General features: G+C 40.2%; 1 protein-coding gene across 5 annotated transcripts; it reads left to right on the top strand.

Annotated features, from left to right (window-relative positions):
• The first annotated feature begins 3,583 nt into the window (after positions 1–3,583).
• Positions 3,584–221,158, top strand: dmd (dystrophin). 5 transcript variants are annotated; one of them, XM_063010432.1, is made up of 79 exons: positions 3,584–3,723; positions 20,770–20,831; positions 24,316–24,408; positions 26,851–26,928; positions 27,130–27,222; positions 29,679–29,851; positions 30,735–30,853; positions 35,410–35,585; positions 41,153–41,287; positions 45,415–45,597; positions 49,856–50,037; positions 52,952–53,102; positions 53,268–53,387; positions 54,988–55,089; positions 55,219–55,326; positions 58,752–58,931; positions 61,880–62,049; positions 65,968–66,091; positions 66,193–66,280; positions 67,557–67,798; positions 71,794–71,974; positions 75,027–75,172; positions 78,383–78,595; positions 80,242–80,355; positions 80,573–80,728; positions 81,808–81,978; positions 83,026–83,208; positions 83,542–83,676; positions 84,912–85,064; positions 92,581–92,742; positions 92,883–92,993; positions 96,417–96,590; positions 98,896–99,051; positions 102,041–102,211; positions 104,866–105,045; positions 107,982–108,104; positions 110,259–110,429; positions 110,533–110,649; positions 111,588–111,719; positions 112,269–112,418; positions 114,778–114,948; positions 115,032–115,139; positions 115,579–115,724; positions 117,962–118,085; positions 119,915–120,090; positions 122,252–122,399; positions 122,495–122,626; positions 125,826–125,975; positions 128,031–128,108; positions 128,249–128,330; positions 128,417–128,586; positions 130,315–130,432; positions 131,255–131,457; positions 132,087–132,241; positions 133,378–133,567; positions 136,170–136,342; positions 137,642–137,798; positions 138,006–138,123; positions 139,711–139,979; positions 147,394–147,540; positions 148,854–148,932; positions 149,052–149,112; positions 173,086–173,147; positions 173,979–174,053; positions 176,113–176,314; positions 177,094–177,179; positions 178,635–178,792; positions 178,907–179,073; positions 180,039–180,150; positions 181,126–181,262; positions 182,201–182,239; positions 183,523–183,588; positions 184,765–184,830; positions 186,226–186,384; positions 186,464–186,704; positions 200,604–200,724; positions 218,932–219,024; positions 220,654–220,679; positions 220,767–221,158. In XM_063010432.1, exons 1-78 carry the CDS (start codon positions 3,639–3,641, stop codon positions 220,674–220,676), a joined length of 10,725 nt encoding a protein of 3,574 aa, XP_062866502.1. In that variant the 5' UTR covers positions 3,584–3,638; the 3' UTR covers positions 220,677–220,679; positions 220,767–221,158. The 5 variants fall into 5 exon arrangements, 4 of the variants coding, with proteins under 4 accessions (XP_062866502.1, XP_062866503.1, XP_062866504.1 ...); XR_010014843.1 differs by lacking the exon at positions 200,604–200,724; XM_063010433.1 differs by lacking the exons at positions 218,932–219,024; positions 220,654–220,679; positions 220,767–221,158 and adding an exon at positions 201,095–201,662.
• The last annotated feature ends 5,072 nt before the right edge of the window (positions 221,159–226,230 follow it).

Here is a 226,230-nt window from a genome sequence, read left to right as displayed (position 1 = left end):
TTAAAAACTCCAGCAGCGCTGCTGTGTCTGATCCACTCATACCAGCACCATGTTAGTGTCACTGCAGTGCTGAGAATGATCCACCACCTAAATAATACCTGCTCTGTAGTGGTACTGTGGGTGTCCTGATCATTGAAGAACAGGGTGAAAGCAGGCTAAAAAGGTATGTAGAGAAACAGATGGACTTCAGTCAGTAATTGTAGAACTACAGAGTGCTTCTATATGGTAAGTGGAGCTGATAAAATGGACGGTGAGTGTAATGTTATGGCTGATCAGTGAACGCATGTACATAAATGCTAGTACATAAACAGTGAGCATGTTTGTAATAAAGGATTTTTACAGTAGTGTTTCCTGTTTACCTGCTGGTAAGTCTGGCTGTATTTGTATAGTATTTTAGATGCCGATCACATCATGGATTGGATTTCCATGCTTAAACAAACAAAGATTAACAATTAAGGCTTTTTCTTCGGATGTCTATAAAATTCCTTACAGATTGAATTGTTTTCATTTTTATACATACACTCCTGTGTAAAAGAAATGGACCAAACCCCAAATTCCTAAGTAAAGAAGTGAGAAAGTGTATTTAATATACTTTTAAAACCTGAACTTCTGCTTGTTGTTGCGGTAAACTTTTTTGATTGGGGGTGGCTGAAAGAACACAGATACATTTATGACATGAAGTATTAATTAACGAATGGTAATAAAACTCAAAGTAACATGTCTGGGTGGTTTTTCTTTTAAGGATTAACGCAATTTTGGGTTTGGCCCATTTTCTTTTGCTCAGAAGTATATACACTCAAATGTTTGTTGTCTGTTCAGTTTTACATGTTGTACACATTTCTGTTGGTCTGTGTCAATCATAAATTCATGTATATAAACTGACTTGACAAGTATTTTTGTGCATAAATAAATAACTTTTTTTTTTATTACATACAGTAGTGTTAAAAAAAATAGCAGTCCAACACCATTAACTTGATAAATCACTGTTTTTAGTAGAAATGCTATTTCTACATAGCAAAAAATTCACTTGAAAGTGTAGTAGAGTAATGAAAACATAACAAACCCAACAATTAGGACATGCATGCCACTCATTCTGAGTAATCGAAGCATTGATTGAAAGGGGGTTGTTCAAAATAATAGCAGTGAGGAGTTCAATTGGTGAAGTCATTCATTCTGCAGAAGAACAGGTGTCAATTTTGGCCCTTATTTAATGTAGGAGGGTGGCAAATGTTGCACAGGTTGGTCATAGCACATTTCCTTTTGAAATATTGGGTAAAATGGGTTGTTCCAGACATTGTTGATGAACAGCGTACTTTGATTAAAAAGTTGATTGTAGAGGGAAAAAACATACAGAGAAGTGCAGCAAATTATAGGCTGCTCAGCTAAAATGCCTTAAAGTGACAACCAAAACCTGAAAGACGCAGAAGGAAGCGTGGAACTACTGTTCGAATGGAACAGAGAATAGCCAGAATGGCAAAGGTTCAGCCAGTGATCACCTCCAGAAAGATCAAGGAACATCTGAAGTTACCAGTGAGTACAGAAGATGATTAAGTGAAGCCAATTTACCAGCAAGAACTCCTGCAAAGTCCCATTGTTAAGATAAAGACGTGTCCTGAATGGGTTCAAATTTGCCAAGGAACACATTGACTGGTCCAAAGAGAAATGGCTCAACATTTGTGGACTGATGAAAGCAAAATTTTTCTTTTTGGGTCATGACAATGACCCAAAACATCTTGGTTACAGACAAACAAGATTGAGGTAATAGAGTGACCAGCCCAATCCCCTGACTTCAATCCCATAAAGAACTTGTGTTCTGATATCTGAAACACGTTTTTTTGAGGCAAAACCCAAAATTGCAGAAGAACTGTGGAATGTAGTGTAATCATCCTGGACTGGAATACCTGTTCAGAGGTGCCAGAAGTTGGTCGACTCCATGCAACACAGATCTCAGAAACAATTGTTCTGCCACTGAATATTAGTTCAGTAATTTAAAGTAAAGTGAAACCTCAAACATTTTTTCATGTTATAGATAATTTTTTGAGTTTTTAAAGAAAAATGCTGGCACTGCTATTATTTTGAACAGCCTAATATTCATTTTTCTTAACTTTCTGTAAAGGATGAACACAAACTGGCTACATTTAGTTAATGTTTTGATTTAGAATTGAAAGTGTAGTATTTTCAGTGCATTTGCATTTATGGAAATAAAAGTTATTAGAATGATTTTGTGCTTTATTCACTTTTTTAAAGTCACTGCTATTTTTTTGAACACTACTGTAACTGGTGAAGCTGTTTGTCATGAATGCCTTTTACTGAGAGACTTAAGTGTAATAGGGAGGTCCTATCTAAATATTACATACAACCCCAAATCAGAAAAAGTTGGGACAGCATGGAAAATGCAAATAATAATTTAAAAAAAATTATTAATAAAACATCCATTCCTGCATTTCAGGCCTGCAACACATTCTAAAAAAAAGTTGGGACAGTAAAGCATTTACCACTTTCCACATACTTAAAATACGTTTTGGCACCGAGGAGACCAAGTGATTTAGTGTTTCAGCTTTTATTTTGTCCCGTTCTTCCTGCAAACACGTCTTAAGCTGTGCAACAGTACGGGGTCGTCGTCGTCTCATTTTTTGTTTTAAAATTCTCCACACATTCTCTATTGGGGACAGGTCAGGACTGCAGGCAGGCCAGTCCAGTACCCGTACCCTCTTCTTCCGCAGCCATGCCTTTGTAATGTGTGCAGCATGTGGTTTTGCATTGTCTTGTTGAAAAATGCTGGACGTCCCTGGAAAAGATGACGTCTTGAAGGCAGCATATGTTGCTCTAAGATCTCAATGTACTTTTCTGCATTAATGCTGCCACCACAGAAGTATTAATTACCTACTTGTTGCTGATAACAGTCTGGATGGTCCTTTTCATCTTTGGTCTGGAGCACACGGCGTCCATTTTTTCCAAAAAATACTTGGAATGCTGATTCATCTGACCACAATACACGTTTCTACTGTGTGATGGTCCATCCTAGATGCCTCCGAGTCCAGAGAAGTTGACGCTGCTTCTGGAAATGAAGCTGAGGAGACAACAAGAAATATCTCAGGTTCATCCTGTCTGCAATCAAATAAAAGTCAAAGTAAATGTAAGGAACACTGCATTTTTATTTTATTTTCCATACTGTCTTAACTTTTTCTGATTTGGGGTTGTAAATTACATTACTGGTGAAGCTGTTTGTCATGAATGCCTTTCATTGAGAGGCTTAAGTGTAACAGAGCGGTCCAAAGTCTATTTGGAGGTCCTAAATCTAAATGTAACCATATTCAAATAAAGTGCCTAAAATGTGTAGAATACTTTTCTTATAATTATTTTAGTTACATGTAAGAAGAAATGTAAATAAATAGTAGACGAAAGTCTATGGTGTTTGTAGTGACCAGACTCTGCACTCTATTTTAAGATGCACCTGTTCCCCCTCTTCTAGACCTCATGACAGACTTTTTTACTGTCTGCTTCAACAGTTTGCAAGCTGTCCCGGGGTCGTCAATATCCACACTTTTCTGGGTACGAGTCTGTGTAGGAATATAACGTTTAAACATCTCTGGTAGTGCTGCTTTGACAAACGGTTTGGAAAGCTTTCTGGACTTGGCATGGCTGAAGCGTGGTGCAAAGAGGACCAGGGGGAAGTGGAAGCTCTAGAGGACGAATTTGGAGAAATCATTAAAACTAGATCAGGTAAAAAGAAAAACATCACTGGTGAGCTTTAATGATTGGAAATGGTGAACAAATAGATTTGTATGTGTATTGTTGGCTGTTGTGAAGATTCTGAACTATTTATTGGTTTTATGTTCTTATAACGTACATGGTTATATCTAGTGCTTTATATAGCATTTAGTTTTAGTGTGAGTCAAACAGTTCAACAAGTATAAAAGTATCTTAATTATAATTCAGTTAGTAGTATAATTAGTATAAAATAATTGATACTTTAGCCAAAAATGTACAAATGCTGGCAGTTGCTTCATATTTACTTTAACACTTTTTCTTCTTGTTCTTTGATTATGGTGATTTTTATTGTATTTAAATTAGCTTTAAAATCACATGAGGTGTTCAGATGAGCAAATGTTTCTAAAATCATTTCACTTGTCATTCTAAATCCAAAGAGGTTTCTGGGTTGTAGGTGGAGGAAAGTTATATTTATTCTGGTAAAATATGCACTTGGAGTCTTGTGGCACTCCAAATAGACAACAGTTGCTTGGTGTCAGATTTCAGAGGACCTTGTTTAGGGAAGTATCATTGTTGTCTAGCATTCTGAAATCATTTAAACTGTAAATCTGACCAAAATGTTTACTAAGTTTGCAATTAGATTTGAACAGTTTAATTTAAATGTCAATAGAGGTCATATTTGGTTGCACTATATACTAATATACCAATCAGCCATAACATTAAAACCACCTCCTTGTTTCTACACTCACTGTTCATTTTATCAGCTCCACTTACCATATAGAAGCACTTTGTAGTTCTACAATTCCTGATTGTAGTCCATTGGTTTCTCTGCATGCTTTGTTAGCCCCCTTTCATGCTGTTCTTCAATGGTCAGGACTCTCCCAGGACCACTACAGAGCAGGTATTATTTGGGTGGTGGATCATTCTCAGCACTGCAGTAACACTGACATGGTGGTGGTGTGTTAGAGTGTGTTTTGCTGGTATGAGTGGATTAGAGGCTGTTTGAGGTGGTCATCTTCTAGACCTTTATCAGTGGTCACAGGGCGCTACCTACAGGGCACTGTTGGCTGGATATTTTTGGTTGGTGGACTATTCTCAGTCCAGCAGTGACAGTGAGGTGTTTTAAAACTCATACCACTCATACCAGCGCAACACACACTAACACACCACCACCATGTCAGTGTCACTGCAGTGCTGAGAATGATCCACCACCCAAATAATACCTACTCTGTAGTGGTCCTGTGGGGTCCCGACCATTAAAGAACAGCATGAAAGGGGCTAACAAAGCATGCAGAGGAACAGATAGACTACAGTCAGTAATTGTAGAACTACAAAGTGCTTCTATATGGTAAGTGGAGCTGAAAAAATGGACAGTGCGTGTAGAAACAAGGAGGTGGTTTTAATGTTACAGCTGATCGGTGTATAATCACCTCTACTGTTCACACTGACAGAATTGTGTTGCGCTTAGGGGGGGCAGTGAGAAAATCTGGGGGGCAATGCCCGACCCAGCCCCTTCCGGCGCCGGCCCTAAGTCTAATGATAATTAAATAAAAAAGAGTTATAGGCTAGTTAAGAGCAGTATCCTTTAATGTATTTTGAGAATGTATTGACTCAGTGAGGCTCAGTGTCCTGTCATGAGCTCTGCTTTCACTGTGGTTAAAATCACTGCTGATTCTTTCATTATATACACAGGAAGGACAGAGCCACTTTAGGGAGTCCAAAGTCCCTAAACACAAAATTATGTGTAATTAGCTTCTGCAATGGGTGGAAACATTCTAATCTATTTTCAGACCGTGTCCGATGTGACTTTTCCCTTTGTAATTAATAGTGCTCTTCGTGTTTTGAAGAATAAAGGGCAGAAGTCTTCATGAGCCAGGACTGTTCAGAAAATCTCAGAAATTACATATAATAGGTCGTCAAATCATTTCAGACCTTAATTCAGACACTAAGCTTCGAACTAGGATTAGTAGAGGTCTCTGTTGTATATCTCTGGTCAATCTGTGATCGGTTTTTAAAACAAATTTAGGGTCATTGCTCAAGTTTTAGGATGCTGTGAAAAACCAGTTCATGCACACACACCCAAGGGCTGAGAATTGACTTTGAATTGTGGCCCCACCCAAAACACCCTGTTGTTATTATTAATTTTCTATAAACTTCCAAACTAGGATACAGTGTACAGCCTAAAACGAAGATCGTATTGCAAGTGGCGCCTCAGCTGGTGCCCTAGTGTCACGGTTACAGCTTCTGGTTAAAAATAAGCATTGTGGAGCGTAAAAGCTAAATCATGAACCCAAACAGTATTTTTCAGTGCTTGTCCTATGTCCTGTCCTCTGACTGGTGTAGTAGAGGGGGTTAAGACGCATATAACAAGTGTACAATCACAGGTGTACCTAATAAAATGCTAAATAAGTATAGGCATGGGCTTTAATGAGTAGCCTAAATGCCAAATGTAATTCCTTTGCATACACAGTCCAGTTTTTGTTGTTTTTGATATAAATAAATAATTAAATAAGGTTTAATTAATTCATGGTATATTTTTGCATAGTACTGTACATCAGAGCTACACACAGCTTCAAAACTGAAGAAACTTCCAGTTTCACTGGTGCATGAAATTAGTACCAGTTTCTTCAGTCATTCTACGTGGGAACAATTAAAAACAACACAAATAAAGAGAATAGATGGATCAAAATAAATAGCTACATGCTTCAAAATGTCTATATTTGTTGTTAGGCTAAAAGGTATGGACAGGAAGTTACACTGATCAGCCATAACATTAAAACCACCTCCTTGTTTCTACACTCACTGACCATTTTATCAGCTCCACTTACCATATAGAAGCACTTTGTAGTTCTAAAATTACTGACTGTAGTCCATCTGTTACTCTACATGCTTTGTTAGCCCCCTTTCATGCTGTTCTTCAATGGTCAGGACTCCCCAGGACCACCACAGAGCAGGTATTATTTAGGTGGTGGATCATTCTCAGCACTGCAGTAATAATGACATGGTGGTGTGTTATTGTTAGTGTGTGTTGTGCTGGTATGAGTGGATCAGACACAGCAGCGCTGCTGGAGTTTTAAAATATTGTGTCCACTCACTGTACACTCTATTAGACACTCCTACCTAGTTGTTCCACCTTGTAGATGTAAAGTCAGAGACGATCACTCATCTATTGCTGCTGTTTGAGTTGGTCATCTGCTAGACCATCATCAGTGGTCACAGGATGTTGTTGGCTGGATATTTTTGGTTGGTGGACTATTCTCAGTCCAGCAGTGACAGAGAGGTGTTTAAAAACTCCATCAGCGCTGCTTTGTCTTATCGACTCATACCAGCACAACACACACTAACACACCACCACCATGTCAGTGTCACTGCAGTGCTGAGAATGACCCACCACCTAAATAATACCTGCTCTGTAGTGGTTCTGGGAGAGTCCTGACCATTGAAGAACAGCATGAAAGGGGGTTAACAAAGCATGCAGAGAAACAAATGGACTACAGTCAGTAATTGTAGAGCTGATAAAATGGACAGTGTGTGTAGAAACAAGGAGGTGTTTTTTTGTTATACATCATGGACTCAACCAAGATTTGTGATTCAATGCTCCAACAGAACAGTGATGAAAACATGTGCCCACCTTCCACCCCACCAAAATATTTCAATAACCCCAAATCAAGTTTTTTTCTATGGGAATTGCAGTCCTCTGACCAAATCCCATGAATAAAACTGTAGGGAGTCCACAAGAGCAGATCTAAGAACCTGGAGGATCTAGACAGATTGTCTATTGCAGAGTGTTTTTAGATTCCCTGCTGAATATACACTCAGCAGTAGAGAGCTAGCCTATCACACTGCAGCACCACCCGAGCGCCTCTGTAACTCTACTGTACTCTACTTATATAGTAACTGGACACAGATTGTCATGGTGTCAAGAACATAAGCATAACACTGGAGCTAGCTCATTTGCTGCATTTAGCAGCTGAAACGGATGTCTGGAAATCAAAAGTTGATGTCATATGCTTAAAAGGGATGTATACACTGATCAGCCATAACATTAAAACCACCTCCTTGTTTCTACACTCACTGTCCATTTTATCAGCTCCATTTACCATATAGAAGCACTTTGTAGTTCTACAATTACTGACTGTAGTCCATCTATTTCTCTACATACTTTTTTAACCTGCTTTCACCGTGTTCTCCAATGGTCAGGACCCCCACAGGACCACTACAGAGCAGGTATTATTTGAGTGGTGGATAATTCTTAGCACTGCAGTGACACTAACATGGTGGTGGTGTGTTAGTGTGTGTTGTGCTGGTATGAGTGGATCAGACACAGCAGCACTGCTGGAGTTTTTAAACACCTCACTGTCACTGCTGGACTGAGAATAGTCCACCAACCAAAAATATCCAGCCAACAGTGCCCTGTGGGCAGCGTCCTGTGACCACCGATGAAGGTCTAGAAGATGACCAACTCAAACAGCAGCAATAGATGAGTGATCGTCTCTGACTTTACATCTACAAGGTGGACCAACTAGGTAGGAGTGTCTAATAGAGTGGACAGTAAGTTGACACAGTATTTAAAAACTCCAGCAGCGCTGCTGTGTCTGATCCACTCATACCAGCACAACACACACTAACACCCAACCACCATGTCAGTGTCACTGCAGCGCTGACAATGATCCATCACCTAATTAATACCTGCTCTGTGGTGGTCCTGATCATTGAAGAACAGCATGAAAAGGGGCTAACAAAGCATGCAAAGAAACAGATGGACTACAGTCAGTAATTGTAGAACTACAAAGTGCTTCTATATGGTAAGTGGAGCTGATAAAATGGACAGTGAGTGTAGAAACAGGGAGGTGGTTTTAATGTTATGGCTGATCAGTGTACGTTACAGCAGTCTTGGGATTTAAACTATCTGCTACTGGTTTTTTTTATTCTTGACTAAATTATCGGAACACAGATATTTACTATACCTGGTGACTTCTGTGCCCTTAAAAATAGGGCTTGTTTGACTGCACATTAAATATTTAATAAGCATTACTCGTCCACTAATATTGATTTGCATGTTGGCTGTGGAGGACACCGTGGCTCAGTGGGTAGCAAGAAAGTCCTGGCTTTGGTTCCCAGGTAGAGCGATCTGGGTCCTTTCTGTGTGTTGTTTTTCATGTGTCTGCATGTAAGTTGGGTGAATTGGAGATACTTAAATTACTGTGTGTGTGTGTGTGTGTGTGTGTGTGTGTGTATGCTCTGTGATGGACTGGTGGCCTGTCCAGGGTGTGTTCTGCCTTTTGTCTATTGAATTGTACCCACCTCAGCCCTAGATAGGATGAAGTGGTGGCAAAACAAACAATGAATAAAATGGATGTGATTATGATTAAATAGTAGCAGACATAAACACTATCAGATGATTGTGGGTTTAGATAGTGAAATTTAATTACATGCCCCCACTCCCTAAACTGTTTATTCAGTTCATTCTGGATAGGTTTTTTAATAATCCATTTTGTTCCCACCTCCCAAAACTGCTCTTATTTGGCATTACCTCTAGGTGTAAGATAATTAGTACATGTGTAAATGTGTAGCACCTTATGTTGGACTGGTGCCCTGTTCGGGGCGTATTCCTGCCTTGCGCCTAGTGTTTTCATGTAGCTTGGATCCACTGTGACCCTGATTGGGATAAAGTGGTTGGTGTAAATGAATAAATTGCTAAAAGCATCAGCACTAAGAGGTTGAAATTTTTGATAATCTGGTTTTCTCCTTGGCACGGTGGCTAAGTGGGTAGCACTGTTGCGTCACAGCTAGAAGGTGCTGGGTTCGATCCCCAGGTGGGGCGGTCCGGGTCCTTTCTGTGCGGAGTTTGCATGTTCTCCCCGTGTCTGTGTGGGTTTCCTCCCACAGTCCAAAGACATGCAGTCAGGTAAATTGGAGACACTGAATTGCCCTATAGGTGAATGGGTGTGTGTATTAGTGTGTGTGTGTGTGTGTGTGTGTGTATGTGTGTCTGCCCTGCGGTGGACTGGCTCCCTTTCCAGGGTGTTACTGTGTGCCTTGTGCCCATTGAAAAGCTGGGACAGCACTTGAATAAGGAACTGTGATGCAGCTGGTAGAGTGGGTGGTGCAGCAACATGGATCATTGTATGTACAGTGCCTTGCAAAAGTATTCAGCCCCCTTGAACTTTTCAACCTTTTGCCACATTTCAGGCTTCAAACATAACGATATGAAATTGTAATTTTTTGTGAAGAATCAACGACAAGTGGGACACAATCGTGAAGTGGAACGAAATTTATTGGATATTTTAAACTTTTTTTAGAAATAAAAAACTGAAAAGTGGGGCGTGCAATATTATTCAGCCCCCTTGCGTTAATACTTTGTAGCGCCAACTTTTGCTGCGATTACAGCTGCAAGTCACTTGGGGTATGTCTCTATCAGTTTTGCACATCGAGAGACAGAAATTTTTGCCCATTCTTCCTTGCAAAACAGTTCGAGCTCAGTGAGGTTGGATGGAGAGCGTTTGTGAACAGCAGTTTTCAGCTCTTTCCACAGATTCTCGATGGGATTCAGGTCTGGACTTTGACTTGGCCATTCTAACACCTGGATACGTTTATTTGTGAACCATTCCATTGTAGATTTTGCTTTATGTTTTGGATCATTGTCTTGTTGGAGGATAAATCTCCGTCCCAGTCTCAGGTCTTTTGCAGACTGCAACAGGTTTTCTTCCAGAATGGTCCTGTATTTGGCTCCATCCATCTTCCCATCAATTTTAACCATCTTCCCTGTCCCTGCTGAAGAAAAGCAGGCCCAAACCATGATGCTGCCACCACCATGTTTGACAGTGGGGATGGTGTGTTCAGGGTGATGAGCTGTGTTGCTTTTACGCCAAACATAACGTTTTGCATTGTGGCCAAAAAGTTCGATTTTGGTTTCATCTGACCAGAGCACCTTCTTCCACATGTTTGGTGTGTCTCCCAGGTGACTTTTTATAGATATCTTTGAGAAATGGCTTTCTTCTTGCCACTCTTCCATAAAGGCCAGATTTGTGCAGTGTACGACTGATTGTGTCCTATGGACAGATTCTCCCACCTCAGCTGTAGATCTCTGCAGTTCATTCAGAGTGATCATGGGCCTCTTGGCTGCATCTCTGATCAGTCTTCTCCTTGTTTGAGCTGAAAGTTTAGAGGGACGGCCGGGTCTTGGTAGATTTGCAGTGGTCTGATACTCCTTCCATTTCAATATGATCGCTTGCACAGTGCTCCTTGAGATGTTTAAAGCTTGGGAAATCTTTTGTATCCAAATCCGGCTTTAAACTTCTCCACAACAGTATCTCGGACCTGCCTGGTGTGTTCCTTGGTCTTCATGATGCTCTCTGCGCTTTAAACAGAACTCTGAGACTATCACAGAGCAGGTGCATTTATACGGAGACTTGATTACACACAGGTGGATTCTATTTATCACCATCAGTCATTTAGGTCAACATTGGATCATTCAGAGATTCTCGCTGAACTTCTGGAGTGAGTTTGCTGCACTGAAAGTAAAGGGGCTGAATAATATTGCACGCCCCACTTTTTAGTTTTTTATTTCTAAAAAAAGTTTAAAATATCCAATAAATTTCATTCCACTTCACGATTGTGTCCCACTTGTTGTTGATTCTTCACAAAAAATTACAATTTCATATCGTTATGTTTGAAGCCTGAAATGTGGCAAAAGGTTGAAAAGTTCAAGGGGGCTGAATACTTTTGCAAGGCACTGTATAAGCCATAGACAGGTTCTCTATTTGTCCATGTGGATTTCCATTTCAAAGTGTACTTCTACTTTGCTTCTAATGTTACTAAAATAAATAAATAAATTAATCGGCTTAGTGGGTAGTACTGTCAAGTCACAGCAAGAAGGTCCTGGGTTTGATTCCCAGGTGGAGAGGTCCGGGTCCTTTCTGTGTGGAGTTTGCATGTTCTCCCCATGTCTGTAGTCACAGTTTTGTCTGGGAGCTCTGGTTTCCTGCCCACAGGTGAACTGGAGATACAAAATGGTCCATGACTGTGTTCGATATAAACTTGTGAACTGATGAACCTTTCTGTCATGATTGTAACCAAAGTGTGTAAAACATGACGTTAAAATCCTAATAAATAAATTAATAAATGCATTTTTATAGTTTATACATTTAAAACTCAATGCATGCAGCACGGTGGCTTAGTGGGTAGCACTGTCGCCTCACAGCAAGAAGGTCCTGGGTTTGATTCCCAGCTGGAGAGGTCTGGGTCCTTTCTGTCTGGCGTCTGTGTGGGTTTACTCCGGGTGCTCCGGTTTCCTCCCACAGTCCAAAGACATGCGAGTGAGGTGAATTGGAGACACTAAATTGTCCATGACTGTGTTTGACATTAATCTTGTGAACTGATGAATCGAATAACTACCGTTCCTGTCATGAATGTAACCAAAGTGTAAAACATGACGTTAAAATCCTAGTAAGCTTTGCACTGGACTCTCCTAAGGTTGCTTTTTACTAGAACCTGTAGGTCATTTGTTTTGTTGGCTGTGGTCCACAATTGACCAACAGCTGGAGATATTCTGCGACCAGCGAGTGGGTGAAAATGCACCTCCAAGGTGTTCGACACTAACAGTCGCTGCGAGCACAACACGCAGCGTGGATTTAAGCTTGAATCATTACTACGCCGCTACGCTGGTGGAATAAACACTTGGAACCGCGACAAGGGCAACAATTACTAACTGGTCCACGCTGCTACAATACAGGTAACAAACGCGAGAAATGACGTTGTTTTCGTTACGGCTTACTGGCGCTAAAATACAGCTTCGACTGGGAATTCTTGCTAAGTCGTAAGCTACACGAGTCTGTCTGGAGGTCTGTATTTATAGAAGCACGAGGACTGATACAGTACGTAGCCTATTTAAATGCACTGCGTTTTGGAATTTTAGGACAAAAAAATAGGTCCCGTTTCGGATTTGACGGAATTTCACAGGTGGATTCGAGCACGCATTTGTGTCCTAAATGTAATTAAGGGAAACTAGACACAATCTGTTTTAATATTAGTCAGCTTTAAATGGTAAACACTGATTTATTTGAGACAAGTCATGCACGTGTTTGGATTGTTGTTTACGTTGATAATTCAAGTATACAAAGTTTGGTGACATATTTATGGCATGCAGCCCATATTTCTACAGTTCTACGAACTTGCATGCGATATTGTAAGATACCAGTAGACTGGAAATATGTTGGCTATTCCAGTATGGGGTATGCAGAAGGGATTATGGTACTTTAGGCTCAACCTAATCACCCTGTCACCCTGTTTGCCAATGGGCGGATTTAATCCAACAAGTAACACGTGGCGCATGCGCACTTTCATCTTGTGTCTGTCTTCATTAATTATATTGTCTGGAAGAGTCGTCGCGTCTGACAAAATCTTAACGGTTTAAAACTTGATGTAAAATACATTCGTGTTCGGTTATTCTTCCCATTTTGAGTCGTTTACTTGCTCCTAAACACATAATTTGATGACACACTAATATACAATCTTTTAAACCCAAAGAGTTGTCATCATTAATGTATGCTGGTCCAGTGGACCACCTCCTTGTTTCTACACTCACTGTCCATTTTATCAGCTCCACTTACCATATTGGAGCACTTTATACTTCTACAATTACTGACTGTTGTCCATCTGTTTCTCTGAATGCTTTGTTAGCCCCCTTTCATGCTGTTCTTCAATGGTCAGGACCCTCACAGGACCACCACAGAGTAGGTATTATATGGGTCATGCTCAGCACTGCAGTGAGACTGACATGGTGGTGGTGTGTTAGTGTGTGTTGTGCTGGTATGAATGCCGATGGAGTTTTTAAACACCTCACTGTCACTGCTGGACTGAGAATAGTCCACCAACCAAAAATATCCAGCCAACATGGGGGCGGTGGGTGGTGTCTTGTGACCACTGATGATGGTCTAGCAGATGACCATCTCAAACAGCAGCAATAGATGAGCGATCATCTACAAGGTGAACCAACTAGGTAGGAGTGTCTAATAGAGTGGACAGTGAGTGGACACGGTATTTAAAAACTCCAGGAGCGCTGCTGTGTCTCATCCACTCATACCAGCACAACACACACTAGCACACCACCACCATGTCATTGTCACTGCAGTGCTGAGAATGATCCACCACCCAAATAATACCTGCTCTGTGGTGGACCTGTGAAGGTCCTGACCATTGAAGAACAGCATGAAAGGGGGCTAACAAAGCATGCAGAGAAACAGAACTATAAAGTGCTTCTATTTGGTAAGTGGAGCTGATAAATTGGACAGTGAGTGTAGAAACAAGGAGGTGGTTTTAATGCTATGGCTGATCGGTGTACAGTGACAATTGGGTGGAGAGTGAAACTAATGACCCACCTGTTGTTTTTACCTCTTTTTGGGGAGTCCAAGAATTAATTTGGAGGGTCAGACCTCCCAATCCCAAACATAATTCAAACCATGAACTGGTGTTTTTTTCCATAAAATAAGGATTTGTTGAAAAAGATAACATGGCCTTTGAAGGTCACGTGGGCGTTTCAGCAGATGAGATCTTGTGATTGTGTAGGCAGAAAAATATAATTTTCTTCATTATCATGATCACCTAATCATTTGGTTACACCTTATTCTCCGTGGATTTCAGCAATGTCATCCTGGAAGAGACCACCCTCATCAGGATAGAAATGTTTTACCATTGATTAGTAATCAGTCAGAATAGCTTTGCAGGGAGCCTTGCAGACTCAAAGCATGTGGGCAAATACCTACCCACCAGCATCAATCAAACAGTCCCGTATCGTGCTCCTGGCGATGCCACAAATTGACTTGCCAATTTGTTGACAGTGATCATGATTTGTCTGACTGTCACTTTACTCCACATCTTCAGGTTTTAAACTCCACTTACCATTACTGACTGTAATCCATCTGTTTCTCTACGTGCTTTGTTAGTCCCCTTTCATGCTGTTCTTCAATGGTCAGGACTCTCCCAGGACCACTACAGAGAAGGTATTATTTTGGTGGTGGATCATTCTCAGCACTGCAGTGACACTGACACAGTGGTGGTGTGTTAGTGTGTGTTGTGCTGGTATGAGTGGATAAGACACAGCAATGCTGATGGAGGTGTTAAACACCTCACTGTCACTGCTGGACTGAGAATTGTCCACCAACCAAAAATATCCAGCCAACAGCGCCCCGTGGGCAGCGTCCTATGACCACTGATGAAGGTCTAGAAGATGACCAATAGATGAGCAATTGTCTCTGACTGACATCTACAAAGTGGACCAACTAGGTAGGAGTGTCTAATAGAGTGGACAGTGAGTGGACACTGTATTTAAAAACTCCAGCAGCACTGCTGTGTCTGATCCACTCATACCAGCACAACACACACTAACACACCACCACCATGTCAGTGTCACTGCAGTGCTGAGAATGAAATACCACCAAAATAATTCCTGCTCTGTGGGGGTCATGGAAGAGTCCTGACAACTACAAAGTGCTTCTATATTGTAAGTGGAGCTGATAAAATGGACAGTGAGTGTAGAAACAAGGCGGTGGTTTTAATGGTATGGCTGATCAGTGTATATCAATTTGAAAAGGGTTACAAAGCCACTTCTAAAACCAATCATCAAACCATGATAAGAGCCACAGTCTTCACAAATAGGAAACTTGAAACAGTGATAAATCATCCTGGAGATGGTGGAAAGCTTCTCCAAGAACGCACCAACAATTCATTCGAAAGGTCACAAAACAATGTGGCCAAACATCTAAGAAACTGTAGGCTTTGCTTTGGTTGGATAAGGTCAGCTTTCATAATCCAGCATCAGCAAGAGTCTGGGCAAATATGGTTTGTTGAAGACTTAACAAGATAAGGCTTTTAGAGTATCTAAACACAGGCTTGAACCCTATTGAGCTGTTGTGTAACACGACCTTTAAAGCCCTTCAATGTAAAGTATTTCTTCAAAAGCCCTCAAAGAAGTTATTAGAAGTTTCTGGTTGCAGTTGTTGCTTGTAAAGAAGTGCAGGCAGTTATAAAGTGTGTTCGTGTGGGCGTGTAGACAAATAATTATTTTATTTATTGAGGAAAAGGAATAGATTATGCAATAGTTATTTTAACCTTTTGTGTTTTGGATCTTCAACAAACTTCTGCTCTCTTGTATTTTGTGTATTTGTCATACTAAATTGTTTCAGATCCTCACAAAGAATGTCATTTAAGATACTGCATTAGGGGTCTGTCTGGGCCACTTGTTATAGGTCCTTCATACGAAACTCATCAAACCACATATTTATGGACCTCACCAAATTTGCGCAATACTGAACACTTATGAACGGTGTCAACAAGACGTATTGTATCATTGTATCATATCTGTATGACATTAGTTTCTCATCAGCTTTAGGAAGCTTGTTTAGTTTTGCTCTATGGTGTGTTCATACACTGATCAGCCATAACATTAAAACCACCTCCTTGTTTCTACACTTACTGTCCATACTGAAGCACTTTGAGGTTCTACAATTACTGACTGTAGTCCATCTAATTCTCTACATACATTTTTAGCCTGCTTTTACCCTGTTTTTCAATAGTCAGGACCCCCACAGAGCAGGTATCATTTAGGTGGTGGATCATTCTCAGCACTGCAGTGACACTGACATGGTGGTGGTGGTGGGTTAGTGTGTGTTGTGCTGGTATGAGTGGATCAGACACAGCAGTGCTGCTGGAGTTTTTAAATACCGTGTCCACTCACTGTCCACTCTATTAGACACTCCTACCTAGTTGGTCCACCCTGTAGATGTAAAGTCAGAGACGATCGCTCATCTATTGCTGCTGTTTGAGTTGGTCGTCTTCTAGATCTTCATCAGTGGTCACAGGACGCTGCCCACTGGGCGCTGTTGGCTAGATATTTTTGGTTGGTGGACAATTCTCAGTCCAGCAGTGACAGTGAGGTGTTTAAAAACTCACACACTAACACACCACCGCCATGTCAGTGTCACTGCAGTGCTGAGAATGATCCACCACCTAAATAATATCTGCTCTGTAGTGGTCCTGGGAGAGTCCTGACCATTGAAGAACAGCATGAAAGGGGGCTAATAAAGCATGCAGAGAAACAGATGGACTACAGTCAGTAATTGTAGAACTACAAAGGGCTTCTATATGGTAAGTGGAGCTGATAAAATGGACAGTGAGTGTAGAAACAAGGAGGTTTCCTTTAGCTTACCTGTACTCTACTGCACTTTTGCTTTTTATGGCTAAATACAAAAAGGTCTGTCTGTTAACAGAATAATCCAAATGTTTGAATAGTAAAAATGTGGTAAATGTTTCACTACATTTCAGAATATTTCAGTAGATAATATTTTTTAGGATATTCTGTAGTTTCATACTGCATATTTCTGTATCAGTGTTCTGTCCCCACCATATCCATAAATCATTTTGCAAATGCACAAATAAAAATGCATAAATAAATATATTGTTTATCTTGCAAAAACCATGTAGCTTTTTTTACTGGATGATAGATGGGAGAAAGAACACCATATTAGCAGCCTGATGAGACATGTCCACACTGGAATGATAAATATAAAGAATGACTGTCTGAGATGTTCTAGGCATTTAACTATTTCCTATTTTTATACAAGGGTCCTTATTGGTTTTTTAATAATAAGAGGCATGCCCAAACCCATCTCGGTGATGCACCAGAATTTTTCTGTCGTCTGCAAGTGTGTCTAGAATATCTTGACAAGTTTTACAGTTTTACATAATATAACAACTAATTCTAAGCCTATACTTACATATTTTTGAAGCAAATGTTTTTATATCAAGGCCCTCAGTTGCTTGCATTGTATACAGTCAACTCTGAATGACCGTATTACTTGCTAATGTAGGGGGCAAAGCAAAAAACATCTGCAATACTTACACAAAAGGCTTGCAATAAAAGAGCAGACTTGTTTTACAACCCCAAATCAGAAAAAGTTGGGACAGTATGGAAAATGCAAATAAAATAAAAACACAGTATTCCTTTCATTTACTTTGACTTTTATTTGATTGCAGACAGTTTGAACCCAAGATATTTCATGTTTTGTCTGCTCAACTTCATTTCATTTATTCCTATACTTCCATTACTGCATTTCAGGCCTGCAACACATTCCAAAAAAAAGTTGGGATGGTGGCAATTTAGGGCTAGTAATGAGGTGAAAAAACTAAATAATGATGTGATGTCAACAGGTGATTGTAATCATGGTTTGGTACAAAAGCAGCATCCAGGAAAGGCTGAGTCTCTGATAAGCAAAGATGATCAGAGGATCTCCAGTTTGTCAACAAATGTGTGAGAAAATTATTGAAATGATTAAAAACAATGAACCTCAAAGAAAGATTGGAAGGGATTTGCATATTTCTCCCTCTACAGTGCGTAATATCATTAAATGATTTAAGGAATCAGGACGAATTCAGTGCGTAAAGGCCAAGGGTGCAAGCTTAAGCTGAACGCCCGATCCCTCAGACGGCCCTGCATCAAGAACCACCACTCAACAATAGCTGATATAACCACATGGGTGAGGGATTACTCTGGCAAACCTTTGTCAAGCACTACAATACAGAGTTACATGCACAAATGCCACTTAAAACTTTACTGTGCAAAAAATAAGCCTCATGTTAACCATGTCCAAAAGCGGCGTCTACTTCTCTGGGCTCGGAGGCATCTACGTGTATTGTGGTCAGATGAATCAGCATTCCAGGTCTTATTTGGAAAAAATGGACGTCATGTGCTCCGGACCAAAGAAGAAAAGGACCATCCAGACTGTTATCAGCAACAAGTCCAAAAGCCAGGGTCTGTCATGGTATGGGGCTGTGTCAGTGCCCTTGGCAAAGGTCATTTACACTTCTGTGATGGCATCATTAATTCAGAAAGTACATTGAGATCTTAGAGCAAAATATGCTGCCTTCAAGACGTCATCTTTTCCGGGGACGTCCATGCATTTTTCAACAAGACAATGCAAAACCACATGCTGCACACATTACAAAGGCATGTCTGCAGAAGAAGAGGGCCTGCCTGCAGTCCTGACCTGTCCCCAATAGAGAATGTGTGGAGAATTTTGAAAAGGAAAATGCGACAACGACGACCCCGTACTGTTGCACAACTTAAGACGTGTTTGCAGGAAGAATGAGACAAAATAAAAGCTGAAACACTAAATCACTTGGTCTCCTCGGAGCCAAAACGTCTTTTAAGTGTGGTGAAAAGGAATGGCAACATAACAAAGTGGTAAATGAGTTACTGTCCCAACTTTTTTTGGAATGTGTTGCAGGCCTGAAATGCAGGAATGGATGTTTATTAATACATGAAATGAAGCTAAGCAGACAAAACATGAAATATTTCAGGTTCATCCTGTCTGCAATCAATGCAGTGTTCCTTACATTTACTTTGACTTTTATTTGATTGCAGACAGTTTGAACTTAAGATATTTTATGTTTTGTCTGCTCACCTTAATAAACAAACAGACAAACAAATGCTCATACACTTTAAATGCTCATAAACTTAAGCTTTATTGGTTTTGTTGCCACAGCAAATATAGACCTAGACAATGTACATGAAGTATATGCAGAGCATAGCAACTATTTACATTACAGCATTACAGCAGCTACTCTTGTCTAGTATGACATACTGTTGTGGCCAAACACAGTCCAAGCAGTTAAGCATTAAGGAACTGGCTTGTTGCCCAGCAGTTTGCAGATTGGCAGTGATAGGCCTTGAACCTGTGACCTTTCAGTTAATAGTTCAGTTGCTATTTAAAAAGCCACAATATTATCTGACACAGTGCTTCCAGTCCTGAAAGCCATTTCTACCACCAAGTGTTCCACAGAGAGACACTTGGGCGCAAAGCAGGAATACCCTGGACATGGCACCAATCCATCACAGGGTCTAATCATTTTTACAAACAATCAGTGGAATAGTAATAATAGGGATTTACCCTTACTGTCTCACTTCTGTGTTTGGACTGTAAAACAGCGATGGCGGTTGGCTGCCTGCATTTTTTTTACATGAACTATTGTAAAAATATTTACTGATTAGCCATAACATAAAAACCACCTCCTTGTTTCTAGACTCACTGTCCATTTTATCAGCTCCACTTACCATATAGAAGCACTTTGTAGCACCCTTTCATACTGTTCTTCAATGGTCAGGACTCTCCCAGGACCACCACAGAGCAGGTATTATTTGAGTGATGGATCATTCTCAGCACTGCATTGACACTGACATGGTGGTGGTGGGTTAGTGTGTGTTGTGCTGGTATGAGTGGATAAGAAACAGCAGTGCTGATGGACACCTCACTGTCACTGCTGGACTGAGAATAGTCCACCAACCAAAAATATCCAGCCAACAGCGCCCTGTGGGCAGCGTCCTGTGACCACTGATGAAGGTCTAGAAGATGACCAACTCAAACAGCAGCAATAGATGAGCGATCGTCTCTGACTTTACATCTACAAGGTGGACCAACTAGGTAGGAGTGTCTAATAGAGTGGACAGTGAGTGGACACGGTATTTAAAAACTCCAGCAGCGCTGCTGTGTCTTATCCACTCATACCAGCACAACACACCACCACCATGTCATTGTCCCTGCAGAATGAGAATGATCCACCAGGGTCCTGACCATTGACAAACAGGGTGAAAGCAGACTACTAAAAAGTATGTAGACTTCAGTCAGTAATTGTAGAACTTCAAAGTGCTTCTATATGGTAAGTGGAGCTGATACAATGGACAGTGAGTGTAGAAACAAGGTGGTGGTTTTAATGTACAGTATTGACTGAAATGGACAGCACCTAATGAAAGTTATCAGAAAGAAGCATATGCGACTCAATTCTCAGAGGTGCGGGCACGGGGGGAATGATTTTATAAGGGTGGCCGTGACCCCCCTGCCCACCCCTTGACAGCGCCGCTGATTGTATCACTCAACTGTAATGGTCCTTGCTTACCTCTTTCAGTAATAATTAACTTTTTAAGGTCATTTGTAAAATGCAGGAATGCATCATGCAGCATCTGTGAGACATTTAGAAGCATTTAATATTGTTCTGATTAAATTACAGATGAAAGAGAAGATGTACAAAAGAAAACATTCACAAAGTGGATAAACTCACAATTTGCTAAGGTAAGTTTGATGTGAGGCTAAAGTATTTTGATTTATTTTGCCCCTGAAACTTAAACAGTGAAATCCCTATGAATACAGCATAATGCATTTAATTTGAACAGATTTGTATTTAGTTAATAAATAGAAATAAATCATGCCTTCGTAAGGAATGCTATACAATTTAAGACAGCAACTCAGCTACGAAGTGGTAGGCCACGTAAAATGACAGAGCAGGGTCAGCGGATGCTGAGGCGCATAGTGCGCAGAAGTCGCAGAGTCAATCGCTACAGACCTCCAAACTTCAAGTGACCTTCAGATTAGCTCAAGAACAGTGTGTAGAGAGCTTCATGGAATGGGTTTCCATGGCCGAGCAGCTGCATCCAAGCCTTACATCACCAAGTGCAGTGGTGTAAAGCACGCCGCCACTGGACTCTAGAGCAGTAGAGACGTGTTCTCTGGAGTGACGAACCGCGCTTCTCCGTCTGGCAATCCGATGGACGAGTCTGGGTTTGCCGGTTGCCAGGAGACCGGTACTTGTCTGACTGCATTGTGCCAAGTGTAAAGTTTGGTGGAGGGGGGATTATGGTGTGGGGTTGTTTTTCAGGAGTTGGGCTCGGCCCCTTAGTTAGATTTTGGACAATTTCATGCTCCCAACTTTGTGGGAACAGTTTGGGGATGGCCATTTCCTGTTCCGACATGACTGCGCACCAGTGCACAAAGCAAGGTCCATAAGGACGTAGATGAGTGAGTTTGATGTGGAAGAACTTGATTGGCCTGCACAGAGTCCTGACCTCAACCCAATACAACACCTTTGGGATAAATTAGAGCAGAGACATCAGTGTCTGAGAGCAGAGACATCAGTGTCTCCTAAACCTTGTGGAAATCTGCAAAGGGTGGGCCAACATCATATTGAACACTACGGATTAAGAATGGGATGTCACTCAAGTTCATATGCGTTTGAAGACAGACGATCGAATACTTTTGGCAACATAAATAAATCTGCTTTATTAAGTACACCTGTAGATTTAAAAATACAGTGTATCACAAAAGTGAGTACACCCCTCACATTTCTGCAGATATTTAAGTATATCTTTTCATGGGACAACACTGACAAAATGACACTTTGACACAATGAAAAGTAGTCTGTGTGCAGCTTATATAACAGTGTAAATTTATTCTTCCCTCAAAATAACTCAATATACAGCCATTAATGTCTAAACCACCGGCAACAAAAGTGAGTACACCCCTTAGTGAAAGTTCCTGAAGTGTCAATATTTTGTGTGGCCACCATTATTTCCCAGAACTGCCTTAACTCTCCTGGGCATGGAGTTTACCAGAGCTTCACTGGAATGCTTTTCCACTCCTCCATGATGACATCACGGAGCTGGCGGATATTCGAGACTTTGCGCTCCTCCACCTTCCGCTTGAGGATGCCCCAAATATGTTCTATTGGGTTTAGGTCTGGAGACATGCTTGGCCAGTCCATCACCTTTACCCTCAGCCTCTTCAATAAAGCAGTGGTCGTCTTAGAGGTGTGTTTGGGGTCATTATCATGCTGGAACACTGCCCTGCGACCCAGTTTCCGGAGGGAGGGGATCATGCTCTGCTTCAGTATTTCACAGTACATATTGGAGTTCATGTGTCCCTCAATGAAATGTAACTCCCCAACACCTGCTGCACTCATGCAGCCCCAGACCATGGCATTCCCACCACTATGCTTGACTGTAGGCATGACACACTTATCTTTGTACTCCTCACCTGATTGCCGCCACACATGCTTGAGACCATCTGAACCAAACAAATTAATCTTGGTCTCATCAGACCATAGGACATGGTTCCAGTATTCCATGTCCTTTGTTGACATGTCTTCAGCAAACTGTTTGCGGGCTTTCTTGTGTAGAGACTTCAGAAGAGGCTTCCTTCTGGGGTGACAGCCATGCAGACCAATTTGATGTAGTGTGCGGCGTATGGTCTGAGCACTGCCAGGCTGACCCCCCACCTTTTCAATCTCTGCAGCAATGCTGACAGCACTCCTGCGCCTATCTTTCAAAGACAGCAGTTGGATGTGACACTGAGCACGTGCACTCAGCTTCTTTGGACGACCAACGCGAGGTCTGTTCTGAGTGGACCCTGCTCTTTTAAAACGCTGGATGATCTTGGCCACTGTGCTGCAGCTCAGTTTCAGGGTGTTGGCAATCTTCTTGTAGCCTTGGCCATCTTCATGTAGCGCAACAATTCGTCTTTTAAGATCCTCAGAGAGTTCTTTGCCATGAGGTGCCATGTTGGAACTTTCAGTGACCAGTATGAGAGAGTGTGAGAGCTGTACTACTAAATTGAACACACCTGCTCCCTATGCACACCTGAGACCTAGTAATACTTACGAGTCACATGACATTTTGGAGGGAAAATGACAAGCAGTGCTCAATTTGGACATTTAGGGGTGTAGTCTCTTAGGGGTGTACTCACTTTTGTTGCCGGTGGTTTAGACATTAATGGCTGTATATTGAGTTATTTTGAGGGAAGAATAAATTTACACTGTTATATAAGCTGCACACAGACTACTTTTCATTGTGTCAAAGTGTCATTTTGTCAGTGTTGTCCCATGAAAAGATATACTTAAATATCTGCAGAAATGTGAGGGGTGTACTCACTTTTGTGATACACTGTATATAATAATAAATACATTTATAGAGCTTTATTGGAAAATATTTGCATGATGTTTAAATGCTTTTCTTTTAAACTGACTAAAATGTTTATCTGTTTATTTGGCAGATTGGCACAAAATAACATTAAAATGCTCTTAATCTGGGCAGTTATAGCTCAGTGGTCAGTGCTCTGGGCTATCAGTTGGAAGGTTTGGGGTTCTGTCTGACTCTGTGATTGGACCTAAGCTTTAAAACAAAAAGAGAATTGTATTGTACTGTATACATGTATATTTATGAAAATAAAAGCATTTCTCCCAATCTGACTGTGCTGTTACAGAACTAATGCAGATCAGATGCTGTATTTAGAACCTATATTAATATTTTTATTAATAATCTGGTTTTGTTTGATGATGTCTGAATAACAGCATTATTAATATGACTTACCTGTTTATTTATCGAGAGAATAATATTAATCTACAGTGCCAAAGTGGGCGGCATGGTGGCCCAGTGGGTGGCACTGTCTGGGTTCGATCCCCAGGTGGGGCAGTCTGGGTCCTTTCTGTGTGAGGTTTGCATGTTCTCCCCGTGTCTGCATGGGTTTCCTCCGGGAGCTCCGGTTTCCTCCCACAGTCCAAAGACATGCAAGTGAGGTGAATTGGAGATATACAATTGTCCAAGACTATTTTTGACATTAAACTTGTGAATTGATGAATCTTGTGTAATGAGTCACTACCGTTTCTGTCACGTTACTATCCTAATAAATAAATAAATAGATAAATACATAAATAAATAACAATGCCAAAGTACATTGTACATCACATGATCAGTGGATTTACTTATTTGTTGTATGTATTCTTCAGGCTGGAAGACCTCCTATCAATGACCTCTTTACTGATCTGTGTGATGGTCGTCGTCTTTTGGAGCTTTTGGAGGGCCTGACCGGGCGGGAATTGGTAACTATTTGTAATGTTAAGCTAATGTGGGTGTTGGGCAGTATAATTAGGTGAATATTGTGAATATTTCCTTTGGGACCATATTATCACTACCATATATTCACTATTTAGCCTGAAACTTAATGACTTTCTGTGACGTCAATTATTAATCTAATTCTGACTTTAAATAGCATGCATTGACTTTATTACTCTATTACATATAGAATAAATAACAATAAATAAATAATGCAATAGCGAAAACCTTAAAAATAAAACTGAAGGTTACATAAATAACCGTGATTTTATGCAGATCTGTGTATCGGCTTTCCAGAATCAGATTCCATCAACATCGTAACAGAGTAAATGGAGCATACAGACTTAGGCTCAATGATCCCCATAAATAACCCACAATTTCCTCACATCACTACAAACATTTCTTTAGGTCTGAAACTCATTTCACCAGTTTGCCTTCAGCAACACAGCAGAAAATATACCGTATAAAAAAATAATAATTCCATTACTTTGTTATTTAATGTTCTTTCAGTATATACACAGATTACAATTTATAAAATGTATTTTATTGTTGTATTTATTCATAGAAACATACAAATTTAAATGCAAAAATATTTGAAAAAATTTGTTTGGTTACATTAAAACAAATACTGTCAAGATTTTTTGAGAAATAAATCAAGTTCTAGATTGTAATCTAGGTTGTAATCATTGCTTTTGGCTGGAAAGATTTAATGCAATTACCAGCAATCATGGTAAGGATAAATTAGCGTATCAATGTTCTAATGAAAAAAGAGAATCACTTTGATTAAAAAAGCTGCACAGCCAAAGCCAGATCATCTCTGTCAGTTCACTTGGTTTAGAACTTCATGACTTGCGTTTAGTCTGGTAATGGGAAAGGTAAGAGAAATGTCATACAATGGTCAAAGTAAACAAAAATGTGGCAAACAATTTGGCATTGATTTATCTCATTATGTTTGAAGACAGAAGAATTGTGTGTGTATTTCCAAGGGCACCACACCCGCATTAAAGTACGAAGATGTGAGCAGCATGAAATGAGGTTGCTTCTCTGCCAATGGTACTGAGGCATTACAAAAAATTATATGTACAATTGTACAGCCTATCTAATCTTTTGGCTTGTATCCTATAGAGAATTTTACAAGAATTCTAAAATTGAGAGTTCATCAAAGGGTCCATAGTAGTCTTGTTAAACTGAAGAAAATTTGCCAAGAGGAATGGAATGGAACCACAACAATGGAGCCACAATGCTGCAAAAAGCTTACAATCAAGCCGGAAAGTCTGCACACCCATTTTACCTTCTCCACGTTTTATTACGTTACAGACTCATTCTATAATAGATGGAGTTCTTGTTTTTTTGCCTCGAACATCTCCACACAATCACCAATAATTACGAAGTGAAAACAGGGTTTAGAAAATATGCAATTTTATTTTACTGACTAAAATGGTTTATTTAGGGGTTACATATCTGTACACACCCTACACAAGCCTAATACTTGGTTGATGCACCTTTGGCAGCAATTACAGCTTCAAGGCGTCTTGGGAAAGAAGCTACGAGCTTGGTACACATGTTTCTGGACATTTTTGCCCATTCCTCTTGGCATATCCTTGCAAGCTCCGTCAGGTTGGATGGGGAGCGTCGGTACACAGCCATTTTCAGCTCCTTCCACAGATGTTTGATTGGATTCAGGTCTGGGCTCTGGCTTGGCCACTCAAGGGCATTCACAGACTTTCTCCGAAAGTCTCCGAAGCCGCTCCTTTGTATTCTTGGCCGTGTGCTTTGGGTCGTTGTCATGTTGGAAGCACTCTGGAGCAGGTTTTCTTCAAGGATCTCGGTGTACTTAGCTGCATTCATCTTTCCCTCTATCAGGACTAGTCGTCCCGGTCCCGCTGCTGAAAAATCATCCCCACATCTTAACATGCTTCACTGGTTTCCTCCAGACGTGACGCTTGGTATTCAGGCCAGAAAGTTCAATTTTTGGTTTCATCAGACCAGAGAATCATGGTTTGAGAGTCCTCTAGGTGCCTTTGTCAAACTCCAAGCAGGCTGTCATGTTGTAGAAACATCTCAGCAATATCAGTGAAAACAAAATGTACCTCAGCTCACTTTTGGGTGTCATATCAAAGGGTGTGCACACTTGTGTACATATGATAATTTACATTTCAATTTTTAATAAATTAGCACAAATGTCTAAAAACCTGCTTTCACTTTGTCATTGTGGCCTAATTTGTGTTGAATTTTGTGACAAAAAATGAACTCAGTCTATTATAGAATGAGTCTGTAATGTAATAAAACGTGGAGAAGGTGAAAGGGGTGTGCAGACTTTACGGCTTGACTGTATTTCTTATTATAGATGTATAAAAGATGCAATTGCCCACAACATATAATGTTTATAAGGTATATACATAATGTGTATATGTTTTCTGTTCCTGCAGTTAAAAGAGCGTGGTTTCACCAGAGTGCACTCGCTCAATAATGTCAACAGAGTGCTCCAGATCCTTCAGAAAAACCATGTAAGTTATAGGTAACACTGTTGTATTTATATAGGGTATTCTAAACAGTGGTGTTAAGAGGGCACACACAATTTAATTATAATATTAACATTTTCAGAATAAAGCTTACTTTGTATTTTAACCTTGCAGAATTTTTAAAATGGCAAATTACTTAAAGTCTTTTTATGATGTCCTTATTTATGACTGTTATTCTACTTGTAGGTTGATTTGGTGAATATTGGTGGAGCTGACATTGTTGATGGCAATCATAAACTGACATTGGGACTCATCTGGAGCATAATTCTCCATTGGCAGGTAAACTGGCTGGAATTTATCTGTTTTGATTTGGCACTGAAAGTTTGAAACTTCCATACGACTCAGTGGTTCAAGGTTTTGGAAATCTACCCATTGTTTTTTTGATGCAATAATTTTTTTTCAGCTTTTGTGGCAGCTCCTTAGTTTTCACCATGGGCACAACACACCTTGGTGGTGCTTCTATAACAAATCACATCCCAAGCAAATGAAGGGTCATTAGTGAGTTCCAAATGGTTTAATCATGGTGTAACCCAACCCAACCCAACCCAATAGGTTTTATTATGTAGGGGTGTTCCAACTGATAAAGACTTAATATAAAGTAAACTCTAGCTCTGCCAAAAAGTTATGAGCTATAATCTTTATTTTCTTTAAGGGAGTAGTTTTTTCCACTTGCAGCTCTTTCTGTAATTCATATGCATGGATGCCATGCTTAAAGTAATGGTATATATAGATCTAGTAGATGTAAAAGTGGGTGGGTAGCACTGTCACCTTACAGCAAGAAGTGAAGTCGAGTCGAATTTATTTATATAGCGCTTTTTACAATAGACATTGTCTCAAAGCAACTTTACAAAATCCAGGACCAACAGATAAAAAAAACCCTGTTGAGCAGGCCGAGGGCGACAGTGGCAAGGAAAAACTCCCTTAAAATGACAGAAAGAAACCTTGAGAGGGACCAGACTCAGCAGGGCCCATCCTTCTTGGGTAGCCTGGAGGATACTTTAAATAAATAGGATTTACACAAATCATACAAACACAGAATTAAAATAAACTAAAAGTTATAACTAGCAAAAAAAAATAATAATAATAATAGAGTTATTATTCAGTCCAGTCTGCAGTCTGTAGTGAGTTCTTGACATTCTTGGTGCAAACACGCCAGGTCCCGTCACATCCGGCAGGAGCAGCATTATTGGCACGGCAGTCTCGACTTTATTCCTTAACCTCGGGCGGGTAAACAGGTTTCCATCAGAACACCCTCGGGGTAAAACAACAAAAAATGTAGTTAAAAAAGTACAATGCGAGTTGAGTAAAATATCAGTTTTACAGAGAGTAGCTTTAGACCCCGGCAACCCTAATTATTACAGCATAACTAAAAGGGAGAGTGAGCAGGTAAGAAGGTCGATAAGATCCTGGGTTCAATCCCCAGGCGGGGCGGTCCAGGTCCTTTCTGTGTGGAGTTCTCCTTGTTCTTGTGCATGTTCTCCTTAAGTCTGCGTAGGTTTCCTCCGGGAGCTCCGGTTTCCTCCCACAGTCCAACAACATGCAGTCAGGTTAATTGGAGACACTGAATTGCCCTTTAGGTGAATGAGTGTGTGTATGTGTGTCTGCCCTGCAAGGGACTGGTGTCCCGTCCAGGGTGTTACTATGTGCCTTGTGCCCATTGAAAAGCTGGGATAGGCTCCAGCACCCCGTGCGACTCTAATTGGATAAGCGGTTAAGAAAGTGAGTGAGTGAGATGTTAAAGTTGTTTAAATTTGAGAAAACATTTAGCATTGGCATCTTGCCAGTCTTTCCCATCTTGTGTGCAGTGTTTCTGGGTGAAGCTGTACACATGGTGGCCCACATGATCAAGATGAAGCAGTTAATAAAAGTGAATTAATTAACATTTTGTCCAAGATAAACAACATACTGGAACACTGATTTCACTACCATTAATTTCCCCTGCAAATAAGATGCAGTGCTGGGCGCTCTGGTGGTGCGGCGGTAGAACACACCAGAGCTGACTTTTTAAACTCATGAGTTTGAATCTCAGCTCTGCTATCGACAGGCTGGGCGCCTACACGAACAATGATTAGCTCATTGGTAGGTTGGATGCCAGAGGGATTTCTGGTACATTTACGACCTCTGTTGGCTGATTGATGCCGCCTGCACAGAGACGAGGGATAATGGAGATCAGTGCATGGCTCTTCATGCACAAAGCTGATCCACATATGAACTCACCTTGTGCTGGTGAAAAGATGCAGTCGGAGGAGGCGTGTTAGTCACGGCTCTCCTCGGTCAGGAGCAAAGGGACGCATCAGTAGAGAAGAAGCATAGTGCAATCGGCTGATTGGCTGCGACTACATTGGGAGGAAAATTGGGGGGGGGGGAAATGCAACAAAAGATGTAGTGCTTTGAAAAAGTATTGGAACCTCAGCAGAAGGGCTTCAGGATTTTCTGGTAGAGAGCAGAAATCATGGTTACATCAGTTATAGCAAGTCGTCCAGGTCCTACGGAGACAAAGCAGCCCCAGATCATCACACTGCTACCACCATGTATGACTGTTGGTATGATGTTCTTATAGTGGAATGTGGTGCTAGGGTTACGCTTGGCCTTAATCACTATACTGTAATATTTTAATCTGAAACATTAGATATGCTGTTCGAGCAGACCATAAACTTTACCAAGGACTAGATTTAAAAATTATTCCTAATGGTTTAGAACATAATGGCTTATGCATATTTTCCCCTTTATCACAGGTGAAGGATGTGATGAAAGATTTGATGGCGGACTTAAAGCAAACCAACAGTGAAAAGATTCTACTGAGCTGGGTTAGGCAGTCCAGTAAGGATTACCCACAGGTCAATGTTGTGAACTTCTCTAGCAGCTGGGAGGATGGTTTTGCCTTCAATGCGCTCATCCATAGCCACAGGTTAGTGAAACATGGGGTGTAGGGTGACTGAACTGTTACTGACTGTTAGTATATTTTTATTGCACATAAACATAGGTTTCCTTTAAGAGTTCAATTATAAACTGATTAGCCATAACATTAAAACCACCTCCTTGTTTCTACACACACTCTCCTTTTTATGTAAAAGCACTTTTAAGTTCTACAATTACTGACTGTAGTCCATCTGTTTCTGTACATACCACAGAGCAGGTATTATTTAGGTGGTGGATCATTCTCAGCACTGCAGTGACACTGACATGTTAATGTGTGTTGTGCTGGTATAACAAGACAGCAGTGCTGCTGGAGTTTTTAAATACCATGTCCACTTATTGTCCACTCTATTAGACACTCCTACCTAGTTGGTCCACCTTGTAGATGTAAACTCAGAGACGATCACTCATCTATTGCTGCTGTTTGAGTTGGTCATCTTCTAGACCTTCATCAATGGTCACAGGACACTGCCCATGGAGCGCTGTTGGCTGGATATTTTCGGTTAGTGGACTATTGTCAGTCTAGCAGTGACAGTGAGGTGTGTAAAAACTCCATCAGCATTGCTGTGTCTGATCCACTCATACCAGCTCAACACACACTAATACACCACCACCATGTCAGTGTCACTGCAGTGCTGAGAATGATCCACCACCCAAATTATACCTACTGTATAGTGGTCCTGGGAGAGTCCTGACCAGCAAGTACAGCATAAAAAAGGCTAACAAAGCATGCAGAGAAACAGACGGACTACAGTCAGTGACTCTAGAATTACAAAGTGCTTCTATATGTTAAGTGGAGCTGATAAAATGGACAGTGAGTGTTTAAATATTATGGCTGATCGGTGTATGTGATATGCGTATTTCTATTTTGCAAGGCCCGAGCTGTTCAACTGGGCTGTGGTGGAACAAATGGATAAAGCTATTGACCGGTTGGATCATGCTTTCACTGTTTCTGAGAAGCATTTGGGTATTGAACGACTGCTCGACCCTGAAGGTAACTTGTTATCGTATATTGACGTGTAGAATTATTGGTGTTCGGAGTTTCCTCTACAGCATTGTACTCAGTTAATGTGAGTCCTTATCTTTGCCTTTCAGGTAATTGAAGTGGCAAAATATAAAGCATTTATTAAGACCTTTAGAAAACTAAAAGTTACAATACATTTAGAATTCAGCAGCCAGGGTTCTCACACACACCAGATCCGTGAAGGATATCACCCCTACACTTAAACATCTGCACTGGCTTTTGGTTCATTTTCCCATCCAGTATAAAGCCTTTCTTCTGGTTTTCAAATTTCTCCCTCCCTGGATTATCTCACTAACTAGTAGGCCAAATAGTCTTCTTCATGCTGTCTCTGGTCTGGTCTATCATTCAGTGATAGAGCTTTTATTGTTGAAGGGCCTGAACTTAGGAACTCTATAACTGCACCTTCAAGCAAGCTGTAGCCTAGTGGTTAGGGTAATGGACTAGTAATCAGAAGCTGGTTCAAGCCCCACCACTGCCAGGTTGCTGTTGTTGGGCCCTTGAGCAAGGCCCTTAACCCTCAATTGCCCAGATTGTATACTGTAATAGCACTGTAAGTCGCTTTGGATAAAGGCGGGCTGCTAAATGCTGTAAATGTAAATGTCATTCTTGTTTTTCAAAAATCAGCTAAAGACTCACTTTTGCCAGTAATTTAAAATCGTTCACATGTTGTATTTTTAATTTTTTCCCCTTTATTTTAAAGTTGTTTATAGTTTTATAAAGGTAAAACACATCTTAATAAATAATTATTTTTTAATTATTTTAAATAAGGAGTCATGTTACCCACCCCTATATCAGCACTGTATAGTATTGTAGCACTAAATAACTTTTTAACTAAATAAATTAAAAATAAATTTTTACTTTTACTTCAATTTTAATAAAAAAAATATATTGGTCTGTGCCACGCCCCCCTCTCCATGAGCACATTCAGTCGACTGCCACGCCCCAGCTCATGATTGGTTTCCTGGACTAATTAGCTCCAGCTGCTCCTTATATAAGAGATGAGCTGTAGAGCAGTCTTTGGGAACTCTTTTGGCTTTGGCCTGGTTTCTTGTTGTTTCTAGCTCCATGTTTCTGGCTCCGGGTTTGTGGCTCCGGGTTTGTGGCTCCAGGTTTCTAGCTCCAGGTTTCTAGCTCCAGGTATCTAGCTCCGAGTTTCTAGCTCCGAGTTTCTGGCTCCGGGTTTCTGGCTCCAGGTTTCTAGCTCCAGGTATCTAGCTCCGAGTTTCTAGCTCCGGGTTTCTAGCTCCGGGTTTCTGGCTCCGGGTTTCTGGCTCCGGGTTTCTAGCTCCGGGTTTCTAGCTCCAGGTTTCTTGCTCCAGGTTTCTAGCTCCAGGTATCTAGCTCCAGGTTTCTAGCTGCAGGTATCTAGCTCCAGGTTTCTTGCTTCAGGTTTGTAGCTCCAGGTATCTTGCTCTAGGTTTCTTGCTTCAGGTTTCTAGCTCCAGGTTTCTAGCTCCAGGTTTCTGGCTCCAGGTTTCTGGCTCCAGGTTTCTGGCTCCAGGTATCTTGCTCCAGGTTTCTTGCTTCAGGTTTCTAGCTCCAGGTATCTAGCTGCAGGTTTCTAGCTCCAGGTTTCTTGCTCCAGGTTTCTAGCTCCAGGTTTCTTGCTCCAGGTTTCTAGCTCCAGGTTTCTAGCTCCAGGTTTCTAGCTCCAGGTTTCTTGCTTCAGGTTTCTAGCTCCAGGTTTCTGGCTCCAGGTATCTTGCTCCAGGTTTCTGGCTCCAGGTATCTAGCTCCAGGTATCTAGCTCCAGGTATCTAGCTCCAGGTATCTGGCTCCAGGTATCTGGCTCCAGGTTTCTAGCTCCAGGTTTCTAGCTTCAGGTTTCTAGCTCCAGGTTTCTAAGCTCTTCTGTGTTTATTGTCTTTTATTATTATTATTAATAAACTAAGTTTGTCCTCATCTCTGCGTGTGTGTCCGCCCCTCTTGCCCGTCATAGCCCGCGCGTGACAGTCTGTTATTTACTTACATTGATTATATACCATGCTGCCCTATGTCTGTGGTTGTGCACTGCCATTGAGTATCTTAAAAGGTCTTAAAATAAATCTTAAAATAAATGTATTATTATTATTAAGTTATAACACAGTCTATGATGCCATGAACTGCATGTCATGTGATGTTTCCAAAAGTTATAATAGCTTAAAAGCTAAAAGCTTCGCTTCCCACGTGCATCAGTGAGCCTTGTCTGCCCATGATCCTGTCGCCGCTTTACCACTGTTCCTTCCTTGGACCACTTTTGATAGATACTGACCACTGCAGACCAGGAACACCCCACAAGAGCTTCAGTTTTGGAGATGCTCTGACCCAGTCGTCTAGCCATAACAATTTGGCTCTTGTCAAACTCGCATCCTTACGCTTGCCTATTTTTCCTGCTTCTAACATATCAACTTTAAGGATAAAATGTTCACTTGCTGCCTAAAAGATCCCACCCACTAACATGTACGGTGGTTATGATGGTCATAATGTTATGCCTGGTCGGTGTGTGTGTGTATATATATATATACACACCTTCTCATTCCATGGTTTTTCTTGATTATTTTTATTTTCTACATTGTAGATTAATACTGAAGACATCCAGACTATGAAGGAACACATATGGAATTATTTAGTAAACAAAAAGTGTTAAACAAACCAGAATATATTTTATATTCTTCAAAGTAGCCACCTTTTGCTTTGATGACAGCTTTGCACACTCTTGGCATTCTCTCAATCAGCTTCATGAGGTATCCACCTGGAATGGTTTTCCAACAGTCTTGAAGGAGTTCCCAGAGGTGCTAAGCACTTGTTGGCTGCTTTGCCTTCACTCTGCAGTCCAACTCATCCCAAACCATCTCAGTTGGGTTCAGGTCAGGTGATTGTGGAGGCCAGGTAATCTGACGCAGCACTCAATCACTTTCTTTCTTGGTCAAACAGCCCTTACATAGCCTGAAGGTGTGTTTGGGGTCATTGTTCTGTTGAAAAACAAATGATGCTCCTACTAAGCGCAAACCAGATGGGATGGCATGTTGCTGCAGAATGCTGTGGTAGCCATGCTGGTTAAGTGTGCCTTGGTTTTTGAATAAATCACCAACAGTGTCGGCAGCAAAGCATCCCCATACCATCACACCTCCTCGTCCATGCTTCACGGTGGGAACCACACATGTACAAACCATCCGCTAACCTTTTCTGTGTCTTACATAGAGACGGCGGGTAGAACCAAAAATCTCAAATTTGGACTCATCAGACCAAAGGACAGATTTCCACTGGTCTAATGTCCATTCCTTGTGTTTCTTGACCCAAGTAATTCTCTTCTAATTGTTGTTCTTCCTCAGAAGTGGTTTTTTTACAGTAATTTGACCATGAAGGCCTGATTCACGCAGTCTCCTCTGAATAGTTGATGTTGAGATGTGTTTGCTACTTATACTCTGTGAAGCATTTTTGTGGGATCTAATCTGAGATGCTGTTAATTGGCGGTTTCTGAGGCTGGTAACTCTGATGAACTTATCCTCTGCAGCAGACGTAAATCTTGGTCTTCCATTCCTGGGGCGGCCCTCATGAGAGCCAGTTTCATCATAGCGTTTGATGGTCTTTGCGACTACACTTGAGGATACGTTCAAAGTTCTTGAAATTTTCCGGATTGACTGACCTTCATGTCTTAAAGTAATGATGGATTATCGTTTCTCTTTACTTGGTTGAGTGATTCTTGCCATAATATGGATTAGAACAATAGTCAAATAGGACTATTCACTGTATAGACCTTTGTACAACCCTACCTCTGCACAACACAACTGATGGTCTCAAACACATTAAGAAGGCAAGAAATTCCAGAAATTAACTCTTGACAAGGCACACCTATTAAATGAAAACCTTTCCAGGTGGATACCTCATGAAGCTGATTGAGAGAATGCCAAGAGTGTGAAAAGCTGTCATCAAAGCAAAAGGTGGCTACTTTGAAGAATATAAAATATAAAACATATTCTGGTTTATTTAACACTTTTTTGTTTACTAAATAATTCCATATGTGTTCCTTCATAGTCTGGATGTCTTCAGTATTAATCTACAATGTAGAAAATAAAAATAATCAAGAAAAACCATGGAATGAGAAGGTGTGTCCAAACTTTTGACTTTTGATATATATACAGTATATATAAATATATATATTTTTTTTTTTTAATATATATATATATATATATATAAATGAGAGAAAGAGAAAGAGAGATCTCGTTCCCACCCCCTCCTTCTAACACCACAGAATAGAAATAATCTCTCTCACTTGCTTTCTTTATATAAATGTATACATAGAGAGAGATTTTGACATTTCTATTCTCTGGTATTAAGAGGTGCGAATGGGAATGAGTGATCTGTGTTTTCAACTTCAATAACTTCTGGACATTATTTTCAATAGCTTTAAAAAGTTGGAATTGCAATTTAAGGAGCTTCTCTGCTGTACAGTTGCTTCTGTTGGGTTTCCTGTTTGTAAGGGTTGATTTGGTTTATGCAAACAGCGAAACCGTCAGGAGTTTAAAGAGTTCTTTTTCATCTTCTAGATGTGGCTACCACTTGTCCAGATAAGAAGTCTGTAATTATGTACGTCACCTCCCTGTTTAAAGTCCTGCCCCACCGTGTGAGTTTAGAGGCCCTTAAGGAGGTTGAGACTCTTCCCCACACTGTAATATCTAAGGAGAAACACTTTCTTCAAACACAGCAGCGCTATTCCCAACAGGTAAGTCTGCTTTCCAAGATTAATGTGGAGCGGAAGAGATATTGTACGCTTTTGTTTCTTTCACAAAATAATAGGAAATCTGATCTGTACGCCAATTTAACCTGGTTACGGGCTATATTTAACTAGAAACTACTTTATAGAGTATCTGTGATATTGCTTAAGTGTTGGCATTTAAATTCATAAGTTGGGTCGTGGCATATCAAGATTAGCATAACCAATTTGTACAATAGCAAAGACGCTTCGAGACATACTATGTCCTGCTAAGCCTAAACAAAGATCATAATTCACTAGGGATGTAACGATACACTCTACCCACGATGCAATGCAATGCGATTCACAATACTGGGTTCACGATATGATTTAACTGAAATTGAAGACAAATTATGACAAAGTTTCCTTTTATTATTTCTTTAAAAAAAAAAATAATAATAATACTGTATTTGTGATTATCGTTTATTTATCAAAATTATAAATGCCTGTTTATTTCTGAGGTAGGTACAAACTATGCAAAACTATTTTAAATTAAGCCCAATTTGGCTGAAAAACCCAGAATTTGGCAACCAGGCGTATAGCGCCAGTGACGTCAATCAGGCGAGGTGTATAGCGCCAGTGCCCTCTGCTGTTTGAAGTGAATATCAATTCATTTAAATCGATTTGATAAATCGATCGATTTTTGAATCGGTTATTACCTGTCTTGTGGTGAATCGTTACATCCCTATAATTCACTAGCTAAAGTGGTCAACAAAGGTAGTGACTCACAATTTTTCTCCCTTAACCTAGTCATGTCCAATTACCCTGATTGCGTCCTCTATACTGATTCGACCCTTCACCGCTGACTGAGGACGCCTCTCAACTGACATACCCCCCCCCTCCTTCACGTACATGCTGCCGCCCAGCCCAGTCGAAAAGGCAGAGCTGAGATTCGATACGATGTATTCGGAACCCCAACTCTGGTGCGCTAGCGTACTTTACTGCTGCGCCACCTGAGTGGCGTGACTCACTGTTGTTTTTGAACATGCCTGCCAATGTCATAAAAAAGATAGTTATCCTGTATCTGTTGGCACAAGTGGTATGTAAGGTGGCCAGGTTCATACATAAGAGGCTGTTAACTTTAGTCATTCTAATGGCAAAGGAAATTACATATGTCAGCAATTTATTTACAAATGAGCTGTGCTGGTTTCCTCCAAGTACACTGCTTTCCTTCTGTCTCAGAAAAACTAACCAGTAGGTTGATTGGCTACTTTAAATGGCAACTATGAGTCAGTGAGATACACTAATGCACTGGTGTCTCAGGGTATATTCTTGTGCTGTTGTATGTTGGTCGGTATACAATCATGATGAGACCTTGCCCAAAATGTTTAAGGGTTTTAAGATAAGGGCAACTCAAGGACGATCAGTTGCCTTAATTGAAAACCAGCCCACTGCTGCTTTGTCTGGGTGATTTGGGGTTTTGTCTTGCTAAAAGCGTGACTTTCAGGCTAAAGAGCTTTTAAGCAAGATCTTTCTATATTGTTCACCACCAGTCCTGACCAGAAAGCTACTTTTTGCTACTTACAATGAGTATAGTGTTACCAGGCTGAGGTGCCTTATAAGAGTTTATGCTACAAGTGTGCCCAGGTGGCGCAGCGGGATATTCCACTAGCACACCAGTGCTGGTATTCTGAACTCCTTCAGTTAGAATCTAGTCTGTACTACCAGTTGGCTGGGTGCCACCTAGCTGGCACAATTGGCAGTGCCTGCAGCAAACAAAATTGGCCACTAAAGTCTGCTTTAGGTGCCTTGTAAGAGTTTATGCTACAAGTGTGCCCAGGTGGCGCAGCAGGATATTCCACTAGCACACCAGTGCTGTGATTCTGAACTCCTTCAGTTAGAATCTAATCTGTACTACTAAATTGGCACAATTGGCAGTGCCTGCAGCAAACAAAATTGGCCAATAAAGTCTGCTGGGTGGAAAAAGTTTGGGTGCTGTATAAGGACCCTGGTTAGCAGCCCAAGGCGCCTGTACAGAAGTAAAGGAACGCGGAGATCAGCGCATGACTCTTTGTGTGAGAGACTGGCCTCAACCGTGAATCCACTGAAGAATGGGCAAGAATAAGGGTTTGGTGGACTGCACACGCATCGGTGGGAGCATGTACACCCTCCTCTGACACATTTGGGGTCTCCAGCAGTGGAAGACGAATTGGCTACACTAAATTGGAAAGAAAAGGGAAAAAAATGCACTAATAAAACAGCAAAAAAAGAGTTCTTTGAAAACAAGGATAATGCTTTCTGTGAATTACATACACCAATGAGGCATAACATTATGACCACCTTCCTAATATTGTATTGGTCCCCCTTTTGCTGCCAAAACAGCCCTGACTTGTCGAGGCATGGACTTTTCTATCAGAACCAGCATTAACTTCTTCAGCAGTTAGAGCTACAGTAGCTCGTCTGTTGGATCAGACCACAAGGGCCAGCCTTTGATCCCTATGTGCATCAATGAGCCTTGGCCGCCCATGACCCTGTCGCTGGTTTACCACTGTTCCTTCCTTGGACCACTTTTGATCGATACTGACCACTGCAGACCAGGAACACCCCACAAGAGCGGCAGTTTTGGAGATGCTCTGACCCAGTCGTCTAGCCATCACAATTTGGCCCTTGTCAAACTCAATTAAATCCTCACGCTTGCCCACTTCTAACACATCAACTTTGAGGATAAAATGTCCACAGATGCCGTAATAAAGTGTTATACAGTGTTATTCACTTCACCTGTCAGTGGTCATAATGTTATGCCTGGTCTGTGTATTTTCCTTGCAGTAATAAAAGCTCTTTTTAGTATAATATCTAACACCAGACTGATTTTGCTGTCACAGCGAAAACCGCTTATCGTAAAACATTTGAGCTCACTGGAGGCTGATTTAATACTGCTGTCACCAAAGACGGCTGACCAAATAGTTCTGGCATTGTCAGGTTTCTTAAAATTCAAATGTTATTTTGTAAGTGCTGCTACAAGGCTCGTCTAAAATCCACCAATAGGAGGAAGGCAGAGAACAGAAAACTCATGTATGGAACGTTGTGACTTAGTTATGTTGTTTGGACGGGTGATTCATCAATGATTGACTGATCATTTAAATATCAACTTAATTAATCACGTTAATTCGTTTTGATGTGCGGAGTTTGCATGTTCTCCCCGTGTCTGTGTGGGTTTCCTCCGGGTGCTCCGGTTTCCTCCCACAGTCCAAAGACATGCCGCTAGGCTAATTGGAGACACTGAATTGTCCCATAGTTACCTAGCCGCTGCGATGCACAGACCAGTGCATTGTAGTGCCGGTCCCAAGCCCGGATGAATAGGGAGGGTTGTGTCAGGAAGGGCATCCGGCGTAAAAACTGTGCCAAATCCCGCCGGCGACCCCTAACGGGAAGAAGCCGGAAATGCCGACCCCGTAACCGAGAAACGGGACAAAGGCTGAGGAACAAGAAGAAGAATTCGTTTTGATGTGCACTTCGTTTTGAGGTTAACTTGACCCTACGACAATGTCACAACATCTAATATACACTGATCAGCCATGACATTAAAACCACCTTATTGTTTCTACACTCACTGTCCATTTTATCAGCTCCACTTACCATATAGAAGCACTTTGTGGTTCTACAATTACTTACTGTAGTCCATCTATTTCTCTACATACTTTTTAGCCTGCTTTTACTCTGTTCTTCAATGGTCAGGACTACCACAGAGCAGGTATTATTTGAGTGGTGGATGATTCTCAGCTCTGCAGTGACACCGACATGGTGGTGGTGTGATAGAGTGTGTTGTGCTGGTATGAGTGGATCAGACACAGCAGCGCTGCTGGAGTTTTTAAATACCGTGTCCACTCACTGTCCACTCTATTAGACACTCCTACCTAGTTGGTCCACCTTGTAGATGTAAAGTCAGAGACGATCGCTCATCTATTGCTGCTGTTTGTGTTGGTCATCTTCTAGACCTTCATCAGTGGTCACAGGACGCTGCCCTGGGGCACTGTTGGCTGGATATATTTTTGGTTGGTGGACTATTCTCAATCCAGCAGTGACAGTGAGGTGTTTAAAAACTCCATCAGTGCTGCTGTGTCTGATCCACTCATACCAGCACAACACACTAACACACCACCACCATGTCATTGTCACTGCAGTGCTGAGAATGATCCACCACCTAAATAATACCTGCTCTGTAGTGGTCCTGTGGGGGTCCTGAAGTGAAAAGTATGTAGAGAAACAGATGGACTACAGTCAGTAATTGTAGAACTACAAAGTGCTTCTATACGGTAAGTGGAGCTGATAAAATGGACAGTGAGTGTAGAAACAAGGAGGTGGTTTTAATGTTATGGCTGATCGGTGTAGATGCTAATAGATAGTTCTTATTACCATGTTTAGTTTTTTTATGGACAAAAATATGTGGACATGTGGAAAGTATGTGGCCACTGATTACTAGCTTTAATATCTACTAAACGAGTAATCAGAAGGTTGCTGTTTTAAACCCTGTTTCAACACTTCTAAAAATGCTGCATTGGTATAAAACTAAAACTAAAGCCATTGTTGGGCCCCTGAGCAAGGCCCTTAATCCTCAGTTGCTCAAAGTATAATCAGCCATAATTGTAAGTTACTTTTGGATAAAAGCGTCCACTTAGGCACTCAGGTGGCACAGCTGTAAAACACGCTATAGCTGATTTCTCGAACTCGAATCTCAGTCGGCTCGAATCTAAGCTCTGCCACCCGGCAGGCTGGGCGCCTGCACGAACAACGATTGACGATTGAGGATTCCTCATAACTGATGCAATTACGACCTCTGCTGGCTGATTGATGGCATCTGCACAGAGTCGAGGGATAATTAGGATCAGGGTGTGTCTCTTCGTTTACAAAGCTGATCCACATATGAACTCGCCTCGTGCTACTGCACGCTTGTCGGAGGGGGTGTGTGTTAGTCACGGCTCTCCTCAATCAAAGAGGAGGTCAACATAAGTACAGAGGAAGCGTAATGCAATCGGATACTTGGATACGACTTGGAGGAAAATTGGGGGTGCATTTGTTCACTAAATGTCCACTAAATGCTGCAAATGTAAATTCTCCAGTTTGTTTTGAAGGGCCCAGTCAAGCTAGAACACAAATGGGCCTTTCACAAATTGTGGCCAGGTTAAAAGCATATGATTAAAATTAAAACATAAAATATAATTAATTTGTTAGACTGGATAGCATTGGATATGGCTGAAATGCAAAAACACAGTAATTAGAAGTATCCAATTAATTTTGCCATACCATGTACCCTTGACTGTAAATGTATTTGTTATCTAGTATTTCTTTCAGCAGCACAACACTCCCTTTGATATTTATTTTTCTATTAACTCAGCGATGTCTTATCTATGATTTTTAACAAACACTTGCACACGGAGACTTGGAAATATCTGCCTCACCCCTCCTTCTTGATTTTTAAAATCCACACGTTCTTTCATTCCTTTTGTGCAGCATGTTTACTTACGTCCTTCAGTTCTGTTCTCTTTATATTTCGCTTTGTCATACTTCAATTTTGCTTTGGTTTTCTTTTCCTCTCTCAGATCACCGTCAGCGTTGCTCATGGTCAAGTACGTAGCCCTTCTCCTTCGAATAAGCTACGCTACAAAAGCTATGCTTTCACTCAGGCTGCGTATGTTAGGTCACCTGAACAGACAAGAAAAAAGCCCACCACACTGGTTAGTCTTTGCAGAACGTTGTGTGTTGTGTGATGTGATTAAAATGTTGTGTATTCTATACAGGTACAGTGGTACCTTGAAACTCAAAGTCAATTGGTTCTGGGAGTGGCATCGAGTTTTAAAGGCGTTTCAAGGTATTTTTTCCCATAAGGATGTATGGGGAAACCTGTTAATGTGTTCCATGGTTTTGTGGAACTGCATATATTTTAGACTAATGTAAAATAATGGGGTTGTTTTTGACACTCAAACACTGAAAATAACACAAATATTTGCACTAAGCCTAACGTGACTTATTGTACTAAAACGAGCAAGGAATTTCATTAGTGGACAGAACTTAAGAGCAATAATAATTAAGAGAGGTTTAGTGTCTCTATGTCATAATTTTAATCCATTAAGTCACATTAGGCTGTTTTTAATGATAAGCGTTTTAGACTCTCTTTAAAAAAAGCTGATTTTTACAATTTCTTAGCACCCTGAGCTATAACACAAGTTTAAAAGTGAAACAGGAAAAAATCCAGCTAAACAATCCAGCCAAACACAGATACATGTGGAGCTTTCGGACTGGATTTGACACACAAATACAGATTTGTCTCATATGCGCACTTTGATGACGTTTTACTGCAATCAAGCCGAGCGCTGAACAAAGCGGCCGTTCACTGTTCATTTGAAATTAAGTAAATAAATTTTTTTTAAAAGGTAAACATGTTGAGGTTAAGGGTACACATTTGAATTTAGGGGACATTGAGTTACAAGGTACCACTGTATTTGGTTCCAACCTCACAGCAAGAAAGACCTGGGTTTGATTGCCCGGTCTGGCAACCAGTGCCCTTTCTGTGTGGAGTTTGCATGGGTTTCATCTGGATGCTCTGGTTTCCTCCCACAGTTCAAAGACATGCAGTCAGGCCAACTGGTGTGTGTGTGTGTGTTTGCCCTGTAAAGACTGCCAACCTGTACAGGGTGTTTCCTACTTTTCACCCAGTAAATCAGATCCACCATAACCCTGATTTTAACGTCATGTTTTACACACTTTGGTTACATTCATGACAGGACAGGTAGTTACTGGTTACACATAATTCATCAGTTCACAAGCTTAATGTCAAACACACTCATGGACAATTTAGTATCTCCAGTTCACCTTACTTACATGTCTTTGGACTGTGGGAGGAAACCGGAGCTCCCGAAGGAAACCCACGCAGACACAGGGAGAACATGCAAACTTCACACAGAAAGGACTCTCTTCTGATTTGGGGTTTTATCTTTCATCAGTGTAGATCATTTACATTTAGCTGACAGTGTTTAAAGTTTATCTGTAGTTTAGGGCACTACTTTAATCTGTTGTAACAGCAGCATGGTCACTGGGTGTTATCAGACGAGTAAAACCCCCTAAACATAAATACCTTTGATTAAAGTGGCCCAGAGGAAAAACCAAAAAAAATCTGACAATGCAACATAACAACATAAGCAACACATAATGTTTCTAAAAATGCTGCACTGGTATAAAATTAAAACTTAAAATACAGTATATTAAACTGAGGTTTAAGGTTGTGTGTCAAAATTGGTAGTCGTGCTATGTCGATGATTTCTGCAAATTTTTCCATGACGGAATGATTGCAACTTGAACTACTCAGTTTGTAGAGACTTAAAGTTGCTTAGATGTGGCTTAGAAAAATCTGTTATGCTTTCTGAGATCTGTACAGAATTTTCTTGACTTTCTTATTAATCTACGCTGATCAGCCATAACATTAAAACCACCTTCTTGTTTCTACACTCACTGTACATTTTATCAGCTCCACTTACCATATAGAAGCACTTTGTAGTTCTGCAATTACTGACTGTAGTCCATCTGTTTCTCTGCATGCTTTGTTAGCCTCCTTTCATGCTGTTCTTCAATGCTCAGGACTCTCCCAGGACCACTACAGAGTAGGTATTATTTGGGTGGATTATTCTCAGCACTGCAGTGACACTGACATGGTGGTGGTATGTTAGTGTGTGTTGTGCTGGTATGAGTGGATAAGACACAGCAGCGCTGCTGGAGTTGTTAAACACCTCACTGTCACTGCTGGACTAAGAATAGTCCACCAACCAAATATATCCAGCCAACAGCGCCCCGTAGGTAGTGTCCTGTGACCACTGATGAAGTTCTAGAAGATGATTGATCATCTCTGACTTTACATCTACAAGGTGGACCAACTAGGTAGGAGTGTCTAATAGAGTTGACAGTGACACAGTATTTAAAAACTCCAGCAGCGCTGCTGTGTATGATCCACTCATACCAGCACAACACACACTAACACACCACTACTATGTCAGTGTCACTGACATCCACTCCCTAAATAATACCTGCTCTGTAGTGGTCCTATGGGGGTCCTGACTATTGAAGAACAGGGTGAAAGCAGGCTACAAGTATGTAGAGAAATAGATGGACTACAGTCAGTAATTGCAGAACTACAAAGTGCTTCTATATGGTAAGTGGAGCTGATAAAATGTACAGTGAGTGTAGAAACAAGGAGGTGGTTTTAATCTTATGGCTGATCAGTGTATGTTGTATGCATAGGTGGCTCGGTGGGTAGCACTGGAGGGAACATGTGCCTCCTTGGATGAAATCTGGGTCAACATCAACAGAAGACTAATCGACTATGCTAAAAATTGGGAGAGAAAGGGAAAAAATCCATGAATAGTATAAAAGTTTTTGCAAAAACTAAAGGGAGGTAGGCAACAGCGAGGTGATTTTGCCATACATTAAAAAAGTTACGATCATTCCAAAAGCATGGACTTTTATATGACATCGCTCCCTGTTTGTGGATATAAAAATCTGATGCAACCTGAAGTAAGATGTAGAAATCCCCCACAGTCTTCCACTAATATAAAATACCACATTCATTCATCTTTATTCACCTCTATTTATCACCCACATATTGGTCTGATGGGAAAAGCAAACTCCTACATCAGCATTAATTCAGAGCATCATGGCAGTAATTGAACTGATGATGATAAATGTGTACGCTGAAATTAAAGTTCCTCTGGCCTTTAGAAACGATGCACCGTAGAATCTGAGTCTATGACACTGTGAACCAAAGAATACTTGAGTAGACTCAAGTACCGTTATTAGCCAACTTGCTGTTTCTAGACTCACTGTCCATTTTATCAGCTCCACTTACCATATAGGAGCACTTTGTAGTCCTACAATTACTGACTGTAGTCCATCTGTTTCTCTATATACTTTTAAAACTGTTTTCACCCTGTTCTTTAATGGTCAGGACCCCCACAGGACCACTACAGAGCAGGTATTATTTAGATGGTGGATCATTCTCAGCACTACAGTGACACTGACATGGTGGTGGTGTGTTAGTGTTAGTGTGTGTTGTGCTGGTATGAGTGGATCAGACACAGCAGCGCTGCTGGAGTTTTTAAATACACTCACTGTCCACTCTATTAGACACTCCTACCTAGTTGGTCCACCTTGTAGATGTAAAGTCAGAGATGATCGCTCATCTATTGCTGCTGTTTGAGTTGGTCATCTTTTAGACCTTCATCAGTGGTCACAGGACGCTGCCCACGGGGTGCTGTTGGCTGGATATTTTTGGTTGGTGGACAATTCTCAGTCCAGCAGTGACAGTGAGGTGTCTTATCCACTCATACCAGCACAACACACACTAACACACCACCACCATGTCAGTGTCACTGCAGTGCTGAGAATGATCCACCACCCAAATAATACCTGCTCTGTAGTGGTCCTGGGGGGTCCTGACCAACAGCTGAAGAACAGCATGAAAGGGGGCTAACAAAGTATGTAGAGAAACAGATGGACCACAGTCAGTAATTGTAGAACTACAAAGTGCTTCTATATAGTAAGTGGAGCTGATAAAATGGACAGTGAGTGTAGAAACAAGAAAGTGGTTTTAATGTTATAGCTTATCAGTGTAGTCTTAAACACACAATTTCCTCGTGTATAGCATTTTTGTAATGATTTATGTACAGATTCTGTTCTAATGGCGCCATGTGCATGCTGGATGATTTTAATTGCCAAAAAACATCCCTACCTACTCCACATAAAATAAAATAATTTGCCTTTATAATATTTAATGTCTTAACTTTTACTATAACACTTTTTTTTAAATCTTGTACAGTCAACAGAAAGCCTGGAAGATATGTGGCCATCGCTCGGTACAAACCCAAACCGACTGGAGAGTTATCAGAATTCCCTGGAAGAGGTGCTGACCTGGCTTTTGACTGCTGAGGACAGCCTACAAGCTCAGCCACCCATTTCTACTTTTGTGGAAGAAGTAAAGGAGCAGTTTCACACTCATGAGGTAAGGCTTTTGGACTAAGTGAAAACAAACCAAAACTTTATAGATTAATAGGAATCATAAAGAGCAGATATTTGGTAAGAGCTGAAATGTCCAGGCTTAACGAAGAGTAATGAGGAACATCCAGGTTCATAGGATAGATTAAAAAAAGTAACTTCAGGTCCAGGATTGTGTGCAGAGAGGCTACAGATAGATATGTGGAGATGTGGTAAAGCACTGGTTATCTAAATAATAATAATAGTAATAAGTCAGATAAAGTTTCATAAAAGCAAAAAATGTGCAAGCGTAAGGATTTGAGCGAGTTTGACAAGGGCCAAATTGTGATCCATCTCCAAAACTGCCGCTCTTGTGGGTTGTTCCCGGTCTGCAGACGTCAGTATCTATCAAAAGTGATCCAAGGGAGGAACAGTGGTAAACCGGCGACAGGGTCATGGGCGGCCAAGTCTCATTCATGCACATGGGGAGCGAAGGCTGGCCCGTGTGGTCCGATCCAACAGACGAGTTACTGTAGCTCAGATTGCTGAAGAAGTTAATGCTGGTTTTGATAGAAAAGTGTCAGAATACACAGCGCATTGCAGTTTGTTGCGTATGGGGCTGCATAGCCGCAGACCAGTCAGGGTGCCCATGCTGACCCCTGTGCACCACCGAAAGCGCCAACAATGGGCGTGAGGAACTGGACCACGGAGCAATAGAAGAAGGTGGCCTGGTCTGATGAATCACGTTTTCTTTTACATCATGTGGATGGCAGGGTGCATGTGTGTTGTTTACCTGGGGAATGCACTATGGGAAGAATGCAAGCTGCCTGAGGCAGTGTGATGCTTTAGGCAATGTTCTGCTGGGAAACCTTGGGTCCTGCCGTCCATGTGGATGTTACTTTGACACGTACCACCTAACTAAGCATTGTTGCAGACCATGTACACACTTTCATGGAAACAGTATTCCCTGATGGCTGTGACCTCTGTCAGCAGGATAACACTATATTTGGAAGGTGGTCATAATGTTGTGTATATATACTCAGTTGGATATTTACAGTGCCTTGCAAAAGTATTCAGCCCCCTTGAACTTTTCAACCTTTTGCCACATTTCAGGCTTCAAACATAACGATATGAAATTGTAATTTTTTGTGAAGAATCAACAACAAGTGGGACACAATCGTGAAGTAGAACGAAATTTATTGGATATTTTAAACTTTTTTTAGAAATAAAAAACTAAAAAGTGGGGCGTGCAATATTATTCAGCCCCTTTACTTTCAGTGCAGCAAACTCACTCCAGAAGTTCAGTGAGGATCTCTGAATGATCCAATGTTGACCTAAATGACTGATGGTGATAAATAGAATCCACCTGTGTGTAATCAAGTCTCCGTATAAATGCACCTGCTCTGTGATAGTCTCAGAGTTCTGTTTAAAGCGCAGAGAGCATCATGAAGACCAAGGAACACACCAGGCAGGTCCGAGATACTGTTGTGGAGAAGTTTAAAGCCGGATTTGGATACAAAAAGATTTCCCAAGCTTTAAACATCTCAAGGAGCACTGTGCAAGCGATCATATTGAAATGGAAGGAGTATCAGACCACTGCAAATCTACCAAGACCCGGCCGTCCCTCTAAACTTTCAGCTCAAACAAGGAGAAGACTGATCAGAGATGCAGCCAAGAGGCCCATGATCACTCTAAATGAACTGCAGAGATCTACAGCTGAGGTGGGAGACTCTGTCCATAGGACACAATCAGTCGTACACTGCACAAATCTGGCCTTTATGGAAGAGTGGCAAGAAGAAAGCCATTTCTCAAAGATATCTATAAAAAGTCACCTGGGAGACACACCAAACATGTGGAAGAAGGTGAAACATGTGAAACCAAAATCGAACTTTTTGGCCACAATGCAAAACGTTATGTTTGGCGTAAAAGCAACACAGCTCATCACCCTGAACACACCATCCCCACTGTCAAACATGGTGGTGGCAGCATCATGGTTTGGGCCTGCTTTTCTTCAGCAGGGACAGGGAAGATGGTTAAAATTGATGGGAAGATGGATGGAGCCAAATACAGGACCATTCTGGAAGAAAACCTGTTGCAGTCTGCAAAAGACCTGAGACTGGGACGGAGATTTATCTTCCAACGAGACAATGATCCAAAACATAAAGCAAAATCTACAATGGAATGGTTCACAAATAAACGTATCCAGGTGTTAGAATGGCCAAGTCAAAGTCCAGACCTGAATCCCATCGAGAATCTGTGGAAAGAGCTGAAAACTGCTGTTCACAAACGCTCTCCATCCAACCTCACTGAGCTCGAGCTGTTTTGCAAGGAAGAATGGGCAAAAATTTCTGTCTCTCGATGTGCAAAACTGATAGAGACATACCCCAAGCGACTTGCAGCTGTAATCGCAGCAAAAGGTGGCGCTACAAAGTATTAACGCAAGGGGGCTGAATAATATTGCACGCCCCACTTTTCAGTTTTTTATTTCTAAAAAAAGTTTAAAATATCCAATAAATTTCGTTCCACTTCACGATTGTGTCCCACTTGTCGTTGATTCTTCACAAAAAATTACAATTTCATATCGTTATGTTTGAAGCCTGAAATGTGGCAAAAGGTTGAAAAGTTCAAGGGGGCTGAATACTTTTGCAAGGCACTGTATTGTGGCATTTTTGATTACTACTGTAGATTCTCTGCCCGCTTTATTAGTACTTTATTAGTCTGTGGACGAGATATACGTTACAATTGTGAATAGTATTGCCTTATTAAAACTGTCCGGTGAAAGCAAGAGACATGTAACGGACAGTCTACAAATAGTTATTCCCTTCTTCATACACCAGGTCTCAGCTTGCATCTCAGCATGTCTGGCAGATATTTCCTTGTTAATGTCAGCTCATCACCTGAAACTGAATCCCAGCGAGACTTAGCTGGATATATATTCCGGAAGATCTGACTCCATGCCACGTGGTAGTCATTGCTCCAAGATTAAACCATTTGAAAGTACAAACCTCTGTGTTGTCCTGGATGGCCAGCTGTCCTTCAGTGCTGTTGCTAACATGACAAGATCATACCGGTTCCTCCTCAACACACATATTCTTGTCCAGTGTGCTGTCATGATGAGGCTGGATTAGTGCAACTTCCTCCTGGCAGGTGTTCCCCTGTCAACTTTCAGACATTTAAATGTCAAACGGATCAGTGATCCGACTCCTGTTAGTCGATTCATTAGTTAGAATAAGAGAGAGAACCATCGGTCTGCAGTTGACGGGCAATGACTGGTTTTAGCGGACCGAGTAACTAGTGTGTATTTAGCATGTTTGATTACATCACTGATGGTTACCAGGATATCTAACAATTCTCCAAGAAAGAATGGGCAAATGTGTGTGCAAAGCTGGAAGAGACATAACTAAATAGAATAATGGCTATAAGACAAATTCCTTATAACTTACACTGATCAGCCATAACATTCTACATTCTTGTTTCTACACTCACTGCCCATTTTACAAGCTCCACTTACCATATAGAAGCACTTTGTAGTTCTACAATTACTGACTGTAGTCCATCTGTTACTCTGCGTACTTTTTAACCTGCTTTTACTCTGTTCTTCAATGGTCAGGACCACCACAGAGCAGGTATTATTTAGGTGGTGGATCATTCTCAGCACTGCAGTGACACTGACATGGTGGTGGTGTGTTAGTGTGTGTTGTGCTGGTATTAGTGGATAAGACACAGCAGCGCTGCTGGAGTTTTTAAATACCATGTCCACTCACTGTACACTCTATTAGACACTCCTACCTAGTTGGTCCACCTTGTAGATGTAAAGTCAGAGACAATCGCTTATCTATTGCTGCTGTTTGAGTTGACCACCTTCATCAGTGGTCACAGGACGCTGCCCATGGGGCGCTGTTGGCTGGATATATTTTTGGTTGGTGGACTTTTCTCAGTCCAGCAGTGACAGTGAGCATTGATGTGTCTTATCCACTCATGCCAGCACAACACACACTAACACACCACCACCATGTCAGTGTCACTGCAGTGCTAAGAATGATCCACCACCCAAATAATACCTACTCCGTAGTGATCCTGGGAGAGTTCTGACCATTGAAGAACAGCATGAAAGGGGGCTAACAAAGCATGCAGAGAAACAGATGGACTATAGTCAGTAATTGTAGAACTTTAAAGGGCTTCTATGTGGTAAGTGGAGCTGATAAAATGGACAGTGAGTGTAGAAACAAGGAGGATGTTTTTTGTACAAGTGTGTTTCTAATATTTGTGTTTCTGTGTGTTTATAGGGCTACATGATTGATCTGACTGCCCATCAGGGCAGTATAGGTAGGGTGTTGAAAGCCGGGAGCATCCTGTTGGCTGAAGGGCAGCTGAGTGATGAGGAGGAGAATGAAATTCGCGAGCAGATGAATCTGCTAAACGCTCGCTGGGAACATTTACGAGTAGCCAGTATGGAACGACAAAGCAGGTACAGAACATCCATACGTGAATCCAAATGGTATTAGTTTTATCTTTATAGTGCTATTAATAAATTTATACATCTGTAGTCTGTAATACAGTGGACCCTTGACTTACGAATTTAATTGGTTCCAAAGGGCTGTTCTTAAGTCAAAATGTTCATTAGTTAAACCTATTTTTCCCATAAGAAATAATGTAAATCGAATTAATCCGTGCCAGACCTCTCAAACCTCCCCCTTATCTAACCTTTCTAATGTCTTAAAAGGTCTTTTTGTTATAAATACAACTATATTTTCCCTTAAATCTTAAATTATAGAATAGATAATACTGTAATAAATAATAATAAACAATACACAGTAGTACTGTACTGTACATAAAACACACATCACATTTCAGTACAGTACGTGTGCTGTTCCATACACCATAATACATTTCCTTCTTTTTTTATAAAATGTATCTACCAGAAACAACAATAACTCATATTTCTCTATTATTTCCTTTTTTATTTCAATAGTGTTGTATTTTGTGGGTGTAATTGCACGAAAGAAAGAATACTTTACTCAGCGACTTCCTTCTTCTCTCTCACTCACTGTCCCCTCTGTCTGATACACAGTGACAGCTACTGGCAGGAGTAATTATACAACAACAAATAGTAATAGATTTGTTCATTTTCTTACCACTACGCTTTCTTTGCACCTTATTTGGGGCCATTTTAATATAGAATTTTACAAAATATAATATATATACCATTGTTTACTGTTTATTATACGTTTAGATATAGTGTACCTTTTACTATTTAACTTGTATGTATGTTGACACCTGCACCAAAAGAAATTCCTTGTACATCTGCTACTTGGCGAATAAAAAGATTCTGATTCTGATAAAGAAAACATCGGAAAAACACCGTCCGCTGTTCGAATGTTCACTCACTGTATATACAGTGTATCACAAAAGTGAGTACACCCCTCACATTTCTGCAGATATTTAAGTATATCTTTTCATGGGACAACACTGACAAAATTACACTTTGACACAATGAAAAGTAGTCTGTGTGCAGCTTATATAACACTGTAAATTTATTCTTCCCTCAAAATAACTCAATATACAGCCATTAATGTCTAAACCACCGGCAACAAAAGTGAGTACACCCCTAAGAGACTACACCCCTAAATGTCCAAATTGAGCACTGCTTGTCATTTTCCCTCCAAAATGTCATGTGATTTGTTAGTGTTACTAGGTCTCAGGTGTGCATAGGGAGCAGGTGTGTTCAATTTAGTAGTACAGCTCTCACACTCTCTCATACTGGTCACTGAAAGTTCCAACATGGCACCTCATGGCAAATAACTCTCTGAGGATCTTAAAAGACGAATTGTTGTGCTACATGAAGATGGCCAAGGCTACAAGAAGATTGCCAACACCCTGAAACTGAGCTGCAGCACAGTGGCCAAGATCATCCAGCGTTTTAAAAGAGCAGGGTCCACTCAGAACAGACCTCGCGTTGGTCGTCCAAAGAAGCTGAGTGCACGTGCTCAGCGTCACATCCAACTGCTGTCTTTGAAAGATAGGCGCAGGAGTGCTGTCAGCATTGCTGCAGAGATTGAAAAGGTGGGGGGTCAGCCTGTCAGTGCTCAGACCATACGCCGCACACTACATCAAATTGGTCTGCATGGCTGTCACCCCAGAAGGAAGCCTCTTCTGAAGTCTCTACACAAGAAAGCCCGCAAACAGTTTGCTGAAGACATGTCAACAAAGGACATGGATTACTGGAACCATGTCCTATGGTCTGATGAGACCAAGATTAATTTGTTTGGTTCAGATGGTCTCAAGCATGTGTGGTGGCAATCAGGTGAGGAGTACAAGATAAGTGTGTCATGCCTACAGTCAAGCATGGTGGTGGGAATGCCATGGTCTGGGGCTGCATGAGTGCAGCAGGTGTTGCGGAGTTACATTTCATTGAGGGACACATGAACTCCAATATGTACTGTGAAATACTGAGCAGAGCATGATCCCCTCCCTCCGGAAACTGGGTCGCAGGGCAGTGTTCCAGCATGATAATGACCCCAAACACACCTCTAAGACGACCACTGCTTTATTGAAGAGGCTGAGGGTAAAGGTGATGGACTGGCCAAGCATGTCTCCAGACCTAAACCCAATAGAACATCTTTGGGGCATCCTCAAGCGGAAGGTGGAGGAGCGCAAAGTCTCGAATATCCGCCAGCTCCGTGATGTCGTCATGGAGGAGTGGAAAAGCATTCCAGTGGCAACCTGTGAAGTTCTGGTAAACTCCATGCCCAGGAGAGTTAAGGCAGTTCTGGGAAATAATGGTGGCCACACAAAATATTGACACTTCAGGAACTTTCACTAAGGGGTGTACTCACTTTTGTTGCCGGTGGTTTAGACATTAATGGCTGTATATTGAGTTATTTTGAGGGAAGAATAAATTTACAGTGTTATATAAGCTGCACACAGACTACTTTTCATTGTGTCAAAGTGTAATTTTGTCAGTGTTGTCCCATGAAAAGATGTACTTAAATATCTGCAGAAATGTGAGGGGTGTACTCACTTTTGTGATACACTGTATTTAGAGAGAGAGAGACGCTCGGAGTCAACTTGTTCGTGACGTCACATGTTTCGCGGATTTCGGTTTGTAATCCGAAATTTGTTCGTACGTTAAGTTGAAAAAGATCGTTCGTAACCCAAAATGTTCATATGGTAAACCGTTTGTAACTCAAGGGTCTGCTGTACTTTGAACATGTTTCATATTGCTTATGTTCAGGTGTCTGTACTGTTGGCCATATTTACATGTGTTCAAATTATACAACATTACAGCAATACCATGCTAAGTAAGATAACTACAGGCATTTAGACGGCATTAAACTGTATTAAAATGCTATGTATTTATTTTAATATGTAATAATTTGCAGGCTTCATGAAGTTTTAATGGATCTGCAGAATCAGCAGCTGAGACAGCTTTCCACTTGGTTAGATGTGACTGAAGCTCGAATTAAACAAATGGAGGCTAAACCTTTAGGTCCTGAAATTGAGGATGTAAAACACCAGATTGAAGAGCATAAGGTATAGTATGATAGTATTGTAAAATTTTCTGTGTAAATTGTCAATTAAAAGAAAGGCTCAGCAATAGTAATGGTTGTAATTGTGTATCTACGTACACTCTTCACCTATGTTTTAGTTAGCAGTTTTTATAAATGACATTATATAGTAAAAGATTTGTCTGTGTAGCTGTTGCAAGAGGATCTGGAGATGGAGCAGATACAGGTCAACTCTCTGACTCACATGGTTGTAGTAGTGGATGAGAACAATGGAGATAGCGCCACCGCAGCACTAGAGGAGAAACTACAGGTAAGTGTTAATATTTGGATCTTTTTAACAACCAGAAAAGTTTGGGACATCATGGAAAATGCTGACTTTTATTTCACTGCAGACGGTATGAACTCAGTAAAGCATTTACCACTTTGTAATGTTGCCATTCCTTCTCACGAACCTAAAAGACGTTTTGTTACCAAGGATACCAATCGATTTAGTGTTTCAGCTTTTATTTTGTCCTGTTCTTCCTGCAAACACGTCTTAATACGATGTGCAACAGTACGGGGTCGTCATTGTCACATTCTTCATTCAAAATTCTCCACACATTCTTTATTGGGGACAGGTCAGGGCTGCAGACAGATTAGTCCAGTACTCGTACCCTCTTCTTCCGCAGCCATGCCTTTGTAATGTGTGCAGCATGTGGTTTTGCATTGTCTTGTTGAAAAATGCATGAACGTTTCTGGAAAAGATGACGTCTTGAAGGCAGCTCTAAGATCTCAATGTTCTTTTCTGCATTAATGCTGCCATTACAGAAGTGTAAATGACCTTTGCCAAGGGCACTGACACAGCCCCATACCATGACAGACCCTGGCTTTTGGACTTGTTGCTGATAACAGTCTGGATGGTCCTTTTTGTCTTTGGTCCAGAGCACATGGTGTCCATTTCTTCAAAAAAATCTGAAATACTGATTCATCTGATCATAATACATGTTTCCACTGTGTGATGGTCCATCCTAGATGCCTCTAAGCCCAGAGAAATCGATGCCACTTCTGGACATGATTAACATAAAGCTTCTTTTTTTGCACAGTAAAGTTTTAAGTGGCATTTGTGCATGTAACTCTGTATTGTAGTGCTTGACAAAGCTTTGCCAGAGTAATCTCTTGCCCATGTGGTTATATCAGCTATTAATGAATGGCGGTTCTTGATGCAGTGCCATCTGATAGATCGTAGATCACAGGTGTTCAGCTTAAGCTTTTACCCTTGTGCTTCATACACTATAATTCCTCCAGATTTCTTGAATTGTTTAATGATATTACGCACTGTAGAGGGAGAAATATGCAAATCCCTTCCAATCTCTCATTGAGGTTCATTGTTTTTAAACATTTCAATCATTTTCTCACACATTTGTTGACAAACTGGAAATCCTCTGATCATCTTTGCTCATCAAAGACTCAGCCTTTCCTGGATGCTGCTTTTGTCACCTACTGATGACCTGTTTGATAGTACAACATTATTATTTTTTTTATCTTATTACTAGTCCTAAACTTTCCCTGTCCCAACATTTTTTGGAATGTGTTGCAAGCCTAAAGTTCAGGAGTGGATGTATATTAAAAATAAAATTAGGTTGACCAGACAAAACATGAAATATCTTGGGTTCATACTGCAATTAAATAAAAATCAATGTAAATGTAAGAAACACTGCATTTTTATTTGCATTTTACATACTGTCCCAACTTCTGATATTAACATTAGGCCCAATTAGACTAAATGAATAAATTAATATATTGACTGTACCATGTATAGTAGTTGACCGGAATATTAAGCCTGTGAAGTAAGGAGCACCTACCATTGATCTTATATTTTCTGGCATCCAGAGCAATCATAATTTTACTCCAATCTGTGCATTTTTACATAGACTTTTGGGGAGCGTTGGGCCACCATCTGTAAATGGACAGAGGACCGTTGGATCCTCCTTCAGAAGATCCTGACAAATTGGCACCTGTTCATTGAGGAACAGGTACGTGAGAGAGAAAAAGTCGTGAGAGAACATGCAAATTGCGTTTAGTCATGTTATTAATAACTCATGTGATACTGACTGCAAATATTTTTTCTTAGTGTGTCCATCTAATCAACTGTTATTTTTCAGACCATGTTTGAATCCTGGCTGACACAAAAGGAGCAGTTACTTCTTTCCATTCAGAGCAGTGGTAACACTGACCACAACGAAGTAGCCGCCAACCTCAGAAAGCTTGCAGTAAGTATAACGTGTGGAATCACAGAATGTCTGATAGTTTTTAAAAGGTTTAAAATGTTTGATAAATTCATTTGAGATGTTAATACAACGACCAGGCATAACATTATGACCACTGACAGGTGAAGTGAATAACACTGATTATCTCTTAATCACAGCACCTGTTAGTGGGTGGGATATATTAGGCAGCAAGTGAACATTTTATCCTCAAAGTTGATGTGTTAGACGCAGGACAAATGGGCGAGTGTAAGGATTTGAGTGAGTTTGACAAGGGCCAAATTGTGATGGCTGGACGACTGGGTCAGAGCATCTCCAAAACTCTTGTGGGGTGTTCCCGGTCTGCAGTGGTCACTATCTATCAAAACACAGTGGTAAACCAGCGACAGGGTCATGGGCGGCCAAGGCTCACTGATGTACATGGGGAGCGAAGGCTGGCCCGTGTGGTTTAATCCAACAGACGAGCTACTGTAGCTCAAATTGCTGAAGAAGTTAATGCTGGTTCTAATAGAAAGGTGTCAGAATACACAGTGCGTCACAGTTTGTTGCGTATGGGGCTGCACAGCCACAGACCAGTCAGGGTGCCCATGCTGACCCCTGTGCACCACCGAAAGCGCCAACAATGGGCGTGAGGAACTGGACCACGGAGCAATGGAAGAATGTGGCCTGGTCTGATGAATCATGTTTTCTTTTACATCATGTGGATGGCCGGGTGCGTGTGCGTCGCTTACCTGAGGAACACATGGCACCAGGATGCACTATGGGAGGAAGGCTAGGTGTGGCAGTGTGATGCTTTGGGCCATGTTCTGCTGGGAAACCTTGGGTCCTGCCATCCATGTGGATGTTACTTTGACACGTACCACCTACCTAAGCATTGTTGCAGACCATGTTCACCCTTTCATGGAAACAGTATTCCCTGATGACTGTGGCCTCTGTCAGCAGGATAATGCACCCTGCCACAAAGCAAAAATGCTTCAGGAATGGTTTGAGGAGCACAACAACCAGTTTGAGGTGTTGACTTGGCCTCCAAATTCCCCAGATCTCCATGCAATCAAGCATCTGTGGGATGTATTGGACAAACAAGTCCGATCTAGGGAGACCCCACCTCACAACTTTCAGGAGTTAAAGGATCTGCTGCTGACATCTCGGTGCCAGATAGCACAGCACACCTTCAGGGGTCTAGTGGAGTCCATGCCTCGATGAGTCAGGGCTGTTTTGGCAGCAAAAAGGGGACCAACACAATATTAGGAAGATGGTCATAATGTTATGTCTGATCGGTGTAAATACCCTGTTAATTTAGCATACATGCAGAAGTATAAAAGCTTTTTAGAAACAATACTGCTATGTGTATGTGTGTATATATACTGTATATATATATATATATATATATATATATATATATATATATATATATATATATACTATATATATATATATTAGTGGCGATTTCTCTAAGACTGCAAGGGAAGCTCAGCTTCCCCTAAAATGTCCAAAATTAAATGGTCAAATATGTACAGTTGTGTTAACATTTCATTGACTACAAATGCGTTAGAACACGTATATCTCGAAGACGAGTTCGTTCAGAATCAGCTAATTATCACAAATCGACTCGATTTTCTTAACTTAACTCATACATTCCCGTAGCGTCAATGCATTTGCCCGCAGAAGCTGAGCGTCTCTTCACTTCTATGGGACTGCGTTGAGGTTTTTTTTTTAATGCTCCGAAACTCGCCGGTCATTGGATAAATGCCTCGATTTTGTCCCGCCCCCGGACGCTGAGCGTCTCTGGGGGTGAATGGGGCTGTGGGCGGGTCTGGACGCTGAGCTTATGCAAAAGGATTGGAAGATCAGTGGAAAGGCTGAATCCCGTTTTGATTGACAGCTAGTTTGAGCGCTACACCGTCACTTCTCAAACTCAAACTCAAAAGAAGCTTTATTGGCATGACAAATAGGGACATTCGTATTGCCAAAGCAATACACTTCATTAGTCACTTAATCACTGGGAGCTTCAGTCCCATCGCGGATTTTGCGAGTAAAGTCGAAAGACAAACTGCAACCCATTTCAGGCCATTTTCTTGTAAAAGGAACGGAGGGCAGAATTTATGTATAAATAAATTGACAAATTTTATGATGTAAGCCGACAATGAGCTTCCCCTCTTTGAAAGACCAGCAGCCGCCACTGATATATATATATATACAGCACGGTTATAATGGGCGGCACGGTGGCTCGGTGGGTAGCACTGTTGCCTCACAGCAAGAAGGTCCTGGGTTCGATCGGCTGGAGCCTATCCCAGCTTTTTAATGGGCACAAGGCACACAGTAACACCCTGGACAGACACACACACACAACCCCATTCACCTATAGTATCTCCAGTTAACCTGGCTGCATGTTTTTGGACTGTGGGAGAAAACCGGAGCTCCCGGTGGAATCCCACACAGACACTGGGAGAACAACTCCACCCCACCTGGGGATTGAACCCAGGACCTTCTCGCTGTGAGGTGGCAGTGCTACCCACTTAGCCACCATGCCACCCTTAAGACATGGCAGTATTAACAAAATTTCCTGCTACTCTAGAATACATTATTCATTGTATTGTTTATTTTATGCATCATTCAACTGGTTTAATCTAGAGCAAGATCCTAATAAAATAATAATAAAAAGTTTCCTTTGGTGATTGAATATTCATGGTTGCAATTAAATGTCAAAACCAGGAAAATACGAGTTATGGCCTCTCTGCACTTGCAAGTAAATTAACCTGAAACTGTATAATGCAAAGATAAAGTCATCCATCTATTCTATGCAGAACTCCTGCGACCTTCTCTGGGTCCAAGCTCATCTTGGATGTAGTGAAAGAGAACCTATTTTTGCCTGCATGAGGCAGGTTCACTCAGGGATTAGTATCACGTAAAGAGAGCCACACACTTATCAACTGCAGCCGCAATGAGGAATCCGTTCAGCTCGCCATTTCTCAGAAAAAGCCAATCATGTACGTTTAGGCCCAGCCAGCCAATAACAGAGCTGCGATTTGAACTCAAGAGCTTGAGATCTCAGCAGTGGTGGGCTATCATGTTTTTTACCAATTCCTTTGGGGATTGAATGTCAAAAAAAGACCTAAAAATGAGCGCCTAGGTGGCGCTAGCACACCAGCGCTGAGATTCTGAACGCCTCGCTTCGACCTGAACTTGGTGTTGGCTGGGTGCCATCTAGCGGGCATAATTGGCAGTGCGTGCAACAGACATGATTCGGCTAGGGCGGGATGACCGGACTATGTGGGTGGGGTCTTTAAACACTGTGTAGGGACTCTTATTGGCGAATAAAGGTGCCTGTGCAGACTGCATACTGTAGGTTTTAATTTATCAATCTGCCAATATAACTGTTGCAGCTATAAACATCACTGATGTCTTTAATAATTTAATAATCTGTTTTACAGATTCTGAAGGCAGATCTTGAGCTGAAGAGGCCGACCATGGACAAACTTTGCTCCCTTGTTCAAGACTTGTTGTCCAACATTAAGAACAAACAGGCTTCAGAGAGACTTGAAGCGAGGTTGGAGAGAATTGCTCAACGCTGGGACAAACTGGTGCAGTCACTTCAGCTCACCAGTAACAAGGTGATACATTTTAAATGAAATAAATCCTTCTTAAATATATACGCTGATCAGTCATAACATACCATCAGTCAACACCTCCTTGTTTCTACACTCACTGTCCATTTTATTAGCTCCATTTACCATATAGGAGCACTTTGTAGTTCTACAATTACTGACTGACTGACTGACTGACTACTGTAGTCCATATGTTTCTCTGCATGCTTTGTTAGCCCCCTTTCATGCTGTTCTTCAATGGTCAGGACCCCCACAGGTCCACTACAGAGCAGGTATTATTTGGGTGGTGGGTCATTCTCAGCACTGCAGTGACACTGACATGGTGGTGGTGTGTTAGTGTGTGTTGTGCTGGTATGAGTGGATCAGACACAGCAGCGCTGATGGAGTTTTTAAACACCTCACTGTCACTGCTGGACTGAGAATAGTCAACCAAACAAAAATATCCAGCCAACGGCGCCCCGTGGGCAGCATCCTGTGACCACTGATGAAGGTCTAGAACAGGGGTGTCAAACTCATTTTCACCGAGGGCCACATCAGCATTATGGTGGCCCTCAAAGGGCCGATTGTAACGTATCCTGCTGTGATTGCAGTCACATTGTTGTTTTTCTTGGAGGCTGAATTCTGCATTTATATTGTTCTACTTTACCACAGACACGGCCTCATAACACAAGAGACGCGCCGGTTTCTCTTCCTGAAGCACAAACTTGTTTTCACTTTCATTAAATTTCCTCCTTATGCTTAATTTTCTTAATTATCTTTTTGTACATTTTAGGATCATGTGTAAATATGTGTAACATCATCTACTGGCACTTTGCAGGTCACAAAATCAGCATGCATTTTGAAAGATGCAGTTTATTTAGGATTTTACAGTGTATTTTTAAGACAATCATTCTGCCTCACTAATAGTTTATCCCTCTTTCTCAGCTAGACAGACAGACAGACAGACAGCTCTCTTCAGAATACAGTCGGTTTATTTGCTCCCCAGCTGTGTGCATCAAAATGAAGTAAAAATACAAACAATAAAAACAATAAAGAACCTAATACAGTAAAAGCACACAGCTGTAGTCAAGTGTTACATCTGGTACAATATGAGATTTAACCAAACGTAAAATAACGAGTTAAAATTGTGTGTAAAGATACTAATTGCTATAGTAACAGTAACAATTGTATTTAATTACGGTAAATTTGTAACTAAAACGCTGTGATATACTCACTAAACATTTACAAACAACTGAGAATATAAACGCCACTACTTACAGACAATGCTTCTGTATTATATTGCAATATAATTATTTGTATTTATTTATTATTGTTTACATTACTAACTACGCTACCCCGCGTTCTTTTGCCATAAAAGTCACATGGCTTCTTAGCGAAGGTTAAAGTTAGTTGCCATGACTACGATGTCACGTTGTCTCTTAAAGGCGCAGGAGCGCATTAAATTATAAGCGCGTCTCTGTAACGACTCGAACCAAAACAACAATCATACAGTCGTTTAAGCTCTCGCGGGCAGGATCAAATGACGCGGCGGGCCGTGAGTTTGACACCCCTGGTCTAGAAGATGACCAACACAAACAGCAGCAATAGATGTGCGATCGTCTCTGACTTTACATCTACAAGGTGGACCAACTAGGTAAGAGTGTCTAATAGAGTGGACAGTGAGTGGACACGGTATTTAAAAACTCCAGCAGCACTGCTGTGTCTGATCCACTCATACCAGCACAACACACACTAACCCACCACCACCATGTCAGTGTCACTGCAGTGCTAAGAATGATCCACCACCTAAATAATACCTGCTTTGTGGTGGTCCTGTGGGGGTCTTGACCATTAAAGAACAGGGTGAAAGCTAAAAAAAAAAGCATTCAGAGAAACAAGTGGACTACAGTCAGTAATTGTAGAGCTACAAAGTGCTTCTATATCGTAAGTGAAGCTGATAAAATGGACAGTGAGTGTAGAAACAAGGAGGTGGTTTTAATGTTATGTTAACATATAAAATATTCAGGTTACACTGTTTTGAGACTTTTAACAAGATGAATTGATAGCAGGTAAGGGAATTAGGATTGATTTGCCAAAAGCTGAGTCTTTGCTAGCAAGGATAGGTCATGGCTCACCACTTCACCACTCACCACTTCAGGTTCTTCACCATCTACCGTACATAATTTTATGTACACATTTAGGGAATGTAGAGATACCTCAGGCCATGTAAGGTCAAGGTTGGAAACCACTGTTAATTGTGCACCCTCAGATAGAGAAACCGTTATGCTTCTGTGATAAATAAAGCCACTTTGGCTCAGGGGTACTTGGAGAAAACCATTGCGGCTTAACACGGTCTACCGCTGCATTTTTTAACTGAAATTCTGGGCACCAAGCTCATCACCGATGTAGTAAGTAAGAATGAAAACTTGCTGTTTTCTGATGAGTCAACCACCCCAAATGTTATCGGTGAAAGGTACAAAGCCAACATCTGTCATAGTAAAAGGGTGCATCACTCCCCACAGCATTTGCGACTTGCATATGTGTGAAGGTACCATTAAGGAGGAGGTGTATACTGGAGTTTTAGAGAGACACATGCTGCCGTCAATGCAAACAACGACTGTCGAGCAGCTGAAGTCTCAAGTCAAGCAAGAATGGACAAAATTTTACCTTTTTTCCGTATGATTTCACACACAACACCAACAATTAATGTTAAACTATATTGCAAAGTGTCATTAATAGGAAAGGTAATGTAACACAGTGGTAAACATGTCTCTGTCCCAACCTTTTGAACATAAGACAGGCATTAAATTTTTAATTTGTTTGGAATTGAATGCCTCTTTGTACTGTTGTCAGTTAAATAAAGATTAAAGAAAATTAACAAACCACAGATTCTTATTTTTATTGCATTTGACGAAATGTCCTATTTTTTTTTTTTTTTTAAACAGATACATTTAATTTGCATTTCTTTCTTTTAGCTCTCAACTACTACTGTGACCACATCACAGTCTCAAATTACACACACCACCGTGGAAACCAAAGTCACCACGCATCAGAAAAAGACATTAAAGCAGTCTAAGGACGGCCTGGCTACCCCTCCTCCTCAGAAAAAGCGCCAGGTAGTTGTCGACTCAGAGCTTCGTAAAAGGCAAGTATCTATTTTTTTCCCAATTTTTCTCCAACTTTAGCGCATCCAGTTTCTGCCCGTCAATCATCCTCTCACTAATGCTGGTCCCTGCTCCTGATTGTGGAGGATGAGGCTGCTCCACGCCCCCTCCGACACGTGCACAGCAATCGAACATCTTATCACCTACACTTGACGAGTGCAGCGCAGTACAGTACAGCGCTGTGTAGGGAGAGCCACACCCTCTACCGCACTCCTTTCCCATCTCCGTGCAGGCGCCACCAACCAGCCAGCAGAGGTCGCACTAGTCTGAGAGAGAGTCCCCATCCGGCTTAATCCCGCCCCTATCTGAACAACAGGCCAATCGTTGTTCATGTGGCTGCTCAGCCTCAGCCAGCAGGCAGACCCGAGATTCGATACGATGTATTCGAGATCTCAGCTCTGGTGAACAGTGTGTGTTTTTACCGCTGCACCACCTGAGCGGCCCCGGTAAGTATCTATTTTAACTTTGCATTCCAGTCCCTGGTCCTGTTTTAACTTAACATTATCACCGGACCAGCATTTGAGTTTATTTTATTGTTATATTTATTTATTTTTTATATATATTTTATGCATTTTTTCCCATTTTTCTCCCAATTTAGCGTAGTCAATTTGTCTTCTGCTGCTGGGGATCCCCAATTTTTTGCAGTTGAGGATGGTATATTGCTGCTCACGCCTCCTCCTTCCCGCGTGCAGCCCTTAACGGAACGCTTTTCCACCCATGCACAGGCACAGGTTCCTCTATCCACCATTCGCCAATCAGGGTTCTTACACAGCGTTTGAAGACCCTGCCCACATATCTCCGGTCATCCCTCACTGCAGGCACTGCCAATTATGCCCGCTAGATGGCGCCCAGCTGACTGGTGACAACGCCGAGTTTCGAACCGAAGAGTTCAGAATCTCGGCACTGATGTGCTAGTGGAGTTTATTTTTAATAGTGTAAAATTTTATGTACAGCTTAGCACACATTATTAGCAAATAAAAGATTTTACAGTTGAAGAACATAACAGTATATGAAAACACACTACTAGACAGTATAAAAACACATTACTAGACAGAGAACTCACTGGTACCAAATACAATGTTTATATAATAAATATAATAAAATAATTCCACTTTTACAGAACATGTATGATGCTGCGTAAAAAGGGCCAGACAATATATACAGTGCCATCAGAAAATATTCACACCCCTTCACTTTTTCCACATTTTGTTACATTACAGACATATTTGAAAATCGATTTGAGTATAGTTTTCTTTTTTTTTAAATCTACATGAAATAGCCCATAATGACAAAGTGAAAACATGTTTTCAGACATTTTTGTAAATTTATTAAGAATGTAAACATTTAAACATAATAGGTACATAAGTATTCACACCCATGGCTTAATGTTTTGTTGAAGCACCTTTGGCAGCAATCACAGCCTCAAGTCTTCTTGGGTATGTCTGTACAAGCTTGGCATACCTGTTTTTGGGCATTTTCTCCCATTCTTCTCTGCAGATCCTCTCAAGCTCAGTCAGGTTGGATGGGCAGCGTCTGTAGACAGCCGTTTTTAGGTCTTTCCAGAGATGTTCAATTGGATTCAAGTCCGGGCTCTGGCTGGGCCACTCAAGGACATTCACAGACTGCTCCTGAAGCCACTCCTTTGTTATCTTGGCTGTGTGCTTTGGGTCATTGTCGTGTTGGAAGATGAATCGTCGCCCTAGTCTGAGTTCCAGAGCAGGTTTTCTTGAAGAATCTCTCTATATTTGGCTGCTGTCATTTTACCCTCTATGCGGACTAGTTGCCCAGTTCCTGCCGCAGAAATACATCCCCACAGCATGATGCTGCCACCACCATGCTTGACAGTAGGGATGGTGTTAGCCAGGCGATGAACAGTGCCTGTTTTTCTCCAGACATGACGCTTGTTGTTCAGGCCAGAAAGTTCTATTTTGGTTTCATCAGACCAGAGAATTTTGATTCCTCTTGTCTGAGAGTCTTTAAGCGGGCTGCCATGTGCCTTTTAGTGAGGAGTGGCTTCCATCTGGCCACTCTACCATAAAGGCCTGATTGGTGGAGTGTGTTAGCAATGGTTGACCTACTGGATGGTTGTCCTATCTCCACAAGGGAACACTGGAGCTCTGCCTTAGTGACCATTGGGTTCTTGGTCACCTCTCTGACCAAGGCCCTTCTTCCCCGATTACTTAGTTTGGTCGGGCGGCCAGATCTAGGGAGGGTTCTGGTGGTTCCAAACTTCTTCCATTTCCAAATAATGGAGACCACAGTGCTTTTCGGGACCTTCAATGCTGCCAAAATTGTATGTATCCTTCCCCAGATTTGTGCCTTGACACAATCCGGCCTTGGATGTCTAAAGACAATTCCTTTGACTTTATTGCTTGGTTTCTGCTTTGATATGCACTGTCAACTGTGAGACCTTTTATAGACAAGTGTGTGCCATTCCAAATTATGTTCAATCAACTGAATTTACCACAGGTGGTCTCCAATCAAGTTGTAGAAGCATCTCAAGGATGATCAGTGTAAACTGGATGCACCTGAGCAAAATTTTGAGCGTCATAGCAAAGGGTGTGAATACTTATGTACCTATTATGTTTAAATGTTTACATTTTTAAAAGATTTACAAAAATGTCTAAAAACATGTTTTCACTTTGTCATTATGGGCTATTTCGTGTAGATTTTTTAAAAGAAAACTATGCTCAAATCGGATTTCGAATATGTCTGTAACGTAACAAAATGTGGAAAAAGTGAAGGGGTGTGAATACTTTCTGATGGCACTGTATGTAATTCACATTACATGACAAGTGTTGTTTATTGCCACTCACGCTTGATGACATCATTAACATTCAGAAATTAAAACACAATGATCTACTTAAATTTTTAGCATTTTAAAAAACATTCAGAAATTAAAACACTGATCTACTTCAATTTTTAGCATTTTTAAAAATCATCTACTACTGCCAAATCTAAAATCACTGTTTAAACACAATAAAAATCATCTACTACTGCCACATCTAAAATCACTGTTTAAACACAATAAAAATCATCTACTACTGCCACATCTAAAATCACTGTTTAAACACAATAAAAATCATCTACTACTGCCACATCTAAAATCACTGTTTAAACACAATAAAAATCATCTACTACTGCCACATCTAAAATCACTGTTTAAACACAATAAAAATCATCTACTACTGCCACATCTAAAAACACTGTTTAAACACAATAAAAATTGTTTTACAAATGATAAATCGGACTTGGATAAATCGGTCTTGTCCTGGCTTGGAGATCTCTCACATCCTCAACGATTAATCCATTAGTGTTATGAAATAAAACAAACTACACCATTTCCCGTTTTCCTCTTCAAACTCCAGCAGGGTTTTTAATAAGCGCGCTTTGGTTTTTAATAATCTAAAAACGTGACAGAACTTAAAAAAACTAAACCCTGCATCAATTCTAATTGGTCCATCGTGTTTGATTGACATCCACATCTTCCAATTGTAGACACTTTTGTTAAACAAGCCAAAAATGCTGCTAAATGTTCTGTGTGTAAAAGTCAAAATAAAATCAGCAGTTTTGCATAAGTGTGATGTTGTAGGTTCTGTATTTATTCCTTTAGAATATTTGTTACACAGTCTGAGCATTGTTATTTAGATAGCTACTTTAAACATGGTGCATTGAGACATGTATTATTATGTATTATTGTTTAAGAGGAGAAATGACGGTATCGGATTAGTATAGGTATCGGCAGATACTCAATTTGCAGTATTGCAGACATAAAAAAGTGGTATCGAGCCAGCCCTAGTTATTCATTTCAAATAACCCCAAAACTACTTATTTATTATATACTGGCTAATTTTTACCACTGATATTTTAGCCATCTTAACAATGAATTGTCCTTTCAGGCTTGACGTGGACTTCACTGAGATTCACAGTTTCATGACCCGCTCAGAGGCTGTCCTGCAGAGTCCAGAGTTCTCAGTTTCACGCAAAGAGGGCAGTGTGGTAGACCTTTATGAGAAAGTTTTGGTAAGATCAAGTTGTTAATACAAGTGAATCTTTCTTCTTTTGATTTGGTTTTTATTTTAAAAAAGTCAATATCTAATTAAGATGATTTTCTCATCTTGTAGGCGATCGATAGAGAAAAACCAGAGAAGCTCAGGAAGCTTCAAGAAGCAACACGGTCAGCGCAGGCTCTAATAGACCAGCTTACAAGTGGTAAATATACTGTGAATACTTATAAATGTTTTAAAAAGTTATTACTAATGACTTGATGTTTTTTAGTGGAACTATTAAAGATAAAGAATCCTTTACTGCACAGGGTACAACGAAATGAGGTCACAATCCTGACAGCGCTTAAATATATAACACACAGCAATTAAAACAGAATAAACTAAATATAAAAAAGAAACAAACAGTTCACCAATGCATTACTTATTTACACTGCATGTTATATATACACCGATCAGCCATAACATTAAAACCACCTCCTTGTTTCTACACTTACTGTCCATTGTATTAACATATAGAAGCACTTTGTAGTTCTACAATTACTGACTGTAGTCCATCTGTTTCTCTGCATGCATTGTTAGCCCCCTTTCACCCTGTTCTTCAATGGTCAGAAGCCCCACAGGACCACCACAGAGCAGGTATTATTTAGGTGGTGGATCATTCTCAGCACTGCAGTGACACTGACATGGTGGTGGTGTGTTAGTGTGTGTTGTGCTGGTATGAGTGGATCAGGCAAATACCGTGTCCACTCAATGTCCACTCTATTAGACACTCCTACCTAGTTGGTCCACCTCCTAGATGTAAAGTCAGAGACGAGACAATCGCTCATCTATTGCTGCTGTTTGAGTTGGTCATCGTCTAGACCTTCATCAGTGGTCACAGGACGCTGCCCATGGGGCGCTGTTGGCTGGGTATTTTTGGTTGGTGGACTATTCTCAGTCCAGCAGTGACAGTGAGGTGTTTAAAAACTCCATCAGCATTGCTGTGTCTTATCCACTCATACCAGCACAACACACACTAACACACCACCACCATGTCAGTGTCACTACAGTGCTGAGAATGATCCACCACCCAAATAATACCTACTCTGTAGTGGTCCTGTGGGGGTCCTGACCATTGAAGAACAGGGTGAAAGCAGGCTAAAAAACTATGTAAAGAAACAGATGGACTACAGTCAGTAATTGTAGAACTACAAAGTGCTTCTGTATGGTAAGTGGAGCTGATAAAATGGACAGTGAGTGTAGAAACAATGTAGATTTATATATATATATATGTATATGCAGTAGTGTACATAAATACACACACACACACATGTAGTTCATATTGAAAATGTTCAAGTTTGGAAATGAGGAGCACATTTAGAATTTCTAACAAACAGACATCATGCATTATTCATTTATTTTGCAAAACTGAATGTCAACTGTATCAGCATCTGTGACTGCCACTAATGCCCAGTTTAATTATGGATCATTTAACTTTGTAGACAGGCAAAATTCCGATGACATTCAGCAGGCTTCTCAGCAGCTGCAGACTCGATGGGTCGAGTTCTGTGCTCTGCTGGCTGACAGGCTGACGTGGCTCGCCTACCAGACCAAAGTACTGGCTTTCTACAATCTCTTCCATGAGCTGGAACAAGCAGTAGCGAATTCGGAGAACTGGCTGAAAGTGCAGCAACCCCCGGCGTGCGAGCCACAACCACTGAGGATTCAAATCGAGCGCTGCAGGGTAAACCACCACTGTCTGTATGCATGTATGCATGTTCCTCATTAGATGTGTCTTTCAATGTCTGTTTGTTCTGTGTTCATGCAGGACTAAGTCTGTCTATCCCTGTGTCTTTCCAGGTAATGTCCTTTACCCAATGCATGTATTAAACTATAGTCAATCCTGAATAGATACCATATTCAAATTATCTTAATAGCAGATATTTAAATAATATATTTACATTTACATTTGCAGCATTTAGCAGATGCTTTTATCTAAAGCGACTTACAATTATGACTGAACATGATTTGAGCATTTGAGGTTTAAGGGCTTTGCCTAAGAGGGACAACTTGGCAGTGGTGGGGCTTGAACTGGCAACCTTCTGATTACTAGTTCAGATTTCTCTATTCTGAGTAAGAAAACGCTGATAGGAAAAATATTTTTAAAAAAAACATTGACTTTTTATTTGGAAATCAAACTAGTGCAAACAGGATAATGTCAAATGTAACCAACGATTAGCCGCTCAGGCGGTAAAACACGCTAGCACACCAGAGCTGAGATTTCGAACACATCGTTTCGAATCTCGGCTCTGCCATCCGCCTGGGCTGGCCGGCTACATGAACAACGATTGGCTGTTGTTCACAGGGTGGGATGAGCCGGACCAGGGTTCCTCATACGACCTCTGCTGGCTGATTGATGGCGCCTGCGCAGAGTCGAGGAATAATGTGGAGCAGGGTGTGGCTATCTGTACACAAAGCTGATCCACATTTGAACTCACCTTGTGCAGGTGAAAATATGCAGTCATTACTGCACACGTGTCATGTTTAATCAGAAACACAGTCTGAACTAAGAACTAAATACACTACACTGGTACCTTGGAACTCGACGTCAGTTGATTCTGAGAGTGGCGTCGAGTTTAAAAGGTGTTGAGTTTCAAGGCATAAATATAATATAAAAAAAACACTGAAGTACAATTTACCAAAAAATATAATAAAACCTGCACTTTACCTTTATTTCTTTATTGTTTCCTTATGCTTCCTAATCCTGGAGATGCTTGATCTTGGAATACCGTATTTCTTAGCGATTTCAGTAAAGGTGCATTCACATGAGAAGTGGCAAAATAGCTTTTGCACTGCTGTGCCGTTATTTCCTATGTGTAGCGGTGCACAAAGCTTAACGTGACTTACTGTACTAAAACAATGAGCGAGGAATTTCATTAGTGGAGAGAACTTATGAGCAGTAATAATTAAGAGCGGTTTAGTGTTTCTATGTCGTTCTTTTAATACATTAAGTCACATTAAGCGTTTTAGACTCTGGGAAGAACTGATTCTCACAATTTCTCAGCACCCCGAGCTATAACACAAGTTTAAAAGTTAAACAGTGAGGACAATCCAGCTAAACACAGATACATGTGGAGCTTTCAGAGTGATTTTGATGTTTATCCCACACAAATGCAGATTTGTCTTATATTCGCACTTTGCTGATGTTTTATTACACTGCTCAAGACAAGCGCTGAACAAATCGACAGTCGCACACACGCCGAGTTTAAGGGTAAATATTTCTCGCCGAAGGCCGTCGAGTTTCAAAGATTTCGAGTTTAGTGGACATCAAGTTACAAGGTACTACTGTATGTGATTAAACACAGATTAGGTACAGGTGTTAGCCCTGATTTGACAATGGACAGACACTGAACAGGGGTGGAGATCACGACCACACCAATCCCGAGCATGTGAGATATAAAAGTCTGTGGAAGCACAGTGCTATGGAAGGATTGCAAAGTGTTTTGTCAAAATTTGAGTTTAATGTTTGTAATAATTGTTTTTATTGTTTTTGGCATGTTAACAATTGCAAATTTTTAAGAATTTTACTGATCAGGTAGGTATGAATCATTATTAATCATGTTCTGGATAATTAAGGTGTGGAATGGGACAAGCTTTTTAGGAAGGAAGATAACATGACAAAAAATAATATAAAAATAATACACTGAGGCCACTCAGGTGGCGCAGCGGTAAAAACACACGCTGGAACCAGAGCTGGGATCTTGAATACATCGTATCGAATCTCAGCTCTGTCTGCCGGCTAAGGCTGAGTGGCCACATGAACAACGATTGGCCTGTTGTTCAGATATGGGTGGGATTAAGCCAGATAGGGTCTCTCTCTCATAACTAATGCAATTGATGGCACCTGCACAGAGATGAGAAAAGAGTGCTCTCAGGGTGTGTCTCTCCGCACACAGTGCTGAGCTGCACTGCACTCGTCAAAGTGTAGGTGACAAGATGCATACGGCTGCTGCCCATGTGGCGGAGGGGGCGTGGGTTAGCTTCAGGGATCGGCATTGGTGGAGAGGAAGCATGACGCAATCGGGCATTTTGACATGCTAAAAGGGAGAAAAAAGGGGAGAACATGCATAAATAAAATATTTTAAAAATATATATATTACACTGGCGTCCAGCCTCTCAGGTCTTCTGTCAGCGTAACCCTTTCAGATTCATCTCTTTATTTCCCCTTCATCATCAGTCCCTAAGCAACAATTGTCCTAACCCTGAAATCACTACTGACTTTTTTGTGTGAAAGCTACATTTACAAGCAAAATGTTCCTTGTCGCTCTATGGACATTGTGCGCAAATGGTCAGGGCCCTTCTTCAGTCTCTACACTTTTCAGGAACCAAATGTTTAGAAGGCGGGTAGCATTGGTGATTAAATGGGCTGGTACTGCACATGTACTACTTTATTGGAGCAGACAGGGTTAAGGGCTAACAGTGGCTGTATGGCAATGCTGAGATTCAAACTCTCAACGTTTTAATTGATAGCTCAAAGCTGTACCCACTAGTCTACCACTGTCCAAAAATGCTAATTCTTGCATATGGAGCCTATAAGCTATAGACACTAAAGTAGGCCCAAGTTTAAATACAACTACAAAATACGATTAGACACTCAGGTGGTGCAGCGGTAAAACACAACTGGTGAGTTTGAATCTCAGCTTTGCTACCGCCAGGCTGGGCACTTGCACGAACAATAATTGGCTTGTTTGTAGGATGGACACAGGAGTGGCGGCAGCACAGAGACGGGGGATGATGGGGATCAGTGCATGACTCTCCGTGTGCGAATCTGAGCCCCATTTGAACTCGTCTTGTGCAGGTGAAAAGATGCACACGTGTCGGGGGGGCGTGTTTTAATCACGGCTCTCTTCGGTCAAGAGTGGAGGTCAGCATCAGTAGAAAGGAAGCATAATGTGTTCGGTTAATTGGATACGACTAGATAGGGAGAAAAATTGGGGGGGAAATGCAAAAAAATAATTATTTAATGTTAATTTTTACAGTGCACTGTGACGAATGGTAAGGATTTTGACAGATTATGATTATTTTTTATATTCCTCTAGGCAAAGTACGCACTGGTTGGAGAAGTTAACAGGAATATACACACAGTGCTGATAAATCATTCCTCAGCATGTCGAATTGTATAAAACTGAATACTGTATAAAACACTGTGACCTTACAAATCAACTGGAATAAAATTGGAATGCATGGAAGTTATTTACCCACTCTGTCACACAAATAATTATTTATTTAAAATATTCTAATACTCCTATCTTTCAGATACCTTGAAGGTTTTTGGTTGAAACACATTCTGATGCAGTTTATTGGAGTGTAGCTGCAAGATTGAATTCTTGCTGCTTCATTTTAAGCCTTGCTGGTTATTACACAGACTGTCAGACAGTTTTGCCTCGTTTTAATTATATAGTTCAGTCTTTTGATACACATTTAAATAAATGTGGTTCTATTTGACAAGCAAGAAGCGTACACCATACAGCAGCATTTCCATATACTTTGCAGTATAGCTGTCTGACCTTCTAATTGTAAGATCTTGGAAAATATAAATGTAGTTATGTATGTTTTTATGCTAATCTAGTTTACAGTTGCACATTTAGACTTGGTCTTGGTCATTATAGCTGCTTTATGCAGATGTCACCTATATTCTGCTCTTAATTTTGACTACATTTTTCTTCTTCCTGTTCTTAGGATGAGATAGCTCGTCTGAGTGCACTTGAACCACAAATGGAGAAACTACACGAAAGACTTCAGGAACTAAAAGAGAAAGAGGAGACACAGGTTTTCATGGATGCTGATATATCTGCCCTGCAAGACCACTATCACCAGGTTCTGGAGGACCTAAAGGCCAGAGAGAAACAGCTTATATTAGGTGAGTTGTAAGAGGGGTAAGAAACTGGGTTGCAGATCAATATTCGGTTCAATCCCTGTGTATATATACACTGATCAGCATTGAAACCACCTCCTTGTCCATTTTATCAGCTCCACTTACCATACAGAAGCACTTTGTAGTTCTACAATTACTGACTGTAGTCCATCTGTTTCTCTACATACCACCAATTAGGTATTATTAAGGTGGTGGATGATTCTCAGCACTGCAGTGACACTGACATGGTGGTGGTGTGTTAGTGTGTGTTGTGCGGGTGGATCAGACACAGCAGTGCTGCTGGAGTTTTTAAATACCATGTCCACTCACTGTCCACTCTGTTAGACACTCCTACCTAGTTGGTCCACCTTGTAGATGTAAAGTCAGAGACGATCGCTCATATGTTGCTGCTGTTTGAGTTGGTCATCTTCTAGACCTTCATCAGTGGTCACAGGACGCTGCCCATAGGGCGCTGTTGGCTGGATATTTTTGGTTGGTGGACTACTTCCAGTCCAGCAGTGACAGTGAGGTGTTTAAAAACTCCATCAGCATTGCTGTGTCTGATCCACTCATACCAGCACAACACACATTAACACACCACCACCATGTCATTGTCACTGCAGTGCTGAGAATGATCCACCATCTAAATAATACCTGCTCTGTAGTGGTCCTGGGGGGGTCCTGACCATTGAAGAACAACATGAAAGGGGGCTAACAAAGCATGCAGAGAAACAGATGAGTTTCAGTCAGTAATTGTAGAACCACAAAGTGCTTCTCTCTCTCTCTCTCTCTCTCTCTCTCTCTCTCTCTCTCTCTCTCTCTCTCTCTATATATATATATATATATATATATATATATATATATATATATATATATATATATGTATATATATATATATATATATATATATAGTTTAGTTTTGGTTTCAGTTTGGTTCCTGCTCACCTTCTTGGCCAAAGCCCGCCTTCCCCAATCACTGAGTTTGGCTGGGCGGCCAGGTCTAGGAAGATTTCTGTTGGTTCTAAACTTCTTCCATTTATGAATGATGGTGGCCACTGTGCTCTTTAGGACCTGTAATGCTGCAGCAGTTTTTCTGTACCCTTCTCCAGATCTATGCCTCAAAACAATCCTGTTTCTGAGGTCTGCAGATAATTCTTTGACCTCATGGCATCCAGCAAATATTTACTTAGTACTCTAAAGGCCAAACCTGGCTCCCTCATTTCCAAACCATGGCAATTATGAGAACCATGAAATAACCTTTTTACATAATAAAATAATCACAATATACAGTGGGGCCAAAAAGTATTTAGTCAGCCACTGATTGTGCAAGTTCTCCTACTTAGAAAGATGAGAGAGGTCTGTAATTTTCATCATAGGTACACTTCAACTATGAGAGACAAAATGAGAAAAAAAGATCCAGGAAATCACATTGTAGGATTTTTATAGAATTTATTTGTAAATTATGGTGGAAAATAAGTATTTGGTCACCCACAAACAAGCAAGATTTCTGGCTCTCACAGACCTGTAACTTCTTATTTAAGAAGCTCTTCTGTCCTCCACTCATTACCTGTATTAATGGCACCTGTTTGACCTCATTATCTGTATAAAAGACACCTGTCCACAGCCTCAAACAGTCAGACTCCAAACTCAACCATGGCCAAGACCAAAGAGCTGTCGAAGGACACCAGGAAGAAAATTGTAGACCTGCACCAGGCTGGGAAGAGTGAATCTACAATAGGCAAGCAGGTTGGTGTGAATAAATCAACTGTGGGAGCAATTGTAAGAAAATGGAAGACATACAAGACCATTGATAATCTCCCTCGATCTGGGGCCCCACGCAAGATCTCATCCCGTGGGGTCAAAATGATCATGAGAACGGTGAGCAAAAATCCCAGAACTACACGGAGGGACCTGATGAATGACCTGCAGAGAGCTGGGACCAAAGTAACAAAGGTTACCATCAGTAACACACTACGCCGAGAGGGACTCAAATCCTGCAGTGCCAGGCGTGTCCCCCTGCTTAAGCCAGTACATGTCCAGGCCCATCTGAAGTTTGCCAGAGAGCATATGGATGATCCAGAAGAGGATTGGGAGAATATCATGTGGTCAGATGAAACCAAAATGGAACTTTTTGGTAAAAACTCAACTCGTCGTGTTTGGAGGAAGAAGAATGCTGAGTTGCATCCCAAGAACACCATACCTACTGTGAAGCATGGGGGTGGAAACATCATGCTTTGGGGCTGTTTTTCTGCAAAGGGGACAGGACGACTGATCCGTGTTAAGGGAAGAATGAACGGGGCCATGTATCGTGAGATTTTAAGCCAAAACCTCCTTCCATCAGTGAGAGCATTGAAGATGGAACGTGGCTGGGTCTTCCAGCATGACAATGATCCCAAACACACCGCTCGGGCAACGAAGGAGTGGCTCCGTAAAAAGCATTTCAAGGTCCTGGAGTGGCCTAGCCAGTCTCCAGACCTCAACCCCATAGAAAATTTGTGGAGGGAGTTGAAAGTCCATGTTGCCCAGCGACAGCCCCAAAACATCACTGGTCTAGAGGAGATCTGCATGGAGGAATGGGCCAAAATACCAGCTACAGTGTGTGCAAACCTGGTGAAGACTTACAGGAAACGTTTGACCTCTGTCATTGCCAACAAAGGTTATGTTACAAAGTATTGAGTTGAACTTTTGTTATTGACCAAATACTTATTTTCCACCATAATTTACAAATAAATTCTTTAAAAATCCTACAATGTTATTTCCTGTATTTTTTTCCCTCATTTTGTCTCTCATAGTTGAAGTGTACCTATGATGAAAATTACAGACCTCTCTCATCTTTCTAAGTAAGAGAACTTGCACAATCAGTGGCTGACTAAATACTTTTTGGCCCCACTGTAGGCATTAGTTCTTACAAAAATACATGGGTTGCCTGGTCTTTCACTTTTAAAGTTCTCTCATCGAAACTTTGATTTGCCTGATTTGCCATCCTGTGAAGCTGCATGTTGTTTAAAATTTAAAAGCTATCAGTGAACGTGATTTAATTTCCATTTTCTTTCCTCAGTCCAGACTAGTCTTCCACCAGCACGCTACAAGGATCTTATGAGGAACCTTTTAGCTTGGCTTAAACAATGTGAAGACAAATTAGCCATTCCTTCTACAGCAGTCACTGAGTACCCCGTCATGGAGCAAAGGATGAAAGACACCATGGTATGTTTAAGAGTCTGTTGATAATTTTTTATTGTTCTTTTTCAAGAACTCTGTATTGTACAAGCAAATTTTGAGCATTAAATTAATGCTTAAATATTTATTTCTTTTTTTTTTTAAACAGTCTGTAAATGTACATATTAAGTGTTGCTTTACACTGAAGTTTCATTTTGTTAGGATTGTGTTGTATAGTAGCCCATGTCAAATGATATACTGTATATTTGGGCGGCACGGTGGCTAAGTGGGTAGCACTGTCGCCTCACAGCAAGAAGGTCCTGGGTTCGACCCCCAGGTGGAGCAGTCTGGGTACTTTCTGTGTGGAGTTTGCATGTTCTCCCCGTGTCCGCGTGGGTTTCCTCCGGGTGCTCCGGTTTCCTCCCACAGTCCAAAAACATGTATCCAGGCTAATCGGAGACACTGAATTGTGCTATAGGTACCTAGCCACTAGAATGCATAAACCAGTGCATTGAAGTGCTGGTCCCAAGCCTGGATAAATAGGGAGGGTTGTGTCAGGAAGCGCATCCGGCGTAAAAACTGTGCCAAATCAATAATGCGGATCACGATCCCTAACGGGAGCAGCCAAGGAAATAGCTAGATAGAGATATATTGTATATTTCTATAACATACTACATTTAGTAGTAATAATAAGTATGTATTTATATAAATACTTGATAATGTTATGTTATATAGTGGACTTAAAAACCAAATTGTATGACACTATAATTTAATATAATCCTAATTTGCGTCTAAATTTAAGCAAAAGCCCTTTATTTCTTTTTTTAATTGTTTGACATTACCAGACTCCTAAATTATTTCTTAATAAAGAATCCTCTAAAATTTTTTAATGAATAATTATTTTAATATTATGTTAGTGGTTTTATAAATAATTACACAGTTTTTATGTACAATAATTTAATATACTGTATTTACATAACATATTGTAAGGTGAACCATAAAACGTAGTAGAATATTAAGCAATCAAATAGCTTTAAAATGCCAGAAAAATTCTGGAGTGTGTTAATACAGTGTCCAAAGACATCTATATCTTCAATGTCCTCACAATTACTAACTAGGGATGTCCCGAATCGGGCCAGATCAAGGCATTTTTTAACTGATCGGTATCGGCTTTACTAAGCCCGATTTTTCGTTTTACGTCAGCGGTCAAGCAGGTGTCGTAAACGGAGAGTCCAACAGCGAAGTGTAATGTCTGCAATGTGAGCGTTTCACGAGGCGGTAGTAGCAGAGCTGCGTTCATTACTGTAGAATTTTACTATTTATATGGTGTGTGAGTCAAGGATCACACCGATTTACAAAACAATAACTTTTAATTCGAGTATGAAAGGAGCATAACATACAGCACGAGTTACAAGACTGAACGACATCTCAGTATCAAGCACTCTGATTGGCTTAGTTACAACACGCCTACAAACTCATAAATGGCTCATAAACAAACCAGATATCATTTAACCAAACGATCTACCAATTTGATACGGCATCTGAAAAATAAACACTCAGCCGAATACAGCGAGTTTATTATTATATGATGAGAAGAGGAACCAGCTGTCCGCTAACACGGCAGAGATGCTGATTTTCCTCAAAAAGAACCTTCACTTCATTTTGAGTGTTCTAGTTTTACTACTACAATGCTGCACTAAGTTTGTTTAGTGTAATTTTGGAAAAATAAAAGAACATTAAGCAATAGCTTGGATGCAGGCATTTTTTTTCCTACAGCACTGCAGAGCTATTCAGTTGTTAAACATATACATTGGATTAATTTGAATAACTGTAATGTACTTGAAGTGTGCACTGTGTGAACAGTATTATCTAGTTCTTATCTAGACAATATCTAGAAAATACAAGTGTCGGTTTGAGACTCGGTATCGGATCAGGATCAAAATTGATGATCGGGATCGGGATCAGGAACAAAAAAATGTGATCGGGACATCCCTATTACTAACTGTATTTGGTCCTCCTACCATGTAGTGTCCACCTACCCAAAAACTCTTGGTGTCGATTCTTTGAATCAACTGCTTCATAAAGCATTGATGTACTACTTTATTATTAACAGCCTAAATCACCATTGGTGGTGGACTAAGCAACTGGCATTGGTCACAACTCGACAAGCTAACCCATGCCCCTTCTGACACGTGGGCAGCAGCCATATGCATTTTGTCACCTACACTTTGACGAGTGCAATGCGGATCAGCACTGTGTACGGAGAGACACACCCTGATTGAGGCGCCATCAATTAGCCAGCAGAGGTCGTAATTGCATTAGTTATGAGAGAGTTCCTATCCGGCTTAATATCCCACCCCTATCTGAACAAAAGGCCAATCGTTGTTCATGTGGCTGCTCAGCCCAGCCAGCAGGCAGAGCTGAGACTCGATACGATGTATTTGAGATCCCAGCTCTGGTGTTCTAGCGAGTCTTTTACCGCTGCGCTACCTGAGCGGCTAGGCTGATTTTTATTTGCTTATTATGTGGTATATGTGTACTAAAATTATTTTTTCCATTTCATTAATAATAATAAAAAAACAAAAAACAAAACAAAAAAAAAACACTTTGGTTCTAACAGGTTTCAGCAGATTCGTGTTCTTTGACTGTTGTTTACTAAAACTTGAGAAATGAAATGTTTACTATGGAAGCACTTCTGTAAGTCGCTCTGGATAAGAGCGTCTGCTAAATGCAGAAAATGTAAATTATGTTTCCCTTTTTTGTTATTTTGGCCACTTTCTTTCCCCTTTTGTTTTTATTATGCTACATTGGTTATACTACCTTATTCTGCAGTGGGATTTATCTCTTTCATCCTTCAGGGTTTCACCTGACATTTCTGTGGGGTGACCTGACCAACTCTTTTAGATTAACATATTGTTTGAACTATTTAGTTTGATTATGTTGAAAAATTGGCACTTTAAAGGGTCTTGGTCTTGTTTAGGTTTCTTTCTTACATTATGTAGAAACTTTTAACTTGCTCATCACAGGGTTTGACCTGCATCGTTGTAAACACTGTTCAATATGGTTTAAATGGTTTATTATATTTAACAATGGTCCAGTGATTTTAATCTGGTGACATTAAAGTCTCAACATTGTCATTTGGTGAGTCCAACAATATATAATAAACATGTTTATTTGTATAACAATCCCATGGCTCAGTAATTTTTTGGCACTGTTAGAAGTGAATTGGTGGTTTATGTAGCTGTGGCTTTTTTGCAGGCAATTCAATCAGCACAGCAGGAGCACCAGAAAGAAATTGATGCTCTTAATACCATGGCTGAGGAAGTGTGTCAGAAAGCTCCCCCTGAGATAGCTCAGAAGTATCGTATTGAGGTGGACGGTGTGATAGCACGCTGGAAACATATAAAGGATCAACTACGAGGAAACATACAGAAATTACAGGAGCACTTGAACAAGCTGCAACAGTTTCAGGTAAATGGTGAAATAATTGTTTTTTAAATCACGTTAACTATTAAATAGCACTGAATTAAAAACTTTAATGCTTCTGTAATTAATATAACCACATGGGCTTGTGAATACTTTCGAACTGGTACATCTACAATGCTAAATGTTTAGGATTGGTTTTCTCCATGCAATTCTCTCTTGAATACCATTTTACCCAGTCACTTCATAAGTTGAAGGGTGAAGGGTAAGTTATTGTTTTACACAGGGCTAGTTAGTGTTCAAAAATCTTTTACTTTGATTAATCATAGGGCAGTTGTAGCCTAGTGGTTAAGGTACACGTGTTAATCTCAAGGCCCGAGGGCCAAATCTGGCCCGCTACGTCATTTTATGTGGCTCGTGAGAGCTTAAAAGATGTAAAATCGTACATAAACTTCATCTCCCACAATGCATGCCGATTATTTGAGCCACAAAGTGACCACATCCCGCCACTAGATGGCAGTGTTTCCACATCAGCGTTTAACTGATGTAATAAACCCAAAATGTACAAGAAGAAAAAATCAGAAGGAAGGTAATTTAATGAAAGATGGGACAATGAATACAAGTTTGTCCTTTAAGAAGAAAAACTGGTACGTCTCTTGTGTTATGAGGCCGTGTCTGTGGTAAAGGAGTACAATATAATACATTATAAATATACAGTATAAATTTGGCATTTTGACACCAAACACAGAATTTAGCCTCCAAGAAAAACAACAAATTGTCCAAGACTTAAAAGGCAGACTGCAATCACAGCATGATGCATTACAATAGGGCCACTATAATGCAGATGAAAATGAGTTTGATACCCCTGGGTTAAGGTACTTAGTAATCGAAAGGTCGCTGGTTCAAGCCCCACCATTGCCAGGTTGCCACCGTTGGGTCCTTGAGCAAGGCCCTTAACCCTCAATTGTTTAGACAATATAATGTCACAGTACTGTAAGTCACTTTGGATAAAGGCGTCTGCTCAATGCCCAAAATGTAAATGTAATAAAATTATCATTAAAAGACACTTGCACACATGCTTATTCATGTGTTCATCTAATCAGCCAGTCATGAACAATTTTAAACTGACTGAGCATAGCATAGTTTTTGATGGGTTGGTTTGAGTATGCCAGAAACTGTTGGTCTGTCTGGCTAGTACATATAAACCTTTGTAAATTTAGCTCATGGTAGGCACAGTGGCTCGGTTGGTTGCACTGTCACCTCACAGCAAGAAGGTCCTGGGTTTGATTCCCAGGTGGAACGGTCAGAGTCCTTTCTGTGTGGAGTTTGCATGTTCTCCCCGTGTCCGTGTGAGTTTCCTCCAGGGGCTCTGGTTTGCTCCCACAGTCCAAAGACATGCAGTCAGGTATATTGGAGATACTAAAAGTCCTCCCTAGGTATTAGTGTGTGTGTGTGTATCTGTGGGAGAGAGAGTGTTTGCCCTGTGATGGACTGGCGACCTGTCCAGGGTGTTTCCTACCTTTCACCCAATGAATCGGACCCACCGCGACCTTAAATAGAATAAAGCAGTGGGAAAACCAACAATGAATAAATAAATAACATTTAATTTGTCACTACTCTTTGCCATATTGATCCTGGAAGTGTTACTGTAGGTGTTAAATAATCAGAATAATGAAAAATATCTTCTTTTCTAGAATGACACAAAAACCCTGCAAAAGTGGATGGCTGAGGTTGATATTTTTTTAAACGAGGAGTGGCCGGCCTTAGGAGACTCAGAGGCTCTTGAGAAGCAACTGGAACAGTGCACGGTAAGAGCAGTCTTTGTTTTAGAGAGCAATTCATTTTAAAATGAAGCAACATTATTAAATCCACAGAAGTACTATTCAGGAATGTATTACTTTTTGAAAACTATATTTGTTTAGATTGATTTGATTGGTTAATATATTGTATTGTTATTTACACATTTGTGCAGTGATGGGTAACCTGTCTTTTGAAATCTAAGACCATATTTATTTTTTTTACCAGGCATTAGTTAATGACATTCACACTGTCCAACCAAGTCTTGATGGTATCAATGAAGTGGGACATGCCTTGATAAGGGAAGCAGAGCCACAGTTTGCTATCAAGATCCAGAAGATGCTTGATGAGCTGAATGCTCAGTGGGAACTCATTTGTAAACAGGTAATAAGTAGCAAATAACCGGTCCTAAAATGTGTATTAGACAATAAAACCATACAAAGCTACAACCCCAAATCAGAAAAAGTTGGGACAGTATGGAAAATGCAAATAATAAAAAACACAGTTTTTTACATTTACTTTGACTTTTATTTAATTACAGACAGGATGAACCTGAGATATTTCATGTTTTGTCTGATCAACTTCATTTCATTTATTAATAAACATCCATTCCTGCATTTCAGGCCTGCAACACATTCCAAAACAAGTTGGGACAGTAAAGCATTTACCACTGTGTAATGTTGCTATTCCTTTTCACCACACTTAAAAGACGTTTTGGCACCGAGGAGACCAAGTGATTTAGTGTTTCAGCTTTTATTTTGTCTCATTCTTCCTGCAAACACGTCTTAAGATGTGCAACAGTACGGGGTCGTCGTTGTCGCATTTTTTGTTTCAAAATTCTCCCCCCATACCATGACAGACCCTGGCTTTTGGACTTTTTTAAAAAATTTTTAGATCTAGCATATTCTCTTGGAAAACCTGCAAAAACAGTTACTGAATTACTGAGTTTTAACTACCAAAAAAAATGCTTTTGGGGGTATTCAGTATCAGACTAAAGCTTATATGTTACTCTGCACTCTTTTCTCTCCCATACATTATATGAAGGAGGCCCCCTATAGGACCCCCAATGAACAGATATTTTTTAGTTTGGTGGACCATTCTCAGCACTGCCATGACATCAAACTGTGTGGTAATGACGTAGTGTGTATTTTTATAGTGTGAGTGTATCAGGTGCAGCTTTATTTAGATTTTTAACACCTCAATATCACAACTAAAAGGAGCTAAAAAGCTAAAAAGAGTCCCTGTTTACCTGCAAAGTGCATCTGTATGGTACTGTATACACAGCTCTGAACATGATAGCCAATGAATGTGCATACATAGTACTTAAATCTAATATACAGTACTGGCTGATTGTGTATATGTCATTTATTAGTGTATTTAACATTTTGACTTTACTGTACATAATTTTAATATTCTATTACATATACTGAATAACTGTACCATGTGTTTATGGTTTTCCTTAGGCATATGCTAAAAAATCAGCCCTGAAAGGTGGACTGGACATGACAGTGTGTCTGAAGAAGGAGCTGCAGGAGATGCAGGAGTGGATCATACAAGCAGAAGAGGAGTATCTGGAGAGTGACTTTCAGTATAAAACACCTGAAGAACTCCATAAAGCAGTGGAAGAACTGAAGGTTTGTGCATCACATATGACTAGATGTACTATACGTACTATATGATCAGCCATAACATTAAAACCACCTCCTTGTTTCTACACTCACTGTCCATTTTATCAGCTCCACTTACTGTGTAGAAGCACTTTGTACTTCTGCAATTACTTACTGTAGTCTGTCTATTTCTCTACATACTGTTTTTAGCCTGCTTTTACTCTTTTATTCAATGGCCAGGACCCCCACAGGACCACAGAGCAGGTATTATTATTATTATAGGTGGTGGATCATTCTCAGCACTGCAGTGACACTGACATGGTGGTGGTGTGTTAGTGTGTGTTGTGCTGGTATGAGTGGATCAGACACAGCAGCGCTGCTGGAGTTTTTATGTACCGTATCCACTCACTGTCCACCATATTAGACACTCCTACCTAGTTGGTCCATCTTGTAGATGTAAAGTCAGAGACGATCGCTCATCTATTGCTGCTGTTTGAGTTGGTCAACTTCTAGACCTTCATCAGTGGTCACAGGACGCTGCCCACGGGGCGCTGTTGGCTGGATATTTTAGGTTGGTGGACTATTCTCAGTCCAGGAGTGACAGTGAGGTGTTTAAAAACTTCATCAGCATTGCTGTGTCTTATCCACTCATACCAGCACAACACACACTAACACACCACCACCATGTCATTGTCACTGCAGCGCTGAGAATGATCCACCACCTAAATAATACCTGCTCTGTAGTGGTCCTGGGAGAGCCCTGACCATTGAAGAACAGCATGAAAGGGGGCTCACAAAGCATGCAGAGAAACAGAAACTACAGTCAGTAATTGTAGAACCACAAAGTGCTTCTATATGGTAAGTGGAGCTGATAAAATGAACAGTGAGCATAGAAATAAGGAGGTGGTTTTGATGTTATGGCTGATCAGTGTTAAAAAGCCTAGCCCTGATGCTACTATGACTAATAGTTATCGACTAACATGAGTGTTCTTTTGTTGGCACCAAATAATGAGAAAACCTACCTGAATGCTTTCTAATGTGCCTTTTTTATTTCTCATTGCCACACATTTTCAGAGAGCTCAAGAAGAAGTCCATCACAAAGAAATAAAAGTAAACCTCCTGACAGAAAAAGTAACCAGTTTCATCTCCAAGGCTCCACCAACAGCTCACGATGCTTTGAAGACGGAACTAGATGTTTTGATTTCCAACTACCAGCGTCTGTGTAGTCGGCTTGATGGAAAGTACAAGACATTAGAGGTAAGCTATTACGATATACTATATTTATAAATTTATAAAGTTTTACTTGATGATTCACAGTTTTGCGAGATGCTCCATAAATACAAGGTCAAAAGTGTAAACATCATATTGCTATGATAAATAACCCAATGTAAAGGCAGCATCCCATGATGGTCCTTTATGAAAAGTTATTAAACTCTTTAATATCACCTGTCATCACTGCTATTATTATATGCCAGACACCTTTTATTAATATTTGTGGAAAAATAACCAATCCGACTGATAAGGTGTATACACAATATGATATTTGTGTTTTATCTTTACATTTCATGTTTATATGATTGGCTGTTGCAGGAGGTGTGGGCTTGCTGGTGTGAATTGCTGTCCTATTTGGAACAAGAACATTTCTGGATGGATCTTCTAGAAATAAAGCTTAATGAGACGGACAATCTCCCAGGAGACACAGAAACAATAGCGGAGGCTGTGGCTGTATGTACATGCAACCTTAGACCTATACAATTTGGGGGGAAGCGGGGGGAGGTTGCCGTTCGCCTTAACAGATAAATTCAGGCAATAGATTATATTTATTTAGTACTGACTATTGTACTATACATTAAAGTATTATAAGTAAATACAATACTATATAGTGCTGAGTTATGTAACTTTACCGAACTTCAATGTTGCCTGTTTGACCTAATAATCAGTTGCGTTCCAGTTTAGTTTCTTTAGTTTTGATTGAACAGAACACTTTCAGAGCAATTAAGGAATGTCTGTGCAGTGTGTGCATTTTTTTTTTCGAATTGCATTTGTAGGTTCAACAAAATTCAACTCAGAGTAAAAATGTAATAAATACATTTAATATTAATAAGAGGATTTCCGTCGCTCAGGTGGCGCAGCGGTAAAACACACTAGCACACCAGAGCTGGGTTTTCGAGTACATTGTATCGAATCTCTGCTCTGCCATTCAGCTGGGCTGGGCGGCTGCATGATCAACGATTGGCTGTTGTTCATAGGGTAGGATAAAGCCTGATAGGGACGCAAATTATGACCTCTTCTGGCTGATTGATAGTGTCTGCACAGGGCAGTTGTAGCCTAGTGGTTAAGGTACTGGACTAGTAATCAGAAGGTTGCCGGTTCAAGCCTCACCTCTACCAGGTTGCAGCTGTTGGACCCTTGAGCAAGGCCCTTAACCCTTAGTTGCTTAGGTTGTATACTGTCACAACTGTAAGTCGCTTTGGATAAAAGTGTCTGCTAAATGCCGAAAATGTAAATGTAAATGCACAGAGTCAAGGAATAATGCTGATCAGGGTGTGGCTCTCTGTGCAAAAAGCTGATCTACATATAAACTCGCCTCATGCAGGTGAAAAGATGCAGTCGGCTACTGCACACGTGTCGGAGGGGCAGTGTGGCAGTCTCGCTCTCCTCAATTGGGGCGGGGGTCAGCACCAGTAGAGAGGAAGCATAAAGCACAAAATGCAAAAAAATATATATATATAAAAGGATTTCCAATAACACTGCTAAAAGCCAAAAGTAAAACTGGTGGTATTAGTCTTGTCAAGAAAAATAGATCTGGTGGTGAACTTATAATTTGTTGAGACTCTTGTCAAGTACCACATATACACAAGTGCTAAATTAAATTGCAATTAAATTGCTTTGTTGATTTGATTAAGATCTTTGTTTTATTATGTTTTCCTGAATGTTTTTTCATGTCTTTTTTCCTCCAGTCCTTAAACACAATGATAAAGGAACATCCTGAATATAACCGTCAACAAATACATGAGTTAGCTCAGACTCTTATGGATGGTAGAGTTCTTGATGAGCTCATTAAAAAGAAGGTGGAAGATTACAACATTCGCTGGGATGAACTCATGCGGATGGTACGATTGAATCATTACTGCTTATTTCAAATTGAAATGCTACACTATATCTTGTTTAGTCTGTTTATACCAGCCTTTCTCAACCGGGGTGCCGCGGCACCCTGGGGTGCCGTCTGGCTTCGTCAGGGGTGCCGTCAAAACTATTCTGACGTTACTGATATTATGAAATAAATTTAAAATACAAAAAAGTCAACTTATCATGAAAATGTAGACCATTAGCCGCCTCAAACATCAAAATTTGTCTCACACGCCCCTTTCCCTATGATACAACGTCAACGCGGGTTGCGTGCGTTGCCTATAGTGATGGCTCGTTCGCGAACGATCCGATTCTATTGAACGGCTCTTTAAAATGAACAAAAGGAACCGAGTCGCGCCTCTGGGAGCTGCTATATATACAGTGTATCACAAAAGTGAGTACACCCCTCACATTTCTGCAGATATTTAAGTATATCTTTTCATGCGACAACACTGACAAAATGACACTTTGACACAATGAAAAGTAGTCTGTGTGCAGCTTATATAACAGTGTAAATTTATTCTTCCCTCAAAATAACTCAATATACAGCCATTAATGTCTAAACCACCGGCAACAAAAGTGAGTACACCCCTAAGAGACTACACCCCTAAATGTCCAAATTGAGCACTGCTTGTCATTTTCCCTCCAAAATGTCATGTGATTTGTTAGTGTTACTAGGTCTCAGGTGTGCATAGGGAGCAGGTGTGTTCAATTTAGTAGTACAGCTCTCACACTCTCTCATACTGGTCACTGAAAGTTCCAACATGGCACCTCATGGCAAAGAACTCTCTGTGGATCTTAAAAGACGAATTGTTGCGCTACATGAAGATGGCCAAGGCTACAAGAAGATTGCCAACACCCTGAAACTGAGCTGCAGCACAGTGGCCAAGATCATCCAGCGTTTTAAAAGAGCAGGGTCCACTCAGAACAGACCTCGCGTTGGTCGTCCAAAGAAGCTGAGTGCACGTGCTCAGCGTCACATCCAACTGCTGTCTTTGAAAGATAGGCGCAGGAGTGCTGTCAGCATTGCTGCAGAGATTGAAAAGGTGGGGGGTCAGCCTGTCAGTGCTCAGACCATACGCCGCACACTACATCAAATTGGTCTGCATGGCTGTCACCCCAGAAGGAAGCCTCTTCTGAAGTCTCTACACAAGAAAGCCCGCAAACAGTTTGCTGAAGACATGTCAACAAAGGACATGGATTACTGGAACCATGTCCTATGGTCTGATGAGACCAAGAATAATTTGTTTGGTTCAGATGGTCTCAAGCATGTCTGGCGGCAATCAGGTGAAGAGTACAAAGATAAGTGTGTCATGCCTACAGTCAAGCATGGTGGTGGGAATGCCATGGTCTGGGGCTGCATGAGTGCAGCAGGTGTTGGGGAGTTACATTTCATTGAGGGACACATGAACTCCAATATGTACTGTGAAATACTGAAGCAGAGCATGATCCCCTCCCTCCGGAAACTGGGTCGCAGGGCAGTGTTCCAGCATGATAATGACCACAAACACACCTCTAAGACGACCACTGCTTTATTGAAGAGGCTGAGGGTAAAGGTGATGGACTGGCCAAGCATGTCTCCAGACCTAAACCCAATAGAACATCTTTGGGGCATCCTCAAGCGGAAGGTGGAGGAGCGCAAAGTCTCGAATATCCGCCAGCTCCGTGATGTCGTCATGGAGGAGTGGAAAAGCATTCCAGTGGCAACCTGTGAAGCTCTGGTAAACTCCATGCCCAGGAGAGTTAAGGCAGTTCTGGGAAATAATGGTGGCCACACAAAATATTGACACTTCAGGAACTTTCACTAAGGGGTGTACTCACTTTTGTTGCCGGTGGTTTAGACATTAATGGCTGTATATTAAGTTATTTTGAGGGAAGAATAAATTTACACTGTTATATAAGCTGCACACAGACTACTTTTCATTGTGTCAAAGTGTCATTTTGTCAGTGTTGTCGCATGAAAAGATATACTTAAATATCTGCAGAAATGTGAGGGGTGTACTCACTTTTGTGATACACTGTATATATAATTTAGGGCTGTCGAAGTTAACGCGATAATAACGCATTAACGGGATCTCAATTTAACGCGATTAAAAAAAATAGTGCCATTAACGCAATTTCTAGTTCATGTTGAGACTTGACTGGTAGAACAAACGTTTTAATGTCGGACTTGCCACCGTTTTTCATTTGCGGTTTGTTAACATAATGTAAAAGAGCGTCGTAGCATCTGCACTTGCATAATAAAGAAATAAATACACGCTATATTCACAAGTTGTCGGGAGCAGAACACTTTATTAACTTATTCTGTTACGGTAAAGAATACCGGACAGCTGAGTCAAGCACGTTAGTCCATGAGCTATGGAAGCCCCAAAGGGTCAAAACACACTCACTTCGTGTAGAAACGTCCATTAAACCACTGGATAGAATTACTGCCTAGTATGTGAGTGAATAAAACTCCCTTACAGTTTTCTCTTGTCCCAGCAGTTTTTAACATAAGTACATTTAGCATAAAATGTGTTCACCATTTTAATTGTAACATTTCACTTAAAAATCCTTGTTTTCTATAACATTTACACAGATTTTTTTTAATGCGATTAATCGCGATTAACTATATGAAATTCTGAGATTAATCGCGATTAAAAATTTTAATCGTTTGACAGCCCTAATATATTTATATTTCTTATTGGCTGTAATTCAACCATTCTGCTTCCATCAGTAGAGGGAATTAATCAGTCATAATAAGAGCTGTTAATTGTCGAAATTCAAATCACTTTCAGTATCGCGGAGAGAGCAAGCGACACACACCGACACACTCAAACTCTCAAACTCAAAAGAAGCTTTATTGGCATGACAAATAAGGACATTCGTATTGCCAAAGCTAGTTACAGAGAAATATTACAAATAACAATAAGAAAGAACAAAAATATACAGAACAGTTACATGTGCAAAAAATATAAAATAGAATAAAATATTAATAGAAACAGTGCAAAATAATAACAATAAAAATTATAATATTTACATTGAGGTAGTAATAACAATCAGTTTGTGTGTGTGTGTGAGAGAGAGAGAGCTTATTACCTCATTAATGTAAATATTATAATTTTAATTGTTATTATTTTGCACTGTTTTTATTAATATTTTATTCTATTTTATATTTTTGCACAAGTAACTGTTTTGTATATATTTGTTCTTTTTTATTGTTATTTTCATTATTTCTCTGTAACTGAGCTTTGGCAATACGAATGTCATGCCAATAAAGCTACTTTTGAGTTTGAGTATGAGAGCCATAACTGAGCTACAGAGAAACCATGCAGACAATGAGCAGTGCTAGTGGTATAATGACAAATAATTGAGAAATAAACTATAAACTTGTTTAATGATGTTAAATCTGATTGGTTCATGGTGCGTATGTTTTAAAGCAGAAACAAACACAGGCTCATCTCTTCACAAGAGAGGATTTTTCTGAAGCTTAATGCAATGCAACCACAGTACATCTCTTCCCTGTAGTGTTTTTGTGTGTTAGCAGTCTGAGGGATGCAGAGTGTAAGTTTTTTAATACATTTTAGACTGGGGTGACTCGAGATTTTGAATACTTTAAAAGGGTGCCGTGACTGAAAAAAGGTTGAGAAACACTGGTTTATACCATGCCATAAAAAGTATTTATTGTTTAACTCTTTTTACATTTCAATGAATTCATAAGGTATGTTCACTGGCTTTAAGATGGTCTTACATTTTTATCCAGACCTGTACCTATGAATAAATAAATCCCAGACATGTTTTCCAGACAAGGCATAACATTATGACCACTGACAGGTGAAGTGAATAACACTGATCTCTTCATCACGGCACCTGTTAGTGGGTGGGATATATTACGCAGCAAGTGAACATTTTATTCTCAAAATTGATGTGTTAGAAGCATGAAAAATGGACAAGCGTAAGGATTTGAGTGAGTTTGACAATAATAATAATAATAATAAGTTCAACTTATATAGCGCCTTTCACCAAGCTCAAGGTCGCTGTACAGTATAAAAAGTGAAAACAAACGACAACACGCAAAACAAGACAAAACAAAAACAAAACAAAAACAATTCAACAGTGTGTAAGGATAGGTTAGAGATATAAGTTCAAGAAGTAGAATGAAAATGTTGTGAGAAGAGATGAGTTTTTAGAGACACCTTGAAAGCAGAAAGAGAAGAAATAGAGCGAAGAGTCGAGGGCAGAGAGTTCCAGAGTGTTGGGGCGGCAACGCTGAAGGACCTGCCACCCATAGTGGACATCCTAAATCTAGGAACAGAGAGCTGATTTTTGTCTGATGACCTTAGTCTGCGTGATGGTGTGTGGCGTGTGAGGAGTTTAGTAAGATAGGCGGGAGCGAGACCATGAAGTGCTTTAAAAGTCATGACCAGAATTTTATATTTAATGCGCATGGAAATTGGCAGCCAATGTAGTTCTTCCAAAACAGGGGTGATGTGGTCAAACTTTCGGGTAAATGTCAGGACCCGAGCAGCTGTATTTTGTATGGTTTGCAGGGGACGGAGGGTTTTGGCGGGAAGTCCGTGCAATAAAGAATTGCAGTAGTCCAAACGGCTGGTGACAAAAGCGTGTATCAGTGTTTCCGCCACCTCAAATGAAAGATATGGACGGAGACGAGTAATATTGCGAAGCTGAAGGAAGGCTGATTTGGATAGTGATTTCACATGAGGACCGAATGAAAGCAGAGGGTCAAACAGAACACCAAGATTGCGTACACAGCTGGAAGGTGTGATGGAAACATTCCCAATGAGGAGGGGAGAGTTTGTGAAAGAGGAAAGTGAAGTTTTAGTGCCCACGTAAAGAAGCTCAGTCTTAAGGGGATTAAGCAGCAAGAAATTTGAATGCAGCCAGGATTGAAGTTCCTGGATACACAAGGTGAGCGAGGCGGGAGGAAAAGAGATGGATGGTTTGAAGGCAAGGTAGAGTTGGGTATCGTCTGCGTAGCAGTGAAAGTTAAGACCATGTCTGCGTATGATGGAACCAAGTGGAATGATATAAATAATGAAAAGAAGAGGCCCCAGTACAGAGCCTTGCGGTACCCCTTGTTTCACCAAAGCAGTGTCGGAAACATGATTACCCAAGCGAATGAAAAAATGCCTGTCAGATAGATAGGATTTGAACCAGGAGAGTACAATGCCAGAAATCCCAATATCAGACAGACGAGACAGAAGGATGTTGTGGTTAACCGTATCGAAGGCAGCAGAAAGATCTAGAAGAAGAAGAGACGAGACAAAACCAGAGTCCGAGGAACGTATTAGATCGTTCAGCACATAGAGTAGAGCAGTCTCAGAACTGTGTTGGGAACGAAAACCTGACTGGAAAGTTTCAAACAGATTATTTGTGCTCATAAAGTCAAGAAGCTGAGAAGCTACGACTTTTTCGAGAACCTTAGAAAGGAATGGAGGATTCGAGATTGGTCTGAAGTTGTTTAACACAGATCTGTCCAGACCCGGTTTCTTTAGGATGGGAGTGACAGCGGCAGTTTTAAGATCAGAAGGGACAGAACCAGAAGAGAGTGAGAGATTGACAAGATGACAGATAGGAGCAGCTAAGAGCGAGTCACAGGATTTCAGAAGATAAGTAGGAGCGGGGTCAAGAAATGAGGTAGTGGGCTTTGAAGCGGCCAAGATCTTTAAAATAGCAGAAGAATCGACAGCAGTGAAAGATGACAGAGAACTAGGAGAAGAGAGTGAAGGAACAGTAAACGGAGTTTGATTTGTAGAATTTGATAAAGTCTTATAAATAGTAGAGACCTTATCCTCAAAAAATGTCAAAAAAGAATTACAAAGCTCCCGTGAAGCGGGAGAAGAGTCAGATGGGGGATGCAGTAGCCTCTTGACAGTAGAAAATAAGTGAGAGGGGTCTTGTCCTGCTATCTTAAATTTATCAGTAAGATAAGTAGTTCGAGCAGCATTAAGTGCCGCTTTATATTTGTCTAGGTGAGCAGAAAAAGCAATGGAATGCACGGATGACCTGGTTTTCCTGTATAGACGCTCTAACCGTCTACCAGTAGTTTTTAATACACGTAGTTCCGGGGAGAACCAGGGAGAGGAGTGGGACCGTGGAACATACCTGGTTTTCACCGGAGCTAGGACCTCAATGGCAGATGCGATCGATTGATGGTAAAGTGAGACAGCCTCCACCAGTAAGCATACAGAAGTAATACTGGTAAAGTTTGAGTGTTCCAGAGTAGCCATGAGGGATTGAGGACTGATAGCAGAATAATTTCGATAGGAAATTAATGTCTTCGGAGAGGATTTGGTAATAGGAAGAGAGAGACAGAAAGTAATGAAGAGATGGTCAGAAACACCAGTAATATGTCCAGACACATTACTGACAACATTGCCAGTTGCACATATGAGATCTAAAATGTGGCCTTGTTTATGTGTTGGAAAAGTTACATACTGCTGGAGATCAAAACAATTCAACAGTGACAAAAAGTCTGCAGCGGGGGAAGAGTTAACGTCGAGATGTATGTTAAAGTCACCCAACAGGACTATGGAAGTAGAGGTTGCACTGATGAAATTTAGAACTTCAGCCAGCTCAGACATAAATACAGAGATAGAGTTCTTGGGAGGACGGTATACCAATACTATATATGTTGTGATACGACCGAGGATCTTAACGATCATGTACTCGAAAGACGAGACCAACTGGGACTCGCATAGCCTTACATTGACACTGTTAGGAAAAAACACAGCTAGACCTCCCCCCCTACCAGTTAATCTTGGTGACGAGAAATGTCTAAAACCAGATGGTGTAGCAATGTTCAGATGAAAGTATTCGTCTGGCAATTGCCAAGTCTCGGTGAGGAACAGGAGATCAACATGGTAATGAGCAATGCGATCACAGATTAAGGCAGCTTTGTCCGAAAGTGATCGACAGTTGAAAAGTGCGAGGGTAAACAGTCTATTGACAAGGGCCAAATTGTGATGGCTAGACGACTGGGACACAGCATCTCCAAAACTGCAGCTCTTGTGGGGTGTTCCTGGTCTGCAGTGGTCAGTATCTATCAAAAGTGGTCCAAGAAAGGAACAGTGGTAAACCGGCGACAGGGTCATGGGCGGCCAAGGCTCAGTGATGCATGTGGGGAGCGAAGGCTGGCCCGTGTGGTCCGATCCAACAGACGAGCTACTGTAGCTCAAACTGCTGAAGAAGTTAATGCTGGTTCTGATAGAAAGGTGTCAGAATACACAGTGTATCACAGTTTGTTGCGTGTGGGGCAGCAAAAGGGGGACCAACACAATATTAGTAAGGTGGTCATAATGTTATGCCTGATCGGTGTATTATTTCAATAGTTTTTATTTAATGTAAAATTGTTACATTTAACACAGATCACCTGGAAAAAGATTTACTACCTTGGACAATCGGAAACAAATAAAAAGATATTAATATAAAAAGGACTTATTAAAAAAATATTTTTTCCAGGCACGTTATGTCACTTTTTTTAATTTTTTTTATTGAAAGGCATTGCAAAGGCAACAACAGCTAGAGAAGCGATTGCATTGGACACAAGAAAATGACAAAACACTCCGTCTTATCCAAGATTCTTTAAAGACTACTGACCGCCATCTGACCGCATATCTTGCGGATGGTATAGATGCTGTTCAGATACCACAGGAAGCTCAGGTACGTTCCACTGGTGTAATTTAATTCAGAGTTGCTGCATTTATAATTTTAAAAATCATGTATATGAAACCTTCCTAGTTAAAAATGTATTTTGTATTTTGGTGAAAAGGTTGAATGACTTTGTTTTGCTTTATTTATAGAAAATTCAGACTGAACTGAGTGGTCATGAGGTGACTCTGGATAGTATGAAGAAGAAGAGTAATGAAGCAGACGCATCAGAAAACTGGGTGACAGAGATAGAGGGCACATATGTAAGCATAATATTTATAATATTTCATCATATGATAGTGTATTGTAGTGTATTTAAAACATGAAGGTTTATTTTGTATATCAAAATATGGATTAAAGATGAATTATTTTATATTATCTACTTTAGATACCACTCCAGGTCTAAAAAAACTTTGACAGTGGGAAAATGTAAATAGAAATAGACATAAATTATTTGCAAATGTTTTTTTAAACAGTATTCAGTTAAACACAATATATTTCATGTTTTAATCAACATTATAGTTTTTTTTTTTTTAGATATTATTTAAATATTTTTTTCTTAACAATGTTCTGTTATTGTTTGGGAATGATAAGAACACCAATTACTGACAGACTGATTCAACTTGGTCATTGCTTAATATGAATACAAGGCAAAAAAATGCAGTTATCATCTCCCGGAAGTGCAAATAGTAAAATAAATAAATAAAAATAAATAAGCGAATAAAACAAGAAATATCAGTACATTTACAGTATCTCACAAAAGTGAGTACACCCCTCACATTTCTGCAAATATTTTATTTACAACACTATAGAAATGAAACTTGGATATAACTTAGAGTAGTCAGTGTACAGCTTGTATAGCAGTGTAGATTTACTGTCTTCTGAAAATAACTCAACACACAGCCATTAATGTCTAAATGGCTGGCAACATAAGTGAGTACACCCCACAGTGAACATGTCCAAATTGTGCCCGAAGTGTCAATATTTTGTGTGACCACCATTATTATCTAGCACTGCCTTAACCCTCCTGGGCATGGAATTCACCAGAGCTGCACAGGTTGCTACTGGAATCCTCTTCCACTCCTCCATGATGACATCACGGAGCTGGTGGATGTTAGACACCTTGAACTCCTCCACCTTCCACTTGAGGATGCGCCACAGGTGCTCAATTGGGTTTAGTCCATCACCTTTACCTTCAGCTTCCTCAGCAATGCAGTTGTCATCTTGGAGATGTGTTTGGGGTCGTTATCGTGTTGGAAAACTGCCATGCGGCTCAGTTTTCGAAGGGAGGGGATCATGCTCTGTTTCAGAATGTCACAGTACATGTTGGAATTCATGTTTCCCTCAATGAACTGCAGCTCCCCAGTGCCAGCAACACTCATGCAGCCCAAGACCATGATGCTACCACCACCATGCTTGACTGTAGGCAAGAGACAGTTGTCTTGGTACTTCTCACCAGGGCGCCGCCACACATGCTGGACACCATCTGAGCCAAACTAGTTTATCTTGGTCTCGTCAGACCACAGGGCATACCAGTAATCCATGTTCTTGGACTGCTTGTCTTCAGCACACTGTTTGCTGGCTTTCTTGTGCGTCAGCTTCCTTCTGGGATGACGGCCATGCAGTCCGAGTTGATGCAGTGTGCGGCATATGGTCTGAGCACTGACAGGCTGACCTCCCACGTCTTCAACCTCTGCAGCAATGCTGGCAGCACCATGTGTCTATTTTTTAAAGCCAACCTCTGGATATGACGCTGAACACGTGGACTCACTTTGGTCGACCCTGGCGAAGCCTGTTCCGAGTGGAACCTGTCCTGGAAAACCGCTGTATGACCTTGGCCACCGTGCTGTAGCTCAGTTTTAGGGTTCTAGCAATCTTCTTATAGCCCAGACCATCTTTGTGGAGAGCAACAATTCTATTTCTCACATCCTCAGAGAGTTCTTTGCCATGAGGTGCCATGTTGAATATCTAGTGGCCAGTATGAGAGAATTGTACCTAAAACACCAAATTTAACAGCCCTGCTCCCCATTTACACCTGGGACCTTGACACATGACACCAGGGAGGGACAACGACACATTTGGGCACAATTTGGACATGTTCACTGTGGGGTGTACTCACTTATGTTGCCAGCTATTTAGACATTAATGGCTGTGTGTTGAGTTATTTTCAGAAGACAGTAAATCTACACTGCTATACAAGCTGTACACTGACTACTCTAAGTTATATCCAAGTTTCATTTCTATAGTGTTGTCCCATGAAAAGATATAATAAAATATTTGCAGAAATGTGAGGGGTGTACTGTGATTATTATGGTAATTATATCTACACCGACTAGGCATAACATTATGACCACTGACAGGTGAAGCAGCTCTTGTGAGGTGTTCTCGATCTGCAGTGGTCAGTATCTATCAAAAGTGGTCCAAGGAAGGAGCAGTGGTAAACCGGCGACAGGGTCATGGGCGACCAAGGTTCATTGATGCCGTGGGGAGCGAAGGCTGGCTCGTGCGGTCCGATCCAACTGACGAGCTACTGTAGCTCAAATTGCTGAAAAAGTTAATGCTGGTTCTGATTGGTTTTGAGGAGCACAACAAGAAGTTTGAGGTGTTGACTTGGCCTCCAAATTCCCCAGATCTCAATCCACTCGAGTATCTGGGGGAAGTCTGATCCATGGAGGCTCCACCTCACAACTTACAGGAGTTAAAGGATCTGTTAAAGTTAAAGGATGCAAAAGGGGGACCAACATAAAATTAAGAAGGTGGTCATAATGTTATGCCTGATCGGTGAATATACATATGGTGTTATGTCTATATACATTTAAGCAAATGTAAATAAGAAAAACTAGGTGTGTAATAATAATAATAATTAGGGATGTAACAATACACTCTACCCACAATGTGATGCGATTCACGATACTGGGTTTACAATATGATTTTTTGAAATGATTTTTTGAAATGAAATTGAAGACAAATTATGACAAAGTTTCCTTTTATAATTTCTCTTTAAAAATTAAATAAAATACTGTATTTGTTCTTATCATTTATTTATCTAAATAATGAATGTACTTTTATTTCTGAGGTAGGTACAAACTATGAAAAACAATGCTGCACATTTCCCTGTTTTGTGTAAAAAAAACTAAAACTTAAATAACATTTTAAAACAAACCCCACGTTAAACAAATAAATGAATAATACAAATAAAGAAAGTAAATAAAGAAAATAAATGAATTTGGCTGGAAAATTCCGAACCTGCAACCCTGTAGTGACGTCAACCAGGTGAGTAGAATAGCGCCAGTGCCCTCTGCTGTTTAAAGTGAATATTGATTCATTATACATGTAAACCGATTTGAATCGCTACACATGTGAATCGATTTTCAACTGTCTTGTGGTGCATCGTTACATTCCTAATAAAAATAATAATTTAATAATAATAATAACAATAAATATAGATATATAAAATATGTGAGTATATGTTGAATGTGAGTGTTTATATGCAGTTGTAAAAGGAAAGTTTATTTACCATGGTTGCTAACATTAATATTACATATTGAAGTATATTTAATAAAAAATAATAATGGCAGAACACTGGTTTCACTTCACTATAAATAAATGCTGTATGCGACCTCTTAACTGTTTGAAGCGCTCTTGCTTTTTTGTCATTGATGACATCGGTTCTGTTTGTTGTTAAGGCAAAATTAATGGAGGTAAAAGCAAAGTTTCGACTTTTCCAAAAACCAGCCAACTTTGATCAGCGGTTAAAAGAATGTGAGCAGGTGTTGGAAGAGGTGAAGGGTCAGTTGGGGATGCTGAACAGCCACAGTGTGGAGCAAGATGTGGTGCAATCTCAACTGGAGCATTGTATGGTGAGTATTTTATGTTTAGAAGGTAGTTAATATGGGGGGGTGGGGTTGATGGGCGTTCTGCAGTCAGAAACACCCTGGACAGGCGCCAGTCCAACACAGGGCAGACACACACACACACACACACACACACACACACACAAAGAGCAATATTAGTATCTCCAACCTGACTGCTTGTCTTTGGACTGTGGGGGGAAACCCACGCAGACAACGGGAGAACATGCAAACTTCACATAGAAAGAGCCCACACCCACAGTGCTACCTACCGAGCCACCGTGCCACCCTGTGAAGTATCCAGCAGGATGTTATATAGCTAGATATAGTTTATCTTAAAAAGACAAATATATACATACACCGAGCTTAAGCATGTCTTTCACAATTCTAGTGTACTTGACCTTTCTCACAGCAGTCATTTTAACATCGAATAGCAGGACTAATACAGGCTTTAGCAATGACATTAATTTGGGTTCCATTCTATATAGGTTTAAGAGTGTTGGGGGGGGCATTGTAAATTCTTGCCACTTTAGCCAATAAAAGCTGTTTTTTTTTTTAAATAGTCACCTTCCGATGCATTTTTCCAGCGTGGTCCCAACTTTTTATGCCATCAGCAAAAATGTTTTTGGTTGAGCGTGTAGCCACTGATGCATCGCTGCTTTCACATCATCATCACATGAAAATCTTCTTCCCCTTAAAGCTTTTTTGAGTGTCCAAAAAGGCGGAAATGAGATGTTGCTAAATCCGCACTATAAGCTCTCTCAGTCTCTCAGACACGACTAATTACTCCTCCTCCCACCCTCACCGCTTCTAACCAAAATATAAAAGTGCAGAAACTTTTTGATGATCCTTCATACACTGCCTGGCCAAAAAAAAGGTCACACAATCTAATATTTGGTTAGACCGCCTTTAGCTTTGATTACGGCACGCATTCACTGTGGTATCGTTTCCACAAGCTTCTGCAATGTCACAACATTTATTTCTGTCCAGAGTTGCATTAATTTCTCCCCAAGATCTTGTATTGATGATGGGAGATTTGGACCACTGCACAAAGTCTTCTCCAGCACATCCCAAAGATTCTCAATGGGGTTCAGGTCTGGACTCTGTGGTGGCCAATCCATGTGTGAAAATGACGTCTCATGCTCCCTGAACCACTCTTTCACAATTTGAGCTTGATGAATCCTGGCATTGTCATCTTGGAATATGCCCGGCACGGGCACATCAGGGCACATCAGGGCACATCAGGGAAGAAAAAAATCCATTGATGGAATAACCTGGTCATTCAGTATATTCAGGTAGTCAGCTGACCTCATTCTTTGTGCACATAACGTTGCTGAACCTAGACCTGACCAACTGCAGCAACCCCAGATCATAGCACTGCCCCCACAGACACAGACTTGTACGGTAGGCACTAGGCATGATGGGTGCATCACTTCAGCCGCCTCTCTTCTTACCCTGATGCGCCCATCACTCTGGAACAGGGTAAATCTGGACTCATCAGACCACATGACCTTCTTCCATTGCTCCAGAATCCAATCTTTATGCTCCCTAGCAAATTGAAGCCGTTTTTGCCGGTTAGCCTCACTGACAAGTGGTTTTCTTAAGGCTACACAGCTGTTTAGTCCCAATCCCTTGAGTTCCCTTCGCATTGTGCGTGTGGAAATGCTCTTACTTTCACTATTAAACATCTCCCTGAGTTCTACTGTAGTTTTTCTAACATTTGATTTCACCAAACGTTTAAGTGATCGCCGATCACGATCATTCAAGAGTTTTTTCCGACCACATTCCTTCCTCGAAGATGATGTTTCCCCACTGTCCTTCAACTTTTTAATAATGCGTTGGACAGTTCTTAACCCGATTTTAGTAGTTTCAGCAATCTCCTTAGATGTTTTCTCTGCTTGATGCATGCCAATAATTTGACCCTTCTGAAACAGATGAACATCTTTTCCACGACCACAGGATGTGTCTTTCCACATGGTTGTTTAACAAATGAGAAGCTACTCACTGCATCAGTTAGGGTTAAATAACTTGTTCCAGCTGAAACATAATCACCCATGCAAAAATTATCCAATGGGAGGCTCTTACCTATTTGCTTAGTTAAATCCAGGTGGTGACCTTTTTTTTTGGCCAGGCAGTGTATATTAGCATTGCTTTTATTTTGTTGTGACAGTGATTAAAAACAGAGAAATCAAGTTTTCAAATGCTGTTTTAGGATTATTACAATTACGCATTTTGTATTTTCCTCAAATTAGTATATTTAGAAAGCTAAATCTGCATTACTAAAACTCAATCTGTATTATTCTTTTTTCCGCAGAGGTTATATAAAACTCTAAGTGAAGTGAAATCGGAAGTGGAGATGGTCATAAAGACAGGAAGGCAGATTGTGCAGAGACAGCAGACAGAGAAACCCAAAGAGCTGGACGACCGTTTGACGAGTCTTAAATTCTTATATAATGACTTGGGTGGACAGGTAGGATAAAACACAAGAAATGAACACATAGTATGGTAATTAAACTCCATTAAAGTTTGAAACCTTGGTGCAGCGGTAAAACACGCTAGTACACCAGGGCTGATATCTTAAACCTCTCTGTTTGGATCTCAGCTCTGCTACCAGCAGGCTGAGCACCTACACGAACAATGACTGGCTTGTTGTTCAACGGGAGAGAGCCGGAAGGAATTCTTCATAACTGGTGCAATTATGACCTCTGCTGGCTGATTGATGGCGCCTGCAGAGAGACAGGGGATAATTTGATCAGGGTGCGGCTCTCCGTACACAAAGCACATATGAACTCTCCTCGAGCAGGTGAAAATATGCAGTCAGCTATTTAGAGGGGGCGTGTGTTAGTCATGGCTCTCCTCGGTCAGGAGTGGAGGTCAACATCAGTAGAGAGAAAGCGTAATGCAATCAGGTAATTGGATATGACTAAATTGGGAGGAAAATTGGGGAAAAAATGCAAAAATAAAATTGAATTGTATACATAGTGTGTTGATACTGTAAATATAACCAGATGTGCTTGATGATTGCTTTTATTTTTAGTATTTATTAGCTCACTGTAGTATCACATTGACTCTTGATAAAGCATTTTCATTTGTCAGTGCGTTATAAATTGATTGGTAATGCTGTAGTTGTGTCTCCTGACTTGTTATAATGTTGAAGTGGATTTTGTGTGCGGATTGAGACACAGGTTCACAGCTGATCAGTTCTTTTTATATATATACAGTGTATCACAAAAGTGAGTACACCCCTCACATTTCTGCAAATATTTCATTATATCTTTTCATGGGACAACACTATAGACATGAAACTTGGATATAACTTAGAGTAGTCAGTGTACAACTTGTATAGCAGTGTAGATTTACTGTCTTCTGAAAATAACTCAACACACAGCCATTAATGTCTAAATGGCTGGCAACATAAGTGAGTACACCCCACAGTGAACATGTCCAAATTGTGCCCAAAGTGTCAATATTTTGTGTTACCACCATTATTATCCAGCACTGCCTTAACCCTCCTGGGCATGGAATTCACCAGAGCTGCACAGGTTGCTACTGGAATCCTCTTCCACTCCTCCATGATGACATCACGGAGCTGGTGGATGTTAGACACCTTGAACTCCTCCACCTTTCACTTGAGGATGCGCCACAGGTGCTCAATTGGGTTTAGTCCATCACCTTTACCTTCAGCTTCCTCAGCAAGGCAGTTGTCATCTTAGAGGTTGTGTTTGGGGTCGTTATCCTGTTGGAAAACTGCCATGAGGCCCAGTTTTCGAAGGGAGGGGATCATGCTCTGTTTCAGAATGTCACAGTACATGTTGGAATTCATGTTTCCCTCAATGAACTGCAGCTCCCCAGTGCCAGCAACACTCATGCAGCCCAAGACCATGATGCTACCACCACCATGTTTGACTGTAGGCAAGATACAGTTGTCTTGGTACTTCTCACCAGGGCACCGCCACACATGCTGGACACCATCTGAGCCAAACGAGTTTATCTTGGTCTCGTCAGACCACAGGGCATTCCAGTAATCCATGTTCTTGGACTGCTTGTCTTCAGCAAACTGTTTGCTGGCTTTCTTGTGCGTCAGCTTCCTTCTGGGATGACGACCATGCAGACCGAGTTGATGCAGTGTGCGGCGTATGGTCTGAGCACTGACAGGCTGACCTCCCACGTCTTCAACCTCTGCAGCAATGCTGGCAGCACTCATGTGTCTATTTTTTAAAGCCAACCTCTGGATATGACGCCGAACACGTGGACTTAACTTCTTTGGTCGACCCTGGCGAAGCCTGTTCCGAGTGGAACCTGTCCTGGAAAACCACTGTATGACCTTGGCCACCATGCTAAAGCTCAGTTTCAGGGTGTTAGCAATCTTCTTATAGCCCAGGCCATCTTTGTGGAGAGCAACAATTCTATTTCTCACATCCTCAGAGAGTTCTTTGCCATGAGGTGCCATGTTGAATATCCAGTGGCCAGTATGAGAGAATTGTACCCAAAACACCAAATTTAAAAGCCCTGCTCCCCATTTACACCTGGGACCTTGACACATGACACCAGGGAGGGACAACGACACATTTGGGCACAATTTGGACATGTTCACTGTGGGGTGTACTCACTTATGTTGCAGCTATTTAGACATTAATGGCTGTGTGTTGAGTTATTTTCAGAAGACAGTAAATCTACACTGCTATACAAGTTGTACACTGACTACTCTAAGTTATATCCAAGTTTCATGTTTATAGTGTTGTCCCATGAAAAGATATAATGAAATATTTGCAGAAATGTGAGGGGTGTACTCACTTTTGTGATACACTGTATATATATTTTTTTGTTTATGCATTTTCTCCTCTTTTTTCTCCCCTTTAGCGCATCTAATTGCCCGATTGCGTCATGCTTCCTCTCCACCGATGCCGATCCCTGCTCTGATTGAGAAGAACAAAGCTAACCCACGCCCCCTCCGACACGTGGGCAGCATGCCGTATGCATCTTGTCCCCTACACTTTGACGAGTGCAGTGCAGCTCAGCACTGTGAACGGATAGACACGCTGAGAGCACTCTTTTCCCATCTCTGTGCAGGCGCCATCAATCAGCCAGCAGAGGTCGTAATTACATTAGTTATGAGAGAGACCCTATCCGGCTTAATCCCACCCCTATCTGAACAACAGGCCAATCGGCAGGCAGAGCTGAGATTCGATACGATGTATTCGAGATCCCAGCTCTGGTTCCAGCATGTGTTTTTACCACTGAGCCACCTTTTTTGCATTCTTCTTCCATGTACAGCGGTGGTTTGTATATTATGTGCAACTGTCCTCCTTATTTAATTATTTGATTTGATTAAAACAGTGACCTGTATCTGATCATTTTTAGATTCATTTGGCAGCCCCCCATCCTTTCATGTGCCTCCCACCTATATATGTGTTTTATATGACGTTTTTCACTTAACCTTTTGTTTTGCTTTTGTCCAGGTAACAGAGAGAAAGCAAGCAATAGAAAAAAGTTTGAAGTTGTTGAGAAAATTTAAGAAGGACCTGAAAAGTCTGACAGAATGGTTAGCGGCAATTGATAGTGAACTAACATGTCGGTCATCAGTGGAAGGGATGCCTAGCAACCTAGAAGCAGAGTTGGCATGGGCTAAGGTACATAACTTCCTCACATAAATACACTGCTATATGTAATATGTACAGTGCTTGCCAAAAGTATTGGCACCCCTGCAATTCTGTCAGATAATACTCAATTTCTTCCAGAAAATGATTGCAATTACAAATGCTTTGATATTAAAATGTTCATTTAATTTGTCTTCAATGGAAAACCACAAAAAGAATTGTCAAAAAGCCAAATTGGATATAATTCCACACCAAACATAAAAAAGGGGGTGGACAAAAGTATTGGCACCCTTTGAAAAATCATGTGATGCTTCTCTAATTTGTGTAATTAACAGCACCTGTTACTTACCTGTGGCACATAACAGGTGGTGGCAATAACTAAATCACACTTGCAGCCAGTTAAAATGGATTAAAGTTGACTCAACCTCTGTCCTGTGTCCTTGTGTGTACCACATTGAGCATGGAGAAAAGAAAGAAGACCAAAGAACTGTCTGAGGACTTGAGAAGCAAAATTGTGAGGAAGCATGGGCAATCTCAAGGCTACAAGTCCATCTCCAAAGACCTGAATGTTCCTGTGTCTACCGTGCGCAGTGTCATCAAGAAGTTTAAAGCCCATGGCACTGTGGCTAACCTCCCTAGATGTGGACGGAAAAGAAAAATTGACGAGAGATTTCAACGAAAGATTGTGCGGATGGTGGATAAAGAACCTCGACTAACATCCAAACAAGTTCAAGCTGCCCTGCAGTCCGAGGGTACAACAGTGTCAACCCGTACTATCCATCGGCGTCTGAATGAAAAGGGACTCTATGGTAGGATACCCAGGAAGACCCCACTTCTGACCCAGAGACATAAAAAAGCCAGGCTGGAGTTTGCCAAAACTTACCTGAGAAAGCCAAAAACGTTTTGGAAGAATGTTCTCTGGTCAGATGAGACAAAAGTAGAGCTTTTTGGGAAAAGGCATCAACATAGAGTTTACAGGAAAAAAAACGAGGCCTTCAAAGAAAAGAACACGGTCCCTACAGTCAAACATGGCGGAGGTTCCCTGATGTTTTGGGGTTGCTTTGCTGCCTCTGGCACTGGACTGCTTGACCGTGTGCATGGCATTATGAAGTCTGAAGACTACCAACAAATTTTGCAGCATAATGTAGGGCCCAGTGTGAGAAAGCTGGGTCTCCCTCAGAAGTCATGGGTCTTCCAGCAGGACAATGACCCAAAACACACTTCAAAAAGCACTAGAAAATGGTTTGAGAGAAAGCACTGGAGACTTCTAAAGTGGCCAGCAATGAGTCCAGACCTGAATCCCATAGAACACCTGTGGAGAGATCTCAAAATGGCAGTTTGGAGAAGGCACCCTTCAAATCTCAGGGACCTGGAGCAGTTTGCCAAAGAAGAATGGTCTAAAATTCCAGCAGGGCATTGTAAGACACTCATTGATGGTTACCGGAAGCGGTTGTTCGCAGTTATTTTGTCTAAAGGTTGTGCTACCAAGTATTAGGCTGAGGGTGCCAATACTTTTGTCCGGCCCATTTTTGGAGTTTTGTGTAAAATGATAATTGATTTGACTTTTTTTTCATTCTCTTTTGTGTTTTTTCATTGCAAGCAAAATAAATGAAGATATTAATACCAAAGCATTTGTGATTGCAATCATTTTCTGGAAGAAATTGAGTATTATCTGACAGAATTGCAGGGGTGCCAATACTTTTGGCCAGCACTGTATATATACGGCACACAGGGCAAACACACACACCTGAGGGAAATTTTCAATTTCAAAATCTCCAATTAACCTAACTGCATGTCTTTGGACTGTGGGAGGAAACCAGAGCTACCAGGGAAACCCATGCATTCATGGGGAGAACATGCAAACTCCACACAGAAAGAACCCGGACCGCTCCACCTGGGAATCGAACCCTGGAAATCTTGCCACCTTGCAGACCACACACACTTACAGTATACATACACCGATCAGACATAACATTATGACCACCTTCCTAATATTGTGTTGGTACCCCTTTTGCTGCCAAAACAGCCCTGACCCGTCGAGGCAAGGACTCTACTAGACCCCTGAAGGTGTGCTGTGATATCTGGCACTAAGATGTAAGCAGCAGATCCTTTAACTCCTGTAAGTTGTGAGGTGGAGCCTCCATGGATCGGACTTGTTTGTCCAGCGCATCCCACAGATGCTCGATTGGATTGAAATCTGGGGAATTTGGAGGCCAAGTCAACACCTCAAACTCATTGTTGTGCTCCTCAAACCGTTCCTGAAGCATTTTTGCTTTGTGGCATGGTCCACTATCAGAACCAGCATTAACTTCTTCAGCAATTTGAGCTACAGTAGCTTGTCTGTTGGATCGGACCACACAGGCCAGCCTTCGCTCCCGACGTGCATCAGTGAGCCTTGGCCGCCCATGACCCTGTCGCCGGTTTACCACTGTTCCTTCTTTGGACCAGTTTTGATAGATACTGACCACTGCAGACCGGGAACACCCCACAAGAGCTGCAGTTTTGGAGATGCTCTGACCCAGTCGTCTAGCCATCACAATTTGGCCCTTGTCAAACTCGCTCAAGTCCTCACGCTTGATAATTTTTCCTGCTTCTAACACATCAACTTTGAGGATAAAATGTTCAATATATCAATATATTTATTACTGTTTTAATTCATATATATTTACTTTTTACTTTTACTGTAGGCTACACAGGAGGCTACAGATCAACATACCCCTCAGCTCAGTTCAGTAAAAGATTTAGCAGAGACCCTGAAAGATCTGTTCAGTGACCAGAAAAACCTTATTGATGACAAAGTCAGTCTGTTAAACTGCAACTGGATTGCTGTGACATCACGCAGTGAACAATGGCTCAATCTGCTACTGGTGAGAAAATTCAGAGACCTTTTTCTGTAACTGAATGATACATGCAATGACACATACTAGTTTGTCCTAAGAACGTTTACATTAAAATTTTTTTTTTTTTTTAAGTTTTTTATGATTTTTAGAAGTGTGAGTAATGACTTTGTAAGGAATTGGCATGTGACACCCTTCTTCACCAGCAGTAGGGTGTGCAGGACAGCAAGCAGTTGTTCCAGATGAATTACATACAGCAAAAGTGCCACACTAGTGTTGAACTCAACACTATATAAACTGGCTCTAAGTTCTGCTCAGTGCTGAGTCTTTGCATTGTTCTTTAATTAAACAATCAATAGGGTTGACGGCCACTAAATTCTAAAACTAAAAAGTAAATATTGAATGCATTGAAACTTTAAAAGTTTCTATATAATTATTTCTATATAATTAGGGCTTGAGCAAAAAGCATTTGTCTGTAATCAGCTCAGGACACATTGTTGGATTGAGTAGCTGGCGTGTCATGCTCAGTCGCTGTTCCACTTGTGCTCTCGCTTCCATTAGCTCCTAGTTAATTTAGTTGTTTGTTTCTTTCCCTTGTGAACCTTATGCCAAGTTCCACTACACGACTTTCCAAGTCATCAGGTTGCTGTACAGTTCACACTACACAACTGGATCTCTTGCAATCGGGAGTCTTTTAAGTCGTCGTGTGTTTCACACTACACGACTGATCGGTCATAGGGGCTCACACACTACACGATCTATCACCAACTGGAATCGCAGGCGAGTCTGTCTGGTCTCCCAAACTATGTTTTGTCACGAAAACACGCGAGAAGTGTCGAGGGGTTTAATGATACTGTGTCCGAAGATGCACATCAACAATAAGCGATCAGAGTTGTTTGTGTGTGATATGCGGCGTAAAAGGAAGTAGGAAAAATAAATGAATCAGAGTGTATTAGGCTACACGACCAGCAGGATTGTCTGTTCTGTAGTGAGTTGGATGTAAATAAATTAGGGCTGTCGAAGTTAACGCGATAATAACGCATTAACGCAATCTCAATTTAACGTGATTAAGATAAATAGTGCCATTAACGCAAATTCTAGTTCATGTTGAGACTTGACTGGTAGAACAAACGTTTTAATGTCGGACATGTCACCGTTTTTCATTTGCGGTTTGTTAACAAAATGTAAAAGAGCGTCGTAGCATCTGCACTTGCATAATAAAGAAATAAATACACGCTATATTCACAAGTTGTCGGGAGCAGAACACTTTATTAACTTATTCTGTTACGGTAAAGAATACCGGACAGCTGAGTCAAGCACGTTAGTCCATGAACTATGGAAGCCCCAAAGGGTCAAAACACACTCACTTCGTGTAGAAACGTCCATCAAACCATTGGATAGTATTACTGCCTAGTATGTGAGTGAATAAAACTCCCTTACAGTTTTCTCTTGTCCCAGCAGTTTTTAACATAAGTACATTTAGCATAAAATGTGTTCACCATTTTAATTGTAACATTTCACTTAAAAATCCTTGTTTTCTATAACATTTACACAGATTTTTTTTTATGCGATTAATCGCGATTAACTATATGAAATTCTGAGATTAATCGCGATTAACTATATGAAATTCTGAGATTAATCGCGATTAAAAATTTTAATCGTTTGACAGCCCTAAAATAAATATTTATATTATGGTTTGGCGTGGATGATAAGATCATAAAATACTGTAAAGCTTGTGTGTGTGCTGATAGAAATCATATTATGTCTTTGTCCTACGTTTTTACACTCATCCTCTGGGTTTCCCCTTACCCCATATCCTGAGTTCTCATTGGCTGTAGTTCGACACCGCACTCGCAGCAACTCGCAACACCTTTTACACTACAAGATTGAGTCGGCGACAGGTCCAGATATTTAATATGCTAGTTATTTTTCTCAAGTCGCTCGGATAGAGTTGTTGAACACTTTACACATAGCGATCAAGAGCCGAGTTTTGATCCCCGGGCGAACGCCGAGTTGCTCCCGAGCTGCCACATCTATCGGCGACCAGTCGGCGAGCGAAAATCATGGCAAAAAAACGTGTAGTGTGAACTAGGCATAATCTGTCTTTTACATGAAATGAATGGTTTGTTGAGATTTGTTTGCCAGATAACTCAGGCTGTAGAGTGCATTTTTACAGTGCAGCAGGTTTTTTAGTGTAAATGATATTTGTTCCTTTGGCTATTCTTTTCCTCCATGTCACCAAGGAGGAGTCCCTGCTAGTCTGGTTCCTCTCAAGATTTCTTACTGTAATTTTAAGGGAGTTATTTTTTGCCAATATCACCCTTGATTTGCTCAACAGTGGTTTTAGTTTATAGGTCCTGGATTGAGTAAAGTTGCTTTGAGACAATGTCTGTTAAAAAGTGCTATTCAAATTAATTTGACTTGACTTTGATTCTATTCAGCCACTGCACTGTGGTCCAAAATGTAGGTTGTGAGTCTGCTGTGGTAGCCTAACTTCACCACCCAGTTACATAACTTCATGACATCCAGCATTCATAACGTCCAGCATTGTGGAAAATGTGGCTGCACAAATATTAGAGGTGGGGGTGTAAATAAATATAAGAAATTCTATGAAGAATTAATAAACTCTGTGTTATTTGATTTAGTAAAATTAGAGAAAATGTCACAGTTTAATCATTCCAAATCAGTCACTGTAGTCTGAAAAAAAGTGGACATCTCACAGCACAACTGTACCTGATCTTTGAATTTCTGACTGACATGCTTGAATTAGGGTTGAATTAGGTTGTAGAAATGCTGTGTTTGATGTTGTAATACTTTATAGCTCCTTTACATTAATATTCAAGCATGGTCTTTCTTAAAACTTACTAAATAATTCATTGTATTGGACTCTGAAATACATGATGTCTTTAATAAATCCAAGTTAGCCTGGGCGTTTTACACTATGTTCTCATACTTTTTTGTTTTAGGATTACCAAAATCAGTTAAATAACCTGGATAAAAATGTTGCTGAGATACACACCTGGTTAGATGGAGCGGAGGCTCAGATGAACAAGATGAAAAATACAGGCTTTGTTGATCATGTTATCAAGGTTGGTACTTTTACTTTTTACCACAAAATATTATTTGTAAATTATTCTGGACAAATATAAATTACATTTCAAGGTTTTTGGTCTTTGATGGATAGTCAAAAGACAGACCAGTAAGTAAAATTTATAGTATACAGTATGATTTGGAATGTTATGTAAGAATATGGGGTGGCACGGTGGCTCGGTGGGTAGCACGGTCACCTTACAGCAAGAAGGTCCTGGGTTTGATTTCTAGGTTGAGTTGTCTGGGTCTGTTGTCTGTGGAGCTCCGGTTTCCTCCCACACTCCAAAGTCATGCAGTCAGGTTAATTGGAGATGTTAAAATTGCCCTAGATGTGCGTTCATGTCTGCCCTGTGATGGAGTGGCACACTGTCCAGAGTCTTTCTGTACGCCCATTTAGAGCTGGGATAGGCTGTGATGGACAGGCCACCCCTCCCCAAACACACACACACACACACACACACACTTTAAAAAAAAAAGCAGATAAGGAAGGAGTAGAGCACCCACTTTTACTTTGCATCAGTATGTCAATATGAGCTCAGAGAAGTTGCAGTTTAAACTGTTGGTTAGGTGGCGCAGCGGTAACACAGTAGCACACCAGAGCTGACATTTTGAACTCATCGGTTCGAAACTCAACTCTGCCATCCAGCTAGGCGCCAACACAAACAACGATTGGCTGTTTTTCAAGGGTGCTGGAGGGTTCCTCATAACTGCTTGCTGATTGATGGCGCCTGCACAGAGTCCAGGGATAATGTGTGATCAGGGTGTGTCTCTCCGTACACAAAGCTGATACACATATGAACTCTCCTTGTGCAGGTGAAAAGATGCAGTCGGAGGGGGCGTGTGTTAGTTACGGCTCATGCAATTGGGTAATTGGATACGACTAGATTGGGAAGAACATTGGGGGGGAAATGCAAGGAAAAAAAAATTTGGGTCAGGTGCTCAGGTGGCGCAGCGGTAAAACACACTAGCACACCAGAGCTGACATTTTAAACTCATCGATTTGAAACTCAGCTCAGCCATCCAACAGCCTGGGCGCCAACACGAACAACGATTGGCTGTTTTCCAAGGGTGCTGGAGGGTTCCTCATAACTGTTGCACTTACGACCTCTGCTGGCTGATTGATGGCGCCTGCACAGAGTCCTGGGATAATGTGTGATCAGGGTGTGTCTCTCCGTACACAAAGCTGATACACATATGAACTCCCCTCGTGCAGGTGAAAAGATGCACTCGAAGGGCCGCTAAGGTGGCACAGCAGTAAAACACATGCTGAACACCAGAGCTGGAATCTCAAATACATTGTATTGAGTCTCAGCTCTGCCTGCCGTCTGGGCTGAGCAGCCACATGAACAACGATTGGCCTGTTGTTCATATAGGGGCGGGATTAAGCCAGATATGGTCTCTCATAACTAATGCAATTACGCCCTCTGCTGGCTGATTGATGGCACCTGCACAGAGATGGGAAAAGAGTGCATAATCTGGCTGTGACACAAGACTGAGTTGCACTGCACTCGTCAAAGTGTAGGTAATAAGATGCATACGGCATGCGGCCCACGTGTCGGAGGGGGCGTGGGTTAGCTTCGTTCTCCTCAATCATAGCGGAGATCGGCATTGGTGGAGAGGAAACATGATGCAATTGGGCAATTGGACGTGCTTAAAAGGGAGAAAAGGGGAGAAAATGCATTAAAAAAAAGATGCAGTCGGAGAATGGTGTGTTAGTTACGACTCTCCTCAGTCAGAGTGGAGGTCAACATCAGTAGAGAGGAAGCGTAATGCAATCGGATAATTTGATATGATTAAATTGGGAGGAACATTGGGGATAAAGATGAAAAAAAAAAAAACCTTTGGGTTAATTTATACACACAGAAACTCTATTAACAAGATAGATGTAATGGATGTAGCAAAACACAGATTGCTCACAAATCTCTCTGCGACAATCACTAAACAATTAAAACTAATTGGGCTTTAAAATGATCATTATCACAATGCATAACATACCCATCAATTAAGAGGCGTTGGAATAAATGACATTTAAAACAGACAATTTGAAACAGAATTTGATGTAACATAAAACAATACTTAACAGATTTATGTTAATTTCATGTAAACCATTATAAGAAAAAGATACTAATTGTAATGTACTGTTAACTGATCAGGGTCTGCAAGCTGAGCTGGAGCCGATGCGTGGAAAGTTAAAGGACGTGCAGAATCTTGGTGATGAACTCGTTAAAAACACTGGGGAACACTGTAAAGCTAAAGTAAAGCCCAAGTTGGATCATCTCACTCAACGCTTCGACAGTGTAGCGCAAGACATTTTACATGGACAGGTATTGTTCCTTTTTTTTTTGGCTTTTTCTGTCATACATGGAGGTTTATTATTTTTTTAAATTGCAAAAATGTATTATTTATTTATATGTATTGATTATATAGGTTTCCTCTCAAGAGTTAGAGGAATACTACAATCAAGCAAATATGTGGCTACAGAAGTTGGATGAAGAAATAAAAATGGGTGAAAACGTCAAGGAAGAGGATTTTACTGAAGTTCCAGTAAGTCTTTTGTCATTATTATACTTAAACAGCTCATTAAATCATTACTGATGCAAAGTACAAACTCAGTTTTCAGAAAAGTTGGGACATTTTGTGAAATCCAATAAGAAGTATTTAACCGCTTATGCAATCAGGGTCGCTTGGGGGGTGCTGGAGCCTATCCCAACTTTTCAATGGGCGCAAGGCACACAGTAACACCCTGAACGGGGCGCCAGTCCATCGCAGGGCAGACACACATACACAGACACACACTCATACACGCACATCCATTCACCTACAGGGCAATTCAGTGTTTCCAATTAACCTGACTGCATGTTTCTGGACTGTGAGAGGAAACCGGAGCTCCCGGAGGAAACCCACGCAGACACGGGGAGAACATGCTAACTTTACACAGAAAGGACCCGGACCGCCCCGCCTGGGGATCGAACCCAGGACCTTCTTGCTGTGAGGCGACAGTGCTACTCACTGAGCCACCATGCCGCCCTGTTTAAAACACTGCAAAGAAAATAATTCCAGCTTAATTTTGTTTTGTTAATATGAACAGATTCATATTAGTAGAAACTGATGCCTGCAAAACACTCGGAAAAAGTTGAATTGAAAAAAAAGTTAAAAAAACAAATTGTTGCCCATTGTTTTTGCCCATTCCTGTTTAATATGAGACTTCAGCTGCTCATTAGTCCATGGTAACATTTCTGTAACAGGCCAACCTGCTGTGTAGATCAGCAGGGGTTATGGGTTATAGTATCATGCCCACATGCCATGCTATAATGCACCAGCAGGGGGCATAGAGGTGCATTTTAATCATTTTCACTTCATGTAGGTGCAGGAATACACCGAGTGCCAGTTACAATTTGCTTGTCATTGCTGTCTGTCCCAACTTTTTGGTATTAGGTATTTTATTCCAAGCCTAATACGTATCTATACATGTGCTTTTTCAGGTTGTCGATGATGAGGAATTAAAATACCTGCTGCTGAAAGGAGAGAATCTTCTGAAAAGAACCACAGATCCAGAAAAAGCAATTGTTTATCAAAAGCATCATTCACTCCTTGATAAGTACAACACTTTGAAGGTAAATGGTTATGATCACAATGATCACAACTAAAACAAAGACATAAAATAAAAAAAATCAGACCTTTTTCTGCCTTTAATGTGATCTATAATCTCACTTACTCACTGTCTAAGCCGCTTATCATAATCAGGGTTGCGGGGGGTGCTGGAGCCTATCCCAGCTCTTAATGAGAGCAATGAGACCAGTGTCACAAACACATTTAATTTAAATGTGTGTCCAGGGACAGCGGTAGCCTAATGGGTAGAGCTTTGGTCTATCAATCGAAAGGTTGAGGGTTTGTATCTTAGCTCTGCCATGCAACCACTGTTGGGTCCTTGAGCAAGACCTTTAACCCTCTCAGCTCCAGGGGCGCTGTACAATGGCTGACCCTGCGCTCTGACCCCAGCTTCCAAACAAGCTGTGATATGCGGAAAAAGAATTTCATTGTACTGTACATCTGTATATGTATATATGACAAATAAAGGCATTCTATTCTGTTTTATTTTTAGATTAAATCTGTTCAGTATAAGTTAAACACTGTGTGTTTATTTTGTGGCTGTCTTCTCTCAGAATCTAAGAGCACTTAGGAAGAAAAGGGCACTTGCTTTAGCCCCACAGTGGTACCAGTTCTGTAAGAGGTCAGACGATATGAAGCAATGGCTTGACAAAATGTCAAAGACGATGGCGGAACTACCCGAACCTGCAGAACCAAAACTAAAGGTAATAGCCTGGACCAGATACTGTAAGAACTGAATATGTGAGAAGCATGTGATTGTCAAAGTTGACACAAATCCCTCCTAAAGAGTGACTCGATATAAGTTTGCAATACAGTAAACCAGTGTAATATGTTTTATTTGTTTTTTAATTGTACATGGCAAACCAGTTTAGGCCCTGACGTTGCAGTGTTTCTGTAATTCTGCTGCAGTCTTTAAGGGATTTGCAACTTGTGTGTATTAGTTGGCTGATTTTGTTGTTGTACAGTGAAAATTATGTCTTAAATGCAATACTGGGCACACCAGTGCTGAGGATTCTAAAGTCTTAGTGTTTGAATCTCAGCTCTGCTACTGGTTGGCCGGGAGTCCCCTCGCAGGTACAATTGGCCACTAGTCTGCTGGGTGTGAAAAGACAGGACTAAAAAAGGAAGTGGGGTCTTTGACGCTGTGTAAGGACCCTGGTTAGTAACCTCAGGTGCCTGAACAGAAGTAATGGAACGAGGAGATCAGTAAATGACTCACGCATTAATCCACCCAACTAAGAAGGGTTGGGTAACTAAAGGCCTTAGCATACTTCATGCAAGGTGCACATACAATGTGATGTAATTGCGGAGAAAGTGAACAACCACGGACGTCGCGCAGAGGCTTCGCTCGCCTTGTCGCTCACATGGAAGCTGGCCGAACTCGCCTGTGATTGGTCGGTAAAAAAGAGGAGTGCCATGAAAACAAACATGGACAATTTTGAGGAGCGTCTCTCAGAGCAAGTACGGCGGTATCGTCACCTTTATGATTCTTCGCTGAGAGATTATAAAGACACTCAGATTGTTCTAACTCTGCTTCTTCTTGTAGCATTTTTATACGCTTTCAAGACCTCGCACATCGCCATAACTGTAATAATCGTTTTTGGTAGTCATGGAACTTAACATCATAAATGTCACAGTGTCACCTGCAGCTGCGGACAGGCAAAACAAAACTGCTGAAGGTATGCCAGCTTGCAAGCTCATGCAACGCTCGCGGACTTAGTTTCGCAGGACGTATGCGGCGGCCTTAAGAAGCCGTGGATAACTAATTGGCTATGCTAAATTGTGAGAAATGGTGAGAAAATGCATAAATAAAATAGCAAAAAATTTAATACAATCCTCCAATATGACAAAACCAAGCATAGTGTGTTTTCTGTAAATGTTAAATGTAGGAATCCACTGCTGCCTGGAGAAAAAAACAGCCACACATAACTTCACATGGTGGAAAAGAGGTGTGCTAGACCAGGGGTTTTCAACCTTTTTGTACATACGCCCCCTCGTGTGCCGTGTTGAACTTGCACCCCCAACCCAAACCCCCGCACCAAAATGTTCTGTAGTAGCTGGTGTTCATTTAAAACCGCAGCATTCATTAATAACAGTAAAAACGGACAGCTGACTGAGGAGAGAAACTTACGCTTCGCTTCATATGAATCGACTCCTGACTCACTTATAGCGATATAATGAACAGAGCATCTCACGCTATACACCTCTCTTAATGAAAGACACACACCCATGTCCTATATCAGCAGTACTTGTTTTTGTCATCGATTTATCTTCACTGTTAGCCATATTTTTACATTATTTTCCCCCCAATTTTCTCCCCTAATCTAGTCGTGTCCAATTACCCTGCGTGCGTCCTCTATACTGATTCGACCCTTCACTGCTGACTGAGAACGCCTCTCAACTGAAGAACGCCCCCCTCCGGCACGTACAGTCAGTACAGACTGCATTTTTCACCTGCACGAGTCGAGTTCAAACACAAACGGGCACTGTGTATGGAGGGCCACACCCCCATCAGCATTATTCCTCAGCCCTGTGCAGGTGCCATCAGTCAGCCAACAGGGGCCGCATTTGCACCGTTTATGAGGACCTATGATCCGACTTTTTACCCCTAACCCTGAACAACAGCCAATCGCTGTTCATGCAGCTGCCCAGCCCAGTCAGAAGGCAGAGCTGAGATTTGATACGATGTATTCGAAACCCCAACTCTGGTGCGCTAGCCTATTATTAAGTTTTGCTATCCAACGGTCCTTTTTTCAGACCGAGCTGGATAACATTAAACGTGCATGTGCGTGGTCAGTGAGACTAATCAAATATGCCTACTGTGGGTGAAAAATTGCTCGTAATCTCGTAGTGTCACAGGTTGAAAACCCCTGTGCTAGACTACAGCCCTCCTAGTCCAGTATGGGTACTGTGCATGCAGCAATAGTCACAAATGCTTTGGGGAATTGGATATGAATAATTAGGAGGAAAAACATACTACTCGAACACATTGTTTATCTTGTATCAAAGTATTAGAGAAACCACATGGTGCATACTTATCAGGACATGGTTTTCTTCTTATAGGAAATTAGCACTAAGTTTGAACAGCAACGTCCAGTGCTTGAAGAATGTCGAGGACTCGGTCACATGCTTTCAGGAGGTGGATTGACTAAGCTTGTGGAACCACGCCTCATCCCCATTAATAACCGCTGGAAACAGCTAGAAACGAAATTTGCTCAATTGCATCACATGAGTGTAAGTTAATGAGAAAAATACATGGTTTTAATAATAATTATAAAATTATCATTATGGGCTGTAACTGAATTCTCTTTAAACAGGAACTGCAAGCTTTACTAGATACGATTGATGAGAATAAGGCACTGCTAAACTCGGTGAGCTGGTCTGCCGTAACTGATAATACAGCCAAACAGGAGAAGTGTCTACAGGTAAGATTTAATTACATAACAAATCTGTTTATAAACTGTAATAATAATGAGCAGTACTGTACTGTTATAATACGAGGGTTCTTCAAAAAGTTTCCTCACTTTTTAAAACTATTTATTAAGAATTCTAAAAGCAAATTACATTGACGCATCATCACATGAAAATCTTCTTCCCCTTAAAGCTTCTTTGAGCGTCCAAAAAGGTAAAAATCAGATGGTGCTAAATCAGAAAAAAGCTCTCTCTCAGTCTCTCGGACACGATCAATTACTACTCCTCCCACCCTCATCGCTTCCAACCAAAATATAAAAGTGCGGAAATTTTTTGAAGATCCCTCGTACCTTCCCTCGACATTAACTGTTACACTCCTTAGGGTTTAAAACATTATGGTGTGTCATGACAGTGAGTTTGTTACACTAATTTGCTTCTTGTGTTATAATTTAGAAAGTAAAAAACAGTTTGGAGACTCTTCAGACTTCAGTGCCAGAAGCTTTAGAGAAGAACAAAGCTTTTCCTCATGAAGGTCTGCTTCTTCAGCTCCTCACTACCAGCTGGGACAACCTGAAGGATCTCTATCAGAAGAAGCTAGTGTAAGTGTTAATGCTACTGATTGTATACTCTCACTTACTTACTCACTCACTCACTTTCTAAGTTGTTGCGGACACACACACTAAGACTAACTTTGTAGCTTCAATGCATATCTTTGGACTGTGGGAGGAAACCGGCGCACCTGGAGAAAACCCACACAGACACAGTGGAGAACATGCAAACAGAAAGAACCCAGAATGCTCCAACTGGGAATCGAACCCAGGGAATCAAACCCAGGATACTGTGAGGCAACAGTGCAACCCACTTATCTAATAGTTCCATTTTATTTTGGTTTTGATATTTGAATATTTATTTAGTTAAAGAAAAGTAAGAGTGTTATATCAAACTAAAGAATAATTAAATATGTTATAATTTAATTACTTATAATTATTATTAACTTATTACCTATTATTCAAACATTTGTATTTACTAAATTTATTTTTTTATAAGCTCTATTTCCTAAAAAGTTGGAACATTTTGCAAAATGCAATAAAAAGTAACCAGTTTATTTTTATTTAACTCACAAAGTACAAAGAACGATTTACAATGTTTTTACTAACCAATTTAATTGTTACAATTTGGGACACAGGTATGTTTACTATTAAATTACACTTTTTTACAATGATTTGGGAACTGAGGACACAAACTGTTGCAGTTTTGTAAATTTTAATACCTTCTTGCTTGATATTAGATATGTTGTCTGTTTTTTTCATGAGTCATTCATTTTCAACTGAACAAATCTGGACAGCAGGCAGGCCAGTCAAGCGCACACACTCTACAAAGTGCATAAAGCAACATCACCTTCTATGCTTTGGTTGAGGTGCCAAAAAGAGCAGCAGAGAAATACTTTAGCAGATGACTCTGACTCTACTCATGACTCGCAAAAAAAATGACTCGTAAACAACAAGAGTGTCTAGCGTCAGCATGTGTTAACATTAGTTACGTGTGACAATTATACTTGCAACGCACGCAATGGGTAAATGTTACAGCCAGCTTCCGGCGTAGTGATGAAGTGTCGCTCCCTTCTCCCTACACAGTTTGAAGTTCACTTCATTTGAACATTTTCGTTACCTGTGGATTGCAATCTCACTTAAAATGGTGGAATACCCTATGTAGTGCACTTCACAGGAACAACTGGGGTGAATGGAACGCTCCTACAGAATTGGCGATAAGGGCTGAAAGACCGCTTTATGAACCAATCTGACCTTCTGATTTTAATGTTTAGCAAGAAATGCTGTTATTTGCATTTATTCAGTTTGCGTCACACAGATGATTGTCAATGAAACACTTGATTGGCTTTCTAACGAGTTAGTGTTGTACTTCACAACCGGGAAAAGTTTGGAGGTTTTTAATTATAAGCACATTTACAAAATAACGGATTATATTCCTAATGGGACACACGGTTATAAATTTAATAGCATCTGGAAGAACATAAGCAAAGGTAAGCAGTGGTTATTATTTTTTTGCTGTGTTTTGGATTTTGGCAGTGAAAAGAAAACGTATCAGTTTAAGCTTTTAACTGGAACCTTCTTGTTGCAGAAATTACATTCATTTGCACAATGACTAGGAAAGTGAAGGCACTAATTAAAACGGCAAAATACAGTTGCTAATCTGTTGTTGTTTTTTATCTGAACTTACATATTATTTGTTTATTTCTACACTACTTTTCCAATATATGTTTTGTGTATATTATTTTGACTCGTGACTTGACTCGGACTTGTATTTTGTGACTTGTGAACATCTCTGGCTTTAAACCACAAAGTCTACCAATGAAAAAGCCCAGTATGTATAGAAATACTTTTATTACTAGAAAATGTATAATTAGCCTTAAGGTGCAGCCAAAACTTGATTACCAAAATGGTATCTATAAAACATAATTACAATATAGCAGCCTATAGTTATAAATTTGCTCCTTAGTATATCTCCTTTACTTAGTGTATGTCTTTTAAATCTGATCCACCCTAAAAAAATGTATATATGGCATTTGGCAGTCCAACATCCTGCAAAGTATTAAACCCAAGTAGATACCCACATTGGGCGTATTAGCCCTAAGAATTACATGAACTTTACACAATATTAATTCTGTTGGGTTCTGACAGCCTAAATATTGTGGTTGCCGCATTAAACCATATTTGCCGTGACTGCTGTCTTATTTTTTTCATTTCTCATTAGTGGTTTTACTTACACTGTATAACACTGTTTTGTTCTTGGCTTGTTTTCTTAATGTTTACATTTTTAGATACTTTGACAAATACAAGAAATACAACATGATAGTCAAATCCCTCCAGGATTGGTTAACTGGTGCTGAAAAATCATTAGTGCTGTATGAGGAAGACCCAAACCAAAATACAAGCCACCTCAAGGTAAGAATTTTTAAAATAAACTGAAAACCACTCCTTTATTTATGGTTTAAGCCAGTGGTCCCCAACCACAGGGCTGCGGACCAGTACCGGTCAGTGGGTCATTTATTACCGGGCTGCACAGAAACAATGAATAATTAGAGGTGGCTAGAAAAGCAGTTTTCTCTGCTTCTATTTCAGGTGTTATTGGGTGTGTTTGAAAAGCTAGTGTGCTCTCTACATAGACAGTATTTTACGTCATCCTACACACGCTCCCGAGAATGAAGCTGTTCGAAATCATAGATGCCTTAATATGCTGTCTAGTTAGGCATCTTAAAATTTCAACGTTATTTTGACTCAAGAACGAGTGAGCATCGGAAGCGTCCTTAGTGATCAAGGCAATCCCAGCATTCAATACAGCAGCTCTTTTCTCACAGAAAAAAAATAAAAAATGGCGGATGGTGTGGTGAAACGTTATTTTTGAACGTAAGTAAATTATTATAGATTTTTAACTTGTATAAACCTGCACAAGTGTCATTTATTTGCAAATTCAGGCTTGTCAGCGAATTTAACCGTTTTCGGTACATAAAGGGAGATGTTAGTTGACATGCTAGCGCGCTGTGCCACCTCATCCCATTGGTTTGAATGGCAAGATGCTAACTGTTAGCTTAGTAAGCGAAACACGATTTTATCGCTGTCTAAGTAACACGTTCGAATAACCTGCCTTATAAGTTGATGACTTATTAGAATCTTCTTTACTGAGGCAGCTGTCTATGTAGGCAGTAGAACAGCAAGGCAGCTCACTAGGTTTTCGAACACACCCATTGTCTTGTTGTCACCCCTAGGTGGAAGCAGCGTCTTGTTCCAGCAAAAAAGCTCATTTTACACTGTTTGTGAGCAATATTAATAAATCCTTAATAAATTCCTTCCCCGCCGGTCCGTGAAATTATATCTTATATGAAACTGGTCCGTGGTGCAAAAAAGGTTGAGAAACGCTGGTTTAAGCAGTAAGAGTATATGGCTGTAAATGGCTACATAATGCACCCAGTTACTTTCCAGCCTTTATATTTGCGTACTTCAACAAAGAAAGCAAAATACTCAAACCTTCTCTAGTTCAGCTTTGGGGTCTCACTTCTTTCAAGTTCTTACATGCGGTTTTGTTAATATTATACTTTTTTTTAATGTATTTTTTATTTTCTACTTTGTACTTATTTAGTAGTTAACTAAGCAGATTTAGGATAATGTGGTTGATGAAAAGGTATGGGACATTTTGGCTCTTTTTTGCAAAATTGTTTTATTCAGCTACATTACAGAGTTTTTAACACAAACTGCATCTTAATCTTGGCCGCTCAGGTGGCACAGCAGTAAAAACACAAGCTGGAACCAGAGCTGGGATCTCGAATACATCGTATCGAATCTCAGCTCTGCCTGCCGGCTAAGGCTGAGCGGCCACATGAACAACGATTGGCCTGTTGTTCAGATATGGGCGGGACTATGCCAGATGGGGTCTCTCTCCCATGACTGGTGCAATTACGACCTCTGCTGGCTGATCGATGGCGCCTGCACAGAGATTAGAAAAGAGTGCTCTCAGGGTGTGTCTCTCCATACACAACGCTGAGCTGCACTGAACTCGTCAAAGTGCAGGTGATAAGATGCATATGGCATGCTGCCCACGTGTCGGAGGGGGCGTGGGTTAGCTTCGTTCTCCTCAATCAGAGCAGGGATCGGCGTTGGTGGAGAGGAAGCGTGACGCAATCGGACAATTGGACGCGATAAAAGACAAGACACTGCATCTTAATCTTAAGTGAAAACTTTGACTCCAAAACCCACTGTGTCATTTATTTTGCTCATAGCATCTGCAGGAAGATTTGGAAAAACAAGAGACAGCAGTGAAAGAACTTAACATTCTGGGTAAAGATCTGATCTTGGAGAGTAGCAGAGAAGATGGAGATCAAATCAAACAGCAGCTTGCTTCCATCAATGCCCGCTGGGCCAAAGTTTTCAACAAAATGTCTGAGGTTAGAAGAAGGTAAGTGTTAGAGGGTGACAGTTCATATGTAGGATATTGTTAAAATATTTTAGTATGTTATAACCTGTTAGTTAAAACTCTCTTTATAATTTATTATTATGTTGTCAAATAATACAGTGGTAGCTGACTGAGCGTCTCTCTCTCTCTCTCTCTCTCTCTCTGTGTATACAGTATATACATACAGGGGTTGGACAAAATAACTGAAACACCTGTCATTTTAGTGTGGGAGGTTTCATGGCTAAATTGGACCAGTCTGGTGGCCAATCTTCATTAATTGCACATTGCACCAGTAAGAGCAGAGTGTGAAGGTTCAATTAGCAGGGTAAGAGCACAGTTTTGCTCAAAATATTGCAATGCACACAACATTATGGGTGACATACCAGAGTTCAAAAGAGGACAAATTGTTGGTGCACGTCTTGCTGGCGCATCTGTGACCAAGACAGCAAGTCTTTGTGATGTATCAAGAGCCACGGTATCCAGGGTAATGTCAGCATACCACCAAGAAGGACAAACCACATCCAACAGGATTAACTGTGGACGCAAGAGGAAGCTGTCTGAAAGGGATGTTCGGGTGCTAACCCGGATTGTATCCAAAAAACATAAAACCACGGCTGCCCAAATCACGGCAGAATTAAATGTGCACCTCAACTCTCCTGTTTCCACCAGAACTGTCCGTCGGGAGCTCCACAGGGTCGATATACACGGCCGGGCTGCTATAGCCAAACCTTTGATCACTCGTGCCAATGCCAAACGTCGGTTTCAATGGTGCAAGGAGCGCAAATCTTGGGCTGTGGACAATGTGAAACATGTATTGTTCTCTGATGAGTCCACCTTTACTGTTTTCCCCACATCCGGGAGAGTTACGGTGTGGAGAAGCCCCAAAGAAGCGTACCACCCAGACTGTTGCATGCCCAGAGTGAAGCATGGGGGTGGATCAGTGATGGTTTGGGCTGCCATATCATGGCATTCCCTTGGCCCAATACTTGTGCTAGATGGGCGCGTCACTGCCAAGGACTACCGAACCATTCTGGAGGACCATGTGCATCCAATGGCGGTGCCGTGTATCAGGATGACAATGCACCAATACACACAGCAAGACTGGTGATTGGTTTGATGAACATGAAAGTGAAGTTGAACATCTCCCATGGCCTGCACAGTCACCAGATCTAAATATTATTGAGCCACTTTGGGGTGTTTTGGAGAAGCGAGTCAGGAAACGTTTTCCTCCACCAGCATCACGTAGTGACCTGGCCACTATCCTGCAAGAACAATGGCTTAAAATCCCTCTGACCACTGTGCAGGACTTGTATATGTTATTTCCAAGACGAATTGACGCTGTATTGGCCGCAAAAGGAGGCCCTACACCATACTAATAAATTATTGTGGTCTAAAACCAGGTGTTTCAGTTATTTTGTCCAACCCCTGTATATATATACATATACAGTGAGCGAACATTCGGACAGCGAATGGTGTTTTTCCGGTGTTTTCTTTATATTTTGTAAAATTTTATATTAAAATGTCCCCAGAATAGTGCAGAGAAAGCATTTTTTATTGTTGTATAATTACTCCTGCCAATAGCTGTCACTGTGTATCAGACAGAGGGGACAGTGAATAATAGAGAAGAAGGAAGTTATTCTTTCGTGAAATTACACCTACAAAATACAGCGCTATTGAAATAAAGAAGGAAATTATAATAATAACTTAAGATTTAAGGAAAAATATACTTGTATTCATAACAAAAAAGACCATTTAAGACATTAGAAAGGTTTGGTAAGGGGGTGGTTTGGGAGGTCTGGCACGGATTAATTCTATTTACATGATTTCTTATGGGAAAAATAGGTTTAACTAACGAACATTTTGACTTAAGCCCTTCAGAACCAATTCAATTCGTAAGTCAAGGGTCTACTGTACTGTACACCTGTATATGTATATATGACAAATAAAGTATATCTTCTAATAATAAAATAAAATTATTGGAAATTATTAGAAATAAATTTTAATTAAATAATGAATTTGTTATAATTTATAAAATTATTTTTTTAATTAAATTAAAAAAATTTTAAAATAACACTACTTTTGTTAATGACTGTACCCAAATGTCACACTTACAATTTTAAGATACACGTTTCTCTCCTTGCACAATTTCTCTACAATGTAATAGATCTACAGGAGAAAAGATTTTACTCACTGAACTTCATGACAATATGGATGAGTTTTCATCTTGGTTGAATAAAGCAGAGAGTATTGCTGCCGCTCCACTACAACCAGGCAACAAGGAGCAGTTAAAGACAGAATTGGAAAGAGTGAAGGTAAAAAGACGTCTTTTCTAATAACTATTAACATTTCTATCAGTAACACAAATACTAATTTTTTAATAATTTATTTATGTTTTTGACATTTCTAGCCTCAAGTAGCAGAATTACCAAACAGAAATCAAATCTTACAAAATCTTAGGACTAAAGCTTCATTTCTGCCTGCTGATAAAAACAAATCTTTGGAAAGCAAATTTAAAGTTATCAACATGAGATGGGCCCAGGTAAGCTTATCTATGTTTGTATTTTTTACCATATTTTATGTAAAGGATTTGGGTGTAAGTCTACTATAATGAAGGAAATGATAAAAGGACACAGGCACCCAGGTGAAGCAGTGGGAATTCAGAGTTAGAATCTCAGTCCTAACACCGCTCGGGTGGTGCAGTGGTAAAAACACACGCTGTTCACCAGAGCTGGGATCTCGAATACATTGTATCGAATCTCGGCTCTACCTGCCGGCTCAGGCTGAGCGGCCACATGAACAGCGATTGGCCTGTTGTTCAGATAGGGGCAGGATTAAGCCGGATGGGGACTCTCTCTCAGACTAGTGCGATTACGACCTCTGCTGGCTGATTGGTGGCACCTGCACGGAGATGGGAAAGGAGTGCGGTAGAGGGTGTGGCTTTCCGTACACAGCGCTGTACATTCAAGCATAATTGACAGTGCCTGCAGCAGACAAAATTGGCCTAGTCTGCTGGTTGGAAACAGACCAGACTAAAAATAAGTCTCGATGCTGTGTAAGGACCCTTGTTAGTAGTCCGAGGTGTGCGCCCAGGTGGCGCAGCGGGATATTCTGCTAGCACACCAGCACCGAGTTTCTGAACTCCTCGGTTCGAAACTCGGTGTTGCCACCGGTCGGCTGGGCACCATCTGGCAGGCATAATTTGGCAGTGCCTGCAGCAGATACTAATTGGCCACCGTATCTGCAGGGTGGGGGCCGGACTATGTGTGGGTGGGTGGGTCCTCATACGGATGGGCGAATAAGAAGGGGTTGTGGACTGTGCATGTGTGGAGGGAGCAATTGGAGTCCCCAGTAGCAGAATACTTTATTGACTGGGAGAAAAAGGGAGAAAATGCATAAATAAAATTTAAAAAAATCGACACTGTGTTTGGTTAAAAGCTGTTGATTCAGGTGATAACAGCTTATTGTTTTGTTACTCTTGTATGTTTATAATATAGAATTATTTAATATACACAGTTGAGTTACATTATTATGACCACTTCCTACTTTCAATGGCTGCAGCACGTAGCTCACGAAGGTAGTCACCTTTCTGAGCTGGCTTGGTGGCTATATAACCAGTTTGGGTATGAATCCATCCTTGCAGATCATGTACACCCACACATGCTGATGGGATCTTCCACACATCTAGAAATGTCTGACATTGGTTGAAAGAGCATGACCAAGATTTCCAGATACTACCCTGGCCCCCTAATTCCCCACACTTGAACCCAGTTGACCATCTGTGGGACCACCTCGATGGTCGTGTTTGCTCTATGGATCCTCCCTCATGCACCCTCCAGCAGCTGTAGGATGCACTGCAGTCAGCATGGCTCCAGATACCTGTGACAACCTTCTGGATATTAGCAGGTGGTCATAATAATGTGACTCGACAGTGTATAATAAACCAGCAAACGGTTCTGCTGCTAATATTTATATTTATCATTTATCATTTGAACTGTTAATACCATCAACACCCCGGATTACACACTGGACTGTTATTATTATTATTTATCAACGAATCTTTTATTATTATTACTGTTATTATTATAACTTATACCTAACTAATCTTTTATTATTATTACTGTTATTGTTATAATTTATAACTAACTAATCTTTTATTATTACTACTGTTATTATTATAATTTATACCTAACTAATCTTTTATTATTATTACTGTTATTATTATAACTTATACCTAACTAATCTTTTATTATTATTACTGTTATTATTATAATTTATACCTAACTAATCTTTTATTATTATTACTGTTATTATTATAACTTATACCTAACTAATCTTTTATTATTATTACTGTTATTATTATAACTTATACCTAACTAATCTTTTATTATTATTACTGTTATTATTATAACTTATACCTAACTAATCTTTTATTATTATTACTGTTATTATTATAATTTATACCTAACTAATCTTTTATTATTATTACTGTTATTATTATAACTTATACCTAACTAATCTTTTATTATTATTACTGTTATTATTATAACTTATACCTAACTAATCTTTTATTATTATTACTGTTATTATTATAACTTATACCTAACTAATCTTTTATTATTATTACTGTTATTATTATAACTTATACCTAACTAATCTTTTATTATTATTACTGTTATTATTATAACTTATACCTAACTAATCTTTTATTATTACTACTGTTATTATTATAATTTATAACTAACTAACCTTTTATTATTACTACTGTTATTATTATAATTTATACCTAACTAATCTTTTATTATTATTACTGTTATTATTATAACTTATACCTAACTAATCTTTTATTATTATTACTGTTATTATTATAACTTATACCTAACTAATCTTTTATTATTACTACTGTTATTATTATAATTTATACCTAACTAATCTTTTATTATTATTACTGTTATTATTATAACTTATACCTAACTAATCTTTTATTATTACTACTGTTATTATTATAATTTATAACTAACTAACCTTTTATTATTACTACTGTTATTATTATAATTTATACCTAACTAATCTTTTATTATTATTACTGTTATTATTATAACTTATACCTAACTAATCTTTTATTATTATTACTGTTATTATTATAACTTATACCTAACTAATCTTTTATTATTACTACTGTTATTATTATAATTTATACCTAACTAATCTTTTATTATTATTACTGTTATTATTATAACTTATACCTAACTAATCTTTTATTATTACTACTGTTATTATTATAATTTATACCTAACTAATCTTTTATTATTATTACTGTTATTGTTATAATTTATATCTAACTAATCTTTTATTATTATTACTGTTATTATTATAATGTATACCTAACTAATCTTTTATTATTATTACTGTTATTATGTATATAGATATAATTCCATATATGTAAATAGCTATAGTTATAACTATATATTCATATTAATCATAGACACATGTTTACTGATATTCTCTGTTTTTCTTGCACAATGCTACTATTTGCACTTCTGGTAGATGCTAACTGCATTTCGTTGCCCTATCTGTCTGTCTGTCTGTCTGTCTGTCTGTCTGTCTGTCTGTCTGTCTGTCTATCTATCTATCTATCTATCTATCTATCTATCTATCTATCTATCTATCTATCTATCTATCTATCTATCTATCTATCTATCTATCTATCTATTTCTTTGATCTCCTGCTATTCTCTGAAGGTATCTACAAATCTTCCTGAGAAGCAGAAACAGATTGAGAATTACCTAAGAGATTTGAGCCTGTACCACAAGCAACTTCATGATCTTTCCAGCTGGACCTCAGCAACTAGGAACCAACTGGAAAAGTCACCTGAAGCCATTGAATATAAGGTATTATCTAATATTTTAAACTAAAAGTTCATTTCCAGCAAAGAAAGAATATGGGATTTGATCATTCTCTTGAACCTTTATTTGACTCCATGAAGGTGGCATGAGTACCCAACGTGGGACCTGTGCTCATAGCCTAGCATTGTGCAGCTCAGTTGGCATTCACCAGTCTTCCATTGGTGCCCTGTTTTCTTCAAAGATGAGAGCAGGTTGCCATGGTGACTGTTATGCTAATGCAACATCATCCAGCATGACTGGTTTTGTGGTCAATTAATGATGACCTGAGGAGGCATACCCTTGGAGGGTTGCACAAACCTCCACATGATAGCCATCTGTGCCCTGACTGCTCAGAGCCACTGTCATACCTTATGCCAGTGCAGTGGGCCCTGGGTTCCTCCTGTTGCAGGACAATGCCCAGCCTCACGTGGCAGTTCCTAGATGATGAAGGCATTGATGTCATTGACTGGCCTTCACATTCCCCAGACCTGAACCCAATCGGTAACCTTTGAGACGTAATTCATAAGTGCGTCTGACCTTGACAAGCGGTGCAACAGACTGTCCAGAAGCTCAGTGATGTCAAGATCCAGGTCTGGGAGGAGATCCTCCAGGATAACATCTGCCGTCTCATCAGGAGCATGCCCAGATGTTGATGGGAGTGTATACTGACACCTGGGGGCCATACACACTACTGAGTCACATGTGCCATGATGAAATTCACACAAACTGGATCAGCCTGTGATTTTTTTTTTTTTACAACCTCAAATCAGGAAAAAGTTGGGACAGCATGGAAAATGCAAATAATAAAAAACACAGTGTTTCTTACATTTACTTTGACTTTAATTTGATTGCAGACAGGATGAACCTGAGATATTTTATGTTTTGTCTGCTCAACTTTATTTAATTTATTAATAAACCTCCATTCCTGCATTTCAGGCCTGCAACACATTCCAAAAAAAGTTGGGACAGTAAAGCATTTACCACTTTGCAATGTTGCGATTTCTTTTCACCACACTTAAAAGACGTTTTGCACAGAGGATTCCAAGTGATTTAGTGTTTCAGCTTTTATTTTGTCTCATTCTTCCTGCACTGACACAGCCCAATACCATGACAGACCCTGGCTTTTGGACTTATTGCTGCTAACAGTCTGGATGGCCCTTTTCGTCTTTGGTTCAGAGCACACGGCATCCATTTTTTTTTATCCAAAAAAAGACCTGGAATGCTGATTTAACTGACCACAATACACGTTTCCACTGTGTGATGGTCCATCCTAGATGCCTCCGAGCCCAGAGAAGTCAATGCCGCTTGTGGACATGGTTAACATAAGGCTTCTTTTTTGCACAGTAAAGTTTTAAGTGACATTTGTGCATGTAACTCTGTATTGTAGTGCTTCTCAAAGGTTTGCCAAAGTAATCCCCCACCCATGTGGTTATATCAGCTATTGCTGAGTGGCGGTTCTTGATGCAGGGTCGTCTGAGGGATCGAAGATCACAGGTGTTCAGCTTAAGCTTGCACCCTTGGTCTTTACCCACTGAAATTCCTCACAATTCCTTGAATAGTTTAATGATATTATGCACTGTAGAGGGAGAAATATACAAATATCTTCCAATGTTTCTTTGAGGTACATTGTTTTTAAACATTTCAATCATTTTCTCACACATTTGTTGATAAACTGGAGATCCTCTGATCTTCTTTGCTAATCAAAAACTCACCTGTCACCTGTTGACATCACCTGTTTGGAATCACATCATTATTTAGTTTTTTCACCTCATTACTAGCCCTAAAATGCCCCCGTCCCAACTGGAGGTACATTAACAAATGAAACAGACAAAACATAAAATATCTTGGGTTCAAACTGTCTGCAATCAAAGTCAAAGTAAATGTAAGAAACACTGCATTTTATTTTATTTGCATTTTCCATACTGTCCCAACTTTTTTTGATTTGGGGTTGTACCTTATCACCTGCACACTATCAAAATCTTATTGTAATATATTTAGAAATTGTTTGAGTACATGTACATGCTACATTTATGGTGTTTTATTTGTTCTGTTTTTTTGTAGATTAAAGATATTCAGTCAAAAAAACCTGAAGTAGAAACAGTTTTGGCTAAAGAAAGACCACCTTATCATCCTGAAGGGGTATGTAATAAAAAATGTGAAAGGTTTTTTCTATTTATTTAAATTTTATTTCAGAAAAATACAATGATTTTTTTCTGACTTTTTTATTCAGCTATTATAAAGCAAACATATAAATTACACATTTTTTGTCCATATTTTAGGAGCAATTTGATGTCCTCAGTACAGACTGGAGAGCTATTCAAATATTTCTTAAAGAGTGGAATGATAAATGTCAAGTCACAAGTAAGGGTTTAACATATATCTGACAATTATAGGCATTATATCATCTATATTATATTGTGGGTTTATTTTTTATGTATTTTTTACAGCTGAATATTTGACCAGTAGTGTTCCGGGCGATGCCTTGGCACTAAACCAGTTTAACAAATCATGGACTGAATTCAATGACTGGCTGTCTGGTCTTGATGACATGATTGTGGCTAAACGGGTGAAAGTAGGAGATCTTGGTGATATTAGTAACACGACTGAAAAACTTAAGGTCAGTACAGTAAATGTTTGTACATATACATACACTGATCAGCCATAACATTAAAACCACCTTGTTTCTACACTCACTGTCCATTTCTATCAGCTCCACTTACCGTATAGAAGCAATTTGTAGTTCTACAATTACTGACTGTAGTCCATCTATTTCTCTACATACCTTTTAGCCTTCTTTCACCCTGTTCTTCAATGGTCAGGACCCCCACAGGACCACCACAGAGCAGTTATTATTTGGGTGGTGGATCATTCTCAGCACTGCAGTGACACTGACATGGTGGTGGTGGTGTGTTAGTGTGTGTTGTGCTGGTATGAGTGGATCAGACACAGCAGCGCTGCTTTAGTTTTTAAATACCGTGTCCACTCACTGTCCACTCCTACCTAGTTGGTCCACCTTGTAGATGTAAAGTCAGAGACGATCGCTCATCTATTGCTGCTGTTTGAGTTGCTCATCTTCTAGACCTTCATTAGTGGTCACAGGACGCTGCCCACAGGGCGCTGTTGGCTAGATGTTTTTGGTTGGTGGACTATTCTCAGTCCAGCAGTGACAGTGAGGTGTTCAAAAATAAGGTGTCTGATCCACTCATACCAGCGCAACACACACTAACATACCACCACCATGTCAGTGCAGTGCTGAGAATGATCCACCACCCAAATAATACCTGCTCTGTAGTGGTCCTGGGAGAGTCCTGACCATTGAAGAACAGCGTGAAAGCAGGCATACAGAGAAACAGATGGACTACAGTCAGTAATTGTATAACTACAAAGTGTTTCTATATGGTACGTGGAGCTGATAAAATAGACAGTGTGTGTAGAAACAAGGAGGTGGTTTTAATGTTATGAATGATCTGTGTACATACACACATGCACTATAAGTAAATGGACACCTGACTATAAGCTTGTTGGACATTGCATCTTGTGTTGGCCCCCATTGTGGCTAAACCAACGTCCACTCTTCAGGGATGGCATTACACTAGATTTCTGTCTCAGGAATGTGTTCCTATTTAGTACCTTTACTCACAGCAAATAGTGTCTTCTGCTGCTGGGGACCTCAATAGTGTCCAAGGAGGGTGTATTTGCTCCATCTGACGCATGCGCAGTCCACCGATTGCTTCTTAATTTCCCGTACTTTAGTGGATTTGCACATGAGGTCGGTTTTGTGCACAGCGAGCCACACACCGATCTCCGTGCTCCTCCACTTCTGTACAGGTGCCCTTACACAGTGTTGAAGACCCCACCTCCTTTAAGTCCAGTCTTTTTCCACTTAGCAGACAAGAGGCCAATTTTGTCTGCTACAGGCACTGACAATTGTACCTGCTAGGGGGCGCCCAGTCGATTGATAGCAGAGCTTAGATTCGAACTCAGGGATTAATGTAGTATTGGTAAATCTATGACAATCCACTGCTATAAGCATCTTCATGCTTTAAGTGACAAGCCTCACAGATCTACTGTGGAGTAACTGGCAACAAAATATATGTTGTGCCTTAATTCTAAGTTTAAATTCATCTAAATACCACCATTCTCACAATTAGTGTGGTTACAGAAAGAATCCTGACCATATGTTTATTAAGCATGGTTCATGTGTGTTTGTTTACTCTTATATACACTCGTAAATCTGACACAGGATGTTGTGCATTTTTTTACGTGTAAATATCATTATATGCTAATCATTTGGCAAAACATTATAGACAGGTCCCTAATAAATACATTATTTTTTATTTTCCAGGCAGCACTACAAGACATGGAGCAAAGATTTCCACAGCTGAATATACAGATCACTGCAGCCCAAAACCTTAAAAACAAAACAAATAACCCTCAGACACGTGCCACCATTACAGATCAAAGTAAGTCTAATGTTCCTCTATCATCTATCAGATGGATAGACAGATAGATACATAGACATACAGATAGACAGACAGACAGATAGATAGACAGATAGATAGATAGACAGATAGACAGACAGACAGACAGACAGACAGACAGACAGACAGACAGATAGACGGATGGATGGATGGATAGACAGACAGAGACAGACAGATAGATAAGTAGACAGATAGATAGATAGATAGATAGATAGATAGATAGATAGATAGATAGATAGATAGATAGATAGATAGACAGACAGACAGACAGACAGACAGATGGATGGAGAGAGAGACAGATAGATATACAGACAGACAGACATAGATAGACAGGCACACAGACAGATAGACAGACAGACAGACAGGCACACAGACAGATAGATATACAGACAGACAGACAGACAGATAGATAGATAGATACTTTATTAATCCTGAAGGAAATTAAGGCCTCAGTAGCTTGTTACCTACATCAAAAATAATAGTATCCACTATAATATCCTTATTTTCATGACTGTGCTCATATTTAACGTTTTATATTTATATTTAAGAAAGAATTTCTCAGAGAGACAGTCATCTATTTTTTTATAACCAATACAGTACTAATCACCATGTGCTTTATTTTTAGATTGATTAGTGATATAATTAACTATTGCTTAGTCAGCACAACATATTCTTAATTGCTTAATGTATAAAGAACAATAAAGAACAAATAATAATGTGATGTTACAAATATTCTCAAATCAATATTTTCAGTGATGGGAACTTTCTCATGTCATTCATTTTAATAGTTTTTATTTTCTTAAGTTGACAGATTACAGGCCCGATGGGAAGACTCGCACACCAAGTTGACGGACAGAATTTTACAACTTCAGAGCATGTATCAAGACTCCAGCGATTGGCTGGAAGCCAGAAAAAGGACGGAGTCTTTGATAAAACATACCAGTGAAAAATTAGAAGGCTTTAAGGAAAACTTGCCAGGTTCTGATGTACTGAAGGGTGATTTTAAGGTAATAACTTTAGGACCTGTTATCTGTTTATATTTATATTATATTTTTAATAGAAATAACTGCCTTTTTTTTCATTAATATTAATAATAAACTGAAAACATGTTTTAGAGTTTTTAAGTTTATTTAATTCAAAGTACAAAATTAAAATATAGGCCGCTCAGGTGGTGCAGCGGTAAAGTATGCTAGCACACCAGAGCTGGGATTTCCAATACATTGTATCGAATCTCAGCTCTGCCATCCGGCTGGGCTGGGAAGCTATATGAACAACGTTTGGCTGTTGTTTATCCAAGGTAGGGAGCCGGATAGGGACCTTATAATTGGTGCAATTATGACCTCTGCTGGCTGATTGATGGCATCTGCACAGAGTCAAGGATTAATGCTGATCAGGGTGTGGCTCTCCGTGCACAAGGCTGATCGGCATATGAACTCGCCTTGTGCAGGTGAAAAGATGCAGTCGGCTGCTGCTCACGTGTCGGAGGGGGCGTGTGTCACTTCAACGAATACATACGTGTGTTGGATTTTGTGTTAAATCTTTATATAACATAAGATGTAAAATATTCTTTTTAGTAATTATAAGTAAACAATTACAATAATTTGTTATTTTTTCTTTATGTTTGTTATAATTGTAGAAATTTGCACAAGATATACAGCGCTGGCAAGCAGAAGTGAACATGACAAATGAAAAGGCAAACAAACTACTGACACTTTATGCAAATGATGACACAAGTTTGGTTAAACAGATGACTGATAACATGAACCTTGCTTGGGCTAAAATCCAAAAGAGGTAAGTTTGTCAAAATCTAAAATAGTTAAACAAATAAAACAAATGTTTGTTACAATGCAACTCTCTGATGTAGTACTACAGTTTTAACTACCACATCTGACACAAGCAAAGGAAAAAAGGAAAGGATAAAAAGCTTTCTTTTTTTTAAATATCCATAACCGGACGCTCAGGTGGCGCAGCGCTAAAACATGCTAGCACACCAGAGCTGGGATTTCGAATACATTGTATCGAATCTCAGCTCTGCCATCCGGCTGGGCTGGGCGGCTGCATGACCAATGATTGGCTGTTGTTCATGGGGTAGGATAAGCCAGATAGGGACCTCTGCGGGCTGGTTGATGGCGTCTGCACAGAGTTGAGGAATAATGCTGATCAGGGTGTGGCTCTCCGTGCACAAATCTGATCGACATATGAACTCGCCCTGTGCAGGTAAAAAGATGCAGTTGGCTACTGTGCACATGTCAGCCGGTCTTGCTATCCTCAATCGGGGTGGGGGTCATCACCAGTAGAGAGGAAGCATAATGCATTTGGGTAAAAATTGGATGTGTTAAAAATCGGGAGAAAAAAGCCGCTCAGGTGGCGCAGCGGTAAAGTACGTTAGCTCACCAGAGTTGGGGTTTCGAATACATCGTATTGAATCTCAGCTCTGCCTTTCCGACTGGGCTGGGCGGCTGTATGAACAACGATTGGCTGTTGTTCAGGGTTAGAGGGTAAGAAAGTCGGATCATAGGTCCTCATAACTGGTGCGACTGCGGCTTCTGCTGGCTGACTGATGGCGCCTGCACAGGGCTGAGGAATAATGCTGATGGGGGTGTGGCCCTCCATACACAGTGCCTGTCAAGTGTATGAACTCGACTCGTGCAGGTGAAAAATGAAGTCTGTACTGACTGTGCGTACCAGAGGGGGCTCAAGTCAGTTGAGAGGCGCCCTCAGTCAGCGGTGAAGGATCGAATCAGTATAGAGGACACAATCAGGGTAATCGGACATGACTAGACTGGGGGATAAAAATATATATAAAAAAAAAATTGGGAGAAAAGGGGAGAAAATATAAAATAATTTAATAGAAATAACTCTAAAACCCTTTGTTCTGTATCTAAAGCTATGTATCTAAAAGTGACTTTTATATTTTGTGTTTTCAGTGCAGGGGACACAGAGGCAGACCTTGACGCTGGATCTAAGCAGATGCAACACTATTACTTAGATCTGGAAAAGTTTCTTAATTGGCTGACTGAGGCAGAAACTACAGCAAATGTCTTGCAAAATGCTTCATACAAGGAACGACTTCTGGAGGACCCAGGCGCGGTGCAACGCTTACTAGAGCAATGGCAAGTAAGTAAGATTAAAGTGATTTGTTCCACACTTTGGTAACATTCATGACAGAACAGGTAGTTCCAGGTTACACAAGATTCATCAGTTTCATCAGTTTTTAATATCAAACACACTGTGGGATATGGGGGAGAACATGCAAACTCCATACAGAGAGGACCCAGAGTGCTCCATCTGGAATTGAACACCAGACCTTCTTGATGTGAGGCGCCAGCACTACCCACTGTGCCACAGTGCCCACACATTCATTTACCAACAAGACTTGACAATGAAATCCATTCATTGTCTGTTTTACCACAACTTTATCCTATTCAGGGTCACGATGGGTCAGATTCATTGGGCGAAAAGCAGGAAACAACCTGGACAGGTCGCCTGTCCATCACAGGACAGATACATACACTCATACCTAGGAGGACTTTTTAGTATCTATAATAAACCTGACTGCTTGTCTGGACTGTGGGAGGAAATTGGAGCACCCAGAGGAAAAACACGCAGACACAAGGAGAACATGTAAACATGCAAAAAAGTACTTGGGCTGAATTGAACCCAGGACCTTCTTGCTACTACGTTGGACTTGAAAGGTTGAGAGTTTGAATTCCTGCTCTGCCATGCAGCCACTGTTGGGCCCTTGAGCAAGGACATTAATTCTCTCAGCTCCAGCAGCGCCGTACAATAACTGACCCTGCGCTCTGACCCCAGCTTCCAAACAAGCAGGGATATTCAAGCAGGATATTCCGCTAGCACACCAGCCCCGTGATTTTGAACTCCTCGGTTCGAAACTTGGTGTTGCCAGTGGTTGCCATCTAGTGGGCATAATTGGCAGTGCCTGCAGCAGACACGTTTCTGTTAGGGTGGGATGTGGGTGGGGTCTTCAAACGCTGTGTAAGGATCCTGATTAGCAGATAGAAAGCCTCCTGTGCAGAGTGCATGGGTCAAAAAGGATTCCGCTAAGGACTGTGCATGGGTTGGAGGAGGCGTGAGCAGCAATATACCCACCTCGACTGCAATCAGGGATCCCCCAGCAGCGGAAGACAAATTTACTACTCTAAATTGGGAGAAAACACCTCCTTGTTTCTACACTCACTGTCCATTGTCAGCTCCACTTACCATATAGAATCACTTTGTAGTTCTACAATTACTGACTGTAGTCCATCTGTTACTCTGCATCCTTTTTTACCTGCTTTCACCCTGTTCTTTAATGGTCAGAACCATCACAGAGCAGGTATTATTTAGGTGGTGGATCATTCTCAGCTGTGCAGTGACACTGACATGGTGGTGGTGTGTTAGTGTGTGTTGTGCTGGTATGAGTGGATCAGACACAGCAGCACTGCTGGGGTTTTTAAATATCATGTCCACTCACTGTCCACCCTATTTGACTTTCCTACCTAGTTGGTTCACCTTGTAGATGTAAAGTCAGAGACGATCGTTCATCTATTGCTGCTGTTTGAGTTGCTCATCTTCTAGACCTTCATTAGTGGTCACAGGACGCTGCCCACGGGGCGCTGTTGGCTGGATATTTTTGGTTGGTGGACTATTCTCAGTCCAGCAGTGACAGTGAGGTGTTTAAAAACTCTGATCCACTCATACCAGCACAACGCACACTAACACATCACAACCATGTCAGTGTCACTGCAGTGCTGAGAATGATCCACCACTTAAATAATACCTGCTCTGTAGTGGTCCTGGGGGGGTCCTGACCATTGAAGAACAGCTTGAAAGGGGGCTAACAAAGCATGCAGAGAAACAGATGGACTACAGTCAGTAATTGTAGAACTACAAAGTGCTTCTATATGGTAAGTGGAGCTGATAAAATGGACAGTGAGTGTAGAAACAAGGAGGTGGTTTTAATGTTAAGGTATTCTAAACATAAGAGATTAGGTTAGCTTAGCTTCAGTCTTGGAGACTCCAAAAACATTTAACAAAGATTGGCAATGTTTCATTTGATACTTGGTCATTTCATTTCTGACTTCCTTTGTGCATATTTTAATGTTTTGTGGAAATTGAAGTGTTCAGTGGGGGTGTGATAAATGAACCAGACTTTATATACTGGAATGGCAGATATGTGCACTTGGCAACAGCACAACGAAATAGTTAAATATGAACAGGCAGGCACACTTGTGGGATGTAAAGATGTCTTTGTTTTCTCATAAACCAAGACCTACCCTTTATTCAGGATGTTCCTACACTGTTCAGAAACAACAGAACCAGTGTGCCTTCTTCAGCAGACATTCTGAAGCCTTCTAACCCCTCAATGGAGGAGTATTTTCTCTTACTATGTTACTTTTTCACTTTTAAACTTTCTTCTATACTGTTTTAATTTACTCTCACTCTTATTTGATGCTGAAATGAAGAGTTGAAGGTCTACGGAGTCAGACATACAGTTTTTATCTAAAGTTGATAAGTTAGTCTATAGATATGTCGCACAGGAAGACGTATCACCTTAAGGTCTGAATTACTTTCTTTCCTTTTTATATTGACTGCTGTGTTTTAAATTGAAAGAAATGATTATTTTTGTATGCATTGCTGTTTCTATTGTAAGGGAAGATAAAATGCTTACTTATAAACGAGTTACCGACTGTTCTGGGACTTCTGTTAATCTTTACAGGATCTTCAGACAGAGATCGATACCCACACAGATACGTATCATGCATTGGATGAGAATGGGCAGCGTGTAGTGCAGTCATTGGGGAGGTCAGACAGTGCTATTGTGCTACAAAAACAGCTTCACAACATGGGACAGCGCTGGCAGGATTTGTGTAAAAAGGTCATTAGTGTGAGGTAAGGCTGATAATATTATTTAAGTTTCTTACATTTACTTTGACTTTTATTTGATTGCAGACAGGATGAACCTGAAATATTTCATGTTTTATCTGCTCAACTTCATTTCATTTATTAATAAACATCCATTCCTGCATTTCAGGCCTGCAACACATTCCAAAAAAGTTGGGACAGTAAAGCATTAACCACTTTTTAATGTTGCTATTCCTTTTCACCACACTTAAAAGTTGTTTTGGCACCGAGGAGACCAAGTGATTTAGTGTTTCAGCTTTTATTTTGTCTCATTCTTCCTGCAAACACGTCTTAAGATGTGCAACAGTACGGGGTCGTCATTGTCACATTCTTCGTTTCAAAATTCTCCACACATTCTTTATTGGGGACAGGTCAGGACTGCAGGCAGGCCAGTCCAGTACCCGTACCCTCTTTTTCCACAGCCATGCCTTTGTAATGTGTGCAGCATTTCTTGTTAAAAAAATGCATGGACGTCCCTGGAAAAGATGACTCTTTCAAGGCAGCATATGTTGCTTTAAGATCTCAATGTACTTTTCTGCAATAATGCTGCCATCACAGAATTGTGAATGACCTTTTGCCAAGGGCACTGTCACAGCCCCATACCATGACAGACCCTGGCTTTTGGACTTGCTGATAACAGTCTGGATGGTCCTTTTCATCTTTGGTCCGGAGCACATGGTGTCTATTCTTTCCAAAAACAGACCTGGGATGCTGATTCATCTGACCACAATACACGTTTCCACTGTGTGATGGTCCATCCTAGATGCCTCCGAGCCCAGAGAAGTCGACACCGCTTTTGGACATGGTTAACATAAGGCTTCTTTTTTTGCACAGTAAAGTTTTAAGTGGCATTTGTGCATGTAACTCTGTATTGTAGTGCTTGACAAAGGTTTGCCAAAGTAATCCCTCACCCATGTGGTTATATCAGCTATTGTTGAGTGGTGGTTCTTGCTGCAGTGCTGTCTGAGGGATCGAAGATCACAGGCATTCAGCTTAAGCTTGCACCCTTGGCCTTTATGCACTGAAATTCCTCCAGATTCCTTAAATTATTTAATGATATTATGCACTGTAGAGGGAGAAATATGCAGATCCCTTCTTTGGGGTACACTGTATAAATGTATAAATATACATTATAAATTATGGCCATCGCCTGGCTGCATGAAACATCTTAAATTGAGAAGTTCTAAAGTTCCTAAAGACTTGATTTATTGTAAATTCATTAGACAATTTAGTCAAGACAAGTTTGTTTATTTAATGTTTGCCACACATTTACTTTTGTCTCCTCAGGCCTCACTTGGATAATAAAATGGACCAATGGAAGCATTTTCACATGTCCTTACAAGAGCTGCTCCAGTGGATACAGCTCAGGAGGGGGGAACTGGAGCACCAAAAACCAGTGGGGGGTGACGTACCAACAGTTCGTCAGCAATTAAACACACATAAGGTCAATATTGCATGCAAATACACTCTTTGTTCTATTTATCTAGTTGATCTAGTTGATTCAGAATGTATTTGTTGTAAGACACAGAGTACTTGATAATTAAAACTGCAATATATTTTGTTGTGTTTTAGTTGAAAGCATAGATTAGTATTGTTCTTGGACATTATTGTGTTGACACTAAAATTAAAGTAAAATAATGTATTTTTACAGGTCTTTAGACGAGATCTTGGTGCAAAGGAGCCAATAATTGATGGAACACTTAATAATGTGAAGAGTTTTCTGATTGAACTGCCTAGTGAAGAGGGAAAACAGAGGCCAGATCAAAGAGGTATGTATGTGTTTATGAGCGTATAGAGCAGTGTTTTTAACTTTAAAGGTGGGTCTGTGTGATACAGCCAAATCCTTTATCATCTACACCAGCGCTCCCCAACCTTTTTGCACCACGGACCGGTTTCATAAAAAATAAAATATTACCGACCAGCCGAGGTGGGGGGATTTAAAATAGAATAACTATACTTCTCACAAATGAGCTTTTTTCACTGCAACGAGACGCTGCTTTCACCCGGGGGTGATATGAGATGATAAACACCCGTGTGTTGGAAATGAAAGCAGTGTTTTCATTGCTGATGTAGCAATCTCTAATTAATTATTCGTTCTGTGCGGCCCGGTAATAATTGACCCACGGACCGGTACCGGTCTGCAGCCCGGTGGTTGGGGACCACTGATCTACACTATATGTACATTTATTATCATGGGAATTTTTTGTCTTTTAACCTTTCAAAATGAAGTACCTAGGAAGTAGACTTTTTTGACTAGGCTATTGTTAAACTTTTGTTGACTTTTGTGTAAGTCCTTAAAAAGGCACAAAAATGACTAAAATTAGAATCAGTTTGTTTTCCTCAGGTATTACATTTACATTTATGGCATTTATAGCAGAGACCCTTTCCATAATGCAAGCAATTAAAGGTTAAAGGCTTTGCTTGGGGGTCCAACAGTGACAACCTGACAGTGGTGGGGCTTAAACCAACAACCTTCCAATCAGTACCTTAAAAACTAAGCTACCACTGCACTGTCTAAAGCAAAGTCTCTAATTTAATTTATCATATATTCTAAAATATATGCTGTATGGCTCAAAGTATAAGCTTGTTGGACGTCCCATTCCAAAAAAATTGGTATTATTTAGTTACCCATCTCTTGCAGCTATAACAGCCCCCACTCACCTGTGAGAGCATTTGACAAACAAAATTTGAAGTAGATACACTATATAGCCAAACATGCTTTTATGCTGTTAACTGATGTTATAGACCTGTTAGCAATGGTTAGAACACAAACACCTCAACAACAACTCAGTTATTTGGAAGGGTGTGCACATACTTTTGGCTATATAGAGTATAATAAGGAAAAAGTTTTTTGTTCATTTAAAATATTTATATTACTTACACTATTTGGTGCTGTTAACTAAAATTATTAATTCAAAAGCATACACAAACAAAAAAAATTAGGTTTATTTTATTTATATTAAGTTTCTTTAAAAAAATATTTTATTTTAGTTTTAAAAATATTATATACATTTTTTAAATATTTAAATGTATGTAATTTTGTACAGTAGGGGACAAAAGCTAGAAACATTGCCACTTGAAACATTTTGTTATTTTGCATTTTTCTTCAAATTAATACATTTTTATTACAGATCATATAATCAGCATAACAACTCCAAAGGTTAAACATTTAAAAATGTACATGAATTTTAGAATGTTTTAGTATTCAGGCTGGCCACATTCATAACAGGTAAACCATACTTTGTCATTTCAAAATCAAAGTCTTTTATCATGGTAGTGTTTCCATTATTTTGTCCACAGCTTGTGTAAGTCGGTTAATACCATATTTGCCTAAAAATAAAACCTGCATATTTCAGACATCAGCCCAGAAGAAAGAGTTCAAAATGTTGGCCGTATTTTGCGTAAGGAAGCAGAGGATGTCACTACACTTTGGAGAGAACTGGGTATAGCCTCAGAAGACTGGCAGCAACAGCTGGAATTGGCCCTAAAAAGACTGATGGAGCTTCAGGATGCAGAGAATCAGCTGGATGTCAAGCTTCGGCAAGCTGAGATCGTGAAAGACTCCTGGGAGCCGATTGGAGACTTGCTTGTAGACAATCTGAGCGACCAAATGGAAATGGTTAAGGTTAGTTTTTTGGCTTGAGTTTACATTGATTTATTCAGAAGGTGCACATTACTTTTTAATAAAACAATTGTTGATTAATTTGGATGTTTGCCTATACATTAGTGTTGTTGCTTTTTAGTGCTGACTGCCATATTTATAGACATCATGGGCCTGGCTGAAAGTCTAGTGAGCTGCCTTGCTGCCTACCTAGGCAGCTGCCTAAGTAGAGAGGATTCTAATTAGACATCAAACTTATAAGGCAGGTTACTTAGACGCACTAGACAGCGATTACGGCGATTAAGTCACCACCGTTTTTAGAGTTAGCCTCAGGTCATTCAAACCATCACCCTCTGTGTACCAATAATGGTTAAATTGTCACTGACAAGCCCAAATTTGAGAAATTATAGGGTGCGTTTGAAAACCTAGTGAGCTGCCTTGCTGTCTTACTACATACATAGTCAGCTGCCTAAGTAGAGAGGATTCTAATAAGTCATCTACTCATAAGGCAGGCTATTCGAACGCACTACTTAGACAGTGATAACATCGGGTTTCGCTTACTAAGCTAACACAGTTAGCATCATGCCATTCAAACCAATGGGATGAGGTGGCACAACATGCTAGCATGTAAAAATAACATCTCCCTACGTGTACCAAAAACGGTTAAACTGTACCTGACAAGCCCGAACTTGCAAATAAATACACTTGTACATGTTTATACAAATTAAAAATCAATGATAATTTATTTACATTTCAAAATAACTCGTTTCTCTACATCGTCCGCCATGTTTTGTATTTTTCTGTGAGAAAAGTTACGCTGCATTGAATGCTGGGATTGTGTTCGCCACAGCTTATTAAGGCATCTAGGATTTCAAACAGCCTCCTTCTCGGGAGCGTGTGTAGGATGACATAAAATGCTGTTCATGTAGAGAGCTCACTAGGTTTTGGAACACACCCGTAGTATTAATTCCTCTTTCTTAATACGTACACGGTTGAGCCATCTTTGACAGCTAGCTGTCTTTTTGAATAATCTTGAGTAATTTGCACTATTCTGTGGAGCCATTTTGAAGCATTCCTTTTTTGAGCCCTTCCTGGTTAAAACAGGGGGTAGTGGTGTACCGCTACATAACAGTTCTGTTAGAAAGGCTCAATGCACATGCTAACTAGGGCAAATAACAAGTCTCACATATTGCTAATTATTGAAACACTCATCTTAACTTTAAAAACTTCATTTTTGTTGATTTTTAAACTCACTTACAGTAGTGTTCAAAATAATAGCAGTCCAACACCATTAACTTGATAAATCACTGTTTTTTGTAGAAATGCTATTTTTACATAGCAAAAAATTTACTTGAAAGTGTAGTAGAGTAATGAAAACAAAACAAACCCAACAATTAGGACATGCATCCCACTCATTCTGAGTAATCGAAGCATTGATTGAAAGGGGGTTGTTCAAAATAATAGCAGTGAGGAGTTCAATTCAGAGTCAGAGTCAGAGTCAGAGAGGTTTTATTGTCATTTCAGCTACATACAAGTACATATTGAAACGAAACAGCGTTCCTCTAGGATCACGGTGTAACACGGTACAAAAAGTGCAAGACAATACAAAACAGTGCAAATACAACAATAATACAAAAAATCCTATAATAAATAACTACAAAAGATATTCCTAATTATCCCTAATCTAAACAAGTAATTAGAAGACAGGACTAAAGACAAGTGTTAGTACATGATGGTGAATAGATGGTACAATGGTTCATGAGGTAGTGACATGTTGTACATTAGCAGCGTAAAATTGGCAATGCAGATAAGGTGCCTAAAAAGTAAATATGGTGCAAAATACAAGTAAGTCAATTGTCAATTGGTGAAGTCATTCATTCTGCAGAAGAACAGGTGTCAGTTTTGGCCCTTATTTAATGTAGGAGGGTGGCAAATGTTGCACAGGTTGGTCATAGCACATTTCCTTCTGAAATACTGGGGAAAATGAGTTGTTCCAGACATTGTTCTGATGAACAGCATACTTTGATTAAAAAGTTGATTGTAGATGGAAAAAACATACAGAGAAGTGCAGCAAATTATAGGCTGCTCAGCTAAAATGATCTCAAATGCCTTGAAGTGACAACCAAAACCTGAAAGATACGGAAGGAAGCGTGGAACTACTGTTCAATTGGATCGAAGATTAGCCAAAATAGCAAATACTCAGCCAGTGATCACCTTCAGAAAGATCAAGGAACATCTAAATTTACCAGTGAGTACAGAAGATGATTAAATGAAGCCAATTTACCAGCAAGAACTCCTTGCAAAGTCCCGCTGTTAAGAAAAAGACGTTTCCTGAATGGGTTCAAATTTGCCAAGGAACACATTGACTGGTCCAAAGAGAAATGGCTGAACATTTTGTGGACTGGTGAAAGCAAAATTGTTCTATTTGGGTCTAGTGGCCGTGGACAGTATGTCCGACGACCCCCAAGCACTGAATTCAAGCCAAAGTTCACTGTGAAGACAGTAAAGCACGGTGGTACAAAACTATGATATGGGGATGTTTCTCATACCGTGGTGTTACGCCTATTTATCACATACGAGGGATCATGGATCAGTTTAAATATATCAGAATACTTGAGCAGATCATGTTGAAGAAGAAATGTTGAAGAAGAAATGTCCTTAAAATGGATGTTTCAACATGACAATGACCCAAAACATCTTGGTTGCAGACAAACAAGATTGAGGTAATAGAGTGACCAGCCCAATCCCCTGACTTCAATCCCAGAGAGAACTTGTGGGCTGAAATCTGAAACGTGTTTTTTTGAGGCAAAACCCAAAATTGCAGAAGAACTGTGAAATGTAGTCTAATCATCCTGGACTGGAATACCTGTTCAGAGGTGCCAGAAGTTGGTCGACTCCATGCAACACAGATCTCAGAAACAATTGTTCTGCCACTAAATATTAGTTCAGTAATTTCAAGTAAAGTGAAACCTAGATACATTTTTTGAGTTTTTAAAGAAAAATGCTGGCACTGCTATTATTTTGAACAGCCTAATATTCATTTTTCTTAATTTTCTGTAAAGGATGAACACAACCTGACTAAATGTTGTTAATGTTTTGATTTAGAATTGAAAGTGTAGTATTTTCAGTGCATTTGCATTTATGGAAATAAAAGTTATTAGAATGATTTTGTGCTTTATTCGCTTTTTTAAAATCACTGCTATTTTTTTAAACACCACTGTAGGCATAATGGAGTGAAAAAGTAATTGTCCCTTTTTTGATAACCTCTGTTATTACATATTTCTCACAAAATTCTAGAAACAACATGAAGAAATGCAGTTGTTTTGGGGAGGTTGGTAATAGTTACATTATGTACACAGACATTTTTACTTCAGTTTTGTGGGAAGATTAAAATGCAAAGTAGGTTTTGCATATTATACAAATAACTACGTAGGAGGGAGGATATAAATAGTCCTAAATACAAATTGGTGAGGCAAGGAAAGAAAAAGAATTTCAACTCTAGGGCGAGAAGCAATGGCAGAGAACGTTAAGTGCTGTGTTATAGCACCGCCTATAGGTCATGTGGACTTACTTTAATACAGAATCCCTGTTTACCAGGCTTCATGTCTTTCCAAAGAGGGCTCAGACACATTTATTTATACAGCACCTTTGTCATTTTTATAGTATTTTCAGGTTCATTTTTACAACCCCAAATCAGAAAAAGTTGGGACAGCATGAAACATAAAAATAATAATTTCTTAGATTTACTTTGACTTTTATTTGATTGCAGACAGGATGAACCTGAGACATGTTTTGTCTGCTCAACTTCATTTCATTTATTAATAGATATCCATTCCTGCATTTCAGGCTGGAAAGACATTTCAAAAAAAGTTGGGACAATAAAGTATTTACCACTTTGTAATGTTGCCATTCCTTTTCACCACACGTTTCGGCACTGAGGAAAAGTATTTTTTTTTTCTATTTTCCCCCACTTTTTCCCCCAATTTTTCTCCCCTAATCTAGTCGTGTCCGATTACCCTGATTGCGTCCTTTATACTGATTCGACCCTTCACTGCTGACTGAGGACGCCTCTCAACTGACATAGTTGACCCCTCTGGCACATAGTCAGTACAGACTGCATTTTTCACCTGCACGAGTCGAGTTCATACACCGACGGGCACTGTGTACGGAGGGCCACACCCCCATCAGCATTATTCCTCAGCCCTGTGCAGGCACCATCAGTCAGCCAGCAGGGGCCGCAGTCGCACCAGTTATGAGGACCTATGATCCGACTTTTTTTTTTACCCTCTAACCCTGAACAACAGCCAATCGTTGTTCATGCTGCCACCCAACCCAGTCGGAAAGGCAGAATTGAGATTCGATACGATGTATTCAAAACCCCAACTTTGGTGAGCTAGCGTACTTTACCGCTGTGCCACCTGAGCCAGGAAAAGTCTTTTTTGTGTGCTCCGGACCAAAGATGAAACGAACCATATCAGCAACAAGTCCAAAAGCCAGGGTCTGTCCTGGTGTGGGGCTGTGTCAGTGCTCTTGGCAAAGGTCATTTACACTTCTGTGTTGGCAGCATTAATGCAGAAAAGTACATTGAGACCTCAAAGCAACATGTGCTGCCTTAAAGACGTCATCTTTTCCAGGGACGTCCATTCACTTTTTCAACAAGACAATGCAAAACCACATGCTGCACACATTACAAAGGCATGGCTGCGGAAGAAGAGGGTAAGGGTATTGGACTGGCCTGCCTGCAGTCCTGACCTGTCCTCAATAGAGAATGTGTGGAGAATTTTGAAACGAAAAATGCGACAGGATTTGCCGGAAGAATGACACAAAATAAAAGCTGAAACATTAAATCACTTGGTCTCCTCGGTGCCAAAACGTCTTTTAAGTGTGGTGAAAAGGAATGCCAACATTACAAAGTGGTAAATGCTTTACTGTCCCAACTTTTTTTGGAATGTGTTGCAGGCCTGAAATGCAAGAAATGGATGTTTATTAATAATTTAAATAAATATGAGAAGACAAAACATGAAATATCTCTGGCTCATTCTGTCTGCAAACAAATAAAAGTCAAAGTAAATGTAAGAAACTCTGATTTGGGGTAGTTTACAGCACATTATAGCTACAGAAAATAGCACATCTGATATGGTGATGTATATGTGATGAACATATGAAGCAACACAGATTTAATCATCATGTCTTTTAGATTTGGTTTTATGATTTTGCCCCTATGTCTCAGCCCCTATGCCTCCAGTAAGTTCTGTACGCTGAGCATAAATTTTTTCTGCAATTATGAAATTATAGAACGTATACGATACGATGTGCTAAGTTAAAAATTAAGCTTTCGTCTTGCCAGATCAGAATTAGTTTTGTTTGAAGCAGGTTAGCCGCTTGTGTCTGAGTATGTGCTCATAGCAAGTCTCTGCTGGTGCTGGTTTATTCTGAACATGTTACAGCTGGACTCAGTATCTAGTGTCTTTTAAGCAGGTAATTACACTACATTCCAATTCAGGCTCTCAGACATGCTTATAGCACCAACTTGATTGTGCTTGGTTCTTCTTCATGCTGTTGCCTGGATTATTTGTTGCTTTAATTTGAAGCCATTTTCTTAAAACCTGCTTTTACTGACTCTTGCCATTGGCCATGCAAATCTGTGCAAATGCTCATCTCATTTCATTAACCCTTAGTGTTTTATATGCTAGTACTGCTTGCTATTATCTTTCTAGAAAGAAAAATGAATACTGTGCTTATTGGATCTGTTTATTTATTTACTGAAATAGAGAAGATATTTTATATATTGGGCTTTTGTTAACCTCTCATTAGCCAAACTAGCTCAGCTTTGGTATATTATTCTTAAGGAAGGGTACCGAGGTCCTTTACAGTTAACAAAAGTCAGCATATGATGGTGTAGAGCATAAAAAGTATAAATTTTGGGGGTTTTTTGTTGAAAAACTGATCTAGTTATTTGAAAGATAAAGTGTAGGGTAAATCTGGTACCTTTAAAGAACGTATTTTCATTTAAACTGAACTCTCTGTACTTTTTAGGTCTTGCAAAACAGTATTAGCTTTGAGAACCTTTGTGCAAATATACAGTCCGTACCAACTATTAGTGGTAAAAGTGGCCTTAACAGCCGAACAATTAACACACACTAAACCGATTAGCCATAAAATTAAAACCACCTTGTTTCTACTCTCACTGTCCATTTTATCAGCTGGACTCAGAATAGTCCACCAACCAAAAATTTCTAGCCAACAGCGCCCCGTGGGCAGCGTCCTGTGACCACTGATGAAGGTCTAGAAGATAGATAGATGAGCAATAGATGAGCAATAGTCTCTGACTTTACATCCACAAGGTGGACCAACTAGGCAGGAGTGTCTAATACAGTGGACAGTGAGTGGATACAGTATTAAAAAAACTCCAGCAGTGCTGCTGTGTCTAATCCACTCACAACTGAGCTGGTTGGACACCCCATTCTAAAACCATGAGCGTTAATATGGTGACACCGACACCCTCTGTTATTAGCTATGACAACCATTGCTCTTTTATCAAGGCTTTCCACCACTGAGGTCAGGCACCCGTGTTGAACAAGAGGGTCTTGCTTGCAATCAACGTTCCAAATCATCCCAGTGGTTTTTAACAGGGTTCTGTGTAGTTTCTCCACACCAAACTTGTCAAACCAAACTATGTCTTTGTCTATGTTTAACTACTGACTTTGCTTTGAGCACTGGGCATTTCCCAAACTGTTGCCACATATTTGTGGACATACTTTATTTATTTTACATAATTGCTTTTATACATCTGTTATAAATGGGTGTATTTAAAATATATATGCATAACAAGGAGGATTGGTTCAATACTTTAGACCAGATACTTACATTACTTACATGAAGTGCAATTATATTCTTGATTTGTTCTTTCTTTCTTCTTTTATTTTTCATTCTCACTCTTCTTGCTTTTTCTCCCTTCTTTTTTCTACCCCCAATGTAATAAAAAATGGTTGACAGAAACACTATGCCATAAATTTTAGAGGAGAGCTGAGTCAAAAAACAGTTGTTGTAATATATCCGTCTACAAATCCATGTCTACGGACTACCTTACTCTACACTGAATGTAACAATGGTAAATTCACCCAGACTCTAGACCTCCTCTGCTATTAGTCGGCTGTGCACAAAATTGGTCTGCTGGGTGGGAAAAGACTGGACTTAAAAAGGGGTGAGGTCCTTGATGCTTTGTAAGGTCCCTGGTTAGTAGCCCGGGTGCCTTACTCTGTGCGCGAATCCGCCGAAATATGGGTGAAATGTCAGAGGGAGTGTGTGTCAGGCGAATATACCCACCTCAAATGCAATCAAGGTCCTTAAAATATAGCAGCAATAAAATATATGGTACCATTTTTAGCCGTTTATATACGTCCAAACCATATTCTCTAACTTTTTTTTATTTCATCAGGCATTCCAGGTGAAGATCGCTCCAATCCAGGATGATGTAAATCACGTCAACAAACTGGTCTCTACATTCAAAACACCTGATATTCAACTGTCACCAGACAGTCTGAAGAGAAATGATGACCTTAACATGAGATGGAGACTTCTGCAGGTATACATAATACTGTACAATATTTAAAGAAACATTGGGATATCATATCTATTTTTTATTCAAACTATATGCATATTTTGTGACATGGTACATGTACATAAAATAATATTGTCAGGTAAAATAAAATTCAAAGTCATTTACTTTTTCATCACTTGTTTTCATTTTATCAACTGTCATATACAGGCATCAGGCATAACATGTGTTGGCCCCCCTTTTGCTGCCAAAACAGCCCTGACCCATTGAGGCATTGACTCCACTAGACCCCTGAAGGTGTGCTGTGGTATCTGGCACCAAGATGTTAGCAGCAGATCCTTTAACTCCTGTAAGTTGTGAGGTGGGGCCTCCATGGACGGGACTTGTTTGTCCAGCACATTCCACAGATGCTCGATTGGATTGAGATCTGGGGAATTTGGAGTCCAATCAACACCTCAAACTCATTGTTGTGCTCCTCAAACCATTCCTGAAGCATTTTTGCTTTGTGGCAGGGCGCATCATCCTGCTGAAAGAGGCCACAGCCATCAGGGAATACCGTTTCCATAAAAGGGTGTACATGGTCTGCAACAATGCTTAGGTAGGTGGTACGTGTCAAAGTAACATCCACATGGATGGCAGGACCCGAGGTTTCCCAGCAGAACATTGCCCAAAGCATCACACTGCCTCCGCCAGCTAGTCTTCCTCCCATAGTGCATCCTGGTACCATGTGTTCCCCCAGGTAAGTGGTGCACACGCACCCGGCCATCCACGTGATGTAAAAGACAACGTGATTCATCAGACCAGGCCACCTTCTTCCATCGCTCCGTGGTCCTGTTCCGATGCTCACATGCCCATTGTTGGCGCTTTCGGTGGTGGACAGGGGTCAGCATGGGCACCCTGACTAGTCTGCGGCTATGCACTGTGTATTCTGACAGCTTTCTATCAGAACCAGCATTAACTTTTGTCTGTTGGTCCCCACGTGCATTAATGAGCCTTGGCTGCCCATGACCTTGTCGTCGGTTTACCACTGTTCCTTTATTGTACCACTTTTGATAGATACTGACCACTGCAGACTGGAAACACCCCACATTTTTCCTGCTTCTAACACATCAACTTTGAGGATAAAATGTTCACTTGCTGCCTAATAAATCCCACCCACTAACAGGTGCTGTGATGAAGAGATAATCAGTGTTATTTACTTCACCTGTCATTGGTTATAATGTTATGCCTGGTCGGTGCTTGCTGACCAAATGTCAATGATCGATTAGTTGAAAAGGTTTGTATTGTTGCATTGGATTATATGTGATTATCTTAATTTCTGATATCATTTACTTTCCTAGATATGGATTGAAGATTATTTGTCCCAGCTTACAGAGGCCCACCGAGACTTAGGTCCCCATACTCAGCATTTCCTACAAGGTAAATTATAGCGTTTATTGTTGAACACCATTCATTTATTACACTGATCTAAAAAGACAAAAGCATAAAGATATAGTGATGATAATTTTGTTGATAATATATTAATACTTTTTATACAGGTTCTGTACAAAGTCCCTTTGAGCGCTCTGTTTCTCCAAACAATGTTCCCTACTACATAAAGTAAGTACTTTAAATGCACCACATTTTAATGAGGGTACCAGATGACAGGCAATAACATACATAATTCATTTTCTTTTTATGTAGTGAAACCCTAAAGTGTATATACACTATATTGCCAAAAGTATTCGCTCGTCTGTCTTCACACGCATATGAACTTGAGTGACATCACATTCTTAATCCATAGGGTTTAATATGATGTGGGCCCACCCTTTGCAGCTATAACAGCTTCAACTCTTCTGGGAAGGCTTTCCACAAGGTTTAGGAGTAGTGTCCAGACTGATGTTGGACGAGAAGGCCTGGCTCGCAGTCTCCGTTCTAATTCATCCCCAAGGTGTTCTATCAGGTTAAGGTCAGGACTCAGGACTGTCTTTATGGAGCTTGCTTTGTGCACTGGTGCGCAGTCATGTTGGAACAGGAAGGGGCCATCCCCAAACTGTTCCCACAAAATTGGGAGCATAAAATTGTCCAAAATCTCTTGGTATGCTGAAGCATTAAAAGTTCCTTTCACTGGAACTAAGGGGCCGAGCCCAACTCCTGAAAAACAACCCCACACCATAATCCCCCCTCCACCTAACTTTACACTTGGCACAATGCAGTCAGACAAGTACCGGTCTCCTGGCAACCGCCAAACCCAGACTCGTCCATCAGATTGCCAGACAGAGAAGCGTGATTCGTCACTCCAGAGAACACGTCTCCACTGCTCTAGAGTCCAGTGGCGGCGTGCTTTACACCACTGCATCCGACGCTTTGCATTGCGCTCGGTGATGTAAGGCTTGGATGCAGCTGCTCGGTCATAGAAACCCATTCCATGAAGCTCTCTACACACTGATCTTAAACTAATCTGAAGGCCACATGAAGTTTGGAGGTCTGTAGCGATTGACACTGCAGAAAGTTGGCGACCTCTGCGCACTATGCGCCTCAGCATCCGCTGACCCCGCTCTGTCATTTTACGTGGCCTAACACTTCGTGGCTGAGTTGCTGTCATTCCCAATTGCTTCCACTTTATTATAATACCACTGACAGTTGACTGTGGAATATTTAGTAGTGAGGAAATTTCACGACTGGACTTGTTGCACAGGTGGCATCCTATCACGGTACCATGCTGGAATTCACTGAGCTCCTGAGAGCGACCCAATAGGTGCTTGGTTTTATACATCTGTGGCCATGGAAGTGATTGGAACACCTGAATTCAATGATTTGGATTGGTGAGTGAATTCTTTTGGCAATATAGTGTATATATCTTATTTATATTTTATTTGTGTTATGAAAAAAATGAGTTTGAATGTATTTAATTCAAAACAGCAGAAAGTAAAGATATACAGTGTTGTATCTATAATATTAATTGATTATAATACATATATGCTGACGTCTGCAACACATTCCAAAAACCTTGCAACAGGGAGAAATGAAAACCAGAAGAACTATAAAATATTATAAAATATCTATGACAGGTGATGCTATTGTGATTAAGTATAAAACAGCATTAACAAAAGGCTGACATTTACGAGCAAGAATGGGGTTAAAGTTGGCCAGTGTTTCATTATGAGACACAGTCAGTAAATATTTAATTTTTTAACTGTCTAGTTAAAACTAAACAAATTAGGGCTTAAATTGCATGTGAATTATTACCCCACAGATTAAGACCAGTGCACTTGCAAAAAGAATGAATCAGTAAAATTGAATGTTAATTTTTAAAGTTAATATGTGAACTATCGCCTGAGGTCAGTGTAGTATTAAAATGTACTGTAGTAGTGGTAGCGGTTTAGCTATCTTCACCTATTGTGCAAACAACTGTGATGAACTTGAAATGGATTTATTGTTGAGTAATATGTAAGTAATGTAAAAGCAAATAATTCAACAGTTCAAGAATAACATTTCTTAACAAGCAATATACGTATACCGATCAGCCATAACATTAAAACCACCTGGTTTTTACACACACTGTCCATTTCATCTGCTCTACTTACCATATAGAAGCACTTTATAGTTCTACAATTACTGACTGTAGTCCATATTTTTCTCTACATACCTTTTTAGCCTTTTTTCACCCTGTTTTTCAATGGTCAGGACCCCCACAGGACCACCACAGAGCAGGTATTATTTAGGTGGTGGATCATTCTCAGCACTGCAGTGACACTGACATGGTGGTGGTGTGTTAGTGTGTATTGTGCTGGTATGAGTGGATCAGACACAGCAGCGCTGCTGGAGTTTTTAAATACTGTGTCCACTCACTGTCTACTCTGTTAGACACTCCTACCTAGTTGGTCCACTTTGTAGATGTAAAATCAGAGACGATCGCTCATCTATTGCAGCTGTTTGAGTTGGTCATCCTCTAGACCTTCATCAGTGGTCACAGGACGCTGCCCACGGGGCGCTGTTGGCTGGATGTTTTTGTTTGGTGGACTATTCTTAGTCCAGCAGTGACATTGAGGTGTTTAAAAACTCCATCAGTGCTGCTGTGTCTGATCCACTCATACAAGCACAACACACACTAACACACCACCACCATGTCAGTGTCACTGCAGTGCTGAGAATGATCCACCACCTAAATAATACCTGCTCTGTAGTGGTCCTGGGAGAGTCCTGACCATTGAAGAACAGCATGAAAGGGGGCTAACAAAGCATGCAGAGAAACAGATGGACTACAGTCAGTAATTGTAGAACTACAAAGTGCTTCTATATGGTAAGTGGAGCTGATAAAATGGACAGTGAGTGTAGAAACAAGGAGGTGGTTTTAATGTTATGGCTGATCGGTGTATACACCTTTGGTGTGCTGATATCCATACTTAATCTAAATGTGTTTAGCAGCTTGGCTATATAATCACAAAGTGCAGGTGCTACTCTCACCTGATACATCATTAAGTGTAAAATAGACAAAGTAGACCTCCTACTGTTGTGCTACTGTAGACTTGCATGATAGAAAAATGTGCCGGCTTCCCTCCAGAAAACATCAGATGTGTGTGTTTTGTACAGTTTTCAGTGTAATTCAGATGAATGAAAATGCACAAACGTTTGTGAAAAAAATCAATGATTTCTGTTTTATAAGCGTTTCACGTATTATCCATTAGACAGATTACAGTAACGTATTACATGCATCTCCACAGTATGCCTATACAAGCAGTAAGCGTTTTTCTTTGCTTCATTTTGGAAGGTATTTTTTCTGGTAAAAGTTGTGGATCTAGGAAAGTAAAGCATGGTAAGGTATGATGGTTGTGTAGCCTATAGAATTTCATGTAGTTGAACACTAAACACACCCATATTTTATTACAATCAAAAATATAAAAACCTTTTTACATTTTTACCTTTTATTTCAGAGATGGCAGGTAAAAATGCTCCCAGGTCATTTGGCATATCACCTGGAGTTATTTAAGCAGGCTACCATTCACAGTAGCCTTATTCATAGAAACATTAACTTATGCTGTCTCAGGTGTTAAACAGCACACTGGTTACAAAAGTCCATCAAGCTGCATAACGATTGCTAGAATGACTGGCTATAGCTTGCTCTGCTTCAGCCTAAGAGAAGCTACACTATATTGCCAAAAGTATTCGCTCCTCTGCCTTCACACGCATATAAACTTGAGTGACATTCCATTCTTAATCCATAGTGTTCAATATGATGTCGGCCCACCTTTTGCAGCTATAACAGCTTCAACTCCACGAGATTTAGGAGTGTGTTTATGGCAATTTTTGACCATATTTCTAGAAGCGCATTTGTGAGGTCAGACACTGATGTTGGACGAGAAGGCCTGGCATAAACACCGAAGTCTCCTCATCCCAAAGGTGTTCTATCGGGTTGAGGTCAGGACTCAAGTTCTTCCACACCAAACTGGCTCATCCATGTCTTTATGGACCTTGCTTTGTGCACTGGTGCGCAGTCATGTTGGAACAGGAAGGGGCCATCCCCAAACTGTTCCCACAAAGTTGGGAGCATGAAATTGTCCAAAATCTCTTGGTATGCTGAAGCATTAAGAGTTCCTTTCACTGGAACTAAGGGGCCGAGCCCAACTCCTGAAAAACACCCCCACACCATAATCCCCCCTCCACCAAACTTTACACTTAGCACAATGCAGTCAGACAAGTACCGTTCTCCTGGCAACCACCAAACCCAGACTCGTCCATCGGCTTGCCAGAGAACAGCTCCTGAGAGCGAACCATTTTTTCACAAATGTTTGTAGAAGCAGTCTGCATGCCTAGGTGCTTGGTTTTATATACCTGTGCCATGGAAGTGATTGGAACACCTGAATTCAATGCTTTGGATGGGTGAGTGAATACTTTTGGCAATATAGTGTATGTTAAAGGAAACATTTAAGTATACCATACAGGTTGACTACATAGGGAACTCAAGCTCAAGGCCCGGGAGAGCTTAAAAGACATATGATTGTCTTAAAATACACTGTAAAATTGTACTGTAAAAAAGTGACCGTGGCCCTTGATGAAAATGAGTTTGACACCCCTGACATAGAGAATTAGTAGACATTTGATCATCTGTAGCAGCACCACATGGACAGCTATTTAACATTTGGCTGACTTTGATTTGAATTGAAAAACGTTACTTTTTGATCTTTTTGATTGCGTAACTCAAGGTCGGATCCATCAGTGAAGGGGGACCAAGTTGTGGGGAAAGGAAGTGGGGTGGGAGTCCTACCATGCTAAAACATTCATGTTATATCAAAATGAACTGATGGCACACCTGACTGATCCTAACATTACGCAAAGCTAGTGTGTGGAATATGTTTTATGGGAGTTTTTTCCTTGCCATTGTCGCCCTTGGCTTGCCCAGCAAGGGATTTGGTATGTTGGTCTTGGGTCCTGTAAATTGCTTTGAAACAATGTCTGTTGTAAAAAGTGCTATACAAATAAATTTGACTTGACTTGACATGTTTTTTACATCAGCATTTTTACCATAGTGTATGGGGGGCATTTTGAGCATACAGTGGTAACTTATAACTCAACGTCCCCTGAAATCAAAATCTTTTGTCGAGAAATTTGTACCCTTAAACTCAACGTTTACCTTAAACTCAACGTATTTATTTATTTAATTAATTTTAAACGACCAATGAACAGCCGATTTGTTCAGCGCTTGACTGGGGTAGTGCAGTAATACATCATTTGTTTGGAATAACAGTCAAATTCACTCTGAAAGCGTCCACATGTATCTGTGTTTAGCTGGATTTTTCTCCTGTTTCACTTTTAACCTTGTGTTATAGCTTGGGGTGCTGAGAAATTGTAAGAATCAGCTTTTCCAAGAGAGTCTAAACCGCTTTTTATAAAAAAAAAAAAAAAGCTTAACATGACTGACACAGAAACACCAAAAACAGAAACACTTCTTAATTATTACTGCTCATAAGTTCTCTCCACTAATGAAATTCCTCGCTCTCTGTTTTAGTACAATAAGTTACGTTAAGCTTTGTGCACCGCACACTTCATAGAAATAACGGCACAGCCAGCGCAAAAGCTATTTTGCTGCTTCTCACGTGAATGCGCCTTTACTGAATGAAATACGGTATTCCAAGATCAAGCATCTCCACGATTAAGAAGCATAAGGTTGTATTTTTTTAATGATTTTTAACTGTTTTCAATTGTATTTCAGTGATTTTTATATTATATTTGTGTTTTAAGTGTCAAACACAACCCCATTATTTTTTATAAGCCTAAAATATAAACCGATCAACCATAACATTAAAACCACCTCCTTGTTTCTACACTCACTGTCCATTTTATCAGCTCCACTTACCATATAGAAGCACTTTGTAGTTCTGCAATTACTGACTGTAGTCCATCTCTTTCTCTGCATGCATTGCTAGCCCCCTTTCATGCTGTTCTTCAATGGTCAGGACCCCCACAGGACCACTACAGAGCAGGTATTATTTGGGTGGTGGGTCATTCTCAGCACTGCAGTGACACTGACATGGTGGTGGTGTGCTAGTGTGTGTTGTGCTGGTATGAGTGGATCAGACACAGCAGCACTGCTGGACTAAGAATAGTCCACAAACCAAAAACATCCAGCCAACACCGTCCCGTGGGCAGCGTCCTGTGACCACTGATGAAGGTCTAGAAGATGACCAACTCAAACAGCAGCAATAGATGAGCGATCGTCTCTGACTAATAGAGTGGACAGTGAGTGGAAAAACTCCAGCAGCATTGCTGTGCCTGATCCACTCATACCAGCACAGCACACACTAACCCACCACCTAAATAATACCTGTGCTGTGGGGGTCCTGACCATTGAAGAACAGGGTGAAAGCAGGCTTAAAAGTATGTAGATAAACTGATGGACTACAAAGTGCTTCTGTATGGTAAGTGGAGCTGATAAAATAGACAGTGAGTATAGCAACAAGGTGGTTTTAATGTTCTGGCCCATACATCCCATACACGTAAAAAAAAAGAAAAAGAAAGAAAAACCTTGAAACTCAACTCCTTTTAAACTCAACACCACTCCCAGAACCAATTGATGTTAAGTTTCAAGGTACCAGTGTATCTGAATATCAGGGTGTCGTGTAAATTGTAAGTACAACCTTGGTGTAGGACATAACTGGCTGGTGGTGGCTTATAACCAGTCACAGAATATATTATATTGATTATTGATATTTAAATGTACTTTGTGCGTTTTCTGTAAATCAGGACCCCATCGATGAGGCGGTGAAGCAGTGTTATTTAGCCAGCTGAATCGTTGGGGTTATCGATGAAGGTTTTGGGGGGGGGAAGGGAAGGGAAGGAAAGGAGAAAACGAAAAGCCCCGCCTCGTCTCTGCTGCTCTTGTAAAGGGATTGCAGGAAAAATCTGACGCGTTTTCCCTACGGAAGGGGGTAACACCAAAATTCACGCTACTGTGAATCCTGTGCATTCCCGGATTATTAGAAAGAAAACAAACATCTGGATAAACTGCAGTGTTTACACCATGAGGGAACAGCTGAGGAAGTAAGTGCGATGCGTCTGTGTCGATTAATGCGCCTTGGGAAAAGTAGAGCACCTTAAAGGAGTTTATTGTTATTATTTGTGTGTTAGCTTTGTTAGCGCGTTTAATAAAATATACACATGTTGTCACGTTACTCTTACTGGGTTTTTTTTTTTTTACAGCTCAGCAGGTGCATGTCACATATTATTTTCTGTTGCAATCACATATTATACATGCATTTGCTGTGTACATTCCTGAGCTCTGGTCATAGTGTTCATACTTCATAGAGCCTAGTTTAGATGCGGGAGTCCCTAGCAGTCTGTTTGCTTAGTGTTGTAGTAATAATGCATTATAAGGTTCTAATAACATGTTTAATTGAGCAAGGCCTGCCTGGCTTCATCTTCTTAAAGATATGATGCGTTTAATCATATTATGCACACATAAACAGAAGCATAGTGCAGTATTGTGGTCAGTGTGTTTATGTTTATGTATCAGTTCATCGTAAACTAGTGCAGTAGGGATGAATTCAATCCAGTATAATGTAGTATTGACTCTTGGGATGACAGTCAAGCGTTACGCATTAAAGTTAGTCATCGTGTATTGTATTTACCTATTTTATGCAGATACAGTTCCTATAATACGTCGTTAATACATGGATGAATCAAAGTACATATTATGATTGCAGTAAGAGATCTGGCACAAGGCCGTATTACAAGGCTCAGTTGTTCTACATGTCGCTTGTACATACAGGGCGCAGGCCGTTTTATTATTCAATCTTCTTAATCGTTGCACATAAGTACATACATACATAAGTAAAAGCTGCGGTAAATTACAGTAAATACGTCTCAGTATGACCCTCAGTAATGGTGGCACGGTGTAGCAGTTGGATCATCGAGAGATCCTAGATTCGTTACTCGCATTTGTCTGTGGGGAGTTAACGCATGTTTCCCCTGTACGTGGTTTACTCTGCTTACACCGGCTTCTTACATTCTCTCAAAAAACATGCAGAAGATGGACTTAAGGTGTGATTTACTATACTACCATATAGGAGCACTTTGTAGTTCTACAATTACTGACTGAAGTCCATCTGTTTCTCTGCATACTTTGTTAGAGGACCCCCACAGGACCACCACAGAGCAGGTATTATTTGGGTGGTGGGTCATTCTCAGCACTGCAGTGACACTGACATGGTGGTGGTGTGTTAGTGTGTGTTGTGCTGGTATGAGTGGATCAGACACAGCAGCGCTGCTGGAGTTTTTACATTTACATTTTACATTTTCGGCATTTAGCAGACGCTTTCATCCAAAGCGACTTACAGTTGTGACAGTATACAATCTAAGCAATTGAGGGTTAAGAACTTTGCTTCAAGGGCCCAACAGCTGCAACCTGGCAGAGGTGAGGCTTGAACCGGCAACCTTCTGATTACTAGTCCAGTACCTTAACCACTAGGCTACAACTGCCACAAATGCACTGAAATCCCTTCATTTACAGTTTTGGCATTTAGCTGACGCTTTTATCCGAAGCCACTTACATTGCAGTTACAGTATACAGTCTGAGCAACTGAGGGTTAAGGGCCTTGCTCAAGGGCCCAACAGCAGCAACATAGCAACCTTTGGATTACTAGTCCTGTGCCTTAACCACTAGGCTACAGCTTGCACCGTGTCCACTCACTGTCCACTCTATTAGACACTCCTACCTAATGTATCCACCTTGTAAATGTAAAGTCAGAGGACGCTGCCCACGTGGCACTGTTGGATGGATGTTTTGTTTTGTGGACTATTCTCAGTCCAGCAGTGACTCCATCAGCATTGCTGTCCTTTCCACTCATACCAGCACAACACACACTAACACATCACCACCATGTCAGTGTCACTGCAGTGCTGAGAATGATCCACCACCCAAATAATACCTACTCTGTAGTGGTCCTGGGAGAGTCCTGACCATTGAAGAACAGCATGAAAGGGGGCTAACAAAGCATGCAGAGAAACAGATGGACTACACTCAGTAATTGTAGAACTACAAAGTGCTTCTGTATGGTACGTGGAGCTGATAAAATGGACAGTGGGTGTGAAAACAAGGAGGTGGTTTTAATGTTATGGCTGATCAGTGTATACACTTGCACTTATGTACATAAATGTATGTCCAGTGGACAGTATTTAGGACCCTTGACTTTTTGTAAAGACGATTTTGTTTTAAGGTTTTCTTTAATTATTTTTATTTCTTGCCACATCATCTTTATTGAGTTCAAGTCAAAAGTGCTTGACACCTAAGTAAAAAAGTCATCCTGGTCCTGATAAAGCCCAGAACTACTGCTACCATAACTCTGTTTGTATGATGTTTTTTTTGTTGTCTGCGCGGCACAGTGGCTTGATGGGTAGCACTGTCGATCCTCAGGTTTCATGTTCTTCCTGGGAGCTCCGGTTTCCTCCCACAGTCCAAAGACATGTGAGTGAGGTGAATTGGAGATACAAATTGTCCATGACTGTGTTTGACAATAAACTTGTGAAATGATGAATAACTACAATGTAAAACATGACATTAAAATCCTAATAAATACATTTTGGTTGTCTGAAAAGTCCATTCCAAATTCCAAATGGTATAAGGAAAGGTGTGAGGTTGCATTTGGCAGCAATTACAGCAGCAAGTGTTGTTGGAAACACTTTGCAAACCTGGATTTAGTCAGTTTATCTCATTGTTCATGGCAGATTCTTTTAAGCTCTGGATGGTGAGACAATCCAGTGTTGTTTTGGCTATATGCTTTGGGTCATTGTCACGTTGAGAGGTGAATCATCACCCCAGTCTTAGTCTACATTGTGCTCTGGAGGAAGTTTTCTTCATGTATGTTACTGTTCCTGTATTTGTTTGCATTCATCAATTTCTGCTAGTCATTCTGTCTCTCATGCTGTGAAGCACTCCCACGAATGATGCTGCCACCACCATGTTTCACTGTATTGATGGTATAAGTCAGGTGATTAGCAGTGCCTGTTTTTCAACAGATGTAGTGCTTGCTGTTCTTGTTTTATCAGACAAGAGAATTTTGTGAATGGAGACATCCACTAAACCTTGCAGTGGAAACAGGCCATTAAAGTCAGTTCTACCTTCCTGACCAAAGCCTTTCTTGTCTTGATGCTCAATTTGGTCAGGCAGCCAACTCTAGGAATGTTCAAGGTTGTGCCAAGCTTAGTCTGTTTCAAAATTATCAAGGCCAGTGTGGTCTTGTCAAAACCTAAAGGTCTGTTGTTTTTCATCCTTGGGCTGATCTATGCCTTGCCACAATTTTATCACAGAGATCCAGTTCCATGGACTTGGTTTGACAGTGGTTTTGTTTTCGTCCTGAAAATGCAGTGTAAATTGTGGGCCCTTATGGACCCAGTTGTGTGTTTTTTCCAAACAATGTCTAATTAATTCATATGGCAGGTATCAGGTAAAATCTAATTGTGTAGTAGACTAATCTTAAGGATCATTTGATGCACCTGACCACAATTTAGAGTGCCACAGCAAAGGGTCCGAATACCTTTGTGAAAAATTGTTTATTGATGGGGAAAATGGCATATACTGTACAGATATGCAGACTATTTGGTAAATAACTTAAACATCCCAATTATGATTGGTTAGGTAATTCACAAGTGGAAAGTTTATGAAACCACAAATCATACCCCCATCATGCAAGATTTCACAATGTGCTTCGCGCCAACTAAAGAACAATTAAAAAGAAACCAGCAGTCACATTAAAAGAATTGTAGGACAACCTAAACACAGAGTTATACAGAGAACGCTAATCAATTCATTTGTTTCTGCACCCTATGCAAAACTCTTTTAATTAGAAAAATGTAAGCACAGCAATAAACATCTAAAATGTGCAAATTTAAGCATTTGGATAAATCAGAACAAGGGATAAAACAAAAAAACAACTCTCAACAGCAAGAATAATACTTGAACTATCACAGGAACACCATGTACACACTGGAAGTGGGGGCATCATAATATTTGGGTGTGTAATTAGAGGAGTTTGTTTGTTTGGCAACTCTGTGTAGTGACGTCAACCAGGCAAGGTGAATAGGGCTAGTGCACTCTGCTGTTTAAAGTGAATATCGCTTCATTTTACATCTCAATCGATTTGAATCGTGGCATATTTGCATCGATTATTAACTGTCTTGTGGTGCATCGTTACATCCCTACTTATTACACAAGGTTAATGAGTTCACAAGTTTAATGTCAAACACAGTCATGCATAATTTTGTATCTCCAATTCACCTTACTTGCATGTCTTTGGACTGTGGGAGGAAACCGGAGCTCCCGGAGGAAACCCACACAGACATGGGGAGAACATGCAGACTCCACACAGAAATGACCTGGACCGCCCCGCCTGGGGATCGAACCCAGGACCTTCTTGCTGTGATGCGACAGTGCTACCCACTAAGCCACTGTGCTGCCAAGTCTCTTATTAGAGGAGACTTAAAAGAAGCCATGTATTGTGACAGTGGAAAATTATGCTTCAGCAAAAAAAATGTGGAGGACTTAATTGCAGTCCATTAATGGAATGTATTAACATTTTAAAATTCTAAAACCAACCACACTGCAATAAGTTAATAATTTTTCAACCTAGATGTCCAAAAGCTGTAATATACACTGATCAGCCATAACATTAAAACCACCTCTTTGTTTCTACACTCACTGTCTATTTTATCAGCTTCACTTACCAGAAGCTGTAATTTGTAGTTCTACAATTATTGACTGTAGTCCATCTGTTTCTCTGCATGCTTTTTAGCCCCCTTTCACCCTGTTCTTCAATGGTCAGAACCCCCACAGGACCACCACAGGGCAGGTCTTATTTAGGTGGTGGATCATTCTCAGCGCTGCAGTGACACTGACATGGTGGTGGTGTGTTAGTGTGTGTTGCGCTGGTATGAGTGGATCAGACACAGCAGCGCTGCTGGAGTTTTTAAATACCGTGTCCACTCACTGTCCACTCTATTAGACACTCCTACCTAGTTGGTCCACCTTGTAGTTGTAAAGTCAGAGACGATCGCTCATCTATTGCTGCTGTTTGAGTTGGTCATCTTCCAGACCTTCATCAATGGTCACAGGACGCTGCCCACGGGGCACCGTTGGCTGGATATTTTTGTTTGGTGGACTATTCTCAGTCCAGCAGTGACAGTAAGGTGTTTAAAAACTCCATCAGCGCTGCTGTGTCTTATACACTCATACCAGCACAACACACACTAACACACCACCACCATGTCAGTGTCACTGCAGTGCTGAGAATGATCCACCACCTAAATAATACCTGCTCTGTAGTGGTCCTGTGGGGGTCCTGACCATTGAAGAACAGCATGAAAGGGGGCTAACAAAGCATGCAGAGAAACAGATGGACTACAGTCAGTAATTGTAGAACTACAAAGTGCTCCTATATGGTAAGTGGAGCTGATTTACACTCTGATAATAAAAGTACAAAGTCAAAATACATTTGAAGTTTCTCCCCTCTCTACTGTTAAAAAAAGTCATTGCCGTCTCTCTGATTGCTTCTGTTGCCTAATTGTCACACAAAATTATTTCTGATCATTTAAGAAAACGGTTACCAAACAAGCTTGTATGTGTTATGTCTCAACTAAACGCATTTTATAAAATGTTATTGAATTTATTTAGGAAACAAAAGTCATCCAACACTCTAATATCCTTGTTAAAAGAAAAAAGTAATTACCCTCTCATCTTAAAAACTGGTTAGACTACGAATAGCAACAATGAATAAGACTTAACGCTGTCCAACACTTGATATAAGTCATTCACATTCACTGTGGCTGAATTTAATCTGCTCTTCTTCAAACCAGACGCTTTAATTTTAAGGTTTTCTTTAATTCGTTTTATGTCTTGCCACATCATCTTTATTTCGTTCAAGTCAAGACTGCTCCAAAATGCCTAAGCTAATTACACCTCAGTCTAGGCTCATAAACAGTTGAGCTTAGATTCTTCTAAATTTTCTTCAAGTGGAATTTGTTGTTGCCTAAATAAAAAAAAAAAGTCATCCAGGTTCTGATGAAGCCCAGAACTACTGCTACCATAATTCTGTTTGTATCATGTTCTTTTTGTTGTTTAAATAGGTTCAGTTGTCTCCTCATAAAACATCATCTCAGAAGGTATGGGGAAAGGTGTGAGGTTGTTTTTGTGCATAGGTTAGATGGGTACTTTTATATTTCTGTTGCTTTGCTGTATATATTGAACAGATAGTGCAAGTGTATGTTAGTCTGTGTATATTTTGTATTTAATGTGTATTGCAACTGTGAGGGACTATGCACCTAAGATCTTTCACACCTGTGTTAATGTGACGTGACAGTAAAAGAGATTTGATTTCATTTAATATCCCATTTCATTTACATTTTCAGCATTTAGCAGACGTTTTTATCCAAAGCGACTTACAGTACAGTTACAGTATACAGTCTGAGTAATTGAGGGCTAAGGACCTTGCTCAAGGGCCCAACAGCAGCAACCTGGCAGTGGTCGGACTTGAACCAGCAACCTTCTGATTACTAGTCCAGTACCTTAACCACTAGCCTATAAGATGGCCTAATCGTTAAAGACAGAACTAAGGGTAATTGTACAATACTTAAATATTTAATGAGCAATAAGAATTGTATTCATTGCACCTGTTTCACATGTACTGATTCCATCATATATTGTTTCAATTAGTGAGACCAAGCAAACCTTATCAAACCCTTCATTATATAAATGGTGAAATAAAAACTTTTTATATTCTATATATGTATGACAGTAGAATAAGCCGCAGACATATAAAAAGTCCCAGTCATACAAAAAAAACATACCGTGATATACCGTGAAACTGTGATACAAATTTTTGGTCATACCGGCCAGCCCTAACATCAAGTAAAAGCGTCATATTTTTATGCAGTAGGTTTTATTAAAAATTTTGGGGTATTGGAAGCTGATGGGCAATATGCAAAATCAGCTTAAATAAGGGTAAAAAGAATCAACCTCAAAATCGACTGGATCCCCAGTAGCGTACGTCTAATGACTAACCTACTTATACTCAGCAAAGTTTTTTGTGTTTTTTTGTAATTTTTAATAGTTAAAGTCACCATTAAGTTAAAAGGGTTTAAATTATATTATGTTTTATAAAATGTGGTTCATTTTTCTGTTCTTTAATGTGTTCTTTGTGTAACATCATTTAAAAATTATTTAATATAATTCTGTGTGACAAAGGGGCAATGGCACAACATCTGTGCACTGTATGTATTATGGCAATATGCATACATGTGTTTGTGTAGGAGGGGGTGTACGATGCAGGAGGTTTGTTTTTTAAGCAGTACAGGTCTATAAAAAGTTAAGTAATTACTGACATAGTCCACACCTAGCAACCTTACCTCCACCATTAAACCATGCTCTACGTAGTAAATTTATGCAAAAGAACTTCATTCAAATATGGTTATTTAAATATTGTAGAAGACACGCTCCACCTCCCAGTTCCTAGGCCAATGCATAAAGTGGGTTAAGTTGTAAATTCTCTGTTTTTTTACTTCAGTTAGAACATTTATCTCATTAAGAACAATCATCGTTTAGTAGCGCCTTTGAGAGACCAGATTTTTACCTGTACCTCAGTGTACCTGTATCACTGTACCACTACATAGTATAAGAAATCTACTGTCTCCGACAGGACACAGACACCACACCTATTTTTTGCCTGTAATTATCAGATAAACTAAAATCACTTAAATCACTGTTTAGCTGGTGTAATGCTTTATATGCAGGATGGGCAAGAACACGCATTCATGCATCAACAGACACAATTTGAGTACACTCAGACACAGAGACATGCATACAGTTCAGGTTTGCATACATATAAGGAAAATTTCTGCAACTGTTATTTGCTGTAACTAAATTATTGACAAGTAATTAGGACATTATGGGTACAGGTCTCTTCAGTTTATTTAAATCTGTATTTACAAGGAGCACAAAAAATAGTGGCTTTAAGAAACGTGCTCTAAGCTAGGTGCCAGGTCCTAACCTCTGACAGCTATAGAAAGCCAAAGGTGCATACTTCTTCTGTACTTGCTTTGGTAAAAAAAGAGTGAACTGTGCAGTATAATACAGTGGTCCCCAACCACCGGGCCACACTGAAAAATACAAATAATTAGAGATCGCTACAAAAGCAATGAAAACACTGCTTTTTTATGGGTGTTATTGTCTCCAATCACCCCTAGGTGGGAGCAGCGTCTCGATGCAGCAAAAAAAGCTCATTTGTCAGTAGTTCAGTTAATTTATTTTAAATCTTCCTCCCCCTACTGGTCCATGAAATCATATCTTATATGAAACCGGTCCATGGTGCTAAAAAGGTTGGGGAGCGTTGGTATAATAGATACGGAATATTAAGGCTTTGGCATAGACTGTGTTGTATATCTTCTTAATTTTAAAAGACACCCAATGCTTCTGAAAGCAACATTTGCTAGAAATGTAAGTAATTTTACAACCCTCGCACATGTGCTCCGTTTTACTCCTGCTAACTTTGATTCCCCTTCTCCCCAATGCATACCTTTAACTCTCCAGGCCCTCCTCAACCTGCTCCCTACACTTACTACAAATCACAATGTTGGGGTGGTGCAGCAGGATAATCTGCTAGCACACCAGAGATTCTAAGCTTCCAGTCAGCTGGCTAACGCCTGCAGCAGACAAAATCTGCTGGGTAGGAAACACCAGACTAAAGGCCCAGGGCCCCTGTACAGAAAGTGGAGGAGCGCAGAGACCGAGGCGTTCATAAATCCACCAAAGTATGGGTGAATAAGAAGGGATTGGTGGAGTGCATACACATCAAAGAGAGTGTGTTTCAGGCGAATATACACCTTTCTTGGATGCCCCTGGGGTCCCCAGCAGCAGCATGTCTTCCATGAACATCATAGATCGTGGAGACTCCTGCCTAACTTCGTCCATCAGGACTACTACAAACAGGAAAGGTCTTCTTGATGTAGCCTTACCTCAAACTTTAAATCTGTTTGTCATTCCTACAGTACTCAAACGTTGTCACGCTGTCCTCATACATACCTCAAATACTTCTCTACCACTCTGGAGTTCCTCAAACAATACCACAGCTGCTCTCTCAGCACCCTATCATTAGCTTTCTCTGGATCTACAAACACAGTGCAACTCCTTCTGGACTTCCCTTCTCCATCAACACTGTTTGAAGCAAACATTGCATCTATGGTCCACTTTGCTGGCATTAAACCATATTGTTGCTCACAAATTCTCATCATCTCAGCGTAGCTGTCCCTCCTCTTGCCCAGATCTTCATACTGTGGCTGATCAACTTTATTCCTCTGTAGTTACTGGAGCTCTGGACATCCTTCTTATTCTTAAAAATCAATACAATTAGGTTCCTTCTGCACTCCTCAGGCATCCTCTCACATTCCAAAGTTTTGTTTGACATTCTTGTTAAAGACTTTATTGCCTCCACTGGTATGTCATCCTGGCCAACTGCCTTTCCACTCTTCGGTCTCTTTATAGCTGCCCTCACTTTCTCCTTTCTAATCTGAGGCACTCCCTGGTAGGGCTGGGCGATTTTGCAAAAAAAAATAAAAAATCTCAATTATTTTAATATTATTACCGATTGTCGATTACGATTTAGATTTTTTTGTTCTTGTATAATGCAATTGAAAAAAGACTCAAATTGCTTTTTTTTTTTTTGCATTTTAATGTAAAAGACTGCAGAAGTGAAAAATAGTAACAGCACCACATAGTTATCCTTTCAAGAGACTCAAACTTTATAACGATATAACAATAATTAAAACAAAATAGAAATCTTAATTAGCTATATCCTTTATAAAAATAGCTCACAAACAACCCTTACTTTAAATATTGTGCAGCAGAACCTCCTTACATTAGGAAAAGTGCAAAACTACAAAAAGTTCTTTACAGGTTTCTTAAAAGGTACACAAGCCTGTGAAGTGAGTCTGTATCAGTATCTGGGGGGGGGGGGGGGGCATCAAGTAATCACTCTGCTCAGCTTTGATTTTGTCCTCTTGTGACTCTGGGGGGTGGATGGAGGGGGCAAGTTCTGCTTCTAACAATATAGACTACAATTCCCATGCTCCCACGGACTGTCACGTGACTAGCACATGTCCCCGGTCAGTCAGTCCTGATCGCGCTCATCGGCTCCGGAGTTTTGATTCAGTTCGGCTGTGTTTGATTCAGTGAATCTTATTTGAACTCTGTTTGTGTGTCTCGTTTTGCCGATCGTGTTTGCGCGCTCCTTCTTTCTGAATCTAACCGTTAGCGTGTATAATCCTTGTTATCTTCCGTTTACTGTTTTAGTTTTCGCTGGTTTTGTACCCTGTTTTTGCCCTTTTGATATTAAACTTTCCTTGATTTATATTCCGCGAGCGTCTGGTCAGTTTCTGCCTCGTGACATGTTAGTATTTTAATTAAAATATAAAGTATGTAAACAATCGCGATTGTCACATTTCTAACATCGGGTGAAAACATTCATGCGAATTAACCGAATTAATCGTGAAAATCGCCCAGCCCTACTCCCTGGTTCACTGTCTCTGCGTCATCGAACCTCTCTCTCATTTTCTTCATTCATCAGCTTATCAAAGTACTCTTTTCATTTCTCAGCACATTCCCACCTGCATATTTAATCATCCTAACCTGCAGTATATCCTTGCAGCTATGTTCCTCTGTCTGGCCAGTTGGTACAAGTTTTTCTCACCCTTTTTAGTATCCAACTTCTCATACAACTTGCCATATGCTTGTTTGTAGCCTTTGCCACTTGTCCCTTTGCTTTATGCCTCATTTTCTTCTTTTTTCTACTTTTATAAAAGTTCCCACACTTCATTTCACCACCGGGTCTCTTGTTCTTTCTTCATTTGTCCACATATCACACAGAGTACCTCCCTAGCCGATTCTCCTACCACTTTTGCGGTCATTGCCCAGTTGTCTAGCAAGAGTCATAGTGTCCAGCTTTCACCTCCACTTTCTTATGCTTCTGTCTCTCTTTCTGTCTCAAAATATTCCTTTCCCTTCTTCTCCTTGGCTGAACAGTAGCAATGTTTCCACCAGTATGCTGTTGTTTACCCATACTAGTGGTGATCATTGTTAACTCGGGCCTTGACCGATCCAGTATGTAACTCTGACTTCTGATCCACATATTTGATTTGTTACAGTTTTAGGCCAGATACCATTCCTAACACAACCCCCCTACTAAGAGTGCACTGGTACGTGCACCCCCAATAGCTAGATTAACAGAGACCCTGGAGTATAGAGTGTTGTATCAAGCAAGAGTGGAAAAATAAAAATCCATTTAACTACAGTTAGATTAAATATCTTGTCTTTGTGTTGTTTCCAATATGTATATATATTTTATTTATATATATATATACACATACAAGTTAATATAAAACACTTCACTAGGGTTGGTGTCTACAAAACTCTAAAGCTTTATTTCATAATAGGAGCAACATAAACATTGCAGGTGCGCAGAACAGTAACTAGAACTACAGGGGTTGGACAATGAAACTGAAACACCTGGTTTTAGACCACAATCATTTATTAGTATGGTGTAGGGCCTCCTTTTGCGGCCAATACAGCTTCAATTCGTCTTGGAAATGACATATACAAGTCCTGCACAGTGGTCAGAGGGATTTTAAGCCATTCTTCTTGCAGGATAGTGGCCAGGTCACTACGTGATGCTGGTGGAGGAAAACGTTTCCTGACTCGCTTCTCCAAAACACCCCAAAGTGGCTCAATAATATTTAGATCTGGTGACTTGTGCAGGCCATGGGAGATGTTCAACTTCACTTTCATGTTCATCAAACCAATCTTTCACCAGTCTTGCTGTGTGTATTGGTGCATTGTCATCCTGATACACGGCACCGCCTTCAGGATACAATGTTTGAACCATTGGATGCACATGGTCCTCCAGAATGGTTCGGTAGTCCTTGGCAGTGACGCGCCCATCTAGCACAAGTATTGGGCCAAGGGAATGCCATGATATGGCAGCCCAAACCATCACTGATCCACCCCCATGCTTCACTCTGGGCATGCAACAGTCTGGGTGGTACGCTTCTTTGGGGCTTCTCCACACCGTAACTCTCCCGGATGTGGGGAAAACAGTAAAGGTGGACTCATCAGAGAACAATGCATGTTTCACATTGTCCACAGCCCAAGATTTGCGCTCCTTGCACCATTGAAACCGACGTTTGGCATTGGCACGAGTGACCAAAGGTTTGGCTATAGCAGCCCGGCCGTGTATATCGACCCTGTGGAGCTCCCGACGGACAGTTCTGGTGGAAACAGGAGAGTTGAGGTGCACATTTAATTCTGCCGTGATTTGGGCAGCCGTGGTTTTATGTTTTTTGGATACAATCCGGGTTAGCACCCGAACATCCCTTTCAGACAGCTTCCTCTTGCGTCCACAGTTAATGGATGTGGTTTGTCCTTCTTGGTGGTATGCTGACATTACCCTGGATACCGTGGCTCTTGATACATCACAAAGACTTGCTGTCTTGGTCACAGATGCGCCAGCAAGACGTGCACCAACAATTTGTCCTCTTTTGAACTCTGGTATGTCACCCATAATGTTGTGTGCATTGCAATATTTTGAGCAAAACTGTGCTCTTACCCTGCTAATTGAACCTTCACACTCTGCTCTTACTGGTGCAATGTGCAATTAATGAAGATTGGCCACCAGACTGGTCCAATTTAGCCATGAAACCTCCCACACTAAAATGACAGGTGTTTCAGTTTCATTGTCCAAACCCTGTAGTTTACTATTATGAATGTATACACAACAATATACAGTGCGGCACAGTGGGTAGCACTGTCGCCTCACAGCAAGAAGGTCCTGGGTTTGATCCCCAGGCGGGGTGGTCCGGGTCCTTTCTGTGTGGAGTTTGCATGTTCTCCCCATGTCTCGGTGGGTTTCCTCCGGGTGCTCCGGCTAATTGGAGACACTGAATTGTCCTATAAGTACCTAGCCGCTAGGATGCATAAATCAGGGAATTGTAGTGCCAAATCAATAATGCGGATCACGATCCGCCCGTGACTAGGGCTGTCGCGCTAACCGCAATTTTGAAATATCGCGGTATAGACCAGCCAACCGCAGGGCATGCCAAGCAACCGCAACACCGCGATATTCACGTTTTTTCTTTCTTTCTTCTTTTTTTTTTTTTATTGTTGCAGGGTCCATCTTGTTTTATACGCTTACATTCGTGCGTAATAAATGTTAAATAAATTCATAATGAAAATGAGCTAAGAGCGACATTTTCCCGCAACCTGTTCTCATGCGTTGCTGCTGAGTGTCAGGCTTTGTGTTTTAAAATGTAAACAATCGCAACAGGAATTATAGGCAAGTTTATTAATGATTAAATTGAGTTCACACTCAATAAATACTTGTAATTTAGACGACATTTAAACAGCCTTGGTGAACTAAAACACTTAATGACGGTTAATATGGCATTGCAGCCTGCAGATTCTCTCTTGCTGGCTTGCTGGAATTATTTAAATGCATTTTTTCGTTGAATAAAAATTAATTGAAACGAATAATAACTTGAAATGTAGTATATATTGTTATATTAATTATACCTACTAAATAGATGGTTAATAGTGGCGCGATAACCAGGCTAGACTTTCTCTGATCTCTAAAGTCGCATGCAGGTACAGTACATCTACAGTGTATTAATGCAACAAGCACCATCAGAGAGGGTTTTAGTGCCGAGGGGAACATCACTACCCCACTCAGATCCTCTCTAAAACACATCAGGTGAACATGTTGGTTCGTCTAGCGCGCATGATAACGCAGTTTTAAACTCTTACAGACTTTATTCTTTATTCTATTTTTTTTACCATATTTTGATTAGATGTGCATTTAAAATATTTAGCCTAAACACTTTTGTTTTGTTTCACAGTGTATATCTAGCCTAGGCTAGAAGCTTATTTAAACCTTTTTTTAATAGAGAAAAGACGCGCATCCCTGCTCTGTTCTGTATTTAACAATAAACACGCATTTCATTGGTCTTAAAGCTGTCTCATCTTTGTCATTATAAAGCAATAATATACCGAATCATAGCCTAACAATAAAGCTTGTTTATATAGCTCTAAAATGCAGATAAATTAAGTAATTTTCAAAAACAAACAAAAAATAGCGATATAACCGCATACCGCGATATTGAGACAGGCTGAACACCGCAAGGGGAAATTCTGTCACCGCGACAGCCCTACCCGTGACCACTAATGGAAGCCGCCGAGGAAATAAGATTGTAAACAATATACATAGCCAACAGTTAACAACATGGATACATGGTAATAAAAGAAGAACATTAATGCTTTAATCTTTTTTTTCTGTAAGCATTGTTATTTTATTTAACATGATGTACCTAACTTTATCTTTGGGTATGTTGCAAAAAAAATTGGTGCCGTCAACCTGGTTAAACAATTTGTTGTCCCCAATGGAGGGCAGTTTCACTGCCGATGCAGAAATGCGACCTCTGCTGTCTGTTGATGCTGCCATGATGCTGCCACCTCTGTGCTTCACAGTTGGGATTGTGTTCTTTGTTTTGCAATCCTTTGCCTTTATCCTACATACATGAGATTCAATTATTGTTTCAGACCAGAGGACATTTATACAAAAAGTAAGATCTTTGTCTCCATGTGCAGTTGCAAACTGAAACTGGCTTTTTAAGACGCTTTTCGAGCAGTGGCTTCAGGTCATGTCAATATAGGACAAGTAAGTTTTACTGTTGATGTAGACACTTGTGTACCTGTGTCCTCAAGCATTTTCATAAGATTGCTTGTATTTTTGTCACCAAAAAATTTTCATCTCTTGGAGGAAGAACATATCTTCTTCCAGAATGATATGATGGCTGGGTTGCTTGGTGTTTAAACAGATGAACGTGTGTACCTTTAGGCTTTTGGAAATTGCTCTCAAAGAGGTACCAGGCTTGTAGAGGTCCATAATTCTTTTTTTTTAATGTATTGACTGATGTCTTTTGATTTTCCCTCGATGTCAAGCAAAGAGGCAAGTAGGCCCTGGAGGTAAGCTCTAAAATACTGCCACAGGCACACCCTCAACTGCCTAACAGAAGCTTCTAAGTCATTCTGACGCCATTTTCTGGAATTTTCCAAGCTTTTTAAAAGCATCCAACTTGGTGTATGTAAACTTGTGACCCACTAAACAAAGTATATATTATTAACAACCTGCTAAAACATTGTTTTTGACATTGAGTCTGTGGAGGGGATAAATAAAGAGTTTGAATGCCTGTAGTTGTATATCCCTGCCTGATAAATGCCTAAAAGTGGCACTACCCAGGAAGTGGTGCTGACATGTAAAGAAACTTAATGGAAAAAGGGGATTTTTGTACCCTTGTAACTAGGGATGTAACGATGCACCACAAGACAGTTAAAAATCGATTCACATGTGTAACGATTCAAATCGGTTTACGTGTATAATGAATCGATATTCACTTTAAACAGTAGAGGGCACTGGCGCTATTCACCTCGCCTGTGCAATTACGACCTCTGCTGGCTGATTAGAGGCGCCTACACAGAGGTGAGGAAAGAGTGCTCTTAGGGTGTGTCTCTCCGTACACAACGCTAGGTGGCACAACACTCGTCAATGTGTGGGTGATAAGATGCATACGGCTTGCTGCCCACGTGTCGAAGGGCGTGGGTTAGCTTTGATCTCCTCGGTCAGAGCAGGGATCGGCATAGGCGGAGAGGAAGCATGATGCAATTGGGCAATTGGACGCGCTAAAGGGGGAGAAAAAGGGGAGAAAATGCATTAAACAAATAAAAAATAAATAAAATAAAAATAAAATACTGTATTTGTGCTTATCTTTTATGTATCTAAAATGTTTTGAAGGTAGGTACAAACTATGCAAAACAATGCTGCACATTTCCCTCTTGTGTAAAAAAACAAACAAATTAAATTTCAAAACAAATCCCACATTATATAAATAAATGAAAAATACAAATTAAAAAGCATCCTCACATAAATAAATTTGGCTGGAAAATTTAGAACCTGGCAACCCTGTAGTGACGTCAACGAGAGAGACCCATATCCGGCTTAGTCCCGCCCATCTGAACAACAGGCCGATCATTGTTCATGTGGCCGCTCAGCCTCAGCCGGCAAGACAGAGCTGAGATTTGATATGATGTATTCAAGATCCCAGTCTGGTTCCAGCGTGTGTTTTTACCGCTGCACCACCTGAGCGGCTTATTTAATTTTTTTAAGAGAAATAATAAAAGGAAACTTTGTCATAATTTGTCTTCAATTAAATTTTCTTTAAAAAATCAGGAAAAATCGCATCGTGAACCCAGTATCATGAATCGCATCGCATCGTGGGTAGAGAGTATTGTTACATCCCTACTTGTAACTGTTTGCAATAATTTTTTTTACGCAATGTGCTGATCTGTCCTTAGAGAGTAGGCACCCTGTTTACTACCCATCACTCTATAGTGCTTTTAAGCCCTTACTGGAATTAGAGCTAAACTGAATTGTCTCAGATGCAAAAGCAGATAGATTGATCAGTCATTTTACTTGCTGTGGTGTCAAAATAATTAACAAAAGTCTAACCATAGTGGGGTTTCACAATGATCAGCTTTTTCTATAATTTTTTCATAATGTTTGAATATGCAGTTGTTATCTGGATTACGGTGAACCTGTGCGAGACCAGATTTTGACCTGTGCAACCTACCACTGTGATTTGAAAACATTCCTTTGTTGAACATTGACAGGAATGGAAATAGTTACAGGGATAGGCCCTTAAACCCTCTCTGCTCCAAGGGCGCCGTACAATGGCTGACCCTGCGCTCAGACCCCAGCTTCCAAACAAACTGGGATACACAAAGAAAGAATTTCATTGTACTGTTCACCTGTATATGTATATATGACAAATAAAGGTGTTCTATTTATTCTTAAGAACAGCTTTGAGACAAGCTATGATTTTTCCTGGTACAAACACACACACAACGTGAAACATGGAGGGCAGCATTGACTTAAATTGGTTAATATGTTATTAAAGCATTAAGTCTGCTGACAAATCATTAACTCTTTTTTCTATTGTGATTTCTTGATATAGCCACCAGACACAAACAACTTGTTGGGACCATCCAAAAATGGCTGAGCTGTACCAGTCTTTAGGTAAGCAGTTTTTCTTATCATGTATTGCATTAAACAATACTCATAATATTGCTAGTCTGTATAACCTAAAGTTGGGTTACAACATAAGTAAACCAGAGATTCAAAAATCTAGCTATCCTATTAACCTGCTGCACCACCTGGGTAAAGTACTTTTTTTAAGTGCCACTCTTGACCAATAAGCACAGGGAGGTTTGACTGGAATACACCTGAAGGAATTTGGATGGGAATAAAGAATTGACTTTTATTTACAACAAACAACAGGGACTGAAGACAGTTGAGGGTTAAGGTCCTTGCTCAGGGATCCGACAGTGGCAACCTAGCAGTAGTGGGACTTGAACCAGCAGCCTCCTTTTTACTAGTTACTAGTACCTTAACCACTATTACTATTAACCCTACCAAATCTAAACATTACTAAAAGTATAGATAAAAATGGTATCAACTTTTCTAAGAAACAGAAAGGCTCAAATTAAATTTACCAAATTTTGTTGACCCCCAAATATTTTTGTTGTTTGTTCTAGTCATGGGTATTTTAAGGTTTGGTCTATATCTAAAACTACATTGCACAGAAAGAACATCATATTTCTTACAGTTCAGCATTGTGGTGATAGAGTGATGTGTTGGGATACTTTGCTGTTTAACATTAAGCAAATGTTAAATTAAATCATCATTTTGTGGTTTCTAAAGTGACATTTTGCTTAAAAATTTGAAACAGTGTTGAGTGACAAAATGTAAAGAAAAAATCAGAGTGGAAATGTAAAGAGAAATCCAAAATTGTTGTTTATTTATTTGGGCAGTGACATTGCATTTGATTTTAACTATTTTGCTTTATAGCGGATCTTAACAATGTAAGATTCTCAGCATACAGAACAGCAATGAAGCTTCGACGACTTCAAAAAGCTCTGTGTTGTGAGTCAGTTTAATTTATATTGCTTATTCCAGTCATATTTATAATTAACCAGTGGGATCTTAACCTTATTTAATGGTTTTATTTATTCATTTTATATCTTAGACCTTGACAAAATTGTCCCCTGTGACAGAACTCACTCACTTTCTTAAACGCTTATCCAATTAGGGTAGCGGGAGGGGTGCTGGAGCTCATCCCAGCTTTTCAATGGGCGCAATACACACAGTAACACCCTGGACGGGGCGCCAGTCCATCGCAGGGCAGACACACATACACACACCCATTCACCTATAGGGCAATTAACCTGACTGCATGTTTTTGGACTGTGGGAGGAAACCGGAGCTCCCGGAGCAAACCCACACAGACACGGGGAGAACATGCAAACTCTGCACAGAAAGGACTCGGACCAGACCGCCCCGCCTGGGGATCGAACCCAGGACCTTCTTGCTGTGAGGCTACAGTGCTACCCACCGAGCCAAATTAACAGACAAACATACCAACAGATAGACAGACCAACAAACAAATCAACAGACAGACCAACAGACTGACCGACCAATGGACAAACAAACCAACAGACAAACAGACCAAAATACAGACAGATCGACAGACTTGACCAATGGACAGACCGACGGACAAATCAACAAACAGACCAACAGACAGACTGACGGGCAAATTAACAGACAAACATACCAACAGATAGACAGACCAATGAACAAATCAACAGACAGACCAACTGACAAACAGAACAACAAACCAATGGACAGATTACCAGACAGACAGACCAACAGACTGACCGACCAATGGACAAACAAACCAACAGACAAACAGACCAAAATACAGACAGATCGACAGACTGACCAATGGGCAGACCGACAGACAAATCAACAAACAGACCAACAGATAGACAGTCCAACAGACAAATCAACAGACTGACAGACCAAAATACAGACAGACCAACGAACAAATCAACAGACAGACAGACCAACCGACAAACAGAACAACATACCAATAGATTACCAGACAAACAGATTGACAGACAGACCATAATACAGACAGACCAACAGACAGACAGTTCAACAGACAAATCAACAGACAGACCAATGGACTAATAGACCAACAGACAGACCGACGAACATAGTTACTTGCATATCTTCTTTTCATAGTTACCTGCACAAAGTATGGTGCATGATCTTCTTAAGCATTAGAACACGAGAGGGAGTGTGTTATCGCGAATAACATCACGGCTGTGATTCGGTCGCAGGCACGAGCCGAAGGCGAGTGATGTTATTTGCGATAACACCCGACCTCAAGTGTTCTATTGCTTTTATACAACAGTTTTTACAAAACAAAGAAAGAAAATAAATCAAAGAAGCCCTGAATTTCATATTAAATATGCTTTAATATTGACAATACCTTCCGCCAAAAAGTAGTTCCACAACGAATATAAAGTTTAACACTACAAAGCAGACATCCCAAGTTGCAAAAACTCATTTCAGGGAGGTAAGAACAAGAAGAAGAAGACAAGAACCTCCGAAGGGAAAAAAATAAATAAAAAACCTCTCACACACACCAAAGGATATGGGTGATAACAGAACTCTTAGGAGCTGCTAACTGGGCTATTAAGCTGACTGTTCGCGTTACAAACACATTAAAGTTCCCTACATAGTGCACTAGATTGTGTATCAGATCGTGGATTTATGTTCCCTACACAAAGCCGCGATCTGATACACAATCTAGCGCACTGTGTTCCCTACACAGTGCGCTAGATTGTATATCAGATAACGGATTTAAAACGCGATCGGGAATAAAGTCTGTGTCGCCTGCGTACGCGTTTGTGTGCATGAAGCTTGTCGTTACTGGCAACGCGTCAGCGGAGTAATACAGTTGTGGTGTGAAAAGACCGTGCTGTTATCACGAATATCAGCACGGCTAGAACGCTTCTCAACCAATCAGATTGTAAGGTCGGAACTAACTGTTGTATATTAAACAATTTTTAGTTGTTGTCAGGGCTTGTTATAGGACACAGTGTAAATAAAGAGATTCTATCATTCTTTCATTCAGTGGACCTACTGGGGATGTCGGCAGCCTGTGAAGCATTCGAACAGCACAGCCTCAAACAGAACGAGCAGTTTATTGATATCATACAAGTGATCAGCTGTCTGACCACTATCTATGACCGTCTGGAGCAGCAGCAGAGTGGCCTTGTTAACGTACCTCTATGTGTGGATATGTGTCTGAACTGGTTGCTGAATGTTTATGACACGTAAGTACCTTTCATTTTTACCTTTAGGTACCATTTAATCTGATGAATGAAACTGGTTCCTATTTCTAGCTACTTCCAGTTCATATTCCACGTTAAATTTACACACATTATGTCTTTTGACTCGGTTTGTAGACAAAATAATGTGAAACTGTTAGGAAAACAAACTATTTAAACACTGATTAGTCAAAACCTTGAGAATGTTATGTCTGTGACATGCACAAATGTTATGAAATAGTCAGGGATATATGACAAGTTGGGCTGAAGGTAGTTATTTGTTGTAGACGTGTGGAATGCAGCAGATATGATCAGCAAAAACACTTTGTGACTTAAATAACGGGTAAATGGTTATGGCCAGACGACCATGGAGTATTTCTGAAACAGCAAGGCAGGCCCATATGCAGCTGTGGTCAGTACCATCCGACAGTGGACAAGCTACCAACCAAAACTCATTGATGCCAGAGGACATGAAAGCTATGGTGTCTGGTATGGACCAACAGAAAAGTGCATCGAACCCTTCTGTGTATGGGGCTACATAGTGGCAGGCCAGTAAAAGTGTCCATGCTGACTTGTGTCCACTTTTGACGGCTCTTTCAATGGTCACACAAGCATCAGAACTGGAAACAGAACATCAGACCAATGAGAGAAGGTCCATTGGAATTCAAAATTTTTAATGCTGATTATTAAGTCAGTATTAGTGCCTCGTCTTGCTGCTAAAATAATGCAAATGTTACAGCCTAGTATTAGTATTAATTATTACATTTTGTTTATTGTTTTTACAGTGGTAGAACTGGAAAGATTCGTACACTTTCTTTTAAAACAGGAATAATCTCCCTCTGCAAAGCTCATCTTGAAGATAAGTACAGATGTAAGTTTTCTTCATCTTCAGTGTTTGCTGTATACATGTTTACATTGATTGTTTATCTTGCATGTAGCCATAAAATAGCTGTAAACAATCCAAGTAAAGATGTCAAATCAACGTCAATGTCTTATGTTTGGTTACAGCTAAGTAGTCACATTTTCACATTTTTGGTAGTTGTACTAATTGATGATTGAATTTTCCACAGATAATGAATGCTATATACACCGACCAGGCATAACATTATAACCACTGACAGGTGAAGTGAATAACACTGATTATCTCTTCATCACGGCACCTGTTAGTGGGTGGGATATATTAGGCAGCAAGTGAACATTTTATCCAAATTGTGATGACATCTCCAAAACTGCAGCTCTTGTGGGTTGTTCCCGGTCTGCAGTGGTCAGTATCTGTCAAAAGTGGTCCAAGGAAGGAACATGGTCATGGGCGGCCAAGGCTCATTGATGCATGTGGGGAGCGAAGGCTGGCCAGTGTGGTCTGATCCAACAGACGAGCTACTGTAGCTCAAATTGCTGAAGAAGTTAATGCTGGTTCTGATAGAAAGGTGTCAGAATACACAGTGCATCACAGTTTGTCGCATATGGGGCAGCAAAAGAGGGACCAACACAATATTAGGAAGGTGGTTATAATGTTAGGCCTGATCGGTGTAGTGGAAACACTATTTTATTTATAAACTGTATTAGTGCAACTATATTAACTGATTAAATATTACATAATACAAACATTGGCATATAGCTTTTAAATATGTTAAATTCGATTTATTTATTAAATCTAGGCATCGCTTAAATAAAATCTTTCCAAAAGTGGCCAGGTTACCAAAATTTTAATAAAAGCGTATTGACCACTCCTCCATTTAGTCTTAAAATAACCCAAATGAACATTTAAGAAATGCAGCCCTAGCTTTTCACAGATATAGTCAGAATATTAAAAGAAGACAAAAATATTTATGTCATGTTGAAGGTGAAAATGAAGTTTTACCAAGTTTTAAGCACAGTGTTCTCTGGACTGTTCAGTTGTTCCTGTGTCTGATGTAAAACTAACACAGCATTTCACAATAGAACATCAGACCAATAGTCAAGCATATAGGTGGTGCTGTGGTGGGATGCTTCAATGCTTCAGAGCCAAATCTTAGAAAATATCTGGACCTCAGTCTGTGATCTGAAGCACAAGAGCAAGTCCTTGGCTCAAAAGTAACACAATTAAGGTAATATCTGGACTTGAACACTTATTAAGGAGTTGTGGCAGGACCTTAAACAGGTAGTTAATGCTTGAAAGCCTCTAGTGTCACAGAACCAGATAAATTCTGCAAATGATAGTGCACCAAGAGTCCTTGCAGTGATTTAAAGGACACGTTTACTTATTTTTGTAAATTTAAACACAATTTTTGGTAAAGGACTTTTATATTTGACTGATATTTTTTGCTCTTCTGTCTTTCTTTATTAGTTTTATTTAGACAGGTGGCCAGTGCCACAGGTTTCTGTGACCAGAGGCGCCTTGGACTTCTCCTGCATGACTCGATCCAGATCCCCAGGCAGCTGGGTGAGGTGGCATCATTTGGAGGAAGCAACATTGAACCCAGTGTACGCAGCTGCTTTCAGTTTGTAAGTCAGTGGTGGATGTCATATTCTTTCATTTCTGAAAAAATACATGTTCTGTAATTGTACCACCAGTTTCCAGTTTTATTTTTTTCTTCTTATATTTGCATTTTACATAAGGCAAATAACAAGCCAGAACTGGAGGCTTCAGTCTTTCTGGACTGGATGCGTTTGGAGCCACAGTCTATGGTCTGGCTCCCTGTACTTCATCGTGTAGCAGCTGCAGAAACCGCCAAACATCAGGCCAAATGTAACATCTGCAAGGAATGTCCCATCATCGGCTTCAGGTATTTATTTTTTACCCTCTGTGATAACCCCAACAATGTGAATTGATACATTTAAAATTCTAAATCTGGTAAATATAAAATAACAATTTTATCTATCAGTTAAAAGCAGTAACCATGAGAGTCATACTATTCACAATTCTCATTATGTATAGCCCATATCAAAGATTAAATCACTTTACGATATTTATCATTCTTAATTATACAAGTGTCAGAATTGGAGGTGTGCACTTTGCCTCTTGCATATGCTTGCACTCAACAACCTACTCTACATTTATCCAGTTAATAAATGTACTTTTTCATGCTTGTTGTTAATGCTCAAAAGAAAACATTAATGGATTCAAATTAGGGATGTAACGATGCACCACAAGACAGTTAAAAATCGGTGCACATGTGCCATGATTCGAATCGGTTATTCATTTAAGATGAATCGATATTCACTTTAAACAGCAGAGGGCACTGGTGCTTGACGGCACTTCACAAAGTTGCCAGGTAGGGGATATCATATCATTTGGCATAGTTTGTTAAAAAATTGTTTGTTGAAATAAAAGGGCATTCATTATTTAGATAAATAAAAGATAAGCACAAATAGTGTTTTATTTTATTTTTTAGAGAAGTGTTAAAAGGAAACTTGTCATAATTTGTCTTTAATTTCATTTTGTTTAAAAAAATCAGGAGAAAATCATATTGTGAACCCAGTATCGTGAATCGTTACATTCCTAATTCAAATGTCTCCATCATATATAAAAGCAACAAATAAATATACACTGTTTTTGTCCTTTCACTTAAAACATTAACCAGCTTTACTTAGTTCCATAAGCATTGGCTCACTTGATAAAAAAAAAAAAAAAAAAGGTTATGAAAAGTTATTAAAACATGAATCTGTGACTTGAATCTCACATGTAATGTGGGTGTTATGTTATTTTTTTAAATATCTGGTTTTATATATTACTGAACCTACTTCACAGGTACCGAAGCTTAAAGCACTTTAACTACGACATCTGCCAAAGCTGCTTTTTCTCTGGCCGAGTGGCTAAAGGACATAAGATGCAGTATCCCATGGTTGAATATTGCACTCCGGTACGTCTGACAGTGTTATTACTTTGTAATCTTTTTAGACATATGGTAGTTATTCCTTTTACAAATTGACTGTCATTATTGTCATTAACGTTTACCTTAAATATAAGCCAGAAACATGAACTACTAGACAATTGTTAATTATTTTATCCTTAACTGTGAATAATTTATGCTATCCTTAAAACTGAGCAAACAGTATAGCCAAAACTTTGTGCACAGTTCTTTTAATCTGACTGGGCCTCTGGGCACAGGTAGAACTCCAGTGGCCTCAACAAAATAAACACTTAAGATGATTTGGAGGCCTTGTCATTCAGCATCAGTTCCTGATTGCACAAATGCTCTTTTGACTAAATGGGCACCACGTTTAGGCACAAAAGGGAAATAACACACTATTTATACTTATAGTTTCAGAATATGATGTCTAACAAATTGATGGTCCTCACACTGGCGGCTTTGTAGTTTACTTTTACAAGACATCTTAACTAATTTTTTAATCTTTTTTTTTTTCCTCAGCGTGCATATATGCTCACTGAATTGTTTATAGTTATTAGGGATCTTCAAAAGGTTTCTGCACTTTTATATTATCTTTGTAATCAATGAGGATGAAAGATTAGAAATCGGTCATGTCTGAGAGAGCTTATAGTCCGGATTTAGCGCCATCTGATTTCCACCTTTTTGGACCGGGAAGAAGATTTTCATGTGATGATGATGTGAAACCAAAAGTTGGTATGACGCTGGGAAAAATGCATCGGAAGGTGACTATGTAGTAAAGTGATGTCATTTGTTTTTGAAGTTCTTAATTAATAGAGTTTAAAAAATGTGGAAACTTTTTGAAGAACCCTCATATTTTCAGTTCTAAATATCAAGTTATTTTGTACTTCCAACTATTGACACACACCTACATTTTGCTTCAAATTTTGGATAATCAGTAGTGGTAAAATTTAATACATTTAATTTGCTTTTTTGTTGTTGCATAAGACGACTTCTGGAGAAGATGTCAGAGATTTTGCCAAGGTGCTAAAAAACAAGTTCAGGACAAAACGCTATTTTGCCAAGCACCCCCGGATGGGCTACCTCCCTGTTCAGACCATACTGGAGGGTGACAACATGGAAACGTGAGATGTTTTGTAATTACTTTATTGTTAGAACAGGTGCTATTATTGTACATTGCATGTGTACACCGATCAGCCATAACATTAAAACCACCACCTGTTTTCTACACACACTGTCCATTTTATAGAAGCACTTTGTACTACTACTGGTCAGGATCCCCACAGGGCCACCACAGAGCAGGTATTATTTAGGTGGTGGATCATTCTCAGCACTGCAGTGATAATGACATGGTGGTGGTGTGTTAGTTTGTGAGTGGATCAGACACAGCAGCGCTGCTGGAGTTTTTAAATAACGTGTCCACTCACCGTCCACTCGGTTAGACACTCCTACCTAGTTTGTCCACCTTGTAGATGTAAAGCCAGAGACGATCGCACATCTATTGCTGCTGTTTGAGTCGGTCATCTTCGAGACCTTCATCAGTGTTCACAGGATGCTGCCCATGGGGCACTGTTGGCTGGATATTTTTGGTTGGTGGACTATTCTCAGTCCAGCAGTGACAGTGAAGTGTTCAAAACTCCATCAGCACTGCTGTGTCTGATCCACTCAGACCAGCACAACACACACTAACACACCACCACCATGTCAGTGTCACTGCAGTGCTGAGAATGATCCACCACCTAAATAATACCGGCTCTGTAGTGGTCCTGACCATTGAAGAACGGTGAAAGCAGGGTAAAAATGTATGTAGAGAAACTGATGGGACTACAGTCAGTAATTATAGAACTACAAAGTGCTTCTGTAGGGTAAGTGGAGCTGATTAAATGGACAGTCAGTGTAGAAACAAGGAGGTGGTTTTAATGTTATGCCTGATCGGTGTATATTTGTGAATAGTTGGAGTAATAATGAAGAGAGGAACATAAACTATATGTATTTTTTAACTTGTGTTTAGCTTAATGCAGATTGACTGTGTTTGATATTTATTCATTTTATTTTTTTGCAGTCCTGTTACGCTGATAAACTTCTGGCCTGTTGACCATCTGTGAGTACTTTTATTATGTTAATTACATTACACACAAGTATTTTATTACTTAAAAAATTTTAAAGAAGTAAAGTAAAATTACAAACCCTATTTTAAGTTTGACAAAAGAACAAGGAAAGATTTCCAGTGTTTTTAGTGACAAACTTAATTGTAATTTGTAAGCATGAACAAATATAGAATCTGATGCCTGCGACGCAGCGGCATGTGTACCACTGTGTTCCATCATTTTTCCTATTAATAGTTTTTTAATGGTTTTGGCACTGTGGATTCTAATTGTTATCATTTTGCAAGTGGAATTTTTGCCCATTCTTGCTTAAAACGAGACATCAGCTGCTCAACCGTCTGTAGTCTCCAGTGTCTGATTTTACTCTTCGTGATGAACCACACATTTTTAATTAGAGACAAATCTGGACTGATTGCAAGCCAGTCAAAACAAACACACACTAAGCTACACAGTTGTAGCAGGTGCAGAATGAGATCTGGCATTGTCTTGTTGAAATAATCATGGACTTTCTGGGAAATTATGTTGCTTTGATGGGAGCATGTGTCTCTCTAGAATCCTAATATTCATCAATGGTACCTTCACACATATGCCATGGGCACTAATGTACGACATAATCTGACAGATGTTGGCTTTTACACCAGTCACTGATAACAGTCTAGGTTGTCGCTTTAGTCTTTGGCAGAGAACTCGGTGTCTGTTTTTCCTGTAAACAAGCTGAAAAATGGACTCATTTGACCAAAACACGTCTGTCCGCTGTTTTTAGCAGTAGACTGTCAGCAGTGGTTCTGCATGGAAATTTATGTACAGCTTTTTTTGCATAATAGAGTTGCTTTTCTTGTTGCAATGATAGACTGTGTTAAGTGACAATGGTTTTCCAAAGTATCCTCAAGTCCATGTGTCTACATTAAGCACAGTAGTTTTCATGCAAATGCGTCTAGGGGCTCAAAGCTCACGTACATTCAATGCACAGTCTAGCCTAGCCCTACACAGACCGAGATCTCTATAGATTATCTTTTCTGAACCATACAAACTAAATTGGCACCCATGGCTGTATTTGACCCAATACTGCACCTGATTGGTTATACAAACCTCTATTTTGTCATATGATCATATTTTTCTTAGAGAAACTTGAATCTGTAGTATTTATTTCAGCTTGTTTTACTTTTTAGAATATTGTATAGCTTAAGCTTTTAAGAACATTTTGTTACACTTGAATGAGTTATGAATAAGCATTTTACTGGGACTATCTTTTATATTATTAATATTGTGTGTTTTGTAGCCCAGCGTCTTCTCCACAGCTGTCACATGATGACACCCACTCACGTATTGAACATTATGCTAGCAGGTAAGATGTGAACTGTGGTAATATCTGAGCGCATTTAAAATGCTTGGTTTATTTAAAAAAAGGATTTAATGATGATAAATTTGTTTGACCTAAGTTCATGTATATGAAGGTTTGTACCCATTTTGTGGACCTCAGGAATCCTCTGTTACATGATAAAGCAATAAGCCACGAGAGACCGTGCGACTTATTGCTTTTATAAAACGGCGGTCAACATAAAATATAATAAAATACAACAATGTTCAATTTATAAATGTTTTTATTTACAAATACACTTACAAAAAGCATTCTTCCGTGAAATCAGGTAGTCCGTTAACAGTGTTGCTAGGCAACATGAGGGCGAACATAACATTCGCAATAAACATTCCTCCACAAACACTATTACACTATTTCTTGGACGAAACACTCACTTAATGATTAGGATTACTGTTTATATTAATCTAGACATTTCCATGTATAGTACATGACTTAAAATAGTGTTCAACCAAGTTTGTACTTTTTCTTTTCAGTGGCGTATTAATATGGAATGATGTGAGGTGGTCATAGGTGTGCATATATCGGGAATTTTACAACAGCTTTGAACGCGGCCCAGCCAATCAGATTTTAGGACCGGAACTATCTGTTTTATAATTATTATTTTACAACCCCAAATCAAAAAAAGTTGGGACTGCATGAAAAAAGCAAGTAATTAAAAAAAACACAGAGTTTCTTACATTTACTTTGACTTTTATTTGATTGCAGACAGGATGAACCTAAGATATTTCATGTTTTGTCTGCTCAACTTCATTTCATTTATTAATAAACATCCATTTCTGCATTTCAGGCCTGCAACACATTCCAAAAAAAGTTGCTTTTAATGTTGCTATTCCTTTTCACCGCACCAAGTGATTTAGTGTTTCAGCTTTTATTTTGTCCCATTCTTCCTGCAAACACGTCTTAAGATGTGCAACAGTATAGGGTCGTTGTCGCATTTTTCATTTTAAAACTCTCCACACATTCTCTATTGGGGACAGGTCAGGACTGCAGGCAGGCCAGTCCAGTACCCGTACCCTCTTCTTCCGCATAAATTGTACATAAATTAGCATTAATTCTTCAAATATGTGAGCATTGTTAAAAGAATATTATTATTTTGTTGTGAATTTGTGTAACAGAGAAACATCTTGTTTGTGTATATTACAGGCTAGCTGAAATGGAAAATCGGAACGGCTCATACATGAATGACAATATTTCGCCTAACGAGAGCATGTAAGCTAACTTCTGTTTACTTGTTTAAGTTCTAATAGATTGGAAACACACATTTGAAAGCACAATAAATTGTTTCCATGTAAAATACAAAAAATGTGCCAAATCATGGTACATTAATAAATAATAAAAAACAGACTAATAAACTATAAAACAAATAAATCGATTTAACAACAAATTAACCATTTTGAAAAATAAATACCCATTAAAAAACACTTAACAATTAACTGAACAAATGTAAAAACAAATCTAAAAACAAATTTACACCAGGAAAAAATAAACATATCAGTAAATGAGTTACTAAATCATTAAACACTTACAAATATGAAAATGAACAAATCACTTTTTATTCAACACTAACTACAGTGCTTTAAAAAAAAGTATTTGCCTCTTTTCAATTTAAATTTCCACTGTTTTTGCTTAGTTGTCACATTTAAATGTTTTAGATTTTCCAACTAATTTTAATATAAAATAAAAAAAAAGCTTTTAAATAATTATTCCATTTATGTAAGATAATGATTTATTTAAAACTTATCTCACCCTATGGTACAGTAATCAAGCAGTTACTAAGATAAAATAAAAGAATTGGGTTTAATTTGGCACCCAGGTGGCGCAGCGGGATATTTTATTAGCACACCAGCACCGAGATTCTGACCTCCTCGGTTCGAAACCGGTCGGCTGGGTGCCATCTAGCGTTCATAATTGCCAGTGCCTTTATGGAGGGATGACTGGACTATGTGGGTGGGATCTGTTAACAATGTGTAAGGACCCTGATTGGCAGATGGAGAGGTGCCTGTACAGAGTGCATAGGTAAAAAAGGGTTCAGCTTAGGGCTGCGCACGGGTCGGAGGAGGCATGAACAGCAATATACCCTCCTCAACTGTAATCAGGGATCCCCCAGCAGCAGAAGACAAATTTACTGCACTAAATTGGGAGAAAGTAGGAGAAAATGCATAAATAAAATAGAAAAAAATGGGTTTAATTTGACTAGCCACACCCAGGCATGATTACTGCCAGACCCTTTCATCCAATCTAAACATCACCTAAATATAACCTGTCTGGCAATGTTAAGAAGTAATTAAAATCTACTAATCTAAAAAGGCTTACAAAGCCATTGCTAAGCCTTTCGGACTCCAGTGAACCACCATGAGAGCTATTATCCACAATAGGAGAAAACTTTGAACAGTGGTGGGCCTATTAAAACTTCACCAAGAGCGCATCAACGAGTCATCCAGGAGGTCACAAAAAAACTGACAAACAAGAACTGCAGGCCTCACTTGCTTCAGTTAAGGTCAATGTACAGAATTCAACAATAAAAGAAAAACTGGGCAACAATGGCATCCATGAGAGAGTTACCAGATTTAAATAACTGCTGACCATGTGTTTGTATAATTACAGGGATGATGAGCATCTACTGATCCAGCATTACTGTCATAGTCTTAATCAAGGCTCCCCAATAAACCAGCCCCAGAGTCCAGCACAGATCCTTCTATCAATGGAAAGTGATGAGAAGGGAGAGCTTGAGAGAGTTCTAACTGATCTAGAGCTAGAAAATAGGTATTAAAATCATTTTTTATCTGATATTCTCTTTACTTGATTACAGTTCTAATAGTCATTGTTATTGTTACTGTTTCAGGAAGCTACAGTCAGAATATGATCGACTTAAAAAAGCCCACGGTCACAAGGGGCTTTCACCACTTCCCTCCCCCCCACAGATGCTCCCGATTTCACCCCAGAATCGGGACGCTGAACTTATTGCCGAGGCAAAACTACTGAGGCAGCATAAGGGTCGCTTGGAAGCCAGAATGCAAATTTTAGAAGATCATAACAAGCAGCTTGAGTCTCAGCTTAAGCGGCTTAGACAACTACTGGAGCAGGTTGGTAGGACATGATTTTATCATTACTATCAATGCTAACAAGATAATAATAAAATACAGCCCCTTTATTACTGTAAAACTAATTGAAGTTAGTAGTTAAATGCATTTACATGTTCATTACTTTGATCTGATCTGTTTATAAGACATGAGTTAATCAAATTTAAATCAGTAGTTTGGAAATGCATCATGTTAACAGTGAAAAGAATTTGAATGCTTTAAAATACACCGATCAGCCATAACATTAAAACCACCTCCTGGTTTCTACACTCACTGTCCATTTTATCAGCTCCACTTACCATATAGAAGCACTTTGTAGTTCTACAATTACTGACTGTAGTCCATTTATTTCTCTACATACCTTTTTAACCTGCTTTCACACTGTTTTTCAATGGTCAGGACCCCCCACAGGACCACCACAGAGTAGATATTATTTGGGAGGTGGATCATTCTGCAGTGACACTGACACTGGTGGTGTGTTAGTGTGTGTTGTGCTCAGACACAGCAGCGCTGCTGGACTTTTTAAATACTGTGTCCACTCACTGTCCACTCTATTAGACACTCCTACCTAGTGTGTCCACCTTGTAGATGTAAAGTCAGAGACGGTCGCTCATCTATTGCTGCTGTTTGAGTTGGTCATCTTCTAGACCTTAATCAGTGGTCACAGGACGGTGCCCACAGGGAGCTGTTTCCTGGATGTTTTTGGATGGTGGACTATTCTTAGTCCAGCAGTGACAGTGAGGTGTTTAAAACTCCAGCAGCACTGCTGTGTCTTATTCACTCATACCAGCACAACAGACACTAACACACCACCACCATGTCAGTGTCACTGCAGTGCTGAGAATGACCCACCACCCAAATAATACCTGCTCTGTAGTGGTCCTGTGGGGGTCCTGACCATTAAAGAACAGGGTGAAAGAAGGCTTAAAAGTATGTAGAGAAACAGATGGACTACAGTCAGTAATTGTAGATCTACAAAGTGTTTCTATATGGTAAGTGGAGCTGATAAAATGGACAGTGAGTGTAGAAACAAGAAGGTGGTCATAATGTTATGCCTCATCGGTGTATTACTTTTTCTTTACTACTTTATTTTCTTAATATAGTGTATTTATTTTAAATAAGGCAGTTTGTACCAGAATTTTAATAAGAATGGTGTTATAATAGTCAGGCATGGACATCTAGAAGAATGAATCTTTTATGAAAAAAGATAGTGTTAATTTGGTGCTTTGTGTCTTTATATATTGAGTATATAAAACATTTATCAAACCACGTTTGTCTTTGTTAATGAATTTACTTCCAGTGATTAGATCCACTTTGAATTTAGAGATGTAATGCCTTTTGATTTTGTTCTTATAAATATGAACAAAAAGTATGTGTTTATAAGCATACACAACCACAACGACCCAATATAGTTAAACCGTCTGCCTAATATGGTGTAATAAGCTGTCCTGCTGAGTCATGGACTGTGTCCGAAATCTCATACTCAAACAGTACGTACTAGATTCGAGGCAGTACACACTGCTCGGTCGGTAAAGCAGTACGCTCTTTCAGTACGCGCGTGTGCAGTATGCGCGCAACCTCAGATGTACTACGTCCGCCATCTTACCAACGTCATCTCTACAGTTATAACAAGTTTAAAATCAGACAAAATTAATTCTGTCCTTCTCTACAAAGCCGCACTGTATGTTTTGACACAAAAATGTAATTACCAGGATTAATGTCCTCTGGCATCAATGAGTTTTGGCCGTCCAACAACCTGTTGGCGGTTTTTCCATGGACCACTTTTGGTGGTTACTCACTAGGGCTGCCTGTGTGCACCCCTTACTTTTTTGGAGATACTTTAATCTTGTAATTAGGTCATAACAATTTGGCCTTTATCAGAGTAAGTCAGGTAATTACTGCATTCAACCCAGTAACTACCATCAACTTGACATTTAATATATTCTTGACCATGACATGCCAAACTGTTACAAAATTGGTATTGCCATGCACATTTTTGGGGGTGACCTTGGGTGTTTTAGCCCATTTGTGTATATTAATAGAAGAAAAGTTTTTATTTAGATACTAAAAATAACCACCAGTCATAATTTGTTGCAAAACCATTTTTGGCAATGACATTTCTGAGACATCACCAGCAAGAAAAACTTTGCTTTTTGCACCACTGTGGTTCATTTTGTTCCTCTTCACAAATTGTTTACTTCCAAAAGTTACAAAAAGTCTTCTATAGACTTGCAATTACAAAATCCTCCATAATGTTCAGTTGGATAAAATTCATTATGGAAAACCAGTCTATATGTTTGTAGATTTTGTGTCCTGGCCATTAAGATTAAATTTTCCTTCAGAATGTCCCAGAACAGCACCTATTTGTATAGTTTTTAATAAATCCTATACGTAACCTTTCTTTCCCTAAACATGAGCAGCAGAGCTACTGAGTTTTATTTATGTTGTTTTGCATATATTTATGAGTGTGTGCTTGCTTTATTTGCTTATCGTTATCCTGTAGAACAGCTGTCCTCGATGTATTTTGCACCACAAACCGGGTTTCATACAAGATATGATTTCACGGACCGGCGGTGAAGGGAGGATTTAATATTATTGCTCACAAATGATACAAAATGAGCTTTTTTTTGCTGCAACGAGACTCTGCTCCCACCTAGTGGTGATACGAGACAATAACACACGAAATAAAAGCAGTTGAAACTGGTTTTCTAGCGATCTCCAATTCTGTGCGGCCCGGCAACCGGTACTGGTCCGCGACCCGGTGGTTGGGGACCATTACTGTAAAGCATGTTGTAAAATCTTGTGTAGGGCATGTACAGAGATGATTTGTAGTTTCACACGTGTTGTACAAACAGATATGTTTAAGATCTTTGCTATGACTCTGTAGCAGTTCCCATTCCTGTGTTTCTAACTATTTTGTCCCTTCTGTTTGTTTATACAAACTCAAAAGGCATTGTGTAGAAATTCAAAGTGGACACACGCACTCAATATGTATATTTTATTATATATAAATGAAATGAAAGCATCAAAGGGTTGCATACTTGTGTTGGCTTATTTTAACGGAATAAACTGAAATTTAGCTTTGCTTTATTTTGCCAAGCTGTTACACTGAGCATAAAAAAGATATTTATGAAAAACGATCTTCCAACTTCGATGTGTTGTATATAGAAACAGTACTTTCTATTCAACACATTTTAATTCACATGAAAATAACTGATATCTTTTACAGGTGCATTTGTTATTTTATATTGTATATGATATATTTTTATATTTTATAAGGTATAAAATAAACAGAGGATTTTTGTAATTGTTATTATTTGGTCAGAATGTACTTGCACTGGGTAACTTATGTCAGGCTTGTGATCTGGAGACCACAAGAGCACTAGCTACAAACGATGTATAATGTAGTGTAACAGTGTGAAATTAACATCATGAAACTGACATTTATACTGAGATGTTAAATAAAGAGTAATGCCTTGGCTAAGCACTCTGATATACTGTGTATGTTGTTAGTTTCTATCCTACATGTGTCTACAACTACGGTGTATGAGTGGAAATGGCTTCTCTGTCAGTCAATGAGGAAACACATCTAAAGAATAAATAGCTATAATTTAGATACAGAATATACACCGATGAGGCATAACATCATGACCACCTTCCTAATATTGTGCTGATCCCCCTTTTGCTGCCAAAACAGCTCTGACCCGTCGAGGCATGGACTCCACTAGTCCCCTGAAGGTGTGCTGTGGTATCTGGCGCCAAGATGTTAGCAGCAGATCCTTTAACTCCTGTAAGTTGCGAGGTGGGGCCTCCATGGATCAGACTTGTTTGTCCAGCACATCCCACAGATGCTCGATTGGATTGAGATCTGGGGAATTTGGAGGCCAAGTCAACACCTCAAACTCATTGTTGTGCTCCTCAAATAATTCCTAAAGCATTTTTGCTTTGTAGCAGGGAGCATCATCCTGCTGAAAGAGGCCACAGCCATCAGGGAATACTGTTTCCATGAAAGGGTGAACATGGTACGTGTCAAAGTAACATCCACATGGATGGCAGGACCCAAGGTTTTCCAGCAGAACATGGCCCAAAGCATCTCGCTGCCTCCGCCGGCTTGCCTTCTTCCCAAAGTGCATCCCGGTGCCGTGTGTTCCTCAGGTAAGTGACGTACACGCACCCGTCCATCCATCCATTCATCAGACCAAGCCACCTTCTTCCGTTGCTCGGTGGTCCAATTCCGATGCTCACGTGCCCATTGTTGGTGCTTTCGGCGGTGGACAGGGCTCTGCATGGGCTCCCTGGCTGGTCTGCGGCTATGCAGCCACATATGCAACAAACTGTGATGCACTGTGTATTCTGACACCTTTCTATCAGAACCAGCATTAACTTCTTCAGCAATTTGAGCTACAGTAGCTCGTCTGTTGGATCGGACCGCACGGGCCAGCCTTCGCTCCCCACGTGCATGACCCTGTTGTCGGTTTACCACTGTTCCTTCCTCGGACCACTTTTGATAGATACTGACCACTTGGCCCTTGTCAAACTCGCTCAAATCCTCAGGCTTGCTCATTTTTCCTGCTTCTAACACATGAACTTTGAGGATAAAATGTTCACTTGCTGCCTAAAATATCCCACCCACTAACAGGTGCCGTGATGAAGAGATAATCAGTGTTATTCACTTCACCTGTCATAATGTTATGCCTGGTCGGTGTATGTCAACAGTTTTGGAAAATCTGCTTTTCCTCATGGTCTTTTGCAACAAAGTAACTTCCATTGTCAACACGATAACTGCATCTTGCAAAGTAAACATTAGCTCAATAGTTACCCTTCTCTGTTTCTAATTTACATGCCTAATTTCACTAAGTATAATGTCCTGATTTGTTAAATCACATTGCTAATGCTAAGAAAATCAAATTGTACTCGATTGCACTTTTTTGCTGGTGTTAAGCATGTGCTTAAACACAAGCCCTTAATAAACTAGGAATTATTCCGTATTGTAATATAAAATATGATAAAATAAATCTAAAAACATCCCTTTTTTCATAACATTAAAATGCTGATAGTGCAGGACCTCTTATTAACTTAAACAAAAGTCTGACAGAAATGTTGTTTAAAAATATAAATATACACTGATCAACCATAACATTAAAACCACCTCTTTATTTCTACATTTACTGTTTATTTTATCAGCTCCACTTACCATATAGAAGCACTTTGTAGTTCTACAATTAGTCCATCTATTTCTCTACATACTTTTAGCCTGCTCTCACCCTGTACTTGAATGGTCAGGACCACCACAGAGCAGATATTATTCAGGTGGTGGATCATTCTCAGCACTGTAGTGACACTGACATGGTGGTGGTGTGTTAGTGTGTGTTGTGCTGGTATGGCTTTAGTTTTTAAATACCATGTCCACTCACTGTCCACTCTATTAGACACTTCAACCTAGTTGGTCCACCTTGTAGATGTAAAGTCAGAGACGATCACTCATCTATTGCTGCTGTTTGAGTTGGTCATCGTCTAGACCTTCATCAGTGGTCACAGGGCGCTGTTGGCTGGATATTTTTGGTTGGTGGAGTATTCTCAGTCTCTTAGTCCAGCAGAGACAGTGAGGAGTTTAAAACTCCATCAGTGCTGCTGTGTCTGATCCACTCACACCAGCACAACACACACTAACACACCACCACCATGTCAGTGTCACTGCAGTGCTGAGAATGATCCACCACCTATAATAATACCTACTCTGTAGTGGTCCTGTGAGAGTCCTGCATTGAAGAACAGCATGAAAGGTTGCTAACAAAGCATGCAGAGAAACAGGTGGACTACAGTCAGTAATTGTAGAACTACAAAGTGCTTTTATATGGCAAGTGGAGTTGAAAAAATGGACAGCGAGTGCAGAAACAAAGAGGTGGTTTTAATGTTATGGCTGATCAGTGTGTGTGTATATGTGTATATACAGGGGTTGGACAAAATAACTGAAACACCTGTCATTTTAGTGTGGGAGGTTTCATGGCTAAATTGGACCAGTCTGGTGGCCAACGCAAGAGGAAGCTGTCTGAAAGGGATGTTCGGGTGCTAACCCGTATTGTATCCAAAAAACATAAAACCACGGCTGCCCAAATCACGGCAGAATTAAATGTGCACCTCAACTCTCCTGTTTCCACCAGAACTGTCCGTCGGGAGCTCCACAGGGTCAATATACACGGCCGGGCTGCTATAGCCAAACCTTTGGTCACTCGTGCCAATGCCAAACGTCGGTTTCAATGGTGCAAGGAGCGCAAATCTTGGGCTGTGGACAATGTGAAACATGTATTGTTCTCTGATGAGTCCACCTTTACTGTTTTCCCCACATCCGGGAGAGTTACGGTGTGGAGAAGCCCCAAAGAAGCGTACCACCCAGACTGTTGCATGCCCAGAGTGAAGCATGGGGGTGGATCAGTGATGGTTTGGGCTGCCATATCATGGCATTCCCTTGGCCCAATACTTGTGCTAGATGGGCGCGTCACTGCCAAGGACTACCGAACCATTCTGGAGGACCATGTGCATCCAATGGCGGTGCCGTGTATCAGGATGACAATGCACCAATACACACAGCAAGACTGGTGAAAGATTGGTTTGATGAACATGAAAGTGAAGTTGAACATCTCCCATGGCCTGCACAGTCACCAGATCTAAATATTATTGAGCCACTTTGGGGTGTTTTGGAGAAGCGAGTCAGGAAACGTTTTCCTCCACCAGCATCACGTAGTGACCTGGCCACTATCCTGCAAGAAGAATGGCTTAAAATCCCTCTGACCACTGTGCAGGACTTGTATATGTCATTTCCAAGACGAATTGACGCTGTATTGGCCGCAAAAGGAGGCCCTACACTATACTAATAAATGATTGTGGTCTAAAACCAGGTGTTTCAGTTATTTTGTCCAACCCCTGTATATATATATATATATATATATATATATATATATATATACAGGTCCTTCTCAAAAAATTAGCATATTGTGATAAAGTTCATTATTTTCCATAATGTAATGATAAAAATTAAACTTGCATATATTTTAGATTCATTGCACACCAACTGAAATATTTCAGGTCTTTTATTGTTTTAATACTGATGATTTTGGCATACAGCTCATGAAAACCCAAAATTCCTATCTCAAAAAATTAGCATATCATGAAAAGGTTCTCTAAACGAGCTATTAACCTAATCATCTGAATCAACGAATTAACTCTAAACACCTGCAAAAGATTCCTGAGGCTTTTAAAAACTCCCAGCCTGGTTCATTACTCAAAACTGCAATCATGGGTAAGACTGCCGACCTGACTGCTGTCCAGAAGGCCATCATTGACACCCTCAAGCAAGAGGGTAAGACACAGAAAGAAATTTCTGAACGAATAGGCTGTTCCCAGAGTGCTGTATCAAGGCACCTCAGTGGGAAGTCTGTGGGAAGGAAAAAGTGTGGCAGAAAACGCTGCACAACGAGAAGAGGTGACCGGACCCTGAGGAAGATTGTGGAGAAGGGCCGATTCCAGACCTTGGGGGACCTGCGGAAGCAGTGGACTGAGTCTGGAGTAGAAACATCCAGAGCCACCGTGCACAGGCGTGTGCAGGAAATGGGCTACAGGTGCCGCATTCCCCAGGTCAAGCCACTTTTGAACCAGAAACAGCAGCACTGGACTGTTGCTCAGTGGTCCAAAGTACTGTTTTCGGATGAAAGCAAATTTTGCATGTCATTCGGAAATCAAGGTGCCAGAGTCTTGAGGAAGACTGGGGAGAAGGAAATGCCAAAATGCCTGAAGTCCAGTGTCAAGTACCCACAGTCAGTGATGGTCTGGGGTGCCATGTCAGCTGCTGGTGTTGGTCCACTGTGTTTTATCAAGGGCAGGGTCAATGCAGCTAGCTATCAGGAGATTTTGGAGCACTTCATGCTTCCATCTGCTGAAAAGCTTTATGGAGATGAAGATTTCATTTTTCAGCACGACCTGGCACCTGCTCACAGTGCCAAAACCACTGGTGAATGGTTTACTGACCATGGTATTACTGTGCTCAATTGGCCTACCAACTCTCCTGACCTGAACCCCATAGAGAATCTGTGGGATATTGTGAAGAGAAAGTTGAGAGACACAAGACCCAACACTCTGGATGAGCTTAAGGCCGCTATCGAAGCATCCTGGGCCTCCATAACACCTCAGCAGTGCCACAGGCTGATTGCCTCCATGCCACGCTGCATTGAAGCAGTCATTTCTGCAAAAGGATTCCCGACCAAGTATTGAGTGCATAACTGAACATAATTATTTGAAGGTTGACTTTTTTTGTATTAAAAACACTTTTCTTTTATTGGTCGGATGAAATATGCTAATTTTTTGAGATAGGAATTTTGGGTTTTCATGAGCTGTATGCCAAAATCATCAGTATTAAAACAATAAAAGACCTGAAATATTTCAGTTGGTGTGCAATGAATCTAAAATATATGAAAGTTAAATTTTTATCATTACATTATGGAAAATAATGAACTTTATCACAATATGCTAATTTTTTGAGAAGGACCTGTATATACTGGTGCTGGTCATAAAATTAGAATATCATGAAAAAGTTTATTTATTTCAGTAATTCCATTCAAAAAGTGAAACATATATTATACTCATTCATTACACACAGACTGATATATTTCAAATGTTTATTTCTTTTAATGTTGATGATTATAACTGACAACTAATGAAAACCCCAAATTCAGTATCTCAGAAAATTAGAATATTGTGACAAGGTACAATATTGAAGACACCTGGTGCCACACTCTAATCAGCTAATTAACTCAAAACACCTTTAAAGGCCTTTAAATGGTCTCTCAGTCTAGTTCTGTAGGCTACACAATCATGGGGAAGACTGCTGACTTGACAGTTGTCCAAAAGACGACCATTGACACCTTGCACAAGGAGGGCAAGACACAAAAGGTCATTGCTAAAGAGGCTGGCTGTTCACAGAGCTCTGTGTCCAAGCACATTAATAGAGAGGCGAAGGGAAGGAAAAGATGTGGTAGAAAAAAGTGTACAAGCAATAGGGATAACCGCACCCTGGAGAGGATTGTGAAACAAAACCCATTCAAAAATGTTGGGGAGATTCACAAAGAGTGGACTGCAGCTGGAGTCAGTGCTTCAAGAACCACCACGCACAGACGTATGCAAGACATGGGTTTCAGCTGTCACATTCCTTGTGTCAAGCCACTCTCTGGAAATCAAGGTCCCAGAGTCTGGAGGAAGAGAGGAGAGGCACAGAATCCACGTTGCTTGAGGTCCAGTGTAAAGTTTCCACAGTCAGTGATGGTTTGGAGTACCATGTCAACTGCTGGTGTTTGTCCACTGTGTTTTCTGAGGCCCAAGGTCAACGCAGCCGTCTACCAGGAAGTTTTAGAGCACTTCATTCTTCCTGCTGCTGACCAACTTTATGGAGATGCAGATTTCATTTTCCAACAGGACTTGGCACCTGCACACAGTGCCAAAGCTACCAGTACCTGGTTTAAGGACCATGGCATCCCTGTTCTTAATTGGCCAGCAAACTCGCCTGACCTTAACCCCATAGAAAATCTATGTGGTATTGTGAAGAGGAAGATGCGATACGCCAGACCCAACAATTCAGAAGAGCTGAAGGCCACTATCAGAGCAACCTGGGCTCTCATAATACCTGAGCAGTGCCACAGACTGATGGACTCCATGCCACGCCGCATTGCTGCAGTAATCCAGGTAAAAGGAGCCCCAACTAAGTATTGAGTGCTGTACATGCTCATACTTTTCAGTTGGCCAGCATTTCTAAAAATCCTTTTTTTGTATTGGTCTTAAGTAATATTCTAATTTTCTGAGATACTGAATTTGGGGTTTTTATTAGTTGTCAGTTATAATCATCAACATTAAAAGAAATAAGTCTGTGTGTAATGAATGAATATAATATACAAGTTTCACTTTTTAAATGGAATTACTGAAATAAATCAACTTTTTCATGATATTCTAATTTTATGACCAGCACCAGTGTATATATACACTATGATAAAAATAGAGAAATAAGGAAAACATGGTTGATTCAATGAAGGCAAGGAGAGCTGGGCTGGGTCATAGAGGGGCATCAACCCTGCTGCAGCAGGACCAATATCTGCTTTTTTACGAGGAGAAACAGGAGGATCTGTGCAAGAGCCCTACAAAATTATCTTCAGCAGGCTACTGGTGTGCATGTTTCCGATCAGATGGATTTGAGAGTGGTATGAGGTCCCGACATCCTCTAGTGCGACTTGCGCTCACAGCCCAGCATCATGCAGCACCCCATTCTTTATAGCACATATGGCAGACGTGAAGGAGTCTGGAGATGACATGGTGAACGTTATGCTGCCTGCAACATCATCTAGCATGATTGGTTTGGCAGTGGGTCAGTAATGACAAACCTCCACATGATAGCCAGCGGTACCCCGACTGCTGTTAGATGCCAGGATAAAATCCTCAGGGCCATTGTTAGACTTCATGCTGGTGCAGTGGGCTCTGTGTGTAGGCAGTCCTGGATGATGAAGGCATTGATCACATTCTTCAGACCTGAATCCAATTGAGAGCCTCTGGGACATTTTGTGTCAGTGTATCCAACTGCAAAGTAGCACCATAGACTCTCCAAGAGCTCATTGATGCCTTGATCTAAGGTCTGGGAGGAGATCCTGTTGGACACCATTCTTTATTTCATCAGAAGCATGTCCATATGTTGTCTGAAGTGCATACAGGCATACATGCACTATTCAAGGGCCCGTTGCTCTGTCTGATCCACGCATACCAGCACACCACACACTAACACACCACCACCATGTCAGTGTCACTGCAGTGCTGAGAATGATCCACCACCTAAATACTACCTGCTCTGTGGTGCTCCTGTGGGGGTCCTGGCCATTGAAGAACAGGCTGAAAGCAGGTTAAAAAGCATGCAGAGAAACAGATGGACTACAGTCAGTAATTGTAGAACTACAAAGTGCTTCTGTATGGTAAGTGGAGCTGTTAAAATGGACCGTGAGGTGGTTTTAATGTTATGACTGATCAGTGTAGCTTAGTGCACAGTTAAACATATACAACAACCAGGCGTTAATGATCAATTATATAATGTGCAAAAGTGATAAACTAAAACAGAAGCAGAGCACAGAGCATTGTTGCCATGGCAGGCTCAAACCTGTGGGCTTCAGGTCAGTGAAAGGGTTCACGCCAGAGTCTCAGGAGAATCTGGAGGAAAAACACAGATGATGTGGTTATATTTTAATATGCTGTACTCTGAACTGTTGACATATTTTAATGATTTTGGTATTTCAGATTACCAAAGAGAAGTTGGTTTGTAAAGACTTATCAAAAGCCCAAGTTTCTGTTTACAGCATTTTCAAGGAAGTTCAGTAATAAATAAAAACTATTCATGTAATTAAAAACTAAATACTATTCATTGTTTGTACTGCCAAGTCACACTTATTCAGCTCTTCATAATAATGCTGAACCTAATAACTATTGCTATTCTGTATGACCTAAAGTTGGGTTAAAACATGATTTAAGCATTGGGAACCAAGGACTTCATGACCGGACTCCACAACATATACCACCAACCTCTCTTGACCAATAAGCACAGGAAGTGTCGACTGGAATATGGCAGAAGGAATTTGTTCAGGCCTCCAGACGTCTGGGACCCAGTTCTATAAAGTAATGGATCAAAATTAGAACTAGACTGTTTGGCTATAAAGATTAGAGGTTTGTCTGGCACAATATGGTGAGGCTTATCACCAGAAGAATACTGTCCCCATGGTCAAGCATGGAGGTAGGTTAGTAATGTTGGGATGATTTTCTGCTGTGGGAACTGGCGATCTTGACCATGTAACTGGCAACAAGGGTTTGCCGAAATACCAAAGCATTTTGAAGAGGAATGTTCTGCCTTCTGTGGTGAGATTAAACCTCTGTGATCATTTAACTTGACAGTGACAGTATTTGTGCAACTTTGTGTAACTTAATGCTGTTTTACATCGCCCTGTACCTTTTTTGAGTGACTGCTGGTGTTTCTTTTACCTTCCATATGCTTTGTCTGAGAGCATGTTGTTAAATTTTGTAGAATCAGTTTAATTTCTTTAATCGTTCACTTCCAAATTACTAAACCACTGAATACTTTCAACAACAGGAGAGATATAAATAAAAACTTAGCAATAGTATGCATGATAATATCATTTTGACCAGTATTCAACTGGCACCAGTATAAAGACATACTTAATGTTTAACTACTGCATTATTTAACTTTTCATTTGGAAAATATATGCTTATTTTAAATTTGATGGCTGCATTGGTCCAAGAAAAGTTGGGACAACGAGATTTTTACCTCTGTGCTGCTACATCATTTCTTTTTAACTTTTAATTCAACAACATTCTGCGATCATTTAAAATACACATGGTTGTAGTTATTTAAGTGGATTATTTTTTCCATTCGTGCTTGAAATAAAACACCATCTGCTTAACAGCCAGGGTCTCCTTTGTATGTTGTGCTTCATAATTTGCCACATGTTTTTATTGGGAAAGAGGTCTAAACTGCAGGCTGTCCAGTCTAGCACCTATACCTTATTACAAAGTCAAATGTTGCTTTGTGACAAATGCTTGCTTTAAAGATTTGCATTAACAACAATCAGAATGATGTTTTTTTTCTTTAGACCAGATAGTGACTATAAATACAAATTTGAAAGGTGGAGTTTTAGCCCACAGCATCTAGAATCATTTTAAATAAGCTGTACAGATATGTCAGCATTAAGAGAGAAGTTAGAGCATTGTTTATTGATATTGTTCAAACATGTAGTTTTATATACTGAAGTGTTTGTAAATGCAGTGATGGACTGTGTTTACTGACAATGGTTTTCCAAGTTTCCAAAGTTTCTCCAAGCTCATGTGGTTAGATTCTTTACAGAAGTAAGCTGGTTTTTAATACAGTGCTATTTGAGGGATCGAAGGTCAAGGACATTCAGTATTGGTTTTTGGCCTTGCACTTAACGCAATTTCTCTATATTGTTGTTAAACCATTACTACTTTGGAAAACCATTCTTAGTAAATAATTTACCTACTACCCATTGGCCAAATTTTTAGACAGTACAATATTCAATTTCATTGTTATGCGGACAACACACAACTATACCTATCTACCAAAGCTACTGCTTCACTTCCTCCTTCCTCTCTGTCCGACTGCTTATCTGAAACCAAGGCTTGGTTTTCAAACAACTTCCTAAAATTAAACACAGATAAAACTGAAATTCTACTTGTGGGTACAAAGGGCAATCTCACTAAAACTGATGCGTTCAATTCTGGGAATAATTTGGAACTCTCTCCCGCTTGAAATTCGAACTCTCGATTCCCTCTCCACCTTCAAATCCCACCTAAAGACTCACTTATTCAAACTAGCCTACCATTAATTCACTTGATTGTTCAGTGTTAATTGTATATGTCTTGCATTGTCTGCGTATTGTTGTTAAACTGCTCTGTAAGATGTAAGGTGCCCTTGAGTGCTTTGAAAGGCGCCTATAAATTAAATGCATTATTATTACTAAACTACTGATCCATTCAGTGATGCTTTTTTATAATTATGATGCCATTATTTGTTTCCAGTTGACCTTTTTACTAATGGAAAATTCCAAAGCAGTTCAGTCCACAGACTTCTCAGTCTTACATTGCCCCCATTTTGGAATGTGTTGCCTTCTTAGACAAGTACATTTATTTGAGTGACGAGCCCTTTTAAAGAACAGTTTCATTACTCTTTGTTTGTACTTCTGCTTTTAATTTTTTACAATCAACTGCATGAGAGTAAGAAAAGGACTTTCAAAATACTAAACATTGCTCTTATCCAATCGGTTAATAGATCTGGTTCCTTTTTCACTTATTTCCTAGCCACAGACTGAGTCGAAGGTGAATGGCACACCCCTGTCCTCTCCCTCAACTGCCTCCCAGAGATCTGACACCAGCCTGGCCTCACTGCTTGTTGCCACAACCCAAACCACTGAGACTATGGGTAAATCTCCCTGACAATTTAACTCTAAACTTCTGTTAAGATTTTCTATTAAGAATTAAGTATTTTAGTAATTAATTTTAATGAGCTATTAAATAATAATAAATATTAAGCTTTGAATGTAAAGTAAATAAATTCACCTTTACTAAGCAATTAATGCCACTTTACAATAAATACGCTATATGGTCAAAAAATGTGGACACCAGCCATTGACGTTGATAATCGTAGCCCAAAACCGAGTGCGTTGGGAAGGAGTCTGGGAGAGCTGTTCATATTATATAATTATGTGGAATTCATTGCGTTTGTGAAGTCAGGCACTGATGTTCATTGAGAAGCCCTGGTTTGTAATGAACGTTTCAATTTATGCCAACAGATCAAGGCTGTATTCAGGCCCCTGAAGTTCTTCTTCACCAAACTCACCAAACTATGTGTTTATAGACCTCGCTTAGTGCTGGACTAGAAGGGCTATGCCTCACAGAATGGTGGCAGCATATTATTTACTTTATGTAATGGTTTTACACATTTTAGCAATGTTAGCAATAAGTGTGGCTGAAACAGAGGTGTCCACATAGTTTTGGCTATATAGCGTATATGTTTCAGGTAGTGTTTCTCATAATTGTGTTAACTTTAAACAATGTATTATGATTCTGTATGTATGATACATTCTGTATCATTCATTCAATACATGGCATAAAAACCAGGCTGGTCTCAAGAACCTACCATGCTATTTTTATTAATTAAACCCACTTGTTTTTTTGCTCTGTAGAAAACTGTGTGTGTGTTGTTTTATTTTTTTTTTTGCCAGCCCACGTGTGCTAGTGCTCTAATTAAACAAATGTATTGGCAAATAATACTGAAGTGCCTTGAACATTTAGCAGCAATATATTTTGTTTAATCTGACAAGGGTGAATGTATACCATTAATAAATTGTAACTGTTCAATCCTCATGCAACAATTGCATTGCTTTACACTTTTTAATTCATTTCAATTCATATATATATATATATATATATATATATATATATATATATATATATATATATATATATATACATAACTCCAAATATATTAATAATATATAATTTATTTGATTGCAGACAGGATGAACCTGAGATATTTCATGTTTTATCTGCTCAACTTCATTTCATTTATTAATAAACATCCATTCCTGCATTTCAGGTCTGCAACACATTCCAAAAAAAGTTGGGACAGTAAAGTATTTATCACTTTGTAATGTTTCCATTCCTTTTCACCACACTTAAAAGATGTTTTGGCACCAAGGAGACCAAGTGATTTAGTGTTTCAGCTTTTATTTTATTAAGTCTAGAAGATGACCGACTCAAACAGCAGCAATGGATGAGCGATCGTGTCTGACTTTACATCTACAAGGTGGACAAACTAGGTAGGAGTGTCCAATAGAGTGGACACAGTATTTAAAAACTCCAGCAGCGCTGCTGTGTCTAATCCACTCATACCAGCACAACACACCACCACCATGTCATTGTCACTGCAGTGCTGAGAATGATCCACCACCTAAATAATATTAATTAATTCATATTAAATCTGCAGAAAAATTTATTGGTAAGCAGAATACCAGAAATAATTGTCCAACAAACAATTTCTTGTTGGTAAAGTGTGATGCCAGAGCTGCTTTTCAATTTTGATAGCATTGATCACACAAAACACAATATCCAGACATCCTTTAATGTGTCTTAGGGACTGCACTTCCTAAATCTCAGCCTTTTAACCCTTTAATGGTCTCACCAAGAAAATAATGGTAAAAAAAAAAAAGTATTTCTTTGCATTTCTTAGTTCCTTGGGATTATACCAACAATAAACAATTCATATTTTTTTATACTAGTGCACACAGTATTCTTTAATGAGCCTTTACCAAACAGCTAAGATGATCACAAAAATGATGCAACTTTAATGGATGATTTTTCATCTGCTAGCTTTAAGTTGACATATAGGTTAGAACGGCTGTTTTCTTAAAACCACAGTGTCATCTATCGATATATTAAATATCAACCAAGAAGTAGATACAGCCCAAATAAGATTTTTTTAATATAGCTTATTTTTACCCAGGTTTTTAGACTCAAAGTAAGACTATTAAAGGGTTAAGCAGCAAAACAGCTGGTTTCAAATATGATAGTTGAGAGTGATGTGGAGATACTTTTATAATTTAGGTTCTGATATACATGCCATAAATGATAAAACCATTCTGCTTTCTAGCATAAAATGTTGAATACTGAAGGGGAACACACTTTCATCAGTCCATTATCTGAGGCACAAATGAAACTGGATTATGTACTAAGACAAAAATCATCAGACAGTGATGATGACCAGGCCAAGAAAATTGAATAGGAAATTGGACACGAATTCCATTTAAGTGCAGTTGTGGAAATGTACTAAGGAATTAAAACAGGGAGGAGACAGATAAGGAACCATGCCAGGAGAAATAGCAGGCGGTCAAAGACTGTAAAAGCACTAAAATTTGGGACAGCATAAAAAGTGGCTCATAACAATTTAGAAAACAGGTGCCAGATTGTTAGCAACAACAATCTCTTTGATAGTGAACAGATGTAAACAGGAGAAGTAAAAAATTGAAGGCAGTCTGGGCTGTGAGAGGTTTAAAATGCAGAGAAAGAGTACAGCAGATTCGCCGCTCAGGTGGCACAGCGGTAAAAACACGCTGGAACCAGAGCTGGGATCTCGAATACATCCTATCGAATCTCAGCTCTGCCTGCCGGCTAAGGCTGAGCGGCCACATGAACAACAATTGGCCTGTTGTTCAGACATGTGCGGGACTAAGCCAGATGGGGTCTCTCTCTCATGACTGGTGCAATTACGACCTCTACTGGCTTATTGATGGCGCCTGCACAGAAATGGGGAAAGAGTGCTCTCAGGGTGTCTCTCTCTGTACACAAAGCTGAGCTACACTGCACTCGTCAAAGTGTAGGTGACAAGATGCATGCGGCATGCTGCCCACGTGTTAGAGGGGGCGTGGGTTAGCTTCATTCTCCTCAATCAGAGCGGGGATCCGCATTGGTGGAGAGGAAGCATGATGCAATCAGGCAATTGGACACGCTAAAAGGGAGAAAAAGGGGGGGGGGGAGAAAATGCATAAACAAAATAAAAAAAATAAAAAAGAGTACGACTGATTCTAAATATTGCCCTTATAATAGGCTGCACAATTGTAGAGGTGTTGTTCACCAGTTTACTTGATTGGCATGAAGTTAAAAGTGCAACAATCTCCTTTTCAAACCTTTATAACAGCAGTGGTAGCTAAACAGTTAAAGTACTGGACCGGTAATCAAAAGGCTGCTTGTTCAATCACCACCTCTGCCAAGTTGCCACTTTTGGGCCCTTGAGCAAGGCCCTTAACCCACAATTGCTTGCATTGTATTCAGTAACAATTGTAAGTCAATTTGGATTAAAGCATCCACTAAATGCCACAATGTAAATGTATGACCATAACACAGTTGCTTGTGACATGGGTCATATGACCTTTAAACCAAGCAAATTCAGAGGGCTGGTCCTAACGAAATAATGGACATTAGCATCTGGTTTAAGATCAAATAGAAGCTTGAGTATTCAGGCTGATGGGTTTGAATCTCAGAAGTGCTATCAATCTGATTGGTCATCCAATAGATTAGCTGACTGTGTCTGAGGAGAGGTTCTTTGCATGGGGTTCATCCTAGCTGCCACTGTGTCATACAAACTCTGGGGCTGGTATGGGCATTGTCACGGTAGGGGGAGTCACATGGCACATAGCATGTCTCTCTGTATGTGAAACAGCTGTGTGTGGGAACCCACCAGCAGCAGCAATAAGAAACAGCCAATGACTGCATGTGTCAGGGGTGGCACATATATGATCTTAGCCAGTGTCCTTAGCCAGAACGGGAGGTGTTTGCAGTATTGGATATACAATGGAAGAATTGGAAACAACTACATTGGGTTAAAAGAGGGAGGGGGACAAAACATCTGGAATAGTGGTTCAACTACACCCTCAAGGACACCATGTTAATAAGGCAGGTAAAGTACCATGCTAAAGAGAGGATGTAAAGGATGGATACAAACAGAGATGTTCACAAGTCACAAAATACGAATCAGAGTCAAGTCACGAGTCTTTAGGCTAGAGTCCGAGTCAAGTCACAAGTCGTTAGGCTAGAGTCCGAGTCAAGTCACGAAATGTAGCATAGAAATAAACAAATATGTAAGTTCAGATAAAAAAACAACAGATTAGCAACTGTGTTTTACCGTTTTACTTAGTGCCTTTACTTTCCTAGTCATTGTGCAAATGAATGTAATTTCCGTAACGAGAAGGTACCAGTTAAAAGCTTAAACTAATGCATTTTGTTTTCACTGTAAAACAAAAGTGCACAATAAATCATGGCACAGTGGCCAAAAAAATCATAACCACTGCTTACCTTTGCTTATGTTCTTCCAGATGCTATTAAATTTATAACCGTGTGTCCCATTAGGAATATAATCCATTATTTTGTAAATGTGCTTATAATTAAAAACCTCCAAACTTTTCCCGGTTGTGAAGTAAAACACGAACTCGTTAGAAAGCCAATCAAGCGTTTTATTGACCATCATCTGTGTGACGCAAACTGAATAAATGCAAATAACAGCATTTCTTACTAGAAATTACAATCAGAAGGTCTGATTGATTCAGAAAGCGCTTTCAACCATTAGCGCGAATTCTGTAGGAGCGTTCCATTTAACCCAGTTGTTCCTGTGAAGTGCACTATGTGGGGTATTCCACCATTTTAAGTGAGATTCCAAACCAAAGGTAACGAAAATGTACAAATGAAGTGAACTTGTCACATGTAACTAATGTTAATACATGCTGAGGCTACCGACTCTTGTTGTTTAGTCATTTTTTTTGCAAGTCATGAGTCGAGTCCGAGTCATTTGAAACGAGTCTGAGTCGAGTCTGAAGTCGCTGTGTGTGCGACTTCGCAGACTCAAGTCCCCATTTCTGGATACAAACGGCCCAGGATACCATGACCAATATAAAAACAATGAAAAGAAAGATCAGCGGGGGGCTTAAAAATGGCTACATGTACCCGAAACACATTTACCCTTGTAGCTCAAGGACCGAACTACTGTACATCTCCATTTTAAAGGAGTAGCTGAAGCGATCGAGGTGACCTAGGTGAGGCATTTGGTGCACTTCACGGCATGGGCGACTCGTTGCTTAGGGTGATCAGGCGACGCACCACCAAAGGGCGAAAGGGAAGAAATTTTTCTATCACATTCAACCAGTGTTAAACTCTGTCTTGCCTCCGAATATCGTAGTCCAATCAGCGTCGAGTTGTGTTCCGTACAGTACCGCCCCTTTTGGGCGATTTCAGTCTGACTGAGAATCGCCCGGATTGCTCTGATAGACTCTCATATTAAGGCACTTTTTTTTTTAACTGTAGGCACTGCAATACATTCTGTATGGGTTCCGGGAGGGCTCGCACATACGTGCTTGCGTCACACGTAACCTGGTGTAGCAATAATTGGAGCAGCTAGCGATCTCGTCAACATGACTACCATTACCTCAGTTTGGAGCAACTCCATCATGTCATTAAGGGAAATGCCATTCAGTCGTCGTAGTAATCAGGATAAATTAGCAACTAATGAATTAGGGCCACCCAGACCAAATTTAAACATCAAGCAAGTATCTACAAGGGGGGGTCATATAACTGACAAGTAAATTACAAGTAAGTAATGTAATTTTTACATTGTGAATTGTGATTGCACTTATTGTATCTCCCCACTTATTGTATGATCCAGTCTAAGGTAAGGCACATGGTGGAGAAGCAAAGGATAGCAGTGAGAATGGTGCATCAAAGATGGTGGATGTGGTAATAGGGAGGATCAAGTGTAGTTGTAGTTAATGGATATCAGTAGAATAAGTTTTAAACTGTGCAATGTCTTAGATGTCTTCTCTAGCCGACTGGGATGAAAAAAAACCTTTAATATTAATACTATTAATATGTTCAGTGAAATCAACAAAGAAAACAGGATAATCTAGAAAGCCCTTAAATACAGTACATCCAGTATTTAAGAACTTTAATATCAATAGCAATGGCATACTCCAGATAGACACCAACTGGGAAGTGTGGGTGGACATCCGACAGTGACTCATCTTCAATATAATATAGACCAGAAGTGACAAAAACTGGCAGTGCCTTGGGAAGAACGGACAGGGAAGGCATTTACAAAAGAGGGAACTACACAAATTCCTACCACTTGGTGATAAGTACTGTTGAGCAGGATAGAAAACAAAGTGCCTGTCACTGGTGGCTGATGCCAGAGGCTTTTCAGGCAGTTGCTGTGGAGGACACTGAGAATTCTAAGCATTAGTGGGCAGCAGTGTGGGAAAATCTGCACAATCACAATGGCTGTGGCAGAGTAGAGAAGATTTAAGAAGGAGCCAACTGACTCTGGTCAGGCAAATCAATTCAGTTGGCACACATTTAAGAATATAAGTACTGAAATATGTAATAAAGAATAACATTATCTAAAGATGAACCAGGGTGCAGCTATGAAATTTAGCTGTAAGTAAAAACAGTAGACCCTTGAGTTACGAACAAACAAACAAACCGATTACGAACCGAAATTTGCGAAACATTCTCTCTCTCTCTCTCTCTCTCTCTCTCTCTCTCTCTCTCTCTCTCTCTCTCTCTCTCTCTCTCAATTTTCAATTCAATTCAAAAAGTGCTTTATTAGCATGACAAATATTCACATTTGTATTGCCAAAGCGCATTTACAAACTAGATAATAAATGAAAAAAAAAATGTGCATACATAAATATTCATATTAATTTAAGAATGTTCAATAACCTTAGTAATTAGCCTTAAAAAATAACAACTTAGAACAACAAGTATATAAAGTGTGTGTATATGTATGTGTGGAAAAAGTATTTGTGTGTGTGTGTGTGTGTGTTTTCTTTATATTTTGTAAAATTCTATATTAAAATGTCCCCAGAGGTGCAGAGAAAGCGCAGTTTTTTGTTGTTGTATAATTACTCCTGCCAGTAGATGTCACTGTGTATCAGACAGAAGGGACAGTGAATAAGAGAAAAGAAGGAAGTTATTCTTTCGTGAAATTACACCTACAAAATACAACGCTATTGAAATAAAGAAGGAAATAATAGAGAAATTTGAGAGTTGTTGTTTCTGGTAGATACAATGTATTATGGTGTATGGAACAGCACACGTACTGTACTGAAATGTGGTGTGTGTTTTATGTACAGTACAGTACTACTGTGTATTGTTGTTTATTATTGTTTATTACAGTAACGTCTATTCTATAATTTAAGCTTTAGGGGAAAATATACTTGTATTTATAACAAAAAAGACCATTTTAAGACATTAGAAAGGTTAGGTAAGGAGGTGGTTTGGGAGGTCTGGCACGGATTAATTCTATTTACATTATTTCTTATGGGAAAAATATGTTTAAGTAACGAACATTTTGACTTAAGAACAGCCCTTCAGAACCAATTACATTCGTAAGTCAAGGGTCTACTGTACTGTAGAAAATTTTGAGATGTGCTACCTGGCTTGCACTAGAGCAAACATGTGCAGGCATGTCTGATTTTACCTTGATCCACATAGCAGATGTCAAAGAGGTGTTCACTACTAGTGATGCTCTCTGAAACCTGTGTTTGCATGGTGAGTGATTTAACATCCTGTCATGTCCTGTCATTCTTGAGCCCAAAAATGAGTCATTAGGAATAATAAACATATATTTACAATGCCCAAAGTAGTTATTAAGGGGGTCCCGTAGTCGTATCTTCCTCCGAACATGTATCATTTAGTGTGTTTATTGATTTTTGCAACACCAGTCTGTGGTAAACAGACAGTTTTTGCAGCTAATTACCTAGCCCTCGAGCCATTGGTGCTAAAGTAGAATTATTATTTGAGTCTGAACAATAAGCTTATTGTTATTGATTACTGTCGAAGCTAATATTTGTCTTGTAAAGTACATTTTGTACAACCCCAAATCAGAAAAATAATAATATTTAAAAAACACTTAGTTTCTTAGATTTACTTTGAGGCTAGTACATTTATATTTGTCCCATTCTTAAGATGTGCAACAGTACGGGGTCGCCGTTGACACATCTTTCCTTTCAAAATTCACCACACATTCTCTATTGGAGACAGGTCAGGACTGCAGGCAGGCCAGTCCAGTACCCGTACCCTCTTCTCTTGCAGCCATGCCTTTGTAATGTGTGCAGCATGTGGTTTTGCATTGTCTTGTTGAAAAATGCATGGACGTCCCTGGAAAAGATGACGTCTTGAAGGCAGCACATGTTGCTCTAAGATTTCAGTGTACTTTTCTGCATTAATGCTGCCATTACAGAAGTGTAAATGACCTTTGCCAAGGGCACTGACACACCCTCATACCATGACAGACCCTGGCTTTTGGACTTGTTGCTGATAACAGTCTGGATGGTTTTTTTCATCTTTGGTCTGGAGCACACGGTGTCAATTTTTTCTAAAAAAAAGACCTGGAATGCTGATTCATCTGACCCCAATACACGTTTCCACTGTGTGATGGTCCATCCTAGATGCCTCCGAGCCCAGATAAGTCGACGCCGCTTCTGGACATGGTTAACATAAGGCTTCTTTTTTGCACAGTAAAGTTTAAAGTGGCATTTGTGCATGTAACTCTGTATTGTAGTGCTTGACAAAGGTTTGCCAAAGTAATCCCTCACCCATGTGGTTATATCAGCTATTGTTGAGTGGCGGTGCTTGATGCAGGGCCGTCTGAGGGTTCCAAGATCACAGGACGTTCAGCTTAAGCTTGTGCTCTTGGCCTTTACGCACTGAAATTCCTCCCGATTTTTTGAATCCTTTAATTATATTATGCACTGTAGAGGGAGAAATATGCAAATCCTTTCCGATCTTTCTTTGAGGTACATTGTTTTTAAACATTTCAATAACTTTCTCACACATTTGTTGACAAACTGGAGATCCTCTGATCATCTTTGCTCATCAAAGACTCAGCCTTTCCTGGATGCTGCTTTTGTACCAAACCATGATTACAATCACCTGTTGACATCACCTGTTTGGAATCACATCATTATTTAGTTTTCTCACCTCATTACTAGCGCTAAATTGCCCCCGTCTCAACTTTTTTGGAATGTGTTGCAGGCATGAAATGCAGGAATGGATGTTTATTAATAAATGAAATAAAGCTGAGCAGACAAAACATGAAATATCTCAGGTTCATCCTGTCTGCAATCAAATTAATGTCAAAGTAAATGTAAGGATTACATTAAGCTTGCCACAGCGACATCTAGCGTTTCCATTTAAATTCATCCATAATAAACCCTGAAAAGTGTTAGCTTGCCTCTTGACATTTTGCTAAACTAGTCAATGAATTGTAGTTAAAAATGTGTGACTATAACACCTGTGAAAAGTAAAAAAAAATGCACTGTGAGACCCGACACAATAGCTACTGTTGCAGTTGTTTTAAATACATTTCCATACATTTAGTAATTCTATCACACTTTGTTTATAGGTTTGGTGGATTAGCTTTCCATAATTCAGTAAAAAGCATTTTTAAATAACATCAACTTAAAAATATCTGTTCATGTTGACAGTTATTAAGTTTGTGTAATTTAAAATATTGTGTTGGATCAGCGTAATTCTACGAGCAATTGGCATAAAGCAATTTATGGACCGTTTCTGTCCGTGTGGGCGGGGCGAATTCAAACTACTGAGAAAATTAAGTCGTACAGTGTATGTATTTGTTGCTAGAAGCTAAATTTTGTTCTTTATTGTTTAACCAAATATCTTAAGTTCAGGTGATTCATTATAGTGTGTTGAAACAACACTTATAATTTGTGCGTTATCAGAACTCAATAAAATAACAACTGCAGATAAAAAATTGTGTAATATAATGTAACTTGATTTTTTATCATACAGCAGTGCATATATTTAAGTATTGGCTAAAGGCCATCTGAATTACTTTTTAGAGTGTGCTTACAGGCTACTTTAGTACTGTACTTAATGGGTATCGTGTTTTGGTGCCACTGTGGCTGCCTGAATGGGTGATGTTTCCATGGCAATTTGTTGTTGACCATCCCCCTTGAACCCTTGACCCATTAATATACCCATCTAATTGGTAGGTGAGTCCACCCCCCTCTCCTCCATGATCAAGATTCCACTTAGAAAAAAGTGTCAACTTGTCACTGACAAGAGAAGTGTGAGGTGCCAAGAGAATTAAGAGAGAAGGATTTATTTACAGAAGATGAGTGAACGGAAGACAATTTTCATGCAGTAAATCAATCTCAATCAAGATGTCAGTACAACTGACTCAAGTAAACCAAATCACATTACTGAGTGACTCAGATTAACCCGAGTCCATAAAATGAACCGAATTTACCACCACCAGTGATTACAGGACGCTGCCCACGGGGCGCTGTTGGCTGGATATATTTTTGGTTGGTGGACTATTCTCAGTCCAGCAGTTACAGTGAGGTGTTTAAAAACTCCAGCAGCGCTGCTGTGTCTGATTCACTCATACCAGCACAACACACACTAAAACACCACCACCATGTCAGTGTCACTGCAGTGCTGAAAATCATCCACCACCTAAATAATACCTACTCTGTAGTGGTCCTGTGGGGGTCCTGACAATTGAAGAACAGCATAAAAGGGGGCTAACAAAGCATGCAGAGAAACAGATGGGCTACAGTCAGTAATTGTAGAACTACAAAGTGCTCCTATATGGTAAGTGGAGCTGATAAAATGGACAGTGTGTGTAGAAACAAGGAGGTGGTTTTAATGTTATGGTTGATCGGTGTACATACACTGTATTTATGTGTGTGTTTGTGTGTGTAGTCAGTTGTTAAAATGGTGTGTGTTTAAGGTATGTTTTCAAGTGTATACCTTCAAAGCAATAAAGTTTAGGGCAAAACATAAAATACTATGTTTTGCACCTTTTTTTATAATAACATATTATATAATACAACGTAAATGAGATTTACAAACACCATTTTTAAATTAACGTTTGTAAGTTTGTGGGCATTGGTAGCTCAGTGATTAAGGCACTGGCCTAGTAGCGAGAAGGTTGCTGGTTCAAGCCCTGGCACCTTCAAGCTGTCACTGTTGGGCTCCTAAGCACGCTTTGGTTTTTAATAACCTAAAAATGTGACAGAACTTTAACGGAAAATCTCAGCCAAGCACTGCGTCAATTCTAATTGGTTCATCGCGTTTGATTGACATCCACATCTTCCAAAGTAGACACTTTTGACGACACGCCGTAAAACAGTGTTTTTAGTTGTGGTAGTATTTTTAAAATGCTAAAAGTTTAAGTAGATCAGTGTGTTTTAATTTCTGAATGGCCTTATTTACATTAAGTGTTATTTACATTAAGCCACAGTATCGAATCGGATTACACGTTTTTTTCCTTCCGATATCCGTTCCAGTGATTTGGGCCAATATCGGACCGATACCGATACAGAGTGCCAGCCCTACAAAATATACTGTCACACGTAACTGTGGCAATTGCACCATAAACATTCTGCACAAATTTGATATAGCATTCTTTTTTCGAAAGTTTCATCACAGCAGAAGGCCAAAATACAGGTATCCCATGCATCACACTTTTAGATTGGTTTGCACCCTGCCCCACCCCCAATAGAAAAAACATATAACCCCCTCATCCCCCATGCACATGTACCAGTGTAACTAAAGTCCTCGACAGCCAAAAGCCCAGCTAGCAAAACTACACCTTAACAACCCTCACTTAAACATATTGTACTCATATTATCCCAGACTCAATAGCAATGCCCATTGTTATGCCAGCCCTTCTTTCAGTAGTAACACTTGCCATAGCACAACACTGAAGTCTAAACACCGGGTTCGTAATACTGGTCTCAGACCAAATGTCCAACACTATGCTTATGATAATCTTGACACCAGTCCTAATTCTATGTATGTCACAACTACCAGTCTTCCCATAATTTAACACCTAACACCCTGACATACATACAACCATTACTACTGATATTTTACCACTAACACTAAGCTAACATCAATGTTATACTCTAATCCATGCTCAATGTTAGGTTCTATTATCTATGTGGTGTGTTGATTCAGGTAAGATTCCATGCACAGGTCAGTTTGGAGAAAAGGAGGCCGACAACACAGTGTAGAGCTGGTCTGATCTTTAATTAGCACTGCCAGTTTTTTATACTGTACAGTTACATGCAAAAAATCAGAGATAACTGAATAAACCAGGAGGTGTGTGTGATTAAAAAGAGAATATAGGTGGTTGTAAATGTGTTCAGCAGGATATGTTGTCAAAACCTACCCTGGTCATTTTATTAAAGATGGCTGTTCTGGTGGCTGTGTGGATGGTGTTTGTATGGGTATGTGTGTGTGGGTGTAAGGAGGCAACAGATACCGAGCGAGGTCACAAAACCAGATCAGACTGGTAAATACAAAAACAGCTAAGCAATGTGCTGGAGTAAGCATAACAATATAACTAATCCAAGGTTATGTGTGTACAAGGCAGAAGAGTTACAGAGTATCAATATGTGTAATTTTAAGTGTAATTATATAAGAATCACGGTGGCTCGGTGGGTAGCACTGTCACCTCACAGCAAGAAGGTCCTGGGTTCGATCCCCAGGTGGGGCAGTCCGGGTCCTTTCTGTGTGGAGTTTGCATGTTCTCCCCGTGTCTGCATGGGTTTCCTCCGGTTTCCTCCCACAGTCCAAAAACATGCAGTCAGGTTAATTAGAGACACTGAATTGCCCTATAGGTGAATGGGTGTGTGTGTGTGTCTGCCCTGCGATAGACTGATGCCCTGTCCAGGGTGTTACTGTGTGCCTTGAGCCTATTGAAAAGCTGGGATAGGCTCCAGCACCCCCCGCGACCCTAATTGGATAAGCAGTTAAGAAAGTGAGAGTGTGAGTGAGTGAGTTACATACCCCAATACTGAACATTTTAGAAAGTGTAGCAGTGAAGGTCTATCTTAATTCTAGTCCAAGTTAAGCACCCGAATCTAAACCTAATACAACCCTAATACCCAAGCCTTTTTCTAGGCAAAGCCTAGGCAAATTTCTTAACTCTTTATTACATCCCTGTATGTCAACACTAATACCCCAACAGAATCCTAGACATCCCAAAACACCCAAGCAATTTCGTATTCCAATTATAAAACCCATTTAGGCTAATGAACATGGCAGAAAACCCTGGTCTGTTCCAATGTGAGTTTGGTCTAAGACCTATGACAATGGCACCTAAATACATTTAATACATGTTTAATATATGCCAGGTCATTCTTGCACCCAGGTTTAACCAAGGTCTTCCAGGTTTATTTCGGCTACTTCCAATAATAACCACAGTTCAACACTCACACAATGCCACCACCCTTGACACATCTCCTTAGGCTAAACTAAACACCACACCTTAACCACAGGCCAATCCCAGTGCTAAATCTACATAATCCAATAATCTAAATCTAACACCGGATCATAAGGTAAAAAACAGCAAACCTTTAACTCTGGACACAGCAAAACACTTTGACCTGAACTCATCTTTAAGTTGTTTGTTTATCTGAGTGCAAACTTGAGTTACAATGTTTAAAAGTGAGTGCATTTAAGATTTCACTGATAGTGTGAGAACAGAAGAATTTCTCATTTCCAACGTAGACCAATGAATGTACAGCTAAGGGTTTGTAAATATAAATTATTTTAAATGAATTTTATTGCATGAATTAATTACATAATGTACAGTACATTAGCTACCTACATTTGTTTGTAGGTAGGTACAGTGTATCACAAAAGTGAGTACACCCCTCACATTTCTGCAAATATTTCATTATATCTTTTCATGGGACAACACTATAGACATGAAACTTGGATATAACTTAGAGTAGTCAGTGTACAACTTGTATAGCAGTGTAGATTTACTGTCTTCTGAAAATAACTCAACACACAGCCATTAATGTCTAAATAGCTGGCAACATAAGTGAGTACACCCTAAGTGAACATGTCCAAATTGTGCCCAAATGTGTCGTTGTCCCTCCCTGGTGTCATGTGTCAAGGTCCCAGGTGTAAATGGGGAGCAGGGCTGTTAAATTTGGTGTTTTGGGTACAATTCTCTCATACTGGCCACTGGATATTCAACATGGCACCTCACGGCAAAGAACTCTCTGAGGATGTGAGAAATAGAATTGTTGCTCTCCACAAAGATGGCCTGGGCTATAAGAAGATTGCTAACACCTTGAAACTGAGCTACAGCATGGTGGCCAAGGTCATACAGCGGTTTTCCAGGACAGGTTCCACTCGGAACAGGCTTCGCCAGGGTCGACCAAAGAAGTTGAGTCCACGTGTTCGGCGTCATATCCAGAGGTTGGCTTTAAAAAATAGACACATGAGTGCTGCCAGCATTGCTGCAGAGGTTGAAGACGTGGGAGGTCAGCCTGTCAGTGCTCAGACCATACGCCGCACACTGCATCAACTCGGTCTGCATGGTCGTCATCCCAGAAGGAAGCTGACACACAAGAAAGCCCGCAAACAGTTTGCTGAAAACAAGCAGTCCAAGAACATGGATTACTGGAATGCCCTGTGGTCTGACGAGACCAAGATAAACTTGTTTGGCTCAGATGGTGTCCAGCATGTGTGGCGGCGCCCTGGTGAGAAGTACCAAGACAACTGTATCTTGCCTACAGTCAAGCATGGTGGTGGTAGCATCATGGTCTTGGGCTGCATGAGTGTTGCTGGCACTGGGGAGCTGCAGTTCATTGAGGGAAACATGAATTCCAACATGTACTGTGACATTCTGAAACAGAGCATGATCCCCTCCCTTCGAAAACTGGGCCTCATGGCAGTTTTCCAACAGGATAACGACCCCAAACACAACCTCCAAGATGACAACTGCCTTGCTGAGGAAGCTGAAGGTAAAGGTGATGGACTAAACCCAATTGAGCACCTGTGGCGCATCCTCAAGTGGAAGGTGGAGGAGTTCAAGGTGTCTACCATCCACCAGCTCCGTGATGTCATCATGGAGGAGTGGAAGAGGATTCCAGTAGCAACCTGTGCAGCTCTGGTGAATTCCATGCCCAGAAGGGTTAAGGCAGTGCTGGATAATAATGGTGGTCACACAAAATATTGACACTTTGGGCACAATTTGTACATGTTCACTGTGGGGTGTACTCACTTATGTTGCCAGCCATTTAGACGTTAATGGCTGTGTGTTGTTATTTTCAGAAGACAGTAAATCTACACTGCTATACAAGTTGTACACTGACTACTCTAAGTTATATCCAAGTTTCATGTCTATAGTGTTGTCCCATGAAAAGATATAATAAAATATTTGCAGAAATGTGAGGGGTGTACTTTTGTGATACACTGTAGGTAGGTAGGTAGGTAAGGTAGGTAGGTAGGTAGGTAGGTAGGTAGGGTAGGGTAGGGTAGGGTGGTAGGTAGGTAGGTAGGTAGGTAGGTAGGTAGGTAGGTAGGTAGGTAGGTAGGTAGGTAGGTAGGTAGGTAGGTAGGTAGGTAGGTAGGTAGGTAGGTAGGTAGGTAGGTAGGTAGGTAGGTAGGTAGGTAGGTAGGTAGGTAGGTAGAAAAGTATTTAGTCAGCCACTGATTGTGCAGGTTCTCCTACTTAGAAAGATGAGAGAGGTCTGTAATTTTCTCATTTTGTCTCTCATAGTTGAAGTGTACCTATGATGAATTACAGACCTCTCTCATCTTTCTAAGTAGGAGAACTTGCACAATCAGTGGCTGACTAAATACTTTTTGGCCCCACTATAGATAGATAGATAGATAGATAGATAGATAGATAGATAGATAGATAGATAGATAGATAGATAGATAGATAGATAGATAGATAGATAGATAGATAGATAGATAGATAGATAGATAGATAGATAGATAGATAGATAGATAGATAGATAGATAGATAGATACTTTATTGATCCCGAAGGAAATTAAATTAACATTAAATTAACATTTGTTGAGTATTGTTTTTTTTTTTTTTGATAATCCCTAAGACAAACTTTTGTGTCAAAAGTTTGTTTGATTTACATCATGAAGGCGTTTTACAAGTAAGTTTAAATGTAAAACATTTACATTTTCAGCATTTACCAGAGGCTTTTATCCAAAGCAACTTACAATTATGACTAAACACAATTTTGAGCAATTGGGGGTTAAGGGCCATGCTCAGGGGTCCAACAGTGGCGACCTGGCGGTGGTGGGGCTTAAACCGGCAACCTCCTGGTTACTAGTCCAGTACCTTAACCGCTGAGCTACCACTGCCCTACGCTGCTGTAAAACATTATATTCCCTAAACTTACTATCACTAAAAAGAAAAAGGAATCTACATTCTGAATCAAGATACAATTTATACGGTATCTGGAACGTGAGTTAGCTTTTTTGTTCATATAATTAACACATTATCTATAAGAACATGCTTTCTTATAGAAAATCTGGGGTTTGGCAGCCGTGTGTCTGTTATTGTGTCATTATGAATGCACAACAAAATATTTTTTTGTAGCTCGTAGGGATGTTGATTTACCAATTAACAGATAACTGACAAAGACATCACTGTTCAATTAACGCTGTTGGTTAAAAATGTATTTCTTTTTTTTTCCCACTGCTACCAGAGATACCAGCTTGCATCCGAGGACAGTCAACTTTATTTATATAGCGCTTTTTACAATAGACATTGTCTCAAAGCTACTTTACAGAATCCAGGACCAACAGACCAAAACCCCTGTTGAGCAAGCCGAGGGTGACAGTGGCAAGGAAAAACTCCCTTAAAATTACAGGAAGAAACCTTTAGAGGAACCAGACTCAGCAGGGCCCATCCTTCTTGGGTAGCCTGGAGGATACTTTAAATAAATAGGATTTACACAAATCATACACACACAAATTAAAATGAACTAAAAGTTATAACTAGCAAAAATAATTGGAGTTATTGTTCAGTCTAGTCTGTGATAAAGTCTGTAGTGAGCACGTTGCTGTGCACGTCTCTTCCGACACGTGCACAGCCCTCCTCTTCTCGCCCCTGCTTTCTGCACAGGCGTCTCTTCTACATATGCTGTGTAAGGACCCTTACACATACATACATACTTACATACATACATACTTGCATACATACATGCAGGAATATAAAACAGTATCTAAGGTTTTGACTTTTCCCAGTACCAAAGTGGCCTGAAGTGGAAGAACCTTAAACCTTCCTAGATTTGGCCACGGTGCCTGGCAAAAACAGACACTGGCTACTAGCTACTAGCTAGTACCACCTTTACAATAAAATTTGAATGGGTGGTTGCATCATGCTGTGAGGTATTTCTCAGTGTCAGGGATACTGGTAATAAAAAAAAAAAAACAGTTGAATGGCATTAATGTAGTTTGTAGAACCAGGATTGATTCTTTTAATTATTCATTTTCTTGATTAAGCTTGTTTTTCATTTAGTAATGTTGAGACAGTTATTTTCAGTTTATTATTACAGAATAATAATAAACAACTTTGTAAATAATGCATCCACTGTGTCAAGTTTAATTCGTCCACATATTTCATTCTTTAATGTATTCTTTTTTACTGGTTAACCACAGCTTTATCTGATTCAGGGTAGTGGTGGGTAGAAAACACCCTCGACAGGTCACCAGTCCATCACAGGCCAAACACAGACCTAGGGCAATTTAGTATTTCCAATTAACCTGACTGCATGTCTTTGGACGGTGGTAGGAAACCAGAGCACCCGGAGGTAACCCACATGGAGAACATGCAAACTCCACAGAGAAAGGACCACCTTGAATTCAAACCCAGGACCTTCTTGCTGTGAGGTGACTGTGCTACCCACCGAGCCACATATTTCAGTTTCTCTTTAATAATAAGCACTTTACTGTGCTCAGCTTTTAAAACCTGTGGTGACTGTAGTAATTCCTCTCTAAACATTTGTTTCTTGTTCACGGGTCAGTGGTTTCTTGGTGGGGCCTGTAATTCTGGACATGGAGTCAAGTGTATCTGTGGTGTTGTGTTATATTTTTTATGTTGTCAATGTTTTATTTATATCTTCCTAAAATTTACAAATCTGGTGTTATGATGATGTGATCTATGTTACATCCTTTAAGGCATACAAAATTTAAAGGTGCACACATGCTAATTGCGTTGACTGTTCTCAAGATGTTAATTTAAAAAAATGTATTGTTTAAATAATGGGGATATGTTGTTTGTCAGGTGATGATGAATTGTCCAGTCCCTCCCAGAATGCAGACATTGGATTAGAGGAAGTGATTGAGCATCTAAATAATTCTTTTCCCCGTAACCAAGGTGAGAGGTTTTAATAATACTAACTATACCTGACAGCAAAAAATCACCTTTATTTAAACTCACTCACTCACTTTCTTAACTGCTTATCCAGTCAAAGTCCCTGGGTGGTGCTGGAGCTTATCTCAGCTTTTCAATGGGCACAAGGCACACAGTAACACCCTGGACGGGGCACCAGTCCATCGCAGGGCAGACACACACACACACACATTTACCTATAGGGCAATTCAGTGTCTCCAAATAATCTGACTACATGTTTTTGGACTGTGGGAGGAAACCGGAGCTCCCAGAGGAAACCCACGCAGATACGGGGAGAACATGCAAACCCCGCACAGAAAGGACCCGGACCGCCCCGCCTGGGGATCAAACCCAGAACCTTTCGGTGCGGGGTTTGCATGTTCTCCCCGTATCTGGGTGGGTTTCCTCTGGGAGCTCCGGTTTCCTCCCACAGTCCAAAAACATGCAGTCAGGTTAATTGGAGACACTAAATTGTCCATGACTGTGTTTGATATTAACCTTGTGAACTGATTATTCTTGTGTAACGAGTAACTACCGTTTCTGTCATGAATGTAACCAAAGTGTAAAACATGACGTTAAAATCCTAATAAATAAATAAACAAACAATTAGATTCGTTTAAACCTGAGCCTTGAAAAAAACAGTGATGTACCACCTCCTTGTTTCTACACTCACTGTCCATTTTATCAGCTCCACTTACCATATCGAAGCACTTTGTAGTTCTACAATTACTGACTGTACTTCATCTATTTCTCTACATACTTTTTAACCTGCTTTCACTCTGTTCTTCAATGGTCAGGACTCTCCCAGGACCACCACAGAGCAGGTATTATTTAGGTGGTGGATGATTATCAGCACTGCAGTGACACTAACATGGTGGTGGTGTGTTAGTATGTGTTGTGCTGGTATGAGTGGATCAGACACAGCAGCACTGCTGGAGTTTTTAAATAGCTCACTGTCACTGCTGGACTAAGAATAGTCCACCAACCAAAAATATCCAGCCAACAGTGCCCTGACTTTACATCTACAGGGTGGACCAACTAGGTAGGAGTGTCTAATAGAATGGACAGTGAGTGGACACGGTATTTAAAAACTCCAGCAGCGCTGCTGTGTCTGATCCACTTATACCAGCACAACACACACTAACACACCACCACCATGTGTTCAGTGTCACTGCAGTGCTAAGAATGATCCACCACCTAAATAATACCTGCTCTGTGGTGGTCCTGTGGGGGTCCTGACCATTGAAGAACAGGGTAAAAGCAGGTTAAAAAGTATGCAAAGTGCTTCTATATTGTAAGTGGAGCTGATAAAATGGACAGTGAGTGTAGAAACAAGGAGGTGGTTTTAATGTTATACCTAATCGGTGTAGTGGTGGTAAGTAAAATTCAGTACAAAAGTCTTACATATGTTACCAAATGTAATTTCTATAAAGAATAGATTATTACTTATAAAGGCAGTTTGTTGTTGCTCTTGTAGGTCTGTGTTACATGAAGAATGGAATTCATAGTAAAATGGTCAGAAAACACAAAGATATTAAGGAGAAACTGGCTAACTAAGTAATAACCCATTAAAAATGTATCATTAACAAAATGATTTTTTCTCTCTTGCCTTAGGAAGGGGACAGCTAAATCTTTAAGAGGTCAGTATGCTATGCGAACAATGCTGCAAACAATTGTGTTGTGAATCTATTAGTGCAGTTTAAACGTATTTGGTCTCATTTCCGCAGAGAAACTGGAAGTGTCATGTGATGGATAACGCTGGATGTGCTACTGAGTAGTGTAATGATTCAGAAAGGAGCAGGGTTAGAACTACAAGTGCATGTATTTGTAGTGTGAACAGTGTGCCTGGATGTGTTTACAATAAGAAATAAAATCTATTTTTCTGCCCAGTCGTGGATATACCCTGTAGATTTGAGTAGTTTCTTACAAATGTATTAAAATGTTTAATTTTCTATGCAATTATTTAAAAAAAGAAACGATTTCAGTATCTGTATCATCACTGCATGAGATTTCTTTCTGCAGAGAGTTCAGTGCATATAAAATGTTTTATCTTTTCAAATGTAAATGGTGCTTTTTTCAATTATTATTGTTTGCAAAAATTATAAATGCATATTAAAAACTGATTAGACTATAAGTGAACTTGTATGATTTTTTTTAATGCATTTTCTTCCCTTTTCTCCCCCTTTAGCGCGTCCAATTGCCCGATTGCATTATGCTTCCTCTCCGCCTATGCCGATCCCTGCTCTGATCCCGAGGAGATCGGAGCTAACCCACACCCCCTCCGACACGTGGACAGCAAGCCATATGCATCTTATCACCCACACATTGACGAGTGTTGTGCCACCTAGCGTTGTGTACGGAGAGACACACCCTAAGAGCACTCTTTCCTCATCTCTGTGGAGGCGCCTCTAATCAGCCAGCAGAGTCGTAATTGCACCAGTCTGACAGAGAGAGACCTGTATCTGGCTTAGTCCCGCCCATCTGAACAACAGGCCAATCGTTGTTCATGTGACCGCTCAGCCTCAGCCGGCAAGGCAGAGCTGAGATTCGATACGATGTATTCGAGATCCCAGCTGTGGTTGTAGCGTGTGTTTTTACTGCTGCTCCACCTGAGCGGCCAACTTGTATGATTCTTTACCTGTGTGCATGATTCACACCAACCAGTAATAAATATCAGTATACACTGATTAAGCATAACATTATGGCCACCTCCTTGTTTCTACACTCACTGTCCATTTTATCAGCTCCACTTACCATATAGAGGTACGTTGTAGTTCTACAATTACTGACTGTGATCCATCTATTTCTCTACATACATTTTTAGCCTGCTTTCACCCTGTTCTTCAATGGTAAGGACCCCCACAGGACCACTACAGAGTAGGTATTATTTGGGTGGTGGATCATTCTCAGCACTACAGTGACACTGACATGGTGGTGTGGTAGTGTGTGTTGTGCTGGTATGAGTGGATAAGACACAGCAGCGCTGATGGGGTTTTAATGTTATGACTGATTGGTGTATAGATTTATATAATATAGTTAGTGTTTTTTTTTGTTTTGTTTTTTGTAAATAATTTTTCTCACTTTTTTCCCACAATTCTCTCCCCTAATCTAGTTGTGTCCAATTACCCTGCGTGCGTCCTCTATACTGATTTGACCATTCACCGCTGACTGCGGACACCTCTCAACTGACGTATGCCCCCTCAGTCACGTACAGTCAGTACAGACTGCATTTTTCACTTGCATGAGTCGAGTTCATACACAAACGGGCACTGTGTACTGAGGGCCACACCCCCATCAGCATTATTCCTCAGCCCTGTGCAGGCGCCATCAGTCAGCCAGCAGGGGCCGCAGTTGCACCAGTTATGAGGACCTATGATCCGACTTTTTACCCTCTAACCCTGAACAACAGTCAATCGTTGTTCATGCTGCCGCCCAACCCAGTCGGAATTCATAGTTAAATGGTCAGAAAACACAAAGATATTAAGGAGAAACTGGCTAACTAAGTAATAACTAGGGATGCATCAATACCATTTTTCCCGACCGAGTACGAGTACAGGTACATGTATTTTTGTACTTGCCGATACCGATACCGATACCAATACCTATTGGATCAGATATCTGACATGTTAGAACAGGGGTTTTCAACCTGGGGGAGTACTTGTCTGGGGGGGCGCCAGTGCCTGACCGGGGGGCGTGGCATTACGAGATTTTTTTACTTCTAAAACTAAAGCAATTCATTTCTCACCCACGGGAGACATATTTCATTACTCTAACTGACCACACACTCAAGCACGTTTAATGTTATTCAGTTCAGTCTGAAAAAAACCTTCAAAATAGAGCTATCAGTGAAGATAAACCGGTGACAAAAGCGATGACAGCTGTTATAGGACGTTTGTGTGTCTTTAAAAGAGGAGACGCTCTGTTCACAGTATCGATATAAGTGATTCAGGAGTCGATTCATTTTAAGCGCAGCGTAAGTTTCTTTTCCCAGTCATCTCTCCGTTTTTACTGTTATAATGAATTTTGCGGTTGTAAATAAACACCAACTACTACAGAACATTCTGTGTGACTCGCTTATTTTAAAAAGCTCAGGCTTAATTATACTGCTTATTACCACAGAGCGGGAGCCGACTCAGAGTCGTTCTGTCTGTGAAGCTAAACGTTTTCTCTCAGTCAGAGCAGATGATCCTGAACTAACTAACTTAGTAATTGATGAACTTTTGTCTATGCTTGACTCTGTGAAGTAACGTTTTCTGCTCTCATGTACATCAAAAAGCAAGAACCGCTTATGATTTACCAAAGTGAACCACGAACTTATATAATGTGATGATAGAATCGACTCAGATGGGGTTGGACTGTATTATTTTTTTTAAGTAATATTTTCAATCAGCAAAATTGCATCGTATGTATTATGTGCACAACGTTATTTTAGCTTGTCAGAAGCTTTCTCAATGATTTCTGTGCGGTGGTTGACGAAGGGGAGGTTTTGATCGCCGAGCGAACGCCGAGTTGCTCCCGAGCCGGTATCGGATGTTTAGTATCAGAGCCTCGTTTGCGAGTACGAGTACGAGTTAATGAGCGCGGTATCGGGCAAATACCCGATACCAGTATCGGTACTCATGCATCTCTAGCCCAGTCGGAAGGCAGAGCTGAGATTCGATACGATGTATTCGAGACCCCAACTCGGGTGCGCTAGCGTACTTTACCGCTGCGCCACCTGAGCGGCTAGTTGTTGTTTTTTTATACAAATATTTACAATTAACCCTTTAATTATTTAAAAATTTACATTTTGCCACAAATTTGAAAACATAGTATTAGGGCAGTTGTAGCCAAGTGGTTAAAGTACTGGACTAGTAATCGAAAGGTCGCTGGTTCAACCCTTATCACTGTCAGGTTGCCGCTGTTGGGATTGAGCAAGGCCCTTAACCCTTAATTGCTTAGACAGTTTACTGTAACAGTATTGTAAGTCGCTCTGGATAAAAGCGTCTGCTTTTATGGGGGTTTAGTCACTGATGTCCCCATATTACTAATATTCCCATGATTTCCAGCAATCCTACAAGAACATTTTCATTGGCATGATCTCCTTAAAAAAGCTTTCAAACATGTTGCTCAGAAGATAGTGGAATGGACCTGAGTACAGATCTGAACCAGACAGAACACGGGCGGCATGGTGGCTAATGCCAAGTTCACACTACACGACTTTCTGATTTGTCGGGTCGCTGTACAGTTCACACTACACGACTGAATCTTTTGCACTCGGAAGTCTTTCAGTCGGTGTATATTTCACACTACACGAGTGATCGGCGATCGACCTATCACCAACTGGAATCACAGGAGAGCTTCTCTGGTCTCCCAAACTACGTTTTGTCACGAAAACAAACGCGAGAAGTGACGAGGGGTTTAATGATACCACGTCCAAAAATGCACGTCAACAAGTAGCGAGTGATCAAAGTGTTTGTGAGCTGATGTGCAGCGTAAAATCAAGGAGGAAAAATAAATGAATCTGAGTGGATTTGGCAACACGAACAGTATGGATTGTTCTATAGTAAGTTGGAGGTTAATTAATATTTTTGCAATGTAACGTTGGTGTTTTGTAGAGAACGATCAAGTCAGAAATACTGTAAAACGTGTGTGTGCCCGGTGTATTCTGATATAAACTATATTATCCGACTGTCCCACCTGTTTACACTCCTCTCCTGCGTTTCCCCTCACACTGTATCTTGCGTTGTCATTGGCTGTTCGACAGAGCACTCATTGCCAGACGTGCAACTGAGATCAGATATCTGACATGCTAGAAATCTCAATCCGGTCGCCGAGCGCTTGGCAAGCCGGTCGGATGGAGTTGTTGAATAGTTCACACATAGCGACTGAGTGCCGAGTTTTGATCGCCGAGCGAACGCCGAGATGCTCCCGAGCCGGCAAATCTAGCGAAATCTGGCCAAAAATTGTGTAGTGTGAACTTGGCATAAGTGTGTAGCACTGTCACCTCACAGCAAGAAGATCCTGGGTCCTGGGTGGGGCGGTCTGGGTCCTTTTTGTGTGGAGTTTGCATGTTCTCCCCGTGTCGGCGTGGGTTTACTCTGGGTGCTCCGGTTTCCTCCCACAGTCCAAAGACATGCAAGTGGGGTGAATTGGAGATACAAAATTGTCCATGACTGTGTTTGATATAAACTTGTGAACTGATGAACCTTGTGTAACGAGTAACTACCGTTCCTGTCCTGAATGTAACCAAAGTGTAAAATCCTAATAAACAAACCAGACAGAACACAACTGTGGTTTAAAACACCCAAACAATTAATTAATGATGAACTCAGCACTGAATTGGGTTACCAGTATGCTTATAAAGGAACAATCATAACCCATGAATGTTCGTCTGGGCTATATCCTTTCCAGTTGACCAAATACTGGGTCTTACCTGAAATTCAACTGGTTTTATTTAGACTTTTGACAGTATGGGCTGGGGACCCAGCAAGAAGGGGGGAGTTTGGGTTGGTTGGGGGGAGGTTGGGTTGCAATTTGCAATCAGAGATGGAAAATGTCTTGAAATGTTCCACATACATGGGGCCCAGTCCCTGGAAGTCAATGACAGGGACACAAAATCCAGTCCTTCTTCCTCACAAATAAAAACCCTAAACCTGCTGGTGGTAGTAATCATGAGAAGGTTTATAGTGCAGTCAAATGGTATGTGGAGAGAAAGGACATGATACCTTACACTTACTGAAGATCTTCTGCAGGTCATGGAACTGAGGCTATCAGTTACCCCAGTGGAGAGCATTTGAGTAGCCTTAAAACAAAAGGTCCTATACATTGGGGCCCTGATTTAAACAGCTAGTAAACCAACCAACCAATGTGATGCTTAGGCTACTGAAACAGCACAACCCACTGTTCATTCCTCAGATTTGTATAATATATGTATTTCTGCTTTGTCTAGTGTTTCCTGGCGATTGGACCTTGCCCATTTAGTTGTTACACTGCTGCACTCTAAAATGCTAAGCTAAAGACAATCCAGAGCTTTTGGAAGGTGTTACACTGATGTGCCATGGTGCATGTAATTCAGTGGTAATTTGATTGGGTGGAAATGAATAGATAAAAGCATTTTGCCATGTACAGTATGTCTGTTCTTTACAGCAAAAGAATAAGATGTAAAACAAACAATAAACAATTTTATAAAACATTTTTGTTCTTAATATT

Source organism: Trichomycterus rosablanca, chromosome 15, assembly GCF_030014385.1.
Source record: "Trichomycterus rosablanca isolate fTriRos1 chromosome 15, fTriRos1.hap1, whole genome shotgun sequence".
In the NCBI taxonomy this organism is placed as follows: domain Eukaryota; kingdom Metazoa; phylum Chordata; class Actinopteri; order Siluriformes; family Trichomycteridae; genus Trichomycterus; species Trichomycterus rosablanca.
The sequence above is the reverse complement of the archived record's forward strand: the minus strand, read 5'-3'. Positions and strand labels throughout refer to the sequence as shown.

Coding starts and splice junctions, on each gene's coding strand:
- dmd (XM_063010432.1), top strand. CDS start 3,639: ATGGCTGAAGCGTGGTGCAAAGAGGACCAGGGGGAAGTGGAAGCTCTA. Junction 55,327..58,751: donor CCAACCTCAGAAAGCTTGCA/GTAAGTATAACG, acceptor TCTGTTTTACAG/ATTCTGAAGGCAGATCTTGA. Junction 186,385..186,463: donor GATCTAGAGCTAGAAAATAG/GTATTAAAATCA, acceptor TTACTGTTTCAG/GAAGCTACAGTCAGAATATG.